The sequence below is a fragment of the Panthera tigris genome, chromosome A3 (genome assembly GCF_018350195.1).
Source record: "Panthera tigris isolate Pti1 chromosome A3, P.tigris_Pti1_mat1.1, whole genome shotgun sequence".
Taxonomy (NCBI): Eukaryota; Metazoa; Chordata; class Mammalia; order Carnivora; family Felidae; genus Panthera; species Panthera tigris.
In genome coordinates, this window is record NC_056662.1 from 51,439,953 (window position 1) to 51,677,586 (window position 237,634).

Sequence of the window (237,634 nt, forward strand, 5' to 3'; positions counted from 1 at the left end):
TTTGGGTCCTTTCCTTTTTCTTCTTGATCAAACTGGATAGTGGTTTATCAATTTTGTTAATTCTTTCAAAGAACCAGCTTCTGGTTTCATTCATCTGTTCTACTGTTTTGTTTTGCTTTTTTTTTTTTTTTTGGTTTCAATAGCATTAATTTCTGCTCTAATCTTTATTATTTCCTGTCTTTTTCTGGTTTGGGGTTTTATTTGGTGTTCTTTTTCCAGCTCCTTAGGCGTAAGCTTAGGTTGTGTATCTGAGCTCTTTCTTCCTTCTTTAGGAAAGTCTGGATTGCAATATACTTTCCTCTTATGACTGCCTTTGCTGCGTCCCAGAGGTTTTGGGTTGTGGTGTTATCATTTTCATTGACTTCCATATACTTTTTAATTTCCTCTTTAACTGCTTGGTTAGCCCATTCATTCTTTTTTTTAATGTTTTTTAAATTTTATTTATTTATTTTTGAGACAGAGAGAGACAGAGCATGAGCAGGGGAGGGGCAGAGAGAGAAGGAGATACAGAATCTGAAGCAGGCTTCGGGCTCCGAGCTGTCAGCACAGAGCCGGATGTGGGGCCCGAACCCACGGACTGAGATCATGACCTGAGCTGAAGTCAGATGCTCAACCGACTGAGCCACCCAGGCGCCCCACCCATTCATTCTTTAGTAGAATGTTCTTCAGTCTCCAAGTATTTGTTACCTTTCCAATTTTTTTCTTGTGGTTGATATCGAGTTTCATAGTGTTGTGGTCTGAAAATATGCATGGTATGATCTCGATCTTTTTGTACTTACTTAGGGCAGATTTGTGTCCCAGTATATGGCCTATTCTGGAGAATGTTCCATGTGCACTGGAGAAGAATGTATATCCTGCTGCTTTAGGATGGAATGTTCTGAATATATCTGTTAAGTCCATCTAGTCCAGTGTGTCATTCAAAGCCATTGTTTCCTTGTTGGTTTTTTGATTAGATGATCTGTCCATTGCTGTGAATGGGGTATTAAAGTCTCCTACTATTATGGTATTACTATCAATGAGTTTCTTTATGTTTGTGGTTAATTGATTTATATATTTGGGCGCTCACACATTTGGTGCATAAATGTTTACAATTGTTAAGTCTTCGTGGTCTATTAGACCCCTTGATTATGATATAATGCCCTTCTGCATCTCTTGATACAGTCTTTATTTTAAAGTCTAGATTGTCTGATATTAGTATGGCTACTCCAGCTTTCTTTTGTTGACCATTAGCATGATAGATGGTTTTCCATCCCCTTATTTTCAATCTGAAGGTGTCTTTAGGTCTAAAGTGGGTCTCTTGGAAACAGCATATAGATGGATCTTGTTTTCTTATCCATTCTGTTACCCTATGTCTTTTGATTGGAGCATTGAGTCCATTGACATTTAGAGTGAGTATTGAAAGATAGGAATTTATTGCCATTATGATGCTTGTAGAGTTGGAGTTTCTGGTGATGTTCTCTGAATCGTTTGTTGCTTTTGGTATTTATGTATATATAAATATATGTATTTATATACATATAAATATACATATAAATTTATATACATATAAATATACATATAAATTTATATACATATAAATATACACACACACACACACACACATATATATATATATATATATATATATATATATATTTTTTTTTTTTTTTTTTTTTTTTCATCTTTTCTCCCCTCAGAAAGTCCCCCTTAAAATTTCTTGCAGGGTTGGTTTAGTGGTCACAAACTCCTTTAATTTTTGTTTGTCTGGGAAACTTTTTATCTCTCCTTCTATTTTGAATGATAGCCTTGCTGGATAAAGAATTCTTGGCTGCATATTTTTCTGATTCAACACACTGAATATGTCCCACCACTCCCTTCTGGCCTGCCAAGTTTCTGTGGATAGGTCTGCTGCAAACCTAATCTGTCTTCCCTTGTATGTTAGGGACTTTTTTCCCCTTGCTGCTTTCATGATTCCCTCCTTGCCTGAGTATTTTGTGAATTTGACTATGATATGCCTTGTGGATGGTTGGTTTTTGTTGAATCTAATGGGGGTCCTCTGTGCTTCCTGGATTTTGATGTTTGTGTCTTTCCCCAGGTTAGGAAAGTTTTGTCCACTATGATTTGCTCACATAACCCTTTTACCCCTATTTCTCTCTCTTCCTCTTCTGGGACCCCTATGATTCTGATGTTGTTCCTTTTTAATGAGTCACTGATTTCTCTAATTATTAGATCGTGCTCTTTTGCCTTAATCTTTCTCTTTTTTTCTGCTTCGTTATTCTCTATAAGTTTGTCCTCTATATCACTGATTCTCTGTTCTGCCTCGTCCATCCTTGCCGCCGCTGCATCCATCCGTGATTGCAGCTCAATTATAGCATTTTTAATTTCATTATGGCTATTTTTACTTCTTTTATCTCTACAGAAAGGGATTCTAATCTATTTTTGACTCCAGCTTGTATTCTTATTATCGTGATTCTAAATTCTGGTTCAGACATCTTGCTTGTATCTGTGTTGGTTAAATTCCTAGCTGTCGTTTCTTCGTGCTCTTTCTTTTGGGGTGAATTCCTTCGTTTTGTCATTTTGAAGGGAGAAAAGGAATTAATGAGGTAGAAGAATTGAAATAAAAAAATTAAAATAAAAAAATATTGAAATTAAAAATTAAACACACACACACACACACACACACACACAAATCAAATAGATGATGCTAGATCCTAGGTGTGTTTTGGTCTGGGTGTTGAAAGTGGTTTGACAGATTCAAGAAAAAAAAGGCGTAGGGGGAAGGAAATCGTTTGAGAATTTGAAAAAAATGAATACACTGAGGTAGACTAAAATGAGATGATGGGGGTAAAATAGAATTTGAAAACATATACACAAAAGTAAAGAATGTAGTAGAAAAAAATTAAAGAACAATATTTTTAATAAGAATTCAAAATAAATATGAATTTTTTCATTTTCCTTATTTAAGAAAAAAGAAAAGAAATGAAAAAGAAAAAAGATAAAATAAAAAAAGTTTGAAAATTTGAAAAAGTGAATACACTGTAGTAGACTAAAAAAATGATGGAAGTAAAATAGAATTTGAAAAAACTTACATAACAGCAAAAAATATAGTAATAAAAATTAAATAAAAATATTTTTAATAGAAATTGAAAGTAAAAATGAAGTTTTTCTCTCTCTGCATTCAAGAAAAGGAAAAGAAATGAAAAAGAGGAAAAAAGAAAAAGAAAAAAAGGGAAATTGAGAATTTGAAAAGGTGAGTACACTGAAGTAGAGTAAAATAAAATAATGGAAGTAAAGTAGAATTTGAAAAAATTTATACAAAAGTGAAAAGTATAGTAATAAAAATTAAAGAAATATTTTTTAATAAAAATTGAAAATAAAAATGAATTTTTTCTCTTTATTCAAGAAAAAGAAAAGAATTGTAAAAGAGAAAAAGGAAAAAAAAAGAAAGAAAATTGAATAGATGAACCTGCTAACAGATTGAAGTAGGACTGAAATTGCTTCGTTTTCCCCTAGAAGTCAGTCTATATAGCTCTTTATAGTCCATAAATTAAGCCGGCGGTGAGACTTGTGTTCTTGAGACGAAGTTGGCCCAGTTGGGTGGGGCTCAGTGTAACAGCTGCGCTCTCCACTAGGTGGTGCTGCTACCCTACTGGGGTGGATTGTTGCGGGGCTCGTAGGTGTGTATGCACATGCATGGGAGCAGTGAAAATGGCGCCACCCAGCTACCCAGTCTGTTCTCCCGGATCAGCAATTGTGTACCCATCCTCTGTCTTCAGCTCTCATCCACTCCCCGCTTCTTCACTTTCCATGACCAGGCCCCAGGCAGCACCTCTCTCCCAAGCCTTGTCTCAGATGTGGCTGTTTTCCCCGGCACCCTACTTCTGAAGGACTGCGGCTTTGACCTGTTCCACCCCTCTGCAGGAGGGTCTCACCAAGCAATGGCCAAATGAGCAATGGCCAAATATCAGCTGCACCCAGGTACACCTGCTGGACCCTGTTGTTGATGGTGCCCCAAGACTGTGGCCAGGTGCCAGCCCGTCCCAGAAAATGTTCGTGAGATAATGTAGCAGCAGCATCTCAGGGATTATGGAAAATCACAATACACGTCTGGCAACAGGCTTCACCCTTAACAACCTTGCCCCAGAGCCAGCAAATGTGGTCGCCTTCTGGGGTCTGCTGGGACCAGGTGGCTTCAACAGTCTCTACCAAATGTCCTTCCAGCAGTGGAACCGCTTTTCCCCATGTGGCCAGAGAACCTCCCAGACCCCACTCTGTTCCTGGGGACTCGCCCTTCCCACCAGAGCACTGCCAGTTGTCGAGCTGCAGAGCTGTAGCCTTTGCGCTCCCCATGTTTACAGTATTAATGGAATTTAAACCCTCTCCTTTCTCCCTTCTCCCTTTTTAGTTTAGTCCCTGTGGCTGTTTCCAATTTTCCACTTTCTCTCCAGCTGCTTTTGGGGAGGGGTGATTTTCCCATATTCTCCTCCCCTCCCCAGTCTCTGTCCTCTCTCCGCACAAAAGCGGTTCCCTACGTTTCGGAGCTTCTTGCTCCCCAAGTTCAGCTCTCCACGCCGTGTACCTGCTGAATTCTGTGGTTCAGGTTGTGCAGATTGTTGTGTTAATCCTCCAATCAGTTTTCTAGGTGTGTAGGATGGTTCAGTGTTGGTCTGGTTGTATTTTATGGACGTGAGACACACAGAAAGCTTCCATGCTATTCTGCAATCTTGGCTCCTCCCCCAAGATAATTTTAAATAGGGGCATCTGGGTGGCTCAGTTGGTTAAGTGTCTGACTCTTGGTTTTGGCTCAGGTCATCATCTCGTGGTCTCGTGCGTTCAAGTCACATGCCAGACTGCACTGTCAGTGCAGAGCCTGCTTGGGATTCTCTGTCTCCCTCTCTCTGCATCCCTCCATTTGTACTGTCTTTGTCTTTCTCAAATAAATAAACCTTAAAAAACAACAAAATTTGGGCCCAGGGAACTTAAATGGCTTGCAAGTTCACACTATTTAAGAATGAAGCTGGTGAATCAGTCAGGCTCCCAGTAGGAAATGGATGGCACATTCAAGGTGGGTGATATGAAGGAATTATTTACAAAGAGAGGAATTGTCCTGTCTAAGATCTAAAGAAACCAGAAGGGGCAGGAGAGGCAGCAGTTACCAGACCCTGGAGCCAGAGGGCACCATGTAGAGGGGCAGCTTGACAAGGCTGTGACCTGGGGCAAAAGGGTTCTCCTGGCCTCAGGGACCTTGTAGGAAGGAGCTGAGCAATAAACACTCTCCCACCTCCTGATTATGCTCTCTGCTGTCCAAACTCAGCAGGAAGCCCACATAGGTCAGCCTTCCATCTGCAGGGTCCAATGAATCCAGCACAGCCAGAGAGGCTAAAACTAGATGTCCTGCATTTAGTCTCTTTTCACAAAGCCAAAGACTCTGGAAAGAGCACTGTACATATGCCAGTCTCTGGAAAGTGACACACACAGTGCCCATCCTAGCCCTTCCACTACTGGCTGTGTACCTTGGGGAGAGGTTAGATTTAACCTCATCTCTTTATCTATGTGTTAGGAATGGTACAAGTATTGGACTCTGACATTGTGCTGAAGACTGGGGAGAAGATGATACCTGAAAAGCAGTTGGCCCAGTGCCAGGTAAGTGCCCAGCAAACTGGATGTTCTGATTGTTGATCTCATCTTCACCTCACAAAACCTATAATGCAGTCATTGGCAGTTCTTCCGGTTTGGTCTCATCTCAGCTGGGTGCTACACATTTGCTATGAAATGCTTTTAGAGCTTTGAAAAAAGTAACTGTAGACTTTGTGCTACAAACTATTACTTGGGCAAATTTAATGGATTTGAAAGCTGTATCATAACTTCCTCTATATACATCTAAAGACTTCAGGCTTGTCAAGTGGAATGGATGGATTGAAACCACACTGAAATGAAATACAGGTAAAAATAAGGAATGGAACTGAGCACTACTGAATTCCGTAACGAGTTCTAGCTTGATGGCACTGTTACACCAAGAGAAGGCTCTTCCTTAGCCAATTCCCAACCATACCACACTTGAGCCCCAACTTCACATCTCTCAGCTCTCAAGGTCTGTGCATGAGTCGTCAACTGCATGGGACTGACATTCCTTCAGATGCTCACCTAACCGCATAGCTTGCTGCCTGGCCAGGCCAGTTTAGGTGTCCAAGAATTTAGAGAATAAATGGATTAGAAAGAGATCATGAGAGAGGGAGAGGAGGCCCGAGAAGAGAGGGATATGATGAACATGTGGCATAGAGAGGTAAGGAGGATGGCATGAGGTGGGGGATGGGAGTGGACAGAGGAGGTTGGAGGAAGGAAGGGATTGGGGGCTTCTTCTGTGATGATACAGAAGATGGGTCCACAATGAGGGGAAGGTTTGAATGGGTAAAGATGAGAGAAAGAGAGAGAGAGAGAGAAATAAGGCATATGGCTTTGGCTGATAACACCTTTTCAGGAGCTTCTGCTTCTGAATTCCCAACCCTTAAATCCTTCACTGGCACAGGAAGGGATTTGAGACCAGTGTACAACCATCAGAAGGATGCCAACTCCACATTCTGCACACATTCCGCTGCTATTCTGTGGTCCTGTGATATCTATGTGCACTGGCTACAGTGGTGACAGTGACGGGCTCACTCTCATGCACTGTGCCACCTGCACAGCACTGCTTACTATCCACCCAGGGCTTTCCTTGCTTTTAATTTTCACAATAATCCTGTGAAATACCATCATTACTCTCATTTTCTTTATTTAAATAAAATCTTTCATGAGAATATAACACACATACACAAAAGTGCCCACCATGTAAACACACCATGTGAGGTATAATAATACATTATCATAAAGTGAATGTCTGCATAACTTCCTCCCATGTCATGAGATTGAACACTGCCAGCCCTCAGAAGTCCTCCAATCACAAACCTCTCCCTAACTGCATACACAATCCTCTATTTTCTAGATAAATAAACTGTGACTCAGAAATGCGATTGCTTGGGATCACACCACCTGGACCCAAAAGGAAACTTGTCATCTCCTTTACACCTCAAGCACTTTCCAGCCAACCTGCTGCTTCTAGAAACAAGACTAGGCTGTGCCTTTCCATGTGCCACTCAAGGTGTCAGCTTCACACCTGGACAAAAAGCAACTCAAGTGTCCAATGATCTGGAGGAGCCCCTCACCTGAAGCCTAGATGGTGAGAAATCAGTTAGCTCCACGGCTCAAAGAAACAAGTGGCTATTTTCGTGGCAGGCTGAGAAGTAGAGGTAGGAGCTGGTCCAGGCACAGTGGGGTTGAAGGAGGCAGGCTTGTTTGTGTCTATCTCTTGTGGCTCCGGTGCTCCAACAAGTATTCCTACAGAACATAAAACAAGACGATGGTGAAAAGCTTTGCTCAGGCCTTCCTGAATCACTTTTTTAAATAGCTGACTAATACACATTTCTTCCCACCATACACCCCAGCTGTGTAGATCTAAAGTATTCTTCTCTGCAAGATCCCTGAAGAGGCAAGAACATGGTCCTGTGTGGAACTCTGTTCTTCTCCGTTCCAGTGACTGTGGTTGTTCCTTGCACTTGGGTCAGGATGAAGTTGAACTACAGTTCAGGCTCATGAAGAAGAGGCAAAGGGAAACCAGACCATCACTGTCAGAGCTTTCCAGCACAGGGATCTTTCACATATCACTCTCTGTCACTGATGGAGCCTGGACAGCCTTTATACAATCTCTCATAAAGGCCCTTCATCAACACAGTCTCAAGGGCCACCAAGCACAAAAAAATACTACTGTTGGTGTAACAGCAGCCTTACCTATGTCTGCATGATGGTGAAAAATATTTGGGGAAGAAGTTAACAATGTACCTGTAGCACAATGGATAACTGGACTGGACATTTCCCTGTGCCCTTGGTCTCAAGCCTGCTACTTGCCACACTGAGCTTTGAGTCTGAAAGCCCAGAGAATCACAGAAAGTAGAGGGGCTGGGTCTGCTATTCAGCTCTTCCCCTTACAGCTTACTTTTCTGAGACTCATTTTTTGCATCAGGAGGATGGGGATTCCTAAGATTCTTCTTCATGAGGTGGTTGTGAGAACAGATGAGATCAAGTATGTGAATGTGGTTGAAGACTGTAAGATGGAGAGATTAGGAATCCCAATCAGTGCCAGCACTTCTTGCCACATGGCTGGTGGGGCTGTTCTGCCTGCATCCCCTTCCTGTGGGTGGGCTTATCACTGTGATTTTCAAAGGAGTCTGACCCTGGGAGTCCCTCCCTTCTCCATTCCCCCCACCTGATGCTGGTCAGTTCTCACCAGCTTCAGCCAAGCACCTCTCACCTCGACCCTGACCATCCAAGGACTCAGACATTTCCACTGTGGATGCATTACACAAAACACTTTGCAGGGCAGGGCTGCACAGCATATCCACTGTGCCATGTACATTTATTTCTCTTTACAGAACAACCTAGTGACTCTTTCCTTCCACAGACCACACCTAGAAATTCCCTTCCTCCCCATCCCACAGCTATATATGTGTGTCTGTGTATACATATATACGTATATGCACATATACACATGTATATACACAAATACTTTGTATAAATGTATACACACACACAGACACACACACACACTACACTTAACACAAAATAGTGGAAGCATTTCTTTTAAAATCAGGAAGACGCCTGGGTGGCTCAGTTGGAGCCAAAAAGAAGCCATTACAATGAGTAAGTAAAAGTATTAGACAAAAAGAAAGATAGGTTCAATGGAGAAGATTTTTGGAGAAACTAACTTCACTGTCAACAGTAAGATTGGAAATGATACACTGGAGCACTAAATGAGTGCTAACGTGAAAACTAAACAAAATAAAGAGCCCCTGAAAACACTATGAGTGAATTCCCAAGTTTAAATAAATGTTGGGTACTACTTTGTTCCACTCCTTAAAGGAACAAAATTCAGGCTGGCCAGGGACTTCCTACTACTTTTCACTCCTATTAATATGATACTTTGTGTTGTCTTTTTCTTGTGGACAATCTTGTCAGAGATTTGCTTTAGTCTTTCAAAGCACCAGCTTTCAGTATTGATCCTTTGTTACATTGCTTATCTTTTAATATTCCTTCCTTCCACTTTATTTATACTTACTTTGTTGTTCTTATTCCATCTTCTCTATATGTTTGGTTCACATATTTTCAGCTTCTTCCTTTCTGATAATTCAACCCCACATTTCTGTGGAAAAATTACTTCAGTTAGTTGCATAATACAAGGTCTGGCAAGTAGCATATCATCCTTTAAAGTATTTTCTAATTTCCGGTATGATTTTTTGACCTTTCAGTTATTTAAAACAATGTCAATGCTCTCAATGTATGAGTATTTACATTATCTTTTTGTTACTGACCTCTAACAATTGCACATGGTCAGAAAATGTGCTCATTTTGAAATTGGTTCTTTGAAACTTAAGACTTGATTTATGGCCTAATACATGGTTAATTGTAGGAAATGTTCTGTGCACATTTAAAGAATGTGTATTTTGTTCAGTCAACATTCCATATACTCTTATATTAAGTTTATTGTCTTGTTCAAATCTTTTATATGCTTAGTACTTTTTATGACATGATTTATTGATTACTGAAAGAGATGTATGAAAATCTCCCCTTATAATAATGACCTATTTCTGATTTTCAAAAATTATTCACACTACTTGTATTTTAGAGTTGTACTTTTTTTCCCCCCTTTTCTTTTTCCTTTCTTTTTCTTTTTTTTTTTTTTTTGGATATGTCTTGTCCGTGTATCTTTTTTCTCCCACTGTTTTATTTTCACTCTTTCTGTGTCCTTATGTTTTTAGAATGGCTCTTGAAAACAATTTATAGCTGAATTTTTAAAATCCACTCCAATAATCATTGCCTCGACTGGTGAGTTTAATCCATTTATATTGATTGTGATTACTGATGTAATTGGATTAACTTCTACTATCTTATTTTATATAGATTTCCTTTTTTCCCTTATTTTTTTCATGCCTTCATTGGTAGAGTCCTCTACCTCTTTTATTAGTATAGAAATTATTGTTTTTAATCTTTTGGTGGTTTATCTAGAAATTTTAACATCATGTTTAATTTAAAAGTTTGAGTTACTTTGGTAAGCAACATAATAACTTAAAACACTTTAACTCTGGGGCACCTGGATGGCTCAGTCGGTTAAGCTTCCTACTTCAGCTCTGGACATGACCTCACTGTTTGTGAGTTCGAGCCTGGCATCAGGCCCTGTGCTGACAGCTGGGAGCCTGGAGCCTGCTTCAGATCCTCCCTCCCTCTCTCTCAGCCCCTCCACTGCTTGCACTCTCTCTCTCAAAAATAAGTAAAAATTAAAAAAAAATTTTTTTAAAAACAAAAGAACATTTTAACTCTAATTCTAGCTACCCCATTCCTGAGTTGCTGTTCGTGTCCTGGGTTTTAGTTCTTTTCTAACCAAATTAAATATGGCTATTTTATAAGTTGCTATAGTCACATTTACCATTTTCTTTGGTGTCATCTCACCTCTTCAACTTCCGGAGAGCATTTTGCTTCTTCCTAAAGTACATCCTTTAGAAATTCCCCTAAATGTAGTTTATTGGTAGTAAATATTTAGTTTCTCTGAAATGTCTTTATCTTGCCACTGTTCTTGAAAGATATTTTGAGGAGTAGGAAAATTCTACTTTGACAGTCATTGTTCTTTAGTACATTGAAAATATTCCACCATTTAATGGACCAGTTGTTGTTGAAAGTCATTTTTGATCTATGTTGCTGCTTTGAAATTAATCTGTCTTATCTCTGGCTGCTTTTAAGTTTCTACTCCGTCTTTGTTGTTCTTTCATTTTCTATGATGTTTTTATATCTTTGTTTTATCTTTCTGTTAATTCATTCGGGTTCTTGAACTAGGGATTCATATTTTTCATCAGTTCTCAATAATTTATTCTCAATCCTTATCATTTTTTCACACATTATATCTGCCCTATTCCCTCCTTCTGGAACCCATTTAACATGTATATTAGATCTCCTTATGCTTTTTCCTTCATTTATTACATCTTTTAGATTTTTGTTTCTTTATAGGCATTCTGTATAATTTCTATAACCAATTTTCTTCTAAACCATATCCATTGAATTTCTAATTCAATATTTTCACTTCTATGAAGTTACTTTTCAAAACTTACTAGCCGTTTTTCTACCTTTTGTTTCTTCATTAGATTTCTAATGACCTTGTTTCTTTAAACCTATTGAACGTACTTTATGTTGTAATTCGGTATCTCAATTGTGAGTCAATTTCTGCTCTCACTTATAGCTTTGTGTATGTGTGTTCACTGTGAACTCATGTTGCTCTGCACCTTATCTGAGTAAACTTCTAAGGTCTGGGATGCTTCTTCGATCAGGCACCTAAGGGTAACCAGTCTGGGACTCATTTCAACCAGATTCTCTGCTTAACTATTTTGACTGCCAACAAATTCAAGTCCCATGTCCATGTAAATGTGGACAGGTAGTTAGGAATTCCAGGAGAGATTTCCTTCCCAGAGTCAAAGCTGAGACAGGCATTCCCACTTTCTCCCTCTGCAGAATAGGGCTTTCCCTAATTCTATCACACACACTGTCCTTCAGGAGTCCTAACTTTATGCAGGGATCACTGGTTCAATCTACCATCTTGATCGTTTCAAGTCTTTGCCTTCTGCCCCATATGCCTACCTTGGCTACTAGTGATTGGCAGGTACCTGAGGGGAAACACTGGGCTCCAGTCCTCAATTACCCTTTTGATTTTATATTTATCATCATTTCGGGCCTCCAAGGAATTTTTTTACTTTGCCATTTGCTCAGGGGTGTGTGTGTGTGTGTGTGTGTGTGTGTGTGTGTGTGTGTGTGTGTGTGTATCCTCAACATTCTTAGCAGTACTGCACTTGGAGGATAAGTGTAGCATACCACACTGCTGGAAACAAAAATTTTCTATTTAACTTTATGTACTTTAGAAGTATTTCTTCTCTTATTCCCATAGAATTTGGATGTTGGGAGAGAAGGAAAATGCACGGCCTTGAGCCACAAGTATAATATGGCTAAAAATCTCGTATTGACTTTGTCCCCATTATCTCCCTTTGTGTAGATTACTTCTAGTCATATAAGTAATAGTGGCTTAGTTTAGCCAGCCTCTCAGGTCTCCCCGAGGCTGTTTCTTTTCCAATCTGTAAACTGGCAATGATTGTAAGACCCGTCTCAAAGTGCTTATAAGGATTAAATCATACATGTAAAAATGTAGATCACTGTCCAGTACTTAAAACAGTTAACAAATATTAGCTATGATTATTTTCAAAAACTTCTTTCTCTAATATTGCCTGGTTATTTGAAGTCCAGATACGCTTTAGAATTTTTTTTCAATTTCTAAAAAGAATTCTTTTAGAATTCTGACTGAAATTAATTTTGGTTGAAATATAGGAAGTAATTTGGGGAGATCTGACATCTCAACAAAATCAAGTCCCTTCATCCAGAAACATGGTATATCATTAAGTCTTCTTTGATATTCCTCAGCAAACATTTGGCAGTCCCTCATTTAGGTTCTGAACATTTCTATCATGTTTGTTTCATATTTTATAAAAGTTAATTAAATTATTAAATGCATTATTATAAGTAAAAACAATTTCTAATTATTTATTGCTGGAATATATAAAAGCTTTTGCTTTTAATATGTTTATTTTACAACTGGGTATCTTGATGAAGTTTTGTAAGAATCTTACCATTTTCCGGATAATCACATTTATCTGCAAATGATTGTTTTTTTCCTTTCCCAAAGTTACACTTCCTCACTGGACTCCTTAATTTTATTCCTAACCTTAAGCATGTATGTAGTGCTTCATAAATTTGTTGTTGATTTCATATTCCTTTAAGCATATATCAGGGATAGGAGTTGAATTATAACCTTTTAGGCATTTATTAAGACTGTGTGACTTTCCCCCTTTATTATAAAAATACACTAAAATATATTATTCTTACCAGAAAGCCAACTTTGTATTTCTTTTTTTTATAGTCAGTATTTTACTTTATTTTTTTTAATATGAAATTTATTGTCAAATTGGTTTCCATACAACACCCAGTGCTCATCCCAATAGGTGCCCTCCTCAATACCCATCACCCACCCACCCCTCCCTCCACCCCCCCCATAAACCCTCAGTTTGTTCTCAGTTTTTAGAAATCTCTTATGTTTTGGTTCCCTCCCTCTCTAACCATTTTTTTTCTTCCCCTCCCCCATGGTAGAACACCATTAAGTTAAGTTTCTCAGGATCCACATATGAGTGAAAACATATGGAGTCTGTCCTTCTCTGTATGACTTATTTCACTTAGCATAACACTCTCCATTTCCATCCACGTTGCTACAAAAGGTCATATTTCATTCTTTCTCATTGCCACGTAGTATTCCATTGTGTATATAAACCACAATTTCCAACTTTGTATTTCTAGAATGCATGCTAGCCTACTTGGTCATGGATTGTTCTGGTGATACATGGTTGGTATTGACTTGTTCATAATTCTTTAGACTTTTTAATCTGTTAAATTCTTTCCTACTTCCTTTGACAATTTTTGCTACTGGGTTCATGCTAACTGTATAAAATGAATTAGGATGCTTTTTCTACATTCTGGGACAGTTTAAACAGCTTTAAATATTTTCACCTTAAAATGTCAAAACAATTCTCCTGTAAAACACCTGGACTTGATGTCATTTTTAAAAAGAATTCTGGGATGCCTGGGTGGCTCAGTCGGTTAAGTGTCCGACTCTTGATTTTGGCTCAGATCATGATCTCATGCTTGTGAGATAAAGCTCTGTGTAGAATTCTGCACTGACAGCACAGAACCTGCTTGGGGTTCTCTCTCTCCCTCTCTCTCTGCGCCTCCCCTGCTCCCCACATGCATGCACACACTCTGTCTCAAAATAAATAAACTTAAAAAGAATTCTTCCGTAATTTTATCAAAGACTTCAATAATTTTCTATTGCATATTTCTTAATTTTTTTAGTATTTTTGAGAGAGAGAGAGACAAGAGTGTGAGTGGGGGAGGGTCAGAGAGAGAAGGAGACACAGAATCTGAAGCAGGCTCCAGGCTCCAAGCTGTCAGCACAGAGCCCGATGTGGGGCTCAATTCACAAACCGTGAGATCATGACCTGAGCCGAAGTTGACACTTAACGAACTGAGATACCCAGATGTCCCATATTGCATATTTCTTGATATGATTTTTATAAATTGTTTTCTAGAAAATAGTTTATTTCATCCAGATTTTCAAATTTATCAGAACAGGGTAATAAAGAATTTATAACATTAAAAAAACACTTTTACTTATCCTAATAAATATTTTTATTCTTTACAAGTTCCTGGCTTCTATTTTTTTGCTATGACTATGTATTTTCTTTTTATTCTTCAGTGTTTTGAGAATATTGATCCTGCCTTTAATAGTAGTTACCCTGACATTTTTGACAAACATGTCTTTATCCTTCTTTTCTCTGTCAAAGTTAATTTTGATATGGAACATTCTGACTCTATTTCTCATGAAAATATGGAAGACTTTACTCACTAGCTCTTCCATCTGTGCTTCAATCTCTGGGCTCCATTAATTCTCAGTTTTTAACATCAGTTAATATAGTTTATCCAAATATCACTAAATTATTGCTTTTCCCATTTTTTATCCTTTTGAAAAATTTAACACTTCACCCCATTTTACAAATTTACAATAATTAATTACATTTATTTATGCTTATGTGATTTCAGTTTCACTAGTCTTGTGGTATGAGGTGGATTTAATAAATCCAATTTCCCTTCATGTCTAAGTTGGTTGGAATGATCTAAGTAAGCAGCTTCTTGTCTCAAGACATGGTATCCTTTCTAAACACTTACATATCTGAAAATGTCTTTCTTCCATTGTCTTCATCTGTGAAAGCATCTTCACTAGGTATAAATTCTTTAAGTAAAACTTTTCCTCTCCAAAACATGAGAGGGTAGTTTCCTATCAACTTCTGGCATTGCATGAGGCTAACTTGGTTTTTCTTCTCTTGCAGGTAACTGGCTTTTGTTTGTTCTTGCCTTTATCCTCATAATACTTAGAATTAAATTACAGTTCATTTTTAAATTATAGGATGCATCTAATTATAGAATGCTTTTCTCATTGATTTTTCTGGAACACGATGTGCTCTTTCAATCCATACATGCAGATCTTTCTTTGGTGCCCCAAAATCTTTGTTCAACTATATCTCTGAGCAGTACTTTTGCTCTATCTGTTCTGTTCTTTTCTTCAGAAACATCAAATACGCCAGGCTCAAGTGCCAACCTTTGCTCTTCCATCGGCTGACCACTCTCTCGTTGGTACCATCTCAAGGTACTTGTGAGAGCTACTCTTTTTTCTCGTGACACTGATTCTATCTTTTGCCATATCAGTGATGGTATATTTTTGTGTCTGCTGTGCATTTTCCTTCTGCATTCTTCAGTTCCTTAAAGTGTCACTATACTCAACCTGTTCTCTCTTTATGGCTTTCTGTTTCTGCTTCACAAACAGCACATTTTTTATACTCATCTGAAGAGGCCCAAGTGTTTCCTGAAAATTTCTCCATTTCTGGAAATGAGAATATATACTGATACAGCATAATTTAGGACAATGCTCCTTTTCTGTGTTTCTCAGTATTCTGTCCCAACTCCCACCATCTCCATCCACCTCACCCAGACCTGTGGCTACTTCACCCATCTTGGGTTATATAGCAAGAGATATCCCTGGGTGTTGGGAGACTAAGATATTTTTATGTTTTTTTTTTTTTTTTTTTTTTTTTTTAAAAACCCATCTATGGTACATATATAGTTTGGTGATGATTAAATTATTTTGGAAAAAATAATAGAAAAAATTCTTTACTCTGTGAACAGCACAATAAAAAATCAGTTTTTGTGAATCTAGGATATACACAAAAGTTATAGTATGAGGATGGCAGTTAAAACATATACTTTTGGGGTGCCTGGGTGGCTCAGGTGGTTAAGCTTCTGACTTCGGCTCAAGGTCATGATCTTACGGTTTGTGGGTTCCAGCCCCACGTTGGGCTCTGTGCTGAGGCTCGGAGCCTGGAGCCTGCTTCTTATTCTGTGTCTGTCTCCCTCTCTCTCTCTACCCCTTGCCTCCATTCATGCTCTCTCTCTCTCTCTCTCTCTCAAAAATAAACATTAAAAAGATTTTTTTTAACTTATATACTTTTGCTTCTGAAAGGGGAAATTGTTGATATTTTGAGAACGAATGACAACATGATCTAATCCTCTTTCCCACATAAACACCAATTTTATTCCAAATAATCACATAATTTAAAAACTTTTCCTAAAACACTCTTACAAAAAGTAACCCCAGTATCACTAATTCTGGAAATTCCATTTTGTACATTAGTAAGTACTACCTCAACTGAACTGAAACAGTCCAAAAATTCCATAGCTTCTATAGATTCAACTTAAAAGTGAAAAAAAATTATATTTTTCATGATAAATGATGCTACTGATAACTTTACTTGGTAGACTTTTAGTTACTTTGGTGATTTTTACAATCTTACAAATAAGCAACACATATATAATTTATATAAAATAATATTAAGCTATTCTAATGGCTTGCACTGGAGGCCAAGGAGTTGCATTTTGTTAAACCCAAATTGAACAGAGTTGAATTTAAGTTAATACAGAGAAAGGCATGCTCTGGATGTGTTGTCCTTTGCATTTCTTGAAGCATCAGATGAATTGTAAAAAGTTCAAAGAGCTTCTTATTACTCCTGGAAGAGAATGAATACATTAACTTAATTGCACACACTTAGGAAGTTTATCTGGAATGGCAATGAGCAATCATTTACTTGTAAATGTGGGCAAATGGCACCTGGTTTTCAACATAGTGCAGAAAATATGTAACTAAAGGATTAATATGTCAAGACAAACAAAAAGGGGTTTTAGGAGAGAAGGCTAAAGTGGAAAACTATTCAAGGAAAAAAAGAATATGCTCTATGATCCTGAAAACTGAACCCTATTCACCATTAAAATGCTTGAGAATATTTTCTTCCTCACAGTTAGAAAAATTAAAATACTTGATCATCTTATTTTAAGTAAGTAGCAGAACACTGGGTTACCTTTTGACTTAGGTCAAAAATACCTTTTCAACCAACCTACCTGTAATTATCAGTCAGTAATTTCATTTTCAATCAGAATAATATCTGAAACATTTTTCTTATTTCCTTGTCTATATATATTTGCCTCCTGAAAGAAATTATCAAATAACCTATATAACCACCTGCTAAATACAAAACGATTCACATCTTTGTGGTTTTAAAGATTTACTTCAAGACCTGCTTGAGCGTCAGCTATTCCCAGCCCTCCATTTAGAGATTTGTTCTAGCTCTTTCTCTCAGTCTGAAATGAACGTAAGCTATAAAACACATCGAGAATAGTAAAATGCTTTGGCTCAAGGATATACTTGCACTTTGGGAATACATAAACATAAACCCGTGAATTAAGAGCCAAGACCAAATTAAACCCAAGTAATGTTACTGCAGCTTCAAGGCACTACAGGTAAACTACAACATGTCTTCCTGAGAATTTACTGATTACAAATCAAGATAACCATGGTACCGTCAGTCTGCAAATAAAGGAAGAAAATTAATTGATAAGTTTACCTGACATTTGTCCCAAACTAATAATGTATGAGGTTTTATTTTGACAATTAATAACTTACTGTGGTGTGGTACAGTGTACTAAGCACCAAGCAGAACATGTGGACCTACTAGCACACATCTACAAATAATTTTAAGATGTATTATATTTACTATTCAAGTACACCGAGGCCAGATAAAATACCTAGGTTCATTACCATGCAAATCACAAAGGAGAGGAAAGGAATGGGGCAGTGGAGCTGAACCAAAATCAAAATTTTACCATTATAAACATGGGATGAGACAGGTGTTTAATTTGCCTCAAAAGAAACAACAGAAAATACCTCAAGATTAGGAAAATAAAGCTTAAAATCTATGTCCTTTATTTATAATTTAGTAACTGGTTATATCGAAGTTTGCATCAGGGGAAAGAAGACGAAATGCAAAAGCCCTTAATTCTCACAATAAAATCCAAATTAGTGGCGTAACAAGCCCATAATTCTGCTTCATTCTAATTCCCTAAATTCGTTTCAATACATCAATAAGGATTTGCATATATACTTTTATTACCTTTTTTATTTTCACCTGTGGTATTACAGAGTATCCGTGTGCAGTAAGTCACTCTGATACTACCACTTGCTAAAACTACCATACTTGCTAAAAACTGCTCTTATTTTTACATACCCTGTGGTACTTAAAGTTTGTTTAGCAGAAATGAACTATGGAAACAAGATGTTTCTAGATGGATACTCCAATTCTCATCTGTTACTGAGTATGTATCTTAGACATGCATTAATATTTTATGATTCTCAAGTTTCTACATCACAATAATACGTCTTTCAATACAAAATTTTAGAAATAAAAAAATCTTACTTGATTTTGGAAAGTTTCTGCAGAATAATACTGAGCTTTTCTAGTATTTGAAGATCAAGCTTAGGGGCTCGAAGCAGCACTGAGCAAGTACGAAAAAATAAAGTGTTGCTACAGGCTTCCAGGAAAGGCTGCAAAGATTCTGCAAAACAAATTACCAGTGCTTTACTGTTAGGGAGTAGATAAAAAGAAAATTAAAAACAAAATAAACCTGAAGTATATGGGGGTATTCATAAATATTGGTTTGGATTTTCATTCTTTTCATACTTTGGGGCAAAAATATCATCACTTGAAAAATTAAAGTCTCCACTGGCTCTTGTTGAACAATGAAACCAAAAATAAGATTATTTTCCCTAATATCCAACTTCCATTAGTCAGCACTTAGCAGAAATTCCATGTTTGAAAGAATCGGGGAAAGTCATTTCTTCAGTAAGTTCATAATAGTAGACTGAGTTTAAACAATTAGCAATAAGAAATATTTTTGGAACAGCAATTTTTTAAAAAACCCTACCTTTAAGAATTTCATTTGTGTGTTAATGACAATTTACATAATCAATGGCTAGGGAATAACGTTTTAACATAAGAGCAAAAGGGTGAAAAGACTGAAAATATTACAAAATAAAAAATTTTTCACGTCTATGTAAAAAAAAATTACAAAACTTAAAAAGCAAAAAGTTCTAAAAAACAAAAGCAAAAAAAAAAAAAAAAAAGGAAATCCCCTTGTAATATATTTGCCAGAAGATTGACACTTTTTTTTTTTAGACTGATACTATTTTTAAAAAAGCTTTTATAATCAGTATGAAAAAGATGGACCTAATATTTTTTTTAGTAATGAGCAAAGGGCACAAGCAAACAATCATGACAGAATAAATATAGAAAACATATTCAACCTTAGCAAGAATAAAATAATTAGAACTTGGCAAATGTGTATCAAAAGTCTTGAAAGGGTATATCCTTCGATTCAGCAATTCTGCCTCTAAGCCTGTGTCGGAATCAGATGTATGCAGAGGTCTGTGCATATGGGCCACGGAAAAGTCTGTAATAGTGAGAACTGAAAGCTCTGCTAAAGTGGTTATGAGCTGAACACAATAACGTATAAACATACTAAGATGCACATCGCTAGTGGGGCACCTGGGTGGCTCAACTGGTTAGGTGACTGACTTCGGCTCAGGGCATGATCTTGCAGTTTGTGAGTTCCAGCCCCGCATTGGGCTCTGTGCTGACAGCTCAGAGCTGGAGCCTACTTCAGATTCTGTTCTCCCCCTCTCTCTACCCTTCCCCTGCTCAAGTTCTGTGTCTCTGTCTCTCAATAATAATAAATAAACATTTAAAAAAAAGATGTACATCACTAGTATTGGTAATTAGGGGGGCTTGAAAAGAAGCAAAAATCAGAGATTTTTAGACCATACATTATCGCCTTTAAAATAGGTAAATTCCCGTGTAAAAAGCCTCTGTAAAATTCAGAGGCTACCACAGTAAATACAGGACTTTATTTCACACAGGTAAATAAGTCCATAGATACAAAGGACAAAAAAATATGAGAGCTTTGTATAATCATTATTTTTGAATCCACAAGAACAGCTTGAAAGACTGTCTTTACTGAACAAAATATTCAATAATGAAACCAACGAAATCCGTACTAGTAAAGTCAGAAGAATGTTGTGATAACAGATGAGAGGTGATACAGGCTGGCAATGGAGCATGATGACAATGGTCACGTGTCCTCTGCATATTACCATGTGGTAAAAAGTAGGAGAAAAAATGTAATACTTTCCCCAGTATTACAGCAGTCTAACCCAAGTATGGACTAAACTGACTTCATCAAGTCCTGTGTTATGTGTGTGCGCCTGTGTGTGTGTGTGCGCCTATGTGTGTGTGTGCACGCACGTGTATCTCAGTTATAGAATCTTTTTTTTATTTGATAAAGAATATGAATGTTTAATAAACCAATATTCAAAATAGTTACACACATCTGTTTTCACTTTATGTGAATTAAAAAAAATCACATTGTGACAAATCTTATAACCTTAACTTAAAATACATGAATATTAACATTTACTAATATATTTACACATCTTATTTACATCATCAACAAATCTGATGAAAAACAGCATATGTTATTTTAACACAGCAGGTTTTGATCAGTCTTTGAAAATTGATCCAGGAATGTGCACTGAATTTAGTTAAAAAACATTTCAACCTTTCTGAACTCCTAGAAGTTACCTACTCACACAAAATATTCCAAAGCCTCTGTTTAAAAATTAAACAAAAACAGGAGCAGCTGTATTTCATCTTAAAAGACTATAAAACTGCTTTGTTTAAAAATATGAAAATTCTTATGGTATTTTTTAAGTGTATACTTTTACTTTTTGCATCAAAATTACTTAAATGAACATTAAGCATCTAATAAAAGTTATAAATATTCTATCATCTGTGACATTGTGTACTTCATGATTTGAAACAGCTACAAATTAGTTCTCATATAATACCTTTATGAGGTAGGGCCGGTAGTAATCCCATTTTACAAAGGAGGAAAATGAGATGTGCCTATACGCTACTGAAAAGACTGAAGTTAAATTTCTTTTCTTAAAAACCACACTTTCTTATTAGCCTACCTAATTTCTTTTACAAGTGAAAAGGCCTGTTTCAAAGCAGGGGACTGGAGAGGTTGGGAGGAGTGTGTCATTCAAGTATTTCTCAGCAAAGTACCTTCTATGTTGGATACTTAATTAAGGGGGGAAAAATTAGGATTATGGGTTACCTGAATGCATCTACCTAATCAACGGAAGTTACTAACAGAACTGCAAAATCCTTCACCAACATGGTACTTTACGCTTTTTAATTTTTCCTGAAGTCGAAATACTGTTTCTTTTTTTACTCAGAGGTCTTCTAAAATTAAGATCTGAATTATAATCCTGATGGTACACCAAGAGCTCTTTAGTGCATTTTACTGCTCTAAACTTTAATTAGATACCAATATATTTCCCACCACTGACCACTAGGTAAGTTAATAAAACATTATAAAAATACATAAAAAAAAAAAACAACGAAATGAGATCTCTTCTCAGGTTCGTCTCTGCACAAAGATGTTTCTGTAAACACTTTTAAACCAGTATCTTAAAATTCCAAATTATTCAAGTATCTCTTTAAACATATGTCTACACATTAGTAAAAATTGGGGAAAATATGTAAAGTCTTAAAATTCTCATCTGTAATTCCATGGAAATCATTTACAAAAAACTATTTGCCTTTTTTTAAAGCCTTCTCAATACCATTTCTTGAGAAGCAGAATTCCATCTTGCATTACTATTACTTTGCATTGCAAGTTTTAACAATTTCTATTGGGTATTTAAACTAATTTTTCCTGAATTCTCCCTTCCCATTTTCTCCCTCTCATCATTGCATCATTGTCACACTGTTACTAGCTGACAAACACTAGGGCTAGTGAGACTCATCTTTCTAAGAAATTAAGTTAAAGGCATGGCACTTTTTCTTCATTGCAAATGCTAAATACAAGGCCAAATTCACCTTCCAATAAGGAGTTTCTTAAATGTGCTCCCAATAGAGGGGTGGGGGGTGGGGGAGAAGCTCCACTGCTACAATATAAACATACCAGAAAAGAAGATCCAAAGAACTGTGAATCAAATACAAGCAAGCATAATTCTTAAGATAGTTCTATTATCCTGGGAAGGGAGGATCAGTTACAGAATCTTCTTAAAGAATGAAATATAGGTTACAAATATAGCACACATAATCTACAAATAGCATTAAAAACACACTGACTGTAATTTCCAAGCAGCTTCATTAAAAAAATGCACACAGTTTTATTTCAGATCCTAAGACATATGATTCATGTCAACTCTGAACAGGAAAGTTATATATATGGCTAATATACTTGAAATTAATGGGTAAAGAACAATCTTATAAGTCACTGCCAGAAAGACCACTGAGGGTTCTTAACATACCTATAATTTACAATATTGATGTTTTCAATTTAAAAGCGTAGAAACCACATAAGAAAACTATAATGGCTTTTTGTATAGTAGACCCTTCAACTCGGATTTGAACTACACAGGTCCACTTACACACAATTTTTTTTCAATAAACAGTGCAGTACTATAAATGTATTTTCTCTTCCTTATGATAGTCTTAGTAACATTTTTTTCTTTAGCTTACTTTATTGTAATAATACAGCACATAATACATATAACATACAAACTACGTGTTAACCAACTGCTTACATTATCCGTAAGACTTCCAGTCAACAGTAGGCTATTAGTAGTTAAGTTTTAGGGGAGTTAGTTAGAAGTTCTATGCAGATTTTCAACTGCTTGGGGGGTGGGTAGTGTAAAGGCATGAAAGAGTGTATCTTCCTTTATTTGACTACACTGTAAATGTAAATCAAGTCTTGGAATGAACAAAGCACACACATTTAAGGGCTATTACTAAAAGCCCCAAGTAATTATTGCCAAATAAAAGTGAACTTCCTTGTATGACTTCTATAATGGAAAAAAAAAACAAGACCATCCAAAAACTTTAATACATCAGCATACTTAAAATGTGAAGCTTGTTCAGATCTTTTCCAAGTAAAAGAGATTCACTGGTTTGATTTCCAGTCACTCTTAAAACTATGAGAAAGCCATAAAATAAAGAGAAAGGAAATTCTGGAATTCTTTATGTACTGGGTTAGGTTTAACTGTATGACTGAAACTCTGCAGTTTTAACATTTTTCAATTCTACAATGTTCAAATTAAATACATTTTTTTAAGCTTAGAAGAACTTCAATTTGAATAAAGGTGGCTAGTACAAGAGTGGAAAACAAAAATTGAAGGCCCAAAAGGCCAGGTGACTTGTCTTCTAAAATTCATGTAACACTGGACAAATTACTTAGCATGTCTTCACTGATTTCTACATTAAAATGGAAAGATAATGACTGAGATAATTTCTCTCCCCTAATACCTAGTCGTATTGATCAAAAATTGTAAAACAAAAAACCAGTCCCCTCAAAAACCTCTTACCTATAACAACCAAACACAAACACAGAAACAGAAAGGGGCAAAAATCAAGGTCACAAACTTAAAAAGTTCTGGCAAATGGTCTAGGATAAAAACATAAAGTTCTAGAGTGGAGAAGAGTTAGAAGTGTGGCCAGGATCCTAGCATACCTTCATCATCCTTCTTTCATATCACACACTGGGGTTGACAAAATCTTGGGAATTCTCACTAATAACCCCCAAATCTGAACAGGAGCAAATAAAACAGCTGTTACCTTTTCATTCTTCTGATTGGGAAACAGAGAAAGGGGTTACCAGGGTCAATTTGAAAATGATGTTCCTGAGCACACACTACACTGGGGAACCAGTCTGAAGCCAAAAGAATTTCTCTGTGGGAATAGGATACTCATACCTCTCACTTTCCTAATTAGGTGAAATAAACCCAAACAAAATATTTAGCCAAATCTCAGAAGTGAGAACACAGTCCTGATAATCTAACAGCATGCCATTACTACACCCATGGGCCACAGAAAAAAATGTATATATTAAGGAAAATGGCTTTTAAACTGTAGCTCAAAGGAGAAAAGAAAACTGGACTTGGAGGGTGGTAAGAAGACAGTGCCTCACACCCTTCTATGAGGACACACACAAAGTATGGACAAGGAAGTCCAAGCAAGAACAAGATTGATTTAGAAACAGTATGGCAACCTGGCATAAATATTACATCAATCAATCAATCGATCAGTCAATCAATAAGAAAGGAACAAAACAAGCACAAGATAGTCAAATGTAAAAGAAGACACAGCTCAAAGAACAGGACAGTTTTCCTAAGAGTTTTGAGGTCTATATTAACCTAATAAAAACATGGCTAATCAATAAAATAGGAAGAGATGACAAACAAGATTTTAAAAAGAAAAATTTTAAACCACCATTAAAAAACTGATAAATTTAAAACATCACAAAACTGAAATGATACAGCTGAAGATTATATTACTATCATAAAAATCTGAGATAATTATAGAGAATACAAATGAAAATGATGGAAATAAATAATCAGAAAGAAGTCAATATACGGAAGACCAAAAAAGATCCAAAATAAGATTCAAGAAACAAAAAAGATGAATATATAGGAACGGGGGTGGGGGGGGGGGTGTGGGAAGACAAGAGAGGGAAACAAACCATAAAGACTCTTCATGATAGAGAACAAACTATGGGTTGACAGAGAGAGGTGGGTGGGAGATGGGCTCGGTACATGATGGTACTAAGGAGGGCACTTATGATGAGCACTGGGTGTTGTATGTAAGTGATAGATCACTGAATTCTACTCCTGAAACCAATATTACAGTGTATGTTAACTAATTAAAATTTTAAAAAATAAGGAGTTAAAGTTAATAAAATAATATATATTACAGTTGACCCCTGAATAACATGGGGGTTGGGGTGCTGACCACCCCTGCACAATCAAAAATCTGTGTGTAACTTCTGACTCCTCAAAACTTAACTATTAACAGCATATTACCGACCGGAACTCTTACCAATAACAAACAGTTGATTAACACATACTTAGTATGCTATATACATTACATACTGTATTCTTACAATAAAGTAAGCTAGAGAAAAAAATGTTAAGAAAATCATAAGGAAGAGAAAATACATTTATAGTACTATACTGTATTTATTGGAAAAAAAATCCACATAGAAGTACACAGGCATAGTTCAGGGGCACGTGGGTGGCTCAGTTGGTTGAGTGTCCAACTTCGGCTCAGGTCATGATCTCACAGTTTGTGAGTTTCGAGCTCCACATTGGGCTTGCTGTTGTCAGCACAGAGCCTGCTTCAGATCCTCTAACTACCCCCTTTCTGCCCCTCCCCCACTCACACTCTGTCTCAAAAATTAACATTAAAAAAAAGTGGACAGACAACAGCTCAAACCTGTGTTGTTCAAGGGATCAACTGTATATATGAAATACTAAATGAACAAAGAAATGGATCTGCAGATTGAAAGAGCACAATAGTGATCCAAGAAAATTTGCTTCAGAACATTCAACAGCAAGATATACCCTAAACTTCATAGATAAAATAATTGTTAGCCAACCAAGCAAAACAATAAATAAATTACCACTAACAGGGAAAAAACAGGTTGTCCTCTGACTTCTCTGCAACAGTAAAAGCATGGTTTACAAAGTTTTGAACAAAAGAAAGGGAGATCTAAACTTACTCTACTCAGGCAAGATCTTGTTAAGTACAAAATGCCATCATTTTCAAACATGAAATGACTCAGCACCTCGAAAAGCACTTCCTAAATTGGGGAAGGGGGAGTGTGGGACACACATGGGGGAGGGAGCAATTAAGAGATTATTCAAAATTATGAACAAAGAAATGTAGAAGTTACAGTAAAAGAACTTGAATAGTGAATATAATTGAATGTAAAATTAAAATAAAGCAAAATAATAAGAAAACTAATATGAAGCACATGTACAAATTGTGGTCACAGAATGAAAAATATAAACTGTGATAATGTAAAAAAAATAATGTAACTAAAAAACTCAGAAATGGAGGAAGAGAGATTGAAAGTGCACTATTGCTGATGTCTTCATCTTTTTTGGCTGGGAGTCAATACTGTCTAAAACTGAAAACAGTATTTAAAATACAGTATACATTTAAAAATCACTACAATGACAAATTTTACGTTTTTATTTTATAATAAAAAAAGAAAAAGACTCAATGCTTTTTAACTTTTTTTTCAATTTTTTTCATGTTTTATTTATTTTTGAGAGAGAGGATTTTTACCTTGTTCTTAACAGAAGGAATTTTTGATACAAAATATAACTCAAATCCATTTCATCTTTCCTATTAAACAGATTTAAGTATGTACACTAAATAGTTTTAATGTTTTTTATTTTTTTTATTTTAAAAAATTTTTAATTTCTTTTTTTCATTTACATCCAAGTCAGTTAGCATATAGTGCAACAATGATTTCAGGAGTAAATTCCTTAATGCCCCTTACTCATTCAGCCCATCCCCCCTCCCACAACCCCTCCAGTAACCCTCTGTTTGTTCTCCAAATTTAAGATTCTCTTATGTTTTTGTCTCCCTCCCTGTTTTTATATTATTTTGGCTTCCCTTCCCTCGTTTTCATGTATTTTGTATCTCAACGTCCTCATATCAGTGAAGTCATATGATATTTGTCTTTCTCTAAGTTCGCTTAGCATAATACTCTCTAGTTCCATCCATGTAGTTGCAAATGGCCAGATTTCATTCTTTTTGGTCACTGAGTAATACTCCATTGTGTATATATACTATGTCTTCTTTGTCCATTCATCCATCAATGGACATTTGGGCTCTTTCCTTTTTTTTTTTTTAAATTAAATTTTTTTAATATATGAAATTTATTGTCAAATTGGTTTCCATACAATACCCCGTGCTCATCCCAAAAGATGCCCTCTTCAATACCAATCACTCACCTTCCCCTCCCTCCCACCCCCCATCAACCCTCAGTTTGTTCTCAGTTTTTAAGAGTCTCTTATGCTTTGGCTCTCTCCCACTCTAACCTCTTTTCTCTTTTTTTCCTTCCCCTCCCCCATGGGTTTCTGTTGTTTCTCAGGATCCACATAAGAGTGAAAACATATGGTATCTGTCTTTCTCTGTATGGCTTATTTCACTTAGCATCACACTCTCCAGTTCCATCCACGTTGCTACAAAGGGCCATATTTCATTCTTTCTCATTGCCACATAGTACTCCATTGTGTATATAAACCACAATTTCTTTATCCATTCATCAGTTGATGGACATTTAGGCTCTTTCCATAATTTAGCTATTGTTGACAGTGCTGCTAAAAACATTGGGGTACAAGTGCCCCTATGCATCAGCACTCCTGTATCCCTTGGGTAAATTCCTAGCAGTGCTACTGCTGGGTCATAGGGTAGGTCTATTTTTAATTTTTTGAGGAACCTCCACATGGTTTTCTAGAGCGGCTGCACCAGTTTGCATTCTCACCAACAGTTCAAGAGGGTTCCCGTTTCTCCATATCCTCTCCAGCATCTATAGTCTCCTGATTTGTTCATTTTGGCCACTCTGACTGGCGTGAGGTGATATCTGAGTGTGGTTTTGATTTGTATTTCCCTAATGAGGAGTGACGTTGAGCATCTTTTCATGTGCATGTTGGCCATCCGGATGTCTTCTTTAGAGAAATGTCTATTCCTGTTTTCTGCCCATTTTTACACTGGATTATTTGCTTTTCGGGTGTGGAGTTTGGTGAGCTCTTTATAGATTCTGGATACTAGCCCTTTGTCTGATATGTCATTTGCAAATATCTTTTCCCATTCCGTTGGTTGCCTTTTAGTTTGGTTGATTGTTTCCTTTGCTGTGCAGAAGCTTTGTATCTTCATGAGGTCCCAATAGTTCATTTTTTTAAATTCCCTTGCCTTTTAATTACCTTGCCTTTGGGGATGTGTCAAGTAAGAAATTGCTGCAGCTGAGGTCAGAGAGGTTTTTCCCTGCTTTCTCCTCTAGGGTTTTGATGGTTTCCTGTCTCACATTCAGGTCCTTTATCTATTTTGAGTTTATTTTTGTGAATGTTGTAAAAAAGTGGTCTAGTTTCAATCTTCTGCATGTTGCTGTCCAGTTCTCCCAGCACCATTTGTTAAAGAGACTGTCTTTTTTCCATTGGATGTTCTTTCCTGCTTTGTCAAAGATTAGTTGGCCATATGTTTGTGGGTCTAGTTCTGGGGTTTCTATTCTATTCCATTGGTCTATGTGTCTGTTTTTGTGCCAATACCATGCTGTCTTGATGATTATAGCTTTGTAGTAGAGGCCAAAGTCTGGGATTGTGATGCCTCCTGCTTTGGTCTTCTTCAAAATTACTTTGGCTATTCGGGGTCATTTGTGGTTCCATATGAATTTTAGGATTGCTTGTTCTAGCTTCAAGAAGAATGCTGGTGCAATTTTGATTGAGATTGCATTGAATGTGTAGATAGCTTTGGGTAGTTTGACATTTTGACAATATTTATTCTTCCAATCCATGAGCACGGAATGTTTTTCCATTTCTTTATATCTTCTTCAATTTCCTTCCTAAGCTTTCTATACTTTTCAGCATACAGATCTTTAACATCTTTGGTTAGATTTACTCCTAGATAATTTATGCTTCTTGGTGCAATTGTGAATGGGATCAGTTTCTTTATTTGTCTTTCTGTTGCTTCATTGTTAGTGTATAAGAATGCAACTGATTTCTGTACATTGATTTTGTATCCTGCAACTTTGCTGAATTCATGTATCAGGTCTAGCAGACTTTTGGTGGAGTCTATCGGATTTTCCATGTATAATATCATGTCATCTGCAAAAAGCAAAAGCTTAGCTTCATCTTTGCCAGTGTTGATTCCTTTGATTTCCTTTTGTTGTCTGATTGCTGATGCTAGCACTTCCAACACTATGTTAAACAACAGCAGTGAGAGTGGACATCCCTGTCGGGTTCCTGATCTCAGGGAAAAAGCTCTCAGTTTTTCCCCAATGAGGATGATGTTAGCTGTGGGCTGTTCATAAATGGCTTTTATGATGTTTAAGTATGTTCCTTCTATCCCGACTTTCTCGAGGGTTTTTATTAAGAAAGGATGCTGAATTTTGTCAAATGCTTTTTTTGCATCGATTGACAGGGTCATATGGTTCTTATCTTTTCTTTTATCAATGTGATGTATCACGTTGATTGATTTGCGAATGTTGAACCAGCCCTGCAGCCCAGGAATGAATCCCACTTGATCATGGTGAATAATTCTTTTTATATGCTGTTGACTTCTATTTGCTAGTATCTTATTGAGAATTTTTGCATCCATATTCATCCAGGATATTGGCCTGTAGTTCTCTTTTTTTTTACTCGGTCTCTGTCTGGTTTAGGAATCAAAGTAATACTGGCTTCATAGAATGAGCCTGGAAGTTTTTCTTCCCTTCCTACTTTTTGGAACAGCTTGAGACGGACAGGTATTATCTCTGCTTTAAACGTCTGGTAGAACTCCCCTGGGAAGCCATCTGGTCCTGCACTCTTATTTGTTGGGAGAATATTGATAACTGATTCATTTTCTTTGCTGGTTATGGGTCTGTTCAAGCTTTCTATTTCCTCCTGTTTGAGTTTTGGAAGTGTGGGTGTTTAGGAATTTGTCCATTTCTTCCAGGTTGTCCAGTTTGTTGGCATATAATTTTTCAGAGTATTCCCTGATAATTGCTTGTACCTCTGAGGGATTGGTTGTAATAATTCCATTTTCATTCATGGTTTTACCTATTTGGGTCATCTCCCTTTTCTTTTTGAGAAGCCTGGCTAGAGGTTTGTCAATTTTGTTTATTTTTTCAAAAAACCAACTCTTGGTTTCATTGATCTTCTCTACAGTTTTTTTAGATTCTATATTGTTTATTTCTGCACTGATCTTTATTATTTCTCTTCTTCTGCTGGGTTTAGGCTGTCTTTGCTGTTCTGCTTCTGTTTCCTTTAGGTGTGCTGTTAGATTTTGTATTTGGGATTTTTCTTGTTTCTTGAGATAGGCCTGGATTGCAATGTATTTTCCTCTCAGGACTGCCTTCGCTGCATCCCAAAGCGTTTGGATTGTTGTATTTTCATTTTCGTTTGTTTCCATATATTTTTTAATTTCTTCTCTAATTGCCTGGTTGACCCATTCATTCTTTACTAGGGTATTCTTTAACCTCCATGCTTTTGGAGGTTTTCCAGACTTTTTCCTGTGGTTGATTTCAAGCTTCATTGCATTGTGGTCTGAAAGGATGCATGGTATGATCTCAATTCTTATATACTCATGAAGGGCTGTTTTGTGACCCAGTATGTGATCTATCTTGGAGAATGTTGCATGTGCACTCGAGAAGAAAGTATATTCTGTTGCTTTGGGATGCAGAGTTCTAAATATATCTGTCATGTCCATCTGATCCAATGTATCATTCAGGGCCCTTGTTTCTTTATTGACCGTGTGTCTAGATGATCTATCCATTGCTGTAAGTGGAGTATTAAAGTCCCCTGCAATTACCACATTCTTGTCAATAAGGTTGCTTATGTTTGTGAGTAATTGTTTTATATATTTGGGGGCTCCCGTATTCGGCGCATAGACATTTATGATTGCCAGTTCTTCTTGATGGATAGACCCTATAATTATTATATAATGCCCTTCTTCATCTCTTGTTACAGCCTTTAATTTAAAGTCTAGTTTGTCTGATATAAGTATGGCTACTCCAGCTTTCTTTTGATTTCCAGTAGCATGATAAATAGTTCTCCATCCCCTCACTTTCAATCTGAAGATGTCCTCAGGTCTAAAATGAGTCTCTTGTAGACAGCAAATAGATGGGTCTTGTTTTTTTATCCATTCTGATACCCTATGTCTTTTAATTGGTGCATTTAGTCCATTTACATTCAGTGTTATTAGAGAAAGATATGGGTTTAGAGTCATTGTGATGTCTGTAGGTTTCATGCCTGTATCAACGTCTCTGGTACTTTGTCTCACAGGATCCCCCTTAGGATCTCTTGTAGGGCTGGTTTAGTGGTGATGAATACCTTCAGTTTTTGTTTGTTTGGGAAGACCTTTATCTCTCCTTCTACTTTAAATGACAGATTTGCTGCATAAAGGATTCTCAGCTGTATATTTTTTCTGTTCATATTAAAGATTTCCTGCCATTCCTTTCTGGACTACCAAGTTTCAGTAGAGAGATCAGTCACGAGTCTTATAGGTCTCCCTTTATATGTTAGAGCACGTTTATCCCTAGCTGCTTTCAGAATTTTCTCTTTATCCTTGTATTTTGCCAGTTTCACTATGATATGTTGTGCAGAAGATCGATTCAAGTTACGTCTGAAGGGAGTTCTCTGTGCCTCTTGGATTTCAATGCTTTTTTCTCTCCCCATATCAGGGAAGTTCTCAGCTATGATTTCTTCAAGTACACCTTCAGCACCTTTCCCTCTCTCTTCCTCCTCTGGAATACCAATTATGCATAGATTATTTCTCTTTAGTGCATCACTTAGTTCTCTAACTCTCCCCTCATTCTCCTGGAATTTTTTCTCTCTCTTTTTCTCAGCTTCCTGTTTTTGCCATAATTTTATCTTCTAGTTCACCTATTCTCTCCTCTGCCTCTTCAATCCGAGCTGTGGTCACCTCCATTTTATTTTGCAGTTCATTTATAGCATTTTTTAGCTCTCCTGCTGTTTCTTAGTCCCTTGATCTCTGTAGCAAGAGATTCTCTGCTGTCCTCTATACTGTTTTCAAGCCCAGCGATTAATTTTATGACTATTATTTTAAATTCACTTTCTGTCATATTGGTTAAATCCTTTTTGATCAGTTCATTAGCTGTCACTACTTCCTGGAGATTCTTTTGAGGGGATTTCTTCCGTTTCGTCATTTTGGATAGTCCCTGGAGTGGTGGGGACCTGCAGGGCACTTCCCCTGTGCTGTCTTGAATAACTTGCATTGGTGGGCGGGGCTGCAGTTAGACCTGATGTCTGCCCCCAGCCCACTGCTGCAGCCACAGTCCGACAGGTGTGTAACTTCTCTTCCCCTCTCCTAGGTGTGGGATTCACTGTAGGGTGGTGTGACCCCTGTCTGGGGTACTTGCACACTGCCAGGCTTGTGGTTCTGGGGATCTGGCGTATTAGCTGGGGTGGATCGGCAAGGTGCACAGGGGCGGGAGGGGCAGGCTCAGCTCAATTATCCTTCGGTGATCCGCTTCAGGGGGGGTCCTGCAGCACCGTGAGGGAGTCAGATCTGCCACCGGAGGGATGGATCCGCAGAAGTACAGCATTGGGCGTTTGCCAGGTGCAAGCAAGTTCCCTGACAGGAAGTGGTTCCCTTTGAGATTTTGGCTCGGGGATGGGTGAGGGAGATGGCGCTGGTGAGCGCCTTTGTTCCCTGCCAAGCTGAGCTCTGTCGTCCGGGGCTCAACAACTTTCCCTCCTATTGTCCACTAGCCCTCCCGCTCTCTGAGCAGAGCTGTTAACTTATAACATTCCAGATGTTAAGTCCTGCTTGCTGTCAGAACACACTCCGTCTGGCCCCTCCGCTTTTGCAAGTCAGGCTCAGGGCTCTGCTTTGCCAGTGGGATGCCCCTCCACCCTGGGTCCCTCCCGCCAGTCCATGTAGCGCGCACCGCCTCTCCGCCCTTCCTACCCTCTTCCGTGGGCCTCTTGTCTACGCTTGGCTGCAGAGAATCCATTCTGCTAGTCTTCTGGCAGTTTTCTGGGTTATTTAGGCAGGTGTGGGTGGAATCTAAGTGATCAGCAGGACGCGGTGAACCCAGCGTCCTCCTACGCCGCCATCTTCTCCCCTCCTCTTTAATGTTTATTTTTGAGAGAGAGAGAGAGAGAGAGAGAGAAGGAGGGAGGAAGGGAGTCAGACCATGAGCGGGGAAGGGGCAGAAAGAGAGGGAGACACAGAAGCTGAAGCAGGCTCTGAGCTGTCAGCATAGAGCCTGACACAGGGCTTGAAATCACAAACTGTGAGATCATGATCTGAGCCAAAGTCAGATGTTTAACCAACTGAGCTACCCAGGTACCCCTTAACTAACTGGAATTTAAATAAAAACTTAAAAAAAAAATAGATTTCATTAAGTAACATGTATAATAAATCCCATTTCTGTAAAAGTATTTCCATCTGCTTATCCATTCATCCGTATTTTCACATGTACACAACAATAGAAAGGTGCCCGAAATAACATTTACTTAATGTTAATGATGGTGTTTTTTTTTTTTGTTGTTTGTTTTTTTTAAGGTAGGCTCCACAGCCAGCGTGGAGCCCAGTACAGGGCTTTAACTTAAGACCTGAGCTGAGACCAACAGCTACAGATGCTTAAGTGAGCCACCCAGGCACCCTGATGGTCATTTCTAAATGATAAAGTTTATGGTGATGCTTAAACAACAACATGCTTTCTACACTTCTTCTTAACTTGATTTTTTTTTTCTTTAGTTCTAAAAGTTTATTTATATTTAATATTAGGTTGTGGTTAAATATGCATAAAACTTAACATTTTAACCATTTTTAAGTGTAGAGTTTGTTAGTGTTAAATACATTCACATTGTTGTGCAGACATCCATCTCCAGAAATTTTCCATTTTTCCTAACAGAAACTGCACCCATGAAACACTAACACCCACCTCCATGTGTTCCCTCAGCTCCTGGCAACCAACATTCTACTTCTCTCTTTATAGATTTGACTATTCTAGGTATTTTGTGTAAATAGAATCATGTAATATTTGTTTTTTATGTCTGGCTTATTTCACTTAACATAATGTCCTCCAGGTTCATCCAGGTTGTAGTAAGTATCAAAATTTCCTGCCTTTTTAAAGCTGAATAATATTCCATTTTATGTATACATCACATTTTCCCTTGCTGCTTTCAAGATTCTCTCTTTGACTTTTGACAATATAATTATCATGTGTCTTTACTGTAGGCACTTTGAGTTTATCCTGAAGTTCACTGAGCTCTGGAATTTGGTGAACGTCTTAGATTTGTAAAACCATGTCCTTCCTCAAATTTGATAAGTTTTCAGCCATTATTTCTTCAAATAGATTATGAAGATGCAGATTATTCTACTCTTTTCTCTCTCTTCTTCTGGAGCTACCATAATGTGTATATTGATTTACTTAATGATGTCTCGTAAGTCCTTTAGGCCCTGCTCTGTTCCTTTCTCTTCATTCTTCTTTTTACTCCTCAGTCTCAATAATGCGTCTTTTTAAAAAAAATTTTTTTTGTTTTTATTTCTTGAGAGAGAGAGAGACAGAGAGAGAGAGAGAGAGAGTGTACGCAAACGCATGAGCAGGGAAGAGGCAGAAAGGGAGGGAGAGAGAAATCCTAGCAGGCTCCACACAGCGCAGAGCCTGATGCGGGGCTCAAACCCATGAACCATGAGACCATAACCTGAGCCAAAGTTGGGACACTTAACCAACTGAGCCACCCAGGGGTCCCTCAAATGCTCTGTCTTTAAGTTCACTGACTCTCTTCTGACTGTTTGAATCTGTTGAAGCTGTCTAGTGCTTTTTCAACTCGGTTATTGTATTTTTCAGCTCCAGAATTTCTAATTGGTTCTTTTTATAATTTCTACCTCGTTGTTGAAATTTTCACTTTTTCATAGTTTTCCTGATTTCTTTTGGTTCTGTGTTTTCTTTTAGCTCTTTGAGGATATATAAGGCAGTTGCCTTACAATTTTTTTTTAAGTTTATTTATTTGAGAAAAAGAAAGAAAGGATCCCAAGCAGGCTCTCTGCTCAGCATGGAGGCCAATGCAGGGCCCGATGTCACAACCATGAGATCATGACCTGAGCCAATATCAAGAGTCAGATGTTTAACCAACTGTACCATCTAGGTGCCCCAAGACAGTAGTTTTAAAGTCTTTGCTGAGAGAATCTACTGCATGTTTCTTTAGGGATATTTTCTCAAGATTCATTTTGTTTTGTTTTGAATGGGCCATGTTTCCTGTTTCTTTGTATGCCTTGTAATTTTTGGCTGAAAATTTATTATTTGAAAAAACAGTCACCTTTCCTAGTCCTTGCAGACTGGTATGGAAGATCTCCTTCATTAATTAGCAGTCCTCTGGGACCTTGGGAACAGTGTTGGGTATAGGCCTAAGGTCTTCTCTGGTCTTTTTTAGGCATAAGTCCTGTCTGGGCCTGTGTGTGTGCTTTTTCTTTTCCCAATTTCCCCTGACTGCTTTTACATGTCTTAATTTTCCAGAGTCTCACCTCAGCTTACTCTTGAGACATTAAATGTTATACTGTATTCCTCTGTCCATAATTTCTTGTCCCATGCATCTGTAGGTCTACAGTCCCCCTGCAACTTTCAAGTGCCATGGTGCCTACCACTGCCTTTCTCAGCCTTCAGTCTGAGATCCAAGCTATTAGCAAACATCCTAGTCTGTACTCTAAGTCAGGCAAGAGAGAAACCAATCCTTTGGGCAACTGAAATAGGCCAGAATACTGAAGATTAGTTCTACCTTGTCTTTTCTGTCCCAAGGGAGGGAGCAAGGAATTGAGCCACTTCCTCCCATCTGCCCTGTACCACTTCAGGGATGGGATGGTGCAGAGGCAACAAAAAGGTAACAAAATTTCCTATAATTTTGATTATGGCGTTCTTGAATGTGTATTAGGTTGAATGCTACAGATCTCTGACTGTTTTCCAGAGCTCCTATAAAGTTAATTTAGTCTGTAGTTGTTAAATTGATATTTATGGGAGGAATGAGGGCCTGAAGCACCCCAGTATCCCATCTTGCTGATATCTATCTTTACTTGAATTTTAAAATAATAAACATATAGTTTGAATCCCCCAAAAAAGACTTCAAAGAAAACAGAATTTTTAGAGAGTAAAATGAAATTCAGTCTAAGTATGAAATAAAGTATATGTTGGTTCAGTTGGGAATGTAACAGAAAGTCTAATTTGTAGTGGCTTAATCAAACAGATTATTGTTTCTCTCTTAAGAGGTAGGCACTTCCTAGAACTGGTCAGGTACAAGACTATGCTATCAGAAACCCAAACTTTTCATTTCAGACTCTTTGTTTCTTCAAGTGTAATTCATGATCAAAAGGCTCTAGACAACAAGACAAAAAGAAGCATGTAGACTAGGAACAGTGCCAATCATCTGTTCCTTCTTATCAGAAAATCAAAAGCAAAAGGTTTCCAGGAAATTCTCAGTGAACTTCTAAATTCCCCTTCACTGACCATAAGTGTGTCATGCATGTGGCCATTCCTGCCAGCAAAAGAGCTGAGAGAAGATGAAGGAGAAAGATGAGAATGGTGATGGGGCAGCCAACCCATAATGTTTGCCACAAGGGGCTAAATTAAATTACCTCTTGAAAACAATTTTTTTCAATGTTTTCTTGAGTCACAGTATTTTATGTAAATTTATACTCCATACACTTGGTGGGAGGTGTTTAAATCTTCAATTTGAGAAAGGATTACCTAAAGACACAATCTCAGTGACAGGTTACTTTCAATAGTAAGGGGAGAGTGGCATAAGAACTCCCTACACCAACATTATACTAATATCTGACAAAACACTGTATTAGTGGGCAACTTAAGACAATAACCACATTCTTATAAATTTAAAAGTCAATCACTGAAATCTCTCAAGAGAATTATTTATCCAAGATCTGCCAACAGTTCTAATCGTGGTATGTTTTTAAAAAGTATGTGCTATCAGCAATACAGCACAGTCTTTGATAAAGAATATGTCTGCAAATATTAGACATCAGCTTGTTGATAACTGACTAGAATACTTTATGCAGTTTACACACTAAGAATTTAAGTCTGTATTTCCCAGGTAGCAGCTATTTTAATCTTTTCAGAATTCTAAGGCAAAGTGGTAATCAGAATAAAATTATTTCAAAATCAAACTCTCAACTCTCAGACATATTAACATGTTATTACATGGGACAAAATGTGTAATATTTTAATAATAAGGCTTTTTTACTTCTAGTTCTGATGGTTCCAAAGTTCTAACATGGCAACATTCAACACCAGCCAAAAAACTTCAGCTGCCCATCCCTGCACTGAATAAAGGTCACTAATACTTAAACAGGAAACAAGAGCAATAGTAAGAAGGACATGCATAGGTAATCTTTTGAAAACATGCAACTCTACATAAACTCCCCCCTTAAGTATTTTTTCCAAGTCTACCATCATTCTTTTTTGGAACAAGGCAGGTTGTAAAACACACTGAAGATTATTTCATGAAAGACGAGAGGGAGTCTGTCATGGGCCTGAGGTGGGGAAATGTACTATAGTCCAGGGACAATATCTCTCTCTGGAACAGGACAATCCCACACAAAGTGCTCAAATCCTTGGTCCTCCTTCTACTTCTTCATTCTTGAGAGAATTCCAAAGTTTCCTCCCATCCCCTTCTTTTCTTTCTTTTTTAATCCCTGGGACACAGTAAATGCTACCACCACTCTCTGCTCTGGAATCCCTTGGTTCTGGGGTCCTCAGTCCAAGGGAAGTTTCTCCCTTGTCTCTATGTTCTCCTTCTGAAAGACATTTATTCCTCATCACTGCCCTGGCCATACCATGTGATGTGAAACAAGTCACATCATTTCTCAGGGCATCAGGTACCCATTTATCTACAGGAATACCATGTTTTATTCACTTCATTGATTTCACTGATACTGTGTTTTTTTACTAATTAATTTGTGGCAAGCAAGCCTATTTGTGCCATCTTTCAACAGCACTTTCTCACTTCATGTCTCTGTGTCACATTTTGTAATTCCTGCAATATTTCATTATGATTTTTGGCTATTAATATATTTGCTATGGTGATCTGTGATCAGTGATCTTTGCTGTTATTTTAATTGTTTTAGGGTGCCACAAATCACACTCGTATGTAAGACGGTGAACTTCATTGATACATGTTGTGTGTTTTCTAACTACTCCACTGACCAGTCATTCCCTTGTCTCTCCCTCATCTCCTCAGGCCTCCCTATTTCCCTGAGACACAACACTATTGAAATTAGGCCAATTCATAATCCTGTAATGGCCTCTACATGTTCAAGTAAAAGGAAGAGCTCAGGAAGGAAGGCATGCTGAAACCAAGATATGCCAAAAGCTAGGTGTCTTACACCAAACAGCCAAGGTGTGAATGCAAGGAAAAGTTCTTGAAGGGAATTAAAAGTACTACTCCAGTTAAGTACATGGATGATAAAGTGAAACAGCCTTATTGCTGATATGGGGAAATTGTGGTCTGTATAGAAGATCAAACCAGCCACAGCATTCCCTTAAGTCAAAGCCTAAACCAGTGCAAGGCCCTAACTCTTTTCAATTGTATGAAAGCTAAGAGAGGTGAGGAAACTGCAGAAGAAAAGTTTGAAGATAGCAGAGGTTGGTTCATGAGGTTTAAGGAAAGAAGCCATCTCCATAACATAAAAGTACAAGGTAAAGCAGCAAGTGCTAATGTAGAAGCTGCAACAAATTACCCAGAATGTCTAGCTAAGATAATGAAGATGGCTACACCATACACCAGATTTTCAGTGTAGATGAAACATCTTCTATTGGAAGAAGATGCCATCCAGGACTTTATAGCTAGAGAGAAGTCAATGCCTGGCTTCAAAGGTTCAATGGATAGACTGACTCTTTTGTTAAGAGGTAATGCAGCTGGTGACTTTAAGTTGAAGCCAATGCTCATTTACCATTCAAAAAATCCTAGGGCCTTTAAGAATTATGCTAAATCTACTCTGCCTGTGCTCTGTCAATAGAACAAAGCCTGGATAACAGCACATCTGTTAACAACATGATTCAGTGAATATTCTAAGCCTATTATTGAGACCTACTGCTCAGAAAAGAAAATTCCCTTCAAAATATTACTGGTCATTGACAATGCACCTGGTCACCCAACAGCTCTCATGGAGATATACAACATCCATTTGGCAGCCCATGTATCAAGAAGTAATTTTGACTTTCAAGTCTTATTATTTAAGAAATACATTTTGTAGATATAGCTGCCATAGATGGTGATTCCTCTGATGGTTCAGGGAGAAATCAATTAAAAACCTTCTGGAAAGAATTCACCACTCTAGATGTCATTAAGAACACTCATGATTCAAGGAAACACATCAAAATATCAATGCTAACAGGAGTTTGTCAAAGGTTGATTCCAATCCTCATGGATGACTTTGAGGGGTTCAAGACTTTGTGGAGGAAGTAACTGCAGATGTGGTAGAAAGAGCAAGAGAACTAGAATTCCAAGTGCAGCCTGAAGATGTGACTGAATTGCTGCATTCTCATGATAAAACTTGGAAAGATGAGGAGTTGCTTCTTATAAATCAGCAAAGAATGTGGTTTCTTGAGATGGAATCTACTCTTGGTGAAGATTGCTGAAATGGCAACAAATGATTTTAGAATATTCCATAAACTTAGTAGATAAAATAAAGCAGAGGCAAGGTTTGAGAGGACTGACTCCAATTTTGAGAGAAGTTCTACTGTGGGTAAAATGCTACCAAACAGTATCACATGAAGGGAAGAGTTCACTGACGTGGCAAACTTCATTGTCTTATTTTAAGACATTTGCCACAGCCACCCAAAACTTCAGCAACCACCACCCTGATCAATCAGCAGCCATAAACATGGAGGTAAGACCCTCCAACAGCAAAAATACTACAACCTACTGAAAGCTTAGATGATGGTTAACATTTTTTGGTAATATGTAATATATATATATATCTATATATATTAGAGTAAATGAGGAGGGAGGGGCAGAAGGGGAGGAAGAGAATCTTAAGCCAGCACAAAGCCTAACACAGGGCTCGATCTCATGACCATGAGATCATGACCTGAACCCAAATCAAGAGTTGGATGCTAAGGGAAGAGCCAGGATGGCAGAACAGCATGGAAGTCTTTTTGTGTCTCGTATCCATGAAATACAGCCAGATCAACACTAAACCATCCTGCACACCCAGAAAAGTGAATGAGGATTAACACAACAATCTGCACAACAAAATTCAGCAGGTACATGGCGTGGGGAGGAGAACTGGGGGGAAAGAGAAGCCGCAGAAGGCAGGGAGCTGTTTTCGCTTGTGGAGAGAGAACAGAGACAGGGGGAGAGTACAGGAAAAGCACCCCCCACTCCCCACCCCCCAAAGCAGCTGGAGAGAAAGTGGAAAAGAGGAAACAGCCACAGGGACTGAACTAAAAAGGGAGAAAGGAGAAAGCAAAGGGTGTAAATTCCATTAAGACTCTACAAAGAGGGGGAGTGCAGAGTCTGAAACACCGCAGCTCAGTACCTGGTGGTGCTCTAGTGGGAAGGGCAAATCCCCAGGAGAAGAGTGAGATCCGGGGATCCTCAGGCTACACAGGAGAGGCAGTTCCCCTGCTGGGAGGACATCTGGTAAAGGCTGTGTGGCCACCCCGCAGGCAAAGGTTCCACAATCACTGAACAACCACATTCACTGGTGCTGGAACAAGGTCGTTAAGGTTTGTGAAGCCTGGCACTAGATGTGTATTGTGATTTTCCATAATCCCTTAAACACTGCTGCTACATGATCCTATGAACTTTTTCTGAGGCGGGTTTGTACCCAGCAGCAGTATCTGGGCATCGGTAGCAGCACTTTTCTGCAAACATTCCTGGGTGTGGCCGGCATCTGGCCATTGCTCAGTGAGACTCTCCCGCAGGAGGTCTGAGCAGGTCAAAGTTGCAGTCCCTCAGAGTGAGGGGTCGGGAAACACAGCTGCATCTGACAGAAAACTCAGGAGGGAGGTGCCGCCTGGGAACCTGACAGTTTGGTCACAGACAGTGTAAAAGCAGGGGGCAGGTGGAAGCTGAAGACAAAGGACAGGTGCATGATTGCTGATCGGGAAGAGCACAGAGTTCTGATACTAGAGACAGGGTAGCTGGGTGACGCATTTTCACCTCTCCCGCACATGAGCATACATGCCTACAAGCCCCACAACAATCCACCCCAGTAAGCTATTAGCGCCATCTAGTGGAGAATGGAGCTGTTACACTAAGCCCAGCCCAACTGGGCCAACCTCACACTTCAGGAACATCACAAGACTCTCCACCTGCTTAGTTTACAGACTACAAAATGCTTCAAAGTTTGACTTTTAGGGGAAAACGATGTAATTTCAATTGTATTTCAGTCTGTTTGCTGGTCCATCTATTCAATTTTCATTTTTCTTTCTCATTTCTTTTCTTTATTACAGGACTAGAAAAAACTTAATTTTATTTCAATTTTTATTAAAAATATTTTTCTTTTTTTCTACTATATTTTTTACTTTTTTCGTAAATTTTCAAATTCCATTTTACTTCCATCATTTCATTTTATTCTATTTCACTGTATTCATTTTTTCAAATTTTCAAATGTTTTCCTTTTTTCTTCCCTTTTTTTCTCTATCAATCTCCTTTTAACAGCCAGACCAAAACACACCTAGAATCTAGCGTTTATTTGATTTTTATGTGTTGTTGATAATTTTTTAGTTTCAATTTCTTTTACCTTATTAATTCCTTTTCTTCCTTCAAAATGACGAAATGAAGGAATTCACCCCAAAAGAAAGAGCAGGAAGAAAAGACAGCCAGGGACTTAATCAACAGAGATACAAGCAAGATGTCTGAACGAGAATTTAGAATCATGACACTAAGAATACTAGCTGGCATTGAAAACAGATTAGAATCCCTTTCTGTAGAGATAAAAGAAGTAAAAGCTAGTAAGCAGGAAATAAAAAATGCCATAACTGAGCTGCAAACTCAAATGGATGCCAGAGCGGCAAGGATGGATGAGGCAAAAGCAGCAAATCAGTGATATAGAGGATAAACTTATGGAGGATAATGAAGCAGAAAAAAAAAAGAGGGAGACTAAGACAAAAGAGCACATTTTAAGAATTAGAGAAATCAGTGACTCATTAAAAAGGAACAACATCAGAATCATAGGGGACCCAGAAGATGAAGAGAAAGAAAACATGGTGGAAGGGTTATGTGAGCAAATCATACTGGAAAACTTTAGTAACCTGGGGAAAGACACAGACATCAAAATCCATAGAGCACAGAGGACTCCCAGTAGAGTCAACAAAAACCGACCATCAACAAGGCATATCGTAGTCAAATTCACAAAATACTCAGGCAAGGAAAGAATCATGAAAGCAGCAAGGCAAAAAAAGTCCTTAACCTACAAAGGAAGACAGATCAGGTTTGTAGCAGACCTATCCACAGAAACTTGGCAAGCCAGAAAGGAGTGGCAGAATATATTCAATGTGCTGAATCAGAAAAAATATGCAGCCAAGTATTGTTTATCCAGCAAGGGTGTCACTCAAAATAGAAGGTGAGATTAAAAGTTTCCCAAACAAAAATTAAAGGAGTGTGTGACCACTAAACCAACCCTGCAAAAATTTTTAAGCAGGACTGAGGGGAGAAAAGACCAAAAAAAAAAAAAAAAAAAAAAAAAAAAGACCAAAAGCAACAAAGGACAAGAGAACACCACCAGAAACTCCAACTCTACAAGAAACACAATGGCAGTAAATTCATATCTTTCAGTACTCACTCTAAACATCAGTGGACTAAATGCTCCAATCAAAAGACAGAGAGTAACAGAAAGGATAAGAAAACAAGATATGTCTATATGTTGTTTATAAGAGACCCACTTGAGACCTAAAGGAACCTTCAGATTGGAAGTAAGGGGATGGAGAACCATCTATCATGCTAATCGTCGTCAAAAGAAAGCCAGAGTAGCCATACTTAGACAATCTAGACTTTAAGACAGACTGCCACACACTCAGATCAATGGAACAGAATAGAGAACCCAGAAATGGACCCACAAATGTATGGCCAACTAATCTTTGACAGAGCAGGAAAAAATGTCCAATGGAATAAAGACAGTCTCTTCAGCAAGTGGTGCTGGGAAAACTGGACAGAAACATGCAGAAGAATGAACTTTCTTACACCATACACAAAAATAAACTCAAAATGGATGAAAGACCTCAATGTAAGACAGAAAGCCATCAAAATCCTCAAGGAGAAAGCAGGCAAAAACCTCTTTGATCTTGGCTGCAGCAACTTCTTACTCAACACGTCTCCCGAAGCAAGGGAAATAAAAGCAAAAATGAACTACTGGGACCTCATCAAAATAAAAAGCTTCTGCACAATAAAGGAAATAATCAGAAAAACTAAAATTCAACTGATGGAACGGGAGAAGATATTTGCAAATGATATATCAGATAAAGGGGTAGTAACCAAAATCTATAAAGAACTTATCAAACTCAACAGCCAAAAAACAAATAATCCAGTGAAGAAATGGGCAAAAGACATGAATAGACACTTCTCCAAGAAAGACATCCAGATGGCCAATCAACACATGAAAACATGCTCAACATCATCACGGAAAAACAAATCAAAACCACAATGAGATACCACCTTACACCTGTCAGAATGGCTAACATTAACAACTTAGGCAACAACGGATATTGGTGAGGATGCAGAGAAAGAAGATCTCTTTTGCACCGTTGATGGCAATGCAAGCTGGTGCAGCCACTCTGGAAAACAGTATGGAGGTTCCTCAAAAAACTAAAAATAGAACTACACTATGACCCAGCAATTGCACTACTAGGCATTTATCCATGGGATACAGATGTGCTGTTTCAAAGGGACACATGCACCCCCCATGTTTATAGCAGCACTATCAACAATAGCCAAATGTCTATCGATGGATGAATGGATAAAGAAAATGTGGTATATATATACAATGGAGTATTAACTCGGCAATCAAAAAGAACGAAATCTTGCCATTTGCAACATGGATGGAACTGGAGTGTATTATGTTAAGTGAAATTAGTCAGAGAAAGACAAAAATCATATGACTTCACTCAGGAGGACTTTAAGAGGCAAACAGATGAATATAAGGGAAGGGAAACAAAAATAATATAAAAACAGGGAGGGGGACAAAACAGAAGAGGCTCATAAATATGGAGAACAAACTGAGGGTTGCTGGAGGGGTTGATGGAGAGGGGAGGGGCTAAATGGGTAAAGGGCATTAAGGAATCTACTCCTGAAATCATTGTTGTACTATATGCTAATTTGGATGTAAATTTTGAAAAATAAAAAATAAAAAATAAAATTAAAAAATAATAATAAATAAATAAAAGAGACTTGTCACAAGAGATGAAGAAGGGCATTATATCATAATTATAATTAATAACTCATTGATAATAATACCATAATAGTAGGAGACTTGAACACCCCACTTATAGCAATTGACAGATCATGTAAACAGAAAATCAACAAGGAAACAATGGCTTTGAATGACACACTGGACCAGATGGACCAAACAGATATATTCAGAACATTTCATCCTCAAGCAGCAAAATATACATTCTTCTCCAGTGAACACGGAACGTTCTCCAGAATAGATCACATACTGAGACACAAATGAGCCTTCAAGTACAAAAATATCGGTATCATAACATGCATATTTCCAGACCACAACGTTATGAAACTTGAAATCAACCACAAGAAAAAATGTGGAAAGATAACAAGTACTTGGAGACTAAAGAACATCCTACTAAAGAATGATTGGGCTAACCAAGAAGTTAAAGAGGAAATTAAAAAGTATTTGCAAGCCAATGAAAATGATAACACCACAGCCCAAAACCACTGGGATGCAGCAAAGGCAGTCACAAGAGGGAAGTATATAGCAATCCATGCCTTCCCAAAGAAGGAAAAAAAGTCTCAGATACACAACCAACCTTACACGTTAAAGAGTTGGAAAAAGAACAGCAAATAAAACCCAAAATCAGCAAAAGATAGGAAATAATAAAGATCAGAGCAGAAATCAATGCTATCAAAACCAAAATAAACAGAACAGATCAATGAAACCAGAAGCTGTTTCTTAAAAAGAATTAACAAAATTGATAAACCACTAGCCAGTTGGATCAAAATGAAAAAGGAAAGGACCCCAAAAAATAAAATCAAGAATTAAAGAGATCACAACCAACACAGCAGAAATACAAATGATAAAAGAATATTATGCGCAATTATATGCCAATAAAATGGGCAATCTGGAAGAAATGGACAAATTCCTAGAAACATATAAACTACCAAAATTAAAACAGGGAGAAATAGAAAATTTGAATAGTAAAGAAATTGAAATAGTAATCAAAAATCTCCTCCAAAACAAGAGTCCAGGGTCAGATGACTTTCCAGGAAAATTCTACCAAACATTTAAGGAAGAATTAACACCTATTCTCTTGAAGCTGTTCCAAAAAATAGAAATGGAAGGAAATCTTCCAAACTCTTTCAATGAAGTCAGCATTACCTTGATTCCAAAAACCAGATGAAGACCCCACTAAAAAGAACTACAGACCAATTTCCCTGATGAACATGGATTCAAAAATCCTCAATAAGATATTAGCCAACCAGATCCAACAAAACATTATAAAAATTATTCACCAAGACCAAGTGGGACTTATACCTGGGATGCAGCGCTGGTTCAGTTCAATATCCACAAAACAATCAGTGTGATTCATCACATCAATAAAGTAGGGACAGAAGGATCATACCTTGAGATCATAAAAGCCATATATGAAAGACCCAATGCTAAGATTATCCTCAATGGGGAAAAAAATGAGAGCTTTCCCCCTAAGGTCAGGAACAAGACAGGGATGTCCACTCTCACCACTGTTATTCAACATAATATTGGAAGTCTTAGCCTCAGCCATCAGACAACACAAAGAAATAAAAGGCATCCAAATCGGCCAGGAGGAGGTCAAACTTTCACTCTTTGCAGATGACATGGTACTCTATATGGAAAACCCAAAAGATTCCACCAAGAAACTGCTAGAACTGATTCAAGAATTCAGCAAAGTTGCAGGATATAAAATCAATGCACAGAAATCGGTTGCATTCCTATAAGCCACCAATGAAGCAACAGAAAGAGAAATCAAGGAATCGATCCCATTTACAATTGCACTAAAACCCATAAAATACCTAGGAAAAAAATCTAACCAAAGAGGTGAAAAATCTATACACTGAAAGCTATAGAAAGCTTATGAAACAAATTGAAGAAGACACAAAAAAAATGGAAAAATATTCCATGCTCCTGGATAGGAAGAGCAAATATTGTTAAAATGTCAATACTACCCAAAGCAATCTACGTGTTCAATGCAATACCTATCAAAACAACACCAGTATTCTTCACAGAGCTAGAACAAACAATCCTACAATTTGTATGGAACCACAAAAGACCCCGAATAGCCAAAGCAATCTTGAAAAAGGAAACCAAAGCAGGAGGCATCACAATCCCACACTTCAAGCTGTATTACAAAGCTGTAATCATCAAGACAGCATGGTACTAACACAAAAACAGACACTCAGATCAATGGAACAGAATAGAGAACCCAGAAATGGATCCAGAATCATATGGCCAACTAATTTTTGACAAAGAATGTCCAATGGAATAAAGACACTCTCTTCAGCAAGTGGTGCTGGGAAAACTGGACAGCGACATGCAGAACAATGAACCTGGACCACTTTCTTGCACCATACACAAAAATAAACTCAAAATGGGGCACCTGGGTGGCTCAGTCGGTTGAGTGTCCAACTTTGACTCAGGTCACGATCTTGCGGTCTGTGAGTTCAAGCCCCATGTTGGGCTCTGTGCTGACAGCTCAGAGTCTGGAGGCTGCTTCGGATTCTGTGTCTCCCTCTCTCTCTGCCCCTCCCCCGCTCATGCTCGCTCGCGCTCTCTCTCTCTCTGTCAAAAATAAACATTAAAAAAAATTAAAAAAGAAAAACCTCAAAATGGATGAAAGACCTAAATGTGAGGTGGGAAGCCATCAAAATCCTCAAGGAGAAAGCAAGCAAAAACCTCTTTTACCTTGCCACAGCAACCTCTTACTCAACATGTCTCTGGAGGAAGGGAAGCAAAAGCAAAAGTGAATTATTGGGACCTCATCAAAATAAAAAGCTTCTGCATAATAAAGGAAACAATCAGCAAAACTCAAAGGCAACCAATGGGATGGGAGGAGATATCTGCAAACGACATATCAGATAAAGGGTTAGTATCCAAAATCTATAAACAACTTATCAAACTCAACAGCCAAAAACCAAATAATCCTGTGAAGAAATGGGCAAAAGGCACAAATAGACACTTCTCCAAGGAAGACATTCAGATGGCCAACTGACACATGAAAACATGCTCAACACCACTCATCATCAGGGAAATACAAATCAAAACCACAATGAGATACTACCTCATACCTGTCAGAATGGCTAACATTAACAACTCAGGCAACAACAGATGTTGGAGAGGATGCGGGAAAGAGGATCTCTTTTGCACTACTGGTGGGAATGCAAACTGGTGCAGCCACTCTGGAAAACAGGATGGAGGTTCCTCAAAAAATTAAAAGTAGAACTACCCTACAACCCAGCAATTGCACTACTAGGTATTTACCCAAAGGATACAGATATGCTGTTTTGAAGGGGCACATGCACCCCAATGTTTATAGCAGCACTATCAACAATAGCCAAAGAATGGAAATAGCCCAAATGTCCATCGATGGATGAATGGATAAAGAAGATGTGGTGTATATATATACAATGGAGTATTACTCGGCAATCAAAAGAATGAAATCTTGCCATTTGCAACTACATGGATGGAACTAGAGGGTATTATGCTAAGCGAAATTAGTCAGAGAAAAACAAGTATCATATGACTTCACTCATATGATGACTTTAAGAAACAAAACAGATGAACACAAGGGAAGGGAAGCAAAAACAATAATAAAAACAGGGAGGGGGACAAAACATAACAGAGTCTTAAATATGGAGAACAAACAGTGGGTTACTAGAGGCATTGTGGGGGTGGGGGAGGGCTAAATGGATAAGGGGCATTAAGAAATCTACTCCTGAAATCATTGTCACACTATATGCTAACTTGGATATAAATTAAAAAAATAAACTAAATAAAAAAAAAAGGCTAGATTCTTAATGGAGTGACTCACCCAGGCACCCCAGTAATATATTTTAATTAAGGTATGTACATTGGTTTTTTGGGGGGGTGGGGGATATGATGCTATTCCATACCTAAATGGCTACAATATGGTGTAAACGTAACTTTTATATGCACTAGGAAACCAAAAAGTTTAGGATTCAGTTTATTGCAATATTCACTTTACTGCAATCTCTTTGCCAGCCTGCAATCTCCTCTATATATAAAATAAGTAGCTGAACTAGAGGAGCAGTTCCTAATTCAGTGACTCATGCCATCTTTTTATAATAAACATTTTATAAAACATTTTAAACAGTTCCTTTAAAACACAAAGGAAAGGGTGCCTGGGTTGCAGTGGCTCAGTCAGGTTAAGTGTCTGACTTTGGCTCGGGTCATGATCTCTAGGTTTGTGGGTTCGAGCCCCATGTCAGGCTCTGTGCTGAAAGTTCAGAGCCTGGAGCCTGCTTCATATCCTAACCACTAGCACCTGTGAATGTGCTAGTGCTTAGGATGGCAAAGGCAAAGGCTTTGCAGATGTGACTAAATTAAGGATCGTGAGATGGGGAGAGATAGTTCCTACAGATAGTAAATGATCTGCCTGTGAATGCATCTTCCATATGCAAACCAACCAATCTATAGCCCATGCCCCCCAATCACCTCTTGTGTGGTATTACACTTCAGACCACTATCCACCTGCTCTAATCACTCTCAGGACAGGTACCAACCCCTGTGCCCCGGTACCCACAGAAATTATTCAAAATAGCCAATCCTAAACCCGCTTATTCTGCCTTGCCCATACCTTCCCAGGGGAAGCTACAATAAAGGTTCCTGTTCACAGTTCCCCGCCTTTCCCTCCTCTGCCTGCTGACTGACCTAGGTGCTTCCTGTGTGGCCCCCTACAAATGGTGTGCCCATTTCAATTAGCCACTGTAAGTACAGGGGCACCTGGATGCCTCAGTCGGTTAGGAGTATGACTTCAGCACAGGTCCTGATCTCATGGTGTGTGACTTCGAGCCCAGTGTCAGGCTCTCTGCTGTCAGCGCAGAGCTGCTTCGGATCCTCTGTCTCCCTCTCTCTCTGCCCCTCCCCACTTGCTAAAATAAATAAACATTAAAAAAAAAAAAAAGAAACTGTAAGTATAAAGGATCTTTTTAATGGCAGTCACCTCCTGATCTGTTTGTTGGATTCAACATACTTGAATAATAAAGAAATTATTTTACATATTAAATGTGACCTAGGAGGCAGATATTAATGATGTAGCCACAAGCCAAGGAATGCTACCTGGTACCAGAAGCTGGAAGAGACAAGAAGCAGACTGTCCCCTAGAGGCTCTGAAGAAAGCATGGCCCTGTCAATGCTTTGATTCTGGCCCAGTGAAACTGATGTCAGACTTCTGGCTTCCAGAACCGTGAGAGAATAAATTTCTGTTGTGTGAAGGAACAGGTCTGTGGTAATTTGTTAGAGCAGCCATAGAAAACTTATACAACTAGTAACATGTCCACATCCCAGAGCTTTACACATAAAGTACACTTTACACATAAAGTAAAATAGAAAGAAATAAAACTCAGCATTCAATTGTTACAGTAAACATAAATGCTAATATTCAGTCTAGAATTTTGAATGGATATCATAAATGAGACAGTTATTTTCTTTTGTGATGCAAACAAAATCAGCAGTACAGTATAAGAAAAACATCCCATGACTAAATGTAGTTTATTTTAGTAATCTAAAGGTGGTATAAAGTCACCATTTTAATTCCCTCTATTGATCACATGATCCTTTTTTGATATATCAAACTCCATAAATACTAAAAATTCATTTGACAAAATTCAACACGCACTCTGTAGATGAATATTTTCTTAAAATGAGAAGACGTATGTATTTCAACCCAAGCCAGCAACATTTTGCTGAATGAAACAACACTAGGAACATTCTCATTAAAATGAGGACTACTGGGGTGCCTGGGTGGCTCAGTCGGTTAAACTTCCAACTTCGGCTCAGGTCATGATCTCATGGTTGGTGAGTTTGAGCCCCATGTCGGGGTCTGGGCTGACAGCTCAGAGCCTGGAACCTGCTTCAGATTCTGTGTCTCCCTCTCTCAGCCCCTCCCTCATTCATGCTCTCTCTCTCTCAAAAATAAACATAAAAAAAATTTTTTTAATAAATAAAATAAAATGAGGACTATGATGAAAATGTTTGCTACCATTGCCATTATTTTATCATTGTACTAAAGGTGACTGGGTGTCAATGAGACAAGGCAAAATAAAATTATAAAGATTGTTAAGAAATAGATAAATTATTTACAGATAATATGACTGTATATCTGGAGAAACCAAAAGAATGGAATGAAAACCATTACAAACAATTAGAGAATGCAGATAAACTTTAAATACTCTAAAATAGACTTTCTAAACAAAGGGGGAAAGACAGTTTGTGGAATAAAGGGTGGGTAGCCATCTAGAAAAATAGTTTAATCCATAACACCTCATAGCTTTCACTAAGATAAACTGTAAATGAATCAGAGATCAGTGCGTGTGCATGTACATATGTCAGGTAAGCATTAGAGGGTAGAATAAAATGGAGTAAGGGGGATAAGGAAAGTGCATGGGGCTCAGTTACATAGAACAAAGAAGGACTCTCTGAGGATGTGATATTGGAGCAGGGACCCAAAGGCATGGAGGTAAGCAAGCCTTGCCACTATCTGGGAGAAAAGTATTGCAGGTGGGAGGATCAGCTGCAAAGACCACTGAGGAAGGAGCAAGTCTGACAATTGGTGAAAGTGGTAAGACATGAACTGAAAAAGGCAGCCAGAGGCCAGACCTTAACAGGCCTTGTGGGTCATTTCAAGAATCTCACCTTTTATCTGCAACAAGAAGCTACTTAGGGAGTTCTTACACTTATGTTTTTCAAGGGAGTGACATACACTTTGGTGGAGGCACAGAGAATGCAGTGAGAAGAGTGGCAAGGGGGGAAGCAAGGAAATCAGTGAGAAACTACTGCAGTAGTTCACATAAGATATGATAGTTTGGCATTGGATGGTAGTAAGAATCATAAAAGTACCTGGGGAAAATGAAACAATTCTGAAGATGGCTGGAGATGGATGGCTGCACAACAATGTGAATGTACTTAACACTAACAAACTATATACTTAAAAATGGTTAAGATGGAAAATTTTATGATATATGTATTTTACAATTAAAAAACTATTTCAAAGAAAATGAACTAAAACTGATATGTAAGTGGCATTTTGGAAATGCTTTAGAAAAGAGAAAAAAAAAACTGCTTTTCACCTGTCCCCGATTAAACTTGAAATAAGATGTCTACAGAGGCAGTCCTCAGCCTCCAAACATTATATCTGGAAACCCCCCAGACTACCTCCTGTACTTAGACTACTGTGCAACAACCACTGAGAAGCTCAGAAAGCCAAAGTTTCCATGTCAGCAGCGCTGCTGTCTTAGCTGGGCAAATGGGCTACCTTCACCCATTCAATGCACTATACTGAGTAGCAGGTAGATGGATTTAGGAGTAGGGAAAGAAGGAGCAAAGAGCTGAAGTGGTAGGGAGGATGGAGTCACATAAAGAAAAGGGTATGGGGTGTAAGAGCTGCCTGAATTATCCATATCACCATACCCACCTATATACTCAATTCTTACGTCTCTGAACTACGAATTATTAGAAAAAATCATTTTGTAAAACATAAACAACAAAGTAAATGAATAAACAATTTTGTAACTGCCTTTTTGACTTCCCTGTTCTTTTTCTTTTGTTATTTTACCTACTTTTTACTCCATGTCATTCTCACAATCTGATAAATTTTCTTTTGATCCAACAATTCTACTTCCTAGGTATCTATTCTTCTTTCTAGGTATCTATACAATTCAAATAAGCTCCCACATGTGCAAATTTGTTTTTGTATAAAGAAGCACTGTTTGCATTAGTAAAAGCCTAGACAACCCAAATATCTGTGAAAATTAAAAAAAGGAAATCTCATTTTGAATGGGGTCAGAAGGCCAGCAGAGGGCGCTCTCATGCCCTAACACTTGTGATCAATTGCAGACCCAACAGAAAGAGATATACCTTGCACATGGATACTACTTTACTAAGCCAGGAGGTGGAAGAAAGGTTTCCTCCTTCCACAGCAAAAGCCCAGCCAAGGAGAAATGGTCACAACTCAGTAAATGAAACGCCCCTTTACTTCCAACTCCCAGTTTACTCAGATGAGCTTTTTGTTTATAACAGCCCTCCCACCCATCTACCCTCCCAACCCCCCAACCACCACCACCACTTTCTTGTATTCAGAGGAGTCCTTTGTTCTCTGGTCTTGCCTGTGGTTTTCTGGTAGCTTGTTTGTTCTGTATTTCAATTCTCTGCTGTTACCAAATAAACCCATTTTTGCTGATAGAATTAACTGGTAGTTTTATTTTTTAAGGTTAACACATCTATCAATGGTCATCTTAAATGAATAAGTTTTCATTGAAGAAACTCTTTATGTACTAATACAAGATCTCTAAGATGTATTTTTCATAACACATATAGTATGCTAACATTATTTTGAAAAAAATGAAGGAGTAAGAACTGGCATGTGTGTGTGTATGTAGAGAGACATGGTACACCTATGAAATAATTTGGAAAAAGCTAGTTAAATTGCTTTCTCAAAGGAAGGAAAAGAAGACTTTTCACTTTTGTACCTTTGAAATGATTAGCTATGTGAATGTGTTTTCTTTTAAACAATAAATGCAGTGTTGAAAAAAATCCTTAAGTTAAATACCCAGAGAACTTTTATTAAAAAAATAAATAAATAAAAATAGTATATTCATTATCTGTACATTTAATTATTTATTTGATTTCTTCTTGGCTTCCTCTATCATACTAATTGGCAGGTGGGATTTTACTCCCTAACATAGACACTGGTTTCTTTTGTTGTCACAAAATATTGAAACAAGTTTCCTCAAGACAGGCTATATATAAAATAAACCTAAACCTGACCAAAAAAGGGCTCATTGTCATCTAGCGTTACACTAGGAAATCCAGGCTTAGATCTAAAAAAAAGAAAAAAAAAAGATTCTCTTATAGTGTCAGACTAGGAAATGGAAACATCATTAAAGCAATTATGCAACTTATAATATAGCTATAAATCTGACAGCATTCAGAGACCACTATCATATGTAGAGCTACATGTGAACATCAACTGACTCTTAAGTAGACTTCAAAAGGTCATGCAAGGGTCTACTAGGTTAGTTCCCTGTGCCACATATCCCTCATGGGGCTGGCCACAAACTACTTGAAAGCTCTTTGACGGTGGGATGGAAGACCAATGAATTGATTTTCTTATCAAATTTCATACAAACTTCCCACAAGAAATGTCTTAATAAATGGTAACAATAATAAATGAGTATTACATAAATACATAGTACATGAATATAATGAAAATAAGCAAAAATAAGGGCTATGCAGAAATATACCCAAAAAAGGTTCATAATATGACATTCAACAAAGTGGAATAGAAAGGGAAAGCTTCAGGAGTTCTGGGTTTTTTAATTTTTAAGTTTATTTATTTATTGGGGGGCAGGGATGCAGAGAGAAAAGAAGAGAGAATATCAAGCAGGCCCCATGCTGTCAGCACAGGGCCTTATACAAGGCTTGATCTCACAAACTGTAAGATCATGACCTTAGCTGAAACTAACAGACACTTAACCAAATGAGCCACCCGGGATATTCCCAGGGGAATGAAAGTCCCCACGTCTCACTAATGGGCAACAAGGCCCTTCTGAACAAGTGCCAGACCCCATCTTCTGATTCTTCTACTACTCTGCTTCAGCTACACTGACTTCCCTGCTGTGTCTTGAAAATCATACCTAATAACTAATACCTACCCTAACGTCTTTACTCTAGCAGTTCCTGATCCCTAGAATAGTTTCCCGAACCTCTGCATGGCTAACTCACTTACCATTTTTATAATTCTATGATAGTAGTATTATTATCATCCCAAGTATACCAGGAATTTGACAAAAGTCAAGTAGACAAGAAGTTCCACGTTGACAGGGACTTACTTATCTTGTTCTCTGCTGTATCCCTAAGTGCCCCACTCAGTGCCAGGGATAAATGTGCAGTCTACAGACAGATATTTGTTGAATGAAATAAATCTGTATTTTCTAATCTTTCTATAATCAATATGCACTTCTTATAAAACAAAGTATGCATATTATGATTGCAACTATGTAAAAAAACACATATCAGGCAATATGCAAACTATGTGTTATCAAGGTGGTGGAATTAAGAGGGGTGTCAAATTCTTTTAGACTTAAAAAATTATTATATATTCTTCAGTTATTAAAAACAAATCTTCCCATGGTGTTTTGTTATAGAGAACATTCTTTCATTTGAAAGCTTGTAATGGAGAAAACAGGTTATATGCATGAGGGATTCATGACTAGAAACATGGGTGTGTGCATGCTAAGTTGGTACACTGTTGGAAATATCACATATATCATTTCATTGAAATTACCCTTGCTTTTATCTCCTTAAGAATAAAAACATAATAGAATGACAGCAAGAAGGGAAGAAATAATATTGCCCAAATCAAGAAAAATCAAACTGCCAATGAAAAATAGCACCAAACTAAAAAATATAAACACATAATTTCTAGATTCATAGAATAAATTTAATGCATGTAGCATAGTCCAAAGTATTTGATAATTCTGTGCTATCTTTATTATATTTTTTACACATATTCACAATTTAAACAGAACTCAAGTATATTTCTTTGCAAAATACCCTAATATTTTCCTGTATTTTGGTATTTTAGACAGATAAACAGAGATTGATACAACTAAATGTACACTAGAATTTAACCATGTTAAACAATGAAAAAGAAAAGAAATACCCAACATCATAAAAATTATTCATGGAAAAAAAGAGAGAAAGTAATATTCATATGAAGTAAATGTAGGTATCTTTGGATAGTAAGACTTTTTTTCTAGCTTGTAGTTTTCCAACTTTGTATTATTTTTGTAATAAAAATAAACTTCAAAAAGTATCTGCAAAATATACTCAAAAACATTATTGCCATTCAAGTGTTAAATGGTAGCATGTTACCTTAGACAAGGCAGTTTTAAGCCACAAAACAGAGTGAACTAAATAATACAAATACAAACTTAAATCCCTCTATTTAAACTAAGTCTGACAAGAAAAGGAAAGCATTCTTTGAAATAAAATAAGACTCAAGTTCTTACCCAGCTAAACCCAGGTAAATGAATAATAGCTTTTAACCACTGACAGGAAAAAGAAAAAAGAAACCACAAAGTAATTTTCTAAAAGCAACATTACTAAGTTATTATATGATATACACTCACACCCAAAAGAGATATTATCAGAAGCACTCAATCTTAAAAAAAAAAAAGTATTCATAACATGTGTTGAGGTAAATCAATGTACCGATCTCAATTTATACTCAAAGAAATGCATTTTAAAATAGATCTAGGGGTGCCTGGGTGGCTCAATCGGTTAAGTGTTTGACTTTGGCTCAGGTCATGATCTCACAGTCTGTGAGTTTGAGCCCCTCTGTGCTAACAGCTCAGAGCCTGGAGATGCTTCAGGTTCCGTGTCTCCCTCTCTCTCTGCCCCTCCCCGGCTCGTGCTCTCTCTCTCTCTCAAAAATAAACATACATTTAAAAATTTTAAATAAAATAGATCTAGATTTAAAAAAATGCATTTTACCAGCTTTCAAAAAACAGTTAATACTTAAATAGCATAACATTTCTCATATCTGAAAAGATGAATCTGGGGGAAGAGCACAAGGGTACAAGAGAAAAACCATCAACTATAGCAATACAAACTATATCGTGGCTTAATATGAAATATCAAGTAGAGATGGAGTATCCTATTGCTCCTCAAATTACTGTGGGTCAGCACCAGTCTGAGATTTCCAATCCAGCACAGAGAATATAACACACTTTAACAAAATACGGTTTAAAATAGTTAAACAAAGAGGCTATTACACTGAAGAGCTCTCATGGTACCCTACCTAAACAAATCAAATTCTAAAGCAGTCAATGTGCTTCAATCTAAGAAAACAAAACCCAAGAAAAACTACTCATCAACAGTCAACTAGATTTTCTCAAATCTAGGAAAATGAACCTCAAGAAAAACTATCATCACGGCCAAATAACTAAATTTTCCCAAACAAAGCAAACATTTAAGTTAAAACCAATTAAATAATTTTTTTTTGTTTTGTTTCCGTGTCTTTTCTATTAAAACCTCTGTCCTAGGCCCCATAGGCAGAGCACATGTTAATCATTTCAGATTTGGTGCTCCCCACTAGAATTGGTGTTTGCTCAAATAAACTATTAAAATTTATCTTTTTACAATACCATTAAAAACACTAGAAATGAAATAAAACAAACATACAAAATAAGGGTCCAAATGTATTTTTTAAATGTTTATTTATTTATTTTTGCATAAGCAGGGGAGGGACAGAGAGAGGGAGAGAGAGAATCCCAAGCAGGCTCTGCAACAGCGCCGTCAGCGCAGAGCCCAGCACGGCACTCAATCTCACCAACCCTGAGGTCATGACCTGAGCTGAAATTAGGATGGACCTAAGCCAACCAGGCACCTCACAAGTCCAAATGTTTTAAATTATTATTGAGTTTGGCATACAATTAGTAACTTGACAACTACTACACAGGTTTTGAACACTATTTCTATACTAACCTGTGTTAGAGAACCAGTACTAAGCACTTTGAGTACTCCCAGGCTAGAGCTTGGTCCACTGACACCTTCCTCCAGCCTTTCTCCAAAGCCCTAAATGGACACTGAAGGAAGCCATAAGGTTCAGCAAGTACTGCAAACACAACACTTGAAATATGTCATCATATTGGCACAGAGCCCAACACAGGGCTAGAACCCATGAACCATGAGATGAACCAGAGCTGAAGTCGAATGCCTAACCAACTAGGCCACCCAGGCACCCCAAAGGTTTACTCATTTCTAACCTTCCAACAGTTTCCCATCACTAAAAATGACATGTTTTTCTAGCACTCCGCATAAGAAATTGCTTTATTTACTCAATTTGAACAAGAAAGGATAACGCTGGATTTGAGAATAATTTGAAAAAAGGAAAACATGAGTGAATGAACTGAACATCTGTTGACTTTTTATCTACTATATTTCTCCAAATATGAATGTTACAGTGCCATAAAGTCATTTTACCCAAGTAGGCCCACTATTTCATAAAATTATATTTAGTTTTCCTTTGGATGCAAGATTTCATCTCTGTTAGAAATGTTCACACAGAGTTGTTTCTAATAAACAGACATTTGCATCTGGTAAAATTTTTATTCTCTTCATTAAGAAAAATCCTGTGAAACTTAACTGTAAATCTACCCACTTTAAACAAGTAATCTTGGGTGGCTGTGTCTCATTTTACGAATTTTTCACTTTTTTGCTCTATACGTTACATTAGTTAATCAAGATACAAAACCCTGAGATTACTTATCTAGGTAGCTAGACACCCAATAGTCAAAAATGGCTAAAAATATTAAATATGTCAGAGAAGACTTGACATTTTGCAGCAGGAAAAAAGCCTCTGGAAAACCTAATCACAGTGCAACAGTAGAATTGTACCTTGTTACATCTAGAATCAGACCTGGTTTCAAGTCTAAGTCCTACCTCTGTCTCACTGTGGAACCATGGACAAGTTACCTAATTTTTCCAGGCCTCAGTTTTTCTATACAGGCCCTTCACAGGGATGTTGTAAAGGAAAAAACGAGAAAGTATACAAAGTAAATTGAAAATGTGAAGCCATACACTGAATGTACCTAGTTAGAAATATAACTATAGTTTATACCCAGCTCTTAGGAATTCGCCCACAAGCAGCATCAAATTCCACAGACTGCTTACTACCACACTGAGCAATGGCTTTCCAGTTTTAGTTTCCACCTTCTGAAAGGCATAAACATTTCATTTTTAGAAGTACTGTAGAAGGAAGAAGGAATAGGGAAGAGGAAAAACTAAAGTGAAAAAGAATTACTGAGGCAAAATGGTTGCTTGTTACAAGTCAAGGGGTTACTTGAGGTTCAAAGAGCAATACCAACAAAAGCAAATGAAAATATTTATGTTCAACATCCCCATATATATCAGGGCTAAATTAGGAACCATCGAAATAGTAAGTTTGAAGAACTTGTTATGCCAATATAAAAACCAAAAAGGTCAAATAAATCCACAGACTACAAATGTTACAAATATGCATGAAAAAGAGTACCCATATATATAGATAAGTGCTCCCCCAACCCCCAAACTCCAACAAAAACAGTAAGGTTGAAGAGGCAATGAGTAGCTTTGTCATTACTCTCACTTTAGATGGAGATACACTTGAACATCTACTCCCTTTGAGCAAACAGAGAATACAGGGTTACATATGTCAGAATGATTAGATGGGAGAACAGACAGAGAAGCTCGAAAACATGACTAACAATGCAGAATATATCTATATAACTGAAACGACTGAATATTGGAAATTGTGCTTAGTGGAAATCTAGACACATAACTCCTAGTAATGTTATTAATGACTCTACTATACAGCTGCCAAAAGTACATTAAACCATTTCTATTATAAAATACAGTATGTCTATGTAAAGTTATACATTCAGAACACATGAGGAGAATAATCTTACTGTCCTTTCTTTGTGTATCTAAAAACTTTAAAACTTACTAGATTCCACTGTCATCTGAAGCAAACTATCAATGACATTGGAGAGGAGGCCTTTACTGGATATTCTTAGATGATTTAGTATTACTGGAACAGCTTGATACTCCAAAAACAAGATTTTTCCTTCATCTGTCTTCAAGTCTAAACACAGAGAATCAAACGCCTGAGCCAGGTAGTCAGCTGAAAAAAAATACATAAAATCAACTGCTGTTATCAGTCAGGAGTGTAGTTGGTAATCAAAAAAAATAAAAGAAAATAAAAAGAAAATACCATCACTTAAATTCAAAAGGGAAAAAATAGATTTGAGGAGGGGAAGATGGCGGGGTAGGAGGACGCTGGGCTCACTGGGTCCTGCTGATCACTTAGATTCCACCTACACCTGACTAAATAACCCAGAAAACCGCCAAAAGACTAGCAGAACGGATTCTCTGGAGCCAAGAGCAGACGAGAGGCCCACGGAAGAGGGTAGAAGGGCGGAGAGGCGGTGCACTCTACACGGACTGGCGGGAGGGAGCCGGGGTGGAGGGCCAGCCCTCCAGCCAAGCAGAGGCCCCGAGTCTGGCTTGCAAAAGCAGAGGGGCCGGACGGAGTATGTTCGGACAGCAAGCGGGACTTAACATCTGCTCCGAGAGCCGGAGGGCTGGAGGACAACAGGAGGGAGAGTTGTTGAGCCCCGGACAACAGAGCTCAGCTTGGCTGGGAACAGAGGCGCTCGCCAGTGCCATCTCCCTCGCCCATCCCCCAGCCAAAATCCCAAAGGGAACCAGTTCCTGCCAGGGAACTTGCTTGCACCTCACAAACACCCAACGTTGTGCTTCTGCGGATCCATCCGTCGGGTCTCACTCCCTCCCAGTGCCGCAGGGCCCCTCCCGAAGCAGATCACCAAAGGATAAACGAGCTGAGCCTGCCCCTCCCGCCCCTGTGCACCTTGCCGATCCACCCCAGCTAATACACCAGATCCCCAGAACCACAAGCCTGGCAGTGTGCAAGTAGCCCAGAAGGGCCACGCCACCCCACAGTGAATCCCACCCCTAGGAGAGGGGAAGAGAAGGCACACACCAGTCTGACTGTGGCCCCAGCAGTGGGCTGGGGGCAGACATCAGGTCTGACTGCGGCCACACCTACTAATGCAAGTTACTCAAGACAGCACAGGGGAAGTGCCCTGCAGTTCCGCACCATTCCAGGGACTATCCAAAATGACAAAACAGAAGAATTCCCCTCAAAAGAATCTCCAGGAAATAACAACAGCTAACGAACTGATCAAAAAGGATTTAAACAATATAACAGAAAGTGAATTTAGAATAATAGTCATGAAATTAATCGCTGGGCTTGAAAACAGTATAGAGGACAACAGAGAATCTCTTGCTACAGAGATCAAGGGACTAAGGAACAGCCAGGAGGAGCTAAAAAATGCTATTAATGAGCTGCAAAATAAAATGGAGGTGACCACAGCTCGGATTGAAGAGGCAGAGGAGAGAATAGGTGAACTAGAAGATAAAATTATGGCAAAACAGGAAGCTGAGAAAAAGAGAGAGAAAAAATTCCAGGAGAATGAGGGGAGAGTTAGAGAACTAAGTGATGCACTAAAGAGAAATAATCTATGCATAATTGGTATTCCAGAGGAGGAAGAGAGAGGGAAGGGTGCTGAAGGTGTACTTGAAGAAATCATAGCTGAGAACTTCTCTGATATGGGGAGAGAAAAAAGCATTGAAATCCAAGAGGCACAGAGAACTCCCTTCAGACGTAACTTGAATCGATCTTCTGCACAACATATCATAGTGAAACTGGCAAAATACAAGGATAAAGAGAAAATTCTGAAAGCAGCTAGGGATAAACGTGCTCTAACATATAAAGGGAGACCTATAAGACTCATGACCGATCTTTCTACTGAAACTAGGCAGGCCAGAAAGGAATGGGAGGAAATATTTAATGTGATGAACAGAAAAATATGCAGCCGAGAATCCTTTATCCAGCAAGTCTGTCATTCAGAATGGAAGGAGAGATAAAGGTCTTCCCAAACAAAAACTGAAGGAATTCGTCACCACTAAACCAGCCCTACAAGAGATCCTAAGGGGGATCCTGTGAGACAAAGTACCAGAGATACTGCTACAAGTATGAAACCTACAGACATCACAATGACTCTAAACCCATATCTTTCTATAATAACACTGAATGTAAATGGGCTAAATGCGCCAACCAAAACACATAGGGTATCAGAATGGATAAAAAAACAAGACCCATCTATTTGCTGTCTACAAGAGACTCATTTTAGACCAGAGGACACCTTCAGATTGAAAGTGAGGGGAGGAGGGCGCCTGGGTGGCTCAGTCGGTTAAACGTTCGACTTCGGCTCAGGTCATGATCTCACGGTCTGTGAGTTCGAGCCCCGCGTCAGGCTCTGTGCTGACAGCTCAGAGCCTGGAGACTGTTTCAGATTCTGTGTCTCCCTCTCTCTCTGCCCCTCCCCTGTTCACGCTCTGTCTCCCTCCGTCTCAAAAATCAATAAATGTTAAAAAAAAAATTAAAAAAAAAAAAAAGAGAAAGTGAGGGGAGGGAGAACTATCATACTACTGGAAGTCAAAAGAAAGCTGGAGTAGCCATACTTATATCAGACAAACTAGACTTTAAATTAAAGGCTGTAACAAGAGATGAAGAAGGGCATTATACAATAATTACAGGGTCTATTCATGAAGAAGAACTAACAATTATAAATGTCTATGCACTAACTACGGGAGCCCCCAAATATATAAAACAATTACTCACAAACATAAGCAACCTTATTGATAAGATGCGGTAATTGCAGGGGACTTTAACACTCCACTTACAGCAATGGATAGATCATCTAGACACACGGTCAATAAAGAAACAAGGGCCCTGAATGATACATTGGATCAGATGGACTTGACAGATATATTTAGAACTCTGCATCCCAAAGCAACAGAATATACTTTCTTCTCGAGTGCACATGGAACATTCTCCAAGACAGATCACATACTGGGTCACAAGACAGTATACAAGAATTGAGATCATACCATGCATACTTTCAGACCACAATGCAATGAAGCTTGAAATCAACCACAGGAAAAAGTCTGGAAAACCTCCAAAAGCATGGAGGTTAAAGAACACCCTACTAAAGAATGAATAGGTCAACCAGGCAATTAGAGAAGAAATTAAATAATATATGGAAACAAACGAAAATGAAAATACAACAATCCAAACGCTTTGGGACACAGCGAAGGCAGTCCTGAGAGGAAAATACACTGCAATCCAGGCCTATCTCAAGAAACAAGAAAAATCCCAAATACAAAATCTAACAGCACACCTAAAGGAAATAGAAGCAGAACAGCAAAGGCAGCCTAAACCCAGCAGAAGAAGAGAAATTAAATAAAGATCAGAGCAGAAATAAACAATATAGAATCTAAAAAAACTGTAGAGCAGATCAATGAAACCAAGAGTTGGTTTTTTTGAAAAAATAAACAAAATTGATAAACCTCTAGCCAGGCTTCTCAAAAAGAAAAGGGAGATGACCCAAATAGATAAAATCATGAATGAAAATGGAATTATTACAACCAGTCCCTCAGAGATACAAGCAATTATCAGGGAATACTCTGAAAAATTATATGCCAACAAACTGGACAACCTGGAAGAAATGGACAAATTCCTAAACACCCACAATTCCAAAACTCAATCAGGAGGAAATAGAAAGCTTGAACAGACCCATAACCAGTGAAGAAATTGAATCAGTCATCAAAAATCTCCCAACAAATAAGAGTCCAGGACCAGATGGCTTCCCAGGGGAGTTCTACCAGACGTTTAAAGCAGAGATAATACCTATCCTTCTCAAGCTATTCCAAAAAATAGAAAGGGAAGGAAAACTTCCAGACTCATTCTATGAAGCCAGTATTACTTTGATTCCTAAACCAGACAGAGACCCAGTAAAAAAAGAGAACTACAGGCCAATATCCATGATGAATATGGATGCAAAAATTCTCAATAAGATACTAGCAAATAGAAGTCAACAGCATATAAAAAGAATTATTCACCATGATCAAGTGGGATTCATTCCTGGGATGCAGGGCTGGTTCAACATTCGCAAATCAATCAACGTGATACATCACATTAAAAAGAAAAGAGAAGAACCATATGATCCTGTCAATCGATGCAGAAAAGGCCTTTGACAAAATTCAGCAACATTTCTTAATAAAAACCCTCGAGAAAGTCGGGATAGAAGGAACATACTCAAAGATCATAAAAGCCATTTATGAAAAGCCCACAGCTAACATCATCCTTAATGGGGAAAACTGAGAGCTTTTTCCCTGAGATCAGGAACACAACAGGGATGTCCACTCTCACCGCTGCTGTTTAACATAGCGTTGGAAGTGCTAGCATAAGCAATCAGACAACAAAAGGAAATCAAAGGCATCAAAATTGGCAAAGATGAAGTCAAGCTTTCACTTTTTGCAGATGACATGATATTATACATGGAAAATCCGATAGACTCCACCAAAAGTCTGCTAGACCTGATACATGAATTCAGCAAAGTTGCAGGATACAAAATCAATGTACAGAAATCAGTTGCATTCTTATACACTAACAATGAAGCAACAGAAAGACAAATAAAGAAACTGATCCCATTCACAATTACACCAAGAAGCATAAAATACCTAGGGATAAATCTAACCAAAGATGTAAAAGATCTGTATGCTGAAAACTATAGAAAGTTTATGAAGGAAATTGAAGAAGATATAAAGAAATGGAAAAACATTCCGTGCTCATGGATTGGAAGAATAAATATTGTCAAAATGTCAATACTACCCAAAGCTATCTACACATTCAATGCAATCCCAATCAAAATTGCACCAGCATTCTTCTCGAAACTAGAACAAGCAATCCTAAAATTCATATGGAACCACAAAAAGCCCCGAATAGCCAAAGTAATTCTGAAGAAGAAGACCAAAGCAGGAGGCATCACAATCCCAGACTTTGGCCTCTACTACAAAGCTATAATCATCAAGACAGCATGGTATTGGCACAAAAACAGACACATAGACCAATGCAATAGAATACAAACCCCAGAACTAGACCCACAAAAGCATGGCCAAATAATCTTTGACAAAGCAGGAAAGAATATCCGATGGAAAAAAGACAGTCTCTTTAACAAATGGTGCTGGGAGAACTGGACAGCAACATGCAGAAGATTGAAACTAGACCACTTTCTCACACCATTCACAAAAATAAACTCAAAATGGATAAAGGACATGAATGTGAGACAGGAAACCGTCAAAACCCTAGAGGAGAAAGCAGGAAAAGACCTCTCTGACCTCAGCCGTAGCAATCTCTTACTTGACACATCTCCAAAGGCAAGGGAAGTAAAAGCAAAAATGAACTACTGGGACCTCATGAAGATAAAAAGCTTCTGCACAGCAAAGGAAACAACCAACAAGACTAAAAGGCAACCAACGGAATGGGAAAAGATATTTGCAAATGACATATCGGACAAAGGGCTAGTATCCAAAAGCTATAAAGAGCTCACCCAACTCCACACCCGAAAAACAAATAATCCCGTGAAGAAATGGGCAGAAAACATGAATAGACACTTCTCTAAAGAAGACATCCGGATGGCTAACAGGCAAATGAAAAGATGATCAACGTTGCTCCTCATCAGGGAAATACAAATCAAAACCACACTCAGGTATCACCTCACGCCAGTTAGAGTGGCCAAAATGAACAAATCAGGAGACTATAGATGCTGGAGAGGATGTGGACAAACGGAACCCTCTTGAACTGTTGGTGGGAATGCAAACTGGTGCAGCCGCTCTAGAAAACCATGTGGAGGTTCCTCAAAAAATTAAAGATAGACCTACCCTATGACCCAGCAGTAGCACTGCTAGGAATTTACCCAAGGGATACAGAAGTACTGATGCATAGGGGCACTTGTACCCCAATGTTTATAGCAGCACTCTCAATAGCCAAATTATGGAAAGAGCCTAAATGTCCATCAACTGATGAATGGATAAAGAAATTGTGGTTTATATACACAATGGAGTACTACGTGGCAATGAGAAAAAATGAAATATGGCCCTTTGTAGCAACGTGGATGGAACTGGAGAGTGTTATGTTAAGTGAAATAAGCCATACAGAGAAAGACAGATACCATATGATTTCACTCTTATGTGGATCCTGAGAAACTTAACAGAAACCCATGGGGGAGGGGAAGGAAATAAAAAAGAGGTTAGAGTGGGAGAGAGCCAAAGAATAAGAGACTCTTAAAAACTGAGAACTGAGGGTTGATGGGGGGTGTGAGGGAGGGGAGGGTGGGTGATGGGTATTGAGGAGGGCATCTTTTGGGATGAGCACTGGGTGTTGTATAGAAACCAATTTGACAATAAATTACACACACAAAAAAAAAAGAACGAAAATGGATATTTGGAAAAAAAAAGGGGGGGGGGAACAATAATTCAATGACCAGAGATTGCTGCTAAATTTAGAATCAGTTAGGATTCAAATGCTTCAAAAGAAGAAAAAAGAGGAATTACACTATGATAGGGTAAATTTCCTTCATATTTTAACACTGAATTAATAATATCTATTTCTTTTTATTATAACAGCTGATGTTTAATAGTAAACATCACAAGTAATGTTTATTTTCAATATCTGATAACTACCATATGCTTCCAAATCTTAAAACAGAGTCCTATGTGGGGCTCAAACTCACAACCTGTGAGATCATGACCTGATCCGAAGTCGGACATTCAACCGACTGAGCCACTCAAGTGCCCCTAGAGATTGTGGTTTTTATCGCTATGTATTTACTTACTTCAAAATGTAACTTTATGCAAACTTTTAAAGGACTATTTTTGTCTCTTAATAAAGATTAAACAGCCACTGAAAGACTTCAGAAGACTGAATATGCTTTGGTGTTTTACTTTTTTGTGATATACCTGCCATTAACACAGTAAAGTTTTCTCAAGGCCAATATTATGATGACACCCACTAGATCAGACTCCCTGGAACTCTCCTAAAGATGTTCTACAGATGACTGGGAAGCTTGCAAAGCCAGAACTGAGACTAATTTAACCAGAATCAATGCAAATGAGATAGTAAGATACTTATATTGTTATACTCCAATACACCAAACAACCCAATCAGTACTCTTACAACAATTTTACATTGCACTTTTAAATGTATAAGAATATTTCAGTTTCCTAAACTCAATATACTATTGAAAGAAAAAAAAACTGTTCATGCTGTTCAAATACTAGTGAGTTTTCTCCTGAGATTTGTTTAAAGAAGGCTCAAGAGTACTTTGAAAATATGAACAGAAAATATGACAGAATCTATCCATTAAAATTTACTGTCTTCGGGGCACCTGGGTAGCTCAGTTGGTTGAACATCCGACTTTGGCTCAGATCATGACCTGGTTTTGAGTGCAAGCCCCACATAGAGCTCGCTGCTGTCAGCTCAGAGCTCACTTTAGAGCCTCTGTCCCCCTCGCTCTGTCCCTCCCCCACTTATTCTTTTTTTTCTCTCTCTCAGAGATAAACATTTAAAAAAATTTACTGTCTTCTGGCTGATGTGTTACATTTCATATTTGCTGCATCAGTTTACATACACTAAAGATGTAATTTAAGATCCTAATTATTAAGAATAAGAAGCTGAGGATAACCTGTGTGAAATACCTATGAAAGAATTAAAATACATACACATTAAAATACATATGAAAGAATTTTGAGAAATTAAAATCTGTGCCTCTAGATCAATTTATAGTACACTCTATTCTTCCTTTCAGTAGAATTTAATTCAAGGAACACTGCCATTATTGTACTTAATTTTTGTAATTTAACAAAATAAAACACTGCAAATTACTGTGTATTTAGGTTAAGCAAAGTTGCTAGATTCTGTTCATATTTGTCTTATTTAGTAACCTACCATTATTTAGCAAAAACTCAGGCAGAAGAGTACAGATGAATCCTGAACTCAATTCTTCACAAAAACAGAAGTTTTTATCATAGTGCCACCTACTGTATTTGACACAGACTTCACTTCTCATTAATACATCATCTGAGATTAAATAGGCTAAATGCTACATGATGCAGCAAATTCGTAAACTTAAAAAATTGTCCTTTATGAATTTGGGGAGAGGAATGGTATTTGGTTATATTTAAAAAAAATTTTTTTAAATGTTTATTTATTTTCGAAGGAGAGAAAGACAGAGCGTGAGCAGGGGTATGGCTCAAACTCACAAGCCGAGAGAGCATAACCTGAGCCAAAGTTGGACACTTAACCAACGAGTCACCCAGGCGCTCCTATTTGGTTATATTTTTTAAGTTGCCTTAAGTGAAAATTAAATTCTTATTTTAATTTCCCTAATAGTGAAGATTGTCTAAAACCAAGAAAAAATTAACTTTAAAAGTATTTAAAGAAATTTGAGTTATCAATTGTACCAAAGCTGGTTGTTGTCTTAAGTAAGCAACTAAGTATTTGGTGGTTTATTATGAACCAACAGAAATCTAATGCAGTCTAATAGACCTCAATTCTGATCTCAAGTAAAACCAACTCTTAGATGTTAAACAAAAATGTTTATGATGATGATAGCAGCTAGCACTTACTATATGCCAGACTCTTTACTAAACCTTCATATTAATTCTCATTTGCTCTTCAAAAAATTGTGGTGAAACACAGAAAAGGGACATGCCCAATGTCACATAGCTGGTGATGGGACTGAGACCCAAATGTTAGTTATCTGACTGCAAAACTGAAGTTCTTAACTACTACACTGTTCCTGTTATCTGAGAATGGCAATAATGCCTTACATTTCTTTGGGCCTAAGGTATAAATAACTACATAGTTTATAAATATATAAATCTGCATAAGTATAATAAATATGCATAATATATAAATCTGCCAAGTGTTGAGAAGGGCAGTACAGCAGAACTAGCTCTGATGCACACAACTAAACAGAAGAGAGAGTATATTTAATTAGTAAGACCAGAAATTTGTCCCTAAAATAGTTCTATCAGGTAAGATTCTTTCTTTATATATGTTTTTTAAATGTTTAGTTTTGAGAGAGAGAGAGAAAGAGAAACAGAGAGAGACAGAGTGAGCGCGGGGGAGGGGGAGAGAGAGGGAGACCCAGGATCTAAAGCAGGCTTCAGGCTCTGAGCTGTCAGCACAGAGCCCAAGGCAGGGCTCGAAACCATGAAGATCCTGACCCGAGCCAAAGCTGGATGCTTAACTATCAGGTAAGATTCTTACTACCGCTTTCAGTTCTCACATCTTTATACTGATGAAATTAATGTGTACCGCAAGTTTTATTAATTAAAATGTTTTACATTGATTCCCACATCGGCATACTTAAATCTGTTAATGACACACAACATTCTACTGTCCTCATGATGATATTGTTAAAGGCCTTAGGGTCAAGAAAAGATCTGGGTCCCTTACAAGTGCCTGACCCTCCATTTGCTCTTCTGTAAAAATGACAATACTGTCTATTTCCTAAGGTTACTGCTAGGAAAAAAATTGAAAAAAATGAATGATTACAAAAATGCCAACAACAGTATAAGAACTTATGTCCTTCACTACTTTAATTGTGGATTTGTCAATTATTTATCCTTTATCATTATTACAAACAGCACATTAACCCCTTTGAACTTTTTCCCTTTTGAATTATTTCCTTGCAGTAAATCTTATTAAAGGTTATGATACATTTTGGTGACTCCTATAAGCAGAATGCACTTCAGAAATGGTTAAGTTACAATACAATCAAAATTGTACCTGTTTCGACTCTTAACTATAGAGAACAAACTGATGGTTACCAAAGGGGAGGTGGATGGGGGGATGGGTGAAATAGGTGATGAGGATTAAGGAGTGCACTTGTCTTTTGAGCACTGGGTGATGTATGGAAGTGTTGAATCACTGTATTGTACATCTGAAACTAATAGAACACTGTATTTTAACTAACTGGAATTAAAATAAAAAGTTAGGGGCGGCTGGGTGGCTCAGTTGGTTAAGCATCCAACTTCAGCTCAGGTCATGGTTTTCCGGTTGGTGGGTTTGAGCCCTGCATCAGGCTCTGTGCTGACAGCTCAGACCCTATAGCCTGCTTCAGATTCTGTCTCCCTCTCTATCTGTCCCTCCCCAGCTTGTGCTCTCTCCCAAAAATTAACTTAACGGGCACCTGGGTGGCTCAGTTGGTTAAGCATCCAACTCCAGCTCAGGTCATGATCTTGTGGTTCATGAGTTTAAGCCCCACATCAGGCTCTGTACTGACAGCTCAGAGACTGTAGCCTGCTTCAGATTCTGTGTCTCCCTCTCTCTCTGCCCCTCCCCTGCTCGTGCTCTGTCTCTCTCTCTCTCTCTCTCTCTCTCTCTCTCTCAAAAATGAATAAAGATGAAAAAATAATAAACTTTAAAAAATTATATAAAAAATAAAAACTTAAAAAACCCATATTTCTCAACAGTTTTGATTTTATATTTAAATTGTAATATTTATATAAATATTACATATTAATCTTACAAGTGAACTATTGTATTGTAATTTGAAGTGCTGCATATTGAAATACTGTATTATTAAAGTCAAATATACATGCATTTTACCAATATACTTTTAGCTGTCAATGACTAAAATTGTACCTATTTCTTCTCAGCAATACATTATATTAAATCATTTTATTTTTCTGAGTGTAATGGAGAGGTTATATCTTACAGTTATATTTTATTTCAGAGAATCAGTGTAGCACAGTGAGTAAGAATGCAGACTTACCCTCTTTATGTCTCAATTTTCTCATTTATAAAATTGAGATGTTAATACTGACATCTCATAACCTTGTTATAAGGATTAAATGAGTTACTATATGTAAAGTGCTTAGCCTGTAACATAGTAAGTGTTATGTAAGTATTATTATTTCTTTGATTGTCTCAGGAGCACTTGATCTTAGGAAGTCACACAAAGGGTCAAGAGGGTGGGCTCTAGAAATGGAGAGAGGTGAGCTGAACCAGACTCTGTCAAATACTGGCTGTGTGGCCGTGACACAATTATCTAACCTCTATAAACTAGTAACAACTAATATGGGAACAATAATATTCAGAGACAATCTATAAAGGGCTTAACATTATAGAGTTAATCACACCCAGTATTATTATCTTTTTGAACAACATATTTGCACTATCCAGTCAATGGAAACCAAGTATCTTACAGATCTATATATATTTGGGTACCAAGTATTTAATATTATGTATATTAACCAACACATTTATCTGTTTTTGTCTTTTTATACTAAATTTATCAATCTTGTAAGGGATACTTTTCTTTTATAAATAGCAAATAATCTTCTTACCAGAGTTAAGACAAGTATTCTAGGTTTTTCCTATGTGTAAATTTTTAGTTCTCCCAAAGTTTGCTGTAGCACACCATAAGACAGGTATATCTTTTATTTTGCCCTATACTTATAATCATTTCTCCTAATTGTATTTAATACATGTCATCTCTTTCCTTTTCTGGTTCTTCTACCTGGCTTGCTTTGCTGATCCACCAGCTGCCTTTCAACCCTCAGCCTACTGAACCTGTAGAGCACCAGACAATGAAGACAAAAACCACAAGATCAAAAAGAAATAGTTCATCAGCTCTAGAATAGAATACCGATGTGAATTTCACCTTTCAGCCACTCACTTTTCTTAACATTAATTTTCTCTCCTTGAAAGTGTTCTTCAGGATAATGTTAACCTTCATAAGGCATTACACTGGTGCTTTATAAACTGTAGGATAGTGTTTCCCAAGTTGTTCTCAGAAAATTAGTGCTATATATCACTCTTCCGAAAGGATTTGGAGATTAAATAAGTTTGGGAAATATTGCATATAATATATTTGAGTTTTAGTGACTCAGAAAGCCCACTGGTAATGAAATTAAAGTATTGGCATTATTAAACTTTAGTTATCCTCAAATTTCTCAAAGGTTTTTAACTACAGACCACAACTCTCTGTTTTTTGAGTCACATCTATTATTTAACCCACAGAGCTGCTTTTCCATGACACAGACTGCTATGATGTTCTAGGAAAACATGCAGATGTCTTTTAAAGTAATAATCGAAGTATCTGGGGCCCTCTGTAGGTTCTCACTCTACTTCCCATGGAAGCTTGCACAGTTCTTAAATCTCTCAAAACTTCCACTGGAAAAATAATTTTTAATTTCAAAAAATGAATTCTGAACTATACACCTAGAAAAATGGTATAAAAGATGCATATGTTAGGGCACCTGGGTGGCTCAGCGTCTGACTTTGGCTCAAGTCATGATCTCATGGTTATGGGTTCAAGCCCCACACTGGGCTCTCTGCTGTCAGCGCTGAGACTGCTTCAGATCCTCTGTCTCCTCCTCTGCCCCTCCCTAGCTCATGTACTCACTCTCTCTTTCTCTCTCTCTCAAAGATAAACATTAAAAAAAAAAAAAAGATTATTTCCACATAGACCTAGCAGCTCTTAATATTTTGCCATAAACACTTCTATTAAAAAAGAAATAAACTGTTATAGAAAAAAGTGAACTGAACAAAAACTAACCCCAGATGTGTTTGTCACAAATGGAAAATTAGGGATAGTTTTACAACTTTAGGAAAACATATTTGTTGCTTTATGTGCTTTGTCAGTTAATCAAAATTAGGAGAGAATCATGGGTGGTAAGTTTTATACACCATAAGGCAATACATAACTTTTTTTAAAAAGTTTATTTATCTTTGAGAGAGACAGAGACAGAATGCAAGTGAGTTAGGGGCAGAGAGAGAGGGAGACACAGAATCTGAAGCAGGATCCAGGCTCTGAGCTGTCAGCACAGAGCCCAATGCAGGGCTCAAACTCACAAGCTGTGAGATCATGACCTGAGCCGAAGTCGGATGCTCAACCGACTGAGCTATTGATTAGATTTTTAATAACATACCCAACTTATTTTCAGTTAATCATACTCATTCTGCCTGTTTTGTAATGACTTAACTGATTTTTGAATTTTGATTACAGCTCTCAAATCTTGTCTGATGCCAAATTAGACGTAACAGATTATTTTCAATCATCAATTTATATACAAATACTTCTGGAATCTCCTATGGGATTCTTAAAAACAGCTTTAAGATATATTTCTAAGTGAATTCTGAGTGATTTCTCAGATATTTCTTTAAAAAAATTTTTTAAACCATTTCAGAATCAGAAAAAACATCTAAACAAATAATTTTTCAAATTAAACAAACAGCATAAATTGTGTATTCAATAAACTTATACAGTTCTTAGTTTCTTAAAATAAATTAATGGGAGTTTTGTCTAATTTTTCAACTTTCATTTTATATACTAAAGATTATACTTAAAAATATACACACTTTTCAGAAGTTATTAGCTTAGAAATTGGACAAAACTCATAACAAAAACAAGACAGTTATGAGGTGACAAGGATGGACAAGAGATACCATAATGTGAATTCTGGCTAGAAATTTTATTACCAAGTAACACACAAAGCTTAAAATTCACCACATATTGTGCCAGTATGAAAGAATTGTAAACACACTGTTAACTAAAAATGGTTAACCATGTAGAAAAACATGGTATAATCTCTGTATGTTTTTCAAAGAAGATAAACCAAAAGTAATGTTTTAAGAGGTTGATATAACACCATTTCAGAGCAGCTGTGACCCCAACAAATGTTTTCCTCTTGAAATAACTCACTGGTCTCCTTGTATGTCATGCTTTTCCACAGTTTCAAGCACTGGCTCATACTGTTCCCTTAGGAAAGGTCTTTCTCTTTATTTTCTGCCTATGAAATCCTACACACCCCTGACAGTCCAGTTCAAATGCTAACTGCTTATACTATATCGTCTCCTGATCCCCTCAATCATACCACCAAAAGTAATTTATCATCTCTCTTTTAAACAGAAGCACATTATTTAAACATCTGTGTGGAAATTATAAGATGAAGCAGAATTAAATATTTATAATCTACTTACCCACCAGACTCTAGTGACTTTGAAAGCACTTACGATTCCATTTTCTTAAAAAAGTGACTTGCACAAGGAAGTCACCAAATTCACTAATTGTGTCATTTCATTCCTATTGCCCTATTTTGAGGTTTTAAGTTAAAATTACTCTTTTTTATAATATATCATGATTGTTTAAAATTTATTTTTTTCAAAAATATAGTTGACATATAATGTTACATTAGTTTCAGCTGTACAAAATAGTTATTTGACATTTAAATACACTACAAAACGCTCACAATGATATTTAGATACCATCTGTCACCAAAGTTATTAAAATATTATGGACTGTATTCCCTATGCTGTACTTTACATTCTCATGACTTATTTTTTTAACTAGAAGTCTGTACCTCTTAGTCCCCTTCACCTGTTTCCTCCATCCCTCTCTGGCAACCACCAATTTGTTTTCTGTAAGTCTGTTTCTGTTTCGTTTATTCATTTATTTAGTTTTTTAGATTCCATGTAGAAGTGAAAACATGTAGTACTTGTCTTTCTCTGACTTGTTTCACTTAGCATAATACCCCTTAGGTCTATCCATGTCACCAAAAATATAAAGATTTCATTGTTTTTTTATGGCTGAGTGATATTCCTCTGTGTGTGTGGTGTGTGTGTACACGCACGGGCACCACATCCTCCTATCAATTCATGTATCAACGAACACTAAGGTTGCTTCCTTATCTTGGTTATTGCAAATAATGCTGCAGTTAGTAGACAGGAGTGCACATACATTTTCAAACTACTTTTTTTTTTTTTTCAGGTAAATGACCCGAAGTGGAATTGCTGGGTCATATGGTAGTTCTAGTTTTAATTTTTTGAGAAACCTCCACACTCTTTTACATAGTGACTGCATCAATTTACATTCCCAACAACAGCATACCAGGGTTGCCTTTTCTCCACATCCTCACCAACACTTACTATGTCTTGTCTTTTTTTTTAAGTAGGTTTCATGTCCAGTGTGGCGCCCAATGTGGGGCTTGAACTCACAACCCTGAGATCAAGACCTGAGCTAAGATACAGTGGGATACTTAACTGACTGAGCCACCCAGGTACCCCACTTGTCTTTTTGATAACAGACATTCTGACTGGTGTGAGATGATATCATCTCACTATGGTTTTGATTTGCATTTCCCTGATGCTGAACATCTTTTCATGTGTCTGTTGACCATGTATATGTCTTCTTTGGAAAAATGTCTGTTCCCGTTCTCAGCCTGCTTTTTAATTGGATTTTTTTTTTTTTTTGGTGTTGAGTTATACTAAGTCCCATATATATTTTGGATATTAATCCCTTATCAGATAGATCATTTGCAAGTATCTTCTCCAGTTCAGAAGGCTGTCTTTTCATTCTGTGAATGGTTTCCTCCACTATGCAAAAGCTTTTTAGTTTTGATGTAGTCTCAATTGTTTATTTTTGCTTTTGTTACCCTTGCCTGAGGATGCATATTCAAAAACATATTGGTCAGACTATTATCCAGGAGTTTATTCTTTTCGTTTTATGATTTCAGGTCTTACATTTAAGTCTTTAATCCATTCTGAATTTATTTGTTTTATATGGTATAGTAAACTGGTCCAATTTTCCAAGCACCATTCATTGAAGAGACTGTCATTTCCACCATTATATATTCTTGCCTCCTCTGTCACAGATTAATTGACTATGTAAATGTGGGTTTATTTCTGAGCTCTCTATTCTGTTCCATTGATCTGTGTGTCTATTTTTGTGCCAATACCAGTCTGTTTTGATAACAACAGTTTTGTAATCAAGTTTGAAATCTTTTAGAGTACAGGTCTTTCACCTCTTTGGTTAAGTTTATTCCTAAATATTTTATTGGTTTTGGTGCAACTGCAAATGGGACTGTTTTCTTAATTTCACTTTGTGCTTGTTCATTATTGTGTTGTTGATCTCTGATTCATTTTTATGTCTGTGTTAAGATGTCTTACACTTTTTTTTAATTTTTAATTTCCACATTTTTTTTTTGTTTTTATCTCCATTTTTTTCTCAAGTCCAGTGAGTATCTTTATGATCATTACTTTAAATTTTCTATCAGGCATATTACTTACATCCATTTCACTTAGGCCTCTTGCTGTGGTTTAGTCCCGTTCTTTCATTTGAGACATATTTCTCTATCTCCTCATTTTGTCTCTTTGTCTGTTTCTTTGTGTTAGGAAAGGCAGCTACTTCTCTTGCTCTTGACGATAACAGTCTTATAAAGAAGAGGTGATATAGTGTCTTGTGTCCCCTGTTCTCCAGGGCCTGGCACTCAGGGAGTGTGTCCTATGTGTGTTGCATGTGCTCTGCTGTTGAGTGTTAGTTTGCTTTTTTTTGTTTTGTTTTGTTTTGTTTTGTTTTGTTTTGTTTTACTTCAGTCCAGTTGTCTGTAGAGACTCTTTGCCTACTGTGTGCAGTGTTTGGTCCCCAGCGGGGGTGGGGAGCATTTTAACGTGTGCAGTGGTTTGCGTGAGAAACGAGACCTGCCCCTGCCACCAGTGGAACTGAGGTCCTTCAGACATGTAGGTTAGGAGATGTGTTGGCAGGGTTTGTACTGGTCTTCTGGGGGGAGGGACTGCAGCAAACTAAGGCAAGTGTGACTCGGAAGAGTGGATCCACCAAAGTGGGAGGCCACAGGCTTGGTGTAACAAGTTAGGTAAAAAGTGTCGGCACTGCACTGGTTTTGGCAGATGGCTGTTTTGTTTTTTTTTTATGCAGGAGGGAAATGTGCCTGCCAGCTTCTTTGCTCCTGGAGAGGTCTCCCCATGATCCCCGTCTCTCCAAGCCATACTTGAAGATGAGCAAATCACTCTCCCTCCCATCTGCCCCTGGAGTTTTTCAAACTGATGGTTCTATGCTGTTATTTACACCAGCTGTCTGTCCTGCTGTCACGTTAATGGTAGACTCTACTTCCTAATGCCCTCAAGGCTCCCCCAGAGCTGAGATACTGATTTTTAAAATTCCAGGTGTTAAAGGGCACCTGGGTGACTCAGTCAGTTAAGCAGCTGACTCTTGACTTCAGCTCAGGTCATTATCTCAAGGTTCGTGAGTTCAAGCCCCTCAGTGGGCTCTGTGCTGACAGGGCGGAGCCTGCTTGGGTCTCTCTCTCTCTCTCTCTCTCTCTCTCTCTCTCTCTCTGCCCCTCCCCAGCTTGTTCTCTCTCTCAAAAAATTAAATTAAATTAAACTAAATTAAACTAAATGAAAATGAAAATTATAGGTGGTAAGTCTCACTGGTTGTAAGAAGTCACGAAGTTTGGCCCCTCTTGCTTTCAAAGGCAAATGTAATGGGGATTCATCCTTCCCATTCGTGGGCTCCTCAGTGTGAAAGTCTGTTTTCAACCTTCTCTGTACCACTGGCTCCCTCCCCACTATAGACAGCCATGGTCTGCTTTGCTCCCAGACCATGTCTTTGCCCTTCCTACCTTTTTCAATGTGGCCTCTTTTCTACCTTTAGTTGTGGAGTTTGTTCTGCCAGTCTTCAAATCATTTTATGGGTTATTTACGCTGATGTGTTCTCCAGTTGTATCTAGGGGATGAGGCGAGCTTAGGGTCCCCCTACTCTTCCATCTTCCCAGTCGACCCTCTAATTTTTGACATTTTAATTATTACGTTTCTTGGTGTGGATTCCTTTGGGTTCCTCTTGTTTGTGCTTCCTGGACCTGGATGTCTATTTCCCGCCCCAGGTTAGGAAAGTTTTCAGCTATTATTTTTCAAGTAAGTTCTTTATCCCTTTCTCTCTCTTCTCCTTTAGGACCCCTATAATGAAGAATTATTAGTATGCTTAATGTTGTCCTAGAGGTCACTTAACCTATCTCACTTTTCTATGGTCTTTTCTCTCTTTGCTGTTCAGCCTGATTTCCACTACTCTGTCTCCCAGATTGAAGAGCCACCCAGGCACCCTGTTCTTCTGCATCCTCTAATCTGCTGTTGACTTCTCTAGTGTGTTTGTTCTCCCAAGTTCAGGAGTCCTCTTTATGACCGTTATTTTAAACTCTATCAGGTAGATTATCTATTTTGTTTAGATCTTTTTCTGAGGTTTTGTCTTGTTCTTTCATTTTGAACATATTCCTCTGTCTCCTCATTTTGTCTGTGTTTCTATGCATTAGGTAGATTAGTATATCTCCTGATCTTGAAAGTAATGGCTTTACATAGAAAACATCCTGGAGGGTCCAGAATCACAGTGTACTCTGATCACCAGAACTCAACCCTCAAGCAGTGTATCCTTGTGGGCTATGTGCACCTACCTGTTGTGACTGGGCTGCAAATGCTGTGCCAGTTGGTGGGTTGAGGTGACCACTGAACCAGCTGCCCACCAATGCCCAGCCATGACTACTATGGACGTACTGGTGGGAGGGTCTGGCCCTGGCACAGCTGGATGAGGGGACCAGCTGTCGATTACTGCAGGTGTGCTGGTTGGTGGGGCCAACCACTAGTGTGAAGAAGGGCAGGAGGCGCTTTAAAAATGTGCCTGCTCGGGCAAGTGCTTTGGGATGGGCATGTTCACAGGGGAACACTGGTAGAGAGCAAGCAGTGCCATTAAGGTAGATAGGGAGTGTCAAAAGGCATGCCAGCATCATGCCTTGCTAGACTGAGGAGGGCAATAAAAATGGCACCTGCCAGCACTCTGTTCCTAGAGAAAGTTCCTATAGATCCCTATCCCTCCAAGCACATGCCCTATAATTAGTCAATAAATCTCCTTCACTTATGGCCCAGGTGCTTTTCAAACTGTTTCCCCATGCTTTGTCTACATGAGACTGTGCATGGGCACTTTAAGAGCAGAGTCTCCATTTCCTACAGCCCTCCAGCTCTCTTAGAGTTATGACCCACTGTTTTTCAAAGCCAGACATTATTGGGCTCATCTTCCCAGTGCAGATCCTTAGGGTGGGGTGCCCAATGTAGGGCTCGAACCCCTCACTCCTAGAGAGGTCTCTGCACCTGTGATGTCCTTCCTGATTCTTGACCACCACAGCATGTATTTGGTTCTTAAACAGACCATGTCTCTGTCCCTCCTACCCTTCTTGATGTGACTTTTTCCTTGTGTCTTTAGCTGTGGAATAGCTGTTCTCCCTAGTCTTCAGGCCATTTGCAGAAAGAATTGCTCTATATGTAGTTGCAGCTTTGCCGTGTCCCTGAGAGGAGGTAAGCTCAGGATCTTTCTAGTCCTGGACTCTATCAAGGTTGCTTTAAAATCTTCTCAGGCAAGCCATGACCCATGTTGCTGTTTTACTTGTTTTAAATGATCACATTCATTTCAAGTGTTTTTTCACCTTTCCTACCAGTTTCTCAACTTAAACTATAGTTGAATTCTCATTGGTATTATTACACTACGTCACTTGGAGTATCTTATAGTTTTTAAAATATTTATAAGGAAGAATAAAAGTCCCTTATTTATGTCATTTAACTTCATCTATAATCTTTATTACCCTGTTCATTCATCCATTATTTACCATATCTTTATGCCCTATTATATTTCACAAAGGGTTTACAGACACCGTACTAGACTTATATCCATATTTTACACTTTTTGTTTTGTTTATATTAATAAGTCTTTTTAAAAAATATATTATTGCTATTTGTTAGTGATACTCATAGTAGTCATACTATAGCCATAGATAGTCATAGATGGTAATGATAGTTATTGAAAGTCAATAGACTTTGTGAATTTTCTTTGATTTTCTGAAACAAATTCTATCAGGCTGCTATAGCAAATACCACAGACTGTGTAGCTTATATATAACAGATATTTTATTGCTTACAGTTCTGGAGGTGGAGAAATACAACACAAAGTTGCCAGTATGATCACTTTCTGGTGAAGACCCTCTCCCTGGTTCACAGCCTACAACTTCTTTTTCACTGTGTCCTCAACATGATGTAAGGGGCTAAAGAGAGAGATCTCTATGGAGTATCTTTTATAAGGGCACTAATTCCATTCATAAGGGCTCTACCCTCATGATCTAATAAGCACCTCTTAAAGACCCCAACTATTAACAGCATCAACTCTGGGGGTTAGTATTTCACCATATGAATTTCTAGGGGACACAAATATTCAGATCATAGCACATTATATTCAATTTATTTCTTAGCTAGTCTTATTGGATGGCCTTGATTTATAGAGAGTATCCACAAATTTAATAGTTTTTTATTAATAGTTTAAGACTATTAATAGTTTTCTGTATTCCTTTCCAATATTCATTTCTTTCCTTTTTTTTAATGGATCGTTGAAGACTGTCAGCATGTCCAATATTGAATTCCACAGAAGGTGACAGAGAGTACCCATTCTCTCTTGTTTTATCTCTATTGCATTAGTTTTATCAGTGATCATTTTATCAAATGATGTTGTAATGTATGTTGGTATGTGGTGAACTTTATTTTGAGCTAATATACCCTTCTCATAAATGACCTTTCAAACCGTTGCCAATGTGTTTAACTATGAGAACCATAAACATAAGGAAAAAATAATTAAGAAGATAGTTATAGTTTCATATTGTTGTTGTTGTAAAAGTCCATAATCAGGTGTAACTAAATCATACACACTTTCAGATAAAGTAGTAAAATTAAGTTATTGCCATTTCCCACTGAAAAAAAAAAACCCTACACTGAGTTACATAATTTAACAAACAGGAAAGATAAAAGGATGCATACTTAATGTCTGACTATATTGGTATGGCTTACTTTAACAAGAAATCACCTGTTTAGTAATCCAAAAACATAACTCCTTACAGCTATATATCAAAACTATATTTAAAATGGTCAACTTTGATTGAAACATTATTTTTAATCCATTAATTTCCTATTCACTATTATACATCAAGCACTATGCTAGTTGCAGGGGGATACAGTAGTAAACAAGGCAATTTTTCTTCAGTCAACTTACAAACTAGTGTAGGGATTGACAAAATTTTGCTGTAGAGGGCCACATAATAATATAAGCATCTAGGGGGCCATATAGTCTCTGTTGTCAACTACTCACCTCTGTTGTTATAAGACAAAAACAGTCATAGACAACGGGTAAAAAGTGAGCATGCATGTGTTTAAATAAAACTTTATTTACACATCAGGTGGTGGGGCCAGATCTGATCACTAGGCTATAGTCTGCCAACACATGCTCCAGTAAAAAATAACATATTAGGAATTTCAATACTTTATGGTGAATACAATAATATTACCATGGGAACATGATCTAAAAGAATCAACAAAGTCTTCTGGGAGGGGGCAACAATCCAACTGACTAATCCATTTTCTCAAATTTAGCGAATAAAAGCTTACTATAATGTGCCACCATTATAAAATCTCATTCTAAAAATGGAAAACATATTTGACTATGTAAGAGTTGCTTCATTATATAGTATTCTCTTCTACTTGTTTATGAAAAATTATACCATAAGCACATTTGAAAGCTTACCTTGAGTGACTGTTTTGAGAACAATTAAAGTTGATAAAAATCTCAATGGTAAATTGGAGCTCTTAAAGAAAGCAGCTGTCTTTGGTTTATTCTCCACTGAATGGTCTAAAGAATTATCCTGAATTCCCTTAGTTACTACTCCTTTGAATATGTCTTCACCCAGTCTCCTCAATGTTGATGTCATAGTTGAATGCTGTTAAAAATATGTATTATCTTAGTATATTTGTCTATATCCATAATATATTTCAAATACTACAATCAAATATAGAAACAAGAAAAAGTCAGATTTTTTCTAATTAAAAAATGGGTTAGAAATATACAAGATTAAAAAGTAGTAATTTTATAATCAACTTTTAAAAATTATTTCTGATTACTTTTCTAAAAGAATGAGCAGTCTGGAGCACCTGGATGGCTCAGTCAGTTGAGCGTCCAACTCTTGATTTTGGTTGAGGTCGTGATCTCACAATTCATGAGATAGAGCTCCACACATCAGGCTCCGTGCTGCCAGTGCAGTGCCTGCTTGGGATTCTTTCTCTCCCTTTCTCTCTGCCTATCCTCCCACTCACACACACATGCACTCTCTCTCTCAAAATAAATAAACATTCGAAAATAGAAATAAGCAGTCTACAAGAATTAAGAAATTGGAAATGGTACTTTTCTATGAAAAAAATTAGGAGAACTGAGAATTTGAAAATGTTTAAGAACATAGTATGATATGTTTCTGGCACAGAGAAATCAACTGAGCAGAGAGGTAGACAACTATAGGTTCTTCACTCCTCCAACATTACTGATAAATAGCTTATCGGGTGTGTATCTTACAGTGTTAGCTTATAAAGTGATCATCTAGGGCCTCACTGCTTTACAACTCAGTATGATTATAGCCATCACAGTGATTTTGATAACTTTTTTAACAATTGCAGAATAAAATACATGGTTAGAATCATGGATGATTCTCATGGTGAATAAACTAAAGACAATGGGCAAAACAGACATACTGGCATAAAAATATTTCTAAAATAACATAAGCTTTTATGATATTCGACATATATATTAAGAACCAAATAAAGGAAAACCATTTCACACTGCTGATGAGGGTACATACCCACACTTTGAAATAAATATGGGTAACAAGTATTTGTTTAGAATTTCTACATATTAAAATTAAAGAGGTATATGGAGGTTTTATGGGTATCAAAAAACACAATGATTGGGTGGTGAATGGCGTTAACAGATGCAATCTAATTTATTTAAATATATGGTCAGTAAATTCTAAATCAAAAAAAGGAACCCTCATACACTGTGGATAGGAATGTAAACTGGTATAGCTACAGTGGAAAATAGTAGGGACGTTTTTCAAAAAATTAAAAATAGAAATACCGTATGATCCAGCAATTCTGCTATCAGTTATTTACCCAAAGAAAACAAAAACATTAACTCAAAAAGGTATGTGCACTCCTCTGTTTATTGCAGCATTATTTATAATAGCCAAGATATGGAAGCAACCTAAGTGTCCATCAACAGACAACTGGATAAAAAAGATGTGGCATACACACACACACATACATACACACACACACACACACACACACACACACACACACACACACACACACACAGTCATAAAAACAGATGAGATTTTGTCATTTGTGACAACATGGATAGACCTAGAGAATATTATGCTAAGTGAAATAATACTGAGAAACACAAATACCATCTGATTTCATTCATAATGTAGAATCAAAAACAAACAAACAAAAAGAATCAACCTTCAAATACAGAGAACAAATTGATGGTTGCTGGAGGGAAGGACAAAATGGGTAAAGGAAGTGGGAGATATAAACTTCCAGTTATGGAAGGAATAAGTCCTAGGAACAAAAAACACAGCACTGGAATATAGTCAATGATACTGTAGTAGTGTTATATGGTGACAGTAGGTAGCTAATATTTGTTGTAGAGCATAGAATAACGTATATAAAAGTTGAATCACTATGTTGTATATCCAAAACTAATATAAGACTGTGTGTCAATTGCAGTCAAATGAAAAACAATTTTAAATAAGCTTTTAATAACATTAGGAAAAGATAATACATATATGTTTTAAAACCTTGGTATAAAAATAGGAGAAAATATTAGAAATTCTAGAAGTTTCTTGATGCCTCATATTTCCCAGACTTGCAGCTGAAAGAGCTGGCAACCTGGAAACTGCAGACAAAAAAGCCCCAACATAAGCCTGCTCTCTCTAGCCAAAGGGCTAAGAAAAGAGCAGCCTTGCAAGACAAGAAATTTTTAGACAAAACCACAATTCAGCCAAACACCAGAGAAAAATCTGTGGTCCAATATCCACTTAGATGAACAAAATTTCAAGGACAGCCTACACTTTCCAGGAAAGCCTAAAACCAGGCAGTAACAAAGTGTCCAGGAAGGCCATGTGAGGGGTAGTAATGAGGCACTCCCATCCCTCCCAGTTAGGGAGGTATCTCAGTGAAGGCCTAATGGGGAATCAGAACTCCTACTTAAGTTGGCAATAAAGCGGAGCCACCCTGTATTTCCTCTCTGCAAGAGCAGTGTCAAAGCCAGATAAACAGAGATCCAAAGTTTTATAATACCAAAATGTCCAGTTTTCAATAAAAAAATCACTAATCACACCAAGAACCAGGAAGATCTTAAACGGAATGAAAATCAGTAATTGGCAATACCAATAGCACAAAGATGTTAGAATTATCTGACAAACAGGGGCAGTTGGGTGGCTCAGTTGGTTAAATGTCCAACTTCGGCTCAGGTCATGATCTCATGGTTCATGAGTTCAAACCCAGAGTTGGGCTCTATGCTAACAGCTCAAACCCTGGAGCCTGCTTCAGATTTTGTGTCTCCCTCTCTCTACCCCTCCCCTGCTCGTGCTCAGTCTCTCTCTCAAAAAAATAAACATTAAAAATTTTTTAAAAAATTATCTGACATTTTAAAGCAGCTGTGATAAAATTAGTAATTATGCATTTAAAAAAAAGAAAAATAGAAAACTTATCAAAGAAATAGAAATCCTTACCAGAGAAAATATAAAGAACCAAATGCAAATTTTATAACTGAAAATACATTAACCAAAATAAAAAACCAATAGGTTAAACAGCTGAATGGAGAACACAAGGAAATAATTGGTTAACTGGAAAATAAAACAACTGAATTTACCCAATCTGAACAACATAAAAAAAAAAAAAAAAAAAAAAAGAAAAACTGGAGGGAAAAATAAACAGAAATTAATTCAAGGAACTGAGGAACTAAAACAAAATATTTAACCATCATGTCAATCAGAATCCTGAAAAGAAAAAAAAAAAAAATCAGGGGGGACTGAAAAAATATTTGAAGAAATAATGTCTGAAAACTTCCCACATTTGGGGGCAAAAAAAAAATCTAGACACTGAAGAAAGTGACCAAACCCCAGAAAGGATAAATCCAAAGTAATCAAGCCAAATTAATCAAATCCAAAATACATCATAGCCAATTTATGAAAACTAAAGAGAAAGAAAAAAATTGAGAGCAGTAACAGAGAAATTAACATATATGAAGAAAACAATTCAAGTAATAGTGGATTTCTTATTGTAAAGCCATGAAAATTGGCTAAAAGAAATTAGCACATTTTTCAAGTATTACAAGAAAATAACTATCATCTCAAAACCCCATGCCCAGTGAAAATATCCTTCAGGAATGAAGAGGAAACTAGGACATTCTAAGATGAAGTAAAACTAAAACAATTTATTAACAGCAGACCTCTTCTAAAAGACTGCCTGAAAGAAGTTCTCAATGGTGAAATGAAATAATAAAAGAAGGAACCCTATAATATCTGGAAAGAAGAAAGAACACAGTAAGCAAAAAATATGGGCAAATTCTGAGTTTTATGTTTGACAGTAGAAGCAAAAATAATAACACTGTCTAATGTGATTCTAAATGTATGTAGAAGAAATAGTAGTATTATAGAGGGGGTTAATTAAGGGATGAAAAGGCAAGGTTTCTCTATTTTAGTCAAATTGACAAAATGAAAACACCAGTAGACTATGGTAAATTATTTATATACAATGTGCTACCTAGAAAAACTAATAAAAAAGCTATAAAAAGAGAAATACTCAAAATTCTATAAATGAACCAAAATGGAGTTTTAAAAAATGTTCAAGTAACCCATAGGAAAAAACCCAGAGAAATGGAAAAGAGAAATGAAAACAAACAGTAAACACAAAATAAAGTCAAAAAACTTAAACCCTAATATATCAATAACTACATTAAATATAAGTGGCCTAAATATACCAATTAGAACACAGAACTTGATAAAGTTGAGTAAAAAGAAAATCTAGCTATATGCTATCTATAAAAAACTCATTTCAAATATAACATTACAAGTAGGTCAAAATTAAAAAATAGAAAAGGACATTATAAATCTAAAGAAAGCAGAGTGGTTGGTCATATTAATATCAGAAAATAGATCTCAGAGCAAGGTTAATTACCAGGTACAGAGACATTACATAACGAAAAAAGAGTCAATCCACTAAAAAGACAAAACAAGCTTAAATTTATATGTGCAAAGCAAAAGAGTTGCAAAATATATGAGGCAAAAAAATGATAATACCAAATAGGACAAATATATAAATTCACAATTATAGCTGAAGACTTCACTGAACACTTGATACAACTGGACAGAATATTAACAAGGACCTAAACTAATTCTAAAATACTATCAACCAGTAGAATCAAATCCACATTTATAGAACACTCTACACAACAACAGCAGACTACATATCTTCAGCCAAACAACATCAACAATGCAACCAAACCAGAAAAAACAGAAAGGTAAAAGTGAGATCTATGACAAACTTCTAAATAAATCATGGGTCAAGAGGATGTTTGAAGGGAACTTTTAAAAATACATTAAATTGAAAGTAAATGAAAATGGAACATATCAAAATTTGTGGGATACAGTTAAAGCAGTGCTGAAAGAAAAACAGCACTAAAAATAGCACTATGTTAGAAAAAAAGGGAGTCCCAAATCAATAATCTAAGTTTTTACCTCAGTAACCTAAAAAAGAACAAAATAAATCCAAAGCAAACAGAAAATAGGAAATAATAAAGACGAGATAAAAATGAAAACTATGAAACAAAGAGATAATCCTTTGGGGGAAAAAAAATCAATAAAACAAACAAATTTCTGTCAAGAAAGCCAAAAAAAAGTGACACAGTATCAATACCAGGAACGAAAGAGAGGGCATCACTACCAACACTGAGAACATCAAAAGGATAAGAGAATATTACGAAAAATTTTACACATATATATTTAACAGCTTAGACAAAATGGGTCATTCAATTCCTTGAAAAGCACACACTTCTATAAATCACTTATATGAATCACCTATTAGAATATCCTTACAACTATTAAGGAACTTGAATCTCCCAAAAAAAGATATATTCAGGCTGAGTTTCATAGAAGAATTCTACCAGATGTCTGAAGAAAAATGAACACTAATTCTATCTAATTTCTTTTAGAAAAGTAAGAGGATGGTACAATTCCCAATAAATTTTATGAACATAGTATGACCCTGATACAAAACCAGACAAAGACAGTATAAAAGAAAACTGTAAATCAATACCCCTAATGAATATAGATAGGAAACTCTTTAACAAAATATCAGGAAACAGAATTCAGCAAATATAAAAAGACCTATACAACATGGCCAAGTGGGGTTTATTTTAGGACCACATGACTAGCTCAGTATTTGAAAGCCATTTGAAAGCCACATTATCAGGTTAAAGAAAAAAATCACATGATCCTATCAGTAAATACAAAAATCCATTTAAAAAACATTTTAACATTCATTCATGATTATAAAAACTCAGAAAAATAGTAATAGAGGGGAACTAAACTTGACAAAAAGCATCTATAAAACTATAGCTAATATTAATAGCGACAGGACTATTTTCCCCTAAGATCAAGAACAAGCCAATGATTTCCATTATCATTCATATTCACCATAGTCCTAGATATTGTAGCTTATGAAAGACAAAAATTGAAAGCATATAGTCAAAAAAGGAAAACAAGAAAACTTTCTTATTCATAGATGCATGACTATATACAAAATCCCAAAGAATGTTCAAGAAAACTCCTAAAACTAATAAGATCATGGTCATAGGATACAGAATGAACAACAGGGACACCAAAATTTTAAAAATACCAACTTTAACCACTCAAAAACACTAAATACGCAGCTGAAAATCTAACAAATAATGGACAGGAATTCTATGCTTAAAACTACATAACATGGATGAAAGAAATCAACTTTCTAAATAAAATGGAGAAATCATGTTTCTGAACTGGAACACCCAACACTGTAAAGATGCCAATTTTTCTTAAATTTGTATACAGGCTAATGCAATTTCTATCAAAACCTCAGCAAGAAATTTTGTAGATAGTGAAGATTATTCTAAAATGTATAAGGAAAGGCAAAGGAACTATTTATAAACATTTTGAAAAACAGGAAAATGAGGGGGCACCTGGGTGGCTCAGTCCATTTAGTGTCCAATTTCAGCTCAGGTCATGATCTCGCAGTTTGTGAGTTTGAGCCCCATATCAGGCTCTGTGCTAACAGCTCGGGGCCTGAAGCCTGCTTCTGATTCTGTGTCTCCCTCTCTCTCTCTCTGCCCCTCCACTGCTCATGCTCTCTCTCTCTCTCTCTCTCTCTCTCAAAAATAACCAAACATTAAAAAATTGTTTTTTAATTAAATAAAAGAAAAACAGGAAAATGGGGAAAAAATCAAACTACTCAACTTCAAAACATATTTTATTTTTTTCTTTTCCTGAAATTTATTGTCAAATTGGTTTCCATACAACACCCAGTGCTCATCCCAACAGGTGCCCTCCTCAATGCCCAACACCCACTTTCCCCTCCCTCCCACCCCCCATCAACCCTCGATTTATTCTCAGTCTTTAAGAGACTTATGTTTTGGCTCTCTCCCTCTCTCTCTTTTTTTTTTTTTTTCTCAAAACATATTTTAAAATTATAGTAATCAACAGTATGGAACTGGCGAAGGAACAGACACACAGATACATGGACATAACAGAGAATCAAGAAAGAAGCCCACATAACTATTCCCAACTGACAAAGGTGCAGAGGAAGGAAAGCCTTTTCAGTAAATGGTGCTAGAGCAACTGGACATTTACAGGCAAAAATGTAATCTTGATCTAAGTCTCACACCTCATACAAAATTAACTCAAACTGTACACGGACTTAAATGTAGAAAATGCAAACATAGAAAATTTTAAGAAAAAACACAGGAGAACACAATTTAGGGTTAGGCAAAAAATCCTTGCACTTGACCCCAAAAGCAACATCCACAAAAGGAAAAACCAGTTCACTGGAAATCATCAAAATTTAAAGTTCTGCAAAAGACCTTGGTTGGATGAAAATACAAGCTACAAAAAAAGAAAAACAGTATTTCCAAATGACATATCCAACAAAGGACTAGTACCTAAAGTATGTAAACAAGTCTCAAAACAATGGAAGACAAATAATCCAATTAGAGAATGGGCAAAAGACAAAAACATACTGAAGAGGATATACATTTGGAAAGCAAACACATGAGAAGATACATTTAGCCACTGGAGAGAAGCAAATGAAAACTCCAATGAGAAAACAATACTACCAGAATGGTGAAAATAAAAAATAGTAACAACATAGTGGTGCCTGGGTGACTCAGTCAGTTAAGCTTCTGACTCTTCGTTTTGGCTCAGGTCATGATCTCACAGTTGGTGGGTCCAAGCTCCTTGTCAGGCTCCACACCGCTCCTGCAGAGCCTGCTTGGGATTTTCTGTTTGCCTCTCTCTGCCCCTCCCCTGCTTGCAATCTCTCTATCTAAAATTAAAAAAAACATAAAATAAAATAACAAAATAAAATAACAAAACAAAACAAATAAAATATAAAACAAAAAATAAAACTTAAAAAAAATAATAAAAACACTAAATGCTGGTGAGGTCATGGAGAAACTAGATCACTCATATATTGCTGGTAAGAGCATAAAATAATAAAATCACTCTTAAAATTTGGCAGTTTATTAAAAAAATTAAACATGGAGCTACCATACAACAAGTACACTCTTGGACATTTATCCTAGAGGAATAAAAACTATTTATACACAAAAACCTCCACATAAATGTTTACAGCATTTATAATGGTTAAAAACCAGTTTCCTTTAACCAATGAATGGTTAAAATGTGGTATATTCCTATCATGGAATCAATAAAAAGAAATGCCACAACTTAAATAGATCTCCAGCAAATTATGCTAAGTAAAAAAAGTCAATCTCAAAGGGTTACATACTATATAATTCCACTCATATAACATTTGCGAAATGACAAAATCATAGAAATGGAAGTTCGTGACTGGAGGGATTAAAGAGGGGGTAGACCAGGAGGAAAGTGGGTATTGCTATAAAAATGCAACATGAGAACTTCTGATTTCTGGTTAGGCAGGTAAGGGGGTTGGAAGTTATCACTCCATCCTAACAAAAGTAAAAAGCTGAACAACTGAAAAATTAAACTTTCTTAGATCCAACAGAAGTGAGAACACAGGGCAAAGCCCAAATTTGGAGACAGACAGGTGAATACAGAGAATTACAGCTTACTGCAGCAGAAACCCATGAGCTGAAATCTCTGTGGGAACTGGTACCAGGGTAGGAAAATATGAACCATAACCAAAAATTGCTGGAGTGCTTGCTTCGGCAGCACATATACTAAAATTGGAACAATACAGAAAAGATTAGCATGGCCCCTGAGTATGGATGACATGCAAATTCATGAAGTGTGCCATATTTAAAAAAAGGAAAAAGAAAAGAAAACTGCTGGAGGCCCAATGTGAACAAGTCTGAGAGTTAAGAATGCTGGCTGTGGCCAGTCACAAGGGAGTTCTCAGATTTTGTTGGTTTTAGATGAGGAGCTCTAACAGTTCTCACAGTGAAGACTGGAGAAAAATCCCCTCATGCTTCAGGTGGGGGGGGGGGGGTAAAAAAAGTAACCATTTGGAAATATGACACAATTTTGTCCTTGTTAAAAAGATCTGTCCTCAAGAGAAACTACCTTACCAGAGCTTAACCTACTGAGATTTTATAAGAATCTAACAGACCTAGCAGAAAGGAAATACGAAACTCCAGCCCACTCTAGCAATCCTGCCCCACCTCATGGGGAGAAAAACTGAGAGGCATTTATGAAGTTCATAGCCCCAAGACACAAGCTCACCAAATGACTGAGACTGAATTACACAACTACAGAACACTTCCCCTTCCCACACATCTTACCATAGTATTGAAGGCTCATTTACAGCAGTCACTTTTACATAGTATATCATGTCCAGATAACAAGAAAAAATTACAAGCCATGCTAAAAGGCAAAAAACACAGTGTGAAAAGACAGAGCAAACTTCAGAATCAGACTCAAATATGGTAGAAATGCTGGAATAATCAAAGAATTTAAAACAACTATGATTAATATTCTAAGAGCTCTAATGAAACAAGTAGACAACAGAGAGCAGAGAGATGGAAACTCTAAGAAAGAATCAAAAGAAATAACAGAGGGGCCCCTGGGTGGCTCAGTCAGTTAAGCATCTGACTCTTGATTTTGGCTCAGGTCATGATCTCACGGTTCTTGAGATTGAGCCCAGTATTGGGCTCTGTGCTGATAGTGTGGAGCCTCCTTGGAATTCTCTCTCCCCGCCTCTCTCTGTACCCCCCCCCCAAAATAAATAAATTAAACCCAAAAAAACCCAAAAATACTAGAGATCAGAAACACTGTAAATGCAGAATACTTTTGGTGGGCTCATTAGTAGACTACACACAGACAAAGAAATAATATCTAAGTCTGATGGCACATCAACAGAAATTGGAACACAAGGAGGAAAACCCAAACTGGAAAAAATGGAACAGAATATCCAAAAATTATGAGACAATTACAAAAGGTGCAACACATGGGTAATGAAAATACCAGAAGGAAAATAAACAAAGGAATAAAATAAATATTTGAAGTGGGGATCCTAGGTGGCTCAGCTGGTGAAGCATCCCACTTGGGCTCAGGTGATGATCTCACGACTTGTGAGTTTGAGCCCCACATTGGGTGATCTTGAGCACTGCTTCTGGTGACCCTGAGCCCTGCTCTGGGCTCTGCACTCTGTCTCTTCTCTCTCTGCACTTCCTGGGATTCTTCCTCTGCCCCTCACTCACTCACACACTCTCAAAAAAAAAAAAAAAAATTAAAAAAAAAAATATATAGAGAGAGAGCAGTAATGACAGAATTTCCTCCAAATTAACACAAGAAACAAACCCCACAAAACCAGGAAGCTCAGAGAACACCTAAGAGGATAAATAAATGCACACAAAAATGCATTAAGGCATATCATATTCAAACTTCAGAAAATAAAAGCTTTTTTTAAAAATCTTGATAGAAGCCAAAAGAGAAAAAAGGTTATTTACAGAGAAGCAAAGATAAGAATTACATCCAAAGTCTCCTCAAAAATCATGTAAGCATGAAGAAAATATAATGAAATGTTTAAAATGCTGAGGAAAAAACCCCACCAACCTAGAATTCTACATACTCTGAAATTATCTATCAAAAATAAAGGAAAAATAAAGATTTTCTCACACCAACAAAAATTGAGGGATTCTGTTACTGAAAGTAATATTAATAAAAGTTATTTAGAGACAAGGAAAATTATATAGCTTAGAAACCTGGATGTACATAAAGAGCATTAGAGAAGGAATAAGTGCTTTTATTTGTTATTAACTGATCTAACAGATAAGTTTTTTGAAAACAATAGCAACAATGTATTGGATTATGGATGCCTGTGTGTCTGTGAGCATGTGCATGTGTGCCTGTGTGTGTATGTGTGTATACACAATTGTATTATTGATCATTGTATCATAGACGTAGATATAGATATATACATGTTTATGTAGGTTAATGTGTAGTGAAATGAATGACAGGAATTATACAAGGGAATAAGAGACAGGAGGAAGACATCAGCAGTATTTTGTTATAGTAGTCCCCCCTTATCACGGGACATGTGTTCCAAGACCACAGTGGATATCCGAAACCATGGACAGTACCAAACCTTTTATATACTGCATCTTTTCCTATACATACATACCTATGATAAAGTTTAATTTATAAGTTATGCACAGTAAGAGGTTAACAATAATAAAACAGATTACAACAACATACCATAATAAAAGTTGTATGAGTGTGGCCTCTCTCTCTCCCTCAAAATATCTTATTTGTACTGTACTCACCCTTATGGTAATATTGTAGATGCTAAAATGTCTACAGGATGAGAAAAAGTGAGGTAAATGATATAGACATTGTGACCCTACTTAGCATTAGACTATTACTGACCTTTGACAATACTTCAGAAGGAGGATAACCTGCTTCCAGACTTTGGTTTACCATGGGTAACTGAAATCGCAGGTAAGGTGAGTCTACTGTATTATAAGATACTCACACTACATGTAAAGCTGTATAGTGTAATTTGAAAGTGGATTTAGAGTAGTTCTAAGTGTATATTGCAAAGTCAGGGCAACCACTAAAAAATGTAAAAGAAGAAGTACAACTGAAGGCTAAGAAAGAAGGGAAAGTTAGAAGCATATAAAAGGTCCAATTAAAACCACAAAAGGCAGGAAAAGACTGAGAGAACAAAACAGGAACAAAGAATAATTGTCAATAAATAAAAAACAGTGACAACTATGGTAGATATTAATCCAACAATATCAATAATCACTTTCAATATCAATAGTCAAAATATACCAATTAAAAGAGATTATCAGACTAAATCAAAATATAAGACCCACACTGTCGACAAGAAACCCACTTTATTTTTTTTTTATTTTTTATTTTTTAGGAAACCCACTTTAAATATAAAGACAAATACAGATTGAAAGTAAATGAATAGAAAGATATACCATGCAAACACTAATCAAAAGCTAGCTGGAATAACTATATTAATTTCAGACAAAACAGACCTCAGAGCAAGGAAAGTTACCAGGGAAAGAAAGGCATTACACAATAATAAAGGGGTCAATTCTCCATGAGTGTGTAAGATGCTAGATACAATAAATACTTTTTAGATACCACACTAAAGGCATGATGCACAAAAAATAACTGAGAAATTGGACTTCATTAAAATTAAAAACCACTCTTGTCAAGAGAATGAGAAATGAGAAACAGATTGGGAGGAGAAAATATCTGCAAAGACACATCTGATAAAGAACTGTTATCCAAAATTTAGAAAGAATTCTAAAAACGCTATTGTAAGAAAACCCAATTTAAAAAATGGGCAAAAGAACCTGGAAACCTCACCAGAGAAGATATACAGATGGCAAATCAGCATATGAAAAGATGCCCAACAGTATGTCATTAGGGAATTGCAAATTAAAAGGAGACTTGACTCTACACCAATTAGAACAGCCAAAACCCAAAACACTGACAACACCAAATGTTGATGAGGATGTGGAGCAACAGAAACTCTCATTCACTGCTGCTAAAATGCAAAATGGTATAGCCACTTTGGAAGGCAGCTTACAGTTTTTCAAAAAAATTAAACATATTCTTACCATATCTATCTAACAATTGTGCTCCTTGGTATTTACCCAAAGGAATTGAAAATTAATGTCACACAAATCCTGCACATGGATGTTTATATTATTCATACTTGCCAAAACTTGGAAGCAATCAAGAGATCCTTCAGTAGGTGAATGGATAAACCGTGGTACATACAGACAACGGAGTGTTACTCAGCACTGAAAGAAATGAGCTATCAAACCAAGAAAAGACATGGAGGAATCTTAAGTACATACTGCTAAGTGAAAGAAGCCAATCTGAAAAGGCGACATACAGAATAACTCTTAACTATATGATATTCTGTAAAGGGCAAAGCTATGACATTATGTAAAAAGCAAAGAGTAAAAGGATTAGTGGTCTGCAGGAATTAGGGGTGTGGGAAGTATAAATAGGCAGAGCACAGAGGAATTTTAGGGAAAACTATTTTTAGTATCAAATTATTCTGTAAATGATGGTCATATACCATTATATTTTTGTCAAAACTCAGAGAATGTAAAACACCAAAGTGAACTCTAATGTAAGGTATGGACTTGGAGTGGAAGGACATACCAAGATACGTTCGAGTGTAACAAATTGTAACAATTTGTAACAAATTCTGTTGCAGGAAGCTGATAGTGTGGTAAGCAGTACATATGTGGGGTCAGGGAGTATATGGGGAATTTCTGTTCTCAATTTTACTGTGAACCCAAATTAGCTCTAAAAAATAAAGTCTGTATATATATATATATGTGTGTACATGAAGAATCTCTATGGTGATGTAGAACTCCTACTATTTTGACTACTATCAATTGTGGCTGTGATATTGTACTAGTTTTTCAAGATGTTACCATTGGGGGAAAGTGGGTTAGGGACACAAGTGATTTCTCTGTAGTAGTTGTTATTACTGAGTGAATCTACTATTATGTCAAAATAAAAAGCTTAATTTTTAAAAAGTACATGAACTCAGAGCCTGGACCCACTTCTAGATCTGTGTCTCCCTCTCTCTCTGCCCCTCCCCTGCACACATTCTGTCTCTCTCACTCTCAAAAATAAATAAACATTTTTAAAACTTAAAAATAAACATTAAAAAGAATGAAAAAGTATTTGCAGTCAGACAACTGTTAAAACTGAAATATTAGAAATCCATCAATGCTGAATAAAGAAACAGGACCGTGGCAAGAATGCTACTTTTCATTAGAAACATAGATGCAGGCTAGTATCTGTCTAGAATAGCACACAGAGAAGGGTGCAGAGTATATATTTGTAGATAAAAATAAACTATAAATTATCTGAAGGAAAATGAGAAGAATATTTGGAAGGAAGACAAAGTAAGATTTCATTCAATTTCTGAGCCTAGCCTTTTGTGGCTGAGAGCATTCAGAAACCATTATACAAAAAGCAAAATAAAATTTTAAGAAGAAGATAGCAACATTACAAGACCTGATAATCAATATAACTTTGTTTAGTGAGAAATGTAGTTAAGACTAATAAATTAAAAATGATATTCCATGGGGCTGGGGGGTGTGCAAGCACATGTGTGCATTTATGCTCCTGTGTTTACTTCTGCAACACAGAGGCAAAATATATGGAATACCACCTCAGGAAAGATATTTTTGCTTAATCTTAATCATCATACTACATAATAATCACATGACTCAATTAATACTACTTAATCATAAGTACCACACTGAGTGATTTAGCTATGTGCTTCTATAATTCCATAGGACCAAGATTACACTACCCAAGCACAAATTCATTTTTCTCCTTTAAGTAAATGAAAGCTATAACAGCATTTATTAATACTAATTAGGGAAATAAAATTTTACAAACCTAATACAGCTCATAGCACAAATGATTACATATGCATGACATAATTTAAATTGAATGAACCTTATATGAACAGATAACATATAGCATTCATTTTATAATATGCCAGAATAATTTTTTTGTTCTGATTAGGCTATTATAAAAATTATTATCTAATTTAGCTAATATGTACTTATTGGCATAAAACACAAGAAATCTTACATTTTTATTACCTTCAGTAAAATATGAAATATAAAATATAGTGGGGAGGGGGCAGTAAGTTTTAACAATAACCGAACAGTGACACTTATTATATAATTTTGAAACTCAAAAAACAATTTTACATATTGATTAAAACCTACGGCACTGAAAAACAGTATTTATAAAAGGATAAAGAAAAAGTAATAAAGCAGAGAAGGCAAAAAGTTCTGAAATGTAAACAGAACAAAAAACCTGTAAAAGAACAAGATCAAGAGAAATAATTAAAAAACATAGATTATTAATCAATTACCTGTGTTCCAGCATCTAGCTGCCTTAGAGACCAATATATAAATTTTACAAAAGGCTGATGAAGTTTGGCATTCACAAATGGCATCCACTGTAACTGCTCTGTAATCACAGGCAAAAGCTAAAGATAAAATGATGGAAGATACAAAAGCACAGTAATTTTAGATGTATGAAATCAAATACCACAATTTTCCAAAAATTATCCTTTTTCAAAAGAAAAAGAGTTCTCTAACAAAAACCCTCACTTTGAAACCATAAGCAACACATGTAGAAATATATATTTGAAAATTTAAATACATATATCCCTTAACCCAGCAGCAGTACACTAAGATTTTAAATGAGATGAACCTATACAAACATATTATCTGGACTTTAAAAGATTAAGTAATTTTAAGATACACATGTAACCACTAAAAATTACAATGGAATCTGTATTTTATTTAGATGATAAAAGTGGATTACAAAAAAACAAGTGTAATATGATGCCATTTATGGTTTACATTTAAAAAGATATATGAAAGAATATTTTTAAAAAATACTATAAAATTTTAGCAATTAGGGTAATACTTTCCTCTTAACAGGTGTGACTTGCATAAATAATAATTAATAAAGTCAATTTGTAAAAATAATCAAATGTTTAAAAAAGATGTCTATGGGGCATCTGGGTGGCTCAGCTGGTTAAGCATCCTACTTTGGCCCAGGTCATGATCTCATGGTTCGTGAGTTCAAGCCCTGCGTCAGGCTCTGTGCTGATAGCTCGGAGCCTAGAGCCTACTTCTGATTCTGTGCCTCCCTCTCTCTCTCTGCCCCTCCCCCACTAGTGCTCTGTCTCTGTCTCTCAAAAATAAAAATATTAAAAATTTTTTTTAAAAGATGTCTATGAACACTGCTTCAAAAATATGTCATTTTGCTAGAAAATGTCAAGACCACAAAGATATATTCTAAGCCTTTGATGGAATCCTACTTCTGGTATAGTAGCCTAAGAAAAACACCTAAAATACACCCCTTCTAAAGCATATGAGGTGCTTCAAAAATGTAGAGGTATCTTAATTACTTAGCAATAGGGAAATGGTTAACTCGAACTCCACACCCAAAAAACAAATAATCCAGTGAAGAAATGGGCAGAAGACATGAATAGACACTTCTCTAAAGAAGACATCCAGATGGCCAACAGGCACATGAAAAGATGCTCAACGTTGCTCCTCATCAGGAAAATACAAATCAAAACCACACTCAGATACCACCTCATGCCAGTCAGAGTGACTAAAATGAACAAATCAGGAGACTACAGATACTGGCGAGGATACCCCTCTTGCACTGGTGGTGGGAATGCAAACTGGTGGAGCCACTCTGGAAAACAGTATGGAGGTTCCTCAAAAAATTAAAAATTGATCTACCCTATGACTCAGCAATAGCACTGCTAGGTATTTACCCAAGGGATACAGGAGTGCTGATGCATAGGGGCACTTGTACCCCAATGTTTATAGCAGCACTTTCAACAATAGCCAAATTATGGAATGAGCCTAAATGTCCATCAACTGATGAATGGATAAAGGAATTGTGCTTTATATATACAATGGAATACAACGTGGCAATGAGAAAGAATGAAATATGGCCTTTTGTAGCAACGTGGATGGAACTGGAGAGTGTTATGCTAAGTGAAATAAGTCATACAGAGAAAGACAGATACCATATGTTTTCACTCTTATGTGGATCCTGAGAAACTTAACAGAAGACCACGGCAGAGAGGAAGGGAAAAAAAAAAAAAAAGGTTAGAGAGGGAGGGAGTCAAAACATAAGAGACTCTTAAAACCTGAGAATAAATTGAGGGTTGATGGGGGGTGGGAGGGAGGGGAAAGTGGGTCATGGGCATTGAGGAGGGCACCTGTTGGGATAATCACTGGGTGTTGTATGGAAACCAATTTGACAATAAATTTCATATTTAAAAAAAGTGTATATCCACTCTATGGACTAAAGATTATAAACAAGAAAAATATTAATAATAATTAAGTAAAAACAATAAAAGCTAGGATACAAAGTCATATGTAATTAGACCACAGATATGATCAATAGGTACAGAAAATAAACATACGAGTTTGGAAGGACATATGTAGCCTTTCACAGTACCATCTAGGCACTACTGACTACTTCCTCCTTTTGAAATACTCATTGGCTTCTGCGACACCAATTTCTCCTAGTTTTCCTTCTACTTCTCTAGTCACTATCAGTCTTTCTGGCCGGTTCATCTTCACTCACTTGGTCATTAAATGTTGGCGTTCCTCAAATTCAGTATTAGCCAACACAGACTAATTAGCCCATACAAACTAATGACTCCCATATTTACATATCTAGCACAGACTCCTCTTTGTGTTGAGCTCTGGTCCCTTATATTGATGTCTATCAGACACATCCATTTTGGTATCTCAAACTCAGCTTGTCCAGAACTTATCAGATTAAGGAGGCTCAAACCCAGATGTACTCCAATATTTCCTATTTTGAGAGAATGCTACTGACATTCATCCAGTTGCAAAAGTCAGAAACCTGGGAACCAACTAGATACCTCAACTTATATACTAGATCCATTACGAAGTCTCATCTGTTTTACCTCCTAAATATTTTCTCAACAGTCTACTTCTAATTCCATAACCATGATTCTCATGCAAATTACTGTCTTAATTCATCTGAACTACTTAAGACTTTCCTAACTGTTCTCCAGCATCTGCTCTGGAGCCTTCACTGCAGTGAAGGATCCTCAAAAGCATAAATCTGATGCTATTTTCTCCTTAAAGATCTTCACTGGTTTCCTACTAGTCTTAGTTATTATTTTCTGGAATGAAATTTCAAGCAAAACTGAAAAATTAGACACCTCAAGGAGAAATGTCTAAACTGTATGTTTATGGGTGAATGGAATTTAATAACTATTCACTATCTTAAGGCCATAATTCCAGTAAAATCTTGTATACTTAATCCCCTTCACCCTATATTTTAATATGAGATTTAAAATTGGTAAAGAATCAAAGTGATTTGGGGTACTTGGCTGGCTGAGTTGGTAGAGCATGTGACCCTTGATCTTGGGGTTGTGAGTTCAACCCCCAACTGGGGAAGAGGGGGAGGAGGAGGAGAAGTATCATCATCATCATCATCAAAGTGATTTTTTTCAGAGTGAAATCTTTCAAATGAGACTACACATATGTAGGCAAGATAGAGTACACAGAATTACCTATAAAGCATTTCTGCCACACAAGTTACATAATACCAAAAAGAAGGGAAAAATTAAGAATGTGAGATACTCAACTGAGCTCTTCCACAAACTACCATAAAAATGGGAGGCAAGAAGGATGGTGGAGAAAGTGAAGTATCTTAAGTTTAAAGAGACTCGACCAAGACAACCATAAAGGCCTGGTTATATTTCTATTTTTGTTGTGGTGGTGAATTTTTTGTTAATAGGTTTATTGAGACATAATTCATACACCATATAATTCACCTATTTAAAGTGTACAATTAAATGATTTTTAGTATATTCACACAGTTGTGAAACCATTATCATAATCAGTTTTAGAACATTTTCATCACCTACTCCCAAAAAACCCTAACCATTAGCAGTCATCCCAATACTGCCCCAACCACTGATCTGCCTTCTCTATATAGATTTACCTATTCTGGATTTTTCATATAAATGGAATCATACAATATGTGGTCTTTTGTGACTTGCTTCTGTCACTTTGAATATTTTCTTTCTTTTTTTTTTAAGGTTTGAGACTGGGTTCATTTGTTGTTTTTTTAAATGTTTATTTGAGAGAGAGAGAGAGAGAGAGAGAGAGAGAGAGAGAGAGAGAGAGTCAAAGAGAAAGGAAAACAGAGGATCTGAAGCAGACTCTGTGCTGACCAGAGAGAACCCAATGCAGGGCTTGAACTCACGAACAGTGAGATCACGACCCGAGCCTAAGTCAGACACTTAACCAACAGAGGCCACTCAGGCGCCCCTACTTTCAATATTCTCAAGGTTCATTCATGTTGTAGTATGCATCAATACAGCATTTCTTTTTACCACCAAATAATGTTCCACTGTATACATAGACCATATCCATTTATCCACCGATGGACATTTGGATTGTCCACTTTTTGGCTATTATGAATCATGCTGCTATGAACATCCCTGTACAAATTTCTGTGCGTACATATGCCTTCATCTCTCCTGTACATACCTAGGAATGGAAATGCTGACTTACATAGTAATCTATGTTAAATCTTTTCAGGAACTGCCAGACTATTTTCCAAAGGTGCTACAGTTTTATAATTTCACCAGCAGTATATGAGTTTCAATTTCTTCATTTACATTTTGGTCACAATTAAGATTACCTAGTTTTTTGTTTTTTAATTTGCCATCCTAGTGATGGGATGTGATATATCAAAATGGTTTTGATTTGCATTTCCCAAGTTAGTAATGTTGAGCATCATTTCATGTGCTTATTGACCATTTGTATATGATTCTTACAGAAATGTCTACTCAGATCCATAGTGCATTTTTAATTAGGTTTTCTTTTATATTACTAAGTTGTAAGGCTTTTTAAAAAATATTTCAAATGGAAGTCCCTTATCAGATACATGACTTGAAAAATACTTTCTCTATTCAGTTGGGTTGTCTTTTGACTTTCATGATGGTATCCTCTGGAGCATAAAAGTTAAAAAGAAAAAAAGTTTTATCTTAAATTTCATTTTTATTAGTTAGAATTTTCTCAGCAACGGAGGTTTTTTTGTCTTCTGGTTTGGTCTTAACAACAATTAACATTTATTGAATATGTGTTTTTATCAGTCACTGTAAGAAGCTAGGGCTGTAGAGATGTAGAAGCCAAATTTGTTGGCAAAACTCCAAAGATCACCATGCTTCAACCCTGCTTTCTTCTCCCACTACTGCCCATTACTTTCTTCACATCTGGTACTCCAGCCATCCAGACCTTCTGTAAATAACTAACATACATTGCTCTTTTCCCCAATTCCATGTTTTCTTTCATGTTATTTCCATATACCCTTATTACTAAGATAAGATGAGCAAAACTGAATGCATTTAAGGTGTACAATGTGATGTTTTAATATATGTATACATTGTGAAATGGCTACCACAACCAAGATAATTAACATACCCATCATCTCACACAGTTACCTTTTATTTATTTTTGGTGGTGAGAACACACTTGAGATCCTAACAGGTCTGAGGTGAGATCTCACTGTAGGTTTGTTTTAATCTGTGCTTCCTGGATTATCAGTGATGTTTACCTTTTCATATACTTGTTGGCCATGCATAGGTCTTCTTTGGAAAAATGTCTATTCAGGTCCTTTACCCATTTTTTAATCAGTTAAGTTTTAAATCTTGATACAGCCCAATTATCTTTTTTTAATTAATTTTCTTTTTAAAATTTTTAAAATGTTTATTTATTTTTGAGAGAGACAGAGCACAAGAGCACAGAGACAGAGAGGGAGACACAGAATCTGAAGTAGGCTCCAGGCCTTGAGCTGTCAGCACAGAGCCCAACATGGGCGTGGCTCGAACCCACAAACCGTGAGATCATGATCTGAGCCACCCAGGTGCCCCCAGTTATCTTTCTTCTTTGTTTCGTTCTGCTTTCAGTGTCATATTTAAGAAGCCATTTTCAAACCCAATGGCACAATTTACATGTATGTTTCTTCAGACAGTTTTGTGTTTTTTACCTCTTATATGTAGGCCTTGGATGCACTATAAGGGGTCATTTCTGGATTCTCAATTCTAGTCCCTAGACCTGCACATCTGTCCTTATGCCAACATCACACTCTACCCATTAATGTAGCTTTGTAGAAAAATTTAAAATCAGGAAGTGTGAGTTCTCCAACTCAGTCCTTTTTCAAACTTGTTTTGGATATTCTGGGTCCCTGGCATTTCCATATGAATTTCAGGATGAGGTTATTAATTTCTACCAAGAAGCAAGCTGGGATTTTATAATAAGGATTGCACTGAATATGTAGATCAGTTTAGGAAATACCAGCATGCTAAATCTTCCAATCCATGAATAAGGATGTCATTCAATTTTTATTAGATCTTCTTAATTTCTTTCAACAATGTTTTATAGTTTTCAGAGCATGAGTTTTACACTTCTTCTGAAAAACTAATTTCTAAGTATTCTTTTTGATGCCACTGAAAGGGGAATTGTTTTCTTACATTCATTCTCAAATTGTTCATTGCTAGCATATAAATATACAATTGATTTCTTGAATATTGAATTTGTATCCTTTAACCTTAATTTGCTTATTAGTTTTTATAGTTTTTTTTTTTTTTTTAGTGACTTCCTTAGGTTTTTATATAAACAAGATTATGTCATCTGCAAATAGTTTTACTTTCTCTCTACTCTGGATGCCTTTATTTCATTTTCTTAACTAACTTCCCGGGCTAGAAACTCCAGTGCAATATTAAATAGAAGAGGTCAGAATAAGTATCCTTTTCTTGTTCCTAATTTTAGGGAGAAGCATACAGGGTTTTTTTTCATCATTAAGTATGATATTAAGTGTCTCAGTCCTGAAGAGAGCTCAGTAATTCTTGTAATAATTTTTTACATGCCAATCTTTAGCCTTTCAACATGGAAAAAAACTCCACATTTATCATACACTAAAAGTAATAGGAATTTAATAGACATTTGTGAGGTAAAGTAAAAAAGGTAAAGTAGTTGCTCCTCTAATGGATGGATGAATGGAGAGATACAGATGGAGAGATATGGCTTTCTTAGGGAGTCATACTTAGGGAGATTTTGTGGATGTACTTTATCAATAAAGAAAGTTCTCTTTTATCTCTAGCTTTTAACTGCTTTTATCATAAAAGTATGTTGAATTGTCAAATGCTTTTTTTTGCATCTGTTGAGAAAATAATGTGATTTTTATCCTTATTTTACTGGTATAACATGAGTAGATTTCTGGAGGTTAAGTCAACCTTACATTCCTGGGATAAATCATACTTAGTTATGGTATACAATTCTTTTTATATATGACTGGATTCAATTTGCTTGTATTGGGTTGAGGAGTTTTGTGTCTGTAATCCTAAGAGATTGGTTTCTACTGTTCTTGTGATATATTTGTCTGGTTTTGTTATCATGATAATACTGGCATCATAAGATGAGTTAAGTGTGGGATCCTTTTCTATTTTTGAGAAGAGTTTGTGCAGAATTTACATTAATTCTTTAATGACTATTAGAATTCACCAACGAAGCCATATGGACCTGGCTTTTTCTTTGTAGGTAGTATTTTGATTGATTTAATCTCTTTAACTTATTACAGATCAATTTAACTTTTCTACTTCTTCTTGAGTCATTTTTTGATAGTTTTTATCCCTCTAGGAATTTGCCTACTTCACCTCACTTATCTATTAGCCTACAATTATTCATAATATTTCCTTATAAATCTTTTTATTTCTGTAAGATGATCATGTCTCTTTTTTCCCCCCAATTTTAGTAATCTTGGTTTGGTCTTTCTTCAAATGACCAATCTAGATAAAGGTTTGTCAGGTTTCAAAACCTCTGGAAAAAGAACCAACTTTCAGTTTTGTTGATTTTCTCTACTGTTTTTCTATTCTCAGTTTCACAAACTTCTGCTCTACTCTTTAGTACTTCTTTACTGCTGGCTTTAGGATTAGTTTGCTTGATTATCCCAGTGTCTTATGGTAGAAGGTAACATTACTGAGATTCGTCTTTTCTAATGTAGGCATTTGCAGCTACATATCCTCCCCTAAGTATTGTTCTAGCTGCATCCCATGTGTCTTGGTAAATGTGTTTTCATTTTTTTTCATCTTACTTTCTAATTCCCCTTGTGATTACTTCATTGGCCAGTTGGTTATTTAGTTACATATTATTTAACTTCCATACATTTGTGAATTTCTCAAATTTCATTCTGTTACTGATTTCTAATTTAATTCCACTGTGGTCAGAAAATATACTTTGTATAATGTATTAAGGTTCCATTTTTCTTGGCATATGGGCTATGCTGGTGAATGTTCCAGGTACACTGTAGAGGAATGTATATTCTGCAACTGTTGAGTGGAGGGTTCTATGGATATCTGCCTTGTTAGATTGAAATTTGAACTAAATATAAAAAAAAGATTGGGGCCACCTGTGGAAATCTGTATATGGACCAGTTATTAAATATTTTAGAAAGACCTCCAAACCTCTACAATTTTTTTTACTGATTGCTGCATGCTGAATACTTATAACAAAAATTATTACTTCAAACTTTGTATTTTAACAGACTAGAAATTCTAGGTTACTTTTCTTTTGGAATCAATAGATACAGGGAAATAATACTAAAACCATCATTTGGGTCTCCAACATCTTCTCAAAACATCAATGAACTTTAAAATACAGAATCAAGACATTATAAGCAGTTATGTTTAAATACACAAAACAGTCAATTACCTAGCATTCAAGATATACATAGAAATAATAGCTAGCGCACAGAAAATACACAATAATGAGAGACCTGACAGGAAATCTATTGATACCCAGTGTCTCAGTCCTGAAGAGAGCTCAGTAATTCTTGTAATAATTTTTTACATGCCAATCTTTAGCCTTTCAACATGGAAAAAAACTCCACATTTATCATACACTAAAAGTAATAGGAATTTAATAGACATTTGTGAGGTAAAGTAAAAAAGGTAAAGTAGTTGATCCTCTAATGGATGGATGAATGGAGAGATACAGATGGAGAGATATGGCTTTCTTAGGGAGTCATACTTATAATAATCTTAGCTACCATGTAAGTTTCCAAGCTATTTTAAACAATTATTTCATATTCTACTACTATTTTAACTGTGCGGTCTAGAATAGACTTTTGTATATGATTGAAACTTGAATTTTCATATCTTAGTGGATAATGAGTTACATCAACTTTAAAGAAAAATTTTGATTGACAAAGCCAATAAAGGGATGAGTAGCTAGCTATTCATGGAAAACTGTACTGATGCTTATAACCTTTACACAGAGACTTACTCAATTTTGTTTTTCATCATGGATTATAAGAGACAAGACAGCAGAATGTCCATGAACTAAATTCCAAATCTGCCATTTTCTTCCCAGCCATGTAGAATAATAAAATCTCAAAACTCTCTTAATACTGCTTGTGAAACTGGCATAATAACAGATCTGGTTATCTCACAAAAATTGCTGTGAGGTTTACATGAAAAAATATATGTGGAAGCATTTTTAAAACTATGAAAAAGTAGATGATCCAAAGGAAGATGGTGGAATAGGATCCAGAGCTCACCTTGTCCCACAAGTACACTCACACTACACCTATTCAACTCACTATGTAAACAACCTGAAGACTGAGAGAAACGACCTTCAACAGTTAATTGTAGAAAGGCCGTGACATCAAAAAGGGTAGGAGGGGCAGGGATGTAGTTGGGAACCAAATCCCCAGTAACACTAACCACAAATGGGAGGGATACCACAAGCACAGAGAAGCAAGAGGATGAGACTCCACAGCAGGCACCCCAGGCACTGGGGACTTGCACTGGGAAGACAAGTACCAGTAACATCTGGCTTTAGAAACCAGTGGGGCTTAACTTTGGGAGCTTTTGAAATCAGCCAGGCTTAACTTCAGGTATTTTAAAAATCAGCAGGCTTAACTCTGGGCATCCAGAAGGCAACAGGAAATTGAGTCCTCATCCTTCAAGAGCTCCCATAATAAATAACTCCAGCCCCAAGACACAGCACAGAAGCAGCAGTTTGAAAAGCACCTGGGGTATATGTAAAGATTAATTTACTAATCTCAGAAGGTGCAGTGGAGGGGCAGGGATCTTCAGATTCCTCCAAAAACAAAAGTGCTCGCAGGTACCATTTCTTTTTCCTTCCCCGAGACCAGATAGCCAGGCACTTGTGGGAGCTGAGGCTAAAACTCTCCACCTAGCTTGCTAACACTGTATACCTTACGCTAGCCTAGTAATCCCTGTAAAAACCTGTCCCATCCAAAACATCCACCTCACCAGGCAGCCATCCAAAGCTGTCCCACCCCACTACACCCTGCAAGCAGCCCTGGCAGGGATGGGCACCACTCCAAAGTAACTCTTGACCTGGCGAGGGGGAGATAACCCCATACACCAGCACGCCCACAGTTCTAGCAGCTGAGTCTTTTAGCTAGCTGCACGGGGAGAAAGCCCTGCCATTGGGTGCACCAGCAACTATGGCAGAGAGGCTAAGTGCCGAATCAAGTCTGACTGCCAGCTCCATTCACCAAGGAAAGCCTCTCAGTTGGCCCTGCTGGGAGAAAGTAATGCTGCTCAGTGCCTTGCATCTATAGCAGACAGGCTAACTGCAGACAGCTAGCCTGACTGCTGGCACCACCCACCTATGAGCCCATGGAAGCCTCAGACAGATACCTGAATGGCGAAAAAAACAAATCCTGCCCTTTATGCTAATATCAGGCAAAGCAGGATCACTGTAACCAACTGGGCTAAAGGCTTAGACACAAGAGGGGGAAACACATAGGAGAAACACCACATAGGAGAAACACCTGGAGTACCTGGTTCTAGTGACAAGTGGGCACGGCACTGTAGGACACCAAAGGACCTCTTCTACACAAGACCACTGTTTTCAAGACAAGGTGATACTGCTGACCTACACAGTACATAGACACAAACACAGAGAGTTAGATGAAATGAAGAAACAGAGAATATGTCCCAAAAGAAAGAACAGGACAAAACCATAGCAATAAGAGCTAAGTGAAACAGAGATAATATGCCTGATAAAGAATTCAAAATAATGATCAAAAAGATACTCACTAGATTGGAGACAAGAGAGTATTAATTCAGTAAGAACTTCAACATATACATAGAAAATATAAAAAAAGAACCAGTAAGAAATAAAGAATTCAAACTGAAATAAAATATACAGTAGAGGCAATCAGTAGTAAGTTAGAGGAGGTAGAAGAAGGGATCAGTGATATAAAAGACAGAGTAATGGAAAGCAACCAGACTGAATAGCAAATAATACTACTACTAATAAATGAGAATAGGTTGAGAAAACTCAGTGACATCATCAAGCATAATGTTTACATCATAGGGATCCCAGAAGGAGAAGAGAGAGAGAAGGGGACAGAAAATTTATTTGAAGAAATAATAGCTGTAAATATCCCAAATCTGGGGAAGAAAACAGACATCCAGATCCAGGAAGTAAGAGTAAACCAAAAGATCCACACCAAGTGACATACAAAAATGGCAAAGAGCGGGGTGCCTAGGTGGCTCAGTTGGTTAGGTATCTGACTCTTGGTCTCAGCTCAGGTCTTGCTCTCAGGGTCATGAGTTCAAGCCCCACATTGGGCTCCATGCTGCGTGTGAAGCCTGCTTAAAAGAAAAAAAAAAAAGGCAAAAAGTGGTGATAAAGAGAAATCTTTCAAAAACAGCAAGAGTAAACAATCACTTACAAGAAACCCCAAAAGGCTATCATCAGATTTTTTCAGCAGAAACTCTGTAGGCCAGAGGAAAGTGGCATGCTATATTGAAAGTATTGAAAGGAAAAAACGTGCAATCAAGAATACCCAGGGACTCAGTCAGTTAAGAATCTGACTATTTCGGCTCAGGTCATGATCTCATAGTTCATGAGATCTAGTCTTGTGTCAGGCTCTGTGCTGACAGCATGGAGCCTACTTAGAATTCTCTCTCTCTACGTGGAAAACCTGATAAACTCCACCAAAAGTCTGCTAGAACTGATACATAAATTCAGCAAAGTCTCAGGATACAAAATCAATGTACAGAAATCAGTTGCATTCTTATACACTAACAATGAAGCAACAGAAAGACAAATAAAGAAACTGATCTCATTCACAATTGCACCAAGAACCATAAAATACCTAGGAATAAATCTAACCAAAGATGTAAAGGATCTGTATGCTGAAAACTATAGAAAGCTTATGAAGGAAATTGATGAAGATATAAAGAAATGGAAAAACATTCCGTGCTCATGGATTGGAAGAATAAATATTGTCAAAATGTCAATACTACCCAAAGCTATCTACACATTCAATGCAATTCCAATCAAAATTGCACCAGCATTCTTCTCAAAACTAGAACAAGTAATCCTAAAATTGATATGGAACCACAAAAGGCCCTGAACAGCCAAAGTAATTTTGAAGAAGAAGACCAAAGCAGGAGGCATCACAATCCCAGACTTTAGCCTCTACTACAAAGCTGTCATCATCAAGACAGCATGGTATTGGCACAAAAACAGACACATAGACCAATGGAATAGAATACAAACCCCAGAACTAGACCCACAAACGTATGGCCAACTAATCTTTGACAAAGCAGGAAAGAATATCCGATGGAAAAAAGACAGTCTCTTTAACAAATGGTGCTGGGAGAACTGGACAGCAACATGCAGAAGATTGAAACTAGACCACTTTCTCACACCATTCACAAAAATAAACTCAAAATGGATAAAGGACCTGAATGTGAGACAGGAAACCATCAAAACCCTGGAAGGGGAAAGGAGGAAGACCTCTCTGACCTCAGCCGTAGCAATTTCTTACTTGACACACCCCCAAAGGCAAGGGAATTAAAAGCAAAAATGAATTACTGGGACCTTATGAAGATAAAAGGCTTCTGCACAGCAAAGGAAACAACCGACAAAACTAAAAGGCAACCAACAGAATGGGAAAAGATATTTGCAAATGACATATCGGACAAAGGGCTAGCATCCAAAATCTATAAAGAGCTCACCAAGTCCACACCCGAAAAACAAATAATCCAGTGAAGAAATGGGCAGAAAACATGAATAGACATTTCTCTAAAGAAGACATCCGGATGGCCAACAGGCACATGAAAAGATGCTCAACGTCGCTCCTCATTAGGGAAATACAAATCAAAACCACACTCAGATACCACCTCACGCCAGTCAGAGAGGCCAAAATGAACAAATCAGGAGACTATAGATGCTGGAGAGGATGTGGAGAAACAGGAACCCTCTTGCACTGTTGGTGGGAATGCAAATTGGTGCAGCCACTCTGGAAAACAGTGTGGAGGTTCCTCAGAAAATTAAAAATAGACCTACCCTATGACCCAGCAATAGCACTGCTAGGAATTTACCCAAGGGATACAGAAGTACTGATGCATAGGGGCACTTGTACCCCAATGTTTATAGCAGCACTCTCAACAATAGCCAAATTATGGAAAGAGCCTAAATGTCCATCAACTGATGAATGGATAAAGAAATTGTGGTTTATGTACACAATGGAGTACTACGTGGCAATGAGAAAGAATGAAATATGGCCCTTTGTAGCAATGTGGATGGGACTGGAGAGTGTTATGCTAAGTGAAATAAGCCATACAGAGAAAGACAGATACCACATGGTTTCACTCTTATGTGGATCCTGAGAAACTTAACAGAAACCCATGGGGGAGGGGAAGAAAGAAAAAAAAAAAAAAAGGAGGTTAGAGTGGAAGAGAGCCAAAGCATAAGAGACACTTAAAAACTGAGAACAGGGGCGCCTGGGTGGCGCAGTCGGTTCAGCGTCCGACTTCAGCCAGGTCACGATCTCGCGGTCCGTGAGTTCGAGCCCTGCGTCAGGCTCTGGGCTGATGGCTCGGAGCCTGGAGCCTGTTTCCGATTCTGTGTCTCCCTCTCTCTCTGCCCCTCCCCCGTTCATGCTCTGTCTCTCTCTGTCCCAAAAATAAATTAAAAAAAAAAAATGTTGGAAAAAAAAAACCAAAAAACAAAACTGAGAACAAACTGAGGGTTGATGGGGGGTGTGAGGGAGGGGAGGGTGGGTGATGGGTATTGAGGAGGGCACCTTTTGGGATGAGCACTGGGTGTTGTATGGAAACCAATTTGACAATAAACTTCATAGATTGAAAAAAAAATAACACTGATGCAGTGGCAGAAACAAAACAAAGCATAAGGGGCGGGGGGGCACCTGGGTGGCTCAGTCAGTTAGGAGTCTGATTGCTGATTTCAGCTCAGGTCATGATCTCATGGTTTGTAGGACTGAGCCCTGCACTGGACTTCTGCTCTGTCAGGGGCTTGGGAATCCCTGCTTGAGATTCTCTCTCTTCTCTCTCTGCCCCTCCCCTGCTCACTCACTCTCTCTCAAAATAAAAAATACATATATAAATACATAAATAAATAAATAAGAAAGGATATGGGCTTAATTACACAAAAATGTAAAACTTTTATACAACATAGACTACTACTCTTTCTAAAATTCATATGGAATCTCCAGGCACAGTGAACAGACAAAAAACAATCTTGAAAAAGAACAAAGTTGAAGGTCTCACACTTCCTGATTTCAAACTTGCTGCAAAGCTACAGTAATCACAACAGTGTCATATTCACATAGAGATATAAAAACCAATGAGACAGAGAGCCCAGAAATAAGCCCTCACATACATGGTGAAATAATGTTTGTCAAGGGTGCCAAGACCACTCAATGGGGAAAAGGACAGTCTCTTCAACAAACGGTGAGGGGAAAACTGGATATTCACTTGTGAAAAATGAAGTGGACCCTTATCTTACACCAGAGACAAAAAATTAACTGAAAATTAATCACAGCCTTAAATATAACTAAAATTGCACTAATTTCTAGAAGCTTTACTTGGCTTATGGCACTTTTCTTCCACCTTCAAAGCTAGCAAACATGGGCTGAGTCTCTGACCTGTTCTTCTGCTTTGTCTGGTTAAAAGCTCACATGACTACTGGACCCACTCAGACAACCTGGTCAATCTCTATTGGAAAGTCAGCTGATTAGCAAACCGTAATTCACTTCTGCCATATAACATAACATATGGAAAGGTTCCAGGGATTAGGATATGAGTATCTTGAAGGCCATTATTCTGCCAAGCAGAAAAGGCATTTAGAAGAAACATTTTAGTTACGTAAAGATGAAAACTGGAAATAATTTTGTCAAATGAAACCCTAGCCAATATTTAACAATTATGTAATTGTTTCTGAAAACACTAAACAAACAACTTTAGATGTCTACTCTTCAAAGTTTTAATATATTTCTTGTAGAATATAGTTGTCAACCTCTAATGACCACATATACTAACTAGAAATCATGAATACTAATATCCAAATTAATGTCTGTAACTTAAGAAAATGGTCATTTCTTTTTGTTAACGAGAAGCCCCTTACAAATAGACTTTTCATCCCTTCATGACAAAAAGTAAAACAAAATTATTTTAGTGGAAATCATGTGTTATCAATCAGGAATTGTTCGTATCACTGATCATTTGCCTAACTCTAGTATACAATTATTTTGCCATTTCTGGATTAAGATGTTAACTTCTAGTCTCTATCTTTAAAAAGAAATTCCCATTATGTTAAGAAAAATAAAAGTATGAACTAATTTTAATTAAGTCTGAAATGAATCTTTTCAGAACTATTGGTATGGTCAATTTTCAATCAAAAATATTTTCAATATTTTTTCCCTTATAACATATACAATAGGCTTTCCAGTTTTGATCTTCATAAGTCATATGTATCAAATCAAGAAACAAACCTTTATACACTTCTCCTGAATATCATTTCTCTGAGAAGCAAATTTCAGTAGGGGCTTTTCACCATCCATTCCAGATTCTTCGCTTTTTAATTTACTAAGGTGGTGATCTGAAATCCAGTCCATGAAGACAGTTAAAAGTTCATAAACTTGTGCATTAAGTGGTACCTATATGTAAAAAATTAAACCAAACATATATTTCAGTTCACAACCTGATAAAAGTTCAAAGACAAGTTTTAAATTTGGGGATTATAGAAAAAGTTACCTAAAGAATGCCATTAAAATATGTATTGAGAGTCTATCTCTGAGAGTCTATCAAACTGAAGTAAAGAACAAAATGCCAGAAAAATTTATAGATTCAATTACACTGATTTTAGTATTCCTTCAAATCACTTTTAGTCAATTTAATTCTACATTTATCACACATCTACCTTAAACAGGGAACTACACTAGATTTAGTTTTTTAGAAATCTGAAAAGACAAAGAAACAAAAGCAAATAAATAAAAAAGTAACATTAAGCAGACAGCAATCTACAAAATCAGAATGAGATTAGAGTTACATTATTCTGAACGAGTAATTTTAACCTGTTTTCTTCAAATGGAAACTTTAGATGACTTCAGTCATCATTAAGTACCGAGTAGAAATAAAACTGAGTTAATACAACATGGAAGGCTGTATAAGAGGAAAAAGGTCAGAGTGGGGGTATGAAATATTTCCATTTACAACCACAAAAAATATTTCTGAACATATGTGCTGCCTGGCAGAGGGCAGTGGCAGGCCAGGGCAGTGGCAGACAGGGGCAAGTCGTATTTGTAGAGGAAATCGTAGTTCCAGGAGGTAGAGAAGGTAGATCTTAGGCCCAGAGACTTCAGGGAAAGATGTGCAGGTTGGTGCTATACCCTCTGTGCAATCTCCTTCCACCCACCTGGATGGAACCCTGAGGGCGTGGGCCGGCATGATGACAAGAATGTGGTTACTATCCTCATACGTGGCCTCTACCTCCTGGTGGCAGAATTCCTTTACAGTGCACCCACCTTCAATGAAGTGCTCATACTACAGGAAGCCTGAGGTGAACAGTTGCAGGTAGACTAACAGAAAGTCCAAGGTCCTCTGGTTATTGAAGGAGGGCAACAAGTTGGCTACTTAGGTCTGCTTCTCCATCTGCTCAGTTAGGTCTATAAACATGGTGTGGAAATCTTCAACTGTGAACAGTGAAGCCCTGGGACACCAGGTCTTCTTTGATCTTGGCAGACACAGGCTTGAACTGCTAAAACTCCCTGCTGACATCCAGCAGCATTTCCACGTGGAGAATCCAAAACCTCGATAGAAGCTGTTCATATAAGGGCATCTGGGTAGCTCAGCAGTTAAGTATCCCACTTCAGCGTAAGTCATGATCTCCCAGTTTGTGGGTTTAAGCCCTATATTGGGCTCTCTGCTGGCAGCACGGGGCCCACTTTGGATGCTCTATCTCCCTCTCTCTCTCTGTCCCTCCCCTCTCTCAGAAATAAATAAACATTTAAGAAGGAGGAGGAGGAGGAGGAGGAGGAGGAGGAGGAGGAGCAGCAGCAGCAGCAGCAGCAGCAGCAGCTGCTCACATAAAGCCTGGTCTTGCAGATGTGTGAGAACTTTTGGTGGAGGTGCTCAATCTTCCAGTGATAGATGTCATCCAGCATATTCCCTGCATAGGATGGTGAGTTCTAGTAGCTCCAAGAAGAGAAGGTTCTGCATAGCAATCTTTTGCTGAATTTGGTCCTGAGTCATGATGTCTTCATCATAAGCCAGATAGTTAACACCTTCAGAGTCACACTGCCCAATGGTGGCTCCTGATTTTACTACTCAGATTCCACAAAAATCTTTAAACAGTGCTGTGTTCCCACTTTATGAAAATAAGTAGAGGATTTATAAAAATTATTAAAAACCCACATTGAGATATCACTACTCACCTACCGAAAGGTCAAAATGAAAAAGACTGAAAACAAATGTTGGCAAGGTTGTGGAGCAATCACAAAATTCATAGGAGTATAAAACGGTACAACAGCTTTGGAAAACTGGCAGTTTCATGAAAAGTCAAATATCTATGACCCATAAATTCTGGCCTTAGTTGTATTTCCAAGATGAATGAAAACACATGTCCGCTAAAAGCCTTGTACACAAATATTCTTAACAGCTTTATTCATAATAGACAAAAAATAGAAATAGCCCAGGTGTCTATCAACAGAAGAATAAACAAATTCTGTGATACAGTCATACAATGGAATACTACTGAGCAACTACAGAGGAACAAACTATTGATACACCCAATGTTATAATGAGTAAAATAAGCCTTACCCAAATGAATGCATACTATACAATCCCATTGACCTAAGTTCTAAAATAGGTAAAATGAATTCATGGTGATAGAATGCAGATTAGCAGCTACTTCTTACAAGGAAGAGCTGAGAAGGGACAAGGGAACTTTCTAGAGTGATGGAAATATTCTCTATCTAGTTGTAGGTTACAGGAGTATAGGCATTCTTCAATACTGACCAAACTATATACTTAACAATATGCATTATGTTACTGTAATTTATGCCTCAATGTAAAAAAATTATTAGGAAAAAATAAATAAATTAGAGCTCATTCAGGTGTGGATTGCAGTCTTGACAGAAAACATTGAAAGCTTATGGGTTCTTAAAACACAATGAATAATAAAGCTCTTATTAAGCTTAAGGTCCTGTGATCTGTCAATGTTACTAGGCCTGAAACACTACTGAAATACTTTGTTTTGCTTTTGTAAATAGAAGCATATTAGAAACATTATACAACTATTTCTCTGTAAATGAATTATTATGGTGAATCTTTTCATATCAAAAAGGATAGGAAAAAAAAGGTTCAAGAACAAAGAGAAAAAATGTCTTTGCCTTCTATTGGAGAAATTTTCAATCACATCATACCTTGTGAGTTTTTGAGACTGGTACTTTTTCTTGTCTTAAACTTTTCATTTCGTTAGCAGCATGGGAATTTCCTTTCAGTCTCTGTATTGTCATAAACTCATATTTCCTCTGCAACAGTGCATATCCATGAATTAAAACACAATTGTATTAAATGTGAGAAAACCCAAAGGCAATCATTTAAAATTCACTTGTGCAGGCAGCTTACCTGTAAATTATCTAAACGAGCTTGAACTCTCTTAGCCTGAATCTCCATCTTCTTGTTTTCTTCACTTACTTCATTTAACTACAGTGAGAAAATATTAAATATTTCAATATAAAACTTAAGCTGATTTCATACTAAAGATTTCCAAAATAATCTATCTTATCTAGTCTGGCTAACCACACAATGTAACAAAACAGAGGTAGCATTCATGATTAAAGAAAATCACAGCTGAGGGTAACTAGACTTATCTTGGAAATCATTTTGAAATGTATAAAAACATTGAATCACTATGATATACACCTGAAATTAACAGGATATTGTATGTCAATTATACTTCAACAATAAAATAAATTTTTTAATTAAAATAAAACACAGCTAAAAATCATCATTAGTCCTCAAAGTACTAACAGTATCTAAGTTTACTGCATTCTATAAAAATCTGTTAAGTCTCCTGATATCTTACAAGTATATGTTTTAATGGGAAAGATCTTTTAATTGAACTTTTTATTGAACTATAATGTATGTATAGAAAAGTGTACAAATCATTAAAGCATGCAGTGTAATAAACTATTGAAATTGGATTAATATATAAATTTGGGAAGAACTGTCATGCTTAAAAATATTGAGTCTTCCCACCTATGATCATAACATAAACTTCAATTTATTTAGGTCTTCTTTATTTTATCTTAATAATGTTTTGTACTTTTCAGTATATATGTTATACACATCTTTATTTAGATTTAACCTGGATAGCTAATATTTTTTGACGTTATTATCTGTATCTTTCAATAAATAACATTTATTACCTGATTTTTGGTATATAAAAATACACCTGGTTTTTGAATATTGAACTTATATCCAAAGATTCTCCTAAATTTATTTAATTCTACTAACTTGTCTGTATACTTGTCTGTATACTTATCTTAATTCTACTTACTTGTTTGGATACCTCTGTATATAAGTACATAATCATATCATCAGTAGATAAGTCTTACTTCTTATTCCTTATTTTTCCAATCCTTATTTTCTACCTTTTTTTTTTCCCTATTGCACTGACTAGCAATTTCATTATAGTGTTCAATAGAAACAGGAACAGTGAGGACACTTTGTTCTGATTTCAGAGGGAAAACATTTCAATAACCTATATTAAGTATGATTTTGCTGTTGGTTTTTTTTTTTTGTAGATACTTAACAAAATTAAGTTTTCTTTTATTACTATTATCAACATGGTGCTCAATTTTATTATCAGCAGAAATTATGATTTTTCTACTCTTTTTCTACTCTTATTAGATGTGTTAATTTTCAAATGATAAATCACCTTTGTATTCCTGTATTAAATCCACTCAGTTGTATTATTTTTATGCATTGCTAGACTCAACCTGCTAACATTTAAAAATTTTACATCTATATTCATGTAACTGGTTTGAATTTTTCTTTTCTTGTAACATTCTTGACATGTTTAGTTTCAAGATTACACTGGCCTATTACAACAAGAAAGGGAGTTTTTCTCTTTTCCTATTTATATTTAAGACACAGGATGTTTCCTCCTTAATAGTTAGTCATTAGTTTTACTGTTCCTGGTCTTATTTTTCTCTGAACACTTTTAAAATTTTATCTTTATTTAATGTTTTTAGCAGTCTTAAAATTAAAGCAGTGTTCTTCTGTATGGTTTTCCTACATATGTACCCTGCTTAGGCTTAACATAATTTCTTGAATCTGTAGGTTGGTGGGTTTGCTTGTTTGTTTTTTACCATTTTGGATAGTGATTATTTCTCTTCCCATATTTTGTTTTTGCCCTATTATCCCTCTTATTTTTTATTTTATTTTATTTTTTTAATTTACATCCAAGTTAGTTAGCATATAGTGCAACAATGATTTACCCATTTAGCCCATCCCCCCCCAACAACCCCTCCAGTAACCCTTTGTTTGTTCTCCATCTTTAAGAGTCTCTTATGTTTTGTCCCCTCCCTATTTTTGTATTATTTTTGCTTCCCTTCTCTTATGTTCATCTGTTCTGTGTCTCAAAGTCCTCATATGAATGAAGTTATATATTTGTCTTTTTCTAATTTCACTTAGCAAAATACCCTCCAGTTCCACCCACATAGTTACAAACGGCAAGATTTAATTCTTTATGACTGCCGGGTAATACTCCATTGTATATATATACCACTTCTACTTTATCCATTCATCCATTGATGGACATTTGGGCTCTTTCCATACTTTGGCTATTGTTGATAGTGCTGCTATAAACATTGGGGTGCATGTGCCCCCTCGAAACAGCATACCTCTTCCCCTATGATAAATACCTAATAGTGCAATTGCTGGGTCGTAGGGTAGTTCTATTTTTAGTTTTTTGAGGAACCTCCATACTGTTTTCCAGAGTGGCTGCACCAGTTTGCATTCCCACCAGCAATACAAAGGAGATCATCTTTCTCCACATGCTCTCCAACATCTGTTGTTGCCTGGTTAATGTTAGCCATTCTGACAGGAGTGAGGTAGTATCTCATTGTGGTTTTGATTTGTATTTCCCTGATGATGAGTGACGTTGAGCATGTTTTCATGTGTTGGTTGGCCATCTGGATGTCTTCCTTGGAGAAGTATCTATTCATGTGTTTTGCCCATTTCTTCACTGGGTTATTTTTTTGGGGGTATTGAGTTTGATAAGTTCTTTATAAATTTTGGATACTAACCCTTTATCTGATATGTCATTTGCAAATATCTTCTCCCATTCTGTCGGTTGCCTTTTAGCATTGCTTGTGCAGAAGCTTTTTATTTTGATGAGGTCCCAATAATTCATTTTTACTTTTGTTTCCCTTGTCTCCCTTGTTTCCCTTGACGTGTTGAGTAAGAAGTTGCCGCAGCCAAGATCAAAGAAGTTTTTGCCTGCTTTCTCCTCAAGGATTTTGATGGCTTCCTGTCTCACATTTAGGTCTTTCATCCATTTTGAGTTTATTTTTGTGGATGGTGTAAGAAAGTGGTCCAGGTTAATTCTTCTGCATGTTGCTGTCCAGTTTCCCCAGCATGACTTGCTGAAGAGACTGTCTTTATTCCATTGGATATTCTTTCCTGCTTTGTCAAAGATTAGTTGGCCATACGTTTTTGGATCCATTTTTGGGTTCTCTATTCTGTTCCATTGATCTGAGTGTCTGTTTTTGTGCCAGTACCATACGGTCTTGGTGATTACAGCCTTGTAATACAGCTTGAAGTCCAGGATTGTGATGACTCCTGCTTTGGTTTTCTTTTTCGAGATTGCTTTGGCTATTCGGGGTCTTTTCTGGTTCCATTCAAATTTTAGGATTATTTGTTCCAGCTCTGTGAAGAATGGTGTTATTTTGATAGGGATTGCATTGAATATGTAGATTGCTTTGGATAGTGTTGACATTTTAACAATATTTGTTCTTCTTATCCAGGAGCATGGAATATTTTTCCATTTTTTTGTTTATTCTTCAACTTCTTTCATAAGCTTTCTACTGTTTTCAATGTAGAGAGTTCTCACCTCTTTGGTTAGATTTCTTCCTAGGGATTTTATGGTTTTTGGTGCAATTGTAAATGGGATTGATTCCTTGATTTCTCTTTCTGTTGCTTCATTGTTGTTGTGTAGGAATTCAACCGATTTCTATGCATTGATTTTATATCCTGCAACTTTGCTGAATTCATGAATCAGTTCTAGTGGTTTTTTGGTGGAATCTTTTGGGTTTTCCATATAAAGCATCATATCATGTGCGAAGAGTGAAAGTTTGACCTCCTCCTGGCCAATTTGGATGCCTTTTGTGTTGCCTGACTGCTCAAGTTAAGACTTCCAATACTATGTTGAATAACAGTGGTTACAAGTGGACACCCCTGTCTTGTTCCTGACCTTAGGAGGAAAGCTCTGTTTTTCTCCATTGAGGATGATATTAGCATTGGATTTTTCATATGTGGCTTTTATGATCTCGAGGTATGATCCTTCTATCCCTACTTTCTCAGGGTTTTTATCAGAAAGGATGCTGTGTTTTGTCGAATGCTTTCTCTGCATCTATTGAGAGGATCATGTGGTTCTTATCCTTTCTTTTATTGATGTGATGAATCACATTGATTGTTTTCCAGATACTGAACCAGCCCTGCATCCCAGGTATAAATCCCACTTGGTCGTGGTGAATTATTTTTTTCAATGTATTGTTGAATATGGTTGGCTAATATCTCATTGAGGATTTTTGCATCCATGTTCATCAGGGAAATTGGTCTGTAGTTCTCCTTTTTAATGGGGTCTTTGGTTTTGAAATCAAAGTAATGCTGGCTTCATAGAAAGAGTTTGGAAGTTTTCCTTCTATTTCTATCTTTTGGAACAGCTTCAAGAGAATAGGTGTTAACTCTTCCTTAAATGTTTGGTAGAATTCCCCTGGAAAGTCACCTGCCCTGGACTCTTGATTTTTGGGAGATATTTGATTACTAATTCAATTTCTTTACTGGTTATGTGTGTGTTCAAATTTTCTACTTCTTCCTGTTTCACTTTTGGTAGTTTATATGTTTCTAGGAATTTGTCCATTTCTTCCAGATTGCCCATTTTATTGGCATACAGCTGCTCATAATATTCTATTATTGTTTTTATTTCTTCTGTGTTGCTTGTGATCTCTTTCATTCTTGATTTGGGTCCTTTCCTTTTTCTTTTTGATCAAACTGGCTAGTAATTTATCAAGCCCTATTATCTCTTTTTGAATTCCCATGTTAAAACTTTTAACAAATGTTTCTTATTCTTTCTCCACTCAATGTTTTCATTTCAAGATTTTTTAGGAAATGATCCTCCAGTTCATTAATCCTAACTTCTGCTGTGACTTATCTACTGTTAAATCCTTTCACTGGAGTTTTGAAATTCAATGAGTGCATTTTTTAGTTTTAGAATTTCAATTTAATTCCTTTTTACATATTCTGCTTCTCTAATGAAGTTCTCAATCTTTTTTTCCTACTTATTTGAACATATTAATCACTTTCTGAACTTTAAAAAGAACTTTTTTTTATGTTTATTTATTTTTCAGGGAGAGAGAGACAGAATGAGAGTGGGCAAGGGGCAGAGAGAAAGGGAGACACAGAATCCTAAGCAGGCTCCAGGCTCTGAACTGTCAGCACAAAGCCCGACGCAGGGCTTGAACTCACGAACCCTGAGATCATGACCTGAGCCACAGTCAGACGCTTAACCAACTGAGCCACCCAGGCATCCTTATCAGTTTTTTAATCGTAATCATCATTTTAAAGTCATGGTTAGTAGCTCCAATATCTGGATCACTCGCAGGTATATTCATATTGTCTGGGGCATTTTTTTTCTCTTCATAGTCATGTGATTCTGCCCTTAGTGCAATTATTAATTTCGTACAGAATGACTAAGAAAATTTACAAATTCTATGCACATATCTTCTTTCAAAGAGGGCTCATTCTAAGAGCTCAAATGTCCATCGATAGATGAATAGATAAAGATGTGGTATATGTATACAATGAAGTATTACTCGGTAATCAAAAAGAATGAAATCTTGCCATTTACATCTATGTGGATGGAACTAGAGAGTATTATGATAAGTGAAATTAGTCAGAGAAAGACAAATATGACTTCACTCATATGACGACTTTAAGACACAGAACAGATGAACACAAGGGAAGGGAAGCAAAAATAACATAAAAACAGGGATGGGGACAAAACATAAGAGACTCTTAAATATGGAGAACAGAGAGTTACTGGAGGGGTTGTGGGAGGGGGGAAGGGCTAAATGGGTAAGGGGCATTAAGGAATCTACTCCTGAAATCATTGTTGCACTGTCTGCTAACTAACTTGGATGTAAATTTAAAAAATCAAATAAAAAAAAAAAGAGGGCTCATTCTAGGTATTCAAAATGGAGACTGATTACTCTAAACAGGAACTAAGATCATTTAGGAAATTTCAATCAGAGGAGGGTTCCATCTACCTCTAATTTGCCTCTTCCTAGAGTGCAACCCTGCTGCTTTTTTTTTTTTAATATATGAAATTTATTGTCAAATTGGTTTCTATATAACCCAGTGCTCATCCCAAAAGACGCCCTCTTCAATGCCCATCACCTACCCTTCCCTCCCTCCCCCCCCCACCCCCCCATCAACCCTCAGTTTGTTCTCAGTATTTAAGAGTGTCTTCCCTGCTGCTTTTTCAACCGAGGACCTATGTTGTCCACAGGGACTCTCCAGCCTGGTGAGTCCTGAATATTAATCCTTGCCTCCTCAGCTTAGCATGACTTAACGGATTTGTTATCATTGATGTTGTTATTATTGTTTCAAACTTATTTATACCCACTGGTGCCACAAATTACTACTTAAGACAGTCATGGAAATAACTTACCTTTTTATTTAGCAATTTTGAAATGCAGTTGAGCCTTAAGCCATGTGTGCGTTAGGGGTGTTGACCCCCAGGCAATAAAAAATTCATATAGAACTTCTGACTCCCCAAACTTAACTACAATAGCTTACTGTTGACCAGAAAAGCCTTAGTGATAACAGACAGTCAATTAACACATAATTCGTATGTTTTACTCCTATATACTATGTTCTTACAATAAATAAGCTAGAGAAAACAAAATGTTATTAAGAAAATCCTAAGGAAAATATATTTACAGTACTGTACTACTTATCAAAAAAAATCTGCATATAAGTGTAACGGTGCAAACCCGTGTTGTTCAAGGGTCAGCTGTATATATCATTCATAGTGCAAACTATAGCCCATGGGCCAAATCTGAACACTGTTGTTATAACGTCTTATTAGAACACAGCATACTCACTCACTTATTGACTATAGTTGCTTTTGCATTACGTCAGAGTTGAGTCATTGTGACAGACTGTATGGCTCACAGAGTCCAAAGTATTTACTATTTCATCCTTAACAGAAAACAAAAAACGATCCCTTATCCACACTAAACAAAGTAACTATAAAAAAGCACCCCGGGGACACCTGATTGGTTCAGTTAGTTAAGCATCTGACTCTCAATTTCGATGCAGGTCATAAACTCGCAGTTCATGATTTCAAGCCCCACATCAGGCTCTGCGCTGACAGTGGGGAGTCTGCTTAGGATTCTCTCTCTTCCTCTCTCTTTACCCCTACCCCACTTGTGTTCTCTCGTTCATGTGCTCTCTCTCTCTCAAAATAAATGAACTTAAAAAATTGTTTTAAAAAGCATTCTGCCAGTTGGTACCAAAGGGTTTCTCCCAAGCTTTTTCAGTTCGGACATACTAGATCAAAAATCCAATTATCAATAGGTTGATCACTTAATAATTACATATCCACTCCGCTCACCAGATACTGATACAAACACATGCAAGACTATTAAGAATTGTACAACCTTAAAAGATAGGTATAGGCAACAATGCTCCTTGGCTAGTAGTTAAAGAAACCCTTCTCAAAAAAAATGTGCTAGAGTTGTCTGGTGACAGACAGTACCTACACTTGTGGTAAGAACAGCATAACATACAAAGTTGTCAAATCATTAATTTGTACGCCTGAAACTAATACAATGTTGTGTGTCAACTACAATTTAAAAAAGAGAGGGAGAGAGCACTACACTGAGTGTGATGGGAAAAAGTAATCTCACCAGGGATAAAGCAGGCTTCCAAACAACAGTAAGTGAAGGCCATACTCCAACTGTGGGAGGCCATAAATGAATTCAGAGAAGCCAAAGAACTTAGATCAAATGAGAAACAGTATCCCTAGTTATCAAGGCCACTGAGAAAAGCTGTAACAAGCCGTGACTACAGGACATCAAAAAGAGAAACTGAGAACATATAGCTGGCTACCTAAGGAATTCCAGGATTCATATTATCTCTGAGAGTCTGAGCTTAGAATCCATATAGTTTTCCAGCCCAAAGCTTTAATTTTTGAAGTGACTGGGTTTAGCCCAGTTTCTGCTCATCTACTTCTCCTCTTCCCACAAATACACACACAATCAGTCTCTCATCTCTCTTCAACATATTCTTTCACATCTTTCAGTCAAAAACTGGCAAAAGTTAAACAAACAAAAAAAGAAAAACAGATACAACTCATAAAAATATTTGCAACTTCAGTATTAAGTAGCAACCGAGATTACATCACACACATAATCACAGTACAACATGATAGCACTCTATACTCATGGGACTACAAGCAATGTGTAGGCTTCCTTCTAGTACACTGCCTAGCACATAATAGATACCCAGAAAATAAACGAATGTTAAATAAGCAGTGGTGTAAAATAGCAGTTAAAAGAAGTAGTATTAGATTAGCTAAATGCCTAAAAATCCCCAGGTTATCAAGCAGGTTTTTTTGCTTGTTTTTAATTTTAAAAATTTCAAATTGCAAAAGCATCTCAACTAGTTGCTAAAATAGATGATGAAAAACCAAAGCTTAAGAATACCATATTTATATTTGGAAGTATTATACAAAATAAAGTTAGCAAATAAAGTTAATAAAAAAATTTCTCTAGATAGAATATATCCTAAGACTTTGATAAATAATTTAAGTATAGATGATAGAAGTTTTAAGAGTATTTTGAAATCTAGTATATACTAAAATAGATCTTACCTGCTTTTTTAAGTTATCATTCAATTCTTTTAATGCATCAAAAGAGGACCTTAGCCTCTTACTTTCTTTATTTCTTTCCTTAAGAACTTCAGTTAAGTGCTCAACTTCTGCACTGTGCTGCTAGAAGGGGAAAAAAAATCTGATTTAAAAATTAGGTGTGGATTCCATGCCACAAATGGCTACTGAACACAAAGTAATTAAAAATTAGAACTCCTCTGGGCGCATGGTTGGCTCAGTCAGTTAAGCATCCAATTCTTGATTTCAGCTCAGGTAATGATCTCAACAGTCATGGGATCAAGCCCTGTGTCAGGCTCACCGTTGATGGACCAGAGCCTGCTTGGGATTCTCTCTCTCCTTCTCTCTCTGCCCCTCTGTGCCTCGTGCACGTGAGTGCTCCCCCTCTCTCTCAATGTAAACATTAAAAAAAAAAAAAAAAAATAGAACTCCTTGAATCAGGACTTTTATCAATGTATTTAAGCATATATGACTAATACCACAATTAATTATAAAAACTATGTCATCAAACAAAGTAATAACTAAACATTGAAAACATTTGTTAAGTACTTACTAAAAAAACTATTTTGTGCTTCTGTTCAAAAGAGTCCACTGAAACTCACTAAAATAATTTCTTTCACACCATGGAATGATAAAACAATGAAGGGTTTCTGATCTTTTTTTTTTTTTTTTTTTTTTTTAATGTTTGAGAATGTGAGTGAGTGGGTGTGAGAGAAGGAGGGGCAGTGAAAGGGAGAGAAAGAATCCCAGCAGGTTCTCTGCCTCAGTGCAGAGCCTGAGGCAGGGCTCAATCTCACAAATAGTGAGATCATGACCCAAGCTGAAACCAGAGTCAGGCACTTAAACCAACTGAGCCACCCAGGCTCCCTGGGTTTCTGATCTTCTTCAAGAGTCTGGTTAGCAATTCATAGCTTTATAAGTTAAAATTTAAGATTTAAGTTACCCTGAGGAATAAATATCCATAGATATAGAACTAATTTCTTATTCTCATAAAGTAGCTAATTGTTTACATCTCAAATTTAAAAACACATTAATATATCTGAGTCTTTTTTTTAAATTTTTTTTTTTTAACGTTTATTTATTTTTGAGACAGAGACAGACAGAGCATGAACGGGGGAGGGTCAGGGAGAGGGAGACACAGAATCTGAAACAGGCTCCAGGCTCTGAGCTGTCAGCACAGAGCCTGATGCGGGGCTCGAACTCACAGACCACAAGATCATGACCTGAGCCGAAGTCGGCCACTTAACTGACATAGCCACCCAGGCGCCCCAATATATCTGAATCTTAAACTATTTGACTTTCCTTAATCAGTTTTATAAATAATTGAAATCAATTAACCTTCTAATCACATTTAAATGAGATAGCACTTTTTGATTTAAAGTACAGATACATGTCACCTTTTATTCTCAATTTATTCATAATGTATTAAAGCAAGCAAATTTCTATATGAAATAAAAAAATTGAGTTAATTTCTTTCTTCCAAGTAATCATATAGGAACTATTTAAAAAAAAGGCTGTTATCTTTACACTTAAGAATAGCAGACAAATCTAAAGAGAAAAAAAATCAAGAAGTCTAGTATGGAAACCTCTTGAGAATCCAAGCATTTCTTCTTTTGCCCTGTTTAAAAATCCAACCACGTGAAAACATTAGCTTTATGCAATTTTATTATTACATTAAATGATTCTTTAAATAACTTAGTATCTAACCACAAATACAGGTATTTCAAACATTAGGTTAACATTCTCATTGTCCAAATTTTTCCAAATCGAAAAGATGTTAAAAATAGGATATGAGTTCCATTTCCGGAATGGCAAGATAAGCCCACTACATTCTAGTTCTGTTACTGATTACAACTGAAAACCTTAGACAAAACACAAAAAGTAACCCTAAAGACTGTAAAACGTAAATAGAAATAGGGAATTGTAGCAGTCTTGCCCCAGGGCAGGCCCCCAGCACTCTGAAGTGCAGCAGAGCACTGTAGGCTGCTAAACTGAGAGAAACTCTGCCTTTACAGTCAGGGAAGCCAGGAAAAGGGCCACTGTGAGCCACGGAATGTGTGCAGTATCTCAGAGAAGAGACTCAGAAAAAGAATCTTTTCATTCAGGTATACAAACACCTGTAGAAATCTGGCTTAACTCTAAGCATAGCACAAACAAAAGTGGCAAAGCAAAGGTGGAGAGATCAGAGTTTGGTTTAAAAATACCACCCACATCTCAAACTAACCTCCAATTCTGCAAGCATGGGAAAGACACAGGCACCATACTAAGGGTCTTGAGAACTGAACTGATTTAAACCATTGCCTGAGTATTAGAGTAAACCTAAGTGGCACAGGTACAACTCCAAAGCTTTGAAAACTGAACTGAGATTGGGTCACTTCCCACAGAAGGTGAGAAAGAACCCTGGCCTAAATCTAATGAGGATGGAATAGGGAAAATGGAGTATGAAGATCCTGAGCTCACCTCCTCTCATGAACACACCAAGGTTGCAACTATATGGACAGCAACTCCCTCTGAGAATGACCTGAAGACTAGCAGGACAGCTCTTGCACAGGTAAAAACATAAAGAAACAGACACATCAAGAAGGGTGAGAGATAGGGCTCCTGGGTGGCTCAGTGGGTTGGGCATCCAACTTTGGCTCAGGTCCTGATCTCACAGCTCATGAGTCTGAGCCCTGAATCTGGCTCTGTGCTGACAGCTCGGAGCCTGGAGCCGGTTTTGGATTCTGTCTCCGTGTCTCTCTGTCCAGCCCTGCTCACGCACTATTTGTCTGCCTCTCTCTATCTCAAATATAAAAATAATAATAATAATAATAATAATAATAATAAAAGAATTTTTAAAAAAAGTACACAATCTTCCAAAACTGAATCAGGAAACAGAAAATCTGAACAGAACAATTACTAGTAATGAAATTGAATCAGTAATCAAAAACTGTCAACAGCTAGCTTCAGAGGTGAATTCTACCAAACATTCAAAGAGTTAATACCTATTCTTCTCTCAAGTATTCCCAAAAAAATTTAAGAGGAAGGAATGCTTCCAAATTCACTCTGAGGCCAGGATTACCCTGATTTATTCCAGGGATGCAAGAATGGCTCAATATTCACACACCTATGTGATATGACACATTAAAATAATGAAGGATAAAAACCATATGGTCATCTCAACAGATGCAGAAAAAACATTTATCAAAAGGCAACATCCATTCATGATAAAAACTGTTAACAAAGTGAGTACAGAGGGAACATACCTCAACGTAATAAAGGCCATACATTGGAAAGCTATAGCTAGCATCATACTCAAAGGTGAAAGCTACAAGCTTTTACTCTAAGATTAGGAATAAGACTAGAATGCCTACTTTTACCACTTTTATTCAACACAGCATTGGAAGTCCTAGCCACAGCAATCAGACAGGAAAAAGAAATAAAAGACATCCAAGTTGGTAAGGAAGATGTAAAACTGTCACTATCTGCAGATGACATTATATTCTATATAGTAAACCATAAAGAATTCACCAGAAACTATTAGAATATATGAATTCAGTAAAGTTGCAGGATACAAAATTAATATACAGAAATCAGTTGTGTTTTTATACTAATACCATAATAGCAGAAAGAGAAATTAAGAAAACAATCATACTAACAATTGCACTAAAAACAATAAGAATACCTAGGAATTAATTTAACCAAGGAGGTGAAAGACCTTTACTCTGAAAACTATATGACATTAATAAAAGAAATAGAAGATGTCACAAATAAATAAGATATACCATGCTCATGGATTAAAACAACTAATACTGTTAAAATGCCCATACTACCTAACGTAATCTACAGATTGAATGCAATCCTTACCAAAATACCAACAGTCTTTTTCACAGAACTAGAACAAATAATACCACAAAAGACCCAAAACAGCCAGAGCAACTTTAAGAAGAGCAAACTTGGAGGTATCATCCTCGCACTTTTCCAACAATACTGCAAAGCTATAGTTATCAAAACAGTATAGTGTTGGCACAAAAACTGACATGGAGATCAAGGGAACAGAACAGAGGGCCCCAAAATAAATTCACGCTTATATGGTAAAGTAATCTACAACAAAGGAGGAAAGAAGATACAATGGGGAAAGAGTCTCTTCAATAAATAGTGCTGAGAAAACTAAAAAGCTACATACAAAAGAATGAAACTTTCTTAATTTAGGAAAACACTCTCTCATACCATATATAAAAATAAATTAGGAATGAACTAAAGATCTAAATGTAAGACCTGAAACCATAAAACTCCTAAAAGAAAACAAGGGTATTAAACTTCTGGATATCAGTCTTAGCAATGTTTTTTTGGTCTGTCTCTTCAGACAAGGGCAACAAAAACAAAAATAAACAATTGGGGGGCAAAAAACCACAACTGGGTCTACATCAAACTAAAAACCTTTTGAACAGTGAAGGAAACAATAAAACAAAAAAGCAACCTACTGAACAAGAGAAGATACTTGCAAATTATATATCCAATAAATGTGGATACTGGTTAATACTCAAAATATATAAAGAACTCATACAACTCAACACCAAAATAAACAATCCAATTAAAAAATGGGAAGTGGACCTGAACAGATACTTTTCCAAAGACATACTGATGGCCAACAGGTACATGAAAAAAATGCTCAATCCACTAAAATTGTCAGGGAAATGCAAATCAAAGCCACAATGAGATATCACCTTATACCAGTCAGAATGGCTTGTATCAAAAACACAAGAAATAACAAGTATTGGTAAGACGTGAGGAAAGGGTAACTTTGTGCACTGGTGGTGAAAATGTAAATTGATACAGACACTCTGGAAAGCACTATGGAAGTTCCTCAAAAAATTAGAAATAAAAATACCATATGATCCAGCAATCCCACTGTTGGTTATTTACCTAAAGAAAATGAAAACATTAATTTCAAAAGATATATGCATACCTATGTGCATTGCAGCATTATTTACAATAGCTAAGATATGGAAGAAACCTCAGTGTCCACTGATAGATGAATGGATAAAGATGTGGTATAAATCCACAATGGAATAGTACTCAGACGTAAAAAAGAATGAAATTCTACCATTTGTGACAACATGAAGGAACCTAGAGGGTATTATGCTAAGTGAAAGAAGTCAGAGAAAGACAAATACCGCATGATTTCACTTATATATAAAATCTAAAAACAAAACAAATGAACAAACAAAATAAAACAGAAACAGACTCCTAAAAGAAAGAACTGGTGGTGACTGCCAGATGGGAGGGGAGGAGGTAGGCAGTAGGAAAAACGGGTGAAGGTGGTCAAAAGGCACAAACTTCCAGTTATAAAATTAAATAAATCAGGGATGTAAAGTACACCATAGAGAATATAGTTAATAATATTGTAATAGCATTCACTATATAGTGACAGATGGTAACTAGTTTATCGTGGTGAGCATTTCATAATATATATAAAAGTTGAATCACTATGTTGTACATCTGAAACTAACATAAGGTCCATAAGCTATACTTTAATTTATAAACAAACAACTCAATTGGGTTGACTGCTTAAAAAAAGAAACATTCTCCAGAGGATTATAACCAGATCCAGAATCTGTATAATATCCACAAAGTCCCAAATATAATCCAAAAGTCACTGAACATGCAAAGAACAAGAAAAATGTGACTATGTCGCAAGAAAAATACCAATCCTTACATGACCCAGATGTTGAATTTTTAGGTGTGTTCTATGAGGTAAATACAAATGAATACAAATGGAAAGATAAAAATGCTCATGAGGAAAATTAAACATAATTTTAAAAAGAACCTAATTAGCAATTTTAGAACATTAAAATATCAGAAACAAAAAATTCACTAGATGATCTCAGTAGCAACATGGATATGCAAGGATAAACAATGAACATAACGACAGACAACAGATATTATCAAATTTGAAGAGCACAGAAGAAATAGACGAGGAAAAAGGAGCAGAGCCTCAGCAGTTTGTAACAGCAAAAGACCTAACATATGAGTCACTGGAGACACAGAAGGAGGAGAAAGCAGTTGGAACATAAAAAATATTTGAAGAAACACTGGTTGAAAACTTCCCAAATTTGGTAAAAGACATTCATCTACAAAGTCAAGATGTTCAGGGAACCCCAAACAGGGTAAACTCAAAGAAAAACATGTGGAGATACCTCCTAATTGAATTGCTGCTGAAAACCACAGATAAAGAAAAATCACAATTCTATTTACATGACATTCTGGGAAAGGCAGAAGTACAGGGACAGAAAATAGGTCAGGGGTTGCCAGGGCAGGGTGCAGGGAGCAGGGAGAGATAACTACAAAGGAGTGTAAGGAAACCTTTGGGGTGCTAGAATTATTCTTTATCAGAATTATGGTGGTGATTACAAGACTATATGCATTTTTCAAAACAGAATGAAATTCATTCTCTGTAAGTTACACAGATAGTAATGTATCTATTGATATGAAAGAAAGTATACTATATCACCTAGATAATATTCTTGAGAAAAATATTTAACCTGAATAAAATCCTTAGCAAATCCATCCAGGACATGACATAAGACTGCTGGCCTGGAATCTTCAAAGAAAGGTCTTACAAAAAGAAAACTGGTTGACTGCTCTACATCCAAAGAAACCAAAAAGACATAAAAATCAAATGTAATGCAAAAATTCTGTCTAGTTCTTTGATCAGAAAATAAAAACAAAAGATTTCAAGGCCCAACTGGGAAAGTGAATGTGGACTGTGTATTACATTAAATTAAATTATTCAAGTACCATTAATTTCCTAATATGTTAACCATGCAGCAAATGCCCTTATGCTTACTTAGGAGACACATAGTCCTAAGATTAAGTAGTGATAATACTAAGGAAGTATTTAGGGGTGTTGAGTCATGATTTTTGCAAATGAGTTTCAAATGGCTCAGGAAAAAATACGTGGGGGGAAGGGAGGTTGGAGAAGAATGTGACAAAATGCTAAGATCTAGTGAATCTAAATTAAGAAGAAAAACACAAATTATATTACTATGAAATCAAATGCTATATAGTTACCTCCTTCATAATCTGAAATCTTGTAAGAACCTCTTCTTCGACACCTTTAATTTTACTCAAAGCAGTTTCATGTCTGAAAAGCAGTTGTTCTCTTTCAACTAAAAAACGTTCCCGCTTTTGAAGTTCTTCAGCAAACTCCTGTTGGGCTGCAGTTTCACACTGTATTAAAATGTCAGATTCAAGTGTTTTTAGAAAATATATTCACAAACTCTACAAATTATGTTTTTATTTACTGAGGTTGTAGCTTAATCAAATGGTGTTTAGGACTACATGGGTACAAGTAAAGTGTGGATTACAGTAACAGCCAGACTAGCACAGCAAGTTAAGTTTGCACAGAAATTCTATCTTGTTGCAAAATGATGTGACAACATAGTGAGATTCTACTATGAGGACTCTAGAGAATTTGAGGTACAAAATGCATCAGTACTATGCAGAATAACTCCCTTTCCAGCTTCAATTCCATGTCGTACTTCAACTTCACCATCTGCTCTTTTCCTATACTCTCCGCCCCCTTCCCTTCTTGTCCTTCACTTGGACTGAAAGGCCCCAGCCCTACATTACAGTACTAACCACCTACCCAGCCTCAATGCCGCACTACTCCATACCAATGGAGAGAACTCACACATCAGGAAAAGTTGTACTGTTGTAAATTCATGGAACCTATATCAGATTCTCAATGCAGTCCAGAAATCATTTTATATTTTCATGATTCACTCTCTCTCTCACTCTCCACAGTGTTTATTTCAAGCCTTCTCCACTCTTTACTTTGAAACCTCACCTCCCTCCTACACCATTCTGTTCAGACAGCCTCATCTCTAACTTCACAGGGAATACAGAAGACAGCAGAAGGAAACACCAATCTCCTGCCCTCAAGACACACAGTTCTCTTCTTTACATTACATTACAAAGGCAGACTCAGGATCTCATTGCCTGCTGTCTTCTTGTGGACACTGCCATGCTGATAACCCCTGTAATATTTTTAATCTCTCCCATCTCATCTGAAATGGAGTTTCTTTTGAAAATGCCCACTAACTGCCTCCCTTTCATAAAATTCTTTAACAGTCTGTCTACACCTGTTGAACCCTCTTCTTTATTTCCTAATCACTCCTCAATTTACTTCAATCTGGCCTTGGCCTGCATCCCCCTAATGAAATGGCTTACCTATTATTGCATCTGAAGGTCACTTTCAGTTCTGTAGAGTCTCTCAACAGCATTTTATACCAGAGCCCCTTTCTTCCAACCTAAAATAATCTCTTTCATTGGTCTCCATGACACTACTTTATCCTGGTTTTCCACCTCACTCTCTGGCCAGGGCTTCTCAGTCTTCTTTGCAGGCTCTGCTTCCTCTACTGTCATTACCAATGTTCCTCAGGATTTGGGCTTAAGCCACTTCCCTTCTCATCTTATACTCTCTCTGCTTGGTTCTCTCCACTCAATGGCTAAATTACCATGTATGTGCTAACTGCTCCCCACCTACAATTGCTCAGCTCTTTCTCCTAAGTTCCAAACTCAAGTCCAAACTGCCTACTGAATTGTGCTGCTTTCAGGTAGCACAAAATAAACATGTCCAAAACTGAATTCAATTAGCCATCAGGGAAATGCAAATCAAAACCACAATGAGGTGTCACTTCACACCCACTAGGATGGTCAGAATCAAAAAGACAAATAACCAATGTTGTCAACGATGTCAAGAAAATAGAACCCTCATACACTGCTGGTGGGAATGTAAAACGATGCAGTCATATTGGAAAAGTCTTGAAAATTCCTCAGAGTCAAGCACAGAGCTACCACATGACCCTGCAATTCTATTCCTTCAAATACACCAAAGAGAGATGAAAGCAGATGTCCACACAAAATGTAAACATGAATGTTCACAGCAGCATTAGTCATAATAGCCAAAAAGTAGAAACCCACATGTCCATCAACTGATGGAAAAAAAGAAAAAAAGAAAATGTGGTGTATTTATGTAATGGAGTATTCAGTAATAAAAAGGAATAAAGTTCTGATATATGCTGCAACACAGATGAACCTCGAAAATATCAGGCTGAAAGAAGCCAGGCACTTCATACACACTACATATTATATTATTGCATTTATATGAAAAGTCCAGAATAAACAAATCTATACCCAGAAAATAGATTAATGGTTGCCTAGGGCTGAGAGGAGTTAGGTGGGGTGGGAGGTATCTAATGAGTAGACTGGATAATGAAAATATTTTAAAATTGGCTGTGCTGATGGCAGCATATACTCTTTGAATATACCAAAAATAACTAAATTGTACACTTTAAAAAAAATAAGAGGCCCTTCCAACATGTAAGGATACAACAAAAAGATGGCTGTCTATGAACTGGAAAGTGGGCTCCCAACAGACAATGAATCTGCTGAAGCTTGATCTTGGACGTCCTAGCTTCTGGAACTATTTGATGCGTGTTCACTGTTTTATGTAGCGCTCAGGAGGCCACTGTGAGGATATATCACATTTTCCCTTTATTGGAGATGGCTCAAGATGTATGGAATTGTTTAATCACTATATTGCACACCTGAAACTAACATAACATTGTATGTTAACTGGACTTAAAAACTTAAAAAAAAAAAAATTTATTTAGTAGACCTTTTTTTGACTATCAGGTTTTAGATGTAGAAACTTTCTGGGACCAGGCCTCCACCTGCCTTCACCTGCCTCAGTTCCAGCAGTTCCTGAGGGAGATATACTTAGCCTTGGAAGAGATGGATTCTAATGCAATCATTAACAGATGCACCACCATTGGTCAACTGTTAACAAAAACTTGCTAGAATTCTTTTATCTCAGCATGATGAAAGCCAGAATGTCCTACTATGATGCTTATATTGTTTGATTAACAAAGAATCCCAGAATTCTACAAAATTGAAACTTAACTCCTGAACACAGAGTTGTCATCTCATATACTTTTAACATTCAGATTTAATATAAAAGAAATTGGTACTTTTACTCAAAGTGGTGGATATGCATCTGCAAATTACTATTCTGGTTCGCTTAAAAATATGGTCTCATTAGTGTCAGAACTCAGAATCATCTTAATGGATTTAACATTCACAGACAAAAAATGCAAACTACATCAGTGAGACAGCTATCAGATTATGGGGGAAAGACAACTCTGGGATGTTGACGATGGGAACGTAAATAAGTAGGCACAGCCACTTTGGAGAACAATTTAGTAGCACCCTGCACATTTTCTTCTTATAAGTTAAGGATACTTAAACAGAACTGTTTGTAAAGTATAAACTCCATCTTATATATTTATATAGAAATAAATAAAGTAATGGTGGTTTATTTAGAGGCCAAAATCCTACATGGCAGTTAAATACGGGCGCCTGGGTGGCTCAGTAGGTTAGGCATCCAACTGCAGCGCAGGTCATGATCTCATGGCTCATGAGTTGGAGACCCACATCAGGTTCTGTGCTAACAGCTCGGAGCTTGGAGCCCGCGTCCGATTCTGTATCTGCCCCTCTCTCTGCCCTCCCCTGCTTCTGTTTCTGTCTCTCTCTCAAAAATAAACATTAAAAAAATTTTTTTAATGAGTATCTTAAAAAATAAAAAATAAAAAAATAAAATGAATGAACTAGATCTACATTTTCCAAACACATAAATCCAAAAATATAACAATGAATGAAGCAAAGAAACTACAAAAAGAAAGCCACAATATATCATTACTTATGTAATGTTTTAAAACATTCAAAGCAATTACTACATGTGAATACATAAAAGTGCTAAAATAGGAGACAACAGATCCACACCAATTTCAAGGGAGTGCTTAATTCTGGGAAAAGGGAGAAGAAATGGGAGGGAAGAAGGCTGTTTCAACTCTAAGTGAAATACTCTATTTCTTTTAAAAATAATATATAGAATTATTAATAAAACATTAGCATTATGCAATATTAATGGGTATACAGTTGATATTATAATATTCCCTATGTTTTTCTGTAGGTCCTAAGTATTTTATAAACTTTTAAAAACTAAAATACAGTGTTACCTAGTCAAATGTTGCAAATGAAAAGATACTAATAATAATAAAGGAATTATTTCCTGCACAAAAATTGAAGTTATACATTTCAAAAAAACATTCAAAAGGAAAAAATAAATTTCAAAAAAACAGAATTCTCTCCTCCTCCAGTTTTGTTCCCTACCCTTAACAAAAAGCAGCATCATTTATCCAATAGCCAAAAGAATAAACCTACATTTCATTCTTGACTAAAACCCTACTGAATGGGGTGCCTGGGTGGCTCAGTTGGTTAATCATCCAACTCTTGATTTCCGCTCAGGTCATGATCTCACAGTTAGTGAGACAGGGCCTTGCATCCAGCTCCAAGCTATCAGCATGGATTGTCAGCAATCCCATGCTTGGGATTCTCTTTCCTTCTCTCTCTACCCCTTCCCCGCTCTCTCTCTCAAAATAAATAAACATTAAAAAGAATAAAAATTAGAATAAAACCCTACTGTACACCTTCCATATCAAAACAATCTCCAAGACCTACTGATCCCATCCCTTAAAAATGTTTAGACTCCAATCACTTCTTTCTACCCATCATCCTAACCCAGGACACCATCAGACTAGTCACATGTCTTCACATTCTGCCCTCTCTCTAGATCTCAGCTACAGGTGACAGCTTTAAATATCTATGTGAATGACTCCCAATTTAGTTACACATCCAAGACCTTTGTTCTAAATGCCAAGCTTTTAACTATTATGTCTCCATTAAATCCTCAAACTTAATCCATTCCAAACTAAAATCTTGATCTTTCTCTCTGTATCTATTCTTCCAAGTTGTACAAACCAGAAATATGGGAATCATCCCAGACACCTATTCTCTCCTATACCACATTCAACTCATTACACCAAGTCTAGCCAATTTTACCTCCAAAAGCAATCTCTAATCTATTCAATTCCATTTCTCTGCCACCATCCAGTCCAAGTTACCATTACCTCTCACCTGCGTGATTACAGTAGGATATCCTTCCCAGTCTCCCAACTTCCACACCTATGCCCCTACAACCCATTGATTTAATAAGCATACATTACATTAAGCAATTCCCCTACTCTAAAAATCCTGTTACTTACTACAATTTCCTTGAATGAACATATCATCAGGCTTCTAGGGCTTCTCATACTAGACCATCACAGTCTAGTAGGGCTTATCCCTTATTCTTCCTCCACAGTTTAATTTAAATGTTACTTTCTCAGAAAACCTTACCTGACCTTTCAATCTATCCCAATCAGGTTTCATACTGTACCTATATTATTTACTTAAATTTATAAAATTATAACTATATGAGTGCTCACAATTGATTTTAATAAGCTATGTGTGGCAAGAACCATATATATTTTATTTACTTCCATACACTCAACACCAAGCACGCAAATACATATTAACAAGTGTTCAAATGTATGTTGAATAAAATCAAAGAGTAAGACAAAATATGTACACTTAATAACATAACAGATGACCAAAAAAAAAATGTTCAAGTTAGAGTCAACTATAAATTAAACTAGATTAATCCACTGCACTTCATTTTTAATTAAATATTTGTATCTATATTGTGTTTACAGTAAATGATGTATCTTTACAAACTTGCTTATTCTCTTTGCCTGCTAATTCTTTTTTATCTTATAAATTATTAGTAAAAGAATCTTTCCAATGCGCTGTTACTCTGTCACTCATTTGCTTAAAAACCTGTAGCACCTGGGACACGTGGGTGGCTCAGTTGGACTTCAGCTCAGGGCATGACTTCACCATTCGTGAGTTCGAGCCCCACACTGGGCTGTGTGCTGATTAGCTGAGCCTGGAGCCTGCTTCCAATTCTGCCTCCCTCTCTCTCTCTGCTCCTCCCCGCAATGTGCACGCGCTCCCTCTCTCAAAAATAAAACAAAAACAGGGGTGCCTGGGTGGCTTAGTCAGTTAAGTGTCTGACTTCAGCTCAGGTCATGATTTCATGGCTCGTGGGTTCAAGCCCCACATCAGGCTCTGTGCTGACAGCTCAGAGCCTGGAGCCTGCTTCAGATTCTGTCTCCCTCTCTCTCTGCCCCTCAGCCGCTTGCGCTCTGTCTCTCCCTCTCTCTCAGATGTAAACAAACATTAAAAATACACAAAGACATAAATAAATAAATAAATAAATAAATAAATAAATAAATAAATAAATAAAAAGTTCTCTTTAAAAAAACAAAGCACATTTTAAAAAAGCCTGTAACAGCTAGCCTGGCTGTTCTTTCTTCAGACAGGCTGATAAACTCAGTCTGACAAATCACTCCTTTCCCAAAACTTCTCCCCTCCAACTCCTTGCCACCTGGAATGGCCTTCCCACCTCCTCTCTAAATTTTTTCTCAGTCAACTTTAGACCCTCCTTGAGCTTTTCTCCAGTGATTTTAGGCAAAAATAATTTTTCTGAAATGCTATAGTAATTATAATCTGAATTATTTAGACAAAATGAGATACTGGGTTGTTCTTTTTTTAATACTAGTTTTTAAAAAAATGTGTAACCATTTCATTGTATGCAAACATATGTACAATTCCAGCTAGAACAGTTTCAGTCAGGAATTGTGTATTATACATACTTTTGCTTCCTTCTGTACTCCCACCTAGTGGACACTTAATAAATATATGAATTACATCTTTTAGAAATAAAAAAATCCCAAAGAAGACAAAATATCAATGTTCTGAACTGAATTCTGGTGAGAAGTGACAAGAGAACTTCTTATGTATAGGTATTTAAAACAATGCATCAGGAACACTACTTCAAAAAGCACATTTTAAGGGCACCTGGGTGGCTAAGTCAGTTAAGCATCCGACTTCAGCTTAGGTCATGATCTCACAGTTTGTGAGTTCAAGCCCCACACCAGGCTCTCTGATGTCAGCACAGAACCTGCTTCGGATCCTCTCTCTCTCTGCCCCTCCCCTGCTGGTTCTCTCTAAATAAATAAATAAATAAACAAACAAACAAACTAAAAAAAAAAACAGAAAAAGCACATTTTACCAGCAGATATTGTTTTATTTCAGAAGCAAGGATGGGATGGAAATAAAGAAATAAACATAAAACACCAGACAGTCTGAAATCCAAGAAATATACCTATTCATAAAAACACCATTTAAATTTTTCCCTCAGCTATAAAATTTCCCTTCAATAATTGTAATAAATTTGTCCCTTCTCACCGTATCTCAACAGACTTACCTAAAATAATTTAAATGACATACTCTATTCAAATTTTATAAATGTTTGGTATTTAGAACATAAATACATCTGAATTCTAAATTCAGTTTTGAGTTCTTACCTGCAGTTTCTGATGTATTTGAAATAATTCATCATATATCTGATTAATCTGATATGGAAGTATTTTCTGCTTGTTTGGTACTTTAGATGTCGGATAGCTAACACGTCTCAGAGGACAGTCACTTGCATCACTACAACATTCAGTCCAATTTCTTGAATTTGCGGCCAAATTAGTTGGCTGGGCAACTGGTAAAAAAAATTATCAAGCTTATTAATTTACAGTTTTAAGTATTTCAGAGTAATCTTCAGAAAGTTACTTTAAATGTGAATTATAGTATTGTAAAAAGTCTCCAAGTATTGGGCTGCCTGGGTGACTCAGTCAGCTGAGCACCTGACTCTTGATTTTGGCCCAGGTTGTGCTCTCACGGTCGCGAGATCGAGCCGTGTGTCAGCCTCCGTGCTAAGCATGGACCCTGCTTGGGATTCTGTCGCTCTCTCCCTTGTCCCTCCTCCCCACTCATGTCTCTCTCAAAAACAACAAAACAAAACAAAAAAAGAAGTCTCCAAGTAGAGACTTGCAGAGAGAAAGAATTATACAATAAATGTGATAAAATGTTAACATTTAGAAGATCTGTGTAAAGGTCTTACAGATGCTCTTTGCTCTTTTTGCAACTTTTTTGTAAGTCTGAAATTATTTCAAAATAGATTTCAAAGTGCATGAAAATATTCATGTATTAACTGCCTAGGCCAAGAAATGGAAAATTACCTCAGAAGCCCCAGATCACATTCCCTTCTCTCCCTTAAACCAAATTAACTACTAAGCCAAATATAGCATTAACCATTGCTTTACTTTTTAAATTTTTACTACTTGGGTAAAAAAAAATTTTAAGACTTTGTTTTGCCTATTGTCTTGCCTGTTTTAAACTTTATATAATATCTGTAATCATTTAATGATGCAATTATGTAATTTCTATAACCTCCTTTAAATATGTTCTTATGTTAATGACAGAATCAGGTCAAAATCTTCACTACTTCATTTTGTTTTATATTTTTATATGCCAACATTCTACTATAGGTCGATACGTGAGCTGTTTGTCTACATAGATGCTCTATGCACATGGCTCCTGTTACACGCATTCAAGAGTTTACCTAGGGTATATGACTAACAGCAACAATGCTGGATCACAGGGTACATGTACATGTTCAACTGTGTTAGTGATGCCAAAATGCTTCCCAAAGTGCTTATACTAATTTACTCTCCCAACAGCAGCGGATGAGCAAGTTCCTCTTGCTTCATTTCTTTGCCAACACTGTATTGTCAGAGTTTATTTTCTGTTAATACTGAAAGCTGTGGTTTTAACTTGCATTAGCCTTCCTGAGAACACCAGTTTTAAGAAGGGGGCCTCCTATTTTACTCCCAGAACGCCAGGTTTAAGAAGGGGGTCTATTTTACTCCCCATCTTGGACAGACCCTAGGGAGCCAAAATAAAAATTACATGAATTTCTAACAAAGAAAAAGTTTCACTTCACTCAGTCCAGCAAACGCCCTTAAAGTGAAAGACACTTTCAGTGCGCTGCTTGCCTTTCTAGATTCCCAGCTCACAATCAGTAGCTTAAATATTCCTTAATTATGTTAACTTTTAAATATATTCACCCTTTTTTTTTTTTTTTTTTTTACATTATCCTCTATTTTCAATTGTTTTTCAGGGGGAAAATCCACCATGTAGCCGGAAACACAAGTCCAGGCATAATTATTTTTCATTTTCCTCAAACTGAGATGAATGGAACAAACAGGATGACAAAGAGCAGGAAGGGAGAAATGAGTTTGTGTTGCGTACAGACAATGTATGCCCAGAAGAGATGCGCGGAGGCTATCAGAGAGGGAACAGTGCTCTAAAAGTCTTGCAGCCAAGAGGAAGCCATCTCTGGGTGCCCTGAAATCCTGACAAAACTATGACATGCAGCCATGTACAGAGAGAGTTATTAAACAAGTGCCTGAAGAAGTTGTACCTTAAGCAATCTGCAGTAGTCTTAAAATATTAAGGGTTTACTCAAATTTACCACAATATTTACTGACTTCCTAACAAATACTGCTATGAAAAAAAAACAAGAAATTATAAAAAGTACTTAGTTGAAAACTGTATGGAGGTTCCTCAAAAAATTTAAAACAGAGGGGAAGATGGCAGCGTAGGAGGACGCTAGGATCACTGCATCCTGCTGGTCACTTAGATTCCACCTACACCTGCCTAAATAACCCAGAAAACCACCAGAAAACTAGCAGAATGGAGTCTCTGGAGCCAAGTGCAGACGAGAGGCCCACGGAAGAGGGTAGGAAGGGTGGAGAGGCGGTGTGCGCTACAGGGACTGGCGGGAGGGAGCCGGGGGGGGGGGGGGCGGCAGCCTGCCAGTCAAGCAGAGACCCCAAGTCTGGCTGGCAAATGCGGAGGGGCCAGACGGAGTGTGTTTGGACAGCAAGCAGGACTTAACATCTGGAAGGTTATAAGTTAACAGCTCTACTCTGAGAGTGGGAAGGCTGGAGGAAAACGGGAGGGAGAGTTGCTGAGCCCCGGACAACAGAGCTCAGCTTGGCTGGGAACAAAGGCGCTCGCCAGGGCCATCTCCCTCGCCCATCCCCCAGCCAAAATCCCAAAGGGAACCAGTTCCTGCCAAGGAACTTGCTTGCACCGCGCAAACACCGAATGCTGTGCTTCTGCGGATCCATCCCTCAAGCAGAGGGTCTGACTCCCTCCCGGTGCCACAGGGCCCCTCCCGAAGGGGATCACCGAAAGGAGAAGAAGGAGAAGGGAGCTGAGCCTGCCACTCCCGCCCCCGTGCACCTTGGCTATCCACCCCAGCTAATACACCAGTTCCCCAGCACCACAAGCCTGGCAGTGTGCAAGTAGCCCAGACAGGCCACGCCACCCCACAGTGAATCCTGCCCTTAGGAGAGGGGAAGAGAAGGTACACACCAGTCTGACTGTGGCCCTAGCGGTGGGCTGGGGGCAGACATCAGGTCTGACTGCTGCCCCGCCCACCAATGCAAGTTATTCAAGACAGTACAGGGAAGTGCCCTGCAGGTCTGCACCATTCCAGGGACTATCCAAAAGACCAAACTGAAGAATTCCCCTCAAAAGAATCTCCAGGAAATAACAACAGCTAACGAACTGATCAAAAAGAATTTAAACAATATAACAGAAAGTGAATTTAGAATAACAGTCATGAAATTAATCGCTGGGCTTGAAAACAGCATAGAGGACAGCAGAAAATCTATTGCTACAGGGATCAAGGGACTAAGGAATAGTCAGGAGGAGCTAAAAAATGCTATAAACAAGCTGTGAAATAAAATGGAAACGACCACGGCTCAGATTGAAGAGGCAGAGGAGAGAATAGGTGAACTAGAAGATAAAATTATGGAAAATCAGGAAGCTGAGAAAAAGAGAGAGAAAAAAATCCAGGAGTATGAGGGGAAAACTAGAGAACTAAGTGATGCACTAAAGAGAAATAATCTACGCATAATTGGTATTCCAGAAGAAGAAGCAAGAGGGAAAGGTGCTGAAGGTGTACTTGAAGAAATAATAGCTGAGAACTTCCCGGATCTGGGAAAGGAAAAAGGCAATGAAATCCAAGAGGCACAGACAACTCCCTTCAGACGTAACTTGAACTGATCTTCTGCACGACATATCATAGTGAAACTGGCAAAATACAAGGATAAAGAGAAAATTCTGAAAGCAGCAAGGGATAAACGTGCCCTAATATATAAAGGGAGACCTATAAGACTCGTGACTGATCTCTCTTCTGAAACTTGGCAGGCCAGAAAAGAATGGCAGGAGATCTTCAATGTGATGAACGGAAAAAATATGCAGCCGAGAATCCTTTATCCAGCAAATCTGTCATTTAGAATAGAGAAAGAGATAAAGGTCTTCCCAAACAAACAAAAACTGAAGGAATTCATCACCACTAAACCAGCCCTACAAGAGATCCTAAGGGGGATCCTGTGAGACAAAGTACCAGAGACATCACTACAAGCATAAAACATACAGACATCACAATGACTCTAAACCCGTATCTTTCTATAATAACACTGAATGTAAATGGATTAAATGCGCCAACCAAAAGACATAGGGTATCAGACTGGATAAAAAAACAAGACCCACCTATTTGCTGTCTACAAGAGACTCATTTTAGACCTGAGGACACCTTCAAATTAAGAGTGAGGGGATGGCGAACTATCTTGCTACTGGAAGTCAAAAGAAAACTGGAGTAGCAATACTTATATCAGACAAACTAGACTTTAAAGACTGTAACAGGAGATGAAGAAGGGCATTATATAATAATTACAGGGTCTATCCATCAGGAAGAGCTAACAATTATAAATGTCTATGCACCGAATACCAGAGCCCCCAAATAAATAAAACAATTACTCATAAACATAGGCAACCTTATTGATAAGAATGTGGTAATTACAGGGGACTTTAATACTCCACTTACAGCAATGGATAGATCATCTAGACACACGGTCAATAAAGAAACAAGGTCCCTGAATGATACATTGGATCAGTTGGACTTGACAGATATATTTAGAACTCTACATCCCAAAGCAACAGAATATACTTTCTTCTCGAGTGCACATGCAACATTCTCCAAGATAGATCATATACTGGGTCACAAAACAGCCCTTCATAAGTATACAAGAATTGAGATCATACCATGCATACTTTCAGACCACAATGCTATGAAGCTTGAAATCAACCACAGGAAAAAGTCTGGAAAACCTCCAAAAGCATGGAGGTTAAAGAACACCCTACTAAAGAATGAGTGGGTCAACCAGGCAATTAGAGAAGAAATTAAAAAAGATATGGAAACAAACGAAAATGAAAATACAACAATCCAAACGCTTTGGGATGCAGCAAAGGCAGTCCTGAGAGGAAAATACACTGCAATCCAGGCCTATCTCAAGAAACAAGAAAAATCCCAAATACAAAATCTAACAGCACACCTAAAGGAAATAGAAGCAGAACAGCAAAGGCAGCCTAAACCCAGCAGAAGAAGAGAAATCATAAAGATCAGAGCAGAAATAAACAATATAGAATCTAAAAAAAACTGTAGAGCAGATCAACAAAAACAAGAGTTGGTTTTTTGAAAAAATAAACAAAATTGACAAACCTCTAGCCAGGCTTCTCAAAAAGAAAAGGGAGATGACCCAAATAGATAAAATCATGAATGAAAATGGAATTATTACAACCAGTCCCTCAGAGATACAAGCAATTATCAGGGAATACTCTGAAAAATTATATGCCAACAAACTGGACAACCTGGAAGAAATGGACAAATTCCTAAACACCCACAATTCCAAAACTCAAACAGGAGGAAATAGAAAGCTTGAACAGACCCATAACCAGTGAAGAAATTGAATCAGTCATCAAAAATCTCCCAACAAATAAGAGTCCAGGACCAGATGGCTTCCCAGGGGAGTTCTACCAGACGTTTAAAGCAGAGATAATACCTATCCTTCTCAAGCTATTCCAAAAAATAGAAAGGGAAGGAAAACTTCCAGACTCATTCTATGAAGCCAGTATTACTTTGATTCCTAAACCAGACAGAGACCCAGTAAAAAAAGAGAACTACAGGCCAATATCCCGGATGAATATGGATGCAAAAATTCTCAATAAGATACTAGCAAATCGAATTCAACAGCATAGAAAAAGAATTATTCACCATAATCCAGTGGGATTCATTCCTGGGCTGCAGGGCTGGTTCAACATTTGCAAATCAATCAACGTGATACATCACGTTAATAAAAGAACAATATGATCCTGTCAATTGATGCAGAAAAGGCATTTGACAAATTCAGCAACCTTCTTAATAAAAACCCTTCAGAAAGTCAGGATAGAAGGAACATACTTAAACATCATAAAAGCCATTTATGAAAAGCCCACAGCTAACATCATCCTCAATGGGGAAAAACTCAGGGCTTTTCCCCTGAGATCAGGAACACAACAGGGATGTCCACTCTCACCACTGCTGTTTAACATAGCGTTGGAAGTGCTAGCATAAGCAATCAGACAACAAAAGGAAATCAAAGGCATCAAAATTGGCAAAGATGAAGTCAAGCTTTCGCTTTTTGCAGAGGACATGATATTATACATGGAAAATCCGATAGACTCCACCAAAAGTCTGCTAGACCTGATACATGAATTCAGCAAAGTTGCAGGATACAAAATCAATGTACAGAAATCAGTTGCATTCTTATACACTAACAATGAAGCAACAGAAAGACAAATAAAGAAACTGATCCCATTCACAATTACACCAAGAAGCATAAAATACCTAGGGATAAATCTAACCAAAGATGTAAAAGATCTGTATGCTGAAAACTATAGAAAGTTTATGAAGGAAATTGAAGAAGATATAAAGAAATGGAAAAACATTCTGTGCTCATGGATTGGAAGAATAAATATTGTCAAAATGTCAATACTACCCAAAGCTATCTACACATTCAATGCAATCCCAATCAAAATTGCACCAGCATTCTTCTCGAAACTAGAACAAGCAATCCTAAAATTCATATGGAACCACAAATGACCCCAAATAGCCAAAGTAATTTTGAAGAAGACCAAAGCAGGAGGCATCACAATCCCAGACTTTGGCCTCTACTACAAAGCTATAATCATCAAGACAGCATGGTATTGGCACAAAAACAGACACATAGACCAATGCAATAGAATACAAACCCCAGAACTAGACCCACAAAAGCATGGCCAAATAATCTTTGACAAAGCAGGAAAGAATATCCGATGGAAAAAAGACAGTCTCTTTAACAAATGGTGCTGGGAGAACTGGACAGCAACATGCAGAAGATTGAAACTAGACCACTTTCTCACACCATTCACAAAAATAAACTCAAAATGGATAAAGGACCTGAATGTGCGACAGGAAACCATCAAAACCCTAGAGGAGAAAGCAGGAAAAGACCTCTCTGACCTCAGCCGTAGCAATCTCTTACTTGACACATCTCCAAAGGCAAGGGAATTAAAAGCAAAAATGAACTACTGGGACCTCATGAAGATAAAAAGCTTCTGCACAGCAAAGGAAACAACCAACAAGACTAAAAGGCAACCAACGGAATGGGAAAAGATATTTGCAAATGACATATCGGACAAAGGGCTAGTATCCAAAACCTATAAAGAGCTCACCAAACTCCACACCTGAAAACCAAATAACCCAGTGAAGAAATGGGCAGAAAACATGAACAGACACTTCTCTAAAGAAGACATCCGGATGGCCAACAGGCACATGAAAAGATGCTCAACGTCATTCCTCATCAGGGAAATACAAATCAAAACCACACTCAGATATCACCTCACACCAGTCAGAGAGGCCAAAATGAACAAATCAGGAGACTATAGATGGTGGAGAGGATGTGCAGAAACGGGAACCCTCTTGAACTGTTGGTGGGAATGCAAATTGGTGAAGCCACTCTGGAAAACAGTGTGGAGGTTCCTCAAAAAAGTAAAAATAGACCTACCCTATGACCCAGCAATAGCACTGCTAGGAATTTATCCAAGGGATACAGGAGTACTGATGCATAGGGGCACTTGTACCCCAATGTTTATAGCAGCACTCTCAACAATAGTCAAATTATGGAAAGAGCCTAAATGTCCATCAACTGATGAATGGATAAAGAAATTGTGGTTTATATACACAATGGAGTACTACATGGCAATGAGAAAGAATGAAATATGGCCTTTTGTAGCAACGTGGATGGAAGTGGAGAGTGTGATGCTAAGTAAAATAAGCCATACAGAGAAAGACAGATACCATATGTTTTCACTCTTATGTGGATCCTTAGAAACTTAACAGAAACCCATGGGGGAGAGGAAGGAAAAAAAAAAAAGAGGTTAGAGTGGGAGAGCCAAAGCATAAGAGACTCTTAAAAACTGAGAACAAACTGAGGGTTGATGGGGGGTGGGAGGGAGGGGAGGGTGAGTGATGGGTATTGAGGAAGGCACCTTTTGGGATGAGCACTGGGTGTTGTATGGAAACCAATTTGACAATAAACTTCATATATTGAAAAAAAAAAAATTAAAACAGAACTACCCTATGACCAAGCGACTGCACTACTAGGTATTTATTCAAAGGATACAGGAATGCTGATTCAAAGAAGCACATGAATCTCAATGTTTATAACAGCACTATCAACAAGAGTCAAATTATGGAAATAGCCCAAATGTCCATCGACTGATGAATGGATAAAGAAGATTATATCTATATATACAGATTATAACTATCTATCTAATGGAATAGTACTCAGTGATCTAAAAGAATGAAACCTTGCCATTTGCAATGATGTGGATGAACCTAGAGTATATTATGCTAAGAGAATTACCAGTCAGAGAAAGATAAATATCGTATGATTTCACTCATGTGTGGAATTTAAGAAACAAAACAGATGAGCATAGGGGAAGGGAAGGAAAAATAAGACAAAAACGAGAAGGCGGCAAACCGTAAGAGACTCTTAAATACACAGATGAAACTAAGAGTTGCTGGAGGGGAGGTGGGGCAAGGGGTTGTGCTAAATAATGTGTACTAAGGAGGGCACTTGTTGAGATGGGCACTGGGTGTTGTGTATAAGTGATGAATCACTAAATTCTACTCCTAAAATCAATACTACACAGTATGTTAATTATTTTGGTAAGTTTTGAGAGTATGGGAATACTACTGGAAAACAATGAAGTTTATCTTTCTCTTCTTTAGTTTAACAATAAGCACAATTACTGCCTCATGGCTTACACAAATGCAAGATCACAGAAATATACAGAGAACCAGTGTTATTACTACAGGATAAGCTTTATGTGCTCTACTTAACAAAGCTACTTTTTAAATGACTGTTCTAGGGGCACCTGGATGGCTCAGTTGGTTGAGTGTCTAACTTTGGCTCAGAGCATGATCTCACAGGTGGATAGCTGACAGATCAGAGCCTGGAGTCTGCTTCGGATTCTGTGTTTCCCTCTCTCTCTGTCCCTCCCTGGCTCGTGCTCTCTCCCTCCCTCCCTCTCTCTCTCTCTCTCTCTCTCTCTCTCTCAAAAATAAATAAAACATTAAAAAAAAAAAAAAAGAATGAAAGAAATGACTGTTCTAAAATGAGTATCTCTTTTACCTTTTTCTATGTCTTTAAAAGACTGCTTGGTTATTTTGGAGGTACTAACTCCATAATCATTTTCAATTAAGTCTTCTTTTGCTTCTTTTTGCGTCAAATCTTGAAAAGAATCCAGTTCATCATCTAGGCTTTAAAAATAAAAAATTCTATCACAGCATTCTGGAAGTTTTCTACAGTATTTAAAAAAGATAAAAGTGCTTTCCAAATATTAACAGCACAAAAATTGAAAACAAAGTAACAAGTAAACATTTTAAAGTGGAAAACATAAAAATATGAAAAATAACAGCCAATGGTCTAAAAACTCACTACAAACATCTTTCTACATATTCAAATGGGCACAATTTAAAATAACATATACCTATAGAATGTTCTACAACTGCCAATCTCTTTCCTTTGATTCCTAATATTTCTGTGAGGTCACTATAACAGGTAATGTCAGCTATAATTTTAGCTAAAAAAATGTAATGTCTAACAGGAAGAAACCAAACCCTAAAGAATTTAAATAATGGACAGGTGACATAACTAGTAAGGTGAAGCAGAACTAGAATCTCAGGTGTTTTCTCCAAAAAGATGATCTCAAAGTTGAAATTTCTAGAGCAGTGCTGTTCAAGGAATATAATTCAATCACATAAGATAATTTAAAATTCCCTAGGAGCCATACTAAAAACATAAAAAGACATAACATTTTAACTATGTGTTATATTTAACCCAGTATATCTAAAAGATTATTTTAACATATAATCAATATAAAAATTATTAAGATATTTTGCATTCTTTATCCATCTTTGAAATCCGGTGTGTATTTTGTACTTACAGCATTTCAAGTACTCAATAGCCTCATGTGGCTTGTGGCTACTTGTGCTGGACAGTACTATAATTCCAGATTAGATAATAACTAGGGAATGTGAAAATACTGTCTAATGTTATAAAAACTTTCATAGTTCAAAGGCTTCAAATTATAACTGGAAATTATACCCAGATTATTTATAAAAACAAAAAATGACAAAACTATCAGTTAAATATAAGAAAATAATTTCCAGAAATTCATAATCTGAAAACAATTTTTTACTTTCCTTACTCTATATTCAATCTACCTCATGTCCAAATCTTAAATCTAGATTAACAATGCTACTTTGTGAATGCCAAATGAAACAGTAATAACAACAGTAATAGCACTTTGAGTGCTTTTCTATGTACTAAACACCATTCTAAGTGCTTTATATGGATTAAATCATTTAAGCAGAGAAAGAAGCAATTATATAAAATATTCAAGCTCTCAAATATCAATTACATTAATATTATATGTATATTTTAGGCACAGTTAACTCTTCCTCTCCCCACAATTATCTCAACATTTCATTTTGTGTATGTATATACATCTTTATGGTTTAACATTATTTCAAAATGTTGATACCCACAGCACTTTCTTCTGCCATGTATTTCTGGCTTTTAATAACACCTACTTAGAACTTGATTTCATCTTAGCTTCCACTGTTTTTATACTGATTTCACTCACAGTACAATCTCCTCTACAAAACTATTTACCCCTCACAGACCAACACTCTATCATGCATATTTTGTAGTTACCAACTCACCAGACCGGTTTCTTCCATCTCTTTCTCTCAACTACCTAAAATATAGCTTACCACCCTAGTAGACAATGAATGTGGCGTTAAACATCACTGCCCAACAAACCTGCATTCATTTTTATCCTACATCCTTTAAAAAAAAAAAGGAAAGAAAGAAAGAAAGGGAATATGGTGTTCATTTGGGTCCTGGATGAATAACCATAAAAATAACTTCACGTTTTATACTGTGTAAATAACTTTCCATTATACTACCAAATGTAATGAATGCTAGGTTCATGCTTTTATAACAAAGATCTCAGTAAAAATAAATCAGTCTCTATAACCATTCAGCAAGCTCCAGACTGCTTGTTACTTCCTCAAAAAAAAAAAAAAAAAAAAAGGCAAAGACATAAACAAACCACTCTTTAATCTCCCAGTTTTTTAGACACTGAGGGGATAGCAACAGTAAGGATTCAGGGTACTTTACCAATTCACATTTAACTGTTTGAATGAACTACAAAGTGGTGTTGTGCAATGCTTTCTTTCATCGGAATAACATCTTAATGATGAACCAACTTTATCACCAGATGAGAAGATATCCAAATCATCTGTTAACAAAAGAGAAAAAAGCAGAGATTACTAAAATCAGATACTAATCTCATTCTAGGCTTCTAAGGTAAGATGGCAAAATTATCTAATGATTTTAATGTGTATATCTCTGTAATGCAAACTTCAGAAAACAGGCATCAAGCCTTGTATTAATATGGCACTTAACTGATTACAAAATGCTCTTTCATTTATTACCTTATTTGATCCTAGCAACAGCTAGCTGACTCTGAAGTAAGCAGAATTGGTGCCTTTAACCCTATTCTAATGGTGGTAAGTCTAAGGACCAGAGAAGTTAGTGAAGTTATCTAAGTAACAGAACCAGCAAGTGGAAAGATTAAAATTCAGAATTCAGCCATCTTCCTACCTAATCATGATATTTCATCAGTCTCAAACATTAAACATTTTTTTTAATTTTATATATTTTAAACATTCAACATTTAACAGACTGTTAGCCTGTATCCAAATTCAGAGACTAAAAGGCAAAGAGAGCTTCTCTGATAAGAAATTTAGAATTTTTTTTTCCTTAAGGTTTTATTTTTAAGTAATCTCCACAGCCAATGTGAGGCTCAGACTTACAACCCCAAGATCGGGAGTCACATGCCCTACTGACTGAGCCAACCAGGAATCCCTATAAATATTTTTAAATGTATGCACCTTTGTCTAACATACATTTTTACCCCATCAGAAATTAAATGAGCTATACTTTTTGTTACATTTTAGAAAGTTGGAAATTTTAGGCTATATTTCAAACCAAAATATAATTTTAAGATATTTTTTAGATACTAGATTCAGTAATAACTGGGTCTTTTTTTCACACTGAAGAAATGTTTCAAGAGTGTTTACAAAATTTCAAAATGAAATAAACTTGGAAAAAAATGAAATTCTCTAATCTACTCTGACAAAACTTTTAAACATACTGTTTTTGTTGCAATCACCTCAAAATTCAACGATTGTACTTGTAAAAACATCACCAAAGAAGTATCAACAAATCAAAAGACTAATGGTTAGTTATACATTACTTCCAGATTGCCACATGATGTTCCAATGCACCCAATCCCACAATTATCAAGTACATTTGATAAATTCTTCCAGTGCAACAATTATTATCTCAGTAACTTGGAAAGTCTATGCCTTAAAAAGAAAGCAGTTTTCTTTACCCAACATACTTTACCCAATTTCTAAAGGAAAAAAAAAAAAATTGTAATTAAAACACCAAAAAAATTAATTCAATTTGATTTAAAGACATCTTACGTTTACCCACAAAATCTTGGTTTACTATTAGTTTGTTACCCGATTGAAGAAAGCTTAATATCACAAGATATCTGGCACTTAGTCTTAAATCTAAACATTTTTTTTTAATGTTTTCTCTCAAATTAAATTTGTTAAAACCCCCAAGTATACAAAATACTCTATCAGCTTACCTGGGGAGGTTAGAGATCTTCTCTTCCATTTAGCCTGATCAAAATTTGAAAAATCATACTTAAAAAAAAAAAGATATATTTAATTTGTATATTAAGAATCAATCTACAGTTTCAAAAAAAGAGTTCCCCACCAATTATGTACTAAGTACAAGGGTTAATTACAAAGGTTAGAGTGGACAAATCTTGTAGACACTACCTTAACCAACTGGTTAAAATTAATATCCGGAATAACAGGACAAAGCAACATTGCAAGTCTCCTAATGAACAAGCGCAACCCACACATCACTCCCAGTAGTATTCCTGCCAAAAACGCATAACCAGATAGTCACGAGGAACAGCCATCAGAGAAACTCCAGTTAAGGGACAGTCCAATACACAGTTATCCTGTACTCTTCAAAAATGGGTGGCTCAGTTGGTTGAGCAACCTACTCTTGATTTCCACTCAAGTCATGATCCCAGGGATCAAGCCTGGTGTTGGGCTCCACACTGAGCTTGGAGCCTGCGTAAGATTCTCCCTCTGCCTCACTCTCCAGCTCCCAGTCTCTCTCACTAAAAAAAAAAAATTAAAATATCAACATTATAAAAGACATGGGCTTAAAAACCTGTTCCAGATTAAAAAAAAAAAAAAAAGAAACAAACCAAATGCAATGCTCATCTTTAGACTGTATCTGCACCAGAGGAAAAAAAATGTATAAAGGACATTATTTAGATAATTGGTGAAATCTGAATACGAACTATATGTTACATATTATTGTATAAATGGTCAGCTTCCTCAATTTGTTACTGCAAATATAAGAGAATATTCTTATTCCTAGAAAATACATTTAAGTATTTATATTTGGGGGTAAAAGTGTCACAGCACCGGCAAATTATCCTTAGTTAAAAGGAAAAAAATGTGTGTAGGGAGTCAAAAATACGAAGATAATAGTAACGCAAATGTGGCGAAATGTTAACCAATGGCAAATCCATGCGAAGTGCTCAAGAGTTCCTTGTATATTCCTGCAACTTTAAATTTGGAATTTTTTTTCAAAATAGTAAAGTTTTTAAATAAATTAAAATCGCTTTTCGAACTCCGCTCAAGTCACTGTAAATAAAAGTTCAGATACACTTTCAACAGTGTCATGCTATGCCTGTAGTAACATAAACCTTCAAGAATTTACAGTAAAGAATTTTTTTATATAAAATGTGCTTTTCCCACATATGGAGCATCTGTGGCCCCAAATGACTTCTGCCCCCGCGGCTACCTTCCGCTAACCCTGGTTCCGGCGGAGCTGCTCGAGCCCCGGAGAGTGGCTCCCTCCCCCAGGGTCCTTCTGAACAGCGGCCCCGAGGCCTCTGGCGCAGCTGCCCGTCAGGCCGCTTCACACCGGCAGAAACCGGCCCGCGGGCCCAGGGACAAGGCCGAGGAAAGGGCGAAGCCTCACCTCGGCGAGGTGCCTGCCCCCTAGTCCGTAGAGGCTTTTCAGATGCTCTACTACCAAATCCTGCCCCGGCGGCTTCACTACTCTCGGTTCCATGGTGCACCAAGTCCGCCGTTGTTTCCCCGGGAACAGCGTTCAAACCCACCGCGGCCGTACGCGCAAGGGCGGAGCTCGCGCAACGGAACTGCGTCATGACGCACGGCACGCTCCACCTCTCGGGGGTCAACAGCTACGCCGAAGCGCTCGCAGTTCGAGCCGCCCGGGGGCGCTTTCACTATGGTGGGACCCACGCTCCGCCGCAGGCGACAGCGACAGAGGCGCGCGTGTTAGGGCCCCTTGGTCTGACTCTCTGTACTATGTTAAAAACGTCCTGGCGGTACAAATGTTTTTCCTGCCGAATATTTTAATGACTAATTCCTTCACCACTGTTATTTTGACTGATGGTGTTTTGTGTTACAATTTTGTTACTTAAGTTTTCCTCCCTCGTATCCAAGGCACCAAAAAAAGCAGGGTTGTTCACAGCAGTTACACCTTAGCTGATGTGGCCCCTCACGAGAGGGAACTCAGCCTTGGCCTCAGGCACCACCCCCACCATGGCGTCAGGTAAGGAGATACCGCTTTCAGGGTGCCAGGATGGCTCAGTCAGTTAAGCATCCAAGTCTGGATTTTGGCTCAGGTTATGATCTGGTGGTTTGAGTCTCTCATCAGGCTTTGCGTAGCCTGCTTGGGTTCTCTCTCTCTAAAATAGCTAGCTGATAGATAGATAGATAGATAGATAGATAGATAGATGGATGATGTTCAACAGCATGTCTGGACTAACAAATCCTAGATTCTCTGGATTATCTTTAGTTTTTCAAATGCCAAAGTTTTACAAGATCATCTTACTAAAGTATTATCTGAAAATTATTTAAACCAATACTCTCTGCCATCAAATATTAGTGTACAAATAATGAACATTTTTATATTCTATTTTAAGCAGATTTTTAATGAGACAATATAAAATCGAACCAGTTGGGGGTGGGGGGGGGGGAGTACATCTCAGTGTGGATTTATACTGCATTAGCAATTAAATAAAGAGAAATCAGTCCTTTCTCATTAATGTCCCAAGCCATTTGTAAGCATTTTTGGAATACTAATTCTGGAAGTCAGTTTACATGTCATTTAATCAAATTTTTGGTCCAAGTATTATTAGCTTTTAAAGCTTAATACATTGTTTTAATGCTTTATGATAGCACAGTAGATAGTGTAAAACTGGTTTCTATAATCTTTAAAGCACACTTGCCTTCACTTGGAATTTATTCTAAAATGTCAAAGGGTTCCAGCTCAAAAACAACACACTTTATGTCAACTTATATTACTTACATAGGTCTCCAAAGAAGCCAGTTCTTAATATTAAATGTGCATATATGTCATCCATAGTTGTCTTTAAGGTTCAGGTTAAGTTCAACTGATACACTGGAGTAGGTTTATTTCCGTTATCTGGCTTTGTGGCCAAGTGAATTTAGTGATGGTATTTCATCACTCATTACTCACATACACACCACACATGACATCCCTTCCTCCTTTGGTGGTTGAACGAGTATTATGATAGCCTATTTCCAAATCCCCAAATAATGGAATAAACTCCCACTGTCTTTCACTAAACAAAATGAAATGATTTCACTGGGAAGAACACAGGAGGGTATAGGAAGGTCACTGTTGGTAACTGGAATACACAAAATTTTGTGCTCTAACTAGATTCTTTGTAGTTCTATATTGAATAGGTTGATGAGAATACCTTTCCCCAACCCCCACCCCGCCGCCTTTTAAGCAGTTTGCCTAACTTTTGTCATTAGCCATTTCCAAATAAATGTTCAGTGTGTATCAAACTTGAACAGAAATCACTTCCTTTGGGAGCTCTGGAAATTATATGGCAGTCTGAGTTTACAGAACTTTAACTGTCCTCCTCACTTCGGCTCTAGAATGAACAAACAACTAGATGCACAAGTAATAAATTTTTTAAATGTCATGGCTGTTAACAATTGTCACTTTATTTTTGCTACAAAATTCACCAGAGAAAAGTACTGCAACAATCTAGTATAAAGCAAATCTTTAACCAAAGAACATGGTATAGACCTTTTTAAAATAGTCATACTTTATCACAATAACTGCAAGGAAAAATTCAAGTTCTATCAGAACCAAGCTGCAGTTTGAGGTAGTAGAAAGATGACAGGAAAGTTAAAAAAAAATAAAATAAAATAAAAACTAAGGACATACTTAACTTGTTTAAAATGTAAAAATTAATTTAATACCTTTGAAAGGGCACAGGAAACTACATCATTTTAAGAAAAGAAGGTACTCTACTTAAAAGTTAATTTAACTATACAGGAGGTGCAAGGATTATAGAAGAGCACTTTGGTTAAGTCTCTACCCTCTGTGGCTTTACCCATTCAAAAGTGAGCCTCAATGCATAAATGAGCACACCAACAGTTACCAAATATATTTCAAATCTAAAATAAAAATTATCCAAGTTGTGGTCCCTTATTCGAATGGTAAGTTTATCCATGCAGGAAGTCCAATATCTTAAAAGGTAAAATTAAATTGCATATATCATAATCCTTCAATAGTTTGAGAAGGTCTATTGCTTTTAACAAGATTAATATTATTCCATTTTAATACAGATATGTCAGGAGTACATAAACACAAGTACACCTGATTTACACCAGTGTTTAAACTTTTATTTCACACCATGCAAGGTCAATTATAACACATTAAAAAGTGACAACAGCTATAAGCTGCAATTTTACATTTGTACATTGGAAACGTCCATTTTCAAAAGCTGAACATAATTACCATATTGTCATAACAGCTAAGCTTCAATTCAACTGTTTATACAGGTAAAACTTACTATGAAAAACAATGATTTTATATCTGTCCACATTCTGTGATACTAATTCTTCGACTAACAGACCCTTTAGGAGAGCCAAATGATTCGATCTTTTTCACAGTATCCATGCCATCCTTAACAAACCCAAATACTACATGCTTAAAGTCCAAATGTTCTGCTTTTTTCAGTGTTATATAAAATTGAGAATTATTGGTGTTCTGGCCTTGATTGGCCATTGATAGTAAGCCAGGCCCAGTATGTTTGACATCAAAATTTTCATCTTCAAATTTATCTCCATAGATGGACCGTCCTCCTGTTCCATCATGTTTGGTGATATCTCCCCCCTGAAAAAACATCTCAGTTAATAGGAATCCTGAATAAAATATTAAAATACACACAGAACTACCACTACAGGATAAATTCTAAACACCCAACTTCTTTGAGAATGTGGTTTGAAAACTAAGAAACATAGTTTTTAAAAATAAGAAAATTTTGAAAGACAAAAATGAAAATGTCTTTTTTCCATCCTCAATTTCCAGCAGGTTTCAAGATATTAGAAATTTGAACTACTTCAGGTTGAAAGTTTTTGTGGGGACAGGAAATTGGGTGGTGACAACAACTAATGTACAGAAAAGCTAAAGAAATCTTAAAAAACTTAAGAGAAACACTCAAATTTCCTAAGTTAGTGTGGTTCGCTTTTCTAGACTTCAGTTGTGACATACAATTAAATACTTACGTGGCAAACAAAATCTGGAATTACTCTGTGAAAAATGGAGTTTTTGAAGCCAAAGCCTTTCTCTCCAGTGCAGAGTGCTCTGAAGTTCTCGGCAGTATGAGGAACAATGTTTGAAAATAACTCCATGGTTATACGTCCAAGGGGTTCATCATCTGCACAAACATCAAAAAACACCACAGGATTTGTCTCCTTCGATAACTCTGCTGTCAGTGATACTTGTCCTTTCTGGAGTTTCAGTAAATTCTGTTGACATTCTTCAAATTTTTTCTTAAAAGACTCAGCCATTTCTTTAGTTTTAAATCTCACTGCAAGCTGCTCCACTTTGGCTTCTCCATCTGTTCAACAACAACAAAACAAAACAGTGACCTTAATATTAAAATCACTGTTACAATTGTCTTATGTATTTTTTATGTATTTTTAAAAAGTTCAAAAAGTGGGGGCACCTGGGTGGCCCAGTCGGTTAAACTTCCGACTCCTGGTTTCAGCTCAGGTCATGATTTCACGGTTCGTTGAGTTCGAGCCGACTTCAGGCTCCACACTGTCCGTGGGGAACCTGCTTGGGATTCTCTCTCTCCCTCTCTCTCTGCCCCCCACCCGCTTGGTGCTTTCCCTCTCTCAAAATAAACTTAAAAAAAACAAATTCAAAAAGTGAGAAGTAGCATTGAATGTACTCACCAGCATAATCTGAGGCAGTCCAAACTAAAGCATTGTTTGAAACATTCAAGGGTTTTAATTCCATTGTTTTGGTGATAACATGGTTTGCACACACTTTAAAAACCTGGTCTCTTCTCATTAGGATCCGATAGTAATTCTTCATTGTATGCCACAGTATCTTTATATCTCCAACACCTCGCTCCTTCCACTGACTAACATCTCGATCCCATCTATAAAGTTTGGCTCTCTCTTTAAATAAAATTTCTTCATCTTCTTCTCCAGATTTTACTTCTACCTATGGCAGTAGATAAATAAGCTCCTGCTTTTGACATATTCCATGACAAATTCCAAACATCCAAATTCCTCATGACATTGTCTTTGTAATGACATTAACAGAATTTGAACTATAGTATCAAGATAAATAGTAATATCCAAGGGCTACGAATACATCTGATTTGGATGGAGCAGTAAAGACCTGATTTGTCATTGAACATTTTTCCCTTATGTAGTATTCTTCCTCCTTCTGGAATGTAATACATTCTTTTATAGGACAGTAAAGGTTTCAAAAAGTATTCTTCAAAAGAAATATTAACCATTGTGGTTGAAAACTGACCAAGTAATTTGCCTAAAACAACATTCCTGTCCAGAAAATGTGGTTTACTTTTTATTGAAAGGATTTTTGCCAAGTATGAGATTGGATACTTTTTTACCACCTGAATTTTGTTATGAAAACAAATGTGATATTCTAAAGACCTATGAAAAAATTTAGTTCTTCCCAACAGTTTCATGTAGGATTTACATATATATATATAATACGTAATAAAGACCTTCCATTTGAAATTGTAAATATTCTGAAGAAATGTAAACAAAGCTAGTTCTATAAGTCAAAGCTAGGCTATGTCAAGTTTTAAACTTAAAATGTGACATTGTTAGTAAGAGTTCCATTCTTTAATATTTACCTCTGGTAATGACACTATTGGTTCAAAATGGATATCTTCATTGTGAACTACTTCTTCATCACTACCATCTTCATCTTCACCAACTTTACTGGTTGACTGTGTTCCGAACACAGCTGCTCCAGTATTTGCCCACTGGAAATTTTTATCTGATGAATAAATTAGGATATTTAAATAGTGGCATCTAATTTTATAAGCTTTTAACCCCCCTCCCATTACTTTATCAATCCCTATAATTTCTAATGATATGACATATACTTTTAGTAAACATGATGCAAATTATTCTAGCAAGTTCAACTCCGGGAGCGAGCACACTATACCTTTAGTACTGTTTGTGCTTTGAGATACAAAGATAAGATCATCAGAGCTTTCGGAAAATTTTATACTAAACTGCACAAGAACTTTCAGTAATGAAGTAGTGTTTTAAAAGTACATACCTTGGAATTTTGAACACTTAGCTCAGCTCCAAAGGTAGGTTATTTCATAGAACATTTTATCAAATTAGAAAAGTAACTTTTGAATCTAAAAATATCCTCTCAGAGGCCAAATTTGCTACTTCCAAAGTAGCCAAAGCAGCATAAACACATGTTTATAAACTTCTCTATCTCAACTTCTCCCTGAAGTAACTAGAGTTGCAGCTTAGATTTCTTGGCCAGGTGATAGATGGTAGCACTGGGAGAAGCTCACGGACTCCCAACTATCCTTAACAGGCACTAGCCTGTTGGGGCTGATGACCTCCCTGGTTCCCATGCAGAGAAAAAAAAGATTACTCTCCCTCACACTTTGGAGAAGATGAAAATGACTTCTTCATCCCCATCTCAACCGAGATGGCTTAGCCTACCTTACAGGAAAGAAACACCTCTTAACACTTCATTGCTTGCTGATAAAATCGTGTTAGAAAACTCTATATCCAGTACTAGAAATGTTTAAGAAAGCAAAAATATCACAGATCATTTAAAAAGTAACTCAGCACCTTGAAGAAAGCACAAAATAAATATCTATAACAATAACTCTAAGCCCAACTTAATGGGGAGAAAAAAAAAAAACCTTGAATATTGCAAAAGAATGCTCTGAAAACTAGAAAAGCACAACCTCAGGTTGTGTGGAGGCTTTCTCAGAATAATAACCAAAGATCTAGGATGATACATAGGTTTGGGGCTCAAAAATAACTGGTTCAGGAACTCCCAAGCAGAGAAAAAGGTTTAATTACCCCAAAAACCCTTCAGAGGTATGGGAGAAAATTTCAAAATTCCTCTAAAGCAATGGTTCCTAATGCTGGGTACATTATTAGAATCACACAGGAGCTTTTGTAAAATACCAATGCCAAAGCCCAATATAACAGGCATTTATAAAAGAAAAGACCTCCCAGGAAATTCGAGTATGAAGTCAAAAGTTGAAAACCACTGATCTGAAGGGACCAGGAGGAAGAATTTTACAGAAAATAGTATAAAGATATGCATGTCAATAATCAGTATCAATTTCACAGTAACAGTTCTAGGTAATTGTACCTAGGAGGCTTCCACTGTTTCCAGGCTTAATGAAAACATTACAAAATCTGAAGGAAATATGATAAAATAGTGATCACTGACAAAGACAGGGGATCTCTAAATAGGAACTTCTTATTCCCTTAGTTTCCATATTAAATATTACACAACAGACAGAATGATTGATAGACCTATGTGAATAGAACTTCTGGAAGAAAATGAATTTAAAAAAAAAAAAGGCAACAACACAAAATGAACAGATTTTTTTTAAAAAGGAATCACCACATTTGCAAGAGAAGAGAAAAAAAGATTCCTCTGAGCTTGAAAACAACCAAAACAAAAAGTTTAAGATCAGAGGGGCACCTGGGTTGGCTCAGTCAGTTAAGCATCCGACACTGGCTCAGGTCGTGATCTCATGGTTTTGTGGGTTTGAGCCCCACATCGGTCTCTGTGCTGACAGCTCAGAGCCTGGAGCCTGCTTTGGATTCTGTGTCTCCCTCTATGTCTGACCTTCCCCCCCTCATGTGCTCTCACTCTCTCTCTCTCTCAAAAATAAACATTTAAATAAAAAGTTTAAGATGAGAAAGGTCCATGCAATGCCAGAAACAAGTAAAAAAAAAAAAAAATGATGCCCACATTCTGGTGAAATTTATGACCTCTTAAAAAAACATAACTTAGGGGCACCTGGGTGGCTCAGTCGATTAAGCTTCCAACTTCATCTCAGGTCATGATCTCACAAACTGTGGGTTCGAGCTCTGTGTCGGGCTCTGTGCTGACAGCTCAGAGACTGGAGCCTGCTTCAGATTCTGTGTCTCCCTCTCTCTCTGCCCCTCCCCTACTCACACTCTGTTTGTCTCTCTCAAAAATAAACAAACATTAAAAAAATTAAAAAAAAAAAACAACTAATAACTTAAAGTGACAAAAAAAATCTAAAAATAAATAAAAAACACACAAAAAAGGAGAACTGATAAAACCAAAAGCTGCTTCTTTGAAAAGACAGCATAAATTCCTGTCAGATCTAAGAACAAAACAAAGTAAGAAATGCAGTTTAACAAAGAGCTTGGTGAATAATTTCACTGAAAAAAATGACAAGTGGTGGTGAGGAGTAAATGTCATGAGGTTTGAGCCTTGCCTATTTTACACTTTACTGTATAGTCCAGACAAGAGTACTTTGAAAGGTACACTGAATTACAAGCAACCTAACACATCAATTTTTATTTAACACTTTTTTTGTGGATAATTGTATCCACTATACTGCTTATTATCCTATGACTTCAGGCTACCAAACATTAAAACAAAAATAACAAAATTTGACAACAGTAAAGTTATGAATTCCAACACAACATGAAGGTAATTTCCAAAAGTTTTATATGTGTTTCCATTGAGTGGTGAATGCTGTAAACCAGTGTAAGCATGAGAGAGGAAAGAATGCTATTCTGCATAACTAAAGGTATTTGAAAAAAAAAAAAATGCTATTCTGAACTAGATAAATCACGTAAGTATATATCTTCAGTAAAATTCATTTACAAATCAAATCAAGTATCTTGTTTAAGAACAATTTAGGTGATACTATAATCATATATGTAAAAGACATTATAAGAATGAGAAAATAATATGCCAATAAACTCTAAACAATCAAGAAATGTATTATCTTCTGCAAATGATACCAATATGGACTAAAAATAGAAAAACCATGGAAAAAAGATGGGAGACCCCACCAATTATAAATTTATCACAATAAATTAGCACAACCCTTATATTCAAATCTGATTAAGGAAAATGGAAAAATAGAAAACTATAAAATCACCCCCTTAAAAAATACAGATGCACAAATCTTAAAATATTAAACAAACCAAACCTAAAAGTATAATTAAAAGAACAATGCACCAAAATCAAGGTAATTCCAAAACTGGAAAAGTGGATCTACATTTCAGAATGGGGAAGACTATCAACAGAATTTATACTGATTAAGAAAAAATTCTTAACGGTTATATTAATAAATGTCTAAAGTAATAGTAAAATATAGAGCCTTTCCTATTAAAACACTAAACAAACTGGAGGGTGTAGAAGAGGGAAGAAATGTCCATCTTAGTTACAATACTGTGGCAAAGAACTAGTTCTTTCAGTTGTGCTTGATTCTATAACATGACAATTAAAATCTCTCCTCCTGATCTTACCTTTAGAACCAAAAGCAAAATCCCCAGAATTACTGGAAGCCAAGTCTGCAAATGACAGCCCTGTGGTACTTCCAAATCCAAATGAAACTGTTTTGCTTTCCACTGGCAAAAGGAAAAGAATAATTTAATATTTCATTTAATATATACTGAATATCAAAGCTTTTCCCAGAACCCAGAGAGAATGGGGATAGACATTCTATACTCCCAAGAGGGTCGGGTGTGGGGTGTGCAACATTTGTCTTCTGGTTATTTCTCTAAAAAAAAGTTACAGGGGCACCTCGGTGGCTCAGTCAGTTAAGCATCTGACTTCAGCTCAGGTCATGATCTCGAGGTCTGTGAGTTCGAGCCCAGCATCAGGCTCTGTGCTGACAGCTCAGAGCCTGGAGCCTGTTTCAGATTCTGTGTCTCTCTCTCTGACCCTCCCTCATTCATGCTGTCTCTCCCTGTCTCAAAAATAAATGTTAAAAAAAAAAAAAAATTTTTTTTTTAAATTTTAAAAAGTTACAAAATACACCCAATTCTGAACTATTTCAGTATTATTAAGTTTACAGGTACTATTCTCATTGAACGCTACACCAAAAGCATGACAAAAATCTTTTTAAAAAAGCAAGACGTGGATCTATACTAAGCTAGATAATAGAACCATACAGTTTCTTCTTTATAGTCTTCTGTAATCTAAAACTAATATTCATTCACACGTGGGGTTTTAGGAATGATCTGCATAAAGAATGTTTGTGTTCTCTATGCTAAATAATAAGTTCACAACAGGGCGCCTGGGTGGCTCAGTCGGTTAAGCGTCCAGCTTCAACTCAGGTCACGATCTCACGGTCCGTGAGTTCGAGCCCCGCGTCGGGCTCTGGGCTGATGGCTCAGAGCCTGGAGCCTGCTTCCGATTCTGTGTCTCCCTCTCTCTCTGCCGCTCCCCCGTTCATGCTCTGTCTCTCTCTGTCTCGAAAATAAATAAACGTTAAAAAAAAAAATAATAAGCTCACAAAAAATGCATGTCTTATTTATTTTTGGTCACCAGGAGTTTGGGGATCTTAATTCTGACAATGTGCAGCTACATGATCTCTTGAAGTCCTAAGCCTTACTTTCATCATCTGAAAACATGAAATTTTAGGTCTGATCAAAATGAATGAAATCTTGCCATTTGTAATGATGTGTATGGAGCTAGGGTGTATTATACAAAGCAAAATAAGTCAATGAGAGAAACACAAATACCATATGATTTCACTCATATGTGGTTAAAGAAACAAAACAGATGATCATAGGGGAAGGAAAAACAAAGAGACAGAGAAAGGAAGGTAAACCATAAGAGACTCTTTACTACAGGGAACTGAGTGTTGATGGAGGGGATGTGGGCAGGGGATGAGCTAAATGGGTGAAGGGTACTAAGGAGGGCACTTGCAATGAGCACTGGGTATTATATGTTAAGTGATAAATCACTAAATTCTACTCCTGGAATCAACATTACACTATAGGTTAGCCGACTAGAATTTAAATAAAAATTTGAAACAAAACAAAAAAAATAGAAAGAAACGATTTTAGGTCTGAAGTTACTTCCTCTTCTAGAATATGAAGACTCTCAGGTGTCTATAAATGTAGTAATTGTACATTATTTAAGACTATTTCTGAAATACGTTAGGTAAAACAGATAAGCAATTATAAAAGAATAGAATTTTAAAAGATTCCCCTCTTCTAAAATCAATGGAAATAAAAAAACGAGGAAAACATGAGTAACTATAACTGATTAATATAATGTAACAGGTAGAGCAAAATACATTTAAGTATCATAAAAACTTAACAACCCTACTGTACTATCTACAATTACTTCATACATAAATTTTAATATACTTCAGTGATAATATAATTCAAACAATATTCAAATGAAATGATTATCACAAAGAAAATTTCGATGTAAGCAAACTACTGTCATTTATTTTCAGGTAGATAGGTCAGAGTCACAATGCTTCATATTCCTTAATAACTACAACCCTAACAATAAAAATACATGTTTATTATCTTTGTTGGCAAGGCAGTATGATTTTCTGGTTATTATCAGGAATATCTCATGCACCTTTGTACATCTCCAAACTTGTTTTAAGGGAAAAGAGTTTTTAGGACTGACATTTAAAAGCCTATTTTCTCAAACATACAGATGCACCTTATGCAATGCATGCCCTAGAAGGTTTTTGTAAACATTTTATCAAATTTTACCTTGGCTTGTAGAATCTGCATCGTTTTCCTTTCTAGTAGACAAATCTACAGGTTTGTCCACAGTTCCAGAAGAAATTGGTGGTGAACTAATAGATTTGGTAATAAAATCAGGTTCTTCAGATTTACATAAAAATGGTACAGTCACTTTAGTCCCACCAGTATACACACTGTCTGCCAGGCTACTTATTTCCTCATTCTGGGATTTCTGCAAAGAGGAAGTTAACAAATAACAATGCCATTAAATACTGACTGACAAAAAGAATCACATACCCTATTTTTTTTTTACGTTTTTATTTGTTTATTTTGAAAGAGAGAGAGTGTGCATGCATGAGCAGGGGAGGGGCAGAGAGAGAGAGGAAGAGAGAGAATCCCAAGCAAGCTCCCTGCTCAGCATATAGCCCCACACAGGGCTCAATCCCCTGACTGTGAGATCATGACCTAAGCCACTATCAAGAGTCAGACCCGTAACTGTGCCAACCAGGCACACCCATGCCCTGTTTTGAAAGAAACTGAGGACTTGGGAGTTCTGGATAAAATAGAGTAATAAGCACACTTCACGTTATCTCTCCCATTCCACACTCCATCTTATCTTTCCCAATACCTATGACTGAACTGGACTGAAACAGATAAAGTATAAAAAGTCTCTGAAAGGTGGATGAAAACAGGAGGATTAAGAACCTCAAGACATTAGGGATAATTCAGTGGTGAGAATCATGTGGGGTGTTTCCTGCTCCATAAACCTATATTCCAGCCTGGATGCTAGAGAAGCCCAAAAACTGAAGCTGCCAATGACGGAGATGGAAAATCGTCCCAAGAGAAGCCAGCTCTCCCTGGCCAGGAGGTGGGGGATATTATGAAATGATCCATGTGTTGAACAATCAGAAAAAAAATCTTAAAGAAGCTCTTATAACAATGCTCCAAGATATAAGGACAAATACTCTTAAAACAAATGAAAAGATAAGAAATTCTCAGCAGGAAAAAAAAAAAAAAAAAGAAGAAGGCATAAAGGACCAAGTGGGAATTTTACAACTGAAAAATACAGTAACAGAAAACTCACATGGAACATTTACCAAGAAAGACCCATTCTGGCCCATAAAACACACCTCCACAAATTCAAAAGAACAGAAGTCATACAAAGTATATTCTCAGTCCACAATGGAATTAAACTAGAAATCATTACCAGAAATACAGTTGAAAAAAATCCCAAATATTTAAGATATTTGGGATTTCCCAGCATACTTTTAAATAATATATGTGTCCAGAGGTCTCTAGGCAAATTAAAAATATTTTTAACTAAATAAATATGAAGGGGAGCCTGGGTGGCTCAGTTAGTTGAGCATCTGACTTCAACTCAGGTCATGACCTCACGGTTCGGGAGTTTGAGCCCTGTGTTGACAGCTCAGAGCCCGGAGCCTGCTTCAGATTCTGTATCTCCCGCTCTCTCTGCCCATCCTCCACTGATGCTCTATCTCTGTCTCTGTCTCTCTCTCAAAAATAAATAAAAACATTAATAAAACATAAAAAAATAAGTTAATAAATATGAAACTACAACTTATCAAAACTCTTAGAACACAACAAAAACAAGGAAGGGAAACTTTAAAGTACTGAAGGCATATAATAAAATCTAAAATCAATAAATTTCCACCTTAAGACTAGAAAAAGAAAAGCAATATAAACCTAAACAAAGGAGAAGAAATAATGAAAAGTAGAGCAGAAATCAGTAGAACAGGAAATTAACAGGAAAAAAATGAACAAAATCAAACAAAATTGACCTTTTTGAAACAGTCAATAAAAATCAACAAACTTCTAAGCAGGCTAACCAAGAAAACAAGAAAGAAGATTCAAATTATTTATTTATTTATTTAAATTTTTTTTTTTTTAACGTTTATTTATTTTTGAGACAGAGACAGAGAGTGAACAGGGGAGGGGCAGAGAGAGAGGGAGACACAGAATCGGAAACAGGCTCCAGGCTCTGAGCTGTCAGCACAGAGCTCGACACGGGGCTCGAACTCACGGACCGCGAGATCATGACCTGAGCCGAAGTCAGACGCTTAACCGACTGAGCCACCCAGGTGCCCCAAGATTCAAATTATTAATACTAGAAATGAAACAAGAGCCATCACTACTCACTTCTAATTCATGAATATTAAAAGGGTAATAAATTTTAATGAATTTCATGAACAGTGTTATGCCCACAAATTTAAGAACTCAGATGAAATGGACCAATTCCTTGAAAGACAAAACCGACCAAAACTCACACAAGAATTTTGTCTATTGTAAGTAATACTGCTATGATAGCCTAAAACATTTGATACATAGAATGATTTATCTTTTCCTTGTGTTTTGGTACATTAAAAAATAAGGATTTTTTTCATTCGTAGTAATTTTTTTTTTATTTTTATTTTTTTTAACGTTTATTTATTTTTGAGACAGAGAGAGACAGAGCATGAACGGGGGAGGGTCAGAAAGAGGGGGAGACACAGAATCCGAAACAGGCTCCAGGCTCTGAGCTGTCAGCACAGAGCCTGACGCGGGGCTCAAACTCACGGACCGCGAGATCATGACCTGAGCTGAAGTCAGCCGCTTAACCGAATGAGCCACCCAGGCGCCCCCATAGTAATTTTTTTATAGAAGTAAAATTCACTTTTTGTTGTGTGTATATGTGTGTGTCTGTTTTCTAGGAGTTCTTTTACATGTTTGAATTCTTGTAATTCTCACCAGAAACAGGCTATGGAACAATTCCAACACCCACCCCCCAAAATTTCCTTCATATTGTCCCTTTGTATTCAAAACCTCTTCTGCCTATATCTTTGGGCAATTGCTGTTGTGTTTTCTGTTTCTATATTTTTGCCTTTCCCAGACTAACATATGAATGGAATCCTACAGTATGTAATCTTTGATACTGGCCTTGAATAGGCCTATTAACTATTAAAGAAATAGATAACCTTGAATAGGCCTATTATCTATTAAAGAAAATGTACTATTAATTAATATCCTTCCAAGTCAAATGGTTTCAGTAGTGAGTTCTATCAAACATTTAAGAAAGAAATAACAGCAATTCCTACAATGTCTTCCAGAAAACAGAAGCAGAGGGGGACACTTTCTAAAAAAGTACATTAAGCAAAAATTGATAGGAGAAACAGACAAATCTACAATTATGCCTAGCAACAGTCCTCTAAATAATTAAAATGTTAGTCTTATATATGAGACCTGGACACCACAGTATCAACTAGTTTGAGCTAATTAACATTTATAGAACACTCTATGCCAAAAGAGCAGACTATACATTCTTTTCAAGTGCACAACAATCACCAAGACAGCCTTCATTAGGCTTCTAAGAACTAAAATCACTCAAATTATGTTCATAGACAATAATGGAATTAAACTAGAAATCAATAACAGAACGATATTTGGAAAATCACCAAGTATTTGGAAGGAACATACTATCTAACGCATTTATAAAAAAGAGTATCTCAAGGAAAATAAATATTTTAACGGAATGAAAGTAAAAATATCACATAGCAACACTTGTTGGATGAAGCTGAACAGTTCCTAGAAAGAACCTTACAGCATTAAATATTTATAGAAATGAAAAATGGTCTTAAATCAGTCATTTAAAGCTTCCATTTTAAGGAAACTAGAAAAAGCAAAATAAATTGGAAATAACCTTCAATGGATCAATGAATAAACTGTGGTACATCTACACAATGGACTACTACTTAGTGGTAGACAGGAACAAACTATTACTACACACAATAACTTGGGACAAATCTCAAGGGCATTATGCTGAGTGAAAAAGGCCAGCATCAAAAATTACATACTGTAGGATTCCATTCATATGTTAGTCTGGAAAAGGCAAAAATATAGAAACAGAAAACACAACAGCAATTGCCCAAAGATATGGGCAGAAAAGGTTATGAATACAAAGGGACAATATGAAGGAAATTTTGGGGGGTGTTGGAATTGTTCCATATCCTGCCTCTGGTGAGAACTACAAGAATTCAAACATATAAAAGAACTCCTAGAAAACAGACACACACATATACACACAACAAAAAGTGAATTTTACTTCTATAAAAAAATTACTACAAATGAAAAAAATCCTTATTTTTTAATGTACCAAAACACAAGGAAAAGATAAATCATTCTATGTGTCAAATGTTTTAGGCTATCATAGCAGTATTATTCATAACAGACAAAAAGTAAAGTAAAAACAACCTAAATGATCAACAGATGAATGGATAAATGAAATGTAATATATTCAATACAACAGAGTATTACTCAGCCATAAAAATTAATAAAATGCAGATATACACTACAATGTAGCTATACCTTGAAAACATTAAATGAAAGAAGCCAGACACAAAAGGCCACAAATTATCATGACTTATTTATACAAAATGTCCAAAAAATAGGCAAACCTATAGAGACAGAAAGTCCATCGGGGTAGTGGTTTCTTGAGATGGAGGAGCTCGGGCAAAATGGGGAAGGGTGGTGACTGTTAGAGGTTAGAGGTTTTCTTCTTGGGGTGGTGAAACTGTTCAAAATCACTGTGGTAACGGTTGCATAACCATGTGAATATACTAAAAACTACTGAACTGTATGCTCTAAAATGGATGGGGTGCACAATATGTGAATTATATCACAATAAACGTTACCCCAAATAAGTAGCCTAGAATTGCTTGGGTGAGAGGAATTGTTTTAATTCAGCTGCTAATGCCTTACAGTCCTTGAATGGAAAACTCCACACAGACAAGTCAGATTACTTCTGTTTTGTTCAATACTGTATACCCAATCGTCAGCACAGTGCTAGCTCAACGGTAAACATTTACAGAGTACACATAACCATTTTATGCAAGGGATGCATATCTAAGATGAATTAGACTGTCACAGTAGGAACAATGCATTCTGAGAGAGTATAAATTTACATCCATTATAGCATATCTTAGCTTTAATGGTTTTTGGTTTTCTATTTCATATCTGTATCAAAGGGTGCTTGCTCTCCTGAAATTTTATAATTTATTGTGCCATTTTTTCCAACCTTTATAAAGGTTTATCACATTTAACTTTAGTACCCAAAGTATTTTTGAACAGCCAGTAGTACTGCTATTTAATGAACATTGTGATAGTTATAGGATTATTTTATTAAGTTATGACAATAATGAATGCTTTAAAATAACACAAGTCACCTCAAATAAGATATTTCAACTCCTTTAAAAGCATGTTTCACAAAATACTGACAAAAGACACCAAATTCTTGTGTACCAGCTAAAGTGGCACCACAAGGTGGAAAATAAGAATAAATGATGTATAACTCAGTGTGTACATCAGTGCTGATATTATTTTTCAGTTTAATTATTTTTTTTTTTAGTTTATTTACTTATTTTTGAGAGAGAGAAAGTATGAGTGGGGTCAGGGGGCGAGAGAGAGGGAAAGAGAGAGAATTCCAAGCAGGCTCTACACTGGTAGCACAGAGCTGATGCGGGGCTTGAACCCACGAACCGTAAGATCATGATCTGAGCCAAAATCGGATGCTTAATTGACTGAGCCACCCAGGCGCCCCTTAAATTTTAAAATACATTTTAAATCAATAACTTTAAGTTTTGCACACAAGAGGCCATATTTAAATCATACTGTTTAAATTTGCATAATCTAAATTTATATTAATATGACTACTGCATTTGTTGAATAAATACGTGATAAAGCCTCTAGCAGCTAGTAATTAGAGTAACAGCTATTAAATATTGTGTATGCCCAGTAAGTCCAGGGAAACTGTTGAGTGATTTGAAATACACCTTAAATGGAACACTTAGTAAGGCCACTTCAGATTTCCACAAATAAATCTATCTGGTTGTAAATGAGAACATGATTAGCATTACATCAGCTGATGGCCATTAATTGTATGTGTACTGATAGATTAAACCTACACATCCTAGGTGGTCAGCTAGACTGCTCAGAGTCAATGAAGAGCAATAAATTTCTTACAGACTAAGACCATGTGTTACAACACATCTCTCTCTAGCCATATATCCTTTAAATAAACCACCACATTCATAACTAATTCCAGAACTCTACTTCATTTTAATCATCTAAGAATAAAAACAAACCATCAAAAAACAGTGTTACTTGAGGGGGAAAGGAACATTCTGAATAGATGTCAATATTAGATTATGAACAAATTAACTAGACACAGATCTTGTCTTCTAGTTTCTGTGGAATACAAATTAAGATACCAAGGTGTTGATACCTATTAAAATTATCACTACTTTTAAGCTAAGAAAGTAAACAAATCAAGGGGCACCGGGGTGGCTCAGCTGATTAAGCCTCCGACTTCAGCTCAGGTCATGATCTCACCGTTTGTGGGTTCAAGCCCCACATCGGGCTCTATTGACAGCTCAGAGCCTGAAGCCTGCTTTGGATTCTGTGTCCCCCTCCCTCTCTACCCCTCCCCCACTTGTGCTATCTGTCTCTTCTCTCTCTCAAAAATAAATACATGTTAAAAAAATTTTTTAAAAAGAAAGTAATTAAATCATGAAATTTACAAAGCAAGGTATAGGCCACCTTGCTAAGTCTCAAATGCCATTGAAACTAAGTCTCAAATGCCACTTCCTATCCACTCTGCCCACCACAAAATTAACTAACTTGCATGAAAAATTAACTACTTAATATCATTCTTGGTATTATGATAAACATTCTTAAGAATATCTGCACAGTCCATCTCTCCCATCCCTGCAAAAATCCAACATATACACAGGAGAGAACCTTTAAGTCCTCTCTGTAGAACAACATTCCTCCTTCTCTGGCCAAAGCTGATTGGTAAATGCCTAATCCATTTGCTATCCACAACACATTATTACCATTTGGTAAGAATATTCTAATCCACTGCATCAACAATGGCAACTCAACCAGAAGGAAAACAATGGAGATGCTCTTACTTGAGAGTCCTGAACTTTTTGTAACTCTGATTGAAAGTCTTCCCCATTTCCATTGTCCTCATCAGTATCACTGCAGACTCCACAAAAAAATGTAGGTGGAAGCTTTAATGTATCTGCTTTTGCCTTCTCTTCAACTGTTGGTTTCTTTTCCCAAACAATAACACATTCTTTTTCATTATCTGAAAATCCCACACAACACAAGCAAAAGAAAGTTAGAAGTCCAACTACTCTCCAAGAATTGTCCTCCATATAATCTACAGATTACAGACCCAGATAGCAATACCTATGAATGCTAATGGAGAACAAGGATCACCAGGAAAACAATTATTTTACACTTCATATTATTTTCAAATATTTTAAATTGCCACAGGCATATCACATAAGTAAATCTGATAATCATAAAAATGATCAGATTAGAAAATGCCTTTTCTTTTTATGTTTACTCATTTTTGAGAGAGAGAGCATGAGCAGGAGAGGGGCAGACAAAGAGGAGGACAGGGGATCCGAAGTGGGCTCTGCACTGATAGAGGTGAGCCAGATACAGGGCTTGAACTCACAAACCATGAGATCATGACTTGGGCTGAAGTTGAAGTTGGACGTTTGACTGACTGAGGCACCCAGGCACCCTGAAGATTCCTTTTAAACAGAAGATTTTTAAAAAACATTTTAACTAGTAATTTTAATTTAACATACCTGCTAGCTTTTCTTCTAATGGTCTACATTTTTCTGAGTCATCCAGATACAGTTTTCCATTAAGTTTCTTGACAGCTGTTTCAAAATCTTCATCTTAAAGTATAATTGATTTTATTAAACAAAAAGAATTTCTAGTAAGTTTTAGGAATTTTCCCAGCCATAAATCTAGAAATTATCCTCCAATTTCATACTTTCCCTCACCCCCCACATTGAAAGAGCACCCAGTTTTGCCAATTCTATATTCCTAATGCCTCTCCTGTCATCACAGAAATTTCATTCAGGCTCTCCTCTGAGCTGCTTTACTATCATTTTGGCTCATCTTCCTATCTCCATGTCCTACAACCCGATCCTCTATCTCACTAACTCAATTGATCCTGCTGAAACTCTTTCTGAACATGCAAACTCCCCTGCTGAAAAACTCTACTGTGGCTCACAAAGTTTTCCATAATCAGACCCCTATCTGCCTCATCACTCTCTCATCCCTCTAAGTCTATAGGGAAATTAGGATTCTTTTCAATTCTCTCAAAATACCTGCTCTGCTCATAGTAGTCATCCAAAACATCCTTACTTAAAAAATGCATTGAATGTATTTCATTCAATCATTATTGAATGATTGTTTCAATCATTACTTCCATTGACTATTTACACACACACTGAGGATAAACATCTACCTATAAGGACAGGAGTTATGGGCTCTAAGAGGCAGGCTTAAACAATTTAAACATTACTAAAATTAGCACAGACAGAATGCTCTTAAAATAACAAAAGATTTACCATCCTCTTCTTCTTCACTAATATAATCTGGTTTATTCTTATAGCAGAAGAAAGTTGGAGGAAGTTTAAGTTTGCTTGCAAGAGCTTTTTGTTCAGGGGTCGGGGTTAACTCATATACAATGAGAACATCATCATCTGAGGGAGAATCTTCAGGCTTTTCCTTCTCTTTTGCTATAAAACAGGTAAAAAAAAATTATAAAGACCAGGAGTTAAGTAGGTATTAACATCAATATTCTAACTGAAAATAAAACCACGCCACTTATCTTTAGGTTAAACACATAAACTTTGATGTGGACAGAGCTCTGTAGAGAATTAGAAGCCTGATTTAACATTCCATCAAAAATCCTTAGTGAATATAGAATCCATTAAAACCAAAAAAAACTTTTACTTACTGATCGTTGAAAAAAAAATTGCTATTACTGGCTATAATTTTAAAAGGTATTTAAATAATGCTGCCATAACCGTATTTGGCATATAAACAATAGCTGAGCAAAATATCCATGCATTTTCAACAACGGAAAAAACTTACGTAAATCATGAGCAAGGATTAGTATAAATATGAAATTAATGCAAAAGCTAACCATGATTAGTTACTACAGGGAAAGTTAACAATTGCCAAGGATGGCAGGTGTTCAGAGTTACATCCAGTTTTGTGTATTTCCAAGCATGATAATAGATAAAACCAAATTAAAACAGTTATCCTAGGGGTAACACTATAAGAAACTAACAAAAATTTTTATAGCTGAAAAAAAGGAAGAATAAAGGGATTCTTCATACAATATACTCTGGTCTATAAAGAAGAGTATTTAGCAAAAGGAATGGGTAAAGCAAATCATGAAGCATGCTATGTACCAACTGGTGCTGTCTGATATGGTAGCCTAGCCACACGTGGCTATTAAACACTTGAAATGTGGCCATTCCAAACTGAGTTGTGCTCCAAGTAGAACAATACACATTGGATTTTAAAGACTTAGCACAAAAAAAAAAAAAAAAAATCTTTTTTTTTTATGATTAGAACTTGAAATGGTATTTCAGATATAGTCTAACTGTATAGATTGTTAAAATTAATTTCATCTCTTTTTTTGCACCTGTTTCTTCTTATTCTATTTTTTAATGTGGATATTAGAAAATTCTAAATTATATACACAGATCATATTTGACCTGATCTAGAGAATTAGAGCCCTATTACAATGTTAAACTTGCCTTTTACTCTCTTTAATTAGAAAAACATAGTATGACTAATGTAGGATACAGATTCTTACTCCAATTCTGTTATTAACTGGTAAAGACAATTTGAGCATTTCAGACAGCCCACTGTGCCTCAGTTTCCTCATGTCTGAACTCTCCATCTCTAAGATCCTTTGGGACTATGACATTCTTGGACTTGGAACAGAATAAAGCTTTCTGTCCTGCAGTAGTATACTGGCAAATTTGCTCGAGTCAAGGATTAACCTAGGTCCCACAGACTGTGCATGCAAATATATGTCATTTATAGGAAAAAGTCCACACTCTTCAATAATTTCTCAAAGAATACATCCTCAAGAAAAGCTTAAGGGCTGCTTTAGCCAGTAATGTGATTGGTATACTTAAAAATTGAGGGGCGCCTGGGTGGCTCAATCGATTAAGTACCCAACTCTCGATTTCAGCTCAGGTCATGATCTCATGGTTCATGAGTTCAAGCCCCATATCGGGCTCTGCGCTGACAGCATGGAGCCTGCTTCTCTCTCCCAGCTTCTTTCTCGGCCCCTCTGCCACTCGTGAGCGTGCATTCTCTCTCAAAAAAATAAACATTAAGGAGCACCTGGGTGGCTCAGTTGGTTAAACATCTGACTTCAGACTAGGTCATGACATCGCCATTCCCAAGTTCAAGCCCCACACTGGGCTCTGTGCTGACAGCTCAGAGCCTGGAGCCTGTTTCAGATTCTTTGTCTCCCTCTCTTTCTCTGCCCCTCCCCCACTCATGCTCTGTCTCTCTCTCTCTCTCTAAAAAATAAAATAAACATATAAATAAACAAACAAACATTAATAAAAAAAGATGGGCACCTGGGTGGCTCAGTAGGTTGAGTACATGACTCTTGATTTAGGCTCAGGTCATGATTTCAGTTCATGAAATCAAGCCCCACACTGGGATCTACACTGACAGTGTGGAGCCTGCTTGGGATTCTCTCTCCCCCCTCTCTCTGCTCCTCCCTCACTCATGCTCTCCTTCCCTCTCTCCCTCTCTCTCTCTCTCTCAAAATAAATAAATAAACCTAAAAAGAAAATTAAAGGCCCCCCAAAATCAAGGACTGTCACTTTACCATTGAACATATTTGGGTTACTCAAGATATGTTATTAGATACTTATAATGGGTTTTCAATTCCCTAACCTTGCTCTTGAAGGTCTTCAGATCCCCCACTTCCTATTATTCCACTCTAATACCAACACTTTTATAACATACTAGCATTTAATGGTGGCTGTTAGAAATGAAGTCTACTTTCAAATATGATATTTTTCTAAACCCTGTCTAAAAGGATAGCCTTAAAAGGAAACTCTGTTCCATGTGTATACATGCTGCCATCACATGTTTGGATACTGGAAACATTACTTACTGGCTAAAGATAAATGTTAGAGAAAACACAGGTCTTCATTAAGCACAGCTGAAAATGACAGAATAATGAAGTACAAAGCAGTGAAAGGTAAAGACCGTATGGATCTACCTCAAAAAATGCTTTGCAATAGTGAGAAAACATGACATCCAAGTACATTAAAAAACAAAAAACAAAAAACAGCATTAAAGGGTGTTACACACCCCTAGTCAAAAAGTATTTGTTTAAACACACATTCTTTAACATGCACACTGTGTGTTAAATACTTAATTTCATACAGCCAGTTACTATGCTAAGGACTACCAGCTGCTTAAAAAAACAAAAAACAAAAAAAACAACTGATGTCATCTCATACCGAGAATGCTAGCTCTATACCTTTGTTCTCAGGCTGTGAGGAAGGGATGCTGGTCCAAAAAGCCATTGGATTAGATTTAAAAAGGCTAAAATTAAATCCTAGAAAATAAAGAGTATTTCATTTTTGAACATTTTGAGAATCAAAGTCAATGTGATTTTAAAATATAAAAAGCCAGAATACCTCAATTTATACCAATTTGGCTGTGTTACATATTTATTTAATCTGGTAATTTCTTTACTCTTTTAATACTAGCAGCAAGGCTTCCTTACATAACTTATAAACATCTCAGTACCATGGTTTTTGAGTGACAAGAGAATAATATGTTGAAGAATGGACACTTAAAAAAATCAGACTCTAGGTAATACTCATGATTCAAGTACATGAGTCACTAAACTTTGGTACTGTATTAGGTTCTTGTTCTCTGCACTAAGCATGATATAAGTATCTTCCAGTTACTCAGATCTCCTAAATAACTTACACACACACACACACACACACACACACACACACACACACACACACACACACTTTCTATTGCTGTTTAAACACAGGGAAACAGATTTAGGGAGAAAAAAAATCTGCACCAATATTTTTTCACTATTCACAAAGCTATTATAACCCAACTTTTACTAAGACGTTAGTATCCTACCAAAAAGTATATGCATCAAGCAAAATATTTACAAATTAATGGAAAAAAAATTCTGTTTATACCAAAGACAAAGCGCTTACCCTTTTCTGGTGTTTTAAATGTGTAATTAGTTGAGGACTCTTCTTTTGGAAAAGCAGCAAAGAGATTTTTGACTTTGCCATCTGAAGACTGTTTGCTATCTGAATTCTTCGTCTCTTCGCAATTAGGTTCCACTTTTCTTTCAGATTCACTCTGGACTACTGAACTGGCATCACTACTGTTATTTTTCAAAGGTGCGTTAAAACTAAATCCAAACAAAGACCCAGTGGCTGAACTGTTGCCAAATGCAAATGGTTTTGATTTTTCGCTACTAAAAATACTTTTAACAGACTCCGAACCAAATACAAACTTTGGAGGAGAAACTACTGCTTTTGTTGTTGTTTCAGATGTGCTAGATGCTTCTCCAACTTCTGAAGTTGCATCTGCTGTGTCATCACCCTGAATTAAATCTGTCCTCTCTCTTGTGGTCTCTTCTAATACAGCTACAGCAATTTTGCCACATGGTGACTCTCTGGGAGTGGCCGAACGAGAAACATGAGGGGTTATCAAAGAATCTTTTTCTTGGGCTATTTTTGCTTCATCAAATATTTTCTTAAATGAATCTGCAACATCCTGTAGTTTAAAACGGACAGCTAAATGTTCTACTTTTCTTTCTCCATCTGCAAAATCACAGGCAGTCCACACCCACACTCGTTCTGTCCCTTTCATATTTTGCAAAGTCATGTCTGGAGTTATTCTGTGATTGGCACAAAGTTTTAATACCTGGTCCCTTCTCATCACTATGCGAACTTGCTTATTATCATAATTCTGTAAAATCTTTATATCACCAATGCCTCTTTCTTTCCACTGACCAACATCTTTATCATACCTATAGAGTTTTGCTCTGTGACTAAAAACAACTTGTTCATTTTCCTCACCACTGGACACTTCCACTAGATCAGGTAAAGGTACGACAGGTTCAAAGTACTGTCCATCTCTCTCTTCTTCTTGAGTAACATCAGATTCTTCATCAGTGCCAACTGAGGTTCCACTCTGATTCAACTTGGCAGGAGATTTAGATGGACTCAAAGCAGATTTAAAACTGAAGTTAAATCCTGTTGTTGACTCACCAAAGCGGAAGAGATTTTTCCTCACAGGGCTACTTGCCAATGGAGAAGCATGTACTGAACTACTACTCACACTATCATCCAAAGCATCTTCCCTTAAATCATAGTTGTCCCACTCCAGTGTGGGCCCCGTGTTTTCGGGGTTTGGCTTGTTAGTTGTATCAGAGGCAGTGGCAGCACCACCCTCAGAGCTCTCATTCTCTCCATCAGTGACTTTTGTTTGATCATTTGTCAAAAAAGTTTTGAAATCTTTTAATCCACTCTTCATTTCTTCCGCTCTCTGGATTAACTTGGCAGCTCTGCCAGTGTCTACAAGTTTATGAGGAGTTTGAAGTGGTATATCTAATAGAAGTCGCTGGCATTCCTCAAATTTCTGCTTGAATTCTTCAGCCAGCTCTGGTGTTTTAAATTTTGCTGCCAGCTGCTCTAGTTTGGCATCACCATCAGAAAAATCGCTTGCTAACCACATCCATGCTCTATCAGACCCAGAGAGAGGCTTCAGGTTCATTGTAGTTGTTATCCAATGGTTGGCACATACTTTCAGTACCTGCTCTCTTCGCATTAGCATTCGCAGCTTGCCATTGACTTCATTCTTGAGAATTTTTAGGTTCCCCAGACCCCTTTCTTTCCACTGACTTATCTCAGCATCAAATCTAAATAATTTTACCCGCTGTGAATAAAGAACTTTTTCATCCTCTTCTCCTGTTACAAGTTCCACTTTTTCAGGCATCTGAACCACTGGTTCAAAATGGATGTCATCACTGTCCTCGGTTCTATAGGCATCATCATCTTTCTCAAGGTCAGCAGAAGTGTCAGCTTTATCAGCCATTTTACTGCTTTGTGATGAGAATAATTTTTCTCCCGCACCTGAAAATCCCTTGAAATTAGGATCTTTTTTGCCAAACTGAAATCCTTCTCCTGAAGTTGATTTTGCAAGATCTGCAAAGGTAAATGTGCTACCAGTTTGACCAAAAACCACACCATTACCATTCTTCTGATTACTGATATCCTGAGCCTGAACACCAGTGTCATTTTCAAGGGGCTTTTCATTCTTCTTCTCTTGATTTCCAGGCTCCTGAATGCCAAATTTAAACCCATCAGCAGACACAGGGACAGAAAAACTAAATCCTTCTTTTGTTGACTTAGGATCTGTATTAGAAGAACCCTGAAATGTAAATGAAGGTGTACTTTCTTGATCTACATGCCCAAATTTAAATCCTTGTTCTGTAGTACCAAATTTAAAAGCTTTTTCTGAAAAATTACTTTTAAATCCTGTTCCAACCTGACTTCCAGAAGAATCATTTAACTTAGTCTTTGAGCCCAATATGAAGGCTGAAGGAGCTTCTGCAATATGTTTATGAGTTGGTTTAGAGGAATTACAAGCCACACATTTCAAGGAAGAACTCTCATTTTGCACAGAGCAAACACTACAATCCCACTGTCCTTCCTTCTTGGTGAACATTCCTTCAAATCCACTCTTCGGAGCTTTGCTGGTCTCTGAAGTACTAAACTTAAAAGAGGCAGGTGCTGGAACAGCAGAGGTGGGTTGACTCAGTTTACCCGGATTCTGACAAGCAACACATACTGTAGCATTTGCTTCATTTCGTACTAAGCAGAAACTGCAATCCCACTGTCCTTCCTTCTTAGCAAACATGTCCTCAAATCCACTCTTCGGGGTTTTACTTGTCTCTGAAGTTCCAAACTTAAAAGAAGCAGATGCTGGAACAGAAGACGTAGGTAAACTCTGTTTTCTTGGATTCTGACAAGCAGTACACTTTGTAGAACTTCCTTCATTTTGTACAAAGCACACACTGCAATCCCACTGTCCTTCCTTAGTAGAAAAAGCAGACCTGAAATCACTGTTAACAGACTTTGAAAGATCTCCTTGGCCAAATTTAAAGGAAGCTTGCTGAACAAATGAAGATCCACTTTTGTTAGCAGACTTTGCATTCTGACATGCAATGCACCTAGATATAGTAGGTTCATTTCTTACTAAGCAAATGTTACAATCCCAGTGACCTTCTTTCTTTGGAGTCATCGGTGTAAATCTATCTGGAGTATTTTCTGGGCCAGTTGTAAGAGCAGAAACAGTTTCAACTAATGGCGGACCAAGGAAATCTTTCCTGTTTGGGTTTAGATTCTGGCATGACACACATTTCTTAGCAGTCGCAGCATTCTTTAATGAGCAGATATTACAATGCCACCAAGATCCTTCTTTCTTTGACATTTGAAATTCAAAATTCATGTTTCCAGCATCAGATTTGCAAATATCTTTATCATGACTTGTGGGTTCTTTTGTAATTCTCAGAGTCTGATTTGTGGTTGAGGCTACATTTGCTCCTAAGGCTTTTAAAATGCTCTGGGCCTCTTCAAATTTGCACTTAAAAAGTGCTGCTTCCTCAGGAGTTTTGAATCTAATAGCAAGTTGTTCTGGCTTGGGCAATTCATCTGCATAATCAAGAGCATGCCACACAAAAGATCTGTCAGAGCCAGCATTTGGCGTCAGTTTCATATCTGGACTGATGTAATGATTTGCACAGATTTTCAGTACTTGCTCTCGTCTCATTAGAAGGCGAATTTTACCAGATGTTTTATGTCTTAGGATTTTTACATTGCCAATTCCACGTTCCTTCCATTCTTTGGATTCTGCATCAAAACGAAATAATTTTGCACGGTTGCAAAAGAATTCTTCTTCATCTTCCTCACCAGTTTTTACTTCAATCTTATCAGGAAGAGGTACCACAGGCTCAAAGTGAGGGCCGTCATCATCATCATCACCATGGGCACTTCCTCCATCTGTTTCATGACTCTTGTTGGCCAGCTCTGGCACAGGTGTTCCAAATACTGATTTCCCTGGACCGTGGAAAGTAAACATGTCATCACTTCGACGAAAACCAGAATTCTTTTGCTGATTTGGACCCATGTTTTCAGTAAATGAAATTCCAGGCACATTTTTACTTCCGAAATTGAACGTATTTCGAGGTCCAATGGTTTGACTAGCTTTTGGTCCACTGTAGCTGTCTCCTTGCAAAGGTTTATCTGAAGTTAGGAGACCTAAAAGACTTTCATTATTATTGTAAGCTGTAGAAGGGGGCTGTGTCACAACCTGGGGTGAAGAAAAGGTAAAGTCACCATCATTTGACTTGAAATTTGAGTTAAATTTAAAAGGAGTTGGCTGTGTTGTATGTGCGGGTGCTGTCAAAGATGGTCTTATTCCTTCACCTGGCACAGGCTGAACAAAATTAGTTTTTCCAAATTCTATAACCTTAGATTCTGCAGATCTTGAAGCATGAGCTGCAACTGGGGGTTTTGTGAAATAACCTGGTTCTGGCAAAGGTGGATTTGTGCTTGTTTGTTGAACATTGTAATTAAAGTAATCATCACCCCTGGGTGATAGAATTCCTGTTGCAGGAGACTCAAAACGCAACGGAGGACCATACATCTCTTGAGAGAACATACAAGCAGATGAGCTTTGGACTGGTGGTGTGTGCATCTGTTGGGAATAGGCATATATGTGTTGTTGAGGTGGAAGCCTATTCATGCCATAAACTGGACCCTAAAAGAAAAAAAAAGTTAAAATTTTTTGTAGGTTGTCTACAAAATTACAGATAACTAGATGCAAACCAATTCTCACAAACCACAGATATGAGCATTATAAGGTAAAAATATCATTAGGGTATGTAGCACATCATCAAGAGAAGACAACATTACTTACAAAGATACTTACAGTTATACTCCTTTCTTTAATAAAAACTGTCTTAACTAATGACAGAATCTTAAAAATCCAATTCTACAATAAATGCACAGAATAAATTTCTTCATTCCTAAATAATGTGTAAAATGATGTTAACAATAATGATGATGATGATGGAGACTAACATTTATCAAGTATTTACTAATGTGCCAACTGGGCACTGTTCTAAGCACTTAATATAGTATCTCATTTTAATATCCTCAAAAACCCTATGAATTAAGGGATTATTATCCTCATTTTACATATGAGGCAACTAATGCATAGAGAGATTTAAAAACTTGCCCAAGGTCACAAGCGAGCAGAAAGCCAAGGTCTAAATGCACCCAAGCCATCTGTCTTCAAAGCTTTATAATTCAACTATGGTTGTAATACTGGGTGTTAATTGACACCTACATAGCCACTTTAGGCCTGAAGTACTTACCACATAGTGGTTCAGCAAGGCCATTCTAGTCCTATTTCCGCCAAAACAAAATGATGAAGGACCCATCATCACCACCACCACCACCATCACCACTACCACTACCACCACCACCACCACCACCACCACCACCCCATTTAGAAAATATTGTAAATGTTCACACTCATTGTAACATAAAAATAAGATGAGTAGGAAGCATAAACTCTGTATCTGGAGAGAAATTTAAAATATCTGTATCTTATGGGACATATAAGTTTTAATGCTGAACTACTTCTTGAATTTCTTTGAAGGAAGCCTGAACAATTAAAAAGGAGATATTTATAAATGTATAAATTATTCCTTTGTTACCTTTGTGGGAGTAACATTAGCTGCTGGTCTGAGAAGATACTGGGAATTATATGCTGGTGACTGACTATAATATACTGAAGGGCCAGTAGTTGCAACTAAAAAAAAAAAAAAAAAAAAAAGAAAAGAAAAGAAAGAAAACAGTTAAAAAAGTCTATACTATAGTTAAGACTACCTAGGCAAGAACTATAAATTACAAAAGCAATAGAAATCAAAGAAAGATTTAACTATAGATTTTTAAAAATTTCTATACATCAAAATATACCATAAAGAATACCAAATGACAAACTAGGAAAAACCCCTAAATATGACACATGAGGAATAAGAGAGCAGAACCACAGTGGTCAACAAGAACAAGCCCCTCACAACAAGCACCAAAAAAGGAGCCAAGAAGAAACTGTTTGATCCGTTTTCTAAGGAAGATTGGTATGATATGAAAGCACAGTCTACGTTCAACATCAGAAATATTGGGAACACACTAGTCACAGGAAGGATTTAAGGAACTAAAATATACATCTGATGGCCCCAGGGCCACATTTTTAAAGTGAGACTTAAAAATATGCAGAATGACAAGGCTGCATTTTATAAACTGAAGCTGAAAATGTTCCAGTCAAAAATCACCTGATAAATTCATGGAAAGAATCTCATAAGTAACACAAAATGTATTCCTTTGCTTAAAAAAAAAAAAAAAAAAAAAAAAAAGGCACATCATGACTGACACTCATGCTCATGTCCAAACTATTTGCTCCACCTGTTTTGTATGAGTTTCATCAGGAAACCAACACCTAGAAGACATTCGTGTTCGTGGCAAAGCCACCACAATCATTTGTTTGATCTGTTTTATGAAAGTTTTATCAGAGAACAAAACCTAAAGACCATTTATGCCTTGACATGGAAGAAATGGAAACCGTGATCCAAGAGGTGCTAAACAACTGATTCTAGAAAGCCCTGAAAAAGACCTGAAAAAGACTAGCCAGTCTATTTATCTTCTCTTTATAGGGATTAGAACAGTAAAAATTGCTAAAGAAGCTCGTTTGAATTTGGAAAACTAATGGACTGCCTGGTAAAGATGGTTATTTTGGAAACACTCTGGGGGAGAAAAAAGAAACAGAACACAGAACAAGTTGATGGATATGACCCAAGAATCATAAAGTCTGAAATTTAACTAGTGACTTTATCAGTAACTAGTGACTCTTAATAGTGAACAAATAATTAAAGTTCTTATAAACCTACTAAAAATAATCTAGTAAAAAAAAAGCACCAAACAAACAGATTAATTCAGGAAATACAAAAGATTATAAAGTGTTGAACATGCCCAGTATTAAAAAAATGAAAACTGATACCATTTTTGTTTTAAAAATTGGTGGTTTTTAGAAACTGGTAATAATTAACACTAAGCAAGAATGCAATGAGGTAGGCACTATCAGATATTGGTGATAACAGTATAAACTGGCATAGCTTTTCCAGAAGACAATTTCCCAACACAAAAGTATTTTTTAAATACCCTAACAATCCTAAGAATGTGTTCACAGCATTATTTCTAACAGCAAACTGGAAATAATAAAGAAATAAAATTTGTAGTACTTCTACATGATGGGATACCTTGTATTCATTAACAGTATTTTCAAAAAATATTTAAGAAAAATGCTAAGAACTCTAATATTTAAAAAACAGATTACTCATCTACATATAAGATAATAATGATAAAAATACCACTAAAAATTCTTTATGTAAACAAAGAGAAAGAACCAGAAGGAAATGCTCCAAAATGTTAATAGCACTCTTTGTGGTACAGTTTTTAGTTTATTTACACAGTTCAGTACTTCATTTCCTATAAGCTTATTAATCACTGTTTTTTAATTATCTTATTTAAAAAGACAAGAACTATCTTGGTATATTTTTACTGTTATTAAGAAAAACAAAATCTATAAACACAGGAACGGCAAATGGGGGACTTGAGCTCTCCACCTTGTAGGGCCACAAAACTGCTTTGTGACCTTGTCAATGAGGTGTTTGGGGTCTCCATTTTTCTCAATTGTAAAATGAGGATGTGCTGCTTCTACACATTTCATAGGGTAATTGCAAGAATAAAATGAGACAATGTGAATGTTATGTTTAACAACCAGAAGACCTTTTATGTCTGTACATAGAAGAAATGGAAATTGTGACTCAAAAGCTGCTAAATGATCAATTCCACACAGCACTCAAAAAGCCCTAGAAAAGGCTAGCCAGTTTACTTATCTTCTCTATGCAAGGCTCTATACAGTGCACAAGGTTTTTAAGTGAGCAGTGTTTGAACTCTTGACATCTCATGTATTTACCTATGACTTGTGACATTTAGTAAGTGTGACTTTACAAAGATTTCCTTCCTATTATTTTTCCTGCATTTAGAAGACGCTGTCACATGAGGACAGTGAGGCTGCCTTCAATATGGCCCTATGGACCATCACATAAATGTGCTCATCTAAACTGGAACACACTATTCAAAATCATCCCTGGTTAAAAAACAAGGGGGGGGGGGTACTATTACCATTTCAGAATCTATCTCATTTAAAAAAAAAAACATTTTTATCATTTCTGGTGGTCTGTGGGCAACATAATCATACTGGCGAGTGGCTTTAAAGTGAGACCACTGAAGTTTAAACTCTGGCTCTACCAATAACTAGCTGTACAATAATGGATAAATTGCCTAACCTTTCTAAACACACTTCCTCAACTATAAAAATAGGATTCATAATGGTAGCTACCATTCTGGTTACTATGATTAAATAAAATTACATGCCCAAAGCACTTTTGCACACAGACAACCCACAGGAACACCCTTGGTTCGTTGTTTACTAAATACTCTAAAGTAAATGCCTAATATCCACACATATACAAACGCTCACATAATCATGTGAGGCAAAGTTTTATCTCCACATTTGAAACACACAAAACGGCTCAAGAGGTCAGTTCTAGAGACCACAACTTCAAATTGCAATATGGTCCAGCTCCACCTCCTTCCTTTGTATAACCAACCACTGTATTTCAAAATAAACAAGATTTCCTATGAATGTCATACATCTAAGTATATCATCAAAGTAATTCCTGAAGAGGTTTCAATTAGCCATCTCTTAATGCACAACAGCATCAGGTAACATTTCCCAATTATAAGAAATTGTTCTATCTCAGTCTCAGCTTCTCTGAGGTATGTATGGAGGGGTTCTTTCAGTCTTTATATACACAGGATCATAGAAAGCTTGTTTTGTTTCTACTTGGAGTTATGAAAAATCTCAGTAATACCATACACAGCTTAAGAAACATATAAGCAGACATATATAAACATGTATATAAACAAATGTATATAGACAGGGTGAGTTCACAAGTTATCTATGTAAAGGAGGGGGAAGTACAGTGATTTTACTAAAAACTGGAATTATCCAGTTGCCAACTAACCTGTTAGTGGAGCCCCATGAAAAGTCTGTGATCCCTGATATCCATCAGGCACTGAATCTGGTCCGTAATTCTCTGTAGGCCAACGATGAGGGGACCCTGAGTTACTGCTATTTAGTTTCAACTCCTGCATTTCTTTCTGTTGGAAGAAAGAAAACAACCGTAAGCAATTTTATCATGCCAGAAACAGTGCTAGAGCAAACACATATTTTAAATGTAAATACTCAATGATGCTTTTTTAGAGTTTTTATATTCCAGTAAGATCTGAGTACCAGGTACTGATTTAAGAAAATGATCCTTAATTTGTTAAAACTTATTTGTTCCCATTCTTTCATTCCTTAGTATCATTACCTAATGCATTCGAGGTTAGAGTTAGCTATCACCTAAACAACTGATAACCTCCTAGATGGCCTCATCTCTATTTCCTTTCCACACTTACCTAAATTAATCTTTCTAAAGTTGAGTTCTAGCCAAGACACTTCCTTGTTCAAAAATACAAGTACCTATAAATTACACTTCTCTGATATTCTTGGTCCTCAGAAGTACTGTCCCAACCATCCTTCCACCGCCTCCTTTCCACAATGCTTTCCTCTCCAGTCCATCTGGGCTACTCAATGTTCCAAATTACCTCCCACCACTAGCTTTCCGCTTACGCACATCTGATGTAACAAAACAATACAACTCCTTCAAGGCTGATGCTCTAATGATCCACTAGGAAAGGGAAAACAACTGATATCTTCTCAGAATATATTATATACATATAATAATATAGACCAGGCACTGTACTTAAGTTCTCAATCCTTATACAAATAAGCAATATTAACTCACTTCTTAAAATGAGGGGGAGAAAAAAGACGCAGAAAACAGCAGCTGAATTCAAACCAGATTTTATTCCAAAAATGTTTTCATAATACCACCCTGCTGCCTAGACAAAACACCAGACACACTGCTTTCTAATAATAGCTATATAGCTGGTTATCAAACCGCTGTTTATAGACAACTAAATGACACCCTCCACAACCCCAAGCTACAAAATGTCCCTTTCAAAACAGGTACTTATCAAGAAACTATTTCTTTTTCCAAAGAAACTACAGTGGTATCAGTCAACAGGTCACTTTTTTTTTTTTTTTTTTTTTTAACGTTTATTTATTTTTGAGTGAGAGAGACCGCACACAAGCCAAGGAGGGGCAGAGAGAGAGGGAGACAAAGAATCCAAAGCAGGCTCCGGGCTCCACACCGTCAACACAGAGCCCGATGCGGGGCTTGAACTCATGAACTATGAGATCATGACCTAAGTCCAAGTTGGACACTCAACTGACTGAGCCACCCAGGCACCCCAACAGACCACTTTTTTAAAAACAGTATCAAATATTTGTATATAGGCCCAGGTATCTGACCAGTTATAAGTGAGGTCACAGATCCAGCATGTCTGCTTTCTTCTTCTAAAAGTGTTTTCCAATAGATATTTCCCAAAGCTATATATACTGAGATCAAAAATATCTCAAACTTTCAAGTTAAATAAAATTTTCCCTATCCAACTATCTACCGTGTTTATTAGCCCAGATGCTGCACATCCAAAAATAAGAAACTGATAGAATTACCTGGAAAAACTTAGTAGTCTCTACTGGTATCTGGACTGTAGTTTTGAACATGCAATTATACTATAATCATAATTTTTAAAATTCAAACAACTAGAAAATGTGCTAATAACTGGTTTAAACAATTCTCACTTTACAAATGAGAAGCCAAGCAAACAGAAAAGAACTGCTTGGGTCAAGAGCATTAATTAGTGGCAGAGTTACTACTAGAACCCAGCTTTTCAAAACATAGAGTAATGCTCTCCACTACACTGCCACAGAATACAATGCTGGGTGCCTGAAACCCATTTAAGGTAAGAAAAGACTGTACAGAATATCAAAATAGGCCATGATTATATAAAATTAGCATACAAAATCTTTGTGCAAATTCGAAATTTTGTTCCCTTCCAAACAGTATTTTTGCTAAGTCTCACACAGCACTGTAATAACTGAACACAGCACAGTCTCACATAGCACTGTAATAACTGAACACGTATCAGGATCTCTTTGCTGTAACTTTAAAAGTATGAGCAATTTAATTCTTGCCCAATGAGCATGAAACAACCTACTTATAGTTCCAATTCCAAAGAAGTAAATAAAGCTCCTCTGAGCCTTACAGTTAAGGTTACTCTCATACAGCTAAAATAAAATCATGAATAAATAAGCATTTCCTTACATAATTAAGTCCAATTCATTCGACAGGATTAAAAAGATAGACTTTCTGAAACTTAGACCAATACCTAGCTATAAAATATGACACACACAATCAGTCTGAGAAATGAACTAGACCAAAGTATAATTAGTTTTACTAGTTCAATTCAATCACTTGGGAACCACCTCTACATCAGGAATGCTGCTATGTTTTGGATAAAAGAGTCTTTCCCTTGGAAGAATTCACACCTGGTGAGGAAGCAGAAACAAGTAATTTCAAAAATATGGTTAAGGCCAAAAGACACATGAAAAGATGCTCAACATCAATCATCATCAGGGAAATATAAATCAAAGCCACAACGAGATATCACCCCACCTGTCAGAATGGCTAAAATCAAAAACACAAGAAACAGTTAAGTGTTGGCAAGGATGTGGAGAAAAAGGAACCTTCACACAATGTTGGCAGGAATGCAAATTTGTGCAGTCACTGTGGAAGACAGAATGGAGGTCCCTCAAAAAATTAAAAATACAATTACCATATGTTCCAGTATTCACACTACTGGGTATTTACCAAGAATATAAAGACATGAATTCGAAGGGATATATGCACTCCTATATATACTACAGCATTATTTACAACAGCAAAATTATGGAAGGAACCCAAGTGTCCAATGATAGATCAAAGGATAAAGAAGATGTAGTGTATGTGTATGTATATACACACACATATACACTGCAGAATATTATTCAGCCATAAAAAAGAAGAAAACTCTGCCATTTGCAACAACATGGATGGATCTGGAGAGTATAATGCTAAACAAACTAAGCCAGAAAAGGGCAAACACCAGAGGATTTCACGCATATGTGGAATTTAAGAAACAAAACAAAGAAATGGGAATGCAAGCTGGTGCAGCCACTCTGGAAAACAGTATGGAGGTTCCTCAAAAAACTAAAAATAGAACTACCCTACGACCCAGCAATTGCACTACTAGGCATTTACCCACGGGATACAGGTGTGCTGTTTCTAAGGGACACATGCACCCCCATGTTTATAGCAGCACTATCAACAATAGCCAAAGTATGGAAAGAGCCCAAATGTCCATCGATGGATGAATGGATAAAGAAGAGGTGATATATATATGTATATGTACACACACACACACACACACACACACACACACAATGGAGTATTACTCGGCAATCAAAAGAATGAAATCTTGCCATTTGCAACTACATGGATGGAACTGGAGGGTATTATGCTAAGTGAAATTAGTCAGAGAAAGACAAAAATCATATGACTTCACTCATTTGAGGACTTTAAGAGACAAAACAGATGAACATAAGGGAAGGGAAACAAAAATAATATAAAAACAGGTAGGGGGACAAAACAGAAGAGACTCATAAATATGGAGAACAAACTGAGGGTTACGGGAGGGGCTGTGGGAGGGGGGGATGGGCTAAATGGGTAAGGGGCACTAAGGAATCTACTCCTGAAATCATTGTTGCACCATGTAAATTTAAAAAAATAAGAAATAAAATTTTAAAAACAAACAAAGAAACAAACCAAAAACACAGACTCAACTATAGAGAACAGATAGTCCGTTACCAGAGGGGAGATGAATGGGGGGGAATGGGTGAAATAGGTAACAGGAATTAAGAATATATTTATCTTAATAAGCACTGAGTAATATATGGAATTACTGAATTACTGTATTATACACCTGAAACTAATATAAATACTATGTTAACTACACTAGAATTAAAGTTTAAAAAATTAAATTAAAAAATTATAATTAAAAACATAGGAAAAATATGATTAAGTGTCAAGGTAGACGTATGCAAAACAATATGCATAACTCTATTGTAGCATGGCAAAGGGTCATTTTGAATGGCTTTACAAAGATGTGAGGGAGTGGTGAAGGAAGAAATCTTGGAACAGAAGAGACACAGTTTAGAGATATTAAGTGATCTACCTTAATGGCCTCTACTTGCTGGCAGATCATTTTCAATAAAGAATTTTGATCTTCTGCCCATCGAGGTGGTGTTTTGGGAGAATACTAAAAAAGTAACAAAATAATATTTCAAACATTTAGAATAGAAATATATTCTGCAATGGAGTAATTCATTTTTTGTACTTACCTTGTAACTTTTACTTGGTGATAAAGAATATTTGGTGGGAGATGGTGTAGAATGTTTTACTTCTGAATCTACATTTCGAGAAGAACCATTTTTATAAAGCAGGCCTCCTTCACTATAATCATCAAGTTCCTGCATGACTGAGTTAAGCATCTCTTTTACAGACTCCAGCGGCACAGGCAACTAAAAACAAAAGGGATGAATCAAGTTTGCAAAAATAAACAACTCTGAAACAAATACAAAGATTTTATCTTACGGATGTGCTTCTACTTTCTCACTCTTGTATAATAACCACTCTACATAGGAACATAGGTGAAACTGCTGTGTAAAGTCTTCTGATTCTAAAGTGTATGATATATCTACCCCTGCTATTAGCCATAATAATGGTAGAGAAATGTTAACTTAGGAAGATTTTCCCACATGAACAAAATAAGCTACTGATTTTTATTGATTTTGAATGGGGAGAGAGAAACAGGTGCTAGAATGCACCAGACAATATCAATCCTAATTTAAGATCAGCAACATGAATTAATCAACAAAATACTTGGAAAGTTGGGTACAACTAAAGTTAATAACATCATGACAGTCTAAAACTGCTGATAGTTAAAAAAAAAAAAAAAGAAAGAAAAAAAAAGACAGTTCACAGCAAAGGTAAAGAGGAGGAGAAATAATCTGAAAGTGTCAGCAACTATTTCTGATTTCAGTGAAATGTTTAACTGCAAAATTCATTAACAGCAAGGCATTAGGCTGCAATATTTACTTTGAGTACATTGCCAAGGTAACAAAAATAAATGTTCTGCCTTAGAAATCTTTTATTCCCTAACAAGTATTTTTGTTAAGAATAAAAAGCTAGGTTCCCAAGTTTAAAAAACACCACACCTAAGATAGAGCAATGCTAATTGAACATTTACACACACACTGTTCTGTGCATTAATAATAGGTATATTACTGAGTATTTCTGAAATTATCAAAATATAAAACCAGGGGTGCCTGGGTGGCTCAGTTGGTTAAGTGGCCATCTTCGGCTCAGGTCATGATCCCGCGGTTCATGAGTTCAAGCTCCACGTTGGGCTCTGACAGCTCAGACCCTGGGGCCTGCTTCAGATTCTGTGTCTCCCTCTCTCTCTGCCCCTCCCCCACTCACACTCTGTCACTGTCTCTCAAAAAATAAATGAACGTTAAAAAAAAAATTAATGGGAATGCAAAATGGTGCAGTCACTCTGGAAAACAGTATGGAGGTCCCTCAAAAAACTAAAAATAGAACTACCCTATGACCCAGCAATTGCACTACCAGGCATTTATCCAAGGGATACAGGTGTGCTGTTTCTAAGGGACACATGCACCCCCATGTTTATAGCAGCAAATGGCCAAAGTATGGAAAGAGCCCAAATGTTCATCAACGGATGAATGGATAAAGACGATGTGGTGTACATATATACAATGGAGTATTACTCGGCAATCAGAAAGAATGAAATCTTGCCATTTGCAACTATATGGATGGAACTGGAAGGTATTATACTAAGTAAAATTAGTCAGAGAAAGACGAATATCATACGACTTCACTCATACAAGGACTTTAAGACACAGAACAGATGAACATAAGTGAAGGGAAACAAAAAGAATATAAAAACAGGGAGGGAGACAAAACAGAAGAGACTCTTAAATGTGGAGAACAAACAGAGGGTTACTGGAGGGGTTGGGGGGGGGATGGGCTAAATGGGTAAGAGGCACTAAGGAATCTACTCCTGAAATCATATGCTATTTTGGATGTAAATTTTAAAAAGTAAAAAATAAAACAAGTAAAAAAAATTTTTTTAATATATATATATAAAAGCAAAGCATAAAACACTTATTAACCAGTTATCAATAGTAAGAAAGTACAAACAGCCTGAAGCTTACCTTCCTGGTCACTGAAAGATTGGAATCACTGTCATCTAAAATCTTTATTAGGTAGTCCCTGGTCTTTCTCAGATAATTTTTGCATTCTTCTTGTTCTTCAGGAGAAAGGGCATCATTTTCGATGTCTTCTGCTCTTCTGTGAAAAATCTATCCAAAGAATGCTCTTATGAAAAAATTAGGTTTTTAACACAAAACACTGTTAACTCACCTACCACCATCTACTTACCAGTGCAAGATTCCAGTAAGAAACAATGTTTTTTATAGATTCAAAAGCAGTGATAGCATCTTCTATATTTCCATTAACTACATCCAATATAGCAAATGTTATGTTTGCTTCTTCCTCGTATTCACCAACTTCAGATGCCTAAACACATTTAGTAATTTTTAGTCCAACTGCCTCTCTCCAGAATATCAAACCCAAGGGATTCCCCAAAGATTTTACACGATAATTTCTAATGAAATTAACAGCTCAGCCCTCTTTTCTGCCATGTTTTGCAACAGATAGTGGATTTTGAAAACAAGACAAGGATCAAGTAGCCAGGCAATTAATTTAAGCAGTTTATACCTCCATTTCTTTGTTTCTAAACTAGAAATCCACATCTCCAGTTCATTCACAAAGGGATCCTCCATTACCTGAATGTCTGCACTATGAAAATGTCTAAACAAAGGGTCTGTAGGTTCAGGAATACTGCTCTTCTTTTTGATTGTCTTCAACATTGGCAAAACCTTCTTCCAATAATGAACACTTCTGCCTATGTATTCCCGTTGATCATAAAAAGAATTAAGACCACTGCCCTAAAATAGAAAGAAGCACACAACCTAAGGAACACAAATAACAGAATCTAAAAATTCCTTTATAAATGGTCTAAACAAGTGGTTAAAATTTCAAATCAAGGCAAAAAGAATCTCAAAAGTCATATGCCTCACTCTCTAAATGTTGGAATAACCAACCATCTTGATACCAGTGATCATTCTAGACCCAACTTTTAAACACTTTCAGTGATACTACCTAATGAGGCAGCCCAATCTATTCTTTTAAAGTTGCCATTTTAGGGCCATCTGGCTGGCTCAATCAGTTAACCATCCGACTCAGGCTCAGGTCATGATCTCAGGCTCAGGTCATGATCTCATGATGTGGGTTCTACCCAGCATAAGGTTCTGTGCTGGCAGTACAGAGCATGCTTGCAATTCTCTCTTGCACACTCTCTCTGTCCCTCCCCTGCTCATGCACGCTCTCTCTCAAAATAAATAAACTTTAAAAGCTGCCATTTTACATAGCCCAAATCAACCATTCTGTAAGTGTCACAGTTTAGTCACAGAGTTAAACATCTACAACTAACCTTGCCACAAAACAGATTTCAAATATTTACAAAGATCTGTATTGGTCTTAACCTACAAAGCCTTCTGCTACTGGTATGTTAAAAAAAAAATTTCAGGCTGGATAATAATTATCATTTACATAATTATTAACTACTAATAAGAACAGTTAATACTTATGTAACATTTACTGTGCCAGGCACTGTTCCAAGTACTTACATGTAAACTGTTAACTATTTCGTGGCAAGATTAAAAAAATACACTTTACCTAGCATAACAGGAACAAGCTGATACTGTTTCTTTCAACTAAAAGACTCAGTGAAAAGTTTATGATTTTTAAACATTACATAATGTTCTTAAAAATGCTTACACTTTAACGAACTCACCGTTTTCTGAAGGCATCTTGCCCAATGTATAAGCAGGGCAGGCTGAAGGCCATGTTTTTCCTGGCCCCTTAGAGTGTTTATGTCATGCTGAACAACAAGTCGCAATTTTGCTGAGGTTCCAGGTCTAAAAAAGTTTTATTTAATAAAACTGATTTATAAATGTGCATTTCAAAACTTACATGTATGTTAATCATCACATGAGAATTAAACTCAATCTTCACATGAGAGTTAGATACCTAGGCAGTAAGTTTTTAAACTAAATAGGTTTTTAAGTTAAAAACTTAGGCAGTAAGTTAAAGGAATATTTTTATTTTACTACTTACATTGCTTTTCTGTGAATTAGATTACAGACTGCATCCCACCAACATTTTTGTCTTTCTGTACAAAGCTGCTTACACACAGGAAGTGGCAAGCATAGAGGCTGATAGAAGCTATGGTGAGAATTATACTTCTCCTTTATTTGTAAGTGGCTGGTATATATCACCCCAAGTAGAAATACCTGGTTTATTCAAAGAAAAATCAATTTAAATTAGGCAAAAAATTAAACAAAACACAAAATATTTAATTTGTTAAAATCTTTGCTTACTTCAAGATCTAAAACACATATTGATTCGGGTGCATTTGTTTCAAGCCTTGAAGTTTCCTGGGGCAAATGATGAAACAGCTGCTTTAGCCATTTTCGAATTGCAGGTAAGGTGGGCAGTGAATTCCACTGTAAGCCAAGCCAGGTAAGGTGCTGAAGACTACCATTATGTGCTCTAATGGCACCTGAAATAGAAAAAAACTGGACTGAGGTTTTGGAAATTTTGCTTGTGCCATCAGTTTCGCCAATTACTTATAACAAATGTATCTTAATTTTAGAAATGTTTTTCTACGTGAACAGGGGCAAATTCTATGATAAGCAGAGTCTCATTTTCTTACTAAGGATATTCACACTTTTTGTCTAGGAATTTTAATAACAATAGTTATGAAGAAAGCTCTTTTCAATTCCATCTAAGGGAAAAAAGGTACTCACCAGAACTCAATGAAACACTGTAGTGACAAAAGCCACCCAGTAAAAAATCCTGAAACAATGGATTTTCCTTTCAGTAAAGAGTCATTAAAACAATGGGATACCACTACATTAATCCCTTGGAATAGTAAAGAGATCTTTTCTTCTACAAGAAATTAAAAAAAAAAATTGTTTCATGTTTATTCATTTTTGAGAGACAGAGACAGAGCGCAAGCGAGGGAGGGGCTGAGAGAGAGGGAGACACAGAATCCAAAGTAGGTTCCAGGCTGTGAGCTGTCAGCACACAGTCTGACATGGGGCTTGAACCCACAAACTGTGAGATCATGACCTGAGCTGAAGTTGGACCCTTAACTGACTGAGACACCCAGGCACCCCTCTTCTACAAGAAATTTAATACTGAAAAAGTTATGAGCTTTTGGAAGCATAAAGAGGTACAACTCTTCTGTCAATACGGCAATTTGCAAGAGATTTAAAATTCATCAACTTTACCCCCGTGATTCTGTCTTTAGGCAACTCTATGGGAAAATGTGAAATGGAGATATATTAACAGTGAACAAACTGAAAACATCCTAGATACTGAACAACAAAAAACTGGCCTGAAAATTATGGCTAATTCATACAACAGATTGTACTGGCATTAAAAGTGGCATTTACCAAAACAGATAAACAGGGAGGGAATTCATGAGTGAAAATAATCATATGCACAGTATAAACAACTATTTAGAGGAAAAACATGGGGCACCTGGCTTAGTCGGTTAAGCGTCCAACTTCAGCTCAGGTCATGGTCTCAAGGCTTGTGAGCTCGAGCTTCACATCGGGCTCTGTGGTGACAGCTCAGAGCCTGGAGCCTGCTTCGAATTCTGTGTCTCCCTCTCTCTCTGCCCCTCCCTGGCTCCTGCTCTGTCTCTCTCTCTCAAAAATGAATAAACATTTAAAAAAATTTTTTAAAGTATAGAAGAAAAACATGCCACCATTACCAACCCCTCATACCTGCCTATACCACCAAAAACCTCAAAGGAATACAGGAAAATATTAAGTCATTATTTTGAGTAATGAGATTATGAGCAATTTATTTTTCTGCTTTTATTCTTCTAAAATAAAAGGATTAAAATACAAAATGTTTACTTTAAAAGATAACAACTTACCAACATCATATCTAGCCAAATCATCAGGCTCTGGTGCTTGCACAGCAATGTTTCCAATATCATCTTTACCAAGGAAAGATCTATCCTTAGGTGACTGATTACAAAACAGAGCATCATACAAAGCAGACTGCCCACTTTTATTGGCAAAGGATTCTACAACCTCTTTTAAAAAATCTTGCTTGTCACGACTTAAGTTTAGCAGCATGTGTCCTGAAAAACAAATTATTACCATCAATTAAAAAAGACTGTTCTTATTTGTATCTCTCAATAGTTTCATGCATATACCCTAAGGAGAAAAAAACATGACTACCTCAGAGCTAACCCTCCAACCCAGCAACCACAACGGAACAAAAAGGGTTCTTAAGCAAAAAATGGACACAGATTACAAATTTAACAGTTAACTATATCTACATGCCAGAGTGAAAGGAAAGAGGAGAGTATGTGAAAAACGCCAAAAGTATTTAAAGTATTTACGTTTTAGATGGAAAGTGTGTCATTTAAGTGGCCAAAGGAGAACAGAGCCAAGCTCAAATTCTCTGATCTGATACACCAATTTCTAAGCCTAGCTGGTAAGACTCATCCTTGAAAAAGCTTTTAAAAAACAATTATTTCCAGGGGTGCATGGGTGGCTCAGTCAGTTAAGCGTCTGACTTTGGCTCAGGTCATGATCTCACAGTTTGTGAGTTTGAGCCCTTAATGGGGCTCTGTGCTGACAGCTCAGAGCCTGGAGCCTGCTTCAGATTCTGTGCCTCCTCTCTCTCTGCTCCTCCCCCACTCATGCTCTGTCTCTCAATCCTTCAAAAATAAACATAAAAATAAATAAATATATATATATATATATATATATGAACAAAAACAAAAACAAAAACTAATTATTTCCAGGCCACACTCCCAGAGACTCTGATTCCACAGGTTTGGGGTAAGGAATCTATTTTTAAAACACTCCTTAGATAAAGTTCTCGTACCTGCTGTAACATGGATGCACCTTGAAAACACTATGATAAGTGGAAGAAGCATCAGTCACAAAAGACCACACAGTGTACAGTTCAATTTATATAAAAATGCCCAGAATAAGGAAATCTAAAGAGATAGAATATGAGTGGGTGTCCAGGACTAGAGGGTTTGGGGGAAAATGGGAAGTGACTACTAATGGGTATGATGTTTCTTTGCAAGGTGATGAAGATGTTCTAAAATTGTGGTGATGGGTGCACAATTCTGTGAACATACTAAAAACCACTGAGTCGTACATTTATATAAATTATATAGTATGTGAATTTACTCTCAATTAAGCTGTTTAAAAAAAAAAAAAAAAAAAAAAAAAAACACTCCGTGAAATAATTCTGCTAGTCAGTCAGGTTTGGTTACCACCAGACTTATCTCTCCAAAAATTTGCAGCGACAGATTCAGGAATGCCCAGATCAAAGACATTAAAATACAGTTCATTTTACTAACTGTAACCCTGCAAAAGCATCTATGACAGCCTCGCAAGGCAGACAGGAGACATAAGAAGAAAACACAAAGTTACTTAAGGACTGAAAGTCCACCTTTCACAAAAAAGCAAGCTGTGGGATAGAGGAGCAATATAAGCTTTGACCAACAGTCTAACTACAGACAAAACTTACAGTAACTTTAATTTAATACTACTACTTGCTCTTTACAAAGTTCATTCAATTTTATATCAAAATTGCTTCTTATATAAAGCATTATGCTTCTTCAGCTCATTGCTTGATTCACTGGCCATATGAACATCTTGAAGTTTCTGCCTCAGCAAAACCAGATAATATGTAATAGACCTTTAAGATCCATCCCAAATAGTCAAAAGTGGAAATAAATTTACAAATTCTAAAAGCCTAACAGTATGTTAAGTATATATCTTTTATTTTCTTTACTGTGTGGTCAGTTCCTTAAGAGATCCATTACTTCACCTTTATATCCTCCACAGCAGTTATCTTAGAAACTACTGATGTTAAATGGCTGGCAGATCAGTAATTATTCTTAGTTCAAGAAGCTCATTAAAATATCAAATGGAGGCTCTAGCAACTAGATAAAGGAGGGATTAAAGAGTTTCTCCAGGGGCACCTGGGTGGCTCAGTCGATTAAGTGTCAGACTTCGGCTCGTTCATGATCTCACGGTCTGTGAGTTCGAGCCCCGCGTCGGGCCCTGTGCTGACAGCTCAGAGCCTGGAGCCTGTTTCAGATTCTGTGTCTCCCTCTCTCTCTGACCCTCCCCTGTTCATGCTCTGTCTCTGTCTTAAAAATAAGTAAACGTTAAAAAAAAAAAATTAAAAAAAAAAAAAGTTTCTCCATCCAGAAGCAAACAATATCAAACATTTGTTACCTTCTGAAGGAGACACTTCTAGTTCTCTCTTGCCCTCATCCAAGATGGCAAAGAGAAATGATTATGCAAAGTATCTCCTAAACAGACAGGATTATCATAAGGTGTACTCTAACAGAGAAATTTCTTTTTCTTTTTAAAATAAAACTAATTAAACGTTACCATTACCTGATTGGCTCAGACGATCATAGGCCATCATTTCCAGTAGATTTTGTCCAACTTCTCCTTTTATTAATTTAATCTTTGGTCTTGGAACCTGATAATTTTAAAATCAAGTCTTAATTTAGTGATACCCATATTTCTAACAGTAATATGTTCCTTTCTGTTACAATGTGCTTTTTTGATGATGAACAATTAACCAATGGTTAAACTGAGTAGGAGTTGCAGTTTTTCAACTGAATAAACTGGGAAATCAAGGATTTAGTTAATATATAAAAGCTGTCTACAAAGATTAACATCCAAGAAATTACTTTCTACTATAAAAGCGCCTTCAAATGCCACACTACAGACAGTACGCTTTTAAAGAGCATGGATAATATGGGACACCACTGGGATAAAGTGGTACAGCCAAGAGAGGAAAAGGGACTCCAAGCTGTGTCCTATGAAGAGCTGAAAAAATGATGAAGAAAATACAATAGTTCCCTTCAGATATTAAGAAAATCATTCACAAATGAGTTCAATGTTTTTAAATAGTACCAAAAGAAAAACACCAATGGGTAAGAGGCTGAAAAATACTTTTGCTACACATAAGGAAGCACTAAGACCCAAACTATCAAAAATGCAATGGGCTATCTTGAAAAGTAGTGAATGTTCAATCACTGAAAATATTCAGTCACAGACAACAGGCACTTACTAGAGATAGCCCTTTAAAAGCAATACATGAGTGGTTAGAGTAACTGCTTTTAAATTTCAATGACTTTCTTAATTGGTAGTGGTCTGGTGCAACTTCTGTGAAGTTGGAAATTTGACAAAAGCCCTACAAATTATAAATGCATAAATACACTTTGATTCTTCTTTCAAGAATTTATTTTACCCATAAATTTTCACATGTGCAATACCACAAGTTATTCATTAAAGAATTATTTGAAATAGCATAGCAAGAAAGTAAAAGTAACCTAATGACTTGGTTTTAGGGAACTGTTTAAAAAAAAAAAACCCAAAATTACAGTACCTTCATAGAATGGAATGATATGCAACCATTATCAAAACAAATGAGGATGCAATACTCATGCTATGTTTTCTATACCAACATGGAAATACCACCAACACATATTTCATTAAAATAAGCAAAGGAGGGGCACCTGGGTGGCTCAGTCGGTTGAGTGTCTGGCTTCAGCTCAGGTCATGATCTCACAGTTTGTGAGTTTGAGCCCCGCGTCAGGCTCTGTGCTGACAGCTTGGAGCCTGGAGCCTACTTCCGATTCTGTGTCTACCTCTCTCTGCCCCTCCCCCCATCTCAAAAATAAACATTAAAAAATGTTTTAAAAAGTAAAAAGCAAAGGAAATAAAAATGTACAGAATGTATCTATCTGTAACTTTTTAAGGGAAGTAGGAGTGGGGCAGTGTCTATTTGCTTATATATGCACAAAACATTTCTTGAAGAACTCACAAGAAATGAGTATTATTAGTTCCCCCAGGGAAGAGAAAAAATGACTGAAAGAACAGAAGTAGAAAGGAATTCTCACGGTATACTCTTATACACCACTAGAGTTTTAAACCGTATGAATACAATCACTTTTCCAAAGACACTAATTTTTCAAAATATATTCCTTGAATCTAAAATCTTCTTATTTTGAATTTTAGAAACATTCGTTAGACTTATGCTTTTATCCGTAAGTTTTCTAAACATGATGGCAAACTGTTTCTGAAGATGTTGAAGAGCACACAAAATGAAAAACAAAATGTGATATAATTCATTTTGCTTTCAAACTGACCTCAATTCATAAAACTGGCCCCTTTTACAGTTATCATTTGTGACTAATTAGTTATCAATCCACTCAGTCACGTCATCCCAAGCCAACATATCCTCATCTGAAATTAAACAGTTTCAAGAAAGACTTTGTGTAATGCCTACCTGAAACGCAGATACACTTACTAAAACCACAACATTCCCTTGATCAAGAGTCTGAAAATCCTACCATTAAAAATGCTAGCCTGACAGGATTCCTTAAGCACTCCTATGCCAGTCTACACTTCCTCTGTATGCTTATAATCATTTGATAATTAAGCTTTACAACACATGGTAATATAAAATTCAAGCATCTAAGAGGTTTCCATTATTTATCCATTCAATGGAAATGTGTAGTAGGTAAAAGAGAAGTACTGAAGTGGACGTCTATATGCTGAAATGAGACAATGGAAAAACAGTGAAAAAAGCAAAATGTTAGACAGTAGATAAAGCACACCTTCACTGAGGCAAAACAGTTTTAAAAGTAAAGAAAGGAGGGGTGCCTGGATAGCTCAGTCAGTTAAGCACCTGACTTCGACTCAGGTCATGATCTGTGGTTCATGGGTTCGAGCCCCACGTAGGGATCTTGTGCTGACAACTCAAAGCCTGGAGCCTGCTTCGGATTCTGTGTCTCCCTCTCTCTGCGCCTCCCTTCCTCATGCTCTCTTTCTCAAAAAATAAACATTAAAAGAAAAAAAAAAGTAAAGGGTGTGTTTTATGCTTACATATGCAGAAAAACTTCTAAATATTCAAGATACTGATAATAGTCTTTGTCTTGTAGGAAAGATTTGAGTGAATGGTTTAAGAAGGAAATTGAGGGGCACCCAGGTGGCTCAGTCAGTTAAGCATCTGACTCTTGATTTCAGCTCAGGTCGTGATCTCATGGTTTGCAAGTTCGTGCCTGGCACTGGGCTCTGCACTGACAGCGTGAAGCCTGGTTGGGATTCTCTCTCTCTGCCCCTCCCTGCCTCTCTCTCCCTCTCAAAATAAACTTTAAAAAAAATAATAAAAAAAGAAGGAAATTTAGTTTTTACCACTAAAAAGGGTCAAAGTTTAAAACAGTTGACTGCATTAACTTAAAAATATATATTTAAAAAATTAAGAGTCCAGTTTCCATTAAAAATAACTCACTTCTTTGAAGATTCTTTAATAATATTAATCGTAAGAACCTTTTAGTGCCTACATAAATTAGCAACTTCATTAGCTTCACTCTATTTTCACTAATACATATATTTTTGATGAACCCAAATGCTTCTGCTGAGCAAACAGGAGCACTTAACATCGTGGGATGAGTATCAACAGTGTTTAAAAAAAGATCTATATAATATGAACTAGAAGGAGGAAGCTTCCCTAAAAGTACAGTGAATCCTTTTTTCTTTCCCTCAAGCAAAAGACAGTTCACCAAAACTAACAATTATTCTTATAAGCCAGGCCCTTTGCATTTTGGAGCAGACTGCTTATCTCTTTTCATTTCAGAATATTAGCTAACTAAAGAAAACATTAAAACTACAAAAATGGATTGGGGAAGGGTTAATGGCCAGCATCTCATCATCATAATGGTTCACATTTTGGCATCTTTCCTTCATGTCATATTCTTTTAAAAAAATTTTTTTTAATTTTTATTTATTTTTGAGAGAGACGGAGAGAAGGCTTGAGTGGGGGAGGGGCAGAGAGAGAGGGAGACACAGAATCCGAAGCACGCTCCAGGCTCCAAGCTGTCGGCCCAGAGCCCAATGCAGGGCTCAAACCCACGGACGGTGAGATCATGACCTGAGCCAAAGTCGGATGCCCAACTGACTGAGCCACCCAGGCACCCCGTTCATGTCATGTTCTATGTATAAAGAAAGGAATTACATTTCCAAAGATGAAGAGATACTGTTATATACTATAGATAATATCACCAATGTTATATACATATTACATACATTATGTGTTTCAATTAACATGTTAAACACATTCTTCTATCACAGCTTATGTAACCATCCCCAAAACTTACTTAAGTTTCTGTCCAAGTTATGCGTGCACATCTTTTTGAATCAAATTTTATCCATATTTGAGATTATTTCCTTATTACAGGTTCCCAGAAATGGCAGAGTAAAAAGATCAAACTCTTCAAAGTGGTCTTCCAGTAAGTCAAGCAATACAGACTGCCACCAGCAATGCATCAACATACCTGTTTCACCTCACCAATACTGTAGAAATATTCTTATTTTTCACCTTTCAAATAAACTATTTTGACTTCAATTCTACAGATTTATTTGTATTTTCAATATATACCAGGACACATCTCCATGTAAAATACAACAGAGTCTCAGTGAAATGTCAACTACACCCAAAACCAGGAAAAGCTTACCTGAAACGCTATAAGATAGCACAATGCAGCCAGTTCAGAGAGGGCTCGCCATTGCAGATCACTATGCTGACCCATCTTCAAAAGCAGAGAACCAGCATGCATGTAGAAATGCCCTTTTACTTCTAAGAAAGTAGTTGAGAGTTCATCATTTCCACCCACACAAGATTTCACAGACTGAAGAGCACTATCAAAACTGTAATATTAAATTATTAAACAGGTATTAAACCTATTGCATTGTGAATAATCACGGTTTCATGACTTAATTAAAAATTAACAAAGGAATTTATTTCAAGCTTCATCTTTCACATTCAAACTAATAATCTTTTCTCTATTTTATAAATCATGAATCATCTAGTGTTTGTTTTTATTCAACATACTTTCTATACTTCAAGCTTAGCCTCGACAATATCTTATTCCAAACAGTTATTTCCAGCCCTCCAATCACAGAAAAGCTACAAACCAGAAGGTAAGATTACTAGGGCACCTGGGTGGCTCAGCTCGTTAAGCATTTGACTCTTGGTTTCAGCTCAGGTCATGATCTCACAGTTTCATAGGTTCAAACCCCGCACCAGATTCCATGCTGACAGTGCAGAGCCTGCTTGGGATTCTCCCCCTCTCTCTGCCCTTCCCCCACTTGTGCTGTCTCTGCCTCTCTCAAAACGAATAAATAAACTTAAAAAAAAAAAAAACAAAGATAAGATTACTGTCCATGGTGTATGTTCCATAACTGACCAGCACAAAACTGGAAAACTAAAATATTTTCCAGTTTCTCCTAGATCATACGGTTTCGCTATTTAATTCAAAGGTGGAATTTCTCAAATTAGACATGCCATTTTCAAATTATAAGTAAATAACTGATAAGATATTTGGGATAACTACAGGCTTAAATTGAATTTCTATTATTTGTAAATGTACTAATTAGTGCTTCTAAATTCAAATGGCCCTCAGCATCCTCACTTTGTAAGAAAAGCAACACTTGATAGAAATGTGAAGCATGATTTCTAAATAGGTTATAACAAGTAAGTTCCAGGAACCCCCTGGTTTCTCAAGACCCTTTCAGGGTATCCATGAAGTTCAAATTATTTTTTTAAGTTTTATTTATTTTGGGGGGTTAAGGGGCAGAGGGAGAGAGAGAATCCCAAGTAGGTTCTGCACTGTCAGTGTGAAGCCCAATGTGAGGCTCGACCCATGAATCCTGAGATCATGACCAGAGCCAAAACCAAGAGCCAGATGCTTAACTGACTGAGCCACCCAAGTGCCCCAAATTTAAATTATTTATAGTACTACTAAGAAACTGTCTTTTTCCACCCTCACTTTCTAAGGTGATCAAAAATGTTTGAGTATATAACCCATATAAAAGAAAACATCCTAAATATTTTCTAAAATAATCTGAAAGTTGAAGTGTTTTGGATACCACCCTTACTCGCCACTTAGAACACTAAGAAATTCTTCAAGAAATTACTGTATCCCCTAACTCCCTGAACATCAGATGGGGAACAAAAATTACTTTTCAAGCAAATGCACAATCTATACCAGAGACTGACAAACTACTTCTATAAAGGGCCACATACTAATATGGCTGTGCAGGCATATAATCTCTGTCACAGCTGCTCAACTCCAACACTGTCATATGTAGGCAGCCACAGATAATACATAACAAGAGGCACAGCTGTGTTCCAATAAAAGCATATTTACAAAACCAGGCAGTGAGCCATATCTGGCTTAGAAGCTCTGGTCAACCCCTGCTCTCAACTAACATTCTCATACAAATCCAAGTGATGTTTTTGTTCAATGAAATTTATTTTAATAAATGGAGATATGATCCTGGGAATCAAAATTTAGGAAAACAGAAAAATCATACATTATATTTTAGTTATCTTGTTTCTAAGCAAAAACATTAAAAGTTTTCTGAAATGTTGGGGATACTAAATGCTTCTACTAAAACATCTGACACATGGAAGTCTATTTTGATTTTCACTCAAGATTATATATCATTTTTGAAATAAAATATGAAATAGCAGAACATTCATTTGCAGGACTACTAAGCATGCCAAAATTGGATACATAACTATAACAATGTAATCAAGTCTGTACAGTAACACAGTTCTCTAAAAAATCAAAGTCATACAAAACCAATTATAATATCCCCAAAAAAGACGTAAGAGAGTTATGGTATTAACTATCACCCCTGGGTATTTTATAGAAATAGTGACCCAGTAAAGATGGTTAGACCAGTGTACTGAATCACTACAAAAAGAAAATCTAAAATTGACACCAAAGTACTTTCCTTAAGTCGACATACCTTTCCAATAATTCTCTACTTTCTTGCACATCTCTGGTAGAGAGCGTAAGAAGCATAAGGTTAGCATAGGCCAGAAGTAGATCTTTATTGGCAGTTTGCCAGCTACTTTTATCAGACTCCAAACACTGTGAAGATTCCATATATTCCTGTTTTGTAGAAAAAACAGTGAATTACAAAGCTTTACCAAGCATTGTAAAATTAGTTTTATGTCTAGTTTTAGGTCTATCAACGCTTTTGCCCATCCTTATACTCATTAAACCACTGATTTTTACATCAACCTATGAAAACACCAAAAGCATATATATTTATTGCATTTATCTCTCCAATCTACCCATTATAAAACTGAAATCATCCTAGTAAAAATTTCATTTCAGAGTTGCTATACATAAATGGAAGAAATTTAAGTCTCAGAGAGCACCGCTAAAATACAAAAGAATGTATAGTAATTATCTACATAGAAGCATAGAGACCCAAGAGTTTTTACCTACCTTAAGGGTCTGTACAACACATGAATTCCATTGTAAACTTGAACGCAAAGTTATGTTTTTCTCTGCCTCATGGCAGTGGGCCACAGCATCCTTCAATCTTTTATTTGAGCGATATAGCTCTACTAGTCGGATGTTTACATAGACATCATCAGGTCTTGCATAAAGTTCTGACTGAATCAAATCAAAAAGTTTATTCCATCCATCTTCACCTTTGCAATCTAAAAGCTGTTCCTATTAAAAAAAAAAAAATCAATGATTTAGAGAAATGCCTGTGCACGTTTAAGCACATCATGGTTCCTATGAACACCATTCCACTGTGTAGGGCTTTAGTAAATTATCACAACTAGTACCATCCTATATATCCCAACTCTCATGGAAGAAAGCTGCTCCCAGCCAGAAGCTAAACCTCAAGAAACTTAGGTGGAGAGAAACATCTGGGATTACATAATAGCAATGGTTGCCCACATAAACCTCACAGATGGCCAGGACTATTGCCCCACATCTCTGTACACCCCAGTCACCACCAGAAGCCTAGCTTTCCTGTCAATCCTCATACCAAGGTCCTTATCCTCTAACTGTTCTGCACCTCCATAATCTGACTCAATCCCCTATCCACTCTGCTCACACTTTAAAGCTTCTAATGTTCTGCTATCTTCTCAGAGTCCTCACCATCTAGCCTTAACTAAATGGAGTATTACCTTGAGATAACCCCCATTACTTCTCTGCCATGGTAGCCTTTTCTCTGTTAGCCTATATACAAGTAGAGGAGGTACAGTTAGTGACCTACTCACCTCCAAATCATATATCCCCCCCCCACACGTTTATAATCCTGTTTTCCAAAGGACATGTTATCTAATTCTTCCACTCATTCCTCATGAGCAGCTGGAATACAACACTCTTCCTCCATTGCTAATAGCCAACTAGTATCAGCAATTGAAAGATGTGCAAAGATATACAATAGCCTGGCTACTCGGTTCTTTAATTACCTCATCTCCATGGCTTTGCTCTACACTCCAGCCTCAGCCATCCATTGAGCACTGACTTGGGTCTTCAAAGTCTGTATTTTGGTCACACTGGTTAGATCACTATACCCCTCTTATTCTTTCACCTCACTGTGGGCACACATACCCTCACTGCCACATATATTTGTCTCTACCACATGGAAAGAAAGCTGTCTTCAATACACTGATATCACCAAGTTTTAATTTTCTACAAAACACATATTTTCCTTCTCTGTCAAACTAAAATGCCATAATCCCTAATATTCATAATTACTGCTTGCTCACAGATGCCCTCAATTAATTCCCTCTACCTTTCCTTAGAAGAACCCTACCATCTGCTTCCTTTGAGCCTTATATACTAACAGTTGAGCAATAGGGGACAGGGCATTTGGGAATTTGGGGAAATCACAACCAGGCTAACTGACTTTCATAACCTCGAGACTCCAAACCGGTAATGCCTAGAACAAAATTCTACTTGACCTCTAATAGATTCACTTTCTCCATTCTCTGAAAAGGTTACTTCAGAGGTACCTGGGTGGCTCAGTTGGTTAAACATGAGTTCAAGGCCTCTGTTGTTGAGCTCTATGCTGCCAGTGTGAAGCCTGCTTGGTACTCTCTGTCTCCCTCTCTCTCTGCCCCTTGCCTGATCTTTTTCTCAAAATAAATACATAAACATTAAAAAAAAAAATCTGTAAGTAAAAGATCAATACCTTCATAGCTGCTTTTCAAAAACTCTACTCTCATATCCAAGAGAAAAAGCCCTCTCACCAATATTTTCATTCATTAAACAAATGCCAAAAAACTACTTACCTTAGTTAAGTCTTAAATTTTAGAAGAAATAGAATTGCATTTCAAGCTCAAAAAAATGGGGGAAAATCTGATATAAGAAAGGTTTAGCTTTAGACAACAGTATCTTTAAAGTTACTAAAGAAAATCACCATCCTTCAGAAGCAGCTCATTTTTCTTTTTTTACAATACCAGAAAAATAAACTCCTACCAATATATATGTTCCTTAATGTTAATGTCATCAAATAAATTGGATTGTCAAGGCCAATAAGGAAATTATATTTCAGGCATAACACAAAGACAATAAGGTAAAGAAATCTACACACTTGGACCTGACATTTTAGATTAATATTTAAAACCCAGCTGCTTATTATAGGAAGAGGAAAACAATGTTACTAGTTTATCTCTAGGGTTGTTTTTATATTTTTTTAATTTTTATATTTATTTTGAGAGAAAGTGTGTGCAAGCGGGGCGGGGGGGGGGGTGGCGGGGAGAGAGAGAGAGAGAGAGGGAGAGAGGGAGAGAGAAGAGAGAATCCCAAGTGGGGTCCACACTGTCAGCGTGGAGCCAAATGTGGGGCTCAAACTCACCAACTGTGAAATCATGATCTGAGCAGAAACCAAGAGTCGGACACTTAACCAACTGAGCCACCAGGTGTCCTGGAGTTTTTTAAATACTTTAGATTCTAAAATCTGTACACAGTTGTTCATATGAGGTAAAAGCCAAAAACTGGAAACAACCAAAATATCCATCAAAAGTAAATGGTTAAGGGTGCCTGGGAGGCTTGGTCAGTTAAGCATCCGACTTCAGCTCAGGTCATGATCTCGCGATTTGAGAGTTCGAACCCCACATCGGGCTTGGTGCTGACAGCTCAGAGCCTGGAGCCTGCTTCCAGATTCTGTGTCTCCCTCTCTCTCTGCCCCTCCCCTACTCATGCTCTGTCTCTCTCTGTCTCTCAAAAATAAATGTTTAAAAAAAAAAAGTAAATGGTTTAACCTGTGGAATATATCCACACACAAAATACTACTCAGCAATAATAAAAAGAACAAACTACTGATACACCCAACTTGGATGGATCTCAAGGGCATTACATTCAATGAAAAAAAGCTGACCTCATAAGACTGTATATTGCATGATTCCATTTATATAACATTTTGAATCACAAATTTATAAATATGGAGAACAGATAGTAACTGCCAGAGTTAAGGATGATGGGAAGGAGAGGGGTGGGTAGGACCATAAAAGGTGAAGCTTGAGGGAGATCTTTATGATGAGGTAGCAGTTCTATACTTTTAATTGCAGTAGTGGTTACACCAATCCTTACATGTGACAAAATGAAAAAGAACTATACACGCACATTGTACCAATGTCAAATTCCTGATTTTGATATTATACTATAGTTACGTAACACATAACCAGTGCAGAAAGCTGGGTGAAGTATACATAAAACCTCTCCGTACAATCTTTGCAATTTTCCTGTTGAAAACAAATTATTTCAAAATAAATTCTATCAAAAATATGTGTAACGGGGCGTGACGGAACTATTAAAAACAATATACAATTGACCCTTGAACAATACAAGTTTGAAATGCACAGGGGTCCACTTACATGTGGATTTATTTTCAAAAGTAACAGTACAGTACTATAAATATATTTTCTCTTCCTTATAATTTTCTTAAAATTTTCAATTTATTTCAATCGTAAGAATACAGTATGTAATACATATAGCATACAAAATATGTGTTAACTGACTGTTTATATTACCAGTAAGGCTTCCTTCCAGTCAACGGTAGACTGTTAATAAAGTTTTTTGGGAGTCAAAAGTTATATGCAGAGATGCCCAGCTGGCTCAGTCAACAGAATATGGAACTCTTAATCTTAGGGTTGTGAGTTTAAGTCCCATGTTGGGTGTAGAGATTACTTGAAAAAATAAAATCTTAGAAAAAAAAAGCTGTATGCAGATTTTCGACTGCATAAAGTGGGGGGGATCATGGCCCCCAGCCCCCATATCGTTCAAGGGTTAACTACACACTTAAAATGTTTGCCTAACAAATTTGTAAAGACTTGCTCCAAAAGATTTACTTAAGTAAACTACATTTACTCAGTAAAAAATAACAATTAGAATTGGTCAATACATTAGCAAGAAATTCCTATTATTTTTAGTAGTTATCTGTAACATACTGGAGAAACTACTTTTTCTTTTGCTTGAAAACATCACTATCCCATAACATAACACAATCCTTTTTTTCCCTAAAGATTTTATTTTTAAGTAATCTCTACACCCAACGTGGGGCTCAAACTCACAACCCCGAGATCAAGAGTCACACGCTCTACCAACTGAGCTAGCAAGGCACCCCAATTCCTTCCATTTTTAGGTAATAGTTCTTAAAAAGCTTTAAAATAGGGCATGTGGGTGGCTTGGTCAGTTGAGCGTCCGGCTTCTGCTCAGGTCATGATCTCGCGGTCTGTGAGTTCGAGCCCTGCATCGGGCTCTGTGCTGACAGCTCAGAGCCTGGAGCCTGCTTCAGATTCTGTGTCCCCCTCTCTCTCTGCCCCTCCTCCACTCATGCTCTGTCTCTCTCTGTCTCTCTCTGTCTCAGAAATAAACATTAAAAAAAAAAAAAAAGGCTTTAAAATAACACTAACCTGTCATTCTTTTCACCCAATAAAGCAAAAATTTTCTATCAGACCTCAATTTAAGTCTTAGCTCTGCCATGTAGCTACAAAACTGTAAAATCCCCAAAATATTAATCATTTCATAAGGGTAAATGAGATACCACTTGTAAAACATAATAGTATCTTAAAAAAACAGCATATGCTCAGAAAGGTTTTGAAGGAAAAAAAAATTTTGTTCTGCCATTTTTTACAGATATAATTGACATATAACTCTGTATTAGTTTAAGATGCACAATACAATGATTTGAGACATGTATATAGTGAAATGATTTCCACAGTAAGTTTAATTAATATCCATCACTTCACATGGTTATAAATTTTTTTCTTGTGATGAAAACTTTTAAGATCTACTTGCTCCCTTCACAGCTTTCACATATACAATATGGTGTGGTTAACACTAGTCACGATGTTATCCATCATATCCCTGGAACTTATTTTACACACAGAAGTTTGCACCTTTTGACCACCTTCATCCATTTTCCATCAACTCCTACACCTACTGGTTTAAGGTTTGCTACTGAAAAGTCACTTAAACTCCAAATATCAGAAATGGTTGTGACTTAAGTTTTCCCTGACTGCTTTATTTTTTAAAGTTTATTTATTTATTTTGACAGAAAGTATGAGGGAGAGAGGAATAGAAAGAAAGGGAAAGAGAGAATCCCCAGCAGGCTCCACAATGTCAGCACAGAGCCTGACACAGGGCTTGAGATCATGACCTGAGCCCCAAATCAAGAGTCAGACACTTAACCAAATGAGCCACCCAGGCACGTCCCCAACTGCTTTTATTATGATTTGTTTTATTCAGTTTTTTACCTTTAGTTTATAAATTGCAGGACTTCCTGGGAAAAGTTTAGCTGCTCTTTCAACCCAATATTTTGCTCTTCCATCAGTAACATCATTTTTACAAAGCAATTCTGCAATCTTCAACACAAGATCTTTTTGTGTTGGGTTTAATTCCACTGAACGCTGATATCAGAAAAGAAATAATAAAATTAGTACGATTCCTAAGGTACCTACACTCACCTATAAAAGCTAAAAATTTATTATTGTCCACACTAAAAACTCTTCTAAATGACAATGTGTTATTTAAAAATTGTTAAAATTAAAGTGCCTTGGAATTTTTTTGCAGATGAATTAAATAAAAATTATGTTTTTATTAGGTAAATATCAAAAAAAAAAAAAGAAAGAAAACCACTTACAAGAACAGCATTTCTGGCCATGTTAGACTTAGAATTTATAGGTGTTAATCTTTTACAAGTGCTAACTTCTTAATGATTAAATTACAGTGTACATTGGGCCAAATAATTTAAAATCTGTTCTAATCTGTATTGCTTAATAGTACTATGATGCCAACGCTTATTTTCATGGCATCCATAAAATATATTTGAATTTATTATATAAACTACGCTGGGCATATGTGTGGTGGTGCAAAGGCTATATTTTAATCTTAACAGTTTACCTTATAACATTCGACAGCCTTGTCTATATTTTCCTCAACTTCATAAAGAAGACCAAGAAATCTGTGAGCTTTGGGATCCCTTTCTTGCACATTAATATATGTAGATATATATCTGTATAAAAATAACAATATAAAAATAAACAATCTTTAAATTTTCACATTCAGAACTCTATGTAAATACTAACCAAAGAGAACATCTTAAACCAAAGCAACCACTAAACTAATTGACATTGTTATTCTAATTATTGCCTACCACTATTTATTTACAGTAGAATATGCAGACAACTCAAAAGTATCCATAAGAATAAACACAAACATACTTACAAAAGTGACAATAAATTCATTCTACCATTAAACACTATATTTACTAAATGTTTTTTCTAATGCTACTCACACATAAGAAATGAATGCATAAATTGCTTTTTCTTCCTGATATTTTGGTAAAGCACTTAAAGGGTTTTACATAGGAAGCAGAAAACAATTATAGTAAATATTTTTAAAGTATCATAATGCAAAATACTAAGAGTAACAACTTTCCAAATAACAACCAAGAGAATGCATTTACCTTTTTTTTTTTTTTTTTTAAGTAATCTCTACACCCAATGTGGGGCTCGAACTCACGACCCAAAGATCAAGAGTTGCATGCTCTACTGAGTGAGCCAGCCAGGGTGCCCCAAGAATGTACTATTCACCTTCTAAATAAAAATATAATATCTAACAGTACTGTTCCCATCTAAAATAGAACAGAGGAAAAATTACTAAATAAACTAGTAAATGTAGGTAATTTCCATTTCTTACATCAGGTAACAGCTAAAAAATAAGTTAAACATCTTCAAGGCTCAGTGAGTATTTCTGAAGGAAAAAGTGTCATATTAATAAGGAACAGTGTTGACAGCCCCACTGCTGTTAAATAAAGGTGTTACCATTTTCCTTACTTAATAGCATTTCCATCTTCCCATTAATGCTTTAACCTGCCTGCCTTCCCTTCTAATTTCCTGCCTTAAGCCACTCCCAGTCGATCACCAACCTTCTTTGCCTTACAGATGAGACAAAGCCTCAGAGTGTTACCTACTGAGTCAATTAAAGATCTTTTATAGAAGCTATTCATTCTCCTGCCCAGAAATCACAGTTTAATTTTATATTCATTGGTAATTTTCAAACTGATTAAAGTAATAGGTATCTAACCAGAAAGAAATTAAAAATAAACACGGTTCTCTTTATTCCTTAGAAGTGTTTTAAGCCTAATGATTTCTTCCTGAGTATAAACAAGCAGCAGGCATGCAGAAAATACTCATTCTAGGCTCAATCTCCATGGAATTGAGGCTAGTTCTTTATAACAGTCTGAAGTGATCGAATACTTTATTTCCAGGACATGGAAGAAGAAGAACTGCTAAAACATCATATTTTCAGCCATTTCAAGTAAGAATACAAGGGGAAAAATTGATTTTAGAAAACTAAAGTATGTTTACAGTTTGGTACTTACTTTTTAGCAAGATCGTATTCTTTTACTTCATAGTACAGCTTTGCAAAATAGAATCCCTTCATTGACTTCTAAAAAAAAAAAATTAAGAGTTTTTACTTTTCATATTTTGAACTTTGTAAAGTTTTCACAGAACTAAAAATTTGTCCTAATGAGATTAATATTAATATATTTGATTTCTGTTCACCTAAAAGGTAGGAAAAAAACTGCCTGTATAAATGCATATATATTGTAAAAGTCATGACTCCATGTTTTATAATTCTCATCATAAAACAAAAAATAAATTTAAAAAACAGCAAAACAAAAGACGATGTCAGAAATTAAGAATTTATTACCAGCAAGAAACCTGAAAACCATGTAGTGCCACTCTCTCACTTTGAAGATAACTAAACCAACAGAAACCTGTTTTCTTAAGGAAGGTGAGGTATACTAGAAACCTCTCTTCTCTGGTCATATGTAAGCCTTTATGGGGAAAAATAAGCAGGTACTTCCACTCCAGTAAGGCACCGGGGACTCTCTGGTCCAGGTACTGTTATCTCTACAGATCACTATTTTACCCTCAAGAAATTAAAAAGGCAGAAATAAAAGTTGAATTCTTCCAGTAATAAGCCAAGTCCACATGCTGGCTCTTTTATTCCCAAGTTTAAAATGCTGGGACACACCAGATAATGTTGTACACACATGATAAAAGAGTACACAGCCATCAAACACCTAATCTTTGAAAACTATACAAGGACACAGGAAAAAAAAAATCAATATATTAAGTGAAGAAGTCTACTACAAAGCAGTATGTTTTCATTTATTCTTTTTATTCTAAAAAATGCACATTTAGGATTTGTTCGCTATGCCTACTATTATTCACCAGGCACTGTTCCAGGCACTGGGGAACCAGTAGTACACAAAAACATCAGTCTTCACGAAGCCTGCATTTTAGGAGTGGTGACAAGCAAACTGTTATCTATACAGGAGGAAAACAGAGTGCTATTTTGTACTATTTCATCTATTATTTATAGTATGTCACATTTTAAACAAAGCTAAAACCAGTATTCATCTCACAAATCACAGAATCCTCACTAACATTGTGCCCATTTAGTTGTTTCTTCTTTCCTAGTTGGTGACGGTGCTGGGGCACAAATAGATTCTATAGAATTTATAGATTCTATAAAGTAAGAGAGAGACAGAATTGTCAGAAAAGGTCTCATCAAGATATTTGATCAGATACCTGAAGTGATGTGGTTATCTAGGGCAGACTAGGCAGCACCTCGATTACAATAATTTAATCCCCACTGTTTACTATGTTTCAACTTTTCCTTTTCAATGAAACCTACAGAAAATACTCTTAAATCACATTCATCTTCTTAAATTACTCTTCTCATGACTTCAAAGATACCAGGCTCTCTAGTTTGACTTCTACCTTAGTAGCACTCCTTCTCAGGCTCTTCCTCACAGACTTCCCCTAGTCCTAAACCCTCTACCCTTTCAGGAGATCTCATCAGCAACATATACTGAATCTCACCTATGACCACTGATACGTTGACTATAAAATATAGACCTTTGGCTCTCATTTTTCCTGAGCTCTAAACTTATGTGCAAAATATAAAATATCATCACCAAAACCTGTCAGTTCTATGTTATCTCAATCTACTAGTTTTTCTTTCTTTCTTTTTTTTTTTTTTAATTTGAGAGAGAAAGAGAGAACAAGGGGGGGGTGGGGGGAGAAGGACAGAAGGAGACAGAATTCCAAGCAGGCTCCACACTCAGCACAGAGCCTAACATGGGGCTCAATCCCACAACCCTGGGATCATGACCTGAGCCGAAATCAAGAGTCAGATGGTCAACCATCTAAGCCGCCCAGGCGCCCCTCAATCCATCCATTTTTCTACAGCTCTGTTGCTACCACCGAAGTCTAAGGCTGCTATGATCTCTCTCTAGGACTTCTGAAAAAGCTAATTCGTTCCTGCTTCCTTGTATATATTTTTCCTCCCATCTAATTCATTCACCAAAGGGGTATAATTTCAAACATAAGACAATTCATGTTATGCCTTTGCTTAAAACTTAAAATCCTGCCATGGCTTCCAATTATACTTTGAAAATGCCCAAATCTCTCACCAAAGACTAGCATGATATGGCCCCTATCCAGCTCTTTACTTCAACTTTACTTCATCTGGCCTTTGCATACTATAGTTTAATTTTAGCCAATGACTAAAACCAGAATGCATCTCTCTAACAGGGGCAGCCCTGAGGAATGTTTTAAACAATCTGGCCAACAGCAGGCATTAATGTGATATGATTTCCATCCAGTGTTTTCAATGTCATAGAAATTCAATGAATGTATGTAAATGAAAAAGAAACTATTAATTCCCTTAAAGTAGACCAATGCCTCATCATCTAAATAAACACACACATGAATGAACAAACAAGATTCTCACTATCCTAATTAAACCACAACTAAGGGGAAATAAGTTTCAGAGAATCACCTGGCCCTCCAAAAAAACAAAAACAAAAAAAATCACTCTATTGGGCATGACTCTAGTCTGGCACAGTGAAACAACGAGAAGTGTAGAATAAGAGGGAGGCCACCTGTGCCACTCACCTCCCTCTCACCTCCCCTGTACACATTGGGGAAGCAGGGCTGGGTCCAGTATATCTGTCAAAAACATAACACAGGTATCCTTAGCTGAGTAAAGAGAGCAAACTCCAGTGAAGCAAAAGGGGGAAAAAAAGAAGAAAAAAAAAATCTACATTTTCAGTAGGAATACAGACCCAGAAAGTGGGGTCTCTGAATCCTTCTGATCTTTTTAAGTTTTGAGGAGATGCTGGAAAAGTTACCATACTAACTTTGGGCAGCCAAACCCTCAGAAATCTCACTGTTTGGTCCCTGATATCACTTCTTCCTATCTTTGTGAAGCAGAAGTCACCTATCACTGTATTGTTCACTCACTAAGAGAACTAGGTTTATTGAGATCTTCACCCAACACGAGCTGAGTTTAGACCTTAATGAGACAAACTGATTTGACTCTGATGATAATGGGTTGTTTACATAATAATCTGCTCAGTACAAAGAGGAGCCACAGTTCAGACATCAACTGCCTGCATGAGCTTACCAGATGAGCAACTAAGACATATGAGGTTCTGACTAAACACTTACAGAATCCCATCTAGGCAGGACAACACAGCAGCACAGTTGTGGTTCAGACAATTCTGGACAGCACTCTCCCACTGTCTTCCCTGACTGAAGTACACCTCCTTCATTATTTCTCACAAAATCCTGTTTATTTCCTTCACTGAATTCATACAGGTCATAATTATTTTTGTTATTATGGGTGTCTATCCCTCAAAACTGTAAGGCTCCACTAAGGTAAGGCCCCTGTGGCTTATCCACCACCATGGAACCAAGAATATTAACTGGCAGGTGTCACATATTCACTATTTACTGAAATACACATAAATTTGTGTACCCGATTATTTCCTAATAAATTCCTAAAAACTAAATAACTAGTTCAAAGAATATAAATATTTGAACCGTTTGCTATACTGCCAATTTTCCCTAAAGCGTCTACCTATTTACTTCCCTACTCAGTATTTGAATGCCTAAGTCAGAGTGCATATTCTTCAAAATTAATTTTTCCCATTTCTTCACTCATCACTAATTTGGTAAGTAGAAGAGGTATGACTAAGTCAACCTGGTATTTCTCTGATTAAGAAGATCAGTTTCTAATATTCACACTGAAATATTTATAGTATCAGTTCGCTGCTAACATACTTTAGCCATTCTCAACTTTGAAAGGACAGAGAAAAGATTATCTCACTAATTTTTAAAGAGTTCTTAAAACCCTTAATGGTTCTTAAACCATACTGACATTTGAGGGCTTTTTACAAAGCTTTCCCAGGTTGCCACCTTTAATTCAGTGTTTAATGTGTTTGTGAAATAACGCTTCAACTTGTATGCAGTAAAAACTATCTTTGCTGTTCATTTTTTTCAAATTATATGGTAAAAGGATCTTTCTCATATGAGATTAATACTCATCTATATTTTCTTTCAGTTTCTCTAAAATTACTTTTAAGTCTAAAACTTAATTTGGTCAATAATACAGGCTAAAGCCCAATTTTTTTAAATAAGTTATTAAACCAAAAAAATTCATTAAGTAAGTGGCAACTGTTCAAGTAACATCTACTAAATGATCCATATGATCCATATTTTCTCTACTTCTTTCGAATGTCATTTAGCAATGCCACATAAGTCTTCTGTTATAGCACCTTAACTTAATAAAACCCCTTTCCCAGGACTCCTGGGTGACTCAGTCAGTTGAGCATCCAACTTCAGCTCAGGTCATGATCTCACATTTCATGAGTTCGAGCCCAATATTGGGCTCACTGTTGTCAGCACAGAGGCCGGTTCAGATCCCCTGTCTCCCAATCTCTCTGCCCCTTCCCTGCTTGAGCTCTCTCAAACTAATTAATTAACTAATTAAACATCGCTCACAAATGGGGGAGGGGCAGAGAGAGACAGAATCTGAAAAAGGATCCAAGCTCTGAGCTGTTAGCACAGAGCCCGATGTATGGCTCAAACTCACAAACTGCAAGATCATGACCTGAGCCAAAGTCAAATGCTTAACACCCAGGTGAGGCCCCCAAGCAGTTTTTTCAACTCATAAAAATATATATACAAATTTTCTATTTGGATATCACACTCTTTCTTGTCTTAAGGAACCAATACTGCTAAATCATTTTCTTTTTTTCTTCTTAATGTTTATTTCGGGGGGGCAGGGAGGAGGGAAGAGAGAGAGAAAGAGAATTTGAGCAGGGGAGGGGCAGGGAGAAAAGGAGACAGAGAATCCAAAGTAGGCTCCGCGCTGTCAGCTGTCAGCACAAAGACAGACGTGGGGCTTGAATCCACCCACCGTGAGATCATGATCTGAGCTGAAGTTGGTCACTCAACCGACTGAGCCACTCCGGTGTCCCAAAATCATTTTCAAAGAGCCTAACAAAGTGAGGGAAGAAACAGGGCAATGACAGAACATGGATGTGGACAGTTATTAGGACAAAGAACATGAATGTGTTTTTCATGCTAAGGAAAAACTGCCAGTTGAGAATTTGAATGAAAAAGGAGAAATCAGGGCTCAGAAAGCTGAAAGGGATGAGAACAAAAAAAAAAAGGCGTCAGGGAGGAACGCTGAAGAGGAAATATACAGAGACTCATAAATATGGAGAACAAACTGAGGGTTAGTAGAAGGGTTGTGGGGGGGATGGGCTAAATAGGTAAGGGGAACTAAGGCATCTACTCCTGAAATCATTGTTGCACTATATGCTAACTAATTTGGATGTAAATTTTAAAAAATAAAAAATAAAATTAAAAAAAAAAGAGGAAATATATGGATAACAGAATAATGACTAGGGCCTGGTGGTTCACTGCCAGTAGTCTCAGTTTACCAAAGAGGCAAGGTAGTTTGATGAGTAAAACTTGTGAAGAATTTGAGGTGGACAGTGAAGTTCTAATACAGTGACTGAAAGGAAGAAGATAAGGTGGTGATCAAGGACAGGTAAATGGCCCAGAAATAAACACTCACATGTATACATAATCTCTAACAAGGTTGTCAACATCATTCAATGGAGAAAAGACAGTCTTTAACAAATGGTGCTGGGAAAACTGGGCATCCACATGCAAAGGAGTAAAGCTGGACCATTATTTTATACCATGTGCAAAAATTAACTCAAAATGAATTAAAGACCTAAAACTAAGATTCAAAACTATAAAATTCCTGGAAGAAAACACAGGGGAAAAGCTGTATGACATATGATTGGGCAATGGATTTCTTGGAATTGACACCAAAAGCATGGGAAACAAAGTAAAAATAGACCAAAAGGACTACATCAAACTTAAAAATGTTTGTGCATCAAAGGACACAATTAACAGGATAAAAAGTCAACCTATAGAATGGGAGAAAATATTTGCAAACCATACAGTTGATAAAAGAATAATATGTAGGATAGATTTTAAAACCCCCCTACAACTCAGTAACACAAAATCAAATAACCCAACTAGAAAATGAGCAAAAGACTTTATACCAGACATTTCTCTAAAAATGATATATGAATGGCCTAATCATCAGGGAAATGGAAATCAAAGTCACCATGGGATAGTACTTCATAACCATTAGGATGACTACTATCCAAAAAGAAAAAAATGAAAATAACTGTTGATAATAATATGGAAAAGATGGAACCCATGTTCATTGTTAATGGAAATGCAAAACAGTGCAACCATTATGGAAACAGTATGGTGATTCCTCATAAAACTAAAATAAAAACTACCATATGATCCAGCAATCCAACTTCTGGGTATATAACCAAAAGAACTGAAAGCAAGGTATTGAAAAAAATATCTACAGGGGCAACTGGGTAGTTCACGGTTTGTGAGCTCAGGCCCTGCATCTGGTGAGCCCTGCTCCTAGCTCCACACTCTTTCCCTCTCTCTGCACCTCGTGGGATTATCTCTCTCTCCTCTGCCCCTCACTCACTCACACTCTCTAAATAAATAAATGAATGAAAGAATAAATAAGAAAAAAAAGAAAAAATATCTGCATACTCATATTCATAACAGCACTATGCATAACAGCCAAGGGTTAATATAAGCAACCTTTGTCCTTCAAGGGATGAATGAATAAATAAAATGTAATATGCACAATACAAACAACAGAATGTTATTTAGCCTTAAAAAGGAAGGAAATTGTATCACAAGGTACATCATTGGTGAACCTTGATATTATACTAAGTAAACCAGTCAAAAAAACAAATACTGTATAAACTCACTTATATGAAGTAACCAAAGTAATACATTCATAGAAACAAAGTCAAATGGTCTCCAAAGGCTAGAAGAAGGGAAAAATGGTGAGTTGTGCAACGGGTGGAAAGCTTCAGTTTTGCAAGATGGAAATATTCTGCAGCTCTGATGCGTAACAATGTGCACTAACACTAATAAACTGCACACTTGAAAATGGTTAAGATGTAAACTTTATGTGGTTTTTTTTTTTTTTTACAATTTATAAGCCCTAGGGAAAGGGACAGGTAAATGGACTGTGGAATGCTGGAGACTCAGCTGAAGTTGGAAATCTCAGATTATTTACAGTGGCACCAATTTAGAAATGCAAAGATAGAACAAGTTACTCAAAAGAGTTTCAGAAACAGTATTTTAGTTTTTATAACCCAAAAGCTAATAGGGAGAGATTAACCAGACAAAAGAATAACTATTTAAATCAATTATATCATCTTATATAGTCCTATCACAATTGAAAAAAAGAAGGACAAATCCTTTAAAATTGACTCCAGACATCCAGTTTCCAGTCTGGTATATAAGAACTTAGAAGTAGCCACACTGCCCAAACAACAAGTAAGAAGCTGAACTAAAAAAACCAAAAAACAAAAAACACAGCTCTTTTTAGATCTATAATAAAAGAAGTTAGGTCACTAACTACCTTCCAAACTCGGAGATAAATACAGAGAATCAAACCTCACCACAGCAGAAATCCCCACAGGAACCAAAATCAACCAATATCAAGGTAGGAAAACCTAAACTGTAATAGACAATTGTTGGAAACTCAGTGTGGGCAAGTTTGAGAGATAAAAACTCCATCACATTACTTAAGTTCTACCAACTACATCGTGTCCAGCTGTAAGGAAAAAAAAAAAAAAATGACAAGACATACTAAAAGGCAAAACAAACAAAAAAGTTTAAAGATAGAGCAAGCATCAGAACCAGACTCAGATATGCAACAGATACTGGAATTATATCAGACTGAAAATTAAAGTAACTATGACTAATACGCTAAAGATCCCAAAGGATAAAGTAAAACAAATGAGCAATGTAAGCAGAGAGATAAAAATTCTAAAGCACTAAAAAGAAATTCTAGAGAAAAAAAATAGAAATGAAGAAAGCCTTTGATGGCTGAAGTAAGAATCTCCAAGCTTGAGGATATCTCAAAAAAAAAAAAAAAAAAAAAAAAATCTACAAAGTGAAAAGCAAAGAGGAAAAAAATAAGGAAAAATAAAATAATATCCAAGAATTATGGAACAACAAAAGGAAGAACATCCATGAAAGAGGACTACAATAAAAGAGAAGAGATGAAGGAATAGGAGAAATATCTGAAACAATAATTACTGAGAATTTCCCCCAATTTAATGTTACACAAAATCCCACAAATCCAGGAAGCTCAGATCCAGGATGCTCAAGGAACATCAAGCAGAATAAATGCCAATAATACTAATTCACCTACATACATCATATTCAAACAACTGAAAATAAAAGACAAATGACATATAAGCTAAAGAAAACAGACCTCACCTATAACAGAAGCAAAGGTAAGAAATTAACTTCTCAAAAATTACACAAGCAAGAAAAGAGTGGAATGAAATATTTAAAGTTGAGAGAAAAAAACAACAAACCTAGAGTGCAGTACTCCATGAAATTATCCTTCGGTAAGAAATATTTTTTTTTCTCACACAAACAAAACTGAAGGAGTTACCAGTAGAGTAAATCTTAAGTTCTCATCACAAGAAAAAAAATTTCTGTGGTGACAGATGCTAACTACACTTACTGTGGTGACCATTTCACAATATATATGAATACTGATTATGTTGTATGCCTGAAATTAATATATTTTATGTCATTTAAACCTCACTAAATACATAAATCGGTAAAAATACATGGTTAGAAAAAGATATACCAATCTAACACTAATCAAAAGCAAACAAGCAAGAGTAGCTACATTGATTTAAAAAAAAAAAAAAAACACTTCAGAGCAAACAAAGTGATCTGGGATCAAGAGGAGCATTTTGATAAAGTGGTCAATTCTTCTCCTAGGAGACATAGAAGTTCTTAACGTGGTATGTATGCACTTACACACAGTACATGTAAGGTAAAAAACAAAACACTATATGTGTGTATACATATATTAAAGATATATATATATATATGGAAGATATATATATGGAAAATATATATATATGGAAACTTCTAGTTCCCTCTATCAGCAATAGACCCAGCAGGCAGAAAACCAGTAAGGACATAATTGAACTAAACAGTATCATCTATCAACTGGACATAATTGACATCTATGGACTACTTCATCTAACAACAAATATACATTCTTCTCAAGCTCACATCAAACATTCACCAAAATATACATTATGGGCCATGAAACACACCTTAACAAATTTAAAAGAACAGAAATCCTATAATGTATGATTTCAAACCACAATCGAGTAAAAGAAAGGTAGCTAAATAATTCCATATTTAGAAATTAAGCGGGGCGCCTGGGTGGCGCAGTCGGTTAAGCGTCCGACTTCAGCCAGGTCACGATCTCGCGGTCCGTGAGTTCGAGCCCCGCGTCAGGCTCTGGGCTGATGGCTCGGAGCCTGGAGCCTGTTTCCGATTCTGTGTCTCCCTCTCTCTCTGCCCCTCCCCCGTTCATGCTCTGTCTCTCTCTGTCCCAAAAATAAATAAAAAACGTTGAAAAAAAAAAGAAAAAAAAAAAAAAGAAAAAAAAAAAAAGAAATTAAGCAACAAACTACTAAATTATCCATGGCTAGAAGATGTCTCAAGACAAATTTTTAAGTAGTCTGAACTAAAAAAAGAAACATACTTATCAAAATTTGTGGGATACAGCAAAAGCACTGTTTACAGAGAATTTTTTTTTTCACACTGTACAGTCCCCTTCAGTGCTCACAGCCCACCAGTGAGGAGGCTGGGCAATGGTTCAGGGCTGCACGCTCCTCTGGCATGGGTACACTATGAAAGGCCCACAGAGAAGGGTCTGCCATCATTCCATCACCATGCACTAGAAAGAAATTTACAGCAACAAATACCCATATTAGAAAAAAATGTAAAATCAATTATCTAAGCCTCCACCTTAGGAAACTATAAAAAGAACAAATTAAATCCAAAATAGGCAGAAAGAAAATAAAAATTAAAGAATAACATGAAACACAGTAAGAAACAGATAAAATCAACAAAACCAAGGGCTGATTCTTTGAAAATACCAATAAAATCAATAAACATACAGTCAGGGTAATTTAAGAAAAAAGACAAAGGATGGAAATCACTAATACCAGAAATAAAAAAAGGGATCACTACAGACCCCATGACTAAAAAGAGAATAAAGGGCACCTATGTGGCTCAGTTGGTTAAGGGTCAAACTTCAGCTCAGGTCATGATCTTGTGGTTCATGAGTTCAAGCCTTCCATCAGGCTCTCCACTGACCAGGCAGAGCCTGCCTGGGATTCTCCCTCTGCCCCTCTCCCACTTGCACTCGCACTCACACGTGCTCTCTCTCTCTCTCTCTCTCTCTCTCTCACTCAAAATACTTTAAAAGCAAAAAATATTTTTTAAAGATAACACTATTAATAATTCAATGCCCATAAATTTGGTAACCTACATGAAATGCACCAATTCCTTAAGACATAATCTGTCAAAACTCACACAAGAAATAGATCTATATCTATTAAATAAATAGAATAAATAATAACCTTCCAAAACAGAAAGCACCAAATTCATTAGTGAATTCTATCACACATTTAGTAAGAAAGAATTTCTGGGGAAAAAATAAAAGAAGAAGAAAGAAAGAAATTCTGGGGCACCTGAGTGGCTCAGTCAGTTAAGCATCCAACTTCGGCTCAGGTATGATCTTGCAGTTTGTGAATTCCAGCCCCGTGCTGACAGCTCAGAGCCTGGAGCCTGCTTCAGATCGTGTGTGTGTGTGTGTGTGTGTGTGTGTGTGTGTGTGTCCCTCCCCCGCTCATTCTCTCTCTCTCTCTCTCTCTCTCTCTCTCTCTCTCTCTCTCAAAAATAAATCAAACTTTAAAAAAATTAAAAAAAAAAATAAGACAGAAATTCTATCAATTCTCTACAATCTTTCAGAGGATAAAACAAATAACTTTTAACTCATCCTTTGAGACCGGTATTACCTTAATACCAAAACCAGACAAAAACATTACAACAAAACTGCAGACCAGCATCATTCACAAACATAGCTGCAAAAATCCTCAAAAAAAATTTTTAAAAACCAGCAAATTAAATCCAACAATGTATAAAAAGATTAATACACCACGACCAAGTGGGATTTATCTCAGGTATGTAAGGCTGGTTCAGCTTTCAAAAATCAATTGATGTATAATGTAATCCATCACATTAACAAACAAAAAGGAAAAAAAATATCTTAATCATGTCAATACATGTAGCAAACCATTTGACAAAATTCAACACCCGTTCATAAAAAAACAAAAACATTCTCAAAACCAGAAACAGAGGTAAACTTCCTCAACTTAATAAAGAGTAGCTACAAAAACTAACATCAAACTTTATTTTTTTTTACTTTAAAATTTTTGTCAGGCACCTGGGTGACTCAATCAGTTAAGTGACTGAGTTCAGCTCAGGTCATGATCCTATGGTTCATGAGTTCAAGCCTCACATCAAGCTGTCAGCAGAGCCAGCTTCGGATCCTCTGTCCCCTTCTCTCTCTGCCCCTCCCCTGCCTGTGCACTTGCGTGCTCTCTCTCTCTCTCAAAAATAAACAAAACAAATTTAATTTTCATTAGTTAACATACAGTGCAATATTGGTTTCAATCTCTGATTGATTTATTTCGCTTAGCATATATTTTGGTTCCATCCACATCATTTTAAAGGCAAGATTTCATTCTTTGTGATGGCTGAGTAATACTCCATTGTTTGTGTGTGTGTGTGTCTGTCTGTATATCTGTATATATATATACATGTATATATATACATCTGTGTATATATATATGTGTATATATATACATACAGATATACAGATGTATGTATATACATGTATATATATGTATATATCTGTATATACATACATCTGTATATATATGTATATATATACATACAGATATACAGACAGACACACACACACACACCAATTTTTTAAATGTTTTTTTAATCTTTATTTTTGAGAAATAGCATTAACAGTGCAAGCGGAAGAGGAACAGAGACAGAGGGAGACACAGAATCTGAAGCAGGCTCTAGGCTCTGAGCTGTCAGCACAGAGTCCAACACGGGCCTCAAACTCACAAACTGCGAGATCATGACCTGCCCTATAGGAGTCAGATGCTTAACCGACTGAGCCACCCAAGCGCCATATACTAATCTTCTTTATCCTTTCATCAGTCAATGAACATTTGGGCTCTCTCCAAATTTGGCTATCGTTGACAATGCTGCTATAAACACTGGGGTGCATGGATCCCTTTAAAATTCGTATTTTTGTATCCTTTTGGTAAATACCTAATAGAGCAAATGCTGGATCATGGGATAGTTCTATTTTTTGTTTTTTGAAGAACCTCCATACTGTTCTCCTGAGAGGCTGCACCAGTTTGCAAAACAACTAACATCATACTTAATGGTAAGGAAGTCAAAGTTTTCTAAGATCAGGAACAAGGAAAGGATGCCCCTGCTCCTTTACATCATCATACTGGTAGTCCTAGCTGATACAGTAAGAAAAGGAAATAAAAGATACACAAGTTGGTAAGGAAGAAATAAAACTACTGTATCTTTGTAGACAACATGACTGTCCACGTAGAAAATCCAGAAGAGCTGATTAAAAAAATCCTGGAAATAATAAGCAAGTTCGAAGGATACAACAGTAATATAAAAAAGGCAATCGCTTCCCTATATACCAGCAATGAACAAGCAGAATTTGAAGATTTATATTAGCAACCCCAAAAATGAAATACAGTTCATCCTTGAACAATGCAGGAGTTGGGGTGCCAACCTTCTGTTCAGTTGAAAATCCACATATAACTTTTGACTCCCCCAAAATTTTACTAATAACCCACTAATTGACTAAAAGCCTTACCAATAACATAAACAGGAGATTAATACATATTTTGCATGTGACATCATGTCGTATTCTTATAATAAAACCAAAGAACAAACATTAAGAAAATCATAAAGAAGAAAAAAAAAGAAAACCATAGAAGAAAATACATTTACAATACTATACCTCATTTATTAAAAAAAATTCACATATAAATGGACACGTGCAGTTCAAACCATGTTGTTCATTAGTCAACTGTAGTTATATATCTAACAGAACAGGTGTAAGATCTACTAAGAGTAACTACAAAACTCTGATGAATGAAATCAAAGAACTAAATAAATGGAGATGTCCCATGTTCACGGGAAGATTTGATCTTGACAAGATGTCAGTTTTTCCCAACTTCGTTATAGATTCAAAGCAATCCCAATCAAAATCCCAGTGAGTTATTTTGTGGATATCAACAAAGTGATCCTAAAGTTTATATACAGAGGCAGAAAACCCAGAGTAGCCAACACAACACTGAAGAAGAAAAAAGCTGGAAGAACAGACACTACCTGACTTCAATACTTACATAAAGCTAGAGTAATCAAGACAATGTGGTATTAGGTGATCCCTTCTCAAGTACTGACAAGATGGCAGAAGTGGAGCAAAAGAAGACCACCTTCCACAAATTCACCTACCGTGGCATGGACCTCAACCAGCTGCTGGATATGTCCAAAAGCAGTTGATGCAGCTGTACAGCACCTAGCAGCAGTGGAGGCTGAATTGGGGTTTGCGGGGGAACAGCACTCACCGGTGACACAGAGTCAACTGAGGTCTGACAAAGGAGCAAATGAAATATAATGGAGAAAATAAAGGGTTTGTGAACAACTGACATCCACATGCAAAAAAACAAAAACAAAAAAATCTAGACACAGACCTTATACCCTTCACAAAATTTAACTCAAAATGGATCACAAACCTAATGGAAACATAAAACTATAAAACTTCTAGAAGATAACACCAGAAAATCTAAATTGACCTCAGGTTTGGTGATGACTTTTTAAGATACAACACCAAAGGCACATTCCATGAAAGAATGGATATGCTGTACTTCATCAAAATTAAAAATTTTGTTCTGGAAAAAAAAAGTTTTGTTCTGCAAAATACACTGTCAAGAGAATAAAGACAGGTCACAACTGGGAGGAAATACTTGTAAAAGAAACATTTGAGAAAAGACTATTATCCAATATACAATACTAACAACTGACAATAAGAAAACAAGCCAATTTTGGGAATGCAAGCTGGTGCAGCCACTCTGGAAAATAGTATGGAAGTTCCTCAAAAAACTAAAAATAGAACTACCCTTCCACCCAGCAACTGCACTACGTATCAGAATAGCCAATATCCAGAACACTTACAAACCAAATGCTGGCAAGACTGAGATGCTACAGGAACTCTCATTTATTTCTGGTAGAAATACAAAATGGTACAGACACTGTGGAAGACATTTTGGCAGTTTTTTATAAAACTAAACATATACGTATATATGATCCAGCAACGATGCTCCTTTGTATTTACTCAGAAGAGTTGAGAACTTAAGTGCACCCAAAAACCTGTACAGATGTTTATAGCCAAATCTTCAAAGCAACCAAAATGTTCTTCAGTAGATGAATAGGTAAATAAACTGTGATACATGTAGACAAGAGAATATTATTCAGCACTTTAAAACAAATCAACTTTTAGGGCACCTGGGTGGCTCAGTTGGTTGAGCGTCTGACTCTTGATTTTGGCTTAGGTCATGATCCCAGGGTCGTGGGAACAAACCCACACTGGGCTCCAGATTGAGTGTGGAGCCTGCTTGAGATTCTCTCTCTTACTCTATTCCCCTCCCAGTCTCTTCCTGGCTCACAAACGTGCTGTCTCCAGTAAAATTTTTAAGAATCTTTAAAATAAACGAGTTATCAAGTCATGAAGAGATATACAGACTTAGGTGTGCACTGCTGAATGGAAAGAGCCAATTTGAAAAGGCTACATACTGTAGGATTCCAACCATATGACATTCTGGAAAAGCAAAATTATAGAGACACTAAAAAGACAGTGGTTGCCAGGGAGGAGGGGGAAAGATGGATGAACAGGTAGAGCACAAAGGATCTTTAGGGAAATAAAACTACTCTGTGTGACACAATAATGGTGTATACATATCATTATACATTTGTCAAAACCCACGGATTGTACACCTTGAGTGAACCCTAAGGTAATCTATGGACTTTGGGTGATAATGAGGTGTCACAGTAGGTTCGATTGTAACAAGGACACCCCTCTGCAGGGAATGTTGATAATGAGAGAGGCCAAGCATGTGTGGAGAAAGGGAGTATGTGGAAAATATCTGTACCTTCTGCACAATATTGCTGTGAACATAACTGCCCTAAAACTGTGCAAAAAATTAAAAATTTTTAACTTTAATTCTCAACAAAATACTCTCATCAAAATGAATCCAAAACACATTAAAAGTATTATACACCCAATATATGGCCAACTGAGGTTTATCCCAGGAATGCAAGGAAGGTTCAATATTAGAAAATCAATCAAGAATACATCATTTTGGGGCACCTGGGTGGTTCAGTTGGTTGAGTGACTCTGGACTTTGGCTCAGGTCGTGATCCCAGGGTCATGGGATTGAGCCCCACGTCAGGTTCTATGTGGAGCCTGAAGATTCTCCACCCCCCCACTTTGGATTCTGTGTCTGCCCCTCCCCGCCTTGTGCTCTGTCTGTATCTCTCAAAAACAAACATTAAAAAAATTTTTTTTAAATAAAGTGAAATGGCAACATACAGAATGGGAGAAAGTATTTGGAAATTATATCCAATATATAATTTCTGCAACTCAACAAGAAAACAAATATTCAATTAAAAGCCCAAGACAAAGAACCTGACAACACATTTCTCTATAAAGAAAATATACAAATGGTCAGTAAGCCAGAAAAAGATGCTCAACATTATTAGTAATCAGGAAAATTCAAATCAAAACCACAATGAAAAACCACATCTATCAGGATGGCTAAAATTTAAAAAGAAAGATATAAAAAAAAGAAAATTACAAGTCTTGTCAAGGATGTAGAGAAACTGGAACCCTCTTACAGGCTGGTGGGGATGTAAAACGGTGAAGCCACTATGGGAAAAAGTTTGGGATTCATCAAAAGTTAAACAGATTATGACCAGCAATTCTATTCCAGGAAATATACCCAAAAGAATTGAAAACAAGGTCACAAATAGATATTCATACACCCATGTACACAGCAGCATTACTGCAAAATTCAAAAGGTAGAAACAACCCAAGTGTAAAACAATCTAGATATGAAAAGACAAATACTGTAAGCTCCCACTTACATGAAATATCAAATACAAGCAAATTCATAAAGAAAGATTTGCAGAGGGGCGCATGGCGGAGGGGCGCATGGGGTGGCTCAGTCGGCTGGGCGTCTGACTTCAACTCAGGTCATGATCTCACGGTTTGTGGGTTCAAGCCCCGCATTGGGCTCTGTGCTGACAGCTCAGAGCCTGGAGCGTGCTTCAGATTCTGTGTCTCCTCTCTCTAGCCCTCCCCAACTTGTGCTCTGTCTCTCAAAAATAAATAAATGTAAAAAAAATTTTTTTTAAAGAAAGATTAGTGGTAATCAGAAGGTAAGAGGAGAAACCTGACTAGTTACTACTTGTCACTAAGTTTCTACACACAAAATTTTTTTTACCAAGTTTCTACCTGAAGTGATAAAAAGTTTCTAGAAATAGTCGTAGTAGTTGAACATTATGAATAGAACTAATACAACTGAACTGTACATTTAAAAGTGATTAAAATGAAGGAGCATCTGGGTGGCTCAGTTGGTTAAGTGTCCAACTTCAGTTCAGGTCATGATCTCACACTTCATGAGTTGGAGCCCCATGTTGTGCTCTGTGCTGACATCTCAGAGCCTGGATCCTGCTTCGGATTCCGTGTCTCCTTCTCTCTGTCCCTTCCCCACTTGCACTGTCTCTCTCTGTCTCTCAAAAAATGAATAAATGTTAAAAAAAATAAAACTTTTTAAAAAGTGGTTAAAATGAAGGCTGGGAAGATGGTGTGGTGGTGAAAGAGGACCCTAACTAAGCCTGCCTCATCCCACAGATAAAACTAGAGAACACGCACTTCAGTGTAAGTAACACACAAAATGATCCAAAGACTAGCAGAACAAATTCCACAACTAAAGGTTGAGAAGAGGCCACATGGAATAAGGTAGAAAGGTGAGGAGACCTGGTTTAGGAGCAAAACGGACCATGGCCATCCACGGCTTGCAGGGAGTCAGTAGTGTAGTGAAGGGAAATAGTTTATCACACCAGGGAGCCCTCATGGGGCAGATGAATTGCCATAATAGCTGGCTCTGAAAGAGGGGCCAAGGAATTTAAAAATCAAGATCTAGCTCTGAGAACCTGGTGAGCATTAGGAAGGGGGAGTCCCCACCCTTAAAGTACCACAGCATACAGAGATACAGCATAGAAGCAGCAGTTTGAAAATCATCTGGGGCATATAGGTGAATGAGTTATTTATTCATCTCAGGGCATCCAAATTGGTAATGAAAAAATAAAACTTCCACTACTTGCAGATGACATGATACTAAACATAGACTCCACCAAAAAACTACTAGAACTGATAAATTCAGTAAAGCCAATATGCAGAAATCTATATGAAGCAGCAAACAGAAATTAAGAAAACAATCCCATTTACAACTGCACCAAAAACAACAAAATGTCTACGAATAAATTTATCCAAAGAGGTGAATACTATAAAACAATGATGAAAGAAACTGAAGATAACACACTCAAAAAATGGAAAGACATTCCACACTCATGGATTGGAGGAACAAATATTAAAATGTCTACTGACCCACAGCAATCTACATATTCAATGCAATCTCTTTCAAAATAGCAACAGCTATTTCCACAACAGCTCTAGCTCTATTTCCACAGAGCTAGAACAATCCTAAAATTTGTATGCAACCACGTAAGATCCCAAGCAGCCAAAACAATTCTTGGACAAGACAAAAAAACTGGATGTATCACAATTCTGGAGTTAAGTTATACTACAAATCTGCAGTAATCAAAACAGTATGGTACTGGCACAAAAACAACACACAGAAGAATAGAATAAAAAACCCAAAAACAAACCCATAATTATATGGTCAATCTCCAACAAAGGAGGAAAGAATAATGCAATGAGAAAGTCTCTTCCACAAATTGTGTTGGGAAAACTAAACAGCTACATGCAAAAGAAAGAAACTGGACCACTTTTTTATACCAAACACACACACACACACACACACACACACACGCGCACACACAACCTCAAAAGGGATCAAGGACCTAAATGTGAGTCCTGAAACCATAAAAATCCTAGAAGAGAGCGCAGGAAGTAACTTCTCTGACATTGGCAATAGAAACCTTTTCCTGAACAGGTCTCCTGAGACAATGGAAATACAAGAAAAAATACACTACTGGGACAACATCAAAATAAAAAGCTCCAGGAGAAGATATTTGCAAATGACATCCAAAATATAAGAATTTATACAACTCAACACCCAAAAAACTAATAATCCAATTTAAAAATGGACAGAAGACAATGTAGTAACATTTCTCCAAAGACGCCATACAAGATGGTCAACAGACACATGAAAAGATGTCCAATATCACTCATCATCCAGGAAATGCAACTCAAAACTACAATGAGATATCATCTCACCCGTCAGAATGGCATACGCGCACGCGTGCACGTGCATGCACACACACACACACAAAAGTTGACAAGGATGTGGAGAGAAAGGAGCCCTCTTGCACAGCTGGTGGGAATGCAATTGTGAAGCCAATCTGGAAAACAGCATGGAGGTTCCTCAAAAAGTTAAAATAGAGCTACCATATGATCCAGTAATAGCAACTATTGGCTATTTACCCAAAAAATACAAAAACACTAATTCAAAGGGATACATGCACCTCTATGTTTATCGCAGCATTATTTACAAGAGCTAAGTTATGGAAGCAGCCCAAATGTCTATCAATAGTTAAATGGATAAAGATGTGGGGGTGTGTGTGAAGTAACAATGGATTATTACTCAACCATAAAATAAAATGAAATCTTGCCATTCTCAACGACATGGATGGAGCTAGAGTATAATATGCTAAGTGAAATAAGTCAGTCAGAGTAAGACAAATTACCCTATGATTTCACTCAGTGTGGATTTAAAAAACAAAACAAGCAAAGGAAAAAAAGAGAGACAAATCAAGAAACAGACTTTTAACTATAGAGAACAAACTGATGGTTACCAGAGAAGTGAGAGGCAATGAAATAGCTAATATGGATTAAAAACTTAAACTTATCATGATAAGCACAGAATAATGTATAAAATTGTTGAATCACTATATTGTATACCTGAAACTAATATAACACTCTACGTTAACAATAAATTAAAATAAAACTTTTTTAAAAAGGCATTAAAATGGCAAATATTGTTATATATATTTTACTACAATGTAAAATATCAATAACATAACATACCAAAATTCATCACACTATATACTTTATTTTTTAAAATTTTTTTTTTTTCAACATTTTTTATTTATTTTTGGGACAGAGAGAGATAGAGCATGAACGGGGGAGGGGCAGAGAGAGAGGGAGACACAGAATCGGAAACAGGCTCCAGGCTCCGAGCCATCAGCCCAGAGCCCGACGCGGGGCTCGAACTCACGGACCGCGAGATCGTGACCTGGCTGAAGTCGGACGCTTAACCGACTGCGCCACCCAGGCGCCCCAATATACTTTAATAAATGAGTGGACTATATGGCATGGGAATTATATCTCAATAAAGCTGTATAAAATATTTTATTTTATATCAAAATAGTGACATATACTCAGAAAACTATTCCATGACCTTAGTATGACAGTATTGTGTGTACATCCTTAACAGGATATATTTTAAAAGAACTACAATCTTAAACTTCATTCAGTATTAACAAATACCTGAGAAAAACAAGTCAAGGACTGAACTGTAGTTCATCATAAATATTTTTGAAAGCAAAGAATGAATATAGCAGAACTGGGTACACAAGGCCTCTATCCCCCTCCCCAAATTTATAAATTTAAGATAAGAAGTAGTTTATGACAACTTTCTTCCCCTTTTAAAAAATGAAGATTCCCACAAGTTAAATGTCAACATATAATAGAAAAGCCAACTCCACTATTTTGCTTCCAAATATCTCATTAAAGAAGACAACCTTAAGATAACTGAACAGCAATTATTAAAGAATAATCTATAGAACAAATGGCGCCTGGGTGGCTCAGTCGGTTAAGCGTCCGACTTCAGCTCAGGTCATGATCTCACGGTTCATGGGTTCAAGCCCCACGTCAGGCTCTGTGCTGACAGCTCAGAGCCTGGAGCCTGCTTTGGATTCTGTGTCTCCCTCTCTCTCTGTCCCTCCCCCACTCACTCTCTCTCTCTCTCTCTCAAAAATAAATAAACATTAAAAAAAATTTTTTAAAGAATAATCTATAGAACCATAAAATTGGGGGAAACATGATAATCTTCTGTCCCCATTCTGTTCATTTTATAAAGGAACTAAAGCCTTAAGGAAGTTAAGTGCCTTGTTTAAGGATACATAGATAGGAAGAAAAGAGCCAACATTATCCATAATTCAGTCAGTCCATGATTCAGGACATCCATGAATCAGTCACTACTTCTCTTCATGACATTTTATGCCACTGTAAGCAAATATTTGAATTCATCTAACCTCCTAACTATCAGAACAGATGTAGGGCTGAAAATAAAAACACTGAGACCTGGAGAGATGCCACATTACCCTCATCTTGCACAGACAACTGACTCCCCACTCCTAGGTCCCCAACACCTCCTGGAAAGAGCTTAAGCAAATGGATTTGTTCTCAGTACAAACTAATGGGCTCCAAACTTATGGAGTCCTCTGAAAAGTATGAGGGCAGGGGTTATAGAAGCAGATATGCAAAGTCAAGATACTGAAATGATGTGTTCCCCAAACCCCTTCCTGTGGAAGATAAGGTTAAACACAGAACAAACGTAAGACTCAAGTAAAAGAAAAAAATATGGAGGATCAAACCAGAACCAACTTTCAGTTAACAAAAACATAGATAAGGGGGTAGAAATCAGGGCAGAAATCCTCAAATAACACAATGTCTCAGAACTGAAGGAAATACGTTTTCCAATTGAAAGGAAACTTCCGGGGCGCCTGGGTGGCTCAGTCAGTTAAGTGTCCAACTTCGGCTTAGGTCATGATCTTACTGTTTGTGGGTTCGAGCCCCACGACGGCTTCTGTGCTGACAGAACTGAGCCTGGAGCCTACTTTGGATTCTGTGTCTCCCTCTCTCTCTACCCCTCCCTCACTCACGGTCTCTCTCTCTCTCTCTCTCTCTCAAAAATAAACATTTTTTAAAAAATGTTTTAAAAGAAAGGAAACTTCCAGAAAACCTACAAGATATCAATAACAAGAATCACATCAGATTTCTAACAATACAAATGATCAGAAAATGAAGCAATACTTTTAGAATCTGACAAACAAAACTATAAATTAGATAAAAGACTTCTTCAGGGATACAATGTTAAAAAAAAAAAAAAAAATTCCCAACCATTCCTTCTCAAAGCAAACATGATTGTGCTACACCAAAATAGAGGAAGTCAAGAGGACATGAGTTACAAGAAACCAAGAGTTTAATACAGAAAAAAAGTGAAGGGAATTCTAAGGATGATGATAAAGCAAAGTCCCAGGACTAGAACTGTGTAGCAAAGAGAAGCAGAAGTCAGTCCAGACTCCAGGAGTAAGACAAGAGTGCTCCAGAAGCAAGACACTTAAAAAATTTTAAGCTGAGGAGCACCTGGGTGGCTCAGTCAGTTAAGTGTCCAACTTTGGCTCAGGCCATGATCTCACAGTTTATGAGTTGGGAGCCCTGCATTGGGCTCTCTGCTGTCAGCACAGATCCCACTCCAGATCTTCTGTCCCTCTCTTTCTGCCCCTCCCCTGCTCATGCTTTCTCTCTCTCTCTCTCAAAAATAAACACTTAAAAAAAAAATTAAGCTGAAATTGACAGATTATGTGATCTCTTTGATCACACTTGAGAGTTAAACTGAGTTTGGGTAAAGAATTAGTAATACATCATTGATAACTAAACATACCAAAACATAAAGCAAATATTAACTCCAGGAAAAATAAAACTACATATTAAAGGTGATTCAAATGTAAAAATATGCTATGATATGTACCTTCCCATAACTACATAAACACAAACTATTCATTTAACTAAAAAGTACAACAACAGAACTAGAAGAATAAGGAGGAGAAATAAGATCTGTGGACAGAAATCTGGAGGAACAGTGTAGAAAGTGTCTAAAATGTTGAAAAGGAGATGGAGAAATAAAAGTATGTATATATGTTGTTCACAAGTCTGAAGTATAGGTGGTAAGTGGCAGAACAAACAACTAAGAGCCGTCAGGTTGCCTCTGAGCAGTAGGAATTAGGGGTGTGGAATGGGAAGCCAACTGAACAGAAATCTAGGAAAACTAAATAGAAGCCAACTAGAGAAAGAAAAATTAAAGAAACACAAGTGATATTTTCAATAAGGACAAAAGCAGGTGTGAAGGAATAGAAAATGACAAAAGAGGAGACAAACAAATGAAAGCATAATGAAAGCCTGGGAACATAGGACTATGGACCCATCACTGCATTCCAGAAGTTGGACATCACAGAAAGCATAGTCAGTTCACATGTGGTCAGTCTCTACCAAATTACGAGCCAAGTAAATACTAATCTTTCTACTCTTCACAACCAGTCTCTGCCTCCTCCATCTCCCTTCCAAAGCACCCTGTTTTGTCCTTTCACTTAGACCTAAGTTTATAGAATACCACCACCTGTTATAAAAGTTACTCACTTGCTAATCAAAATCCCACTGAAATCCCCAGGTTCTAAAGTAAATGATTTCTCATGTTTGAAGAAAAACATCTGATTAAAATACTACTCTTTAAATGTAAAACAGAGGTAGCCATAATAACCAGTCCTTCAAATTTTGCCCTGACCCCCTATTTGATGGAAAAGTTAGGTAGTTCAAAGAACATTCTAAATTCTGTCTAGACCAGTGCCTCTCAATCTTTTGGGAGTTAGAATCCTCACTAAAAATCTCATGAAAGCTCTAAACTTGCTTTTTAACAAGTGTATCAGTTTCAGTGGTACAGAAACCCGTAAAAAGTTCTGTTTTAGACTCTGACACCACGTTTGTGTTTAGGACTATGCCAGCAGCTTGAAATTACAGTCTCTTTGTAGGTACTGATTTCTCTCTTCTGATGGAACAGGCTACTCCATTACTCCTATAAAAACTAAAACAGACCTACTACCAAAATCCTACAGAGACACCTATTTGACCTTTAACAAGTACCTTAATCTCTCCAGGTTTCAATATCCACTGGATTGTTGGGAACACAGCATATGATAACATATGCCTAGTAAATGATCGAAGAAACAATTATAGCTATTATAATCATGTCGGTCCCTGGATTTTTTTTAAATTTCCTAACACCTCTTTATTTTCATAGGCCCTCGCCGAGAAGAGACCTTGAATGACTGTCCTTACTATGTGCCAAGCATGGCTCTAAAGGTTTAATATGGGTCATCCTATATACTCCTATCAACACCATTACTCCATCTTATTGATGAAGTGCAACTTGCCTATCAACACCATTACTCCATCTTATTGATGAAGCGTAACTTGCCTGAAATCATAGTTTATAAATGGCAATGCTGTGATTCAACTCCCAAGCAAACTGACTCAAGATCTTGTGCACACCACCCACCCTTATCCTTTTTCCCCACCCGCCACATTCAATCACTAAAATTCCAATGAATCCAAAATATATCTGGCATACTATCTTAAAAGAGGAAATATACGCTGAGCATGTTGTCAAAAAGCTTAAAAATTTTAAGCCATAGTAACAATGGCCCGTAAGAAACTCAGAATTCCCAAGACTGCGTTTGTCAAAAAGGCAAATAGGCCTCTTAAGAGCGGTGGGAATGGGAACGAAGTGTGAAGAGTAGGAGCAGAACCGTTTCATAAACGCACAATGACAGATGCCTCAAAATAGGGGGACTTCCAGTGTCATGTGCGTGGTCAGGGAATTCCAACTGTAGTTGCCCCAGCTCCGGTCCGCTTGATGCTTACGACCGTCGCCCGTCAAAGAAGGAAAAAGCCCATCGGGGAGCTGCGTCAGTCCCCCGCTGGGTTCCATCGACCTCCAAAGCCTGAAAGATGCCGCTTCCACCACAGCGGGTAAGTGTCCGGGACACAGGAAGAAATCCGCCGCATATGGCAGGCGCCTGAACGCGAGAGACGAGGCCGCGCGGGCGCAGCCAAAGAACCCCCGGACGGGATGGGCCCTCGAGCGAAGACCGTCAGGAGCAGGCCAGGAGGAAGAGGAAGAGCAGGCGCCAACGGCAGCCCGCCGCGGACTCCCTCCTCCCCCTCCAGCTCGCGAGCGCCACGCCGCCCACCGGACCGCGCGAGCCGACCGGCGCCTCAACGCGCCAGGGAGCGGCGGCCGCCGGGAGCCATGACGCCGGCGCTGCGCCGTGCCATGGCAGGGCCAGGGCGGAGGCCGCCCGGCTCTCCAGGCCCCGCTCACCTCTCGGGGCGACGGGACAGAGCTCTGCACCGAGGCGATGTACCGCTCCACGTCGGCCTTGCTGCGCCTCATCGCGCCAGCGACCTAACTCCCAAGGCGCGGGAGGCCAGAGCCGAGGCCCACAGCGGTCTCCGTCTCCAGGAGCGAGCGAAGCGCCCGAAAGCCAGTGACGCAGCGTCGTCGCCGACCGAGGAGAGGTTCAGCCCGCGTGCGTGTTGCGACAGCACTGTGCGCCACGCCGACGTCGGCGTCGCTCCCGCCGCGAAGCCGACTGGCTGGCTCCGCCCTAGGCTCCGCGCGGTCCCTCCGAGACCTGGTGGGATTTGGGCTGTCAGAGCGTGGGTAGTGAGATTCCGGAAAGGAGAGTTCAACGCCGCGCTGGTTCCAAGGGTTAGTCACTGGATCAACGAGATAATGTTTTCCCAGATGGGTTCTCAAAACTTTGGGCCGTTTCTTCGTAATCTTCATTACGCGATGCCGTGGAAAGAAAAAGCATTTTCAGCCCATTTTGGTGAGCGGGTAAATTGAAAAAACCTTTCTGGAGGCTGTTGGTTAAATAGATTATGTCGGACACGTGTGAATACGAAGCAATACATGTTAAAAATCCATGTTTTTTAAAAAAAAACATGTTATATGAGAAAATTTAAAGTGCATAATTAAAAGATAGGCCATAAATACAGTTTTTAGACTATTATAATGGAATAATTTGAATAGCCCCCCAGATTTATATATATTTCAATAGCAGAGCCGTATATACCCAAATATTTACACTAGTCATCTCAGGATGAGTCTTCTGTATTTTCCAAATCTTCAAAAATGTTTACTTCCACCACCACGCTCCCCCTCCCCCACGACCCTGAGACTGCTTTTATTGCATGGCTTTCTCAGAACGGGAATAAATCAACTTCTTAAGTCAAATATTCTGACAATGATACTCCTCAATTTATATACAGGTCTGGAAAAAACTTATTTGAATTCAAATTATATTTCAACAATAAAGAATACATTTTCCATTTAGGGGCGCCTGGGTGGCTTAGTTGGTTGAGCGTCCCACTCTTGGTCTGGGCTCAGGTCATGATCTCACAGTTTGTGTGTGAAATACAGCTCAGCATCTGGCTCTGCGCTTACAGCTGGGAGCCTCCTTTGGATTCTCCCCCTCTATCTCTTTCTCTCTCTCTCTCTCTTTTTCTGCCCATCCCTCGCTCACCCTTTCAAAATAAACTTCAAAAAATACATTTACCATTTAAAAATAGTACTTTGTTTTGATTAATTTATCTAATTTGTGAAATTACACAGTTTACTTTGAAACGGGAGGTTTTCGGTTCTTTGTATTTTTGCGGTCAGATACATCTTTCATACCTATTCTTTATAAGAAAAACACTACTGTTTTATAAATCATTCTGTTCTTGAGAGCAATTCAAAATGAGCAAAATTCTATAATGAACAAAAATTATTTTTCTTCCTGCAAAACCATTTTTGGTCAGGACCACTGAACCAGTACAAATGAAGTGAGCCATAACACCTACTAACAGTTTATGTGCATATAAGTGGGCGTCCCTCAATTGTTCTACCTCTGATGAAGGCAGGGAACTCTACACTAATCTACACAGCCCCTCCATCCAAACTTTCGTTACAGAAAACAATGTTACCAGCAGGCTTTTTAGAATATCCAGTGTAATACCAGCTTAGAACAAGTACCAGTGGAAACAAAGAACAGAAGAAAACTTTTAAAAATTGAATCATTATCCTCAGGAATATCTGAGTATATATTGTAACCATAAAACAAAAACAAGTCACTAAAAATGTTTACTTTTGAAATTTGATTTTTAAAATCTTAATTTAAGGATGCCTGGGTGGCTCAGTTGGTTGAACATCCGACCCTTGTTTTTGGCTCAGGTCATCATCTTGTGGTTTGTGAGTCCGAGCCCCACATTGGGCTCTGTGCTGACAGCTCAGAGCCTGGAACCTGCTTCAGATTCTGTGTCTCCCTCTCTCTCTGCCCCTACCCCACTCGTGCTCGGTCTCTGTCTCTCTCTCAAAAATAAACATAAAAAAATTTTTTTTGTAATCTAAAATCTTAGTTTAAAACAAGTTTTATGGGGTGCCTGAGTAGCTTAGTCTGTTAGGCATCTGACTCTTCATTTTGGCTCAGGTCATGATCTCACAGTTCATGGGTTTGAGCCTGGCTCTCTGCTACATCAGGGAGGCTGCTTGGGATTCTCTCTCTCTCTCTCTCTCTCTCTCTCTCTCTCTCTCTCCTCTCTAAATAAACATATTAATTAATTTTATAAAATATTTTCAGTGGTGAAGACATTAAGCATAAAAAGATCATATCCCTTTATACGTAAAGTCTTAATTATCTGGAAAATATCAAACAAATGAAATATGTTGAAATTTTTAACCGGAAGTTTATAATGTTATGGTTATGGATGATTTTTATCTTTTTTTAAATGTAGATGAAATACAATTTTATCCAATCATTTAAAATTAACCTGGCCTCTTACAGGCCATCTCAGTCTCTCGTTTCTGGCTTTTCCATATTTTCCAAATTTTTTGGAGTAAATATTGCCTTTATAAAGAGAGAAGAGCAGCATTTTGTTTTGTTTTATCTCAATCATATTAGATGTGAATAAAAGAAAAGGAAATGGTTCTGAGATTAGTAATGTGACTAACATACATTAGAAATAACATGTAAAGAGAATATGGTTTGGGATGGAAGATCCTATTTTTGAAAGTTAATTTTTTTTCTTTAGGTGCCATTTATATATCCAAGTGAGGATGCCTAGTAGGTAGATGGAATAGTGGGATGAAGATCTATGATGGATTGGAAGTCGTAAACCTTAGGTGACAGTTGAAACTATGAGTTTGCCTTGGAAAGAAAGTTAGTAGTAACAGCCATAGATAACAAGTAAGCACTTGCGCTGTTCCATGTCCTTTTCTTAGCATTCACATGTATTAGTTCATTTAATTCTCAACAACTTGAGGAGGGTACTATTATATATTATTATTCTTGGTTTTACAGATACAGAAACCAAGGAAGTGAGCAGTAAGCAACTTTCCCAAGCACACTTACCCAAGCACACTTAATTTTACTATATTACCACCATTAATCTGTTTTAGTCAAAAATTCTGAAAAGGAATGGGCCAAAAAGAGAATCTTCTTGAGGAACTTGGATGACTTTTCTTAAGTACAATTTAGTAAGCTTTAAAAACCTCAATTTTCACCAAATGAGAGGATGAGTCCGATCTTCTGGTCTTTAAAAATAGACATTCTTCTCCATGATGATGTCTATTCTAGCCCACATCTTTTCCCAGCATAAACCAGTTATACCCAAATTTATTCTCACAAGTAATTACCCCTCCCCCAAATCACACATCTAACTATAATGTTCTCTACAAGG

At 36.8% G+C, this 237,634-nt stretch overlaps 2 protein-coding genes, 1 long non-coding RNA gene, 2 other non-coding genes and 1 pseudogene across 15 annotated transcripts; 1 reads left to right on the forward strand and 5 right to left on the reverse strand.

Moving 5' to 3' along the window:
• Positions 1-7,177: 7,177 nt before the first annotated feature.
• LOC107181153 lies at positions 7,178-10,163 on the reverse strand. The gene is made up of 2 exons (XR_001511957.2): positions 9,125-10,163; positions 7,178-7,350 (listed from the first exon to the last, which is right to left on the reverse strand). It is a non-coding gene; the product is annotated as an uncharacterized LOC107181153 (long non-coding RNA).
• Positions 10,164-16,503: 6,340 nt separating this feature from the next.
• Positions 16,504-150,793, reverse strand: CCDC138 (coiled-coil domain containing 138). 10 transcript variants are annotated; one of them, XM_042981044.1, is made up of 16 exons: positions 150,589-150,768; positions 149,165-149,222; positions 147,622-147,742; positions 145,567-145,694; positions 136,471-136,655; positions 129,170-129,328; positions 122,102-122,221; positions 113,563-113,640; positions 113,358-113,465; positions 110,427-110,591; positions 94,930-95,046; positions 80,006-80,198; positions 58,615-58,791; positions 18,504-18,642; positions 17,152-17,238; positions 16,675-16,763 (listed from the first exon to the last, which is right to left on the reverse strand). In XM_042981044.1, the coding sequence occupies exons 1-15, from the start codon at positions 150,679-150,681 to the stop codon at positions 17,184-17,186; spliced, it is 1,896 nt and encodes a 631-aa protein (XP_042836978.1). In that variant the 5' UTR covers positions 150,682-150,768; the 3' UTR covers positions 16,675-16,763; positions 17,152-17,183. The 10 variants fall into 10 exon arrangements, with proteins under 10 accessions (XP_042836977.1, XP_015400079.2, XP_007097810.2 ...); XM_042981043.1 differs by lacking the exon at positions 17,152-17,238 and having other exon boundaries at positions 16,504-16,763; positions 122,102-122,218; positions 150,589-150,772; XM_015544593.2 differs by lacking the exon at positions 17,152-17,238 and having other exon boundaries at positions 16,504-16,763; positions 149,165-149,198; positions 150,589-150,769.
• Positions 88,742-88,848, forward strand: LOC122237577. Its single transcript, XR_006216163.1, has one exon. It is a non-coding gene; the product is annotated as a U6 spliceosomal RNA (small nuclear RNA).
• On the reverse strand, positions 111,144-111,822 carry LOC102958619 (annotated as a pseudogene).
• A 2,053-nt stretch (positions 150,794-152,846) lies between the features above and the next one.
• Positions 152,847-234,386, reverse strand: RANBP2 (RAN binding protein 2). 2 transcript variants are annotated; one of them, XM_042981052.1, is made up of 30 exons: positions 234,234-234,386; positions 209,718-209,785; positions 208,235-208,346; positions 207,589-207,741; positions 202,313-202,543; positions 201,825-201,970; positions 199,523-199,715; positions 195,390-195,477; positions 192,887-193,096; positions 191,316-191,497; positions 191,053-191,228; positions 190,730-190,853; positions 189,660-189,821; positions 189,253-189,390; positions 189,027-189,173; positions 187,131-187,310; positions 186,965-187,048; positions 182,767-182,902; positions 179,335-179,429; positions 173,750-178,370; positions 173,041-173,118; positions 170,078-170,248; positions 169,304-169,396; positions 168,611-168,789; positions 161,676-161,880; positions 159,459-159,560; positions 155,801-155,946; positions 154,863-155,136; positions 154,188-154,522; positions 152,847-153,795 (listed from the first exon to the last, which is right to left on the reverse strand). In XM_042981052.1, the coding sequence occupies exons 1-30, from the start codon at positions 234,303-234,305 to the stop codon at positions 153,490-153,492; spliced, it is 9,207 nt and encodes a 3,068-aa protein (XP_042836986.1). In that variant the 5' UTR covers positions 234,306-234,386; the 3' UTR covers positions 152,847-153,489. The 2 variants fall into 2 exon arrangements, with proteins under 2 accessions (XP_042836986.1, XP_042836987.1); XM_042981053.1 differs by lacking the exon at positions 173,041-173,118.
• Positions 219,410-219,546, reverse strand: LOC122237527. Its single transcript, XR_006216129.1, has one exon. It is a non-coding gene; the product is annotated as a small nucleolar RNA SNORA42/SNORA80 family (small nucleolar RNA).
• Positions 234,387-237,634: the final 3,248 nt, after the last annotated feature.

What these genes read in the sequence shown, in the direction of transcription:
- CCDC138 (XM_042981051.1), bottom strand. Translation starts at nt 150,778, where the DNA reads ATGACGCAGTTCCGTTGCGCGAGCTCCGCCCTTGCGCGTACGGCCGCG. An exon ending in TTTTAAAGACATAGAAAAAG is followed by an intron (nt 136,656 to 145,566) that starts GTAAAAGAGATA and finishes TTTTTTTACCAG; the next exon opens with TTGCCCAGCCAACTAATTTG. An exon ending in TCAGATGACAGTGGAATCTA is followed by an intron (nt 18,643 to 58,614) that starts GTAAGTTTTAAA and finishes TTTGTTTTGCAG; the next exon opens with AATCTTTGCAGCCTTTCCTG.
- RANBP2 (XM_042981052.1), bottom strand. Translation starts at nt 234,305, where the DNA reads ATGAGGCGCAGCAAGGCCGACGTGGAGCGGTACATCGCCTCGGTGCAG. An exon ending in GAATACGATCTTGCTAAAAA is followed by an intron (nt 208,347 to 209,717) that starts GTAAGTACCAAA and finishes ATTTTTATACAG; the next exon opens with ATATATATCTACATATATTA. An exon ending in TGCAGATTCTACAAGCCAAG is followed by an intron (nt 159,561 to 161,675) that starts GTAAAATTTGAT and finishes TCCTTTTGCCAG; the next exon opens with TGGAAAGCAAAACAGTTTCA.